The sequence below is a fragment of the Colossoma macropomum genome, unplaced genomic scaffold, assembly GCF_904425465.1.
Source record: "Colossoma macropomum unplaced genomic scaffold, Colossoma_macropomum, whole genome shotgun sequence".
NCBI classification, from domain to species: domain Eukaryota; kingdom Metazoa; phylum Chordata; class Actinopteri; order Characiformes; family Serrasalmidae; genus Colossoma; species Colossoma macropomum.
Genome location: NW_023494792.1, coordinates 40,805,917 through 41,094,274, shown reverse-complemented (window position 1 = coordinate 41,094,274; position 288,358 = coordinate 40,805,917). Strand labels below are relative to the sequence as shown.

General features: G+C 38.5%; 2 protein-coding genes across 3 annotated transcripts; one reads left to right on the top strand and one right to left on the bottom strand.

Moving 5' to 3' along the window:
* Positions 1–146,636: 146,636 nt before the first annotated feature.
* Positions 146,637–217,590, top strand: ppfia2 (PTPRF interacting protein alpha 2). Its single transcript, XM_036577202.1, has 29 exons — positions 146,637–146,733; positions 152,869–153,033; positions 157,888–157,962; positions 167,499–167,603; positions 174,294–174,515; positions 175,291–175,437; positions 177,943–178,077; positions 178,502–178,585; positions 178,856–178,987; positions 180,976–181,038; positions 182,265–182,356; positions 182,657–182,795; positions 183,703–183,920; positions 185,879–186,119; positions 188,259–188,288; positions 188,917–189,044; positions 189,240–189,418; positions 190,310–190,403; positions 200,283–200,364; positions 203,003–203,203; positions 206,693–206,755; positions 209,327–209,359; positions 209,999–210,174; positions 210,820–210,917; positions 211,309–211,484; positions 211,570–211,640; positions 212,013–212,182; positions 217,114–217,192; positions 217,481–217,590. Exons 2-28 carry the CDS (start codon positions 152,923–152,925, stop codon positions 217,170–217,172), a joined length of 3,324 nt encoding a protein of 1,107 aa, XP_036433095.1. The 5' UTR covers positions 146,637–146,733; positions 152,869–152,922; the 3' UTR covers positions 217,173–217,192; positions 217,481–217,590.
* Positions 216,729–267,783, bottom strand: acss3 (acyl-CoA synthetase short chain family member 3). 2 transcript variants are annotated; one of them, XR_005007530.1, is made up of 17 exons: positions 267,201–267,783; positions 261,766–261,910; positions 260,113–260,301; positions 258,600–258,734; positions 256,024–256,164; positions 255,065–255,145; positions 254,310–254,405; positions 251,742–251,893; positions 239,602–239,705; positions 232,364–232,459; positions 231,523–231,586; positions 225,841–225,922; positions 223,843–223,965; positions 223,639–223,738; positions 221,748–221,923; positions 217,925–220,759; positions 216,729–217,779 (listed from the first exon to the last, which is right to left on the bottom strand). XR_005007530.1 is itself a non-coding variant. In XM_036577203.1 (16 exons), the coding sequence occupies exons 1-16, from the start codon at positions 267,563–267,565 to the stop codon at positions 220,679–220,681; spliced, it is 2,130 nt and encodes a 709-aa protein (XP_036433096.1). In that variant the 5' UTR covers positions 267,566–267,783; the 3' UTR covers positions 216,729–220,678. The 2 variants fall into 2 exon arrangements, 1 of the variants encoding a protein (XP_036433096.1); XM_036577203.1 differs by having other exon boundaries at positions 216,729–220,759.
* Positions 267,784–288,358: the final 20,575 nt, after the last annotated feature.

Here is a 288,358-nt window from a genome sequence, read left to right as displayed (position 1 = left end):
GAATTAGAAGCAGGATATTCCAGTGGCTAACATTAGTTATGTAACATGATGAGCTTTGTTGATTTTTCTTAGGGTTATATTTGCTTATTCTGTTAAGTCACTTACAGTGTGAACTGTGCATCCTCAGGGAGTAGTTTGGTTTGTCAGAACACCGGCATAGAGTTAGCTACAATTTACTGACAATTCTATTTCTTCAGAGTAGACACCAGCATGTTTTCTTTTCTGGTGGTCGAAGGTAACATTGCGCTTCCATGGAAAGCTATGTCAGACTAGCATATGTTGTGTATGGCTACTGAATCTTTAATTCTAAGAAAATGCTCCCAGACTTCTTATCGATTATGCTATTATCGATAATGTTGAATAACTGTTACAGCCTGAATGGTGTTTGGTGGAGAATATTGATATTTGATGGAAAATTATGATATTTGAGAGAAAATGATGTCACTGTGTTTTTACAGGGGAAGATGATGTGTGAAGTGATGCCCACGATTAGCGAGGACACGGCCATGAGCCAGCGAGGCTCTCAGAGCAGCGCCTCGGACCCAGACTCGCACTTCGAGCAGCTTATGGTAAATATGCTGGACGAACGAGACCGTCTCCTGGACACTCTGAGAGAAACTCAGGAGAGCCTGGCACTTGCACAGCAGCACCTGCAGGACGTCATCTACGACCGCGATTCACTACAGCGCCAACTCAGCTCCGCACTGCCACAGGTAAGAGCGTACGCATGCATGAATTCACACGCTCTCTCATGCTCACACTTTATTATACACATTTACACTGAGTTGGCACTTTATTACATACTTCTGCCGTCTCGTGTACCTACACACACTGGCTATTTTACCAGGTACACCCACACTCACTGCACAGCAATAGATGTAAGTAATCTTTATTGTTGGAGTGCTTTAATGCTTCTGTGCAGATGCATGTAATTTGATCTGTCAACAGAAACCTGGGTGAGAGAAACGCTTTAGTCAGAAGAAGAAGAAGAATATTTAATTTTTTAATAATTGTTTACACTGTCAGTTACAGTCATAAAACTGTAAAGCAGTGGCTTTACATGGATATATGTAAACGGAAATGTTTAATGGGCACAGATTTCAACACTAAAAACTGGGCTGCGAATCCACATTCATATGTGCTTTGAAGCGCTGCGCTTTCTTGAGAGGTTTATACTTGTAAGCTTGCTGTTCTTGCCATACTTCACTCGGCTATAGTGACAGCCGGAAACGGCACATTGTTCCAGAAATACCTCAGAGACACTTATTGGGTCATACAGCGCTAATTTAACAAGTTAACATGCATCCCCGACTAAAACAGTACTGAATGACACTTTTGTTTACTTCTCAGATATTTTGGGCAAAATCTCAAAATACAGCTGTACGATGAAAAATAAGGTGTATATGGCAGATGTTTCTGATAAAATGGCCAGTGAGTTTTGGTATAAGGTACGTGGAGTTGGTAACCTAGTAACTCTGTTTGGCTGTTTTTTTTTCTTTTTTTTTATATAAAACAAATGTGGTTGCAGGCAGGCGTATAAAATGGTTCTATGATAATCCTGTAGAAGCTCAAATGTTTCAAATAATAGGACACTTGGAAGCTGGAAATAAAAATGAACAAATGTTAGTTATTTTCATATTGATGACAGAACTGTGGAAGAATATAAAATGCCTGAGATAGCTGAACAGCTTTGAGAATTAAGTCATATTAAAATATCCAGAGATCAAATCCCTCAAAAACATTATGTATATAGATAAGTTATTTATCACCGAATAGCTTATTTTTCACAGAATTCTTAAAATACTGAGTAAAACATCAAAAAACACCTTTTGGTGAAAGAGATTGGCAAGTGATTTGTGAATGGTAGTGTGTGTGCAGGCAGATACAATTTGGGGAGACCTTTTTATCAAATAACCCCTTACACTCTAAGGATCTGTATGTGGCTCGACACTTCACTTCCTCAATACCTGTGCATCTTAGACAGCTTAGACATTACTGAATAATTCATAGTAGATACTGACTAACCCAGTGTAGACACTGCAAAATAAACAGAATTACTCAAAAAATACAGGCAATTAGGGCAAGAGAATTTTTTTATGGTTTTAGAATAAATTATGTCCCATATGTTGCAGTGTATGTTTGTTATGCCAGTAGGTATCATAGAACATGCTGACACATTCTCACATGGGAATGTATGAGGAGAACATTGTGTGATCCCAGTGCATATTTAATAAATATATCTTCAGTCTACAACATAGCAGTTATAATGTTTTTTTAGTCATTTCCATCTCATCCGAGCTGGTCGTGTTCTGGGTTGTAATTCCACATCAAATTATTTTACACATTGTCAAATGGAGTTAGAATCAGTGCGTAGTATTTTTTGTTCCTATTTTTGTATCCCAGAGACGTGGGAAAAGTGATGGCTTACGTAATCTCTCCTAAAGCCAGCTTAGCTCTCCGCTAGCTGGAAAAGTGTGTCAGTAATTCTAGTCACAAGTCCTCACGGCTCTCCTTCCAGAAGTCTCTGCAGTCTCTGCCGTGAAGGAGAAAAGAGGACTTTGGTCATGGAGGCTTTCTCTTTCTCTCGCTAATCCTCCTGTTTTTGGTGCAAGTGCTGCTTTTTGAGAGCTGCGATCACACTGGGGGTTACAATAAGTCTCTAAAATCAGAGATAGCCCCTTTTCACATTTCCGCATTTTTTTCTGCTGGAAGTAGTCGTTGCAGGTGCTTCCGCTAAAGCAATAACAATAACAACGATGATGAGTAGAGCATGTAAAGCTCACTCAAGTGTTCGAGTTTGAAGCAAAAACAACCTTAATGTCTTGGTTTCAATGGTTTGTCAGCTGACGATGAGCAGAGGAAAAATGAGTTTGCAAAGGAATAAACTTTTTACAGAGAAAAAGAACATTTCACTGCTGCTGACTAACATTAACCATAACATGCAGTTCCTGCTTTAAAGTCGCTGCTATAGCCGCTTTCAGAGAAACAGATAATTTTCTCCCTCAAATTTTCTCCCTCAAAAGCTGTCTAAGAGAGCGAGTGCTCGTCAGGGAGTAGGTGTTCGTTCACTGGAGCCGGTGGTTGAAAACATCTACAGTGGTGCTACGGACCACAACGACCCGGCACGCCCCCCTGCCGGTATGTGTGCGTCTTTAGCTTTTTGCCAACTAGTTGCAAGCTGTTTTAGCATCTTCAGGTAACATGACTAATCTAGCATTTGGTTTTAGTTATTTATTATTTATTGATTTATTTCTAATTATTTTCACCTGTCCATCGATTCTGGACACATCCTCAAATTTCTATCTTGGCAACTATGACAAAGTGACACACCTTTCTGTGGTGAGCTGAACTGATACGAACTCCAGTGTTTCTGAGGTTAATAACGGGCTTTAAGGCAATAACGGAACTTGTTTTACCCAGCATTTATACACTTCCATTTCTTGTGAAAAGGACCTATTATACTTGTCGCACTAGTTGGTGCTAGGTAGTGCTCCCCGTAGCATTTCTATTTATTTATCATGCTACCATGCTATCATGCTACCAGTGTATATCACCGCTTGGTTTTGGATTCAGTGCACAGTGTGATGTAAGTTAGCAAAGCTGCTGTAGCTCAGTTTCTCAGTGTGTTTGCTCAGTACTTGGGTGAGCAGCATGTTATTTTGAATGAAACAATTTATTGTAAATTATTCATAGACAGAGATTGACTGTAGAGGTTGCGATTCATGTAACCACTGTCATTCAGACCAAGCTTTTTCGTACAGTGTGAACATATAAGTTGTAGGCTTTGTCCATACACAATGGTCTATTCAAACATACAATATGAGTTGTCAAAGAACAAAACTTCTGAAATCACACAGTGTGTGTCTGGCTTCAGAGAACATTCAACGACGGCTCAACTAGGCAAACAAATGATTTTAACCAGGTTCAAAACTCAACACGTTAGCTCCAAATTAGCCTAGGGTGTGATTCCGGCTGTCACTTGCTACAGAGACTGTTGTTGAAGATCACAGACGAGGAGTGTGGGATCAAAACCTATGAAACGTACTTATAGCTGTACAGACGTGCTTTTCTGATGTGCAACAAAAACCTGCTCTTCTCAGCTGCAACGCTACTCGATCCAAGGTAACTAATGTAACATAGCTACTTAATGCACTACATTTAAAATCAGCTGGATTTAATGATCTAACTGTTAAGGTACATTGCACTCATCTACACTAACAACTACTTGATTCTAAGTAGGTTAGTCAGTATGGTATCAGAATCGCTATCGGCAAATACTTAAAAACGTACTTTGAATCAAATCTATCAGTGCATCTTCTCTTTTTCTCTTCTATTGTTTCAAATTATTAATTAATTAAAAAATATAAAATAGTCTCTTTTACTTTTCTAATACACACTAGCGTAGCATTACACTAGCAAACAAATTTTCCAGTCCACCTACCTCGGCTAGCTCCTCAACACCGTTGGCTGAGTGTGGCTCATTGACACAACAGAAGTCAAGTAAATGAATATAAAAGCATGTCGAAATATTTCTTGAATTTGCCTCGTGTGATGCTGTCCTCTCAACTGAGAGCATGAAGCCAAACAAGCTTAAAAGACATTTACAGACCATGCCAACAAATCTTTTTTACAGAGAAAAATTTGATGAATTACTCAGACAGCAGGCTCAGTCCTAAATTATAAATCTGGCAAAAAACTATGTGGGCTTTCTGGATGCAGAAATAAAAATCACCGCTGCTTCAGTGGTGCATCAGACATGTACCAAAGCATGTAACGTGGTTCTTCTTCTTGCTGTAAGTTGAAGATGAGAGCCAGAGTGTTATTCACTGCCCTACTTTCTCTGGAGTCTAATCTGAAGTAGAAGCTGTCTTGAGGCATCGATTGTCACACATGAATTCTTCCTAACAAAACCTCTGCATCTGAAGCCTTCAGGTTGTCTTGGAAACAGTCTTGAAGATTACCAGGCTATGTCTGCGTTAGTTATTATTAGTACTGTATTTACAGTAGCTTAATGTTACCTTTCCAGCTCACTTTTGCATACACACACCTACCCACATACCCACCCACTCCCACACACATACACACACACCCACGCACACACATACTAGGGCTGTCAGATAGGATCAGAAATCAAATGTAGATTGTCCTCTTATTTGTAATATATTTAAATATATTAGAATTTTAAATACATTTTAAAAAAATACATTATTTTCTAAAAAAAAAAATAAATAAGAAGATACATAACTGTGGTAAATGGCAAATTTCTAAGCCAGTGTAATGTATCCTGAAGCGACCTTTAAAGCACACTGTGTTTAAACCGCTGATTCTCAACCTGGAGGTCGTGACTCACAAGATAGTTATCAAAAAAATTTAAAGGCCTTTGTAACGTATCTTCGCAAAGGACTTTTCTGTAAAATCCCCACGGCAGTGATATTCCATCCAGAATGCTAACAACCAACCGCTCATAACAGCACGCTACAGACTAACTCTCTACAACCGCAAACTAGAGCAGGTCTGTGAAAGTGAAACTAATCTGATTACACAGCTAACAGGGATCATACAGGTGTTAACGACAGTTAAGAAAGGATTTTTTTCATTCATTCATTTCAGCTTCATTCATGTGCACATTGGCAGACAAACTAATTAAATAACTAGGCTCTGTGTTCCTTTTGTTTTGAACGTATGATGAACTGGGAGTGAAATGCTTTCCTCCACCTTTTATACAAATAATAATATAAAAAGAACAAAACAGTAACAATACGAACACATTTGCTATGTGCTGTAAATGTTGTTCTGTCAGACCTAAATGCAGCATCTACTTCATTCCTCCATATACACGGCATGTAACAGTAAATTCATAAATATCAATACAGCCGTCACTGTATTGATGCACTACATTCACGATGTTTCGGCATATCAATATTTTGAACCCAGTCCTAGCAATCGGTATCAAAGCCAAGGTATCAGTATTGGTATCTGGAATCTGTATCAAAACATTTTGAAAGATACCTTGCCCTATAGTCATTGTCCGTTTTATCAACGCTACTTACCATATAGGTGCACTTTGCAGTTCTACGGTTACAGACTGTAGTCCATCTGTTTCTCTGCATACTTTGTCAGCCCCCTTTCTGATGATCTGGACCCCCACGGTACCACCACAGAGCAGTTATTATTTGGGTGGTGGATCATTCTCAGCGCTGCAGTAACACTGACGTGGTGGTGGTGTGTTTGTTTGTGTTGCGCTGGTGTGAGTGAATCAGACACAGCAGTGCTGCTGGAGTTTTTAAACACTGTGTCCACTCATTGTCCACTCTTTTAGACACTCCTGCCTTGTTGGTACACCTTGTAGATGTAAAGTCAGAGACAGTTTGTGTTAGTCATCTAGTTCTTTATCAGTGGTCACAGGATGCTGCCCGCAGGACCCTGTTCAGTGGACATTTGTGATTGGTAGACTATTCTCAGTCCATCAGTGACACTGAGATGTTTAAAAATCCAGCAGCACTGCTGTGTCTGATCCATACGCAACACACACTAACACACCACCACGTCAGTGTTACTGCAGTGCTGAGAATGATCAAACAAATACCTGCTCTGTGGTGGTCCTGTGGGGCTCCTGACCATTGAAGCACAGGGTGAAAGGGGTCTAACTGATTTTGAAGAGAAACCGATTACAGAGGACTACATTCTACATTTGTTAAACTACAAAGTGCACCTGTATGGTAAGTAGAGCTGATAAAATGGACAATGAGTGTAGATACAATAAAATGCTCAGTGAGTATATATTAGAATGAACAATGTGTTTAAAGGTGGGTTTATAGCAAATATACTAGCAACTAACAATCTGGCAGCGATTTCTAGCAGCTAGCACACTAGCAGCTTCTTCCCCTGGGATGGTAGAGTGTTTGAGTTTTTGTATATGGTAGCTGCTTTTAGATGCTCATCAAGTGAAGTGCTTAAAGAAGAAATCAGTATCGACTGAAACTTCAGTATTTCAGTATTAGTAACAGTAACAGGAAAGAGCTACTATCATGCCCTCTCTAGTATTTAACAGTAAAGAATATATTTCTGTACCTAAATATTGCTATTATCTACACTTGCTATTATCTACAATTGCTATTATCTATGCTTGCCAAGTGACCTCATGACATTTCTTGTTTTGCTGTCTTTAGGATGACATCTGGTCCACAAAGAGAGATCAGTACTCTCAGGCACACGCAAATAAACACACACACACACACACACACACACACACACACACACACACAATCTCTCGTTTCTCTGTTTGTTGATATACTTCTGTCCTTGCTTATCGCATGAGGGGATTAGACTGTATTCAACACACAAGCAGAGGTAGTTTACACCACAGAAAATAAAAAAAACAACAAGAAGCAATGGCCCACATCCTTCAGTTTCACTAAAGACTACACTAAAGCTTATCGACTCCAAAACTCAGCCTGAGTTATATACTGTTTTATTCACTGCCTGGCAACAGTCTAAGGATGCTTCTTTTGTCTTCTTTTGAAATAAAAATTTTACTTAGCAATTATGTAAGAAAATATTTGTGCAAAAGTTTAGTTATCATAAAACAGCTATGTGCTAAACCCTTTATTAGCTTCAAAACTCAGCCTCACCTTCAGTTTTCCTCCTTGGTATGATAACTGTCAAATAATGATTGTAAAGTTTACAAACTGTTTGTAAAGGCACATAATGAAACTCTTTTCAGTATATAAGGTGGTTTAAGCACCTGAAAAGTTTGAATGCTGATTAGTGCTGAAATCGCAAGGGAAAAAAATGTGTGGCTTTATTCCCAAGGTAGGACTTCCTGCAGGTGCTCCTTCAGTTTTGCAGTTTTTGTAAAGAAAGCAAATGTCACCAACAGCTATCTGATGATGATAGGCTGTTATGTGATGACAGTGCTGTTGTCGTGATGTTCTGTGGCCACAGTTCTAAATGAGATGTCACTTTCACATTGTGGATTCATCCCCAAGATGATACTCAGCCAAATGGTTCCATTAATTAAAATGGCAAGGTTTTGTTTGTTCTTAGCATTTTAGCTTCATGCTAACAAGGCAGCTTAGTGGAGCATAGTAGAGGAAGGCTTACAAACAGAAAAAGAACTGAGTTCTAAAATAGAAAATATGTGGATGTATTGAGAACATATTCTTATTTATAGGAACAGTTTGAGGGCGTCACATCTCTGGACCAACTTTAGTACAGCTTTTTTGTGTAGTGGTCAGCAGTGGTCAACAGTGGTCAGCCAGTTCACATGATTGTGTATAGATTGCAATGCCCCGGGAATGTCCCAAACACAGTAATACAGAATAAAGGCCTTTATACACAGTGTAATTTATTTGTACAATTTATTAAGATATAAGAAGAATAAGAATAAATGAAAAGGAAGATTAATTCATTCATTCAAAAATTACTCTTTCACACCATACACGGTTTGTCAGACACTGAAAATGCAAGATCATTTTACTCGGCCTTTAGTCAATTTTTGCAAAATTTTGCAGGCGACAAGAATTCACTCGACCAGTCACTGCTCTCTGTGGAGTTGGCTGTGGAGCAATATACTTTTTTGTGCCGTTTATTCGCGTTGAATTCGGTATGTAATGGCCTGAATGATGTGAAAGCTCAGATTTTCTAGAATGCTATATAAAGAATAACAAAAAGTAAAGAATATAAAAGAAGAATGTTTAAAATTTAAAGATGACATCTCAAGAACATTTTGGCAGCCATCATTCTCAGTACCATCATTTTCAACTAAGGGCTATTTTTCTCCAGCAAAACCAACATTCCACAAAACCCACCATTATTCTCCAATAATCACCATCTTTCTACACCAAACACCATAATTTTTTTTAACAATACCATCATTCTCTACCAAACACCAGCGTTCTCCATCATACACCATTATGTTTTTACTAAATCTCGACATTCTCCACCAAACACCCTAATTCTCTGCTAAACACCATAATTCTCCATTATACATCATTTCTTTCACCAAATCTCATCCCTCTCCACCAAGGACTATTATTCTCCAACAAAACTAACATTCTCCACAAAACACCATCATTTTCCAAAAAACAACATCATTTTTCAGTAAATACCTTCGTTCTCCGATAAACACCATCATTCTCCAATAAGTACCGTTACTCTCCACCAAATAACTGCATTCTCCACCAGACAACATTCTCCTATAAGCACTATCATTCTTCACCAAACACCATTATTCTCCATCACACACAATTGTTCTCCACCAAACACCATGGTTTTCTGCTAAACACCATTATCCTCCACTTCGATAAACACCATCACTATCTATTGTATAACAAACACATCAGACTCATTGAAATGCCAACATTCAGCACCCAGACACCATCTTTGTCCTTCAAATGCCATCTTTCCCAGTAAATATAGTCATTGATTGTTGTTAACGCACACAGCTAGTCCTGGGCTTATTGTACCATTCTTTTCAAAATTCTTCTAATGCCAGTTTCTCCATTTTTCATGGAGTTATATTCTTCACTCAATAGTTCTGTGGTTTCTTTAGCAGATTGAACCACATCTGCTTTTTCTTGTGTGTAACATTTCAGAAATGAGAATAGCCTTGTTCATCTGCATCTTACAATGTATGAGTCTCTTCTGCAGCGTTTGGCGTTAAATCTAGGCGCAGATAATCAGAGAGATGAGAACTAGGCTGAATGATGGCTGCAGGGTGGCTCTGAGAGAAGAGGAGAATGAAGAGGGAGGGAGAGAGGGAGGGGAAGATGGAGAGATGAGGAAAGGAAGTGGCCTGGTTTACAGTGGGAGAGTGATCCGCCTTTTCTGAGAAGAAATAGAATGAAGCTGATACTAAAAGGATGTTAAAGGAATAGTTTGGCAAAAAAATCATATTTATACAATTTATGCCTTTCCCCATCAGCCAAGACTGATGTTTGTGACGAGCCAAGACTGATGTTGGTGTCTGATGTGACTTCTTTAGTTTTTGCACTGGAGCCTGGAAGCTAATGTAGCTCACAAGTAATGGAAGCATATGTGCACCAGTTAGCATCATGTAATCTGCAGGCCTAAATCATCACATACTTGCCTCAAAACATGTCAAGAGTCAGTAAGTAATTCAAATAGACTCAGTAATCTCAAAATAGATTCCAAATTTCAGCCTTAGAAATTGGTTGCGTTTCCTACATGCTGCATGTCCAAGTAATTCTAATTGCACATTTAGAATCATCAGCCCATAAAACATTACTCCACATCTCAAACGTCCAGTTTCAGGGTTTCTGTGCAAATTTTCTTCTTTTATGTCTGTTACCTTTTGTCAGTAATCGCTTCTTGACAGCTACACATCCTTTCAGATCCATAGGGTTGTCTTTTCTTAGTGGAAGAATGGACAGAAACACCTGTGAATGTTTTCAGTTCTGAAACAAGAGTGGAGCTTGATTTTCTCCTCTCTCTCAAAGATGAAAGCTTTAAGTTGGTCTTTTGTCTGATGGTTACAGTTTTGTGGTGTTATTAGCAGTCCAATTGTCTCAAAAAATTTTTTTATTTTATTTTATATTATTTTCTCATTGCTTATGCAAGTGCATTTTCTTGATTAAATTAATATTTTTTTACTGAATGGCTATTTTGATAAGAAATTAAATAAACAAAAGGGTGGTCTTTAGCAGATGCACACACATATATAGGCACACACACCCCTCCCTCGTTCTCCTTCCCTAAAACTGACTTCTCTGACATATCACATCACTGTGTGTCTGACAGATCAGCATGACGGCCTCCATCCCCACAGAGCCTGCGGGTTACGGCATGACTGAGGCATGCATAGCAAAGGTCCTTTTGCTTTCTACTGTCTGTCTGTGAGTGTGTGTGTGTGTGTGTGTGTGTGTGTGTGTGTGTGTGTGTGTGAAAGAAATGGGTGGTGAAAGACTGAAAAATCAGAATCAGTGTTGTTTTTTAGCCAAGTATGTTCTCAGAGAGACGATGGAATGAGAGAGGGAAAAGAAGGAGGGAGGGAGGGAGCAATAGCTGTGATTTATGTCCTGGCCGAGTGTGATCTCTGCTTGCACTGTTCCAGACTGACAGACATGCTGTGAATATATGAGTAGCTCTGTGGCTGCTTGTGAGAACAGCCATCTGAGACAGGTCAATGATTTTAGGACGGCAGTTCTGGTCAAAGAACACCAACAAACACCTACAAACATGGTCATTCTTTAACAAAAACATCTTTCTCCACCATACACCATCATTCTCCAACAAATTCTCCACCAGACACCATGGCTCTTTATCAGACAGCAACATTCACCATCAAACACCATCATAGATAGAGACTACTCCAAAACATCCTTCCTACAGTGTGGGCTGTAAAATGAATCAAGCAATAGCACTTAGCAAAGCTCACCAAGCATTCTTATGCAGAGAAATAAAATTCCCAGAAAATGTAATTTTGCAGGTGAGTCATGCCATTCTGTTTCTCATTACCTGCACGCCATGTCTACATCCTTCTGTTAATCTCCCTGATCCTATAACATGACTCATCGAAACATAAATGTCCTTAAGTCTAGGTTTCTGCAGCAATGCTGAGACTGTTCCCAGAGAAACATCCCTGAGAGTATAACCCTTATGCTGCATGTGTGCGTAGAAACAAAGTCATTCCAAACCTCATAGCAATTCGGGGCCGACGGCAACATTAAGCAACACAAACGTTAGCATGGTGACCATGATGCCGGTGAAAATGGATGAATATCAGAGAAGAGGTGGTAAAAAGCAGAGGACACTGTGCTCTTTTATTTTTGTTATACAATACTAAGTTTGTCTGAAATTCAACAACAGGATATTTGGCATCCATGGCTCCCAAAAATTCCACATCTGATTTATTCCACCTCAGCAGTCGACGGCGAAAGTTATAAAAATGTAACCCTTGACGGAGCGCTCCACTCACCTCTGCAGTCTGCGGACTGTTGCCGCTCGTGATGGCAGAATTTTCCGTTGCGGCTCTTTGATAGAATATTTGGTTTGCCATTGTCTGCCTACTACAAACATGGGAACGCAGCATTAGAAGTCTGAGTTATCGGCCACGATAGCAAGCATTGGAGTGTGGGCCTGCCACCCCTGCAGTGAAAAATCCTAGAGGAAACATGGCAAAAGCATGTTGTAATTTGATATTACTTGTTAATTAGTGTCTTACTAGGTCAGTCAAAGAAGTGGACAAATTCTATTGAAAGAGCAGATTCTAAACTTTTGATAAATACCACATGTGCATGTAAATAGTAGAGGAGATATTGTATTATATTTTGAATTAAAAAAAAATATTGTGTGTACAGTATTGTTTTTTGGAAAGAATAAAATATTTTTACTGTTTTTATCAATTTGTTTTTACATAGAAACAATCCAGACTCAAAATTGCTGATGCAGAATGGAAATCTCTTTTGTAAATGTAAGTTATTAGGTAACTAATTTTGCAGTTCATTATGTAATTATGTAATCACATTAAACAGTTATGTAACGTAACTAGAATTTACAGCAATATAAGAATAATAACTGTAGTTTTAGGAAGTAAACCCTTTGTGTATTATTTTCTGCCAGACTGAGTCAGCTTCATTTTTTTGGCAGAGCTTTACCGTGTTACACCCAAAGGTGCAGTAAAAGTTGAGAACATTGGGTGTTTATTCTCCATTGACCTAGTTCCTTAGAGCCTGACTCGCCTGCTCTCCTTCTTGCCTTTTTCACTCTCTCTTTCCTCTTTGGTGTTCTCTCCTTCCAGTTATCCATACATCCACTTTTCAGCACGTGTGCTCTTCAGTTTTGCTTACTCACCATGCCAAACTACAGCACACACACACGCACACACACACACACACACACACACACACACACACGCACACACACGCACGCACGCACGCACACACACACATACATATACACAAGTGCAGCTCCTGTGTCTGGGTCAGCATGTTTTGAGACAGATCCTGCCACATGGATGGAGAAAGGTGAAAGCTTGCTGCTCAGGCAAAAGCCCCCAGGGCTCCTATGTTTACTGTTCCCAGGCAAAGTGCTACTCGGTGTGACTTTCACTTGTTTGCATGCCGACTTTCATGGTAATACATTTAACATCATCTAAAATGTTCTTGCTTCTAGTTTTGGTCTGATGCTCATAGATATGTACTGATCAGAAGAATACAGTCAGAAGTGCTGAATCTACCAGTACAGAATGTAATTTGAATATAAAGGTGATTATTACTATTAATGCAGAAAAAAATAAATTTATAATTAGTAGAATTAAAAATAAATAAATAAATTTTAAAGTTAAAAGTTGGTGTTTGTAGGGTAATGAGTTTGCTGGTGTTTTGAGTGAGGTTGAATAATATTGGGTTTACTAGTGTTTGTTGGGTAACGTTGGGTTTGTGAAGTGAAGCTGGTTTTCTTGGTATTTAATGTGTAAAGTTGGGTTTCTTGTTGTTGGTTGGATAAAGTTGAGTTTGCTGGTGTTTGTTCGGTGGTATTGAGTTTGATGTTGCTTATTGGGTAAATCTGAGTTTATTGGTGTTCTTTTGGTAATGTTGGGTTTACTGGTGTTCGCTGTGTAAAGTTGGGTTTGTTGGTATCCAATGGATAATGTTGGGTTTGCTGGTGTTTGTTATGTAAAGTTTGTTTGTTGGTGTTTGTTGGGCAAAGTTGAGTAATGTTGGGTTTGATTCTGTTTGTTGGTGTTTGTTGGGTAATGTTAGGTTTGCTGGTGTGTTAGATAATGTTGGGTTTGCTAGTGCTTGTTGGGTAAAGTTGGCCTTGTTGTTTGGTAGTGTTGGGTTTGCTGATCTTGTTGGTGTTTTCTGGCTAATGTTGTATTTATTCAGTAAAGTCATGTAATTTTGTATTTGTTGGGTAAAATTGGGTTTGTTGGGTTTGTTAGTGTTGCATGTTGCTTGAGGCTTAATCACTCTAGCCACGTCCAGCCTTAAGACTCAGAGAGAACAGCAATTTAGTTTCTAAATTTAACAAATGCGACAGCAAGGGACTTCACGAAAACACTCCCTGATAGCAGATGTGGGCTTCAATTACCATGCACTCATTAGAAAAGAGAATCATTAGAGGAACAAGCTGTATCGATGTAGTCAGCACTCATCCTTCTGTTCTAAATCATAAAAGTATCCATCATTTACTGGCAGCCACACAGCCACAATTCTTAAGGTCCAATGGTGATGAAAGCAATAGGATTATGTTGTCCTGGAGCGTACCATTACAGGGTCATTAGGGGGGTGTGATAGATATTCTAAGGGTTAGATGTGAAGAGAACATTGTGGAAAATCAGATGACTGTGAGAGAAAGGGGGAGGATAAGGAGCAAATTATTCTTATCTTCTCTTCCTTCTTCTCTCTCACTCAGTTTCCCTCTCTTTTTCTTTATTCTCTCGCAGTCTCACGATCAGTCTGCTTCTCACTCTCTCTCTCTCTCTCTCTCTTCTCTCTCTCTCTCTCTCTCTCTCTTTCACTCACTCACTCTCTCCCTCTCTCTCCCTTTGGGCAGTTACAGTCAGCTGGTTTCCACCACAGCAGCACATGATTCTGCATGATTTTCTCGTATTGTCCGTGCCCTACTTCCCTCGTCCCTGGGGCCAGATTAACCATTGATTTGTGCAAAAGAGAGAAGGAGAGACAGAATGAGAAAAGGAAAGAATGGGAGGGATGAAGAAAAATGAAAAGAGAAACTATAGACAGATTATCCCAATGAACCTGCTTTAACCTGGGAAAGGTGTGTGATCTAAAGCGCTGCTGGATTGTTCTGTAACTCCAGTTCTAAAGTATTATTAACACTTCTGTATTTACCATGTAATCCTTTACAGCTCTCCTGTGTCCCTCATGGTGTATACAGTCATATGTAAAAGTTTAGGCAACTGTTCAGATGTTGAAATTGAGAAATGTTGTTGTTTTTTGAAAAATATACGCCCATTTTGAATTTGATGCCAACAACCTGTTCCAAAAAAGTTGGGACGGAGGCAGCAAAATGCTGGTAAAGTTGTGTAATACTGAAACAAAACACCTGTTTGTTGGTTGGCAACAGGTCAGTAACATGATTGGGTATAAAAAAGCATCCCATTAAAAATATGGTTAACATGATTTGCATATCATTGCCAGTAAGAGCATAAAAGAGCATAAAAATGCCTCATGACAACTCTAAGAAAAAATAGTTACAGGCCTATACATATTTACAGTTTAGACATCAATTGACCTTTATAAACAGTTTATAAACAAGCATACTGTTTATATTATTCATGTAAATTGTTTCATTCTATTTTTATTGTATTTTTCAGTACAAATGTGAGAAAAATCTTGTTTTGTAACTATTTTGCCTTTTCAAACTATTTTCTTTTCAAACTGTTTTCTTAGTCCTTAAACAGTGAACAGTGGCTGGTGAGCCTGACTCTTCAGACTCTCTGGTGTAAACAAAAATCAGATTATATAAAACACTTGCACATAGTGGAATGTGTCACTACTTTACAGTTGAAAATAAGATATATCCACTTACTGCCTGCTGCTTGTCATACAGCAAAAACACTAAATGTTAACTGTAAGATTAGTACAATCAGGGGTTAAATGTGTACTACAGTTACATTTTTTACTTTTTCTGTGATCCTCAACCCCTTTATTTGATATTGTTTAAATCAGTAGCCAGATCAATTAATTAATTAATTAATTCATCTGGCTACTGATTTTAAACAATATTATTATGGTTTAATAATAATATTAACATTATTATTATTATTATTATTATTATTATTGATGTATTTATTTAATATTTATGTTATGGATTTCTGTATAGCTTAGAAAAGAATATAAGGTTAACCTTACAAGAGTGTAAACCACAGTCTGACCATTTATAAATCTCATTTTGTTCATTGCATTCCATACTTAAATCCTCTTTGGAAGACTTGTTGATGAGAAAAGTTTAGCTTGCTGTTGAAATCAGTAGCACTTCATTGATGTAGAACAATACACCTTATTTAGGGTGCTTCTTTTGAAGTACTTCTTAAATATTTCATGTCTGCTGTTGTGTGGTGCAAGCCATACTTTAAAATAGCAACTTACCTGAAACTGAAATATCTGCTGTTGTCTCCACTGTCTGTTCCATTCGATTATGTCCAGTTATCCCTCCTGTGACTGACAGGGGAAACTGACTGCGTGATTTAGACAGTTATCAAAGCATGATTGACGAGGCCAGGGGCATTTTAGGTTTATCAGTAAAGTCTGTGCTTCTTTATGGTCTGTGCCATTGATTATATACATGGCTCTTTGGGACTCGTGTTAGTATGAGTAAAACCAAACTGTTAGCAAAAGGGACCCAGTATAGTTGAGTCCCCAGGCCAAACTTCATGTGGCCTTCAGATTAGCTCAAGAACAGTGTAGAGAGCTTCATGAAATGGATTTCCATGGCTGAGCAGCTGCATCCAAGCCTTACATCATCAAGCGCAGTGCAATTCGTCGAATACAGTGGTGTAAAGCACGCCGCCACTGGACTCTAGAGCAGTGAAGACGTTCTCTGAAGTGACGAATCACGCTTCTCCGTCTGGCAGTCCGATGGATGAGTTTGGTTTTGGCGGTTGCCAGGAGAACAGTACTTGTCTGACTGCATTGTGCCAAGTGTAAAGTTTGGTGGAGGGGGGATTATGGTGTGGGGTTGTTTTTCAGGAGTTTGGCTCGGCCCCTTAGTTCCAGTGAAAGGAACTCTTAATGCTTCAGCAGACCAAGAGATTTTGGACAACTTGATGTTCCCAACTTTGTGAGAACAGTTTGGGGACGGCCCCTTCTTGTTCCAACATAGCAAGCACAAAGCAAGGTCCATAAAGACATGGATGAGCGAGTTTATTACGGAAGAACTTGACTGGCCTGCACAGAGTCCTGACCTCAACCCGATAGAACACCTTTGGGATGATTTAGAGCAGAGACTGCGAGCCAGGTCTTCTCGTCCAACATCAGTGTCTGACCTCACAAATGTGCTTCTGGAAGAATGGTCAAAGATTCCCATAAACACACTCCTAAACCTTGTGGAAAGCCTTCCCAGAAGATTTGAAGCTGTTATAGCTGCAAAGGGTGGGCCGACATCATATTAAACCCAAAGGATTAAGAATGGGATGTCACTCAAGTTCATATGTGTGTGAAGGCAGACGAGCGAATACTTATGGAAATATAGTGTAGATCTAGGTATATGAAGTAAATGACCCAAAACTTTATTAAACATCCCGAAAACCGGGCTGACAACTATAGTATATTCATGACTATATGACCAAAATACTGGAAAGTTGACAGAATGACCAGAATATACAATAATTGGCTACTGAAAGTTCAAATTTGCCACTCATTAAAAAGAACATAAATGCCATGACCGGGGGAGCTTTGGCTCAGTGTACCTCAGTAGCTGTTGAAAGCCATCACTGTCCACCACACCGGTTTCTATAATGTTGCATACCGATGTGTGATTTCTTTATATTGATGTGCATGATATTTTCTTTCTAGTTACTTAATAAATTGGATTGACATTTGATTTACATTATGTATGGAGAGGTTTGAGCAAAAAAATGACAAAAACATGACAAAAATGTAAGGGGGTGCTTTTTCTTTCTGCAAAGTAAAGCTGTACATGCCACAACTTTTCATCAAATTCAAATCGCAGCATAACATCTCCTCTTCTACTTACAAAGACAAATGATATAGAAATAAACTGACAAAAAGCTTTTGTTACCACCAGAAATAACTGTGAAGTGTTAATGACCTTATAGGCAGTATTTTTTTTCTTTTTAGCCCTGAAGTGTGTGTGGATCAGCTGTGTCCGGTGCAGCTCTGGGAATAGCTGAGTATTATGAGATGCATGAATAGATCTGGAGTTGGTATTCTGTGCTCACAGCTGGTCGTTAATGGCCACCTTTTAAGTCCTGAATGCATCACTTCAGTACCATAAATAGGCTGATGACGTCATGAAGCCTGAGCTTTGAGAACGATGTGTGCTGAAGTGGCCGGAGAAAGTCGTAGAAGGAAGACACTCTTTTACAGTTTAAAATACTCGATTACGGAATCACTCAGAATCACTGAGAAATCAAAATACAAACCAAATTCAGACTTTTTAAATTTCCAGGCTTATTACGTGCTAAGGCTTATTATTCAGTAGTAACATGGAAAGCAGTGCAAACTGGCTGATTTACCTTATTGGCTTTAGGAAGCAAATATTGGACGTTAACATTAATGCATTAAGCATATTGATGTATAAACGTGTAAAAATATGTTTATAAATCAGTCAGAAACATATGTTTAGTTGTATAGACCTATATTTATAACAGAAGGTTCTGTTCCAAAACACTTTACACACAGAAGAAATATAGATAATATATTATGATTTGGACCACCTTTATTAGAGAAATAAAAAATGTGTTTTTAAAAAAGTGTGTTACGGGCTCCCGAGTGGCGCAACCGTCTAAGCGTTGGCCCTATCATCAAGAGGTCGCGAGTTCGATCCCTGGTGATGCTACAGCCATCCGTAGCCGGGAGTCCAAGAGAGCACAGTTGGCCTCGCTCTCTCTGGGTGGGTAGGATGGCCCCTCCTTCTCCCCCCCATCACTCAACGCGATGCTAGTCAGCAAAGGCGTCTGTTAGCTGACGTAACAGATCTGGCGGTTGGCGCTTTCCTCAGAGCGCGTTCGGCTGTCCAGTGACGTTGCGTGAGCGGCAGTTCGAAAAGAAGCGGTGGTTGGTTTCACAGGTCTCGGAGGAAGCCTGTGTTAGCCTTCACCCTCCTAGCGTTGATAGCATCGTGTGATTGGGGGAGTCCTAACTAGCGGGTGGAATTGGAAACAACTAAATTGGGGAGATAATTGGGTAAAAATCCAAAAGTGTGTTACATAACAACTGTTATTTTTTTTAAAATGTTACACATGGATGTGCATCATTTTGGAATGAAACTCTTTAAATATACATACCATTTGTTTTGAATGTGCTATTTGTTTAATCTTAATTAAACAAATTAAACTTAATTTAAGCTATAGGTGCTGCAAATTAGCCTTTTTACCCAAAAATAACAGCCATTTTACCCATAACCAGCCAAGGAGATGCTTTATGGTCAGAACCTGGCCTTGAGAATGGAACATAAACTGTGCAGCAACAGATGGGCTAAAATCTGGAATTGTACACCTATATAGTGGACCAGTAAAGTAGCTTAGTATATAAATAACCAATCTTGGCTGGTAACTTTTTGGTGATGAACCGCTCTCAACCTAGCAGTGACACTGATGTGTAAAATGCCCACCACTGTGTCTGATACACTCATCCCAGCAGCGCACACACTACCATGACCACTACCATGTCAGTGCCACTGCTGTACTGAAAATGATCCACCTCCCAGATAATATCTGGACAACAGCAGTGCAGTGATGAATTGATAGAGGTTGAGAAATTGTGCAGCAACATAAGGGCTACAGTCTGTAACTATACACCTATGTAGTGGACCTTAACCGTAAACCAACAAGGTGCCAACAAGTGTATGTGCAGGTTAGGTTAAGCTCATAAACTGGCAGATCAGTCTAAAATAAAAAAAATAAATAAAATAAAATAAAATCTGCAGAGCCAAGACTGCAGATGTCAGTAAGACAACATCTGAGTTTTACTTGTAACTGCCTTTATGGAGCTCACCATTATTGCAGAACTGCCTCAGATGAGCGATAATCAATGCTCAGCAGGGTAAAAAGAGGATTTGTGAGGAAAGGTGACAGCAGGGTTTTTGTAGTCTTGGATATGAACAGATCTGTGGTTATTTCAGATCGATTTTTGTGTGTAGAGAGTATATTCTGTCTCATGAGATTTGCACACATCAGCCGTCTCTTTTAGCTTGTCCTCAGAGTCCTGCAGAATGCCACTTGCATTCAACCTTTGAAGCAAATGCAGCTTAGACTGTGACGTACAGCTTTTTATAGCTACAGTCATCGCAGTGTGCTTTTTTTGTCTTTCAAAGCATTGTGTGTGATTTTTATTCTTTGGATAAAATCTTGTATAAGGATCACAACCAAAAAAAAGTGAGAGTGCTGAAGAGAAATCTTAGACAGAAATGCTTGGCTAACTTTATTGAAGGTTGAAAATAGCACAGTATTTTTTTACAGCAGAGTTCTGTAAAGGTCAGATGTATTCAGCAATGCAGATTAGCTTATTAACCCTTAAAAGTTATTTCATTTATTTTGGTATACTATTCATATGTAGTCACATAATTACGTAATTTACTGAATATTTGAATGTATTACGTTCACATTTGATTTCATATTTACAGGTTCGAGCCTGCACTTCTCATATTTTTTTGATCATAAAATGAGAAAAACATGGGGAAAATGTGAAATGTTTTTTCTTCCTGCAAAATAAGTTTTTTTTATCAAATTCAAATCATAATAAATTGTCTCCTTTTCGGTTTTACAAACACAAAGGTGGCGTAGATTGAAAGTTTAGAATCTGTACCTTGTGCAGTAATGCACTGAATGTACTTAATTCAAATGTGTACAGCATTTTCTCTGTGTAAAACACTGCTCAAAGTGTAAAGGCTATTTGAGTATATCATCGATGTCCAAATGAAAAACATGTACCTCCATTTTTTGCAATTTTTACTTTCTGCATCATTTGAGCTCAGCAGATGTCATTTACTTTGTGTGAAAATTTCATGATGATTGGACCAATATAAATGCTCCAAAATTGCTTAGAATAAAATATCTTTCCATTACCTTACATTGAAAGTAAAGAACGTTTTTGCCCTCTCCTGTAAAGTTACTATTTTTGGAGATTTTTCTTTGGACAGCGATGATATGTAAAGCTATGTATCTGGGTAGTAAACATTTATTTGTACAAATAAAACACATACATAATAATAGAATGGAATAAGTGCAGATATTTATTAATCATTTCCAAATTTCTCCTTGAATCCTCATAGCCAATATTTGCAGTTACCATCCACCACCTAGTTTAGCTAAGTTGTCATTCATTAACGCTTGTGTGGTGTTCATGTTTTTGTTACTCAGTGGTCTGGTGGACCCACCACATTATTGTTTTTTTAAACAATACAGTCATAATAATTTATGTAAAAATATCAGATGTTTAAAATATCACAAGTGGCCAGCGTAGGGTTTTTGCTTTTGCAGGTGTAGCCAGTCATCAGCCTGTCTGTGTTGTCCACTCTCACACATACGCAAACATATACAAACACCTACACACACAGACACACACAAATTAACAGCAGGCCATGTAGGAGGAGAACAGAGTGAAGGACACAGCACCTCCACACTTTTATTCCCCACGGGTTCACCCCAACACCACACGTGTAATATAAATGTGTAGGGGGTGAACAGTGTGAAGTCATTGAAAATGTATTCTTTAATACGTTCTTCACAGAAAATGAGCAAAGGCCAAGGAATCTGAGGTTGGAAAAATAATAATTCGCTAAACATTGAAAATGGGTCCCACAGACCTGAACACCACACAAGGGTTAAATTAAGTCAGGTGTGCTAACACACTAACATATTAATGACATTTTTAAAAAAATCTTGTTTTGTTTTACAGTATTAATGTTTAGTTGTATTTATTCTAATGTTATATTGTGTTTTTACTGGCAAAACCACACTTACTGCACAGATAAATTGTTTTTAACAGTTGTCTTGACAGCCTGAGACTTATTCACAGTTCTGTATAGTAAATATATCTTTCAGTTTACCTAGTTTTGGCAATAATCATGTAATCAGTGCATTACTTTTCCAGAGGTGAAAGCGTTAGCTACTACATTTGAAATATTTCTGTACTTCATAAACAGTATAGTACTCCACTGTCCTACCTTTATGTTGGCCAAATTTGTTGCTTTAAGCTCTATTACATTCTCAGACTGATGTTGGTGAATTTGTTGGAGATTAGATGGATCTTGTGTCTGCACACCACACCAATACTGAATCAGTGATGTTTGTGCCAATAGACACTGCCTGTTCCCCATCATTATCCTCCACATCCCACACACACGCTGTATTTAGATCAGCAGCAGCTGGAGCAGTGTATGTGAATGCGTTCTGCTGTCAGAGAGAGTGGCAGGCTGAAGGAGCCGGAGGAAAACCATCCGCACTCGCTTTTAAAATGCAGACAGAGTGTATAAATAAACGCCTGCCGGACCCACCGCTCGCTGAAGCCTCCTGTCGTGTGTGTATGGACAAGTGTGTATGCACACTTAGGGCTATAGATCAAACCTGCAGCTTGGACTTTCCTGGTTTCAGTGGAGGAAAGAGTCTGAGATTGCCTTGCACATCGTTCCACTCTGCTGTGGACCTACATTTACTTTCATTCACATTAGACCAGATATTTAATCAAATAGTCCTTCGACTACTGTTCAGTCAGTTGACACATCTAACTATGCTGCCTTCTTTGGCTACTCTGTCTTTATGACTGCCATCATTCAAAGTTCTGTGTGTGCAACAAGCAATTTTTTTTTCATTGTGCAGTGAAGCAATAGAAGCCAGACTTCTTGGAGCCCCCTACACGTCCTGTAGTGTATTACAGTGTGTCACAATGACTGTGTGGATCACATGAACATTATAGATTATAGAGTGCTTTTTAACTAAAACAGTAGATGCCATATTGCCCCCTACACTTCCTGTAGTGTATTACAATCTGCCAGAAAGATTGTTTGGATCATATGAACATTACAGAGCGTTATAGAGTGCTTTTTAAGCAAAACATTAGAAAGTGTATCTCTCCCTACACTTCCTGTAGTTTATTACAATCTGTCGGAAAGACTGTGAGGATCATGAACATTCTAGTGAGCAGATAGCAATAAAAGTATATAGCAATAAAAATCTACATCAACATTTTTTTTAATTATCAGCTTGTTTATTAATTCAGAAAAACTAAAAATAAATAGAAAGTGGATCCAAGAAAATGGATATAAAAAGGACCAAGGGCCAAAAATCAGTGAACATGTGCATATGTGCATCTCATCATGTCATGCTGTTGCTCTGTTTTTCATGACATCTGTTATTAGCCTCTTCCATCAACACCACTTTACTACACACACACATCTGATGAAAATGTAATGCAAACATGCATATATATATATATATATGTGTGTGTGTGTGTGTGTATGTGTGTGTGTGTGTAGCTAAGGGCAAAATTCAGCCTATAAATGAGAGCCTCATATTTCTGTTATATTGAAAATGAAAGGAGTAAAATGGCCGTGTGGAGTTCGAGAGATGAATATTAGCCTGATTTGCACTTTTTAGGCAGCCTAAGGTGCAGTATAACTGTACTGGCATCTTTCAATGTACGTTACCTTTTTAATGGTGTATTTATGTGATAATTTGGCCAAAAAATTACATTTATACATTGTCCCTCCGCCACCCCAAATATATTAATCAGCCAGTACATGAAAGGCGCCTGCAGTTTCTTTCTTTGGTTTTGCACTGAAGCTGAGGATAATTATAAGGATATTTAAGCTAAAAAGTAGTGGAAGCTTATATCACATCAATGTGATGCTAAGTGCTAACTGCATGCCTAAATCATCGTATACTTGACAAAAACTGTGTCGAGTTGTTAAGTAATCTCAAGTCTCATTTGCTTTAGTTTCTGACACTGTATGACACACTGATATCTATAAACATGGTCTAAGTGAAAAAAAGACCTAGTATAAACATTATATATTAAACCTGTTTTTGTAAACCAGCCAAGGCAAATCTATTTATTCTGCAATTAATTCACAGATGTGATTTTGTGCTTGTGTCATCAATCAAATGTCAGGATCATGCTGGTAGGAAGATGCATCTATTTACCTTTTTAGACGAGCATGAACTGGCTTTGAATCGATTGACCTAAATGCATTTATAAAACACTTTTTAAAGCGCAGGGTTGCATTCTAATGTTGGCCCATGGCAGCATTAGCCTCCAGATTTATTCTGATGGAAGAGGCAGGGAAAATATCGTCCGTGCTAATAATTAGCTTCAGGCTTTAATGAGCCACTTGCTTCTCTTTCTTTAAGAGGAGGGTGCAACTTATGAGTCATAAAAGCGTGATCAAGTATGTTTTGTTTTGTGTGTCTGAGTGTACTTGTATTCTAACACACTTAGAATGCACTGTGAGGTGCAGACATTCGGCTTTTTGTTGGAGCTCAGGTTATGGTTAGGTTAAATCTAATTTAATCAGGGCTTGCTCCTTACAAGTACAAAAATTGAAGGATTTGTGAGTTTGTGTTTATGTTTTAACGGCAAAAATGTCCCGATCTTTGTAGTGAAAACAGATGAAACAGAGCAAACCTACAGGAACAACAAAACTTTGTTTAGCCAAAAGGAGCAAAACCGTTTTATTTTTGCTTTCTTAAGGTTAAGATTAGGGTTAGGGTTAGGATTAGGTGTAGAACATTGTTACATATATACACTTATATATAATGCACAAAGGACATAATTTTATTGCATAAATATACTTACATATGCACAGTACATATTATCACTGTCCAAAGAAAACAAATATCTCCAAAATGGCACCTTTACATGAGAGGGCAAAAACACTATGTACTTTTAATATAAGTTGATGCAAAATAGTTTTATTCCGAGCGAATTTGGAGCATTTCTCTTGGTCATTCGTAATGAAATTTTCACATATTGTAAAGGACAGCAGCTGTTCCTTAGATGATGTAGAAAAAGTTAGAAATACTGTAACATATGTCGATTTAGAAATATTATTACACATATATAGATGCTCACATATATAAATAGATGCTCACATGTATATAATGCATATGGGACAAATCATTATCCCATTTAGATATTTACATGTATAATACACAGGGGAAATATTATTATTGCATAGAGGTACCTACATATACACAGATTTACCACTATTTTATCATTATCAACATTACATATAAAAACTCAGAAGACACATGAAGGTTCACTGGTAGGCTGGTTTACTGGTTCAACTGAAATTGAAGTTGAATTCCCCCTTTAAAGGGTTAAAGGAGACAAAAGCAAATGCCCTGAACAGCTTACCAATGACACATTAGGTAAGACAGGGTTAAAATTAGGAACATTTTTCCGTCTCTTTTAAAATCACTATTGGAAGTTATTTGTAGATAGAAGGCTTTGTTACAGCAGTGACCAAGTTATCATATGCAGTGGTTTCTGAGTCTAATGTCCACTAGCAGCACTTTCTAAGTAAAAATGGACATTAAGGCTTATTGGCCTGAAAAGAGGAATGAGTCAGAGCAGAGGAAACGGACACAGAAGATGAGTCACCAGCACTGTGTCACCTTCATACATTCACTGAACACACACACACTGAGTCATGTAATAGAAAAAAAAACACACGCCAAAAAAAAACACAAATCCAAAGACTTTCAAATGTGAAATATCCTTACAAGGTGACTGTTTCCTCAGAAACCCACAGATGAGAAAACTTATGTTCTAGACTTGAAGGACATAGGAGTGTATGTGTGTGTGTGTGTGTGTATGTTGGTCAGAAGGAAGAGTCTTTTAAAGTACTGTGACACACACCTTCATGACTGAGGACTGCTAACTAGGCCAAGAGGGAGAGCGAGAGGCAGCAAGAGAGAACATAGGAAGAGAAAGATGGACAGAAAGAGAAAGCAGAAACAGAGATAAAGAGAGAGTAGGAGAGAGAAGAGAGAGAGAGAGAGAGAGAGAGAGAGAGGAAGAAAGAGAGAGGGGAAGAGAGAGAGGAAGAGATAAAGAGAGGGGAACAGAGAGCGAAAGAGAGATGATGAAAAAGATTTAGTATTTTCTTTTTTTTATTTTAGCTGTGTAAGAACGCTACTGTATATAATACAGTATAATACAGAATAGTGGTGTAAAACACTGACCTCACAACAATTCGATTGTGATTATTTAGGAAATAATTTGATCCAAAATTAAATATATTTCAGCCCTGATTTGAATCAGTTTTGTTTCTTAATTCGATTTAGAACACCCAGTATAATAATCATCATAATCTTTATTTACAGAGCACTTTTAATGCTGGTGGCAGGTCAAAGTGCTTTACAGACAGGTGATAAAGCTTAACAATAATAGATGAAATTTAAAATCATATAAGAAAATGACGCAGATCAAAATAAAAATGTAAATACCAAGAGATGTAGAGTTTTAATTAACTGCAAAGTTAAAGAGATACATTTTTAATTGGTGTGCACTGGTGAGCACTGAGCTTGATTGTCCAGTAAGAGATGGAATTGAGTTCCACAGATTAGAAACATAATTACTGAAATACACAATACACAAGTGTACCTATGTAAATGTAACTGTTTACACAGCAGTGGAATATAGACAATAAAAACATTTGACAATAGCCCATGAATTTTATTTTCCAAATAAAATTTCAAAAATTGAGTGCATACTCTGCCTGATATTTTAATCAGCTGACCAACACAGGTGAGGTCACATTTTTTGCTATACAAAACATATACAAATATACTAAAATGATATTAGAATTTATTCTGTTTAGCTTCTGCAGTGTTTTGCAGTATATTCTGTTTTGCACAAAGAATGCACAAATATTCAGCCTAGCTCAGGGGTCGGCAACCCAAATGCTAAGAATAGCCATTTTGTCCTTTCAACAAAAAATCAAACCACCTTGGGAGCCACAACATTTTATGTCCATTTTGCCATCTAGGCTGTAAGTATGTCTCAGTGTGTGCTGTACTAGTACAGGCTATATATAATATAAATGAAAACACAGACTTAGTTTGCTCTGCTTTAACCTTTAGGTCCACTATAGCTGCTTTTCTCGCATCTCCGACAGGAACCTTTTCTGCAAAGTTTCTTGATGTTCAACTTTTTACGAGGCTGGAGTCAGCTTCTCATTTGCAGCTTCTTGTTTGCATTTCCCGATTGATCAGCACAGCTTTAATTTACTGCAGTGGAGGTTTATTATATTTTTACCTAAAAATCTAATCCTGCTGTGGAGCCACAACAGGGCAGTATGTTGCCGACACCTAGCCTAGATGATGGGTATGTGAAGATTTAGCACTGACTCTTCAACACTTCCATGTACCGGTAAATTGCCTTATGATTTTAACTTGACCTGACTTTTTTTTACAGTGTTTTGTTATCTATAAAAATGGGCAAAAGTAGATCACATAGCTAAAAACAGTAGCCATCAGATGAACTTCAAACTTCAGACACAAAAATGTCTTGACTGATTGACTGTGTTTTGGACTATATTTTAAAGATGTATTTGTATTTCCCTACGTTTGCTGTCAGTGTGAACTGTGTCATCCATGCCTTTGGACACGTGTTTCTGGGTGTAGCTCTAAATCGAAGGGGAATTTCCCTCACAGGGACTTTTTTCTTTAGCTATGAAATAATAAATGCATGTTTCTTTCCTTTGATCAGTGTCTGGCCGCAGTTAGCGCGGAAGCTAACTCATTTCAAATGGGCCTCATTAGAATGAGCTATTATTCAGGCCAAGCTGATAAAACAGCCAAGAGGCGGAGAATGCGCTGACATACACAGACACACACACACACACACACACACACACACACACACACACACACACACTACTTTTCTCTCTCTCCTCTCTTCTCTCTTTCTTTTCTCTCTTACACTCTTGCTTCTCTCTCAATCAGTCTCATTTTTCTCTTTCCTGCTTCTCTCTTTCACCCTCTCCATCTTTCTCTCTAGCTCTCTCTCTCTCACTCTGTCACACACACACACACTTTCCTGAAGCGTTTGAGCATCCCTCGTTTCCTTGGTCGTATTTAATCAGGTTTTTCTCCTTAACTAGCTGTGCAGGCAGGCTTTAACACTGAACTCTCGCACTCACACAGTTTAGCCTAAAGCAGCCCATTACACTCTACACTACACACTACATCCTGTTACACTTTACAGCCCCTGACACTCTACACTGCACACTGCATCCTTTTACACTCTACACTGCACTCTACAGCCTGTTACATTCTGCACTGTACACTATAGCCCCTAACACTCAACACTGCACACTACAGCCAGTTAAAGTGTACACTGAACATTACAGCCTGTTACACTCTACACTGCACACTATATCCCCTGACACTCTACAGCGCACACTACAGCCTGTTACACTCTACACTGCACACCACAGCCCATTACATTCTGCACTGCACACTACAGTGTTACACTCTACACTGCACATTACAGTCCATTAAGTTGTAAACTACACGTTACAGCCTGCACCTTACAATCTACATTACAAGTTACATCGCATTACACTCTCCAGTGCAAACTATAGCCCAGTGTGCTCTAAACTGAACACTACAGCCCCTTATACTTTACACTACACACTGTTACACTCTACTTTGCACATTAGATCCTGTTACACTCTACATTGCACACTACAGCCTGTTATACGCTACACTGCATACTAGTCTGTTGCACTTTAAACTGCACAATACAGCCCATTGCATTCTACACTACACACTACAGCCCATTGCATTCTACACTACTCACTACCTCCCATTACACCATACACTACACACCACATACTATAGCCCTTTACACTCTGCACTGCACACTACAGTCCGTTACACACATTAAACACACCAGACTGCACAAAACTCAGACCATAGAACCTTTTCTATGCATGTAAAATAAAAATCAATTGAATTAGTAATACACTCACAACAGTAAGTATAGTTTCTATATAGATTTTCATTATGCATCAACAGGTTTAAGTCTACACTTCAGACTTAAACCTGTTGATACACTCAGTCTAAATGATAAAAATGTTAAAAGATTTTAGGAGATATTTAAATGTGATGTGAACTCTTCCTGCAATCATATCAGATCATGATAACCCATACCTCCACTTCTTATTTAAACACAGCTAAGGTGTAGTATCCAATCTACAGACAGAGTTCAGGCTTAAGGATGGCTGCTTCTGCTGTTTTCACACACTACCATGAGCACTACTGTGTCACTGGTGTGCTGAGAATGATCCACCACCCTAGAAATATCTGATCTACAGTTGGGTAGAGGTGCGCTGATTGTAGAAGTTGTGTAGCAACAGATTTTTCTAATATCTACGTTCTTCAGGTATTAACAGTACACAACATATAATTACCCATAGTATTACCCAGTGTGAATACACCACATACACTAGAAGTAACTGGTACATTTCAGAATTACTCAGTTTGAGACACAGCTTCAGTGTATTTGTGAAAAATGCAGTATGAATATGGCTGATTCTGATGACTCCAGCCACTTAACTGTCCTCAGAAGAAAGATACATACACTATTAGGGGTGGGAATCTTTAGGCACCTCACGATTCGATTCTATTACGATTCAGAGGGCTGCGATGCAGTTATAAAACGATTATCAATGCATCTCGATGCATATTTTTTTTCTATACAGGATTTCTGTCTTCCTACTGTCTGAGGACTTGGTGTCATGCATTCGGCTCCCTCTATGGAGGAAACGGACTTCATCTCCCAGAATTCTCTGGGAGATCATGTGACTGAGCAGCCGCACTCGAAATCTGACTCAGACGAGAACTCCATTTCCCAGGATACAATGGAGTCTCATGTGACTTTGGACTCTCACAGGTGCTCCTATCAGCGCTCACAATCCCCTGAGTTTTGACTGCTTGCACCTGTGTTGATGATCGTATGACAGGTAGTTTAGAGTAGATAAACCCGGGCTTTAGTTAGACTCACTGCGAGGTATTGTTTCTCTGAGACCACTGAGCGTTTTCATCCTGTTCTGATTGTTTACCGTGTTTTGACCTTTTGCTTTGTTTGACTCCGTTTTCGAGACTGGACGCTGAATCTCGGCTCCAAAGTGTGCAGCATAGTGCGAAAGCCCTGGTTCTCAACGACTGAGAACAGACAGCAGACAGCAGGTCACATAGCACCGAAGTCTGGCCTCGCCAGTAGCGAACGAAAAACAGAGATTAAGACGAACATTTGGAGAACGAGAAGTGAATGAGAAGCGACTTCAGCCTCGTAAAACAGCCGGATGCTGAGACATTTTACAAGAAACTCTTTAGTTTTAGAAGAAAAGTTTTTGTCGGAGATGGGAGGAAAGCGGCTGTAGCTAAAGCTTAAAGCAGAGCGAAGTAAATCTGTGCTCTCATTTATATTTTTAGCCCATACTAGGACATTAACACACACTGAGACATACTGGGCATTAAATGTTGTGGCTGGTTGTGAGGGAGCCGGTCAGATTTCTCGCTTATCCAGTTGTGTTTTTGTTATGTGCCGTCACAGACTGTCCGGGCGCTGCACTTACTCACTTCCAGTTCCGCCTTTTGCGTTCCGTCAACATTACGTTATTAATTAAATATTTAGAAAATCAATTTTTGACATTTGTGAATCGATTCAGAATCGTTCACGTCTGCATCGCGATGCATCTAAGAATCGAGTTTTTCCCGCACCCCTATACACTGTAGTAATTATGGTAATATTCACTATTCAGTGTATATTCTCATTATTTGGCCAAGACAAAATACTCAGGCTCCTTTCAAATATATCCAAAAGGAAAAGCTGGTGTACTGTTTTTTTATTAATTGTGTATTATATTTTGGTCTATACGGTTATACCAAAATAATCAAATTGACCTGTGGTTTGAAAATGTATGATTAAATCATTTCAGTATTGGAATCAGATTAAATTGTTGTGAGGTCAGAGATTTGCATGCCTAATTAAAGTGATACTGATACAGTCAACTGAACTGTGAGGTAGTAGAACACAAATGCATGAAACAACCAAGTTGTTTAAACTGCAGTACAGCTGATAACTGGACAGCCCTGCTAAAGCAGACAGCAGTGAAAGCGTGAAAGTTTGTGTGTGTGTGTGTGTGTGTGTGTGTGTGTGTGTGTGTGTGTGCGTGTGTGTGCTCAGGCGCACCAGCAGCAGCTCTGAAGGTCAAGGACACACTCTCACTGTCTGATGTGCCCTCAATTACCCACAAACCATCTGTCCTCTCTCTCTCTCACACACTCTCTATCTTTGTCTCTGTATCTCTCTCGTCTTGTTCTCTCTTTCTCTCATTTCGTCCCTCTTCACCCTCCCTCTCTGTCTCTTTTTCTCTCTCTGTCTCACACACACACACACACACACACACACACCTTCATAGTAGCTGTGCTGTGGAGCTAAAGTCACTAATGAGAATGCCCCTGTGCTGAGGAGGACAATGCTGTGTGTGCGTCTGTTTGTGTGCGTGTCTGAGGTCAAAAATGCACCAGAGATTATGATTTTATTATAAGTGAATAGCTAACTACATGCATAAATGATGTTCCCCTTTCAATATTCAATGCATTGTTTTTTTCAGCAAAGGAGAAATCTTTGGATAACAAGAATAATCAGGAAAAACTTTCAGCCTTCTCCCTATTCCAAATTCTGCTCGCAGCAGTCTGTCACGGATACACTGTTAGACAGTTTGGTAAAGGATTCACTCTTGATTTTTGAGTGTTGAGAATACACAACTCACATTGATGACTTCCGGAATCTAATGCGCTATTTATGTCTAGATCTCTTCTACTTTATACTTGATTTGTATGCTTTTAGCACTCAGCGATGGACTGGTGGCCTGCCTTCTGCCCAGTGACCGCTGGGATAGGCTCCAGCACCCCCTGTGACCCAGAAGGATAAGGGGTGTAGAAAATGTGTGTGTGTGTGTGTGTGTGTGTGTGTGTGTGCGCTTTTAGCTCCTTCGATGTTTAACATTAGGCTGCTACAGTATTTAAGGTAATTATAGATGTCGTGATATGTTATCACAGGCAGTAACTCTCAATGTGAATGGGTGGGGATGGATATATGTACATGTGTGTGTGGTGCTGGTACAAGTGTATCAGACATTGCTGGTCTTTTTACACATTTCAGTGTCACTGATAGGTTGAGAATGGACAACCACCCTAAAATTTCCAGCCAAGATATGGTCAGACACTGACCATTGATGAAAGGCTGGAGGATGGCTGACACAAACTATGCATCAAACGGCTACAGTCTGTAAGTTGCTAAACTGTGCAGCAACATATGGGCTGCAGTCTGGAATTGTACACCTATGTAGTGGACCTATAAAGTAAGTGCTTCTGATGTAATGGACGGTCATTGTACGTACGGACTGTAAGTGACTGTGTAACTGCTGCTGTACCTGTTCTGTGTTTGGGCTGATTAGTGGAGCTCCCATGGCCACCGTCCCACAGGATGAAGCTTTAGCGTTTATCAGAGGAGGACAGTGCACTAGAGGATGCTTTACACTGCTTAGAGGGGTATGTGTGTGTGTATACCCCTCAGTCCCTCTATCACACACACACACATCAGTATGGTGTCATTGCGCAACTATGACCTGCAAATTATATAAGCCCAGTTTGACCCAGCTAGTTTTTCCTGCCTAGTAGCTTTCTTAGCTTTCTTCCTTCATTTTTTCTTCCTCTCTCTCTTCCTCTCATTCACTAATTCTCTTTCTGTTTCTTTCACTCTTTCTCTCACGTTTATACATGCTCTTTCTTTTTCTCTCACCCTCACTCTTCCTCTCACAGATAGTTTTTCATAGCTTTCTTAGCTTCTCTTCCTTCAGCTCTGTCTTTCTGTATCTCTCATGCTCAGTCATGCTCTCTTTCTCTCTCCCACTCAGTCTTGCCCTTTCTTTCTCTTTCTCTCTGTCTCGTTTTTGTCTCTACCTTGGATAAGAACACATACGTATCCACATTCACTATTTATTCGTATGTTTTTTTTTGGCTGTTTTTTCACAACAAGGCTGTTGTGTATAAGGTTGTGAACCAGTGATCAGCTGGTTCTTTTTACCTCGTGGCTGAACCCGTGGGGTCATGCCTTTTAGTGTGTGTGGATTTTTTCACAGAGCATGACATTTTTTCCTAGATGCGCAGTCTTCTCAAAAGCAAAGACCAGAAACCTCACTTTCCCACAATCTAAGTATACATTGATTATAATTAATAATAAATTGCTAAACTTTCAGCAATAACTCTGCACCCTTCAATCCACTGATCTGGTTGAATCTTCTTAAGAGTCATTGTGAGTTTGTGGAGAGAAGTCAGAAAATGCATTTGAGCATGGTTTGTTGTACTTAAGATGATATTAAAAGAGTGTACAAAATTTTTCCCCTTATCCCAGATGTAGTCGATTAGCCAACGCTTGGGCTTATACCCCATCAATTATCATATGAAATCATCACATCACACACATTAAGTTGTTAAGTAATCGTAAGTAGATGTGGTTTCTGATACTGTATGAGGTTTTTCATCTATAAAAACTGATAAAAGTGTAATGCACAGGTATTGATAGCAGTCATCTTAAAGCCTGAATGTTGTCTGTACTTTTTATGCGTAATGTATGTGGTGTGATCCAGAATCAGATATTGACATTGTCTCAGGGAACCCAGCCTAGTAGTATCACATTCAGCAGTAGTACACTGAGTGTGTCAGGTACAAGTTGTTGCATGGCGAAATGCCAAACCCTTACCCCAGTGAGTGAGACCTTGAAACATCACTGGGACAGGGAGACAGGCCTGAGTGAATTCTGATAGGCCTGATAGGCCTTGTGCTCTGTTGCTGTATTCGGGCAGTTAAAGATAGGAAATTTTATATGTACTGGGAGAGAGGAGAAATAGATTTTAATGTTATCTGCAGTCGCGGTCGTATGAAGAGCTGTGAAATGGTCACTGAACTTATTGAAATGGCTGTAGGGAGACCTAGTGCTTTGTAGAGAATTGCAGTGGTCTGAAAATTGATCCTTGAGGAATGCCCACAATAAAAACTCTTTCCAGGATTGTAGAACAAATCTGCCAGATACACTGCAATGCATGAAGTAGTGCAGTAGTGATCCATACATCATACAGTGTAGAAATCTGGCTCACTGTGTCAAGGGCACCCAGCTGCTCTGCCAAAGAAAGGCTAGAGAACATGGGGTTCTCTGTAACTGTATTATAGGTCTCAGTAAAAGCCATGAGGGCAGCATGTGTGAAAACGAATCAAGCTGCATTTCTAGAAGCCATAGCACTTTGTAGGGTATATACCACTGCTTTAACTTGCTAAATCAGTTTTTAACTATCAAGACCTTTGCCATAAATGTAAGGAGGCCAAACCCTTTGTCACAATTTCTTATTGTCCCAAAGCCTGCACAAAGTGCGCTTTGCTGTCACAGGCCTTTTCTTATTAGCAACCTTATTAACACCTCCATCACACCATGATGAACATTTTCTTTTATTGAGAGTGATTTTAGAGGGATAGTGTTAGATTGTGCATACTAACAGATTAACTACAGTACACGTGCACCTACTAGGTAGATGAATCTCATATAGTGAACAGTGAGTGGAAGTACAAGCTATGAGTTTTTCACGATTCAGTGAAAAATTACTTTCCCATAGGGACATAACAGTTACTCCTACTCCAGTGCTGTACCAGGCTTGCGTGACACGCCAGCTGAGAGTGTGAGAGTGACTTTGCCCACGAGGTGAATTAGCCTGAATTCCCTCACGCTGGATGACTCTACAGCGCCCTTTCTGCATTCAGCATGGGTGGGGGGTCGTAACTGTTTCTCTCCAATGGCTGCGGTTGTGTCCACCATTAGTGGGACTTGGTGACAGGTTAAAATGCTGAATTTGCTTTTAAGCATCTCGCAGGTTTTGACAGAGGCTTTTCATTTGCTTTCTGGGTTATCTCTGGGATGTACCTGTTTGCTTCTTCAGTTTTACAATGGAGCTTCAAGACTAATATGGTTAACAGGTAATGGATTCTTATACCCCACCTGCTAGCAGTGTACAAACTGCATACCTAAAAAATCATGCCTGTCTCAAACTGTGTTGAGTTGTTAAGTAATCTCAAATAGACATATGTGCTCATGTAGTTTCTGACACTGAATGACATACTGTTAACTATAAACATGGACAAAAGTACATTGCATACCTAAAAACAGTAATAGCAGCAATCTTGAAGCATGATTTGTGTCTGTATTTTGTCCTTTTGCAACAGTATGTCAAGCAGAAGTCACTCAAACAAGTCTAAGCTTCCATAAGCTCCCTTTTGTTAGTAACATTAGCCTGGTAGCCTTTAGTACAAAACTTTGTTGTTTAAGACATGTAGATTTACCACATAGAGCGCATTAAAAACTCCCGCCTGCCCTCTACACTCTCAGGAAAAAAAGTAAACTGTCACTGGACCAGTACCCCTCTTGGCACTGGGGTGGTACCCTCAAGGGTACATCTCAGTACCTTTAGTCAGGGAATATAATTGTACCATAATCCATTGAAGTCATATTTTGTAAGCTCTATTGACTCCACACACCCCGTCTCGTCTCCAGGCTCTTTATTTTATTGTTCTGTTTCAAAACATTAGGTTATGACAAGGTACAAATTCATATTTTTCACCTGGGAAAAACTTATTTAAGGTACACAAATGGACCTTAAAACCACTGTCGTACCTTTGAGGGAACATTTACATTGTTTGTACCTTGATTAATGAAAAATGTGCCTGCACAGAACCTTTATTTCTAACACTGTACTTACTAACAGTGTGTGTGTGTGTTTGCATGTATGTGAGTACATGTGGGATGCTGTAGATGCTGGTTGCCATGCTGTTTAACATGCTGTGCTATGAGAGTTTCTGAGGGAGTGCCTCGGCCAGAGACAATGAGTGGGTGTTAATGAGTAACTGTTTATTTGATCTATTCTTAGACGTTCACCAACACGATATGCAAAGGGCTGATACTGTAACCAAAAACACACTGGGTGTTAATGCATATTTAATATGCCTAATTTTATCAAATGTAGCTGGTAATCTGAAACATTTTCAAGATACTAGCGATGTCTGAGAGGTGATCTCAAATGTGAGAAAGGAGAAATAGATTTGATTGTCATCTGCATTACGGTGAATTGCTTTGCGAAATGGTCCCATGAATCCAGTGGTTTGACATCTGTCGAGAATTGCAGTGGATTGAAAATTGGTCTTTGGGGATCACCCTTGATGACATTGAAATTGAGCCTTGCCAAGTTGGTAGGCCTGATTCTCCAGAGAGCAGAAAGTAATTTATTAGTGATCTATACATCACACACCGTAGAAATCTGGATCATTGTGTCAGTAGAAACTAAAGGCAGTTGGCTGCTCTGGCAAAATAAGGACAGAAGACTTGGGATTCTCACTTTCACTTGTGGCTCATTGAAACTAGCAGAGAAATTTTATAAAAAGTATGGATTCTAAGCTTTCAGTCCGCACCAGTTGTGTGTGTAAGTAGAAAAGGAGATATTATGATTTGAAGTTACTATTATGAATGCAGTCAGAATTCAGAAGTCAGAATCAAACTTGTTGATGCAGAATATGAATCAATTGTAAATATAATCTATTATATAACTATATAATCAATGATTTATTTTTTATTATTAACACTCTTGAACCAAATACAATGAAACAGTTCATTAGCTTAATCTAGAATGTTAGAGCAGAAAAAAATAGTTTAATGCCAATAGTTGTTCCGTAACCATACACACAGAGACAAAACAGTAAAAGACTCAAGTTTCTTGGGAAATTGTACAGAAAATAGGACAGTGACTGGAGAGATGTATATTAAAGGGGAGTTGCACCATTTTTCAAACTTTTTTCTGCATTATTCAGTGTTTGATATGTAAATAAAGTCAATCAGAGTGGTTTGATGAAATTGTGAAATGGTTCATTGTAGAGAAACTTACCAACACAATTTTTTACAACAGTGGTGATAGGAACCAGGCCCTGCAATGTCTACAACACTAATATAGCCATTTTGTTTACTGTCCAAAACCACCAGTGAACCTACACGTCTTCTGAGTTTTTATATGTAATGTTGATGATGGTTAAGTGGTAAGTCTGAAAAAATATGTTTTCTTTGGAGACTGTTTTGCCTTACGACCTTCTGCATGTACTTCTGTGCCATTATTGATTTAGAAAAAATGTATATCATAAAACAGTGTCTCAGACATCAGGCATTGTATTCTTATCCATTTCACGTAATACCTTCCTGTAAAGGAGCTTTTAGAGTCATTAAACTATTCAGACTTCTGGTTTAAATCACCACCACTGTGAACAATTCTACGTTTCTCTACAATGGAGCATTTCACATCAAACCACTCCAGATGACTTTATCAATATCTTAACTGTTTCATTTGGAAAAATCTTGAAATTCTTATTTAAAGTTAGCGTGAATGGGAAATCATGTTTTTTCTTCCATAGTGTGATGTATTTGTGAGTAAAACATGAAATCATGCAGAGTCTCTGAGCTAGTTGAACATTTTCTCTTGATGATAGGTGGGGTAGTGGGAAGAGGAGCTGAAACTTGATATTATTGGTTAATATTATTTTTCCCCACCCACTGATATGCTGTGATGTAATCAAAAATCAGCAGACGTTTTAGAGGTAGGAAAAAGGTTTAAATGTTATGATTAAAGATCACAGGAAAACGAGATTGTTGTCTTTGAAATTATATTATGAATTGTGCTTAAGCTGACCAGAGACACAAACTAACAAGTTTCAGGCTGATTTTTGTTGAACGTACCTGCAGTTTTTTTCATTTGCAGATGATAAACTAAGCTACCTGATTACACCTTTGAAAGTGAGACTTGTTTTGCATGTAGCTGTTTTAGTACTTTGTAATTTACTCTACAATTATGTTTTGTAAATTACAATATGTCTTTGATGTGATTTTATAGACTTTTACCCCAGTTTGGATTCTAAGTCTTTTCTTTTTATCTTTTTCTCACCATGTTCTCACCATCCCTGAATGGACTGTATTGTGATGGTCATTCCTCACTCCTTCTCCTTCTCTGGAAAAAGGTAAGAGACAGACCTACTGTCTACTTCTCTGTTGAAACTGGAGCAAAGAGATGTGTATGATGTAGACAAGAACAATAACAACAAACAAACACACACACACACACATATGCACACAGAAACAGACGTCATATATTCTACAGACATTCTAGATTTGTTTCTAAATATCAGATTTTCAGTGAGGTAATTAGTAGTGAGTAGGTATCTGTCTTTATTTGAACTGATAAAAGTAATGTATTGAATGTACTTGATTCACCAATTCAAAGTTTAACATAAACTTTTTTGCCCAATTACGCAAGTCGACTGAAAATTCCCTTCCCCAAACAAATTTTATGCTCTGCTAAACAAATTCTTGCTCTTAAAGACATTTTTAAGATATGGGCACACAGACACTTTTTGTCTGCTTATGACAATTAATTTATTCTTAAAAGAAACAATATTATTAATATTATTATTATTATATTATTTACTCTTACTCTTCAGTGTAAATACAGAGTCAGTTCATTTCAAAGTAGAAGTTACCTGTCAACTTTAGACGTTCATCGTATAAACATGTCCAGTGCTTCTTTTTCACCCATACCTGTAACATCACAGAAGAATTTTTTGTAACAGTCTTGTGATAGCTTTATATAAATGGCAGTGTTGGCAAAGAACAATACAGTGCTGACTGCCTACAAAGTGCCTAAGACCTACAAACTGTGCAAAACATCCCAAGAAAACTGATTTTCCACAAGCGAGTAAACTTCCCCACTCACTTCATTGTATTCTCTCGCTTCTCTGACATTCTGAATCATGCCTTGCACTACAGATGATTAACTTCAATGTGATTAGCTGGATTTAACGTGATGCAGAACTGGATTACACTATTTTCCTGCAGCAAGGTGGTGTTTACATTAGGAAATGAATAATGAATGTCAGCTCACCTAGCCAGGCAAATGATTTTCAACACTCTTGTCCCAACTTATTGATTGTGCAGTATCAGGATTTGACATTACGGACGTTTGATATTACATCATCACAGTTTTATCTTTCAGTTTACTTACTTTTGGTAATGTGTTGATGTAATATATTTTATTTAATGTAGAAATGATGGACATTTTAAATCAAGTTAATTCAGTGCATTACTTTTTTCAGTGTGGGCTTGTGTGGGTGTGCTTTTGTTAATTTGAATCGTGATACTATTTTTTTGTCTCATCACCCACTCCTGTGCTGTTGGATAAGTAGATGTTGTTATGGTTGGTAAAGATTTAGTGTATGTTGTGTAGTTAGTGTTTGGCCTGTTGTGCACAACACTGTTCTTTTGTACTTCTGGACTTTTAGTAATGCTGCTCTGCCCTCTTGTGGCCCAGGAGGGGTGTACACAAATTCATCTCATGGGTCCAGTACATCCAGTAATGCTGGTTATCATAACTGTTCTCAGAATTTTGACATTTGATTTTACTGTTCTGAATTATGTTTGATTTGTATACCATAAGAGAAGAATTTTTTTAATGAAATACAACAATGTAGTGAAGGTGTTGTTTATTTGGGAGTAACCCTCCTGAAAAAATACTGCACGGTCCAGTGTGAATTCCTTGCTGGTCTAAGTTGGACTATGCTGTTCTTTGTTGGTTTTTGTGGGTCTAGCGCTGGTCTGGTGCTGGTTGGTCATAGCAGCATCCAAAACAAAACAAAAAGCAGTTTTGGAGCATTTCTGTTGGTCCATTCATGATGAAATCTTCTCACAATATAAAGGACAGCTGCTTCAAATAATGAAGATCTGACAGGTCAAGATAAGGTTTTTCATAAATTCGTATTACAGAAGCAAATGTTATCTTAATTTAGGAGTCTTATCTTACAGCATCTTATCTCAAGTTAGAAAATCTTAACTTGCTCGATCAAAGTTCACAATCAACTGTCATGTCTGTTATCTAGCTACCAACCATACATACACAACTGAAATGTAAACACATAACCAAAATAATAAGTTAGTTAGCCAGACAGCCATCATTAGCTATTGTAACTGAGGTAAAAAAGGTCAAACGATACTAAAGCGTGATAAACTGGAAGTTAAGAATATTGTGACAGCTCTTTGAGCTGTTTATCAGACAGACACATGGTCTGTCTCCTCATTATTCACCAGCATCACTGTAATGTTTTATCTGATGAGTTTTCATCAACATTAACACACAAAGGTAATAGGAGGGGATGGTGGAGATTGTGTCTGCAATGTCTGGAATGTTTAAAACACTGTTAGAAAAGAAATCTCGCAAGTCAAAGCGTTTTCAGTATAGTGAACTATGCTGCCTATCACTGCATAAAATGATAGAAAGAGATATCGGAGGTTCAGATGCCTCTGATGTCTTAATATTAGGACAGAATTTAGGATATTTTGTCCAGTTATGATGTTTCTGTAACACTGTTTTCTTATCTGGAGTTAATGGATAAGATTATGAACTTCAGAACTGTTGTTCTGTAATAGCTTCTGTCCTAAAGATGAGATAACATTTCAGTCTTAAGAAGTTTCTGTAATACGGCCCCAGGTGTGTAAACCTATAGTAAGTGTTCCACTCTTTAGACCTGTGGCCATATCAGAGAAGAGGAGAAGTGTGATCTGAGACCCGTAACACTAAAACTGTCCTAGTTTCAGATGGTTTGGCATTTCTTCTGTTCTAGCACGCCAGAATCAAACTGAATAGGGTTTTTACACACGTCAGTGTCAATGCTAGGTTGAGAGGGGTCTGCCACCCAGAAATTTCCAGCCAGCTGGCCGTTAAGAAAGGGTTAGAGAATGGTTAACACAAACTGTGCAGCAAAGTGGAAGTACGATGGTCAGAATTTGTATTGTTTCGAGTTGTGTTAAATGTTGTGGGTTGTGAACAAACACAGAGACCACCAGAGGGCAGTGTGAGACATGAAATGTATTTCTGTACTGTAACAGTGTAGACCTGGTGTAACAGCAGTCATTAGATGGCCTTGCTGTACCGTTATGCTTTGACATTCCTGTGTTCACTGTAATGAAGAATGTGGATGGAACTGAAATTAATTAGCACATCTTCACAAAATCTCAATAGTCCTCCATCTTTCCTGATATCTCTTCGTTATCTAGGACGAATATAAATGGCTTTCCGTTAGCAGGGCTAATTCAAAGCCATAAATCATTGCTCATGCTGTTAAAGGGGCTGTTGTCCCAAATGCGGTAATGCTGTGGATCAAACTGAAGGAGCACAGCACCAGTAGAATTGTAGGAATAAATGTATTTTCTATTCGCTTCATTATTATTCATAATTTCTTGCTGGATTCCAGTCTATTGAATCGTGCTGTTCATTACATCTTAAAGGAATAGTTTGGAGAAGAAATTTACGCCATTTCCCTCTTTCCCAAATTCATACGTTTGGTGTTCATAGTTCAGGCATCCACATGGCTCCGACTACTGTTTTAGCTGTGCTAATGTACTTTAGTCTATGTTATAGATAACGGTATGTCAATGCCATAAACCATGTAAGCAAATCTATTTAAGATTACTTAACAACTCAGTGTAGCTTGAGGCAAGTATACAATGACTAGCACCATGCAAATTAGCTTGCTAATAAGCTTCCATTAATTGTTGGCTACATTATCTTTGTGGCTCCAGTGTAAAACTAGAGAAACAAACATGTCTTGGCAGATCAACTACATTTGAAGTGGGGTGGGGGATTATGCGAACTCTTTTCCTTCCTGCCTTAATACATAATATGACAAATGACTCTTTAGTACTGATGAGACTGGCTTCTAATTGAGGCTGATTTTAAACCTGTGCTGAAATGGCTGTGGCAGCTCCACCTTGCTGATGTACAGATAGAGACTGTAGTCCATCTCCTCTAGCCTTTTATCAGTGGTCAGTTTGGATCATAAAGCCACTCTTGGCTGGAAATTTTTATGTGGTGGTTAACTCTCGTACCACTCACCACACAGACTACAGTGTCACTACTATGACAGTGTCACTGCTGTGCTGAGAATGACCCACCACCCAAATAATATCTGGTTAATAACAATGCTGTGGTCAAAAACTGACCAGTGGTGAATGTGGTAGAGAGGGCTGATGAGTTGTGCAGCAACAGATGAGCTACAGTCTGTAACTGTACACCTATATAGTGGACCTATAAGGTGGACCTTGTAAAGTGGCCATAGGGGAAGTACAAGGTAGGTGTTTCTAATAAAGTGGCCAGTGAGGGGAAGCACAAGGTAGGTGTTTCTAATAAAGTGGCCAGTAGGTGGAAGCACAAGGTAGGAGTTTCTAATGATGGGATTAGAATTTTCAGACGTTAGATAGACATGGGTTAGTGTGGGTTTTATTGCATATGAAGTTTTTTTGAGCAAGGAAACTTGGAAAACTTGAGGGTACTTCTAATTGAAACATTTACTGTCACTCACTAAGACAAAAACTTCAGACCAACCCTCCGGTGTAAGAATTCATGTGTTTACTCCAAGTAACCCCAAAGCAAAGTGTTCGGATGTCTAATCTGCTTTTGGTAGTGATTTGGACATTTTCTGTCAGACAGCATTAAAAACCTGAAGAAAGGCCACTAGGGTCCCAAACTCAAGCTGCTGATTCGAATGCTGTAGCATTTGTCACTGCTCTGAAGGCGTTAATGAGAAAGTTATGAGTTCATTGCTCTCTCACTGCCGGGACAAGACTGATGACTTTCACCCTGCAGAATAAAGTAACGGGAACGAAGAGATGCTACCATGGAAACAAGGAACTGTTGGTACACTAGTGAAGACGGATGGCGTCAATTTAGTGCAAGTTTGCTTCTTGTAAGAGCTGCCTCCACATTTCTTCATAAAGCTACTGGCTGTGAGCAAGACCCTGAAAATTTTATCTCATCAGTACAACATGTTAGTTGACTTTTCGGTTCATATGTCCATATGTTTCATGAACTCTTCATAGAGAAATAGTGTGCAAACAGACATTTACTTTTTCTCTTCCAGTAGTTTTATTACCAGACTGGTCTTTATGTGCTTACTGAATCCTTCAGTGTGCAACCGGATTTCTCTCGAAGTGCTTCAAGAATTCACCTCAACTGAAGATTTTTTGACAATGGACTTATATATCAGTATCACCGTGCATGTGCTTTGGTCTTGCATTAATGTACATTACATTATCCAGCTACAGTGAACAGCTTGGAGTTTCTCAAGAACACAGCTCTCGTAGCCATCCGTAGAGATCAAGCTCACAATGTCTTTGTCTGCAGCCAACTTTCCTGAACTACTACGCCATCTAAGGTTGACCCTTAGAAGTTGTTTTGCTATACACTCATTTTGCATTGCATGATTATTTAAATGTATTTATGTAATGTGAGTGTGTAATGAATTATAATTATAAAAATTATAAACAATTAACAAAATCTACTAAGAAAAGACTACATTCAACGTAAACCTAACAAAACAGAACTAAATAAACTAAAACAGGCTTGAGTGGAGATTTGATGTGACTTGAGTAAGTGGAGCTGTTGTTTGTTCTGTAATAAATTCTAGCTTGTTGTAGCAAGAAGCAGTTTTTTCCAGTTCAGTTAAAGCTCTTTGCACCTCAGTGGAATGAGTATGATCATTTCCATCACCTACAGAGAGCATAGATGTGATAAAAGATGTCATATGATGAGCGCCTTGTAAATAAACAAGAGCCGCGTGTTTACCTCCGCACTGCCAGAGAGGACCAACCAGGTATTTTTTACAATGTACAGTGATGAGTGTTATAAGTAAGGGTTTGAGAGAATTAGCAGACGCATGACTATATATATCAACATAATGAAGTAAATAAGATGAAGGTTCCTCATCAGTACTTTTCCTAGTGTGTATTGGGAAACTCGTTTTATTTTGATACAGAAATCCAACTTTTTCTGTCAACTTTTTTACAAGCTTACTGACATCTAAAAGTAACTTTATCATCCAGCCGTGTGGATCCCTTCAGGGTAGCAGTATTCAAAGTATTAAAATCAATGTTGGATGCTCTGAAAAACAGCAAACATTTGTTTATAGAACATTTGTGGCTGTGGAGAGCAGTTTGTGGGGCAACAAAAGAACACTGCAATTTTTCCCATTGCTGCTTGTACAGTATCAAATAGTATGATTTGCATAAAGATGCAGATTGCAGCCTGTAATGGTGGCAGCAATATTGTCAATATATACATTGAATATGACTGGCCTCAGGATTGAACCTTGTGGAACACCTTCAGCTATTGGTAAGAGATTTGATTTAAGATGTTCCACTGCAACACACTGCTACCTGATTGAGAGACTGTTCCAGAACAAGTATGTAGCACTTTGGTTGAAGCCATTGTTTTGTAAGCCTTTTAGGAGTCTGATCAACTGTTCCAAAGCTTTGGAGAGACTGACGAAAGAGAAGCCGATGCTTTATTCTAAAGCAGTAAAAAGTATGGTGACAGAGATTGTGCTATCTTTTTCTCTGAAACTAGATTGATATGCACACAAGACAGAGAAGAAATGAGAAATTAAAAGTTGAGACATGACAAAACTGTAATTTTCACATAAACTATGCTTCATAAATTCCTTGAATTCCTTTCATTTTGTGTGAAAATGAGTTAAGATACAAATAACTCATTTCTGTGCTTCATGCTTAAAATTAAAAATTTTTAAAGTAAAATTCAGAAATCTACAGCTGGAACTTAAAAGTGCCTGTATTTGCAGAATCACCAACATATAATTTGCAACATGATTTTGATATTGCTGGAGATAACTGTGACTTCTAAGCCTTAAAGGCCTGTATGTATCTAAGGGCTTAATATCTGTATCTGCAGTCATTAATCGCGTCTTCTGTCATTACACGGATCTAGTAAGAGTTGGAGCTGTAAGTGAGTGTGGGAGTGATACTGAAATGGGTGGGTATAGATAGCACTGTGGTCTGATGAGTCACTCATTATGTGGATTTGTCTAATAAGGTCTGCTTGCACCCACACTGTTGTTCCAGAAGAAAGGGAATTGAGGGCGCCATTGAAGGAAAAAAAAACTGAAATGAAAGACAAGATGCTACCGTGGACATTTTATTTGGTTCTATTTAGTTTTAGTCAAGAAAGTTTGTTGAGCCATATCAAGATTGAGGGGCTTTGTTTTAACAGAATACTTAAATGGTTTCATGTCTGACCCTTTTATACACAACACTTTTAAAAATAAAGGTGCCTTAATGGTTCTCTACCGGATCATACAGTTTAAGAAAACACCTTTAATTGGTTTAGAACCTTTCCATTTCATTAACCTCCATTCAGAGGTTGCACATGGCATTTAAAAGAACTTTTCATTGAAAGGTTCTTTGTGGAACCAGAAGTGGTTCTTCTGTGTCATCACTTCAGGGAACATTTTTGGCACCTTTGTTAACTTTAATTAATTTTCTTGTACTCAAATCGCCTGAACAACTGTGGGTCGCTAGCCACTAAAACAATGCCACTTTAATTCAGTTCAGTTCAATTCTGTTTTATTTGAATGGAGCTTTCTAGAATATACATTGTTTCAAAGCATTTCTTTCCAGAAATGCTTTTTCCAGGGTCCAGCCTCCTAACGAGCAAGTCATGGATGACCAGTGAAATAGCAGTGAAAATAATGCAAAAGGAAGTAATGTAAGAAAATAATGTTAGAAAGTAATGTTAGAATTGCTGGAATATTCCTACTTCAGACAAGTGTTTAACTATGCTAGCAGGCATAGTAGATACATTTATTATCAGCTAACATTATCTAGATAAATATTAAAGTCATGAAAACATAGTAAGACGATTTATGCTAAGCTTAATGTAATTAATCTCTACTGGTAGATGTAGTTCAGCAGTTCAAACTTTTTCATCTTCAAAAATTTACAGTTTAGCAGGGTGATAGTTTAGCAAAATGACAAGCTGTGACACTGAAGAGTGAAAAGTTCTATGCTAAAAAATCCCATTCAGCCTAATCAGAAATAGCATTATGTACCATTGTCATAGCATTATTAACTGATTTTGGAATCATATCTGTATCAGCAGATAAAAATATTGGTGTCAGACAGATAATTAGACTTGGCTAATATTTATTTAGGATTTTCCCCCATTGTCTCTCTTCAATTCACATGTTTCCATTTCCACCCACTAGTTTGTTAGGACTCCCCCAGTCACATAATACCACCCATGCTAGGAGGGCGAAGGCTAGCACAGGCTTCCTCCGAGACCTGTGAAGCGAGTCACCGCATCTTTTCGAACTTCCAACGCAGCATCATTGGACAGCTGAACATGCTCGTAGGAAAGTGCCAACTGCCAGTTCAGTCCTGCGCTGGATACTTGTTGTGCTGCACCGGTGCTCAAATGTACATCTGGCTCTCTGTCTTTCCTTTGTCTTTAACTTAAAATGTCTAGAACACTACACACTGCAATTTCTAAATTTCTAATCACGGTGTAACCTGTACAGGCTACCTCCACACTTCACCAGCTTTAAAAATGTAAATATTATTCAGGGAAATGAGGTCCAATCAATATCTGGACAAAGAAGCTCCATTTGAATAGGGCAAGTGTAAACATGCTGTGTATTGGATTATGGATGATGATCCAACCACAATCAGGTCATGGTTATCAAATGTTAAGGCCAAATATAAACAGGGCAAATAAGAATTGTTTTTATTTGTCAAGTATAAGATGTAATGGGAATTTCTCTTGGTTCAGTTGTCAACTTAAATTCCCAAAAACTCCAAACACCTTTGGCACATTTCTGTCAGAAACCCTCATCTGCCTTTCCTTTCTCTTCTCACTCTTCCTGACTTTTACTCTGCTTTAGAGTGTGTACCGCTCCTGACTCTCAGCAGGCCAGAGAACGGCACGTTCCTCAAAACTCTGTCAGCGCCTGCTGAGTGTGAGTGTGTGAGAGAGAGAGGATCACTTTTAGGGTGTGAGAAAAGTAGTTGAAAGGGAAAGTTGTTGTTGTTGTGCTGCTTCAGCTGTTTACTTGTGTGATATCTGATCTTACCTTCAGGTTCACACACACAAACACACACACACACACACACACGCACCAGGGCTCCTCTGAATCACAGCAGGAGATGGAGCATCCTGTATATTCTTCCTTCACACTGCTCACACATTGGCTGGCTTTATTAAATCTCTAATTCTGGTATTCTAATACATACTTTTATTTTAAATATTAATTTAATTTTATTGAGTATTATGAAAAGGTCAGGCTCATTATAATATGCTTTATGCACTTTTGCCTACAAAAAAGTTAATAATAATTATAATAATAATAATAATACTAATATCTGTCTATGGCTTTTCTTCATATACTGCTGAGTTGCAGTTCTGTGCAGTACTGTTACCCTTCATTTATTTAATTTGTATTTAAAAAGACCATTCAATTATACATTTTTCAGTGTCTGTAGAAAACATATAGTTAACAGAAAGTTACACAGAAGCCAATTAAGTATGATATTAGATTTTTCAGTTGTTAGTGTGTTTGCTCTTTATCTTTATTACAACTTCCATTCTTTTGGGGAGACGTACTTTCAGTTTTTCACAGAAATCTGCAGGGACATTTTTTCCACACCTCCAAATTTCAGTCTTAGAAGTTGGTTTAAATTTTTTCTTCTCATCATCCAAAAAATACATATCCTTTCATCTTTTAAAGAAAACTTTAAGTACTTGTTATTTGATGGCGACAGTTTTGGTTGTTTACCAGGTCTTTCATGATCATGACCAGTCCCATTTTCTCTTTTAGCATTTTTATGTTTTATTAATTATTAAAAATATTAATAATTAAACATTAAGAATTCATAATTAATAATCCATATACATTTTATTATTGTACATTTTAATATTATACATTTTATTATTAACATTTTTAAAACTAATCAATTTTTTTTTAATAAATGAATCGGTTTTGCACAGTACTGTATGTCATATTAACATTATAAATACATGTTTAATAAAGTTTGCCTGTTAAGGTAGTGCCTTAGATACAATGTGTATTGACCTTGAACATGAATATGAACATGATCTTGCTTTCTTTCCCTTTTTATTTGTATTTTTTTAAGTTTGTTGCTAAGGTCAGTTCCTCAATCTCCAGTATCCTTGTCCAGCTTTGTGAGAAAAATAGCAAGCGAAACTGTTTTGATGTTATGAATACGAATATCAAGGCTTGCATTGATTTATTTTGTATGTTTTTTGCTACATGGTACTCTCTCTCTCTGTCTTTCATTCTCGTCCCTCGTCCTTACTTTTCTCACCCTCTCTCTCTCCCTCTCTCAGTGTGTGTGATGGTCATAAGGGAATTACTGTTGTGTGTTTACTGTCTAAACTAAATATGAACTTCAGCACCACGGCTTTGCTTGTCTCCTTCTCTTTTACTTCAGCTTATCAAGAGCTTTGTGTTGTGTATTGTGTGTGTGTGATGTCCCCTGGGTGTGTGTGTCCTGCTGTTGTCCTGTATCTTGTGTTTAGGACTCTTTTGAACCATGACTGGAGCTTCATATTTATTCACAGCACAGAGAAACACACACACCAACATTATTACAGATATTACAGAAGCTTTCATAAGACAGACACAACAACTCTGATCTTTCACATTGAAGTAATTCAGTATGACCACATTGTCCTTTTGATTTTGAATTTGTTTGCTGCTATGGGGGTAGTACACTATGAATATGGTAATGAATGATGGAGAAAACCAGAATGTAGTGAGTTTGTCCCCCCTTTGCTGCAGTAACAGCCTCTACTCTTATCGCAGACTCCACTCCAACTCTTCCCAAAGCTCCATCACTCCAGAGAACGCAATTCCACTGCTCCACAACTAGGGCTCTGTATAAAATATTGATATGGCAATATATCATGGATAAGCTTGTGGCGATACGCCACAGTACAGTGATGACTATATCAGTATTTATGAATTTCCTTTTTTTTTTTTTAAGCATTTATTTTCATTTTAAAATTAGTATCAAATAACATCAAAGGTGCAACAATCCAGGGTGTTAAATTTTAAACATACAGTTACATACAACAACAGGTATCTCACAAGTTGAACCAGGTTAGTCTTGGTCCTTTTCGAAATAGGCAAACAGAGGACCCCATATTTTATCAAACAGCTCTAACTGTTCGTTGTTTAAAAATCGCAGCTTCTCCAAATGCAATACATTGATTAGTTCCTTTATCCACATTTCATATGTTGGTATTGACTCTTGTTTCCACATTTGTAGTATATTTTGTTTTTTGCAATAACCATACTAAAAAGAAAGGCTTGGCGTTCCTGTTTCTCCACGGTTACCGAGTCGTGTCATTAGTTGTTCCCAACACAGCCCAAAGTGGATTAGGTTTCCAGTCCCTTCCAAATGCTTTTGACAGGCAATTAAAAATACTGCCCCAAAATGTCTGTAGCTTGCTACATGCCCATAACGAGTGTATCAGTGTACCTTCCATTGCATTACATTTGTTACATAAGGGGGAAATATTTGGAAAAACCTTGTGAAGCTTAGGTATATCCTATGCAGGGTTTTAAACTGGTCTACATTATGTCTTACATTTATTGAGCAATTATGTATATTCTTCAGACAGATCTCCCATACATCATTTTCTATTTCCATTCCTAACTCATTTTCCCACAGAAGCTTAATAGACTCTGTACTAGTGTTCATATGTCTTAATAATATTCAATAAAAATTGGAGACTGCCTTCTGGTCCAAAGGATCAAATCAGTTGATTTCTTCAAGTGTATTATGTATATAAATGGTCTGAAAGTTAGTCAGATGTGACCTTGCAAAATCCCGGACTTGTAAATATCTAAAGAAGTGTGAGACAGGGAGTTTCTTTGAAGTTCAGCAAATGATGCAAACTTACCATCTTTATATAAGTCCCTAATACGTTTTATCCCACTTTCCTTCCATTGAGTGAACACAATATCATTTAAAGCAGGGGGAAAGGCATGGTTTCTACATATGGGGCTATCCAGGTATGTATCTGGACTATCTATATGTGTTTTGATCTGCTTCCATGAATTTACTTTTACACTGGGCTTTAATGCACAAGTGAAACAGATACTGCACTCAAGTTTTAGAGCATGACATTTTACAGTATCCAGTGCATGATCTGTATGTGCTTTAATAGTTAGAGTTTCCCCCTTTATTCAGTATTATTTGTTTAAAAAGCTGCATTTGAGGAAAAAAGCTCTGGTCCAGTCTAGTTTCACTCCTGTCCCTTTTGTCCATTATGCATTCAAGAGAAACAACGCTCAGAGTGAAGTTCATTCATTAGTTTATAGCCTGCTGTTCTATATGTGAAAGAAGTGAGTATCTTTTTATCTTTATTTTTAGGCTTGTATGATCCTTGTTAGCTGTGTATTTGAGTAAGTTTCACTTTCAGAGATGTGGTTTAGTTTGTGGTTGTTAGTTTGTAGCCTGTAATTTGCACTTAGCCTGTAGCATAGATAGATAGATAGATAGATAGATCACTTTATTAATCCCAGAAGGAAAGTCGTCTATTACAGCAGCACAGTACAGTTAAGAGCAAAACAAGAGCAAAAGTATTGTTGTACGCAATTATACAGATGCATAAATAGAAGGAGTAAAGATATATAATACAATATACTAAAACAAGCATAAAATATAATGTGCTGTTAGAATAAGCAAAATCGCATAAACATCATGCAGGTGACAATGCAGTGGTGCACGTCAGGTCCATGGATGAACTGAATGACTATAAATTGTAAACAATAACATAATAGTTGTGCATTATGCATCGGTATATAAACAAGTGGCAGTGCCATATGCAATATGTATGGATGTATGAACAAAGTGGCAGTGCATAGTAAAGAGTAGAGACATGTCATGTCCAGTTGGTGCTCAGTGAGCCTGTGCTGTCAGTAGCTGCCTCTGTGAGTAAAAGTGCAGAAAGGTCACTCTTCTGCATTTCTGTGCTCTGACCAGGTCCCCAGCTCCTTTGTAAAACCCACCTTAAAAATTGTAGGTACATCTGGTGTGTTTTGTCTTTGAATCATATCTTAACATGACGCTTGTGTCGTATAGTGAAGTTGCTGACAATATTCAGCCCAATGCACACTTCAGAAATAAGATACTGTGCTGATATATTTTTCATTCATCAAGGTACAAACATTGCAAATGTACAACAGTGCTTTTAAGGTCCAGCTGTATACCTTAAATATGCTTTTCTCAGGGGAGAGGTATGTACTTGTACCATAACCTAAAGTTTTAACAAAAAAAGTCTGGAGGCAAGACAGAGTGTGAGAAGTTCAATACAAAACTTTAAAAATATATATTCAGTGAAATGTGGTACAGTTATGCTCCCTAACTGAAGATACTGAAAATGTTCCCTTGAGTGTCCCATCCCAGTGACACTTTAGTCCTTTTTTTCTTACAGTGCACGGGCCAATGCTGGGGGGCCTTATACCCCTTTAGCTGATGATTGGCATTGGGCATGGTCTTAGGCCTAGTGCAGCTGCTCCACAACATCCTATCCTATTGCTTTCCTGTGCTTTTCTATGGAGATTTTACAAACTGTATGCGTGCAGTTTAATTCCTGTGTCAGCAATGGATGCGACTTAAAGTACTGTGTCCCTAATGAAGGACGCTTTGGATATGTGGCTATTTGAAGCCATAAGACCTGACCCCAGGCAGTACATGAAACCATCCTCGGTTTTGCAGTGTTTGATTTGTACACAACAAAATACAAGTGCTGAAAAATGTATTTACAGCTGAACTGCAAAGTGGCTCCCAGCAGTGGTGGGTGTTTGAGTTTGTTAGATAAGCTTCTTCCAGCAATAAATCAAATACACAACCCACTTTCAGTTCTGAAACTCAGACAGAGGCTGATAAAAAGAAACAGAGAGATAGATATACAGAGGAGTGAAGGAGAGAGCCAGAGAGGGAGAAAGTATTGCTTGATTGGGGAGATTTTTTTTCTGATACTGATATTGGAATCTTCAGTATTGGGTGTTATCTGTACTGACCAAATATGTCTACTATAAAAACTGCTATACTTTAAAATTAGCTATATTTAATTGAAGCACTTCACTTAAGATGAGCATCTAAAAGCAGGCTATCATGCTGAAACTAAACAAACACTCTACTACCCCACAGGAAGAAATACACAGCTAATATTATCACATCATTACAGGGTAGATTTGTTACAGGACTGCATCAGATTCTTTCTTTTTTTCTATCTTTTGGTTCTTTCAGTTTTTGCAAAACATGTGTTTGTGTTAAAAAGAAGAGTTTCTCTTAAGACAACCAGCGAAATGTTCTCACTTATAGAATTATAAAATAATTTTAAATAATTGTCATGTCTTCCTATCATCATTAGAACATTTGCTGCTCACAAAAGACTAAAACACAGCAGCACAACACACACGCACACACACACACACACACAAGGTTCTTTTGCTTATCAAATGGAAGCTCATTATGGTGTTATTCATCATATCTTATTCTGTCCTCGTCTCTCTCTCTCTCTCTCTTTGTGGCTTGAGAGGACACATTGTCTCAGATGGAACTGCATAAGTGCTGTATCTATGAGAAAAGCTTTTAGTGCATTACAAACCTAATTACTGCATTCTGACCTGCTATGATTTTGCAGAAAGAGATGTTAAGGCAGCCTCCTTACACTCTCTTCTTACAGTAGTGAGGAATTACAACAATATTGTAAAGAATCATAACAATGACGAGGGGTTTTGAATGTCGTTATTTTATGTCACCTGGTCATGGGAATGTGTATGTGAATGTATTTAGTTCCCCAGTTTGATGACAACATGAACACTGAGTAGTTGTGGGGACTTTAGTCTGCTCTCCACAACAATCAAGTACTTTTTCCTCACAAAGCTACAGCTTTAATTAGAAAAAGCCAAAGCTGGTCTTTTAGTTGCTGAGGTTAAACTTATGATTGAGTTAAATGGACCATAGCTTAATTTACACCCTAAAAATTAAAGGTTTTAGAAAGAATGCCTTAGAACCCCTGTGTCAAACACAAGGTCTGCGGGCCAGATCAGGCCCACAACACAATCATATCCGGAAAAGTATTTTAATTTTCTAGTCATTTTAGCCTGTTTTACAACATGCTGCACTACAGTCCCCATCATACACTGCAATATAATGTGCGCTCTGGCTCTCCTCCCCCAACAACAATCTATAGGACAATGGTTACACCTCAATTCTACACAGTTCTGCGCAATTCCACTCTAGTCATATCACCAAACACACTAGCTGCATTTCAGCTGCAGTTTAACCAATATAAACACCTAACGTCAGCTCAGCGGCTCAGAAATTAAGCCCAAGTATTAATGAACTTGCAGCAAAGGGTGCCAGGTGTCTAGTTCAAGCAAATAGGCAGGTTTGAAAGACTGAGCTCCTGGGGACTTTTAAATGAATATTGAATAGTGAATATTTTGAGTATTCATGTAATATTTCAAGGTCCACTACAAGTGCCTATATTTTACTGCAGATTGTTTGCGTATTTTGAATAAACAATGGCCAGTTTGGGTTATAGCACAACATTAATTAAAAATGAAATAAAAACATTTTTTCTCTGGCCCATGGATTTGTTGAGATATTTTTATATGGCCCCTTTAGTGGTTGAGTTTGACATCCTGCCTTAGATGAACCACTTTTGGGTCCCTACAGAACTTTTTAGTAGTTTGTTTTTAAAGAATTATTTCTAGAAATGAGGTGTGTGACTGTTAAGAATTTTTTTTAAAGAAAGTCAAAGTTCTAAACAAATTGAGTGTTTTTTTTTCCCTAGAATTGCACATATATTGAAGCCAAGAACCATTTAGGAATAATTTATTTTTAAGAGTGTAGTAAAGTTCTGCTACCAGACTGAGTCCTGTGGGGCCTGTCGAGTGTGGGGCGATTTTTCATGTAAAACTTAGGGCTTGGGTCAGGTTTGGATTTGTTTTCTAATGAGTGATTTTTTATGTAGTAGATTTTGCACACATTTTTTCTCTCTTCCTCTCTCTCTCTCTTTTGTTCTCTGTCTCCTTCTCGCATGCTGTCTTTATGTTAGCTGTGTTCAGAACAGCTGCAGAGTCTGAGGAGTGGGTGTATGTGCCCTTGCATGAAACCATGGATGATGAGAGGGATGTGTTGGGTTGGTGGAAAGGTCACACTGGATCTTTCCTTGCTTGTGAAGTTGTGTTAAGCATTTCTGCAAATAGCAGCATTAGTGAGATTTTACTGATGGTGCGCACACTGGAGCCAACATTCTGCGTTGGCGATGCCCAGCACTGTTCAGTTTCTCAGCGCACAGCACACCACTCAGCATTTTGCCATTATGACATTCAATTAAAGCCATATCAACAAACAGAAAGCAATAATACATGACAAGTCTTGAAATTTACACTGAGAAAGTTAGTCTTTTGGATAAACAGACAAATGCTAATAGTCCATGACTTTGGCTAATGTTACTGTCCTATTCTTTTTACACCTTGTATTTTTCAGCTTGAAAACAGTGAGTTTGTAAAGAGGTAGTAAATGATACCAAGCTTAATACATTATGTTTAAGTTTTTATGTCATTAAATCTATATGAGTAGTGTTTAAAATAAACTTTTTGGCTCTCTTATTGGCGTATTGTTACTGGCATTCTGTGTAGTATAGCAGCGCTTGGCTACGTGATCAGAATCAGAATCACTTTGTTTTGCCAAGTATGTAACACATATAAGGAAATTTGTTTTTTGGTGAGTGTATGACATGTATGATTTGTAACATACTAAACAGACCAGGCAAGCACACAGACTGTTAACAAGTATTTAACAAAGGGAAAATTAAAATGAAAATAGAATAAAGAATAATGAATGATAAAGAGCCAAAGAGAGGATTTTGAATATCTGTACATATGCACAGAAGAATGTCTATACATATGCAGGTCTGATGACATATACTATAAAACTTTATAAATACAGAATATTACAGAATGATATAAATATTTAAAGAAATTGTGCAAATAGCATTATGTTACAGAGGAGTTGCTGTTATATAGTAGGAAGGATTGATTGAGGTTTAGGTTAAGTCCACTGTGAGTGCTACAGCTCAGCTCTCTCTCGCGTCAGGCCTCAAAGTCGTGGGTACAGGTCAGGTTCAGTTTTCAATTTAATACCCCGGCAGACCTCTAGAGTGTATATACAGTCTTACTGGAGGACATAAAAACACCGCACAAGCACATCAATACACACAAGTCAGTCATAACGGAGTAGTTTTATTAAAAACTGTACAGTCAGTTATTACATAATAACATACACAAATTCTGTAATCAGTAATATGTGTTAATTTACTTTGTTGTTAAAATACTGGTCATGTTGAATAGTGAATCTTATTATTGTTAGACCTGTATTTTAGGTGTGGCTCACTCTGGAGTGTAATCACAAAAGCAGCAGCACAGGCACACGTAAACTAAATACTGACAGCTAAGCGCTAATCATGGCAGCTACGCACTATTATCTCTCACTGCCAGTTAAACCAGCCAGGTCTGTGAAAGCAAGACTCAAGTACACAACTAACAAGAGTCAGTGTCTTAAAAACACTAGTAAGATTCACACAACAGCACATGTTAAACAAATTAATTAACTCTGCTGTTATTAGTTTCTCCTGAACACAGTGCACTGAAGGGGGTGGAGAACAGCGGCTTCTCCAACATTCCTTTTTATATAAATAATGATTAATAAGGAACAAAATACCTAACTAGAGCAAAAGTTTGCCATGTGCTGGATGTTATAAATATTACTCTCACTCACCATATGTGCATACACACCATGTGCGAGAACAGATTAATAAATAAAGGTACAGCCAGGACTGTACAGATAGGTATGCTGTTGTAAAGGGAATTAAAGTCTAAACAGCACAATTTGCCAGGAAAGGATACTCACACACAACGCTACCTAGAAATCTGTCTTTGACTATTGATTAAACTTAATATTCAAAGATCACAGCAGTGTGCTCAGGGGTTTAGTGAGTGGAGTGTAGGAGTGGCAGAGTTCTTAATGTCATCCATATCGTACCTCTGTAATTGCACAGCTGGCTAGTGGTATACAAGTTGAAGATTGTTGTAAGAATTTTTATGTAAGCCCAGTTTTGGTACCACTGATGTAGAGGATTACCTAATAAAGGTTTTGGACAGGTTTTTGTAAGATCTATGTTTTGGCATCCCTTCAAAGAGCATAGATGCATATCATGCGTAGCTTATGTTGGCAAAGCTTCAGTAATGTGGATGTAAATGCATAGTCCAGTTTACCCAACTCCATAGGGATTATTGATTGAATGTAGCCAGGCTAGCATGCGATATACATGCGCTCACACTCACACATATATGCACAAACCAAACCTCTTGTTTATTTTCTTGCTTGGTCTCTACATTGAAATTCATACATATGCATATTTATATGCATGAGTTGCAGGTGGTATATGATATTGTATGTATGCTATGGAAATGTGTACTGTCTAGCACACACTGTGCATTACTGCCAAAGTAAACCCTGTGCCAGTAAGAAATTATTCTTGTCTCACTATCCTGCCTGCATTTGGACCAAGTATTGAAATGACGTCCATACCCAACATCACACATAATATGAAACACATACGGATGATAGCCTGGTAAAAGAGAATGTAATATTTTAGAATGTAGTTTTATAAACAGGAGCAGAAAAAAATTGTGTTAGACTTTGACACATTTGTCTTTGACACATTATTCTACCATCCTGCTCACAGTCATTGCACTATTTCTTACTATACAGGCTCTTTCCCGTAGCTCTCTCTAAACCGGGAGTATCCATAAATATACTTGTGATGTCAGTGTAACAATACTAATGATTAGTTAAAAGCAAATGGTAAGTGAAGTGTATTAGAAGTCACTTCTGTTTAATTTTGCTGTTGCAAAGTGGAGAACTGAAGAGTTCCAGGTTAGTCCCATTAGTGTAAGAAGTAGAAAACACAAGTAGTAAAATTCACACAAACAGAAAAATTGTCAGCAATTAATATTATACATTAAACAAAAAAAATGTGTTTGTTGGCTGCTATTAATGGTGGTTGTTAAAGTGAGGGTGTTTAATGGAGAATTATGCTGTTTACTGGAGAATGATGATGTTTCAGAATGATAGAGTTTGTTGGTGAATGGTATTTGGTGGAAAATGGTGGTGTTTGGGGGAGAATGTTGGGGTTTGGTGAAGAATGATGGTGTTTAAAAGAGAATATTGGAATTTGGTATAAAATGGTGTTGTTTAGTATAGAATGATGGTGTGTTTTTTGATAACAGTAGTGTTTGGTGGGTGATGATGTTTGGTGGAGAATGTTGGAGTTCCAGAGAAAAACTTTAATTCTTCTCCTGATAACATGAAAACAAAGGTGAAAACCACTTGTTCTGCAAGCATACATGCTAAAATGAGCTTAGTTTCATAGCTAACAAAATTCCCCAAAATGTGTGGCACCTCCCAGTTGAAGTCAACCTGTGGTGTAGTTCATGTGCTTGGTCATATTAAATAAAATCTATTGCATCATATTATTCAAAAAACAAATTGTTGTTTCTCTATAATCTTTGATCAAAGTGTTGTGACTTTTGCTGGCTTTTGACATTTGTTTATGTCAGCTTTTACTAGTGGCAGGGAAAAATTACACTAAAAAGTGATGTCATACTATATTTTCCCTACCCTTTCCACCACCAACATATATCTTCAAGTGGCAGTATTGCCAGATTTGGCAAGTTCCCACTAAATTGGCTGGATTTTGTGTGGATCTGGCAGGGGAAAAGTGCTTTGGCAGGTGGACAAAAATTTGGCTGGATTGTCAATTTTTGCTGGGTTTTAATAAAGTCTATCAATACAGTAAACAACAACAGTGACCAACTAGCCTTCTGTGGACAGCCTCTTTTCTTCGCAGCCATTGCTTTGTCACTGTCAGACTCATCACTTGATTTGCTCTCTCACTTCCGCTTTCGTGTTTAGAATTGGTTGTTTGGGAATTGGTTGTCCATGTTTGTTTGGGAATGTCTGCTTTTCACGCTGCAGTCAAATCCTAATGGACAAAAAAATGTCCCACCCATAGTTATTTCCTACCTAAATATCCTGTTTCATTTGCAAATACATCACGTTAAGGAGCAATGTGTTCTGATTTATGTTGACTTTGAAAGTTGGAACGTCTTGTGTGTGTAAGACCCCTAACCAGAATTTGTTTCAAGACAACAGAAGAAAGCACACCATTTCACTTTATGCTTGATTGATGTAACATGATTGTGGAATGACGAATGTGATCAGTGATTACAAAATAATTGTTTAAATACAGGGTATCAGTCAGTGCCATACCATACCTATGTGATTTTTGCCAAAAAGTCACTTATACTGTTTTTCATTGCAAGGGCTCAATTAGGTAATAATTGTGGCAGCCCTAATGGTGTTTGTTGGAGAATGTTAGTGTTTGTTTGGTCAGAATTAAAGGGCAGTTCAAAATGGTTCAGCGAGTGTTTGAGTTGATATTAAATGTGTTATGCAAGTGTCTGTGTTGTTTAATCTTGTTTCTTGTCTCAGATACTTTGTGGATCAATTACTGCCTCCATGTTGTCAGTTTTAATGAGTGACTCTTATCTGCTTTTAACAATCCCTGTCTCTAACCCTCTCTTTCTCTCGGTACAGTGCCATGCGTTTCTTTTTAATCACATTGCTTGGTGGCCGGCTTTTTACAATGCATAACACGCACGCTCAAACAGTTGGTGTAATGGTGGCACTGTTCCAACAGACGCTTGTTAGGCCTTGAAGATTAGGATGTGTGAAAGTATGCCCTTATACAACGGATCAGTTTGTTGTGTGTTTTTATTTATGGGCTTAGTCAGAGTGTTGGTTTTAGAAAACAAAGTCATGTGGTTTTGTCCAACAAGATTAGCCGTTTGCCTAGTCTGACCGTGCTGAAATCTCATCAGGGCTTGTTTTTTTCTGATTCAGATTATCAGTCTGGCACCTAAAGAAAGCAGAATGAAAGAAACCATGTGCCAATCATAGAGGCCACAATAAAATAATTAGCATACAGCAATTATCACTGTTGCACGTATCTACTGAAAATCTGCCTCAGGCAGTTGAGAGATTTAGTTTTTGCCTTGGGCGTTTCTTGTTGATTTTCCAAACAAAAATTCCAAAGTTATATTTTTCGCATTTGAGCTTTTTCCCATTTAGATTTCAGGTAAATAGCAAAAATTACTAGAATTCTAGTAAAATGGACCATGACTGTAACAAAACGAAGTAGTGTTCAAATGAAAAAGAAACTCACACTCGAATGAACAAATGAATGTTTTTTGTAACTTTTCAACTTGTATCTATGTAGCCATTTATTTTTTGCACTTTAGTCTACATTTTGATGCTTTGTATGGATTAATAATTATTAATAATTATCATTGTGAATAATTGTGGAAAGACTTTATGTATTACATTAGAGTTATTCATGTTGCCCTTGTGAATGTTAAAAAAATACCACTAGGCAAAAATGCATGTAGTGATTGTTGGAAACGTTATGTTTATGAGTATGAAAAACTGATTAAACTTTCAGTGCATTGTCTGTGTTGGTTAAACAAATTTGATGTTTAGTGTTTATTCAAAACAAATATTGAGGTAGTGTTAGGCATTGTAATGATGATGATACAGTGTTCCTCACAACTGTACATAGTTTAGTCATTTTTGTTCTCTATTTAATTTCAAATTCTTCTCTAGAGCCTTGATGGTGAGATAATGATAATAGGTTTCACACCGTGTCTTTCCAAAGCTAACAGTCTCTTATGAGCTGATAAGTTGAATCGAAGACATTAAATGACAGTTACTTGTATAATTAATTAAACTATCCAGTACTATCTGATTTATTGAATAAACTGCCTTGCTCAGTTCCTATTTCTTTGCTGCCACCGTCATTCAAAGTTCCATGCATGTGACAAGTGATTTAATCTTTTATGGTATAGCAAAACAAAAGAAGCCATATTACCCCCTACATGACAGTGTGGGTAACATGAACATTAAAAAGCATTATAGAGTGCTTTTTAAATGAAACAATAGAACTCATATTGCCCCCACACTTCCTGTAATTTATTATTATCTGTCATATCATGTGACCAGTATAAAGCATTATAGGATCCTTTCGCTTTTAGTTAAAGTACACTTTGCAGTAGTTGTTGCAGCTCTAGTGGAATCAGGTGTGTTAGGGGAGGAAAACTCTCAACTGTCCAGTGTTGTGGTTTTGCCTGGACAGGACTAAAGAACGCAGTGATTAGAACAGTGATGTGCAGCATTCTCCCCAGCCAATCAGCTTGAAGGGCTGTTGTGGCCTGCAGCCAGTCAGTGTGCACAGCTGCTCCATCACACACACACACACACACACACACACACACACGCACACACACACACAGTGTGTCCAGATGGTCCCTCAGAGACCCAGCATACTGACCTACTCAAACTCTATACCCACCTGCACACACACACTCTGTCCTTCTTTTTCTCTCTCTGTTTCTTTGTCTTTCTATGTCTGTTTTACTCCATACACATTGAACCGATTTTTGTAAGACCTGCATTAAGTTTAAACTAACTAGGTTGGTTTTATACATTGAAATTGTAAAGCCATGCAACTTTGGTTACTTGCAACTTACATGAAACTAAATTTCACTTATAACAGTGAAGCGTCCTGCAAGTTTTTTGAAACACAGCAGTTACAACACCACCTCAACTTTGTGAAACAAGTTTCATGAAACAGCCAGTAAAAATGCTGATATGTCAGATGTCATCATTTTTAACGATTGATTTCACCAGATCATTAGAATGGAAAACAAAAGAAAAGAGATTCTCCTCATTTTAAGCAATATTGGTAGTTTTTCATTTATAGTTTTTCATTTACAGTTACCTGAGCCACAGTTACGTGAACCAGCAAACATTTCTCAAAGCTAACATTTCTGTCAAAAGCTGGTTTAACCTACCAGCTAATGGTAACAGCTGTTTAAACAGCTATGTGTTTTCTTTCTTACGCTGCTGTTAATGTGATCTGTGTAGCTAGATTAATATTTTCTCCTCTCTCGCCACCCGCCCAACTTTACACAGAGCACAAGTTCCTTTGAGATCCAGTTAATGAAAATAATTACAGAAGAGGAGACAGAGATGAGGGCCTCGATGAACTTGTGGTGCTTTGAGGACAGCATGAGCAAGACATGAGGTAAAATGGTAATGGCTACTTAAGCATTCATTTGCAAAGGCAAACAACAGAATATGAAGAACCATACCAGATAGATAGATAGATAGACAGACAGACAAACAGACAGACAGACAGACAGAGAGATACATAGATAGATAGATAGATAGATAGATAGATTCAATGTGTCCAAAAGCATAAGCTGCTAATTTGGTTAATTAGTGGAGTAAGTTGTTCCAAAATTAATTGTTTTTGAATTGCTTCATGTAACTGTCAAGTTGCATGAAAATTAGAAACCGGACTTAGAACCGTAAATTCATTTTAATACTGAATGACTAGTAGCATTGGAAATTAGTCCAAAGCTAGGCCTGATCCTTGTTTGGGAAACTGACTGAAAGACTTACACTAACCCTTTTATAATCTATCTCTGCCAGCAAACCTTCTGTAAGACTCAACAAACTGTTATTTATTTCCACTAGCAGCATATTCATGTGAATTTACCTGAAGCATTAAGTAATTAAATAGGTATATCTCATCTTCCTCATTTAATGATGAATCCTCATTAGTATAGAATAGGTGAAGAAAATGTTCCAAATTAGCTGGAGCAGTTTTAGCTAATTGTCCTGCAATCCACAATATGGTCACTAGCATACTTTACAGCAACAGTAGCAGCATGCTAACTTTAGCCCAAATACAACAAACTAGAGATGCAACAGTGCCACTTTTTCTCTCCTGATACCAATTTTGATATCAATTTAAAATCTATTGTCTTCACTGTGTAAATTGCTTGGAATTCATCTATAAGGCAGTAAAAACACAACTTCCTATGTATAAAAGAAAACTAAAATACACAAGTATATAAATACATAAATAAAAGAGTCTACTAGGTAAATTTATAGCCTGTAATGGCTGTTACTAGGAAACAGTATTGAATGTGAATTAGTCCCATCTGGCTGATGTCCGTTTTGGTAGTGTTGCTGTTTTTGTCTCCAGTTGTTTGATCGAAGTAACTTACACAGCACATAAACAGCTCTCACTCTCCCCTCTCATATTCATGATTGATAATGTGATGGGTTCCATTTAGAGTTACTACAAAGTATAGTGAAGTCAGAGACTGAGAAATTGCTTAGTGAGTTCAGATTATAGCTTTATCACTGGCAGTAATGCAAGTAAATGTATATTCATTTGTCTATTAAATGTAGAATTTAGACTTGAAACAGAAGTCTAACGTGCCAAATGGACCCTATCATACAACTGAATTTTGTCTTTCTTCATTGTTGCTTTTCAGGCTAAGTAAGACAAACAAAGCAACAAAACAGCAAAGGCTGTTTTGCTAGTACAAGGGATGAGTATTCTGATTCTTTATGATACTTGAGTATGCACAGGAGTTACTGAATGAATATTCGGTTAATTGTGGGGAAGAAAAAATTGTTTTTTGTCAGATAATAATGTATTATAACCCAATACTGATACAGTGGTGCTAGCGTGCTAAAGAAAAACAGTAACAGCTCACAGAGGTGTACATTTGAAAAGATGTTTTATACAAAAGTAGACTAGGAAAATTTTTGTTCACTGCACTCGAGTAATGGAGGCTGCCCCTTTAAATGAACTCTGAATTGATATGAAACAGGCAAGTACTCAAAAATACCCCAAACAAACCAACAGACTTTGTCCAGTGTTGTAGTTAAGTATATTTAAACTACAATCCCATTTCCATAAAAGCTGGGACACTGTGAAAAATGTAAATAAAAACAAAATGCAATGATGTGCAAATCATTTAAACCCTATATTTCACTGAAAATGCTTCAAAGACAACGTCAAATATTGAAACTGAGAAATTTTATTGTTTTTTGAAAAATATATGCCCATTGTTTTTATTTACATTTTGCACAGCGTCCCAACTTTTTTGGAAATGGGGCTGTACATTAGGAGTAGCTAGTGTTGTTATATAATAGTGTTGAATTCAGCAAGCTCTTCAGAATGCCCCATTTTTACACAAACGGTTGTAAAGGCAAACTTCTTGGCTAGGTGCTTGATTTTATACACCAGTGGCAGTGGGACTGATTGAAACACCTGAATTCAGTGATTAAGAGGTGTGTTCCAAAACTTTTGTCCATATAGTACTAATAGCAAACTACCACTCCTGTCTTCTGATATGACATTGCATGAAAATAAGTCTAATATTAAACTTCGAGCATGGTACTGTAATAGGATGTCAGTGTTGTAACAAGTCAGTTCACAAAATTTCTATCCTCCTAGATATTCCACAATCAACTGTGAGTGGCATTATAGACAAATTGGATGTAGACCTCTTAGATCCAGTGAAGAGAATTTTCAGTGTACCAAGACATGCCCCAGTGTACAAAGCAAGGTCCATAGAGGCATTGTTGGGTGAGTTTGGTGTGGAAGAACTTGACTGGCCTGACCAGAGCCCTGACCTCAACCCCATCAAACACCTTTGGGATGAACTATAACAGAGATTGCGAGCCAGGCCCTCTCGTCCAGCATCAGTGTCTGACATCACAGATGCTCTTCTGGATGAATGGGCAAAAATTCCCACAGACACTCTCCACAATCCTGTAGAAAGCTTCCCAGAAGAGTGGAAGCTATTATAGCTGCAAAGGGGGCTCCAACTCCATATTAATGCCTATGGATTTAGAATGGGATGTAATAAAAGATCCTGTAGGTATAATGTTTAGGTGTCCCAATACTTTTGTCCATATAGTGTAGTTTAAAATATAATACATAGGGCAAAATGTATTGATTTGGAACCTTTTTGTGTAACAGAGGGTATGGTAGCCATTTATTTTTGCTATAGAGAAATCCACTTAGACCTGGAGTTGCATGACACTTTGGTAATGCACTCACATTAAGGCAGACATCTTTTGTTGTAGAACTGCATTAAAGTTAACAATGCGATTATGCTAATCATTTTGCTATATTTAGCTTCGATACTTCATCAAAGTGTTTTCCTTGGTATGAAAAGCAGGATTTGCAGTTGTTTGCAAAAAGAAAAATAGTAAGCTATAAACAGCTTTCTGTTCAGTGTGTTAAGATGACAGACAAATAAAACAGATCTTAGGGCTGTAACAAATGTTTGCTAAAATTGGATAAATTAGTTAATGAAAATAGTTGAAAACGTGAAAATAGTTTGATTAATTGGTACTTTTTATGAAAGCATGTGCTGCTGTGTAACAGGTTTTATCAGTGTGACAGGAAACAAACTTATTTTGTTTTAAGCTAAACGCTAGTGTGCAGCAACACCTTTAAAAATGAGCAATAGAGTGATAATAGCAATAAGTAATGCTAAGATTACATTTTTCTTTTGGTTATTTCTTTTGTTATGTTCCAGTATATTCCAGTTATTCACGATAATATTTAACTTTTGCAGTGAATCTAAAGTGAGCAAGATAATGTGCCTGCACATCATGCAAAAACTGTAGTTTGGTAGCGTTTTCTATGTTCAAATGGTGCAATAACATAAATAATAATAATAATAATAATAACTGTAATAACGATAATAAATATCAATGCTTTTTCATTTAATAGAATAACCGAAACACATATGCATAGGTTTCCTTATATTCTAAAATATAAGAGATAATATTTAACAGAATAATTGAAAATGAATATTCTGAAAGTTTTTTCTTAAATCAAATTCTGTGTTGTTTTTTCACTTTTTAACAGTTTTTTTTTAGCTTTTGGTTCAGGCATCCATTGGACACACACATCTGTGCACGAAGCATCCACTGTTGTTTTGTATTTTAGTGAGCGACATGTTTTAATACAGCAGTCCAAAGCTCCTGGCCTGTCCCTGGGGAAAGTGTTTGTGTGTGTGTGTGTGTGTGTGTGTGTGTGTGTGCGTGTGTGTATAAAGGCTTTTTCAGGTTGTTCGCAGGCCCCATCTGCTGTCTCTCTCCCTCTTGGCACAACTTTAGGAAGAAGAGAATGTTATGGCTTGGAAAAGTCTAGCACGTTTTCTTCCCTTCTTTTAATCTCCGTTACTTTCTTTTGCATATTATGAGACTGCATAATTTCTTCCCATTGCTGTAAGCCAGGCATCTGTATTGGTGCAATACTTTTCCCATTAAAGTCTCTTTCCATACACGTAGCACACCACTAATTGGAGCAATAGAAGCATTATTGGCTATTTTAAGCGACTCTCTGCAGCACAATCTCATTTAAACACGGCAGTTAATGTGCATTGGGGGAGCACGCTGGCTCGCTCTATCTGAGCACACTCTATATGAAAATGCCCTTTAGGAAGTACTAGTACAGAAAAAAACATCTTTGATCCTTGGCTTGAGTTACACAAACACATCTGAAACTGCTAAAACATTGCCATTGAGTTGACCAGAATGAAGAAAGTGATTTCATGAATACTGGGAAACATTGTCTATGCTCCACCCACAAATGTGTTCTTTTGTAGCTGCTTTTGTAAAGTTTGACAAGCTCTATGGAACGCTAGTTAAAATCCCATTCAATCTAATGAAAAGCTATTTTTGCCAAAATATCTGAATTCAGAATGTGTTATTGATTTTATATGATATTTATTTTGAAGGCATGTGAAACACTGTGTAATGGGTAGACTGAAGTTTATTTACAGGATTACCCACCACATTGAATCGGATAGAAATTGTATTCGGAATGGCCTCAATCGGACTAGTCTATTCATGGATGTATTCTGTTCCGACTGATCTATTAGTCGAATTATTGACGGATTATCAGGCTGCATGTTAACGTGGCTACTATGGGCTTTTCAGTGTTTATGAGCTAGCTAGCAATGCTGAAAGAGCTGATGCCAGTAAACTTTATGCTTAGCCTAACGTTTGTTCCTAAAACCTTAATTACACAACCAGAAAACGGGTGCACCTGACACATGTTAAATGTATGTATTTTGACATGTGAGTTGTGCTTATGATTATTCAACAGTAGCTATGAAAGAATGTTTGTATGGACAGAGCATGGATAGGTTATTCATGAACAAAATTAATGGAACGAATGCTGGAGAAAACAATTGATTTTATTTCACCCACTGTAATGACTTTATCTCATCTCTTCATGCCCCACAGAATCTTCATTACAGTAAAAAAAAATGCTTCTTATCTGCTCCACCAGTAGCTCATTGTAGCCAGGTTACCCATTCTGTCTACCCATTTTGTTTTTCATGCTGCTTGAGTGTCTAAAATATGACTGAAATAATGCATTCTCCTTACCTTTGAGAAGCAAACCTTCAAGCACATTCAAGTAGAGCTGTGCTTAAGGAACGACCGATCAAGCAGACATTTTTGATTTAATAAAGTCCACCAAATGGACTCTGGGTACCTTGTTCTGTGCAGATTTGATTACCTTCTCCAACAATGACTGTTTGTATCCTGTGAAAAGCCCAGCAGTGGAGGGAAATGGAAAACCAGCAACCAGGCCATGGCTTTCGGTGGAAACAGATAAAACTAAAAAGAGCTGCTCTTTATTAAACACAGCAACATCTTGATTAGTGCTTTGCTCATTTTATTAACAGCACAAGAGCTATGGTGGAAGAAAAAAGTCAGTGTTGACGTCAGAGTCATCAAAACAATAGGCCATACATGATAATAACTAGAAGGACATCATTAACCCTTGAGGTTGTAGTTATAACCAATGATAAGAATAGTATTTTGTAATTTTATAGTATTTTTGCATTGTATTTATTAGAAACAAACAGAGAAAAGTGCACAAGTCTGCGTTTGCATTTGAAAGCAGAAGAGGAGATATTTTATTATGAATTTTATGAAAAGCTGTTGTTTTTGTCATTGTTATTGTTTACAGAGTATGTATGTACTTACATAAATATTGATAGATTTGTACTCTCGAGAGTATTTTCAAACCATAATACTTTTACTTCTACTTAAGTATATTAGTGAGTAAAGGAATACTTTTACTCAGTTATGTTTTTGCCATTCATTTTTTGTAATTAATTCCTTTCTGTGTATATTTTTGGTGACAGTGTCTGTACTGCTTTGAGATAAGTAACACTTCTGACTGTGGAAGCTTTAGCATTTTATTTTAGACCAAAAGAATCCCAAAAAGAGAAGAATAGAGCAGATATCTGTGCTGATAGATGCTGGATTTACTAAGATGTTTTAATGCAGTTCTATTAGTTACTCAGTACTTAGTAGTTTTTCATACCAGTGCTTTTGTACTTTTACTGAAGTAGTTTTTTTTTTAAAAGATGGTTTTACTTGAGTCATTATTTTACACAAGTTAATACTTTTACTTGAGAATAGGTTTAGGCTACTCCTCCCACCTGGCTGTTTCAGAACAGATTTGTTACAGGATTGGATTGGAAACAATTATTTTTCACTCTGATTTTTTATCCAGCATTTTCTGCTGGCATTGGCCTGATACCCATACCTGATATCAGATTGCCATCTCTATTAATTATATGTGATAACAATTCTTTCCAAGCTGTAATCACTTGACTGATTACAACATGCTATGTAGCAAGAGTTGTATGCAAGAGTTTTACTGTCCAAGCCTAAAACAAGTAATTAGTCAAGTTATTGCCTAGAACCCAAAGTTTAAAGTGTTAAATAGCTTAACTAAGGCTGCCTTTAGCCATTTGCTTAGTTTGGTTTTGTCTCAATATTTTGTTTGCCTTTTGTTTTTTTTTCACGTGTAAATATCACTTAAGATTTTACGGCGCCTGCTAGGAATTTAGTAAAGGAATGTCTATTGGATCAGAACCTTTTTATTATGGCTTCTCTAACACCTCTCCTTAGACACCACCACCATGCATATTGCACACCACATTAATTAGATACCTGTATATGTGCTTGCGTCTGCATGTATGTGTTTATATATGTATATGTGTGCGTGTGCTCTAATATGTGCATGTTATTCTCATCACCACTCCCTCAGCTTGTTTCTGTGCTTTTATTATTAGAAGCAAACACAAGTAGGAATCTGGCTCATACTGCCATATGTGACGATGCACAACAGCACATGAACGCCTCTGTCAACGTCACGCACCCTAATTTGCATGTGATATACAGAAGGTTTCAGTTCGTCAGGCCATCCTTCATCAGGTCGCGTGCGAGTAAGTCAAGCAGCGCAATAGCAAGCAGAGCAAGCACGTGATTGGTCAGCCTGGGGGCTCTCGCACACTCAAAGGGAGGGAGGGAGAGAGAGTGAGAGAGAGAGCGAGAGAGGGGGAGAGGTGCAAGCACGAGCTGAGCTGCCAGTGTCCGCACGCGCAGCACAGTGAACGCACATCATGGAGCGCACGCGTGTCTTTCTGCGCCTTTGCTTCGCTCCTTGATAACAGCTTGGAAATAAAAGCTCAAAAAAGGCAACAGGAAGAAGAAGCTGTGATATTTTTGTAGTTTGATTTTTGTGGCTTGTTTTCTTCTCTCATCTCTCTTCACCTCTCTCTCTCTCTCTCTCTCTCTCTCTCTCTCTCTCTCTCTGTGTGTGTGTGTGTTGGGCGTAGCACAGATTTTAATCCTCTGTCCTTCGCAACTCAAAATCCTATTTTTTCACGTAAAGCGCGAACACTTTTCTTGAGGAGAAAGCATGATTTTTGCAGACATGAGCACGGGGAGCAGCTCCCCAAAGATGCACCCGCCCAACGGCACACGCTTTTACACCTACCAGGCAAGTAATGTTTCATTTTCCATCCTTATATGTGAGCAGTGTGGATACACAGAAAGCATATAGATGAAAATCAGCCTTACGCACAGAGACAGAAATTTCAATGAAGGCATATAAATAGTGAACTTGTTTTGCTGCAAAAGCAGGAATATGGCTGTATGTTCTGTTTTCTGGTTATATACAGTCTTTAAGCATTGTGTGTACTTAATGATTTTGTGTAGACTTGGTTATTGCTTTAAATTCATATACGGTACTGATAATCTTTCTGCACTGCCTTAGCTAGTAGTTTCACTTCAGCAGAAGTCAGACTGAGATTTGCTGTTTTTTCCTGTAAGTAGTTCAACAAGCCACACCTTCTGTGCTAGGATTGGTGAGTAGTTCATACTCTTCAAAGTACTAGCCGGCCCTAGAGAGCAATATGCGGGACTACTAACCAATCGCAGTGCAAGATGCTGGTTAGCACTAGCTAATTACAGTGCAGGAGGCTGGTTACTTCTAGACAATTCAAATACAGAAGACTGGTGACTTCTAGCCAGTCCTAGAGTAGGAGACAGGACACTGCTGGTTAGGAGGTGGGATTCTATTACCTGATCTGTGTGCATGAGATGGGATGCTACTAACCATTCCCAGTGTAGGAGGTGGGAACACTACTAACCAATCCTAGTGCAGGAGACAGGACATTACTGGCCAATCCTAGTGCAGGAGACAGGATATTACTAGCCAATCCTAGTGCAGGAGGTGGGAACACTACTAACCAATCCCAGTGCAGGAGACAGGACACTACATGCCAATCCTAGTGCAGGAGACAGGATACCACAAGCCAATCCTAGTGCAGGAGACAGGACATCACTTGCCAATCCTAGTGCAGAAGACAGGTCATTATAAACGAATCCTATTGCAGGAGAAAGGACATCACTAGCCGGTACTAGTGCAGGAGACAGGACACTAAAAGCCCATCCTAGTGCAGAAGACAGGTCATCACTAACCAATCCTAGTACAGGAGAAAGGACATCACTAGCCAGTACTAGTGCAGGAGACAGGTCACTATGAGCCAATAGGACATTGCTTGCCAGTCTTAGTGCAAAAGACACGAGCTGATCCTAGTGCAAGAGACAGGACATTATGCATCTCTATGCATCTCTATTTCTCATCAGCTTTAGCTCAGATCTAACACAACTGATCCATCTTCAGAAGTGCTTGATCACATGGTTCAGATATAGGGCTGAATGATGGACAAAACAATAGCTATTTACGTACTGTGATTCTGATACCCTCTGCAATATATTGAAAGTACACTGGTGAATCAGTAATGTGATGGCTAAGGATTGCCATGCATTATTCTAAAATTATTCTCACAGTTTACTTTTTATGAATACCTTGATTCATCAAAATATCCACAAGAACTCATATGTGTGGTGAGACAGAATCCAGTAAAAAATGTGATTGATTAGAGGGCTCATTTGCATATTGCAGCCAATATTGTGATAACGACTAACAAACAATATATTGAGTAGTCTTAATCAGGTGCGATTGATCCATTGGATCAAATCTGTTAGTTCTGTGTTTGGACGAGGCTTGGTGACCACTGCTGTAGTGCACAGTTGGTCAAAAAGTCAAAAATGTATGTTATTCAATTCATGTGATGTTCACAATTGAGCTCCCTGTACTCCTCTTAGTGAACCCCGTAAATCCTGAAAGGACACCAAAAGCTTTTTGATTATTAATTTAGCCACACATAGTAGGCCGATTGATTTTCTGTAGAATACCCTAAACTGCTTTGGTCCCTGAACACATGCATTGGAATAAGGCTTGTGCCGTTAGATATTGATCTGTGTCGCAGCAAGCCATGGTAACCAAGACAATCATTTTAATTTTCTGGAAAACAAAGCTGCAGATGAGATGCTCTCCACAGTGTACCTGTTATTTCTGGCTGCCTGCTGATTTCGGACTGGTGCTGCTGTAGATTTAGGCTTGGGTTGCCAGATTCTACCACCTGGGTGGACAGGTTTACTGGCTGATGAGTTTGGACTGGACTGTTTTTCAATTCCTAAAGGGTTTCCACCAATACAATAAACAGTTTTCAAAGAACACATGTAGAGAATATAAAAAAAAATCTTTACAAGTGTTATAAATTAAATTTCTTCTGGTTGTTGTATTTGAGTCTTATTGTGGCTATTCTTCATGGGTAAAGAGTAAGAGGGTTGCACACATTGAAAGAAAACGTTTTATTGTTTATTAAACGTTTTATACGTTTATTTAAAATGAGCTAATAATGCAAATTAAATGCAAATTGACGTTTTCCCCATTAAAGAATGCATATACTGATGTATGTGTTTAATATTATCTGAAGGTATTGTATCACTGGAACAAAAAATGTACTCCATTGCTGGAATGTCTAATCACAGACAGAGCAATGGATAGATGGTTGGGAAATTGTACCTTATGGAGAAATTTTAGTGCTATAGTGGCAAACAAGCACTGGATATTATGGACACATAGTGTATAGACTCATAATTATAAATGCTACACATACACACAATATGAAGACATCGGTGCACAAAAGTTAAAGTGCAGAAGACAGTAACATCAAACATCAGACATTTTTGCATGTATAGGAATTCTGTCCAGATTAGACTATTAGACTTCATTGATGCACTGGGTACAGTTTAAATTCAGTATGTGTTTTTTATTATTGTTTTGAGCAAAGGTGTGGCAACCCGTATATTGTTATGTGTCGATATATTTCAGTACTATAATTGTTGTTATGTTGGGATGGTTATTACGTTATGACTGCATATCCACATAGGGCTGTTTAGATATGCACCTAAAATGCATCTAAAGCAACACGAAACTGAATGTGTATTTGTGTGCAGGGTGCATGTGTAAAATACTGTATAACAGTAGCTAAATTAGCACCAAATTAGCTATTTGCAATAGAACATATAAGCAGCAGCTTTAAATTTAACCTTTTAACCCCATAAATGGCCACGGCACGTCAACAGGCCTAAAGTTTTATAACATACTTCTAAAGCCTAAGAAGTTGCTCAACCTGTTTGCATTGTATTTACTGAATCACAAAACTTAGTATGTAATAAGCCTGGGATTTTAAGGAGTTACTGCATGGTGTTGCCATACGCTAATAAATAATTTCCTTATGAAATTTTGTGAATAATTTAATATTTATACACCGCTATGTTAAGTAAAAAAATGCATTTTGCGAAGTTACGATTACTTTTTTCAAAGATGAAATTAGTTTAGATGCTATTTTTTTTGTAACATAATATCATTTCATTGTTAACCTGTGGAAACAGCATGCAAGAGTGGAACTGATATCTGCAATTTATTAGATTGTGTCTTAACTTGATAAGGAAATAGCTGCTGTTCAAGTTTTGAGTGAATTGAACTTTTAATTGTAAGTTAACTGAACAAAAACCTGTCTTAATGTATTATTTGAAGTTTAATGAACTGAAAAATTTAGACAGCACAATTATGGGCTGCATGTTTTACATACAGTATGTTTTAAGATACAAAATACTTTTTACAGTGTAATTAAACTATTTCTCATGTGTATTTCATAATTTATGCAGTAAAGAGTTAATAAAGATCTGTCATATTTGTTATTCTCAAATTAAAAAGGAAATTATAAAATGAGCCATGTCCAAAGCAGTTGGTAATTATTCAAGATATGCACACCTAAGACCTTAGTGTTCAATATATTTCATGCATTTTATAGAAGCTTATAAGCCACCCAAGGTTACACATTACAGTGATTTTACAATGGGTGAAGGTGTTTTACTCAACTTCACGTCATACCTGAGAACATGACTTAGCCAAGATAAAATCACAGTAATGCATGGCCTCTTATGGCTTGTTGATTTATAATAAATGAGTGCAGTAACTATTCAGCTAAGGTTAGTTACCCAGCTGGCTATTTGCTTTTCTATATGTAGGGAAATCATACCTGCATTTCCATACATAGTGGGTCAGATATGCATCTAAAAAGCAATGTGTGTGTGTGCATGTGTGTGTGTGCTTGGTGTGTTTGTGGGTAAAAGCGGGTATGTCTTTTCAATGAATGTGATCCGAACGGAAACTCTCGTAGAAGCCTGCTCTTCATTCCAAACAGCGAACAAAATCTATTTCACACGTTCCAGTCACATCTGAAACCGTCTGAAATCATCTGAAACGATCCAAGCCTCAGCAGCCCAGAGTGACTCAGCTGAATAAGTGCAAACACTCATTCCTCGATGGCACTATCTCTCATTACCTGGGACACCAAGCTTTTTAGAATGTTTTTAATACAAATGAGCATAATTTATTTGTCATTTAGCAATAACTTACAATATTAAATCAAAATTAGCTTTGATTAGTCTTCCCCCTTACCTTAAATGTAGTTGATCGATCAAGGCATATTTGACGTTTAGTTTACTTCTTTGAAGCACACGAGCTGGAGCTACGAGGCTAGTGTAGCATGGTGCTCAGTTCATGTCTAAATCATCACATACTTAGCTCAAATCGTGTTGAGTTGTTATTGACAGTAGGCTTGCTTATGTGGTTTCTGACACTGTGTGACACCTGCTGTCTGAGTGAACATGCCTCCATCTTTCTATATGTGTGTGTGAGTGTGTGTGTTAGGGCAAAGATGCTGCTGCTGTTAGCATTCCTTGCTAGTCTGGACAAACACTCCCAGAGTCAATATTAGAGTTGGCGTAGCACAAGCCATGCTTAACCCCGACAGACAGCTGTATATGTTTGTGTGTGTGTGTGTGTGTGTGTGTGTGTGTGTGGTTCCATTTGCTTGACAAGATTTGCTGGAGGTAGGTTAGCTTGCAACTTGGTGATTTGGTTTAAAATTTGTGTGTATTTCTGTGTATATGTCTCTTTTGCTAAGGTCAATGACTTTTCTACTTTTCTAGCTTTTCAGTAAATCTGTCACATTAATTCAGACACAAGAAAGCACACGTCAAACAATGAAAAAACTAAACAGAATCGAACTGCCGCCAAACATGCTGTCGTAAGTATACTTAAATATAACTATGTGTATGTCTCAGCACCTCTAGAAGGCTGCTTTATGCAGTGGACCAGTCACAGTCAGGGAGGGGACTCTAAATGAATGGTGTGGTGATTATAACCAATCAAAGTCAGGGAAAGGTCTCAGAACAAACAACCCAGTGATTGTACACACAACAATAACATTTCATCAAATTCAGATCATAGTAGAATATCTCCTCTTTTACTCACAAACACTAATCTGGTCTGGCAGTTCAAAATCTGCACTTTCAACACAGTTTCTCCCCCTATTACTAAAAACATGCTCATTTTTATTGTGAAAATGTTCCATTTTTTTATTGAGAAGAAGCATCATCAAGTGCACCATCAGTGAGCGTGTTGTGTTAATTCAGCTGAGTCACTCTGGGCTGCAGAGGCTCAGATCGTTTCGGATGTGATTGGAACAGATAGAATTTGTTCTCTGTTCAGAATAAGGAGCAGGCTTCTGGATAACTTTCTGTTCAGACCTTAAACAAAATTTAAGAAGAGGTGTTTCATGGCATATATACAGCGGGGAACCAGGAGGGGTTAACATGATTCCTATTGTGAACAGTTTGTTACTTTTTTTTTAAAGTGCAGTTATCATGCAGGTTATTATGGTAGCTAAGCTGCTGAAATCAGCTATTCTGTTTGTGCATGTTCTAATGATTTCCTCTGTTTGCTCTCTGTAACCCAGCACATCATCCCCCATGAACACTGACTAATTAATCAGTTACAAATCCATGTTCAACATAGAAGTATAAAAAATACAAATAAGCACAAAACTCATTATTATAAAGTGTGGAGAGCCTAATATAATTGCCGGCATTTTTTCCAGCCCCAACCTTTTCTGTCCTACATTAAGGCTTTACGACCTCTGCATATGTTTGTGATTTATATGATCAGATAATATCAAATATTATAGCTAAGTATAAACACTTCTATTCACTAGAATAGATGACCATAAATAGTCTATTGTGTTTACTGAGTGCTGTATCTAATTAGCTGGGGTATACACTCCTATTCTTTAGAATAGGAGATATTAGACTGAAAACAACGTCTATAAGCACTCCTGTGCCCTAGAATAGGAAATATTTGTCCATATACACCCACAAAATACTCTCTTGTACATTAAATTAGAAAATATAAGGTCATAAAGGACCTCATTGAACACTCCTGTACTCTAGAGTAGGAGATATTCATCCTTAAACAACTGCAACATTCCCTCCTGTACACTAGAATAGGGGATATTAGTCCATAAACAAACTCAATAAACTATCCTATACAATAGAATAGGAGATATTAGACCATAGCAACCTCAGTAAATGTTTCTATGCACCAGAGTAGATGTTAGTTCATAAACAAACTCAATAAACTATCCTATACAATAGAATAGGAGATATTAGACCATAGCAACCTCAGTAAATGTTTCTATGCACCAGAGTAGATGTTAGTTCATAAACAACCTCAATAAATGCTCCTATACACTAGAAGATATTAGTTCATAGACAACCTACTTGAGACAAAAACATGTCTACGTTGTCAATCTATGCACTACCAACAGAGCAGGAGGTTAAAAACTGATCTGCATATAAAACAGTAGCGTGAACATAGGTAATTTGATGAGGGAAGGAAATGGTCCACATTGCCTGAGTGGAGCTCACAGCTTGAACCAGTATCTCTAGTTTCAAGGGAAAAAAATGTTATTTCTCTCACTCAAATACCTGAGACCTTACAGGGTTATGCAGTAAGCAACGATTTGTTTCAAAATAGCAGATGTTACAGTCTCATGTCATCAGCTCTGGGCTTGACAAGGCTAAATATGTACCACACTCTCCATTCCCTCAGTGTTCACTCCTGTGTTTCTAATTAATGCGCTAGAATAGGGTTTGTATGCCTACGCCAACCTGTAACCACACACACTGTCATCTCTTCACTTCACAGGAACATAATACAGAACTGTCTAAACTATATCTACCCTGTTTGGTGTGTTAGCCTGAAGAGTTCTCTGTGTGTTTGTGTGTGTGTGTGTGTGTGTGTGTGTGTATGTGTGTGTGTGGTTATGCAACACCGTTCAGTGTGAATAAAGGCCAGAAAAGCCCTGTCACTCACCCGCCTCCGCACAGCCATCATGACGACAGTGTATTATGTTCGTTAGGCAAATTAGGTAACAATAAAATGAGATAATGTCCATTACCCATTCCAAGGAGTGTTCCCATCAAATTATTCTTTCATAACTCTGTGAATAACGCAATTAATTTCAACCCTGAGGGAGTTTAACCAATAGGCTGCCATTTCTGCCCCCGTTTCTATTGGAAATTAAAGAAAACCTTTTACGCAGTACAGTAGTCCAGAAGACAGTGTGCAAAAACAAAGAATTGTGAAATTATTCACAATAGTTGCGCAAAAATAAGTAATATAAGTAATATAAAGTCGTATAATTGTATCCCTTATTTAAAATGTAGTTGTTCAGCCAAGACTTGTTTGGTGTCTAAAATTTTGGATTTTAGCTATGAGGCTAATAAAGCTAAGTAAGGTAGAAATTAGCGTAGTGCTAACTGCATGCCTAAATCATCGCATACATGAGTTGTTAAGCAACTTCAAATAGACATTGTTTCTAACATTGTATGACATACTCTTATCTATAGATATGGACAAACCCATAGCAAAGTTAATCAAAACAGAGATATTCTGAATATTTCTTAGTCACTGTAGTTTTTTCTAGACAACAGTGAGATCAAAAGAAAAAGGAGACTTTTGCTTAAAGGGCTGGGTGGACAACATTCATTTGGCTTTTCTGAACAATGACGTAATTGTGAAGAAAATAAGCAACCGCAGATATCGCATAGGGGCTTCGCTAGCTGTGTCGCATACGTGGCAGCTGGGCGAACTCCATGGATGAACACACTATGCAACAAAATCTGTGATCGGTTGGTGTGAACGCGACAGCCAAACCAAATGTGAAGGTGGTTTTGGTTTCATGCAGAGTTTCGCTTCACCTTAAAGTATACCAAGGCCTCAAGTCTCCTGCTGCTAAGATATTTCTCCTGAGAAAAAACCTCTCGAGTGTGTCTCCACTTGAGGTTTAGTAGAGATCTCAGTAAATCCACACATTGTGCTCAGATTTGCCATGATACACGCATCTTCATGTACAACTAAACTCTTATCTCCCCTCTCATGCCTCTTTTTTGGCTGATACTAATTCTCCAGAGGAATTTTAGGAGAATTACTGTAAAGTCTGCTTTTATACACATAAAAGAGCAACATTTCAACAATAAAATTTTCCTCTGGTAAAGTTCATCACTTTGCAAAAAATAGTAATAGCAAGAATCTTGAGTCCTGAATTTGTCTGTACATTTGTCCATTTTCATACATAAGGTGTCAGGGAAGAAAGATGTTGTTTATGTTGCTAAGTTTTGCCTTTAAAGGTACATCATTTTCATTTCTTTTTACCAAGCAGTTTCGTGCTTATTAGCATGCAGGCCAGCTTATCATCATGATTCAGCGTCACGCTACTCAGCTCGTATGTCCACTTGCTGGAGTATTTCACTCTCAGTCAGCTGTAGTGTGTGTGTGCTGATATGTATCTGTTAACTCTGCTGTGACTGTGTGATCAGTGAGACACAGCCAGTCTGCCCAGTGATAGACTGCATTATTTAACAGGGGGGTGGGGGGGTGATAGAGAGAGAGAGTTTTTGAAAAAGTGTGAGTGCGTGCAAGAGAAAAAAATGATAAGGAGAAGGGTTGCCAGGTTTGCGGTTTTCCTGCCCAGTTGGGCTAATATAAAATGCAGTCGTGGGTGGAAATTATAAAGTTGTGCATTTTTGAGGTACTTTCAAAATTTACCACAGTTGCCAGAAAGATGCAGGAAATGAATCATTTTGTGAATGTGCATTGATTCTGGTGCTAAATAGCTGGCAACCTAATAACTTTTAGAGCAGTCTACAGTTGGCAGGAAAATGAGTGTGGCTTATTTGATGGCACAGCACTGAGACCAGGACAAGGTCACCTCCTGACCATTCTAAATTTGAAGGCGGACAAAAGGAGATCTCTGGAAGTAGACATTGGTAACTTTTAGTAAAAAGAATGTTTTTAAAAGGGCAGTAATAATTGTCAGGGATCAAACTCCTGAAAGGGCCAGGGGACATTATCCTGCCTATTACCCTGTGCCCCACAACGTTTCACATTTTGGCAACTAAAAAAGCAGGTCCCATTGCCTGAGTGGCCACCTGCTTTAGAGATTTTTTTTTAATTATTTTTGCCTTTTAATATACCTGCTTGGCTGGATGCAAAACTAACTATCAAATCAGATTTTGTCAGAATTTGCTAATCGTAATCACTGAAGACATGATTGTGATTGTGGTAACTGTGGTGGTCCCCCTCCCGAGCTGGTCCACCAGGTATTGTAGGCACTGTTCCATTGGCGAAAGTTTGCTGATATCACTCTATGAAATAAGGTTTTATATAAAATAAGGTGTTAAATTAGCTGGTGTTACATCGAGAGGCTATTACTGCAGTAGCTAAACTGTACCTAATGAAATAACTTAAATCAGATGATGTCATCATGATTGAGCTCGGCAGGGGGGCCACCACCACAGTCACCACAACAGCAATATTATTTTTAAATTCCTTTTCAAAGCATCACCTGAATGTTTTAGGGTACCAAAGCATGCTTGTAATTGTAAATACAATGTATATACAAAAAACATGTTTCTATTATTGTGATAACAGATTCTTCATTTTAGTTACAAGAATCATTGAATTAATGGCCCCTTTTCAGTTGTGCCCCTTAGGAGGGTTTTTGCACCCTGTTTCTTCAAATGTTTACATGAAGGCTAGGAATGTGAACCATTCGAAGTGCCAGTATTTGAATACTGAAATTACTATTTGGGTAACCGCTATGGAGAACATATAGTTGAGGGAAACGCCACCTGTAGGTTTTAATGGAACTGTAAAATGTGAAAGTTTTGCAGGTAAATAAATAATACTTTGCTACTGTTATACACAACCTTGAAAGTGGGTGCGTTGCCCGAGACAAGTTACCTGAGAAGGAAGAGACAGCACGGCCAGCTCTGGTGTAGCTTTTAAGCTAACTAGGCTAAAAATTCTAGCAGATGTTAGCTAGCTCCAGAAACAGCGGAAATACATTCTTCTGGCAGAATAACATGTTGACATATTGTTCACTCAGAAAACAAAACATTATGCAGATCATGAGTCGTCATCAGCATCCAGCATTGTACTGGTTAATGTCAGCTCATTAGCTCCTTCGAAGATGTAGCTTTTGTTATTCATCAAACCTACTAATGTCCCATGGCTATTTTCAATGAAATATCTTTTCAGATTTTAACCTCCAGTGGTACAATTCCAAAAGTATGCCTACAGCCCTATGCTAATTTTGGCCAAAGTCTTTTTCTGTTTGTGTTTTTTTGTGCCGCTAACCGGACATCCGGTCAATAATTTTTATGGGTACTCAAATATCAAGATTTTTTGGAATGCATATCTTTAGTTGGGACACCAATTTTGGGTTATTTTCAGCTTCTGGTGGGTGGGTTTTTAGCAAACTTTGGGCTGGAGATTTTTGCTGAACTTGGCCACAATGAGAGAGAGGGGAGAGAAAGACCAAGACAGAGATGGAGAGAGAAAGCGAGAGAGAATGGAAAGAGAGAGAGAGAGAGAGAGAGAGAGAGAGGGGGAGAGAGAGAGAGAGAGAGAGAGAGGGGGAGAGAGAGAGAGAGAGAGAGAGAAGGGAGACAAGAGGAGAGAGAAATAGAAAGAGACAGAAAGACAGAACAAGAGAGTAAGAACTGCTTTGCAGGCTGTTTGTGCCAGTGAATGGCCCCATGCTGCACATTCACTGAGTCACACATACGCACAATGCTTGAGCGATCTGTCCACAGAGGCCTTTATTCCAGACTTAAAGAGACAGTTCAGCACAAAAGAAATCATGTTTGCACAACCTTGGCCTTACCCAAAATATAGACGATCCTCCGAGACATGTTTGACGTCTGAAATTCTTTAGTTTTACACTGACGCTATGAGGTTAATGCGGCTAACAAGTAATGAAAGATTATAGCCCACCAATTACTATGATGCTAACTGTGTTGAGTTGTTAAGTAATCTTTAACAGATTTGCTTCTGGAGGCTCCGACCCTGTATGACACACTGTTATCTATAAACATAAAAGGCTAGAATACAACACAATATACAATACAATACAAAATGAGCCTCCAACCTGTCAGAGTTTTTTACTGTTTGCTGTGATCATCCTGACCAATCAAGTTCCAGATGAGTTTCTGTGGGTGTTTTGATGATTTGATTAATCGGGGTATTTATGTAATACAACACAAGGAAGTTATTTTAGTTAAAATACAGGAGGTCAGTCTTTAACTGTAACATTACTGATTCGCCAGTTTGTTTTAATGTACTGCAAAGCATATAGCAATGAAAGATGTAGCAGAGTTATAGCAGTGTTAGTATTCTGTGCATATCATGCAGCTCTGATTTTAACAGTATCACCATAGCACCAAAACCGTGATAATTTTGGTCACTTATGTTATGATGGCAATTCTCAGAGTGTCCCATTCCTAGCGTCCAGTGTAAATTTTCTCCGTTGTCCTTCATGAAAATGTAGAGTCACACAGTCTCCTGGGTCCAGCAGTGTTCAGCGTGTTTGGCCTATTTTACTCAGCGTGTGTGTATGTGTAATGTTTGTGTGTGTGTGTGTGTGTGTGTGTGTGTGTGTGTATTTTAATCAGGCTTCATGCATTAAACTCTCGGTGGGGCAGATGGCGGGGAGTTTGACCCACTTTGATGGATTCTACACCGATTAAAGGGATGTGAGAGATTTCCAAAGCAAGGGGAACCTCTGTGTGTGTGTGTGTGTGTGTGTGTGGCAAAAATCTAATTCTCACAGGTTACTCTAAATGTAGTTGATCAGCCAAGACATGTTTGGTGTCTGAAGTTTACCTCTTTGGTTTTACACTGGAGCGACAAGGCTAATGTAGCTAACAAGTAATGGAAGCTTATACCCAACTTTTAGCACATGGTGCTAGCTGCATGTTTGTTACATATTCTTGACTCAAACTGTGTGGAGTTGTTAAATAATCGCTAATACACTTGCTTATGTGGTTTCTGACATCGTATAACATACTATGATCTGTAAACATGGACAAAACTATGTCACATAGCAAAAAACACTAGTTCAGCTGTCTTAAAATCTGAATTTTGTCAGTACATTTGTCCGTTTTAATAGATAACAGTATGCTATACCGTGTCACAAACCAAGCAAGTCTATTGGAATTATATGAACAATGAATTTATGAAATTAAAGAATTTATAACAATTCATTGTGTTGCTCAAATGAAGTCATATTAAATGAAGACATATTACAGGAATTTGCTTCTCCAACACCCTGGTTACCAATAGTGAAGTCAAGAGAAAAGAGAGGTGAGACAACTGCACTGCTTGACCCTTGTTTGTGTGTTTATTGAGCAGCTATATTAAACTTCAGGAGCCAAAGAAACTCTGGCTGAAATGGAACTATGTAGTATGCATTCACATGAGTAAGTAAATGAATTCAGACACTGTCATCATCATCGTGCTTCAATATTCACCAGTCACATGAGCAAACAAACATCACTGGCTTGAGTGATGCTGAAATTGGCTTCTTATTTGCAGTCATAGACACAAGCATAACATTTTAAAAAGCGCAGGGGATGAGGACTGGGGGGAAACAAAGGCACAAAACTGGACTGGGCTACATGTTTAATACTTAATCTAATATGCAGTAACTTGCAACAGTTACTGTTCAGTGTTTTTGCTGTAAGATGAACAACAGGCAGTAAAAGCGTCTTTGATTTTAACTGTTCGGAACTGCTGTTTTTGTAGTGTTTCGCCGGAGTCGAGAGAGTCAACAAGTTTTGCTACCAGCCTCCTTTAGTGTTTGCTAACGCTACTCTGTCCGTTGCTTGGTAACAAGCGACTTTTCATGCACTCTGGTGTACATTGAACTGACGTAGCATTACAGCCATTGACTAGTAAATGAGCTTGTAAACCAGCTAATCTCTAAGCCAACCTAGTCTACACCATGCAAATATCTAGCTAGCTAGTGCCACTTACATGTAATCCTGAATGCTGTGAAATTAATAATAAGGTCTAGGTTGTTTACTAAGGTTTTACAAACATCCAGCTTGTAGCTGGAGTTTGACTGGTATCTTAATATTGCCATATTTTATTTATATTTGGGTGTTGTATGTGGATTTTTGCTGTGTGCTGTGAGCATTCGGACTAATCACGCTTCCAGGTAAGTCTTTCCAGATGTAGAGCTGGGCGATATGGCCAAAAACGTTATCACGATAAACAAAACTCATATCGTTCGATATCGATACATATCGCGATAAATGTCAAATCATGATTTCCTTCACGTTTGAAGGCTGATTTTACTCCTGGGTGGTTAACTGTGGTTTTAAACTATCACTTATGGTCCGATCATGACAAACACTCGGCAAACAGTGGAACATTTCACTAATCTGTCTTGGGACAGTGGGAGAAAGTTTCTGAGCTGTTTTTATCAGCTGGAAAAGCACAGCTGCAATTTTTGTAATAGTCATGATTTAAGAAAGAAAACAGATTATTTTTATCTGTCTGGTGACAGATAAAACAACAGTGCTAAACTCTTTAGTTTCTCAACAACGTCAACTCGGTTCGGTAGGTCACTGCGGTCACTCCTACCACATCCATGTCAGAGCATATCACAGTATTCAGACACCAGCTAGACGACTGGGTTTCTCTATGCTGTCGTAGTAGTTTAAGGGGTGAACCGCAGTGTATCTGACGTTCGCTGTGTAAAAGCATTATCTGCAGTGTGAATCTCTCACACCAGTCACAGAGTCCTCCTTTTAGGTATGTTTAAACTGAAAGCGGTGATTTTGTGTCTTGTTTGATCTACAGTATGATCAATTCGCTGTGTTGTGCCGGAGCGCTGCTTCAAGTTAGCCAGCAGCTAAAAACAGCTAGCCTGGAAAGACAGCGCTCTCCCGCTCTCCAACGCCTCACAGCTTCCTCAGTTTACTTTCGAACATGAACCACTTCTTTCTTTCACTTTCGTTGCTCGAGAATGCACTAATACTAACATATGACGGTTTGGCGCTGTAACACGGCGCTGCAGACGTGATTTAACACCAATAAAGCTGTTAGGATGCACGGAAAGAGGTGAGTTCACCGTAGGACAGTACAGTTACACCACTGACCTCGTCACTCACACTCGGTCACAGGAGAACAGATCGCCGGTCGCTCCGCTCAAATGGGGACTGTATAACTCCGCATTTCAGACGATGCTAAAGTATATTTGGCGACCCTTTTTTTTACTCGTGGCCCCCTCCCTCTCTAATCAAGTCGAACAACTCGGAAGTGCGCCCTCTCCTGGCGACAGCAGAGTAGTGTCGCTTTCCTTGCAGCAACTAAATATGTTATACTTCTCTGTTTAGAAGAGATGCGGTTGTCACTGAGAGTTACTGTTTGTTGAGTATTCGAGTGTGTCTATGTATGTGTGTATATAGGTACAATAACCCGGACAGTCTCCCTTCCAAAGCAGGACAATAGCAATGATGAACGACCCTCCTTATTAAACTACAGTCTGATATCTGGCTAGCTGTATTCATGAGAGGGTCAAGAGAGTGAGTGAGACAGAGCTTATAGCACAGATGCAGGGACTCGCTCTCTCTGCTCAAGGGTGTGGCCACATCTGCCTCCTTTTCCCCCAGGTTTCTGCAGCTGTAGAGGTTTATTAGCCAGAAGTGTTGCAGCAGGACAGACCGTGTCTAGGTTGTCCACTTATTTTTTCACCTTTCTCTCATAGAGGTGTCCTGCCCTGTGTTCACATTAGCAGGTGACATTTTCTTTAAATTTTAGCGTTTTGTCGATTTAGCAACAATCAGCAAGTGACTAGGCGATAGGGTGACAAGCAACATACTGAGTTGAGATTTTCTCAACTTCAGGGAAATCGGTAATGACACAGTGACAGTGATGTTATATCATCTAAATGATTGGCTCCAACAAATTCCTTGAACCAATCATAGACACAAGTATCAAAGGTCTAATCTCTGAAGTTTTTGTTTCTACCATTATTTATTGCTTTCAAAGTGGTATCGATCAAACAATTGGAAGGGAAACTATTGAACTCTTAAAGTTTGTGTTTTAAAAAAACACTGATACATATAAAGTCAACATTTTTTACATTTTCTTGTCCGAAGCTGGGCAGTGTACATGTCTGCACGTGTAAAACTGGGCAGCTTCAAACCGATTTGGGGAAACATTAGTTGCCTGTGTATGTGAATGTAAGTTTGAACTTCTGAGTGCCCCCTTTGAGTCTCGCTAGTTTGCTTGTGTTTAAATACAGGGTGATTCAGAAAGATTCATCCGAGTTCAAAGCGCCAGAGATGGCAACCCCTGAGCAAAAAAGCGTTTTGCATTCTCCACTTTAATAAGAGTGAATCCGTCATGTTCGTCGTTGCTCAGAGCGTTCGTCGTTGGTTCCACCAAACGGCATGATCTCCGAAATCGTGTTGAAAGAGCCGTGAGTACAGTGACACCCGACATGCTCAATCGAGTATGGGATGAATTAGATCTTATTGATGTTGTCTGGACAGCTGGAGGAGGTCATGTTGAGCACTTGTAAAATTACATAATAAACTTTATGCTCACTTAAACCATTTACAATTTTCTGCATTGTTCTGTTATGATTTACAAGTGAAATAAATAATTTTGAAATCAGATAAATCTTTTTGAATCACCCTGTATTACTGGAGGGTGCTTTACAAAGGCATTTAGCTAGATAACTCAGTTAGCTAGATAACTTAAGGCCAAAGCAAATATTGTCCAATAAAACATTCCTGTTTTCTCCTATTGACAAACTTGAGTGCCCTATAAAAATGTAAAATATTGAATTTAAAATATTTTAATGGAGTTTTGGCTTACGTAACATGGATAGCTGTGGATACCATCTTCTTACCATGGACATCATGCATTTTCTGCTTAGCTATTATGACGATAAGCATCAGAAATGTACGCTGTCTCTCTCTCCCTCTCTCTCTCTCCCTCCCTCCCCCTGTCTATATATATCTTTTTGTCCATTGCTTTCCCTCGTCTCTCTCACTGTCTCTTTTTCTGTCTCTCTCTCTCTCTCTCTCTTACTCAATGTCTCTGTCTATTTATATATTTTTGTCTATTGCTGTCCCTCCTCTTCCTCTCTCTCTCTTGCTCTCTCTCTCTCGGTCTATCTCTCTCTGCCTCTCTAGCTCAGTGTGTGTCACGTGTCATAACTCCTCCACGGCTCTTTGCTTTAATCCCTCCTGTCCTTGGTCGGACGGCATTTCAGTTACACACACAAAACAAACACGTCTGATGTGTTCTCGCCCCATTTCAGCCGCGTGGCACTAAACAGTGAAGGCGCACGAATGGCTTGAAGGCAAGCAGCATGAAATACGTTTCACTGTTCATCTGTAGTAACTCTGTAAGACCACGATACACTGGTCATTTATCTTAAAGTAAATGCTGGGTTGTTAAAGAATCTCAAATAGACTTACTTATGTGGTTTCTCTACTGCTTGCTCACTGTCTCACTGTCCCACAGTATGCAGTAGTATGTGTTACATTCTGTGAACTTCTTTTTTAAGGCAGAAAAAAAAACAAAAATGTTCCTTACTTTTTAAAGCTTTTTTCAGTGTATATGTTCTTTCCTGTCCCTCTTTTGCCTGGCTAGTGAAGCATTATACTGCATTTACATATGGCCCAACATGTTATTGTTGAAAAGTGGCATTGAAAAGAAATGTTCTGTGCCTTTTTGCAGAACTGTGTAAACAGCAGACAGTATGCAACCAATGCGGCGTGCAGCCATGTAAATGCTGTCATGATGATAATGAAGAGAGCTTTGGCAGTCCGGATTGTTTAATCAGGACAGCTAGTCAAATCAACTTAGTATTTGTATATGAGCCATTTAGCATCCATGTTAACCAAAAAAAATCAAGATCTGGTTTATTTACAGCATGACAACAGAAGTTAGGAAAGCTGTAAACACTTCACTAAAGGGCAGCACTCATAAGGCTGCGGGATACCTACAACAGCGTATAATGACTGACATAACTGACATAACCTATATAAGCAACACTTATTTCAAGCATGAGTTGTCGTAGAGGATTCTTATGTCAGGTTTTATGTCATTTCATCTCAGAAAGTGTAATGGAAGCCCTTATAAATATTTATGTAGGTTTATATCAGTTAACTCTGGCCAGAACATGCTGCTGAGCTTTGTGTTTGTTGCTGCCAATATCCCAATTTTCTGTTGCTGTTCTATTGAAAAACATTCAACCTTGCAGTTTTCTGTCCACCATCTTACTTGTATACACAGCTTTAGGAGATCCTCTAGTTCAGTGTTTCATACCCGCCTGCAACTGTTACATTTTTATCACAGATCTTTGTGCATTTGGCCATTTTTGCCACAGCACCCCATCTAAGGTATTCGTGCTGCATGTGAATTATGCAGACGCAGTAAACTCTGCTTTGCTCCATCTCCCTGGTTTACAGGATGTCCGCTGTCGAGTAGCAGGCTCATAAAGTGTTGCAAATCCGCCGCTTTTATCCCCCCGTTAAATCAGCGTTCTGTCAGAGCGCAACCTGTTAAAATGCGAAGAGAAAGAGGCCTGTTTATCAACACTCAGCAGCCTCGGTAGGGTTAATGTCAGGTCAGGAAAGGATTCTGTGCCCAGAATTCAGCTTTCTGTCGTCCAGGTTTTCATACAGGTGTATTGATATTTTTCTAAACCTACTGAAGCTCTAATTGAATCAAGTGAGATGATGATAACCTTGGCCAGTATGTTAGAGTTAACTGGGTTATGAAATGTGGTAAACTGTTACATACAGTTAAAGTTTGGATACTCTCATTTTTAATAGATGTTTTTTAACATCTATAGGACTGAAGAAAATAAACATATAATCACACAACAACAGCTGAAATGAGCTACTTCAGAATTTTTTTCAATTCAAAATTGAACTTCACTTTTTTGTGTTAGAAACAGGCTTTCAATCAAAATGTCTTTTAAATTATGAACTACGTTAAATTAGGTGGTGAGCATTTACTGTTGTAATGTTGTGATAAGGGTATTACTGTGGATACCTTGATAATTAAACAAATGGCCCCCTGGACACATTAAACATGAGCTGGAACAGTGAAAGTAAACTGACCAGAAAGTGCATCTTAGACCAGAAGCAGAAACTACACAGCTGTTCTGCTGCTCCTACGTTAATCAATGTTGCATACCTACCGTGCTTGCCAAGCAAGTCTATTTTTGCCTCTTGCCACAAGTCACCAAAATTATGAAGAAAGCCTATGCACAGATATGTTGGTGCACATTATGACTGGTTTCCTTTTTTGCGCTGTACTAGACAAAACACATAATGTTGACTGTTCAGCATGGCACGCTATGGGCGTTTTCATACTCAGTCTATTTCAGGGTCTGAAGTGGACTCAGACCCCTCTAAACGGCCCCATAAATGAACAGAACTGAGACCACCTCTTTGTTCGTTTTGTGGCTCAGTAGATTTATGCATTGTGAAAACAACGCGGCCCCAGTCCGCTTTTGCTTTGCTTTATGGTGAAGACCTCAGGGCTTACCGTACGCACACAGACACAGTCTTCCAGCACTTCGGCAGGTAAAAACAGACCACCAAGGATCATTTATAAGGTTCTACTCAGGATAAAGCCTGTCTGTGATCTGTGACAAGGCAGCAGCCCTTTAAAGCGATAAGACGTGAGAGCCTGTGTGATTTTACCATGTCAAAGGCTCATGTTGGACAAGCATGCAATGCAAAGTTTTAAGCTGCTTCCACACAGAATGTTGAACAAATGAAAATTCACTGCTGCTCTTTCCAATACACTATTTCATTGCAGACGCAAATTTTTGCCGGGTGGAGCTCAATGAGGAGCACCGCTGCAGACGCACAGGGTCATTTTTCCAATTTTGCGTGATGCACTTCGGCCAGTCGTTTCAGCGCGGCCAATAGGAGAGCAGCAGGCGTGTCTGGTAGCTCTTCTCGCCACCTGAAAGGTTAGATTTATCAGAAAAAACAGAGTTCTAATGGCGTTGTGGTCTGAACAAGAAGTGGTCTGAGATCTCAGAAAAAAAACTGAGGTTGTCGGATAGCACAACCAAAAAATGGTTATTATAGTTACTTTTTAATATCTGGAGATCCTTATCATCCGCATAGTTAAATATTGTGATATAAATCTGAGTTCATATTGCCCACCCTTACTGGTACCCCTCATGCAATAAAAAAGGTGCCAGAAGCATATGATTATATTAGATTCACCTTTGTGTGTAATGTGTTTGAGATGTAATTCTGGGGCAGTCTCACCCTTGACCTGTACACATGTTCTAGTTGATCCATTGACCTGAGCAAGATATGGCCCGAAGCTTGTTAAGTTGCAAAATGTTTAAGAATTAGGAGCTCCAGAACATATTGCAACATAAATTGAATTAGCACATATGTATAAGTTCAATTTATACCCTTCAGCTTTTATTGCGCGTAGGATCTGATCCGAGACGTGGTCGGGTGTGATGAGAATACAAATGGCAGGCTCTTCCCTCTCTGGCCAGAGTGTCTGGAAAGCCTCACAGTTAATAGAATCACTTCAGGATGGCCTGACATTCAGCCAAACGACTCTGTAAAAATCAATAAACATCTGGCTCGGAAGCTGCTTTAAATGCCGCTGGTGCCCTCAGCCCATTTCGGCCCAGCGACGTGGTGCTGATCCTGGTGTTGCATCAGCCATACACGAAGGAGCTCAGCTCGTATGCACTGAGCAGAGAGTGGCGCTAAGACACTTTGTGGAAGGGAGCTTTATGTAGAGTACATTATGACCACAAATGATTATATTATTCATTAACCTATTTATTATTATTCAATGCATCATTTAATTTGCCTTCTGCAGTTTCTGTACTTTTGCTTAAGTTACGTCTATATTTTGTGCAACAAGTAATTTTTTACCTTGTGGTGCAGTGAAACAATATAAGCTGTATCACCCCCTGCATTTCCTGTAGTGCATTACAGTCTGTCAGAATAACCGTGTACATCATGTGATCATTATAGAGCATTATAGAGTGCTTTTTTAAATAAAATAACAGAAGCCATATCACCCCCTACACTTCTTGTATTGTATTACAATCTGTCAGAATGACTGCATGGATCATGTGACCAGTACAGAGAGCTTTTTTAAGCAAACAATATGTCCACAACATTATTTGCTAGGTGCTAAAAATGCATCAGAACTAAACAATAGTAAATTTCAAAACAAGCTATGTCAGGTTTAAAATAAAAGCAGTGACACCATGATATATTTGGAAAATTTTATCAACACCACCAAGCACTAGTTGCTAGTTGGCTTTACTTCAGGGCACAGGGGATGCTAGGCATGGCCACACTGCATGCAAAAGCAATTAACATAGAGAGAGATTGGATTAACACTCTTTGGAGGGCTCCTTTCTTTGCTTGTGCTTCATGACATTCCTCTCTCGCCCCTTTATTTTCCACCAAAGCTGAAATTATCACCCAAGTGGAATTGGAAAGGATCTGTCATGCCTTTCTGTCTTTGGGGATAGCTGGCCTGTCTGTGCAACTTCTAGCCTGACAGCTTTCCGGATATTTTTGTGCTCAGTGGTTGCACAGAAGTAGTCAATTACCTGTGCTGTGTGGGTTTTTTGCATGGAAGAACAGTCATTATAGTTTGCCTTCGGGGCCTTATGCAGATCATACCTGCATTATAATTCTGAAAAAGAAAGGCACTCCTAGACATCCCCTCTGCCTCAGGGGAATCCCCACCGCCATCTTGAAGGGTTTTCTGATCAGAAATAGTTGAGAGAATTTTCTAATGGCAACCAAACCTTCAAACCCTCGATTTGACTTTAGAAAGTGGGAGTCTGTTCATTGCAACCCCATGACGAAGAGCTTCCACTATTGTGGAAGACAAGAACATGTGTAAGTTAAACTGACCACTACAAGCAAATGTAACATACACTCTTAAAAAGATGGTTCTTTGAGGGTTCTTTAGGAAAGACAATGGTTCTATATAGAACTATGAAGACTCATTTGCATGCTTAAATGGTTGTTTGCATGTTGAAATCGTTCTTCAGATTGATGGAGAATATGTTGGATGTCTTTCTGTATAGAATCTTTTTGAAAATGGTTCTATATAGCACCAAAATTGGTTCTTCTATTGTTACGAGCTTGACATCGTAACAATAAAAGATAGACTCAAGGTCTATACTTTCAAATTATGTGAGGTAGCCATATGTTTTATCGTTGTGCAGTGCAGTTTCCAGTTTCATATTATTTCAGTAAATTCTCATAACCAATGTTAGCTGACCTTACCTGGGTAGCAAACTGATTTGCTAGTCAGGTAAGTCTAACTTGACTGTCATCACTAGATGACGATCTGTCTCGATTCCATGTTCACACTTACTGCGCCCCACATTTTCTTTCAACAAGTGAACACTCGTAGCGTATGTGCGATGCAGATACAAAGTTCAAGAGGGTAGGGGGGTTAGACAACAAGAAGAAATTGAAATAAAGGACATGACAGAGATGGCAGATGAGGGTGCCTCTCTGTGAAATGTGTGAAATGGCCCCATCGTTGTTCCCTGATGAGGCTTTGGTATAGACCTGCCATTTCAACTGCAGTTCTGCCAGTGCCCTCTGCTCCCAGCTAGACCTGCCAGTAACTGACTGGAATTGGCAGTGCCTGTCCTGACTGGCAGTGGCCAAGAAATTCTACACCCTTCTGGATCCTAGCAGACAAGTAAGACGCACCAGAGCTTGAGGTCTGAAATTTTGAACAGTTCTTTGTAATCCCACTCGACCTCAACCACAGCACTATGTTCTTAATTTGAACCCGACTGTAGCCTAATAGAATTCTGTCCAGACTCAACCAGTGCCCAACAGATTTCTTTGAGAAACTGACTGAAACTCAACAAATTTCTATCCTGAGCCTGACTGTAAGTAAAATCAATGAAAAAAAACAAACAGTAGGTAGACAATATTCTGTCTGAGCCCAACTTTAGCCTGACAAAATTCTTCCTGTATCCTACTGTAGTCTGAGAAAATCCTGTCTGAGCAAGACAGTAGGCAGACAAAACTCTGTCTGAACTTGTAGGTCAACAAAATATGTCTGAGCCCGGCTTTGCCTGACAAAATTCTGTCAAACCCCAAATGCAGTCTGACGAAATTTTGTCTGAGCCCTGCTGTAGCCTGACCAAACTATGTATCAGTCATACTCAGTCCAACAGAATTCTACCTGCACCTGACTGTAGCCCCTCAAAATTCTATCTTTTCTGAGACCAGCACAATTCTATCTGATCCTGACTGTCTTACAAAATTGTCGTTGAACCCATCTGTAGCCTGACAAAATTCTGCCCCCACTGGACTGTGGCCTGACAAAATTCTGTCTGAATTCTTGAACTTGAACTTGAATGTAGCCTGACAAAATTAGCCTAAGGGTATACTGACAAAATCCTGTGTAGCCCAAAAGTTTTCTTCTGAGCCCAACTGTAGCCAAACAGAATTCTGTCTGTAGCCTGACAAAATTCTGTCTGAACTCAATTGTACCACAGACAGTACTCTATCAGAACCCCACCTGAACACATTAGTTTGCTTATATATGTTATCTGACTCACAAATGTGTTCACATTAACCCTGAGGACCTGTGCCAACGACACAAGTGACTACTTTCAAACCTGTTTAAGGTTAAAAAAAAGTTAAGAAAGAAGAATAAAGTAGGGAGAGAAACTAGACCTTAGCAGAAAAAAAATCAAACTTGACTTTTGCACCCAGCCCAAATTTCGGTAAATAACTAAGTGACGACAAAAGCCCAATATGCATAGCAAGGTTCTATTGAGTTCAGACAAATATTTTAAGCACTAAGATGTATGTAAAGAATAGAAAAATGTCCTCAAAGGGACGAGTGCACAGAACACTGGCCTGACTGGCATCTTTCTCTGGTTTGAACCGAACATGTAAGCCTACTGATCTGCACTGACCTTTGCCTTGAAAAGCTTAAAAGTGTCATGGAAGTGTAATGGAAGACTCACTTGATCTGCTTTTTTGAAACATCTAAATTTTTGTGATTTTTGTAAAGACATAGTTGTTTGAGCAAAATCAGTCGAACTGCATTCACATTAAGGAATTCAACGCTTACATTTTATACTCTTACTATCAGTGGACGCACTGCACATTGATGGTTGCTTGCAGATTAATCTCATCTTGACATCGGATGGTGAGCAGGTGTGAGTGTTTAGTGTCTTAAGTTACTGCTTAGGCTATCTGACATTAGGCCTGGTGTGTGACTCTTTGGGTCTTTGCTTTAATTTCCTTCATTATCCTTTATTTCCTCGGGGAAGCTAGTGTAATGGATCTTGATTGCTTTAGCCATAAAATTTTTACCTGAGCAAGATTTCTGTTACTCTGTGCAAGTAACAGTGCATTTGCAGTGATATAACACTAGCAGCTAAAGATATGGAAATAATCGCTGACACACGGTATGTAGTGTGTGACAGTTTTGTGTGGTGATTATTTGTTGTTTTCAAAGCTGATGTAGGGAGGCTTCATATGATTGACGAATGATGGTTGATGGGTGAGGTCTGTGCTTTAATTCAGTGGTTTTCAAGCTGTGGGTTGTGACCGGCTGGTGCATTGTGTATAGGAATGAGTGGATCACGAGGGAGCTGCCCTGATGCATATATTTTTTGTCTGCAAGAACAGTGTACATCTTGCTCAGTGCTTCATATCTACTCTTTGCCGTTTACCGCAAGCCACATGCCACTTGAAGCATAAACTGTCACTTGTGACTGGTAAAAACAAATGCATCGCAGAAACATTCTGCTTGGCTGCAGTACTGTGTCACTTATAAAACAAGCTTACTTTAGCCTAATTTGTGCTGTTGATATTTTAATTGAATAACACAACATGCTGTAGGCTAACAGTCTGCTAACCACAGTTAAACCGAAGCAGCCTAATGCGAAGATACACCGACTGGCCATTTCATTAAGTGCAACTCATTCTATCTACACTCATTGTCCATTTTATCAGCTCCACTTACCATATAGGTGCATTTTATAGTCCTACAATAACAGACTGTAGTCCATCTGTTTCTCTGCATACTTTATTAGCCCCCTTTCATCCTACTTTTCAATGGTCAGGAGCCCCACGGGACCACCACAAAGCAGGTATTAGTTGTGTGGTGGATTGTTCCCAGCATTGCAGCGACATTGACATGGTAGGGCGTGTCTTGTGCTGGTACGAGTGGATCAACTGAGAACAATCCACCACCCAAATAATACCTGCTCTGTGGTGGTTATATGGGTTGTTGATTTTCTAAGTGAAAGTAAGTGAACACATCCTCTACAGAGAACACACTTCTGCACATTTTAATCAACACTCTTACTCTTCATGGACTGAATTTAACATATTGGAGCAAGATAAACATAAAATGTTGCCTGCATAAAAGTTATGGCACATTGTTAATGTTATGTTTTATTTTTTCCAATATGTTAAACGCAGCAAATAAATGGAATTTATGCATTAAAATTATGATACATTTAAGTTTGTTACCTGTAGAGGATGTGTTGACTTATTTTCAATTCAGCAAAACATGTCATTTGACCCAGGCTGTTTACATTTTTCCATACGACTGCAAGCCTTTCTGAAACCCTGCTTTTCTAGCGGTGGTATTGCATTGTTGAAAAATAAATGCTGTCATTATTTTATTGTTTTTCTATACCACAAGCTTGTTTATTATTTACCAAAGTCTTACATTTTGTATTTTACTTCACAAAAAAATTGGTGGGTCTCGGAACAAACAGTTCTTCTACATGTAGGCATGAAAATGTTTGGGAAGTGCTTTTAATGACCATAAATTATGCAGGTTGTGTTGTGTTGTTGACATCCGTTGTGAGCATGTGAGTGATGGTTTGTGAGTAGTAGTGTAGGTTTTATACTGTAACTTATGAATTTGCCTGTCTTTAATTTAAGTCTTAACTCTTTAAACTGAACATATCTCTACAAAAAAACTGATCTCTACAGAAACAGATCTCTTACTAATGAGAAATATATCCAATGATGAGCATTTTTGACCTTGTAGTTTGGCTCATACATTCATGCTCTACTGTAACTTATTCACATGTTGGACCTGCCACACATAGACAGCAGAGCGCTTTAAGAACATAGCTGAGGCTGAAAGTAACTGAACTACACAAAAGGGCCTCAGTGGGTGGAACTGTATCCTCTACAGCAGCTGAGTAATCCGGCATAAATAATTGGCTCCGGTTCCCTTGCCCTCATCTATATCACTGTTCAACCGTGTTAACCAGTGAGAAGTGTAATTAGTACACAAGCTTTACCTGAGCTCAGTAGAGCAGTTAATGGATTTGTCCCATCAGTTCTGCAGTGTCATCTGCATTCATTACAATTTCACCTTCAAGATGAGGTGAGCTGAAGTGAGGTGGTCTTTCTGGTTGTGTGCACCATACACAAAAGGAAGCAGCGATTTAAGGAAAATCACATTTTCCCGCTCTTACTCCAAATGTAGTCAATCAGTCAAGACATGTATAGTGTCTGAAGTTTGCTTCTTTAGCTTTGCGCTGGAGCTACAATGCTAATGTAGCTAACGAGTAATAGAGGCTTTTAAGCGTACCTATTTGCATTATGCAAACTGCATGCCTAAGTCTTCACACATTCGCCTCAAGCTGTGCTGAGTTGTTCAATAATCTCAAATAGACTTCCTTATGTGGTTTCTGACTCTGTATAGGTAGACAGATGTACTTTATTCATCCCCAAGGGAAATTTGGCTGCAAGGGTTTGAGGCAATTGTGTGATAATTTAGGCATGCAGTTTGTACGATGCTAATTTGTAGGGAATCTTCCGTTACTTGTTAGCCACATGAGACTTGTAGCTCCAGCAGACAACTAAAGAACCAAATTTCTAACACCAAACTTGGCTGCTCGACCACTATTGATTTAAGAGGGGGAGCTGTGTAAATTACATTTGTTTTTGCTTTAAATCCCTTTTCAACATGCATTCATATGCTTATATTCAGTCTCTTTTAGAAAAATGACACAGTTGAGAGATTAGTGATTGGTATTCCCTCCTCTTCCCCAAATGTTAGGAATACAGTGCTGTGGTGCTGTTCAGTGTGATGATATATCTGTCTGAAAATGGAGGCTATTAATAGTCCATGGAGGCAGACTGATCAGTGTCTGGGTTCACTGGTGAAATTGAGGTGTTTATTGGCAGGAAGAATCATGTTGGACTTGCCTTGACACATGGCATCTATTTTCCCAGCCAAGGCGCTGCTCTGGTCTAATTTTATCAGTTATCTTTACATATGCTTATTAAATTTGACACATCTTGGCTTAATTGCTCAGCATAGAATTTTGTTTATTATCAATTAGCGTCACATTGAGATTAATGCATTTATTAAGTACATTATAGGATAGTATCTGTTAGGGGTGGGAATCTTTAGGCACCTCACGATTCGATTCGATTACGATTCAGAGGGCTGCAATGCGATTATAAAACGATTATCGATGCATCTCAATGCATCTTTTTTCTTTATACAGGATTTCTATCTTCCTTCTGTCTGAGGACTTGGTAGTTTTAAAGCAAAGTATTTGTAATGATCCATAATGTAAATGGATCTCGGCTCCAAAGGTTGCAGCATAGCGTGAAAGCCCTGGTTCTCAACGTTAAAAAAAGTTGCGAAAATGAACTCGCTTCTCTTTCTAATTTTCCCGTTCCACCTTAAATGGTGCAGCAGTTAAATTCGGCGCCGAAGGCAGAATTTAAGGTGAAACAGGAAACTTAGAACTTCAGCCTCGTAAAACAGCTGGATGCTGACACATTTTACAAGAAACTCTTCTAGTTTTGAGGAAAAGTTTTCTGGCGGAGATGGGAGGAAAGCGGCTGTAGCTGAAGCTTAAAGCAGAGCGAAGTAAATCTGCGCTCTCGTTTATATTGTTTAGTCTATACTAGGACATTAACACACACTGAGACATACTGGACATTAAATGTTGTGGCTCCCAAGGTGGTTTGACTTTGTTGAAAGGACAAAATGGCTCTTCTTATCATTTGTGTTGTGACTCCTGACCTAACCTGGCTTTTATGCAGAGGGAGCCGGTCTGATTTCTCACTCATCCATGTGTGTTTTTGTTATGTGCCGTCACAGACTGTCCGGGCGCTGCACTTACCCACTTCCAAGGTCCGCCTTTTGCGTTCCGTCAACATTACGTTATAAATTAAATATTTAGAAAATCGATTTTTTTGACATTTGTGAATCGATTCAGAATCGTTCGTGTCCGCATCGCGATGCATCTAAGAATCGAGTTTTTCCCGCACCCCTAGTATATATATATATATATATATATATATATATATATTCTAATTACTGCTTTATATTCAAAAACAGTATGTACATATCGAGCATGAGCATGTTGAGCATGAACAATACTATTCTGTGAGCTTGCTGAGTTAGCACAGTACAGTTGTCCGTTGTTCATCCAATTGTTGCCTGAATGCAGCAATGGGGGTGTAACACTTTGATTCAATGCATAATAATAATAATAATAATAATAATAATAATATTAATACTTTTCATACTGGCAGCTTTATAGACAGGTGATAAAGCTTACCAGGAATAAAAAACTGTGAGTATTCATTTAAAATCATTTAAAACAATGACAGATCAAATGAAAAAAAAATATATATATATATATATATATATATATATATATATATATATATGTATATATATATATATATATATCAAAGAGACGTGGGGTTTTAATTATAAATGCTAAGTTGAAGTGATATGTTTTCAAATGTTTTTTTTAAAAGTATGTGCTGAGCTTGCCTGGCTAATAAAAGAAGCATAATAATCAAAAGAGGCCTCTGCATTTTATAGAAGGTATTTGCTGAAGGCCAGTATGTGCAGATCTAAGATCACGTGTTGGGACATAAACAGATTCTGTGAGGTATGCAAGTGCTTTAAGGTCATATAGAGTCTTGAAAGCTAGTAGCAGAACTTCAAAATCTTTCCTAAAACATACACGTAGCCAGTGCAGTTCTTTCAAAGCGAGAGTGATGTGGGCTCTCTTTTTTGTTTTTATTAGGACCCATGCTGCTGCATTTACATGATACTAGGTTTATGATTCAGTATTGTCATGATATTTTGAACAAAATTCGAGTGAAGAAAAATGATGACTACATTCATGTCACACAACTTACTAATGACACTAGAGTTGGGAGGCATTAGGAGCGCTGGAGCAAGGTGTTGATTGGTGCTGATCATTTGCAAACTTCACTGTTCAAACAACTCAAATGCATTAAATGGTATAAGTAATAGAATGTCTCAACAACTCATCAGTGCACATTGCCACAGTTTTGCATTGTGACATTGCAGTGTAATGCACTGAGCGAAACTGTATTAGGGGTGTGTTCAGTAAACCAGACAATTGAAAGCTGCAGAGTTATTTTTTTTTTGTTAAAATTGAAAGAAGTATTATTACAGAGTCAAGAGAAAAAAGACACTAAGGTATGGTGTGTGTGTGCTGCTTCAAGTCGTCCTGTAAAGCCTGAAAATGTAGTTATGTCATAACTGAAGTTTGAGGGGAGGAGCATGGCTGAAACCCCTCCTTCTTTCAATCTATAAATTCACATCCTCACCTTCTGTTCCTGTGACGACGTGTTTGCAATCCCCACCGCCACCCTCCTCCCCATTCCTCAGTCCTGCATCAGGCCTACTACAGCTATGAGGAGGGATCTGGCCTTCTAGCTACAGACAGAAGCTGCCCAGAACTCCAGCCCAAGTTCTCAGAGTTTTCCCCCCTCCCTCAATCAATTCTTCCTCATACTACCACCACATGTTGAAGGCATGGTCTGAACTCACAAACAATCATTTAAAAGTCAGAGCTGTCCGGCTTGATGTTTAGGTGTCAAATGCAGACATTATACTAATAAAGATATGTTGAGAATTGTAGGTACATCATTGGAAGACACATTTTAGCTGATTATTCTTTGAGTACTCTTTTAACATGCTTGCAATCATCAGATTTGTCCACTCAGGAATGGGTTCTGAAGCATGCAATTATATATTTCCATCGAAGAGGTCTCCCAAATCCCCAACACTTGCATAGTGCAGCTTTAAAGCAATTATCTATATATTTTGGTCTGAGTGTTTTCTAGTTGCCTTGGTTGATGTGCCATACCCATGTTTGATTGTTGAAAGAGTCGTTCTCTTCCCATTCACTCTAGTTTATTTTACTTGCAAGTTCTTTTTCTGAACATTCTAAGGACGTATATAAACCTTAGAATGTTTGTGTTTGTTTTTGTCCCACCTGTGTACTCTGGCCTTTATAGTAATCCATATTACTTGTGTAATATCCTGTAGTAAACTGTAGTAACTGTCTGAATTTGCATCATTAGACCTCACTGTCTGTCTCCTGAAGCTCCAAATGAGCATGCTACATGCTATGCTAACCCTCCACAGTGCTAACTCTCTAGTGTCTTGTTTCCACGCTAGACCTGTCCTACATGTTTCAGCTTCAGAGAAGCTCTTTTGTTGGGCCTTTTGTGTGCTTCATTCCTCGAGACGGCTTCTTGCTGTCTGGAGATTTGAGTCTCTGACCTAGAAATAATCTTCATCAGTGTGGGATAGAGTTGTGCTGCTGGATTGTGTAACGTTGCACCGATTTCCCTTGGCCCCAAAATAAACCCACACTCGGATAAACAAACCATCAAATCCTGAGGCCAGAAATTATTACAAGAGGGATTTGTCTGCTGCATGCTTTATTATTTATGAAAACAGGAGTAGTGCCAGTTTGGCTGGTAATATCACTGCAAACAAAATGCTAACCGTTGCTGCCAAGGCAACCCCTGGATTACCTTTGGTTGCCTTGGAAAACAGATGCCTTCATGTTAATGCACAGCTTCTGTATGGATTCTTTGCAATACGGTGGTGCATGATGCTGTGGTGCTATACATAGAATTTAGAATGTTTCATGTAGCAGGAATGAGATGAATAAGATTACATTTGCAGCTAAAAAGGTCATTTGTTTTAAATAATTCAGTATTTTTGTCTTGTGCAGGGATGTAGTTTGATGTATGGAACATTGGGTGAACTATATAGGATGTTAGCACACTCTGGATGGAAACATCTTTAATTTGATGTAATATTACTATAAATATAAAGGTTATTTATTTACATAATGGACTCTTAAATAACAAAACATAAATTATGCTCTGAAATACGTTTTTGTTTTTTGCTTAGTGTGATGGTGGTTACCACTCAACTATGGTGTTAAGTCGCTGCTAAAAGCTACTTTTGACTGATGACATAGCTGTAGTGTTTGTCTAATTCAGTGGCAGAAAAAAATGCAGTCTGAGAATAAATCATGGCTGTCACCTCATATCTCTGAAATGGTAACTTCATAGAGAAAGCATAAACACATTCTAACATGTAATTTATGTTAATGCAACCAGATTTATGGGAAGTGGTTCCGGACTGCTTCTATTGGTCCATTTGTCATAAAATGTGTACACAGTGGGAAGAACTGCTGGTGTTCTCTAATGGTGTCAGAATAAACATGCAAGGTTTTAATATGACAGCAACATTATGTAATGTATAGAAGGCGGAGCTGAATGTGTTAAGTCCTGAATGATCTACTATGTGCAAAGGCGAGCTTATAAATCAGTAATTGAGCACTGAACATGCAGCAGTATTGACGTGGGTGGAGATTTCCCTTGTTCTACATTCTGTATTAGAGTGAGTAGATTTGATCCGCTTTCCAGCGTGCAGGCGTGTGTGTGTGTATGTGACCCAGCAGCTGAGGCACAGAGGGACTGAACGACGTCAATAAAGCAGTTCATGTGTTCTGGCCTTCACTGAGGAAATTCCCTCTGCTGTGACGATGTTCAATACTGACATCAGAGCGAAGTGATGGCAGAGAAGGAAAAAAGGCTTTGATAGACACATAAGGCCAAACGTTCAACTAGATACAGCCTGGGTGATGGATTAGCTGCTTGAGTTTTGAAAGACCGATGTCATGGGCTGATTTTACCTCACTTTTTTAAATGAAAGAGTACTGTGTAGTGTGCAAAATGTACCGTTAACTCCCCAGTCAATACAGTTCATCTATACAACTAAACTGCAAATACAGCCCATTTTGAATGTTTTTGTGTGGACATGAAAGCCGACACATTAGCATATATCTGTCCATTCATTCCATTCATGCTGAAGTTATTAGGACTGTTTCAGGCTGGACTGCATTTTTGATATTGCATTTGATATATATATATATATATATATATATATATATATATGTGTGTGTGTGTGTGTGTTTATGTGTGAGAGAAGGTGAGAGAGGCAGACATGAGCTAAGATAGAGAACGAACTGTGAGAGAAAAGCTTGCTTATGTATGGTGTAGCTGTGGCTAACAGCTGGATAATAAAGCACCATGACTTGTACAAAAGCTGTTTCTCTTTTAATAGCAATGAACGCTACAATATATATTACACTTAATATTACTTACCTATGGAGGATATCCAGTTTTCCTGTCATCATATCACGTGATGATTGTTTATTTTCTTATTGTAAATAATTATTCAATAAATTGTCTATCATTTATGATCAGTATATGACTTTATCCTCTGTAGGCATTCAGTCCATTGTGAATGCTAACGTAAGTTATGGTCATAGATAAGTGATAGAGATAATATATTGTTGTAATTTGCTGCTACATTTGGGCAAATTTCATTCATGTACTGTGTGTCTGCTCTATTACATGTATCCATTCCACTGGGTTAATTTGAGTCTCTGCTGCTTGTTCCTTTGAGCAGTCTGCATTATTCATCAGCATATTTTCTGTGTGCAGTAATGGGCTGAAAGCACGTTTCTGGAATGGATCGTAGCAGTGAATCCACTGTAGAAAAGCTGTCTCCATTTTTATTTATTTATTTTTTTTTCACTTTGTATCCAGAACTGTGTGCAGACAGAATAAGGGCAGGTTATCGCTGGTGTTTGGTGTAGTGTTGGCTTTGGTTCAGCTCAGTGCAGTTACAGTAAAAAAAAATCTAATGGAGTAAATTTGATGGGTGAATTTTTATTCTGAACACAACTAACAGCAAAAACTCCTGCATCCACACACACACACACACACACACAAAACATTTTCTAAGCCACTTATCCTTCTGGGTCGCAGTCATTGGGTGGAAGGCAGGATACTCCTGCTTCCCATGAACAGTATATAACAAAATAAGTATATGACGTACTCCCTCTTCTCCAGAACATTAGGCCAGATTATGTCATGAAGTCTAAAATTTCACTGCATTTCAGTTTGATTTGATTATGGAAGTGTGATCTGGATTTATGTTTAAAAGTACACTGAATACAAGTTTGGAACTATTTACACAGTAGTGCAATGTAGATGTAAACAATACACACAGCTTTTTGTGGATTTTTTCATTTGAAAGTTTTATTTTGGCCATAAATTAATTAATGCAGTTATTTCACCACCTTCAGATAATGATGTAAGTATATGTGTGTGTTTATATTTGTGCCAGAGTGTGTGTCAGGATGTGTGTGAATGTGATGTGGGTTGTAAACCTGCGTGGGCATGAGAGCTTCTCCAGTGAGCACTGCAGGGATTGATTTAATCGTAACTGTATTTGGTCTGCAGTTGCCCCCTTTACGGCTTTGCTTATGAAAGGCCATGGTGCATCACCTCTGCTATGCTAACACCACAAAAACCCAGTACCTTCTTGGTCCAAAAATCTGTGGACAGCTGCTCATCAAATGTTTATTCTAAATCAATGGTATTAAAGGGTATAAACAGTATTACCCCCTTTGCTGTAGTAACAGCTTGTACTCTTCTATACCAGATGTGGCAACATTGCCATGCATTCAGCCACAAGAGCATTAGTAACTCCACTCCAACTCATCCCAAAGGTTTTGGATGGAGCTCCATCACTCCAGAGAACGCAGTCCAATGCTGGGGGGAGCCTAGTGCTGGAGGGCATCTCTAGCTGACAAATGGCTTTAGACATGGTGACCTCAGGCTCATGTGTGGCAGCTCAAGAGCATCCCATTCCATTGGAAATGCTTTTCTATGGAGATTATACAAGCTATGTGTGTTCAACTGAATGCCTGCTTGCAGTCCTATGCAAAGGTTTGGCCAACCCTGGTAATATTACATCTTCTGTTGATTTTCTAGGTGAAAATAACACATCCTCTTCAGAGAACAAACTTTTGTTTTTACTGTTTATTTGCTGAATTTAACATATTTGAAGTTATAGCACATTTTATATTTTATGTTTTATTTTTCTTGATGTGTTAAACTCAGCAAATAAACAGAAATTGTGCACTAACATGAACAGAAATATGCCATGTTTAAGTTTATTCCCTGAAAACTGTGAAGCACCCTCTAGTGGTCCTTAGGCCTGTACTCAGGGGGAGGCAGTAATTCGTAGTGGGCTGGTAACGACACTTTAATCTATAAATACATAAGTGGAAAAAAGACTAACTTAGGTCTAATAATTAAAAATCGAAGAATCAAACATTTCCAAATTATGACTAATATAAATATCAACAGAGATGTATAAATAAAAACATGGCAGTCGCAGGCTAATTAAGCGTCATCAGTTTGAGACTGTGCAGCTGCTGGCACGCAGCGCAGACAGTTAGCCAGAAATGGAGAGCTTTCTCAGGGCGCTTTCTGCTACCTTGTTCGGTGCAAACCTATTAAACTATCATCTCTGCATCCAACAGTTCGCTGCTGGTGGGAACACATTTTATGATGAAATGAGGGAATTCATCAGCAAAGCCTACTTTCTTCTTCTAGCAGCATGTCAGTGCTGGACTGTCAGTATAATCTGCCTGTTTTAATGTCTGACTCTTTCCATTGTTCATATCATTCCTGTAGCTTGAGCTGCAGCTGAGAAATATGACAGATGAGCCATAAAACAATAGTGAAGAGATGGGTTTGATTTTTAGCCGTGCATCAGCAATCTGAACAGTTCAATTGATCAACTAAGACGTCAGATGTCAAGTAAAGTTTATTAATTATTGTTATTGACTGTAATGGTAAAATAATTCATAAATATAATGTTGAGCGGCTAGACAATTTCCCTGATTAATGTAAAAGTGATTTCCAAAATCCTTATTTTGTTGATTTTAAATTGGCTAACATTCATATTTTGTCAGTTCTCAAACAAGTTTTTTTGCACTGAACGTCTTGTAATGCCAGTTTATATTTGAATGAAAAATATTTCAGATGCACTTTTCTGTATGCTTATACAGCTTTGTACTAGTGAACCTTTTGGTCTCTTAGTGCAGGTGTTTGAGAAGCTCCCTGGTAGCCTGAACTGAAAAGTTTGACGGACATAGTAACAGTAACAGCGAAAGTCAGGACTTCTCAGAATTCTCACCAATTGCATCAAACTGTGTCAAAGTATTCTCTAGTGTAAAACTAAAGAAGCAAATATCCAACACAAAACATGTCTTGACTGATCAACTATACACATTTTTTTGATTTACTGTACTTATTTTTGACATACTAAGAGCAGTTGTATTTCAGGCCTGAGAAGTGCGATGGTAGTGCGAATATAGAGATGACTAGAGATGGAGAGAAAGGAAGGAAATCAGTGCATTTGGCTGGAAATGACAGACTAGGAGAGAGTGAGTGGGAGAGGATCTATATCTGACCATCTCAAAGGACTCTATAGCACAATGATGAGAGAGAGAGAGAGAGAGTTAGAACAAGGGAAGGGGGGAGGGATAAAGAAGGAAAGAGGGAGGAGAGGGAGAGAAACAGGAAGAGAGAAAAAGGAGAGGGAGAGAGCGAAAGGAAAGGGAGAGCGAGAAAAAGAGAGATGAAGGACAAGGAAAAAGGCGGGAGAGAAGGAAGATAGAAACAGAGAGCGAGAGAGGAGGGAGAGACTAGATACTTTGGGTATTACTGGGGGCTCGACAGCATTCAACTGAATACAAATATCATCTGTTCTCTTTAGAGAGAAAAACACAAACCTCCTCACTCTGTTCATCTCCTTCTCTCTAGCTCTCTTTATTATGGTGTTATCTGTGGTATTTGTTTTAATGGTAAACATGCTTCCTAATGAGGATCATTTCATCTAAAGATGAATAAAAGAAAATGATTGCCATTGATACCAAAAAGCATGTTGTTATTTCATATTAGTCACTTACAGCATGTGATGGAGACTGATGGTGTTTGGTAGAGAACAGTGGTGTTTGTTGGATGATGTGTTTTGTGGAGAATGGTGGTGTTTGGAGTGGAGAACCATAGCTAGTTTGATGGAGAATGTAGGTGTTTGGTGGAGAATGTGGTTTTTGTTGAAGAATGTGGGTGCTTGTTGGAGAATGTAGGTGTTTGGTGGAGAATGATGGTGTTTGATGGAGTGGAGAATGATGGTGTTTGTTGGAGTGGAGAACAGTGGCGCTTGATGGAGAATGTCTGTATTTAGTGGAAATTATGGTGTTTGTTGGAGTAGAAAATGGTGATGTTGGAGTGGAGAATGATAATATTTGATGGAAAATGATGGTGTTTGTAAAAGTGGAGAAAGATAGCATTTGGTGGAGAGTGATGGTATTTGAAGGAAAATGTTGGCTTTATGTGGAGAACTCCAGTGCTTTTGAACAGTGCTGGTATTTGATAGAGATATGTTTTTTGAAAAAATGTATGGGAAGAATCTGTTCAGTATCTATTGAGCTTTAAGAGATCAGCGAACAACTGAATGCACCCTAAGAGTTTGGCTGCTGCTGTGTTTTAATGTATTTTTCTGTTATAACTGTTAGTAGCTGTGCATTATCAAATGTTGTCTTACAGTATTGATGTTACTAAAATTGCTTTTTTGTGAAGCTGCTTGGTTGATTTGTGTTTTTCTGCTGGATGCACCACATCTCCCCAGAGAGCTTTTGTCTCTGCTTCATGCAGAAGTTTTTCGAACAAAAGCCTGTGCGGTTGTCATTTCTTTTTCACTTCTTTTTCATTGCAGTTTTTTTTACCCGGAAACATGGCAAAATGTTCCTTTCCTTGCATTAGAATTGAGATTCTGTAATATGTACTGTTGTCATATTCTCTTCGTTTTGTATTACGTTTACTCAGCCGGCTGCCAGGAGAATACAGCTGCAGACTTTTCAATATGCGAGTGAGTGCAATTAAAGTGACTGAGACTAATGTTTGTGCATGGAGTAGATTTAAGTGAACTTCAGTTGTTTATTGCACAGAACGTGCTCTTATATCGCCTAAATTCTCTTCCAAAAGACTTTTTTTCTCACAGTTTCCTTAAATACTTTCTGCAGGATTTTGCCCCAGCTTTAATCTAAGATAGATTAGAGCTCTCTGGTTAGCTCATTATCCAGTCAGCACATTGCAGAAATTATGACTTCTGGTGACTTATGACATCTCATTTTACTTATTATTTACCCTTCTGTTTCACCTTTTTAATGTCTTACTTTTCATCTTTTTTAATATTTTATTTTTTTAATCATAGTTTCATGATTTTCTCTCTTCATTTTGCATGCTTATAGTGATCTGTGCTTTCGATTCTTTTTTCTTGCTTCCTTTTGCATGCGATGCCTGCTTCAGATGGGATAGTTACTGCTCTGCTGTTCCAGGATGACGGCTTTAAGAAAGGTTTTTGTGCTCTGTCCTTATAAATACTCTCAAAGTAACTGGTGGGCTCAGTTTTGGTGTCAGGAAATGAATTATCTGACATTGTGTGAATATGGGAAGTTTACAGTTGATTCAAAGGGCTACAGTAGCTCACTTCTAAAAATAGATATGTACATCATGTGCTTCTTTAGCTCCAAAGCTTTGAAGTGATAGTTTCACTAGTTTGTTTAGATAGTTTAGTTTTGTGCTGGAGCTAAAGGCTAACGTAGCTAACAAGTAATGGGATCCACCAATTAGCAGTGTGCTAACTGCATGCCTAAATCATCACACATTTACTTCAAACTGTGTTTAGTTGTTATATAATATTAAATAGTCAAGTCAAGTTAAAGTTTATTTATATAGCGCTTTTTACACCAGGCGTTGTCGCAAAGCAGCTTTACAGAAAAAAAATGCCTCCATGGGCAAGCCATTGGTGACCGTGGCAAAGAAAAACACCCTAAGAGCAAAAGGAAGAAACCTTAAGAGGAACCAAGACTCAAAAGGGGAACCCATCCTCCTCTGGCCGACACCAGATAGCAAAACAATACCACATATCTATGAACATGGACAAAAGTATCAAGCACTGCAAAAATACCAGTAGCTCTAGAAAGCCTGCATTTTGTCCATATTTTTATGGATAAATGTATTTCGTACAATGCCAGAAACAACATAAACAAGTCTACTTGACATTACTGACAATTGACAGTTTAGTCTTGCACTTTGCATGATGCTAATTGTTGGTGCATGAATTTCCATTAGCCTGGAGGACTGCATAAATGTGTAAGTTTGATTTTTTTCCAAATGATCACTTTAAATTTAAATGAACATACAGTAAATAGTTTGTGTTGACCCATTCAGGGTTTTAGCCTTGGTTTGCCCCTGGCTAGCTTGTTATCCACTCAGCATCTGCTCTATATGTCTCTTCATCAATTATTCACTTGCTGACTTCCAGCAAGCCATATTCTAATGAGGAGTAGGAATGAAATGATAGGACTGTTTTTGTTCTACTCACGCTGATTATGCCAGCCTTCAAATTCTCCAAATTGAAAAAGTAGAATTAGTACTGAAATTAAAAGCTCTTTCAGCCCCATAAAAACCCTCAAAGCATGAAAAGAACATTTCAGAGATGAAGATGACAATTTAATTAGTTATCTCTAATAAAATTGGTTCTCCCTCAAAATGATGGCTCTCAGAACCTCTTCTCCAGCAGACTCACTGCCATTGTACTGCTGGCAGTAATGGACGTGCGTTTTGTAAAAGGTTAACAAATTGACTCTTGGGACACTTGAAACACAGCCTAATAATGGAACTCTTCAACAGAAAAGGCTAAAAGAGAGCGAATGCTCTATATAATGTTATGTTCCAACACTGATTACATAAAAATGGGATGTATAACCTTGTGACCTTCATCAGTCTTGTTCCTGTCATGAAGAAGAATATATATGTGTCTGTGTGTGCGCCACTTTAGTTGTTGACACAGCATGTATTTTCAGTTTGTACTATTATCATCTATACAACAGTATTGACTCTTTAACTGAACTGAGCCCACCAGTAATTTTCAATTCCCAAAAAAGTCTCAGGAATTCATGAGCAAATTTAGTTGATTTTTTTTCAAATGACACTGTAACAAAAGCTACAACAACTAAACTCAATCCCAAACTCTAACCTTATCTGTTCGCAGCATTGGCTCATGTGAATTCCTATGAATTTCGATCATAAGACTGTTGTGAATTTACCTCATTCATCTGACCTTCATGTTCTTGTTTTTTGGTGAATGTTTATATAAGCTTGCGTGTTCCTGTCATGATACCTTTCTGTGTAATATGCAATGTCTAGTGATAGAAAATAAATAACATGCGACTAACTGACTGTTATTCAACTGCTTCTGCTTAGTCTAAACTCTAGAGCAACCCAAAACTCTCCAACAAACATCAATAAACCCAAATGTTGGGTTGGTGGGCTGTACCTGCTGTGGGCTGTGAGTGTTTTTAGAAAGTAATTAGAATAGCCCCATTTACATTGGTTCATTTGGATTGTCAGTTCTTTTCCTAAATATTTTAAAGCCGTATGGCAGCTTTAGAAAGTTGTGTTTTGGTGGCGAATGATCATGTTTGGCTGAAAATGATGGTGTTTGTTGGAAACAGAAGGTGTTGGAGAAAGTTGATCTTTGTTGGAGAATGATGGTGTAGTAGATTGTGGGCTATTTGTTGAAGAATGATGTTTGTTGGAGAATGATAAATGTTAGTTAGGGAATGTTGGTGCTTATTGGAAAATTGTAGTGTTTGTTGGAGAATAATAGTGTTCATTGGACAATGGGGATGTTCTGTGGAGAATGATGGTGCGTGAGAATGATCAGTGTTTGGTGGAAAATGATTGTGTCTAGTGGAGAATAAAGAATGTTTGATTAGATGACCCTTATTAGTCCCACAGCAGGGAGATTTCACCTCTGCATTTTAACCCGTCCATGCAGTGAAACACCACACACACGCTAGTGAATGCACACACTAGAGGGCAGTGAGCAAACTTGCCCAGAGCAGTAGGCAGCCCTTTCCACAGCACCCAGGGAGCAGTTGGGGGTAGGTGCCTTGCTCAAGGGCACTTCAGTCATGTACTGTCAGCTCAGGGGATCAAACCAGCAACCTTCTGGTCCCAAGGCTGGTTCCCTAACTTCTAGCCCAAGACAGCCTCTTGGTGGGGGTTGTTGATGTTGGGTGGAGAATGAAGGGGTTTGGAAGTGAATCTTGGTGTTTGGTGGGAAATGATGAGTGTTTGGTGAAGAGTGATGGTGCTTGGTGGGGAGTGTTGGTGTTTGGTCAGGAATGTTGGTGTTTAGTAGAGATTGTTATTAGGTGGAGAATGATAGAATGGTAGAGTTGTGGGTTGATGTGGAAAAAAACCTTTAAAATATCACCAACTTAAGATCCACTAATTGTAGAATTCTACCACTAGAGAGAGAGACTGTCCTGCTGTTTGTGTATGCTTTGTCAAAGACAGCCTGAAGACATGACTGACAGTGTGTGTAAATAAAGCATGAAAGGTCGTTTCAAAGGCACACTGACACTACTTACTGCCATACGCACTAAAACACCATCACTCCTCCAATTTTCTGCAACACGGAGGCTGCGTCATTTATGCTACATGATTTGATCTTGTTAAAAACACCTATTTCATGTGTTGTACTGATAATCCAATATAGTTTACTAATGTCACCACCATGTTGTAACAAAACAAAACAATAAATAGCAGAGACATAGTGGATGTTGTTTAGTGGCTGATGAGTGTTATCTGTAGACTCTCTCCACGTGTTTTAATGCATGTCAGCTTAGTGCCGTTTGCTTGAGTAGTTGCTTCTGGTTCAGTTTTGATGATATTAGCCTGGCACTATTTTTGTTACACAGCTAAACTTGCATGCTACATGAGTGGTGTTAAGAAGGCTGTCAAAACAAAAGTAAACATTATGAAACTATCTCAGTATATTTGTGACTTGACAATCTTTAACCAATGTCAAATTTGAATTTGACTGTGTGAAATAGTGGAACTGGTCTTTTGTATAATTGGCACTGCAGAAAAGATTTTTTTTAATATTAAAGCTGTGTGTTATAGTCATTTTACCAAAATTGAGTGGTGTTTTTAAAAGCTAACTAGCTCGCTCACTAATAGTTGTTCAGGTGTTACTAAAGAGACTTGGGTTTGTGTGGGGTGGGGTGGTGACAAAAAATCTGCCATAATTCTTATTGGTTCAAGGGATCATTTGACCATTGGTCATTTTCTACAAATATAGTCCTGTCCAACACAAATCCAACAAGAGGAAACACGAAAGGGCAAAAATCGCTCAATCGGCCAACATTGTTCTTCATTTGGCACTCAATAGTACTCTCATGCTGGAATCTATGGCTAAAAGCATAAACAGATAAACAAAATAAGTTGACAGCCCCTTTAAAAAATTTGTATTGCAAATCATCACCTCCATCAGTTAACATGAACACACTCAGGGGTCATAGCCTCGGAGAATGAGAGTTTACCCCGGGGAGCGGCAATCAGTGTCTGCTTCCCCTCCAATTGTGATACATTGCCATACACTCCTACACACACATACACACAAACACACACTCCAGGAGTGGTAGTTTGAAAAATGAGTCTAAATTAGATTGGAATAAATGAATATGATTTCCATAATTGGGTAATGTGACGTTTGCTGGAGGTTCGCTTCGATGAGCAGAAGCTTCATGAATTCACTGTCAGTTGTACGGGTTATTGCTGTCGTATAACTCTTTTCAAACTATTTTTACCCCACTCTTTAAAAATTGAAAAGCTTCCCTTTACACTATGTAAACAGGTTGTAATGAATGCTTCTGCTGAATACTGCTGCATTTTGTTGTGTGATATACTTTTATCCATATTTATAGACAACAGTATGTCATACAGTGTCAGAAACCACATAAGCAAGACTTTTACAGATTAAGTAAATGGCCTGTCATCTTACTTTGCTGATCTGTTGATGCTTTTAGCTATAGGCTGCCTAACTGTGCTGTTGATTGCCAAATAAAGAACAGTGTTGGTCATTTCAAATGAGGCATTTTTGCTCTTTTGTGTTTTCTTGGGTTAGATTTGAGTTGGATGGGACTATACTGGAAGGCACTGACATCAACTGCTCCCTTCAACCAATCAGAATTAGGGCTTATTAGTCTCTTTAGACTCTTTAGTCTCTTTAGTTGTATATGATTGACAACTAGTGACCGAGCAAGTTCTTTCTGCATAGTTGGTTGGCTAGTCTACGTTAGCCGTCAAATTTGAATGATTTATTTCCTGCCATAGCAGCCTAGCCACATTACTATACTTTAGCAAATACTAACTTTGTTTAGATGACTGGCCAAATGAATACTTGAATTAACCTTTAACTCTCACCATTGCAGTTAGAGTAGACACTTCCTGACTGATGGTAACTTTACCTCCAGAATCTAATATCTCACACAGATTCAAAGTCTGAACTGATGCTAGAAAATCAAACCTCAAAAATGGGAAAAGCATGCTTGTGTGGAGTTGTTTATGTTGCCACAGCTACACCACCTATTTGCCAGCCCCTTTAACAACTTGACCTGGTTTTAGGTGTGTGTGCATGCTTTATTCATGCTTTTAGCACCACGCTAATTGGTGGGTTAATCAGTTACATTTGGGGTGAGGAGGAAAACTGGAATTTGAATTTTCACTTCCTTTAAAGGGGAATTCCATTTTTTTTTTTAATAAAAATACGTAACATAATTGTATCATTGAGGTGTAAACAGTGTCATTCAGAGTGTTGTGATATAAAAGGATGCATTATAGAGAAACTTACCAGTTTAACTAAACAGGGGTCACAATATCTACAAATATATCAAATCTCTGCCGAAAATACATTTTAAGCCAAAGCGTTATCTCATCCCTGCTGAAAAAGGACCATTAAAAAGCATTAGGATTAAAACCTGCATTGTACTGGGTCCACAGTACAGGGGGATTGAAAATAAATGTTACTTTTTGAGATGTCACAAAAATGAGGGATGTGTAGAGGCCTGAAGCTGAAGGTCAAAGACTGTTCCTCAATAATGCAGCTCTGTATCACTGTCTGGTCGTCTTGGGCTTCAGTCATTTCTCTGATGTGCAGCTGGTGCCCATTGGTCAAAATTAATCACATCATCATCACTTCACACAGTAAGCTGCTGATTCAGTGTTTGTTCAGTGTTGCTGTGTGTCTTTGTTTTTGCACATTTTCAGGACAAAATGTCCTGCCTTTACTTTTAATGTAAAAAGTCAATGTAAAGAGATTTTATTTCAAGATATGTAGTTACATATATGTAACACATACTGAGTCATATATATATATATATATATACATACACCTTGAACCTGATCACATTGATATGTATGTATGTATGTATGTATGTATGTATGTAATACATCTGGGACATATTCACATATTATTTTTATTATTATTGCATATAACTACTGACATGCAGATATTACCCTTCTGAGATATATGCATGACCTGTTCTGACACTGTATAAAAACAGCCCTCAGTATGTGTGTGTGTGCGTGTGTGTGTGTGCGTGTGTGTGTGTGTGTGTGTTTGTGCGCCATCGACTGAGCCTTGTGTGTTTTCCAAACTCGATCAATCCCACCCTGCGGAATAAACAAGGCGGTAGCTTCCGCATCTGTTCAGTTGCTCGGAGGCTACAGTGGGAGATAAATTTCACACACTCTTTCACCACACACCTCTTATCCTCTGTTTTTCCTTCCAAACACTTCAGCACTCAATCTGTGTCTTTTACACAGACTATAAACTGTTACAATGTGCAGGCCACTCTTTTGGTTCATTTTTCTTTGGAATACATTAAACTGGAGGATTATTATTCAGTTATTGATCTTAAGACTGATTAGTCACTAACTACTATACATTATTCAGTGTATACTATAAGTTATTTAGTAACTAAAATAAATTGTTCAGTATCTATTTTGAATTATGCAGTCAGTAAAATAAATTATTTGGTATATACTGAATTTTTCATATGCTAAAATGAATTATACAGTAACTATTATGAATTATTCATTAAATGCCTCATGTTATTTAGTATCTACTATGAGTTATTCCGTAAGTATTATTGGCTAATATGTAAGCTTTGTAGTTATGAGAATGAGAAACTCAAGTGTGGACCCACATACAGACCCTTAGAATTTAAGGGGTATAAACAATGACTAATATTGACTTGTCATTTGATTTTATAATAATTGCAGAAGATGCAGCGTGGCATTTTAAACTTCAGTGCTGTGGATGTGTCCATGCTTCTTGTCTAAAATTTGCTTTAAATTTTTGCGTTGGAGGTGCAAGTCTAATGTGTCATACTTTTGTTATACTACCTTAAAGAAATTGTCATCATTCATGCTGAAATTCAAAACATGAATATCTAGCAAGCTAGCTAACTCTGTTTTGTTGCAGCCATCTTGAAGCCTGATTTTTGTCAAGTGGTCTTCCTCAATATAATTTGTATACATTAGAATGAAATGTTGTTCTTAAGGCCCTATAGTGCAGCACACAACAGCAGCACATGTATGTAACAAGACTACACAGAGTGCAGATACACAACAGTGTGAAACAAGTGCACAATATATATAATAAATACACCAGACAATGAATATATAGAACAGTAAATACACATGACAATAAATGAATAGAACAATAAATATATTTTGTCCATTCTAATAGATTACAGTATGTCACAGTGTCAAAATGCTGTTTCTTAGAAGTGGCTTTGCCTACAGTTTAGTCTTGACATTCTAGGTTTCTGTTTGTTAGAGTGCTTTACTGTTTGTCAAATGCTGTTCCTTAAGGTAAAATGACTTAGAGTACATCGTGCTATGAGCTTCTTTACCTTTGCTAGCTCAGGCTTTTTTGTCATTGTCGTGATTTTTTCTTTTTTTTTGCAAGACGTCTTCTCCATGTGGAGCTCAAACAGCCAATAAGCTTCATTAGCCTCCGAATGTCAAGAGTGCTTTCATCTCTCCGCATAATTAATATGTCTTCCTTAATCCCGACGTGAGCGCCATGCTTCTGTTCACTTTGAAGTTGTTTTTTTCTGATTTGTTTTGTTTTGAGCAGGAGAAAAGAAAGTGAAGGGGAAAAAGACTAGAATATGACACCATATGTGGGTGGCTAATAAAAAGCAGTCTCCATGGAAACAAACAAATCTGATGCTTGAAGTAATGAGTTGGGAGGTGTATATTGGATGTTTCAGTCAGGATTATCATACAGTGGATGTTTTGAGGTGTGTGTTGCTTGCAGACTTGGATGGACATCCATGAAAGTCACACGCGCAGTAAATTCTGTTTAAAAACTTTACTGTGATAAAGAGAAGGTTGAAGAAGTTACTGCTTGGTGATGTTATACTCATCTGGAAGAGTGACACTGCATTTACATTTCAGCAGAGTGCAGCGATATTTGTTATGCCTCCCTTCATTTGGGAGCAACAACAGTGATTAGAAGTTGAGCTTTTCTAAACTTTATGCAAATGAGAAGCTGTTTTCAGAAGCAGGGTGGCAGCCAATCAGGTTGTTAAAGTGTTCTGCAGTGCATTCCATCACGCATCATGCCCATATTCAAATTACGCACTGAAATCATAATTGAGAAGAGGAGAGAATTTAGCAGAATATTTTAAGATTGGTTCACAATTTTAAAAACAATATTAGACTTTTTCTCCTCTGTGTTTTATAGGAGCACAGAACATAAGCAGTTTGCTTCACTGTATTGTAAATGCAGCATAAAGAATAGGCTGAAGCTCTAAAGCTGTCATTAACAAACATTTGATAAACAAACGTTACTCACTGCTGCCCTCTAAAGGTGTTGTTAAAAAATATCAAATAAACAATCATTACTCACTGCCACCCCCTAAAAGTGTTATTAACAAACATCAAATAAACAAACATTACTCACAACTGCCCTGTGAAGGTGTTATTGAAGGGTACACCTTTCATTATTTTTGTAATGACCTATAGACCCATAACGTGCCTCAGTGAACGTGTTTTCTGCTTTCTATTCATTTATTTTTTTGGAGGGTGCAACATCGTCTCTTTTCAGCCCTGATGTCGGTGTGTGCTTGAGTGCTCATGTGTGTGTTTGTGAAGGGTATATTTATACATGATGATGTGTAATACACAGGGGAACAGGTCACATGGGTCACTATGGCAACAGATCATTTAGAATGCAGGATGTATGGAATTCTCAGGTTTTCTTGGTGACACTGTTGCTCCGGTATCAATGAAGGCCAAAGAAGGGCAGAAGGAGAATCGCCTCAAGAGCAGGATGAACCTGTTACACAACATGAAGGACCAGAAAAGTCAAACATTCAGAAAAGGTGCTCTTTTCATCTCCAGATGATGCTTAGACACGTCAGTTTGGTTTTATATGCCATTCAAATTTACTAGTTTGTGTATCTACTACAAATTTTGTTGTATATTAGTAAAAAAACAATATTCCATCGGAATAGTAGTGTAAAGATAACCTTTTAGTGCCGCTATATATGTGTGCAGTTACACTCTGTAGCCCAACTGTTGCTGAATATTATTGGTAGTGGTATGGTAGTGTGTTTAGTGCTGGTATGAGAGTATCAGACACAGCGGTGTTGTTGTTAGGTTGAAAGTGGACCACCACTCAAAAACATCCTGACAAGAGCAGCTCTGTGTTCAGAAACTGACCATTAACGGAGGGCTAGAGAATGGCAAACACAAACTGTGCATCAGCAGATAAGCTACAGTCTCTAACTGTACACCAGAAAGATAGAGCATTCTCAGTTTCTTTATTGTAAGATCCACTCTAATAAAAAAAAATGAATGTTCTTGATTAAAATGTTTATGTAATTTTGATATTTTACATTTTATTGAAATATATTACATCAACAAACATTGTATTTCAAATGAATGTCTTTTGGTAATAACTGCAGAATTCAGAGGAAGTCCTGCCTCCCTCAGTTATCATTGCTACGTCCATCAACCTCTCAACTTAGGTTACCTTGTAGCTTCCGTAACTAGTGCTAACAGACTGAAAATTTCAGTAGAAATGTTTAGAAGTTCAATAAAATGAACAGTAAACTGGTGCAGTAAACATTTTTTATTGAAAATAAACTGGCTTTACATGATGTTTACTGCTGACTTACATGTTTGAGAATTGATAAAATAGGCATGTAGGCTAATTTCAACTAATCGTGTATGTTTACATTATTCACACCAAGGAAACCATTTAGTCACTCGATGTTAAAGCGGCAGGTTTATGTCTAAGGAGGAGGTTTTAACAACAGACGCTACCATTTCAGGTGAGCTAATGTTGAAGCTAACGTGGAGCCAGTCAGGGCAATGTTGAATGTTGACACAACACAACACAACATCTTTTGGCAAACTTTAATGAACTTTAATCACAAATGTGAGCAATGCGCACAATGTCTTGTTTAATCTGACTGATTAATCAAAGTAACTGTCAGCAGCTAAGCGAAGAAAAGCTAACCTGTTATGTAACTGATTTTGTCTTACCTAAGAGGCAGCATAATGCTTTGTTCACATGTTTATGTTGAAAAAAACATCACTCTGTGCTTCATAGCGGTACAATACCAATGGCAGCATGTAGGTGGACACGGTGACAGCATTACTGGAGAAAATGGATGATTATGAAAGGAGAGCTTTCTGTATATATTGTGTATACTTTCTGTGTATATTGTTTATTTAGGGTGGAAAAAAAAACAGGAGGACACTCTGTACTCTTATTTTTTGTTGTAAAATACTGGATTCATCTTATATTCAACAATGAGACGTTTGGCATCCATGGCTCCCAAAATAATCAACATCCAATTTATTAAAAGTTGGAAAAACTTAACTCTTGACAAAACATTCCACTGACTGCTGTGGCCCACAGAATGGTGCCACTGGCCTTGCACAGCTTACTCTTGTGGCTTCATTGAAAACAATGGAATATCCTATATCTATCACCTACATGTGAATGCATCATTAGTCTGTCTGTTAACAGTTTTGCCACTGTTGTGAGTTTGGTCTTCCACAGAGATTCATTCAAAACTTTTTCAGCTTCAGGAATGAAACGAACACCTTCTCACCATTTCTGGCTAATTTACTGTCACCGCATTGTTGGAGGTTTGTTTTAAAGAGTTCTGTCCTTTCCCTTGAGGGAGGAAGGAGTGTTTAGAATGATTGTGATTGGCTGAGAGAAGCGTCATACGTAATTTTGTAAATGATCACTTGTGTTCATGTCATATATTTTGTATTTTATTCATATAGAAATGACATGCACATTTGAATCAAGACAATTCAGTGAAGTTTTCTGCCAGTCTGATTTTGGGTTTTGTCACTTCTGAAAGCACTAAGAGGATCTTGAGATGAAAATTAAATTCTGCTTAAGAATTTGTACTTATCTCAGTGAAATAAGACGGTCTTTGCTGACTCAAACTGAAATCCAATTAGCTGTTCAGATTTTGAGGTGACACAATTAAAAATGCACTCGCAGTCATATCTTGAGGTGATTAATTTTAAAGCCATGAAATATGTGTTCTCTAGGTCAAAGTCATTTGAGCTGTCCCTAAGCCAGACTGCCTCCAGCTCCACTTTTAGATAGAGGAATCCATTGAGGAACTGCTGTTAATATTCTGGGACACTCACATAGATTTTGGTATTAATTAAAGATTGAGCCAGGAGAAAAACATTATTGATATGAAGATGAACCCAGTGCATACTTAGTCAACCTTCTGCTCTTTATTTTCAGTTGAAGAAAATGCCAGGAGCTCAGTAAAGTTGAGTGTATCCTTTGGGATTCTGGTGGTATATGATGAAGCTATTATTTTTGATTGCTCTGTATTCAATTTGTACAGTTTGTTTTAAACTATGCCTACGGAGCAAACTTGCATATGTTCAAAACATCCGCCTGCTGAGTTTCAAAAAAACGTATCACTCAGGCTTGATTTCATTAGCATAGAATTACCTTTTCATTTGCTAGTCTTTTACATGTGACATAGGCTGTGGTGGATAATTCACTGGTTAAGACCAGGCTGAGGAGATTAAGAGCAAAAGCAATGGTGCTATTAGAGATATTCCATTAGACTTTCCTAATGGGTTTTCAGTAGCTGGCTAACATGTTTATCTGGACTCAGACCCTTTTATCATTACTGATGAGGCTACGATGCTAACAAAGCTTTTCAGAGATCATAGGGCTTCATTAATTGACATCACGCTGTTCAGTGTCTTGTATCTATGAGGTATCAAAGAGAAGGTGTCACCAAGTGAAAACAAATGTAGTTAAAAAGAAACCAACCAAAATTAAAAAATACATTTAAAAAAAAGTTCTGCTGAACTAGCATAAGAAGGGGTTGGGGGCATAGACAGTGGGGTTTGGGACTAAGTAAAGGTCTGTGTGGGTGACCTAATAGACAATAATATGAAAAAAATACTGCTTTTGGTGTGTATTTGTCGTGTTTGTAATCTATACAACCAAATCCTCTGCTATTATGGTGCACTGTTTGGCTAATTTGGTAAACAAGGCATTCAGAAGTTGTTATTTTTTAGAATCCTTGTTATAAACAAATGCTTGCCTTCTTTAATGGCTTTATGTTTTTCTAAAACAAGATAACAAGCACACAAGTGCTCTTTATGGCTTTGAAAGAAGCACTGGAGGATATAACCCAGTGATTTTCATAGACTACAGTGCCCTCCACAAATATTTTCACTCCTGGTAAACATGAACAAAACAGGCTGAAAAAAACATTCTTTTTTGCTTATCCTTTTGAACTTTCATTCAAAATATTGAAAACCTATTTGAAACCTTTTGAAATCTAACCTTTATTTAAAATAGAGTGATTAAAAAAAACTACATCTTATCAGAAAACAAATATCATTGTTGGCTCTCCTTCATTTAATACTTCGTGCAGCTATTTCCAAAGATAACAGCACTGATTCTTGAGACTGGAGAACACATGGCAAAGGCTCTGGGACCATTTCTCCATACAGAACCTCTCCAGATCCTTCAGATTCAGATTTTCAGCTCATCCCACAGGTTTTCTATCGGGTTTAGGTCAGGGGACTGGCATGACCATAGCAAAACCTTAATTCTGTGTCAGTGAACCATTAGTATATTGATTTTAAAGTGTGCTTTGGATCATTATCCTGCTCGAAGATCCAAACTGTGGCCCAGTTAAAGCTTCCTGGCTAAGGCAGTCAGGTTTTTATTCTATTTCTGCTGGTACTTGATGAAATCCATGATACCGTGTATCTGAATAAATTGTCCAGGGCCTTTGGAAGAAACACAACATCACACATCCACCACCATATAGTTCACAGTGGGGATGAGGTTCTTTTCTGCATGGCTGTCTTTGTGTCCACACCAAACTCACCTCTGGTGTTTGTGGCCAAAAACCTCTATTTTGGTCTCATCTAACCGTAGAACTGGGTCACACTAAGTTCAAGCAGTGTCTGGCAAACAGTAGGAGCTTGAGTTTGTTGGTCCTTGATCCCCCCGCCCAAACACCTTGTGGTTATATAGGTTGTGTTTGATTGTGGTTTGGGAGACATCCTAATTTTTGCACACATAAATTTAAGAAAAATATTTATTTCATGTAAATATTTATTTTTTTCTTTCATTCATTATACCTTAAATAAAGGTTCGATTTTTGCTAGTATTTTGAATGAAAAAAATAAAGATTGAAAATTCACAGGATAAGTGATGAGAATATTTTTTGCAGCTCATTTTGCTCCTGCTGCATTTTAGAGCAGGAAGTGAGACTGTATCCCTGTCCGTCATGGCCACATGGTGAGCAGTTAGGTACCATTGTTTTGATGTAAATGTGTCCCAAAGTCTGACAGTCAGCGTGTAACATTAAGAATTGTTATCACTGAAACATATATTTTCTTTTTTGTTTTAATGAAAATAGTATAATTTTCTGGGCTCACAACTGTTCAAAGCTATGTTCACTAGTCATGTACTGGCTAGTGTTTTTGATTTATGCTCAGAGTTAGCTAAAATTTTCACTCCTGAAACAGTTTGGTAAATTTTTGTTGGTGTTATGATTGTATGGGTAGTGACAAAATGTAATGTTGAGTCAGTTGTTTTAATAAAATAAACATAATTAAGGTATAGGGTCATTTAAAGTGAAAGGATTTTAGTCTAAAGTCCTAGTTAGTTAAAAGTCCAAAATGTGTTTTGCACTCTGACACCCAGTTTGATAAAATTGTCCATATTCTGTATATTTTAGTCAACTTCAGTTCAATTCTGTTTTATTTACTTTCAGCTGCCTGTTATAAACTCTACCTATCTTGTGTATTGATTACTTGAATTTTAATTAAGTTTAACTCATTAATTAACTAACTCAAATCTAGTTTTATGCCCTGTCAACTTATTAGTTGATGTTCAAATAACTCAAAATTTTAAGGCACCTTGGACACTAACTTTTTTAGGTTCAAACTCCAAAATGTTTTTAACATAGATGCACTTTGTAGGTTTATAGTTACAAACTGCAGACCATCTGGCATTTTTACACACTGCGTACACTTGCTGGTCACCTCTGTCTTATTGGTACAATTAGACACAGTGAAAAATCAAACATTAGTTAAAGATTTTGTAAACAGGGCCAAGTGTCCCCAAACATTTGACAGACAGTGTGTGTATATGTGTACATGTGTTTTGCCGCTCTTTCAAAGGTTGGTGTGTTTGTGCTGATGGCAGGAGTGTGTGGGCGAGAGGAACCGTCATGGCCAATTTGGAGAGAAGAGAGACGAGTCTTCTTAATGGGACGTGGGGTGTTCGTGACCATGCAACATGTTCAAACATGATGACGGCCATTTTAGTTTTAATTTTTGCCTCAGGCCTTGAGTACGCTGAGTCAGAGCTTATTAATGCTTCTCAACTGTAGCAGCAGAGAGAAAACTACAATAGGCTTTGAAATTGCAGCTTTTTTGGCAGTCTTGGTTATCACCAGGAAGGGCTTATATTATGGAAAGTAAAATTTTGCTTGCTTTTCTTTTTAAAATAAACATTTACTGCAGCATGTGAACACTGTTAAAGTTTCAAAACAGACAGTTTGGTCCCCATTCCATATATGTAAACTAAGCTGCAAACAAAGTCAGTGTAGAATTCATCATTATGGGTTGTTATGTACATGACTGCTCATTCAGCCTATAGCAGTTTAGCCCCGCCCATTCAGGCCTGCGGCGGTTTGGTCCCACCTATTCACCGGACAGCAGTTTAGCCCCACTATTGAGCCTGTAGCAGTTTAGCCTGCCCGTTCAGACTACAGAAGTTTAGTCCAGCCACTCAGACTACAGGAGCACCGCCTGTTCAACCTACAGCAGTTTGGCTCCGCCTATTCAAGCAGTGTCACTTTAGCACCGCCCATGATTGAAGTTATGTGGAGTGTTGTTTCTGCAGATAGTCTGTAGCAGAGTTATTGGAGTGGAATGTGTGGAAAAACAGTTAAACGTTATACTGTGTCAGGAAGCAGATAGGTAATTGCAACCTTCCAAAGGATCCACACATCAAAAAGGAGTGGCTGAAGTTAATTTTTGTCCCACATAAAACGGGGCAGCCAATCAGAACAGAGCTCATTTACATATATTATAAAGAGAGGGTGGTAAGTGGACTTTACAGAGAAAAGTGTGAATAATGTAGGGCCTTACATTTTCATATCAAAAGCGTGCAAAGCTAAATAGATTTCCAAAAACTGTATGAAACTAGAATGATTGGAATCTAGATCTATCTGGAAGCTGTTGGTCCGTCTGCACTATTCTTGTTCATGTTCATAGCCCTGTGGTCTATTAGCAGACACGAGTTTAGGCTCCTCGTCGATATCCCATATTTAGAACACATTTGCAATGGAAAATAATTGGCAAAAACAAGAGTAAAAGAGTTATGAAAACAGACTCCTCTAGAAAGTTTAAACATTATGTTTATATCTCACATCACCGCTGTGAACTGTCATATCTGTTTGTGTGTATCACATTAGTCATGCGTATTGCATAATGTGGTGTAAATATAAGTAACAAGATCATTCTCACCTTAGTTCTGTGCTGTAGTTGATTTGTAGCTGACCTGTTTGAGACCACTTAACAGCCTTATGTAAGTGTGCTGGACAGGCACTGTGGCATTTATTTGGCACTGAGTATCCCTGGGAAACAGCCAGCAGACACTGGCAGTTCTAACCGCTTCAGATTAGGGAAAATGACAAATAAGACTATTCAAAAATATAATTTGAAAGAGACATTCTTGTTAAAAAGATTATGATGTACAGTTTTGTATCTAATCTATTCAGATTATTAATATTTGTTTCAAAGCTTTTATAATGGTATAATTTACATTTTTTAACAGGATCATTAATTTTACCACCTAGACAGGTGCACAACCACATATCAGTAAAATATATTGAAAATTTAAATTTAAAGTTATTTACCACTGAAAACATGTATAAACTAGTCTTTGAATCAGCTTAACCATGGCTCAAAAGTGACGTTTTTCTCAAAATTTGCAAAAGGACTCTTGACCTTGGCATTGCACCATAAAGGTCACATGGGGTCTTCTTTATGATGCAGTGCTCTACTCACTCTTTCTTAAAAGCGTATCAGAATAAAAGTCCTTTGTTGGCGGTTGTGCAATGTGACATTTGAGGAAATTAGACTTTACAAACAACGTATTTTAGGGAGTTGAACACTTTTAAAGGTGTCCTATTTTGTAGCATGCTGTGATATTAAAGGTTTCAAACATAAAAACTATTTGATTTACAACTGTATATGACTGCATGTCCCTTTTTAAATAATTGACCTAATCTGCATGTGTATATAGACGATGCCATTTTTAAACTTTGGGATGCATAAATGCCTATCATGAACTTTATTTTCTTGCACAGATTATGTATTCACATTGAGTAGGAATAATGTGATATATGACAATTTAGTAGAATATTTAATTGGAAAATAATGGACTTGGACACAAAAAAATACGTTATTTCATTGACCTATTAACAAAAATGACCAACCAGCATCTGCGCCAACCAGTTCAGTTTGACCAGACACCTTCATTACTCAAATCAGGAACGGTTGGTTAAAATCATGAGATAATATCATATCTGCTGGTTTGTTTTCACTGTAAAAGGATAAGTTATTTAACCTTTAGAAGTGCGTAATTATTGACTGTTGTTGTTTTGCTATTGCTACTGCAGCTAGTACTGTTTTAGCTATGTGATGTACTTCATGTTTATGTTTCACAGTATGCCATACAGTGTCAGAAGCCACATAAGCAAGCCTATTAGAGATTACGTAACAATTTGACACAGTTTGAGGCAAGTGATGATTTAGGTATGATGCTAATTGGTCTACATAAACTTCCATTATTGGTTAGCTACATTAGTAGATCCTGTGTGAAATAAAGCAAACTTGGACACAAAACCTTAGTTGATGAGCTAAATTTGGGGTCAGTGAGGAAAATTGTATACATTTTCCTCACTGACCCCAAATTTAGCTCATCATAGGAATGAAGGACAGACAGAGGTTAAAAATTGAACCAAAGTACCTGTGGAGTGCCTTTATCGACTGAGACTAAAGGAACAGTTTATTTTTCACTAAACCTTTAGTCTCAGTCGATAAAGGCACTCCACAGGTACTTTGGTTCAATTTTTAACCTCTGTCTGTCCTTCATTCCTGACTAAGCCATCTCTCTAGCCTCTGTACCATATTATCTATGAATGATTCATGTGGGTTCTCTGAGAGAAACAGCTGAAAAGGGGGAAAGATGACCCACTTCTGTTTTTTTTTTCCCTTTGGTTTTTCAGTATAGTACTGCAGTGAGTGATGGGCGGAATGATTTCTCATATGGCTCTATACATGACCCTATACTGTACGGTGTTTGTGTTACAGTATATGCTGTTTTAAGAGCTTCTGTACACAGCACAGCACTCTGATCTCTGCTTTAGAGGTAATAAAAATCTCTGCCTCAGCTCAGTTGTGAGTGTGTTGTGCAGGTGACTACAACTCATAGTAGTGAACGTTATGGGCACGATCATTCAAATATATATAAAAACACTTATTGCATTTTCATGGAAGTTTAGTAGAGCACATTTTGTTGTCATTTCCACGGCCAAGTATAATGTACTATACCCGAGTAGCCATGCTGAATTTGCTTAGTCTTCTTGGTGGGGCTAGAAATACTGCAGACCACTGACAGTCAGATAATCGCCATGCATCGTCATTTGAGTCAGACAAGCAACAAAAACACTAGCTATCCAGAATCACTGTCTATGACTCTTCACATAAAACCAATTGCAGTAAAAGATCTCTTAAAGCTTCAGAAACTGAAGCACCTCTGTTGTTGCAAGGGATGCACTTGTGCCATTATTGCTGGGATATGGAAATTGTAGGCCAATGCCAAAATCATATATTTTTTATGTATATATTATCCACTGCCCATACATAAACATTTATAAAATGTAGAAGTTGGGACTAAACTGTATTACTGTATTAGTAACTGTACCGTGCCATACCGCAAAGCCTGATGGAAAACCACATACACCATATGACAAAAATATGTGGACACTTGACCATCACATCTATATAAATTTTTTGGACATCCCATTCCAAAACCCTGGGCATTACTGCCCCTTCCTTATAACAGCTTCCACCCTTTTAGGAAGGCTTTCCACAAGATTTTGACATGTATCTGTGTGAATTTGTGCCCATTCTGTAAAAAAGAGCATTTGTGAGGTCAGGCACCAATGTTGGACGAGAAGGCCTTGCTCACAGTTGATGTTCCAGTTCATCCCAAAGGTGTTTGGTGGGGTTGAGGTCAGGGCTCTGCGCAGACCACTGTAGTTCTTTCACATCAAACTCGTCAAACCATGTCTTTAAGGACCTCACTATGTGCACAGGGGCACAGTCATGCTGGAACAAGAAACGGCCTTTCTCAGACTGTTGCCACAATGTTGGAAGCATATAATTGCGTAAAATGTGTTTGTATGCTGCAGCATTAACATTATTCTTCACTGGAACCAAGAGGCCGAGTCCAAAAACCTTAAAAAACAGCCCCAGATTGTTATCCCTCCTCCACCAAACTTTACTCTTGGCGCTATACATTCCGATAGGCAGCGCTCCTGGCATCCGCCAAACCCAGATTCATCCATCAGACTGCCAGATAGTGAAGCTTGATTTATCACTCCAGAGTCCAATGGCAACATGCTTTATACCACTCTAGCCAACGCTTAGCATTGCGCATAGTGATCTTAGGGTTGTGGCTGTCTTCTGCTGTTAAAGTGAAAAACGTAGCTGCTACTACTGTTTGCTATGCAACCTTCTTTTGTTGAATGTTTGTAGATAACAGTACAAACAGTGTCAGAATACACATAGGATTACTCAAGATTGCTCAAAAACTAGACACAGTTTGAAGCAAGTGATGGTTTAGGCATTTAGTCAGTGAAAGCTTCCATCACTTTTTAGCTATGTTACCATTTGAGGTAAGGTGGGGTGGGGGGCTAAGTGAGTTTTTGCCAAACTGTCTGACCAAGCCATTCGCACACAGGTCAGTGGTCTGTGCAGGTTTAATGTAATTTCTGTGTGAGGCTAGGTAAGGCTCATGTTTGGTCATGTTTTGCTACACAAGGTCCTTTGCATCCATGAAATCCAACAGAGGGATTTTCTTCACAGTCCATATCCAAAAGTGCAAAAACCATAATGAATTAGTTTTGGTTTGATGAAAGTCCTGAATAGAGCAGTGCACAGAGAAACTTCCTATAGGCAAAGCATGTTAGCTTTCCAGTCCTGCTCTATGTGTGTGTGTGTGTGTGTGTGTGTGTGTGTGTGTGTCTGAGTTGGTGTTTTAATGAACATCTGTTCCTCAGAGTAAAGCATTACTATGCAGTTTTTAGTAACATGCGCAGTTTAAGAGCGCCCACTCATAAAATATTAGAGCTAACAAAGTTATTATGTAAATGTTATATGTAACATTTAGCATCAATACTAATGGGTTATTTCTGCCATGAATTGCAATCAACTATAGGTTTGAAATTGAAAATCTGTTCATTAATAGGTTATAAGATGTGTATATTAACAGTAGATCAGTACCCTTCAAATCAGTGCTATTACAATTTTTGTCTTTTGAATATTTGTAGTGTATTATAGATTATAAGCGGGGTGGGAGAAGCAGGTGTCTTGAGGGGGCTGCAGCAGATTTCAGGATTGTTTAGCTGCTAAAAACAATAACTGAAAAACATGACCCATATCATAAGGACCCATGTGTGCTTTATGATAGGGTTGAGATTGGGTTTTCATTTTGTTTTATTTACATATGTTCAAAATCAGCAGTAGCTCTGCAGTATTTAAGTTAACACTGCATTTTAGAGCAGAGTGAATCACTTCCCTCCCTTGCTGAAACACAGGCAGATGTTATAGGCTAGTTCTGTGCATTTAAGTGGCCTAATGTTGTTTTAAAAATGTAAAAACCTCAGCCAGTATAATGATCTTCAACGCCCATCCATATGTTTTTAACCATATTAATGATCTCCTGCTAGATGTGTGTGGTAGCTTGACAATAGATGTGGCAGAAGTATTTTTTCGCCTCGTATTACAGTCATATACAGTCAGATTGGCTGATGCTCAATTAATTTGCATAAAGTTCATCCAGCAAAAGAGAGCAGAGACAGCACAACAGAGGTGTATCTGAGCAAAGGAGAGCAGAGACAGCAGGGTGTGTCTCAGCTGTGGTAGCTGTGTCGGTTATATATGTAAAGCTGTATCTTGTTCACAGTGTTTTTTGTCACATGTAACATTTCAGCACCCCCAACTTAAAACACCTTCCCGTGTGCCTGATTATAAGCATAGTTCTTGCTAAATTAAGCTAGAAAGGCTGGAGTTAGAATAGACAGGAACAGCAGTGTGTCTAATGTGTCTCTGTGTGTGTGTGTGTGTGTGTGTGTGTGTGTGTGTGTGTGTGTGTTTGTGACTTAATGTTCTGATACGAAGACCTTTAGTAAAATGCCAAAGATTCAGACTCCTTACACTAATGCAATCTGAACAGAGCTGCCGGGCACACTGCTACTGATGTCTTCACGTGTGTGTGTGTGTGTGTGTGTGTGTGTGTGTGTGTGATGCGTGTCTGCATGTGTGTGCCTTGTACTTTTGTGTGTTTAATAGGAGCACACAGTACCCTGTCTGTCAAAAGTCTGGGGACATCTCACCTTCTTTTGAAATCAGGGTAGATGAATGAGGTAAAATGTTCTTGATATAATTAGAAAACTCAGTGGAGTAAAATACGTGCTAATAAGTAGTAAAATGGAAAGTAAAGACAACAATAGATTAGTTTTAAGGACTTTAATAAATAAACCTTGTTATTTGACTATTGCATGGTGCATTTCAGTTACAGTTCTTTAAATTACATTACTTCCCAGTTGCAGGCATCCAATTTGGCATGTTCATGAAAGTCAATGAACTGTTTTCGATTAAATACCTGTGAAAGTCAATTTACAAATCACTACTTTCTCTTTTTATTTACATTTTACCTACTTTTACCAACTTTTTTTGGTTTTGTATATTATATGATTGTGACTGTGCTGTGTGGTTTGATGTTGACTTCAGAAACTAATGTAGCTATTACTTCTCAGCCAAACTGGTGTGCACACAACAGGTAACGCAAACATACCTTGTTTTTCTGTCGTGGCTCACCCAGTCAAATCATCCCTCTAAATGAGTAAATAAGTCATTGTTACCTCTTACACCCTATTCAAGCTGGATTAGTTTTATCAGAGTATCAGTAATGTAATATGTACATGATGTAATCTGGCTGATTTGTATGGGTTGAAGGATCTGTGTAAGATCCCCAAATTACCCCAAATAGCCCAGATCAAAACATCATATGGACGTTTGCGTTAGCATTATGTGACTGGTGCCACACTTAGATAGACTAGCAAGATAGACTAGCATTAGGCTAGTATAGTGGGTTCACTGAACTTAGCAAATGTTCCCAAAAAAACGCGTTGCTGTGCGAGAGGTGCTTTTGAGATATTTCATTTTCCTTCACATAATTTGGCCATCACCAAAAATATTGTAGATTTCAGTAGTCTTGTCATGAACTTGAGGATTAAGGAATTAAGTCAAATCAAGCTCCATTTTAGCTGTTAGCCTTGTCTTAAAAAAAAAAACGGAAGCACTGTTTTCTCTTACCCCGTTTTATTATTAAATTACTGTGATGTCGAGTCAAACAGGACTACTATTACTGAGGGAGGGAATAATTTGTTATAATTTGTCATTTTTTGATCAGACAAGTAAATTTATCATTCACCTGTCTGACACAAACTTTTACTTGTTCCGGACAAGTAAAATAAACCCGATTAGGCTGTAATATGGTCAGTTAGTGTAAATGGACAAAAAAAGATGATGTATATTAAAAAAAAATTTAAAGCTGGGTGTTAAAAAAGTGGTGATTAAATCTTGAGGCAATTATAACAAAAATATTATTAACAGACAATTATACTACACTATTATTTAATTTATAATAAGTTCTTGTGGTTCCAAAAATATTTGAAGTATTAAAAATACCTCCTTAGTTTATAATATTTATGTTTACACTGTTTGTTATTAATGTGAATAAAATGTAATGTGAAAAGTCCAAACTTTGAATGATAGTGCGTGTGTGTGTGTGTGTTGCTGTTTCTTGTGTATCCCCTCTCTCTTGTGTGATTTAACATTGCAGCACTTACCTAAATAACAGCAGTAACTCTAGGTGGCAGTTCCCTGTCCACACTGACCTTTACAGCGCGACTGACCGTGTCTGTGGTTTATTTGGCTGTTGGAACAAATGCGACACCTTTATTTACAGACAGAGCCGCTTCACATCCAGCTAAAATCCACAGGGAGCCAAAATCATGTTAACTCTTACATTACTTGAGACATTGTTTCACTCCATTAACAATGCATTTACTTGAGTATAAGAAGTACTAAGAGTACTTGTGATAACCTGGTGGGAGGTGGAAGGAGGCAGTATCAGAGGGCAGCGGTACTTTATTATATCACTCACAAAGAAACAAACAAACAAACAAAAACGCTAGGGTTGGAGCATATAGCTCTTTGTTAATAAGAAATTAAGAGCCTGTCATCAATCTTGTTGTTGGCTAAGCTCGTCATTCAGACTTTCGGTTTTCTCTGCTGCCGCTGTTCCTCCCTCCCTCTCTACTTAGGAAAGAAGAGCATATTAGAAGTAAGACAATTATCCACAGGTGCATGCGCTTACTAATCAGCCCGCACCCTCACTCAAACTGGCCCTCCGCCTCACAAACAGCGCTTGACCACGCCCCCAGTGCCACAGTACTATACCCACTTCTGATGATTATTTGAGCCAATCTACCAAATAAGGTCAAACTGTGGTTCCACAGTACAAAAACAAGTAAAAACATTCAGACCTTAGATATTTACACTGATTTGTTTCTTTTAAAGTGAAGTTTAAAGATTTGTATTTATCAGGGGTTCAAATCCAAAAAAACTCAAAAAATGACATTTTCATGTCACTACCGAAACACAAAGAGTTTTAGTTCATAGGCGGGGCCTTATTTTTGCATTTTAGAGCAGGAAGTAAGACTGTATCCCTGCCCTCATGGCCACGTGGTGAGCAGTTATATCCAAGTGTCCCATAATCAATGTCAGTGTGTGTAACATTAAGAATTATCACTACTAAACACACATTTTCTGCATTTAAGTAAACCGTCAGTTGTCTTTACCGAAACAATCACTACTCAAACATTTGATAACATTTCGGTAGTTTTATGATTGTTTTGTGACAAAATGGAATAGTAAATTATTTATTTTAATAAAATTAACATTATTAAAGTATTAGGTCACCTAAAACAAAAGGATTTTTAGTCCAATAAGTTAAACATCTGAAATGTGTTTTCAACTTCGGCTTTGAACCAGTTCTGTAGAACATACATGTTTTGTAGAGTTGATATTGATGCTTGCTTTTTACCTTAGGAAACCTTCACTGTGAAAAACTGTAAACTTCTTTTTTCTTTTTTTCTTTTCTACAAAAACACCAGTTGCCCTTTAAAAATGTCATGATGAGTGAACAAAAAATGTTGTTCAATTAATGTGCATTAAGAGTTAAAATGATTTTTCTTCTCCTGAAAAGTTACCATTTCAGAGAAATGAGGTTTTTTCAGACAGCGCTGAAATCTAGTTTTGCGTCTGGCGTGTTTGTTGTTTGATATCTCTGATAAGCCCATCTGAACCGAGTTAATGCAGATATTAGACCCAGATGCGCACTGGGACAGTTGTGCTCTGATATCTGTGTTTTTCTCTCTCTTTCCGTCTTTATTCATGACTACAAACAGCCCCCCCGTTCCTCAAGGGTCTTATCAGAGTCCCCAGCCTGTCCTCCTGCAGCCTTTACTGGCCAGCAACACAAGATTTCTACATAAATTAAAAACATTAACTTTACTAGGTTCCCCATGGTAAACACTTACTTTACACTTCACTAAATTATGTCTGAAGAGTTTGTAGCTCATTGAAACAAGTGGAGAAACTGTGTGAAAGTGCAGAATCTTTTGATCTCATCCACATTAGTGTTTGTAAGCAGAAGAAATAATTTTTATGATTTGAATTTGATTTGATATTTTCATGTGTCTTATTTTGCTGTTTGATGCAGTGCAGACTCGAACCTGTTAATCATACAAACCTAGCGATATAGAAATCTCATCTTATTGTACTACTTTAAATGAAATCCGACTCCAGTTCTGCACAGTTTAGTGTTTTCTCTGCTCCAGTACACCTCATCGGTTAAATATCAAGCTGAGGTAGACTGTTTTGGGCAGGAATAGTAGTGTGTAGTTTTGTATCCATCCAAGGCTTGAATTTGACAGCGCTACTTCAGGTAGACTTTCAGAAAACAGGGTACTAGCGTAACACCTTGTCCAGCAATAGCAAGCGGCATTCAGATGTATTTGTAAAGCCTTCAGGATGGTTTCACTAGAAATATCAAGTCAAAACATAAACAAACTATGGACCAATCAGCTAATAGCTTGAGACTTCACCTGCCAAATATGTGGCTAAATTGCTTGTCCTCAATGTATTTTAGATGAGGATATTTTTGCTGTGTGTGAGGTTTTCCTGCGATTTGAGCAGGGGTGGGAGAGGAGGCCACCCCCCTGATCAGAATAAGCCAAAAATCTTCCCTTGTGTAAAAATGTCATTATCCCTTTTCATCCCATTTGTAAATGTGTTTCTATACGGCCACTAAAAGCAGAATTCCACTGATTTTTCAAAGTTTCTGCATAATTAAATATGTAAGATGTAAACAAAGTCATCCAGAATTGTTCAATTCAAAGTGATGCTGATAGGAACCAGACATCTAAAGAGTTTAATGCCTCTAAAAGATAATTGTTACATGAAGTGGTTATGAATTTATGGCCTGATGCCTGAGACATTCCTTTACGATGGTTTTGAAAGAAGAATTTGACCAAAAATGTATTTTTACATGTATTTTATTTATTTTTCCCAAATAAAACATTTTTTCAGGTCTACCACTATTTTATCATCATCAGCATCACATATAAAAACTCAGACGATGTGTGTAGGTTCATTGGTGGTTTGGAAAGTAAACCAATTGACTATATTGCGACCCTTAGTTCCTATCAGAACCATTGTAAAGACATCTGAGTCAGTAAGTTTCTCTATACCATTCCACATCAAACTCTGAATGACTGTACTTAGACATTTTGAAAAATCATTGGAATTCATCCTTTAAGATATGTAATCAATGTTTACATCGAAATGTACACACAACGTTCTCTAAGATGTATCTGGAATACTTCATACCAGCAGTGTCAGCAAAGTTACAATCGGGGCAAGACACGTATGCACCTGCAGAGGAGGTCATTATGTAGAAATGCAGCTTTTGGTCAAGTGAATCCACTGATATTGTTCAACCACTGGAAATAGCTGATATAAATGTACCCTTGAGAGCTCAATATCTGACCCCAAAGTACTAAAATGTCTTTTTTTAGCTGAAAAGGTCTCTCTGATAGCCATTCCTAAGAGAAGGACATTTGAAAAGAACAATTTTGTGTGTGCATATACATGTGTGTATATATATATATATATATGCGTGTGTGTGTGTATGTGGGTTCACGGAGGCTGCTTACCGACTAATATCTCCTACTGTATAGGAGTGTTATGGACTACTGTCTCCTTTTGTTTATGCCCTAAATGAATAGCACAACCAAGAATATTAATGTTGCTAATAATTAATGAAATCAAACAGGTACCAGCTAACATTTGCCAAATGATATCATTCTTTTTGGTGGCTACTAGTTTACGTTTAATTCTTAGCCGCCTTAGCATGTTTGGTCAAACTACTTCTTTAACTACTGTGCACTGTACTGTATTTAAAAAAAAAAAATCTTTATACAAACTTATATTTAATTATATCACACATTTCCATTAAATTGAATTGAGTCAGAGTACACAGACTTTGTTACTACAAGGTAAAATGCAGTTTGAATTAATGTTGATCAGTTTGTACATCAAACAATCCCTTTGTTCATTCCTTTTTTGGCTGTAAGTGATGCAGAATGTCAGTTTGTGGAAGTAGATTATTGATGATTTGTTATCAGCAGCACTAAAGCCAACTGCTGATTTCTGAACATTTCTTTAGTGGTGTTTTATTTCTTTGAACCATTTTTCTGAGCTGGCTATATCACCAACTTTCCTTCTTTAGGAATTTTCACTCAAATAGATCCGTTTTGCTGTTCAGAGGTTCCACAGTATTTACCCTACACTTTTAAAAATAAAGCTTCCTAATTGGCTCTTGGCTTGGGTGTTTTTCCCTGCTTCAAAAACACATCTACCTATCTCTTTTTCAATTCATCATTTGGCTCGAAATTGCAGTGCAAAAAGTCTTTGACCGGTCATCCAAAACTAGAATTCAATAACGCAAGTGACTGCTGGAGAGGCCCTCTGAGAGATGGAATATAGAGAATGGTCAAAGGTCAACTTGCCTGTCCATTCAGTGAAGGGGAATTGGTGTGCGTGTGTATGTATGTGTGTATGTGAATATATATATATATATATATATATATATTATATTTATACACACACATTGTATGTTTCATGTTGGGTTTTTTGCACACTTTTTGTGAAGCACTTTAAGCTGAATTTCTATGTTTAAAAGGTGTAATAATAATAATAATAATAATAGTAATTTTACATGTATAAGATCTCATAACTTGTTTGCAGAATTACTCTCATAGCTCCAGTGTAAAACCTAAGATGGACACACTAGACATGTCTTGGCTGATCGACTGCATTTGTAAATTGTGTAGCTGTGCTGTGTGAGATGGTTTGGTAAGTAATCAGTTTGTTTTGCTGCAGTTGGTAGTTAACAGAGGAGGCTCAGGCTGTTTTTATCAGTCAGGCTAAATTGCGCTGGCTATCAGACGCCCCTCTCTGATTGGTTCCTGTCTGAAGGAGCTCTTGAACGCTGTGTATCGAGCTGTGGAGCTCAGTGGGACAGATGATGCCTTTGCCTGGTGTGTATGTGTTTCTTTGTTGATGAGGTTTGTCGATAATCACACCTGATTTGACCCGTTTGTTTTTTATCAAAGAGCTAGACAAACCCGTGGCCATCTCAAATCATCTCAGCTCACAGATACTGCTGTCCATTTCTTCTGCTCCCTCAAAGCTAGAGCCATATCTCTTAATGAAATCATTTAAGATTTGAAGAGAATATCCAGCATCATTAATCCATAGAAGTTTAGAATTGTTATTGGTGTTTAGCTATACCAGTAACATAGTTACATAATTACATAATGAATTGCATTTACATTCAGTTTGCATTCTGTATGGACATTCAAGTATAGTTCAAGTCAAATGACAAAATCAGAAAAAAAATATTTTTCATCAAATTCAGATTATAATCATCTATCTTCTCTTTACAAACACTAATGTGGTGTGGATTGAAAGTTTAGAATGTGCACTTTACACGTATATCTGCACTTTAGTGAACTATGAGTCAGAAGTAATTCATATAAAATTACAGCACGCTTTTGTCATTGCCAGCAATAACTGGCATTAAAAAAACTAGCATTAAGTCAACATTTGCATCTACATAATTTTCCACTGATCATCTCTAAACCTTTTTAAGAGTTTAGAAGCACCACTGTCCTAATATCCAGAACTAAGTTCTAATAAGATTAACATCCAGAATAAAGTTCTTATGAAAGTAATGTCCAGAATGAAATAATAAAATTAATATCCAAAAGAAAAATTTAATAAAAACAATATCTTAAGTACATTTCTAATAAAATTATCCAGAATGAAATTCTAATAAAATTAATACCCAGAATGAAGCTCTGAAAAATGAATATACAGACTGAAATACTAATAAAAATATTATCTTGAGTGAATATCTAATAAAACTTATAGAGAATGAGGTTTTAATAAAATGAATATCCATAGTGAAGTTTAATAAAATGAATATCCAAAATGAAGTTCTAATAAAATGAATATCCAGAGTGAAGGTATAATAAAAAGATTGTCTAAATGTTCTGATTAAATGAACTTCATTATAGAATGATGGACAGAGCTGTAGATGACTCTAAAATGAAAAGCTATAGAAAATCAAGAACAAAGTTCTAACAATTTATCTCCAGAATGAAGACATATTATGTGATCAGTTTATTGTATTGAATGAGGTTTTTATAACATTAATATCCAGAATGCAGTTCTAATTAAATTCATTTCCAGAATGAAGTTCTAATAGAATTAATATCCAGAGTACGTAAAATTAGCAAAGTATCCATAGTAGAAATGTATAGTAACCTGTTGTCGAAGTATCTACTTACACAGATCTCGAGGCTGATACTTTGATGATACATTTTATATTATTTCCCCATATAATAATCATTGTTGTGAATTCTAAGTGAAATATCTAAGTAACTAAATATCTAATATGTATTTTTTGGTTCCTAGCATATTTTATTTAATCTTTATTGTATAATCTGAGTAAAATAAAGCCTATTAATGTCACAGATGATTTGAAATAATGTAAATAGTAGTGTATTTACAGTAAAAGCCTCCAGACTGTCTAGATTGATGGTGGGAAGGTTTCTGTTGAAAGTGAGCTAACTAAAGATGAACCTGCAGCCGGACCGTATATCCTGTATATGATGGAGAAAGATGATGGTGTTGTCTGTGTGGAAGATGATTGCTTTGGTGTCAGGAGGCACTGCAGAGAATTCAGTTAAGCTGTGTAAAATCTGCGCTATGTTTCTCTTTTATATCAGAGATTTTCACTCCAGGTTTAGTGGACCATACCAAGTCCAGAGTTGACCTCTAGTCCTTCAGTGATAAGAGATTCAAGTGAGACACATTCACACAGTGGAGATTCAGATGATATGTGTGTGTGTGTATAAGTGCAAGTATAAGGTCAGATTGGGCTGTAAAAGCAGCAGTAGGGCAGTAAATCTCTGAGTGTGTAATTCCTTCTGTCTACACATTTCCACACACTCCCTCGGGGAGGAAGGGCAGCCGAAGATCAAAGGTCAAATCAAATCACTTTCCTTCTGCACATACACTGAGCCAGGAATAGAGCCCTAAAGTGTGGAAGAAAGCGACGCTCTGATGAATTTATCAGCATGCAGTTAATCTGTTCATGCTCCACCCACAACTGCACTGTTTTGTTGCTACTATTGTGATGTTGGACAAGCTTTACAGAACGCTGGTAAAAATGACCATTCAACCTAATGAGAAACTGTAGCACACAATTCAGTTTATATCACAATACCTACATTTAGATTTAGGAGTTATTCATTCAACCTGACAGCTGGGATAGGCTCCAGTACTCACGCGACCCTGAAGGATAAGCGCTTTTGTGTATGTGTGTGTGTGTGTGTATTCGTCCAACCTAATGAGAAACTGTAGCACACAACTCAGTTTATATCAGAATACCCACATTCCCAATACATATTCATTTAACTTAATGAACTGTAGTTTAGTTTCATACCACAATACCAACATTTAGAGAGAGATATTCATTCTACTCTATTGTATTTCTCTATTCTATCTCATCTATTGATGAGAAACTGTAACTCAGATTATATTACAATAACTACTGCAGGGTTATACAATTATTAACGTTAAGACTTGTTATTCAATGATTGTTATGAGTTATTGAGTCTCTGCTATGAATTATTCTGTATCCACATTGAATCATTCTGTGAGTACTATACTTTATTCAGTATATTACTATGAATCATTCTCTATCAACTATAAATTATTCAGTATTTAATTATGAATTATTCATTATTTACTGTAAATTGCTTAGAAACATCATTGCAATCATTAGTGTCTACTATGAATCATTTATTATTTCCTGTGACTTATTCAGTATATCTCATGAATTATTTAGTAACTACTATGAATTATTCTGTATCTCATATTAATTACAACGATTATTAAGAATTATTCAGTATCTACTCTAAATTAATCAACATCTACTATAAATTATTTGGTAACTACTATGATTTTTTCAGTGACCACAATAAAACTGTTGTGCAAGTAGTTACAACAGAGTAACTGAAGCTTAGACTCACATCCAGACCCTTTTTAGGGGTTAAAATAACCAAATATGTAATATGTAATTTTTTTTTTTTGCCTGCTCCTCTGAAAGTGTTTCCTGTCTGCAGTGTGCAAAGTAGAGTCAGGCTGTTGAGGAGATGCTCTTACACTCATAGATGACCTTCTTGAATATTTAAAGCTGAGGAAATGAGATGTGCTGAATCTCCATCCTCCTTCACGCATCACACTCCTTCACTCTTCGAAATGTGTGTGTCAATGCTGCAGTGACATGTGAGTGGTCATACACTGCATGTCAAAAGTCTGGGGACACCTGTCTTTTTAGAGTGTTTTTAACAAAAGCCATATATTTTCTCCCCTCGTTGTGATGTCAGCACTCATCAGCACTCAAACCTTTCAATCTTTGAAGCACCTTTGGACCAAAATAGTTTCAATATGGGCTTTTAACAGTAGTTTGGAAAAGAAAACGGTCAAATCATTACTAAGGCAAAACCTGCTCTTCATACCAAGGAAGACACTTTGATGAATGTGAAGCTGAGTGTGGAAGATAAAGATGAAATACATATATGAAGCATCATCACAGAGCTGCTTTATGATCATCAAACCACTGCAGGGGAATTTTTTCTTACTGTATTCAAAATGCAAATGTAGTCAAGACAAGGTGTCCCTAAACTTTTGCCAAGCATTGCAAATGTGGGCGAGTAATGTTGTAATTGGAGTGTGTGGATTCTCTAGCTGGGATAACAAGGCTTTTGTGTACCAGAGTATTGACAGCTGATTTGAGTTTTTGTGTATTCTCTCGTCTCCTCTTTCTGTTGTTTTTCAACAGAGAGCTTTTATGTTGGAGGTTTTGTTTGCATGTGTTCTGAAGTGCTTGAGCTGCACCTGTTTGATGATGATGGGGATGACTTTTGAACAAACTAGTCTCTATTTCAAGACGACAGTGTCTGGAGAAACACATGAACAGCTATAGAAACTACTGGAGCCAAAATCTTCAGCACCTTTCATGAGCGCAAAAAATGGTTGCAAGAAGAAGTTGCTGCTACTGTTTTTAGCTTTGTGGTGTACTTTTGCCCATGTTTATAGATAACAGTATGTTATACAGAATCAGAAAACACATAAGCAGATCTGTTTGAGATTACTTAACAACCTGACGCGGTTTGAGGCAAGTGTGTGATGATTTAGACATGACATTGGTGGGGTGTAGGTTTTCCATTCTTGTAAGCTATATTAGCCTTGTAGCTCCAGTGCTAAAACTAAAGAAGCAAATTTCAGTCTTAGCTGACTGACTACATTAGAAGTGAAAGGGAAAAAGTAGTTATGAGCTGTCGATGTAAAAAAAAGTCTTTTGTACTTTGTAGGATTTGTTATTATATACGATATGATATCTTTAAGGTTGATCCAGTCCCATGAGAGAAGCTGCAAATAACCTTCAGTAGCAATGATTAAAGATTTAACAGATGCTATATGAGAGAGTTTGATGGCAGTCAGGCTCAGATGTGCATATAACTTTTTTTTGTTCACTCTGCTTCATTCTCATGATGGAAATGTTCATTTATTATAAATAAATTAATATATAAATTAATACTTGGTTTTCACTTCTAAGTCGCTCTGGATAAGAGTGTCTGCCAAATGCCGTAAATGTAAATGAAATGTAAATGTAATTTTTAGATCTGTTCTTTAACTGGTACTGGAATACGGAAATTTGTCAGAATGCATATCCTTGGTTTTTTTTTACCCAGAATGTACACTTTTTTATAAACCTTTCATTAGAAGTCACCTTGCTGGTGAAAAAGTTTGTACTTTCAGATCAGAGTGTATTCAAAATTTAAACGGATGAATCATTTTTGAATGATTGCTGCTCTCTGTAAATGACTCTTTGTGGGTCTTTAGCAAACTCCATCGCACATTCTGCTAGAAAGATCTCTGCAGAACAGTCTGAATCCCATGCCGCTCTGCTTATGATGCAAGCTCTTCTGGGAAATATTTTTGGAGTTCAGCCCATTGTATTTCTTCTGTACTCAAGTTTGTGATTCACAGGAAGCGGAGTTTGTCATTGAGCGCCTGTCAGTTTGAACCTCCAGTGGTGTTTCATGATGAAATTTAGTTTAGTGACAGGTGCTAGCCAGAATTTTAGTATTTCTGTCTGATATATCTGTGAGGTTTGGACTTAGATGACCCATTAGAGTGCTTTTGACTTGCTGTTGAAATGCGGGGAAGGTGTTAGAGAAGGGATCGGTTAATATTTGCTTTGTCTCTTTAATAACAAAGAGTTAGTAAAACCATACGCTCCTGATTTGAAGCCGTGTTTGCAACAGCAAAAAGGTGTAAGGGCCAAAAACGTACTGGACCATTCGACCAACTTCAAGTTCAAGCTGTGTTCCTATAAAAAAAAGTTTTACTTTGTAATCTATGTAAACCCAGGGCATTAGTAGAGATGAGAAAGTAATAAGCTGAACATATACAAAACCATAATTTATAAGGTACTTTCCGTTGGGACGTGGCTGTCCGAAACCCTAAGCCCTCAATTTCAACTTCTGAAAGCAATACTGTGTTTTTCTAAAGATCTTTTTATTACTTTCGAAGTAAAGTTGAACGATTTAGATTTACCACGAGTTTAATTTTCAAATACAAAAAAATGTGTTCACAAAATGCTGTCCTATGGTTTCATGTCACTGCAGAAACACAGTTGTAGACTTGTTTTAGCCACACCCCTGCATCATAGAGCAGGAAGTGAGATTGCATCCCTGTCCTTCATGGCCACATAGTGAGCATTTATATTCCATAGTTTTGAGGTAAATGTGTTACAAATTCATATATCATTAAGAACTGTCACTACCAAAACACATTTTCTGCAATTAAGTAAATGTTTGTGTTTTAATGAAAAATATTATGATTAATGGATGTACAACTGTTCAAAGCTTGAGTACCGAAACGGTCACTACTAAAACCTTTGGTAACGTTTCAGTAGTGTTCTGACTGTTTTGTTAGTGACAGAATGGAATGTTCGATCATTTGTTTCAATAAAATGAACATAATTAAGGTATAGCGTCACTCAAAGCAAAAAGATTTAGTCTGAAGTCCAAATCACCAAGTAATTGGTGGGGTATAAACTTCCATTACTTGTTAGCTATGTTAGACTTGTAGCTTCAGTGCAAAAATAAAGAAGCAAACTTCAGACATCGAACATGTCTTGGCTGATTGACCTGTGTGAACTTTTAAGAATTGGAAGGATTGCACTGTACTACTTTTGCCTGCTCTGGCCTTTCCCTTTCCATGACAAATCTGAGACTGATCAACAGTCCCTATGATCTGCCGAAAATCACACCAGACTGTTGCTCTTCCTCTCAAACAGAAGTTTAAGGGTTGTATTCTCTGCTCCTCCTCCGTCCTGCAGTTTGAAGAACATACTGTAATTACACTTCGCCTCTCTCTCACACCTCCGCCATGCTCACCTCCCTCCTAATCAACACTTTTCAATTAGTGTTCTGACTGGCGCCTGCAGAGTAACGTGTAAATCCGGAGTTTGCTAGCAGTGCACCAGTTCTCATGGCTCAAAGATTCTAGAATCACAGTGATGATTGTAGAATTGTAGTAGGAATTACAGAACAACTGTAAGATTTCTAGAACCATGATATGAATTCTACAATCACAGATTGTATTCTAAAGCCTGAGTAAGAAGACCCTCAAAAAGAAATCACAGTAGAACATCTAGAAATAAATAACCACAGTAAGTAGAATTCCAGCACCACAGGAAGAATTCTAGAACCATAGTAAGAATTCCAGCACCACAGGAAGAATTTCAGAAACATGGTAAGAATTCAAAGACCACAGTGAGAATTCTAGGACCACTATAAGAATTCTATGGCCTGAGCAATAATTCTGAGATGTTGGTAAGAATTGTAGAATGACCGTATGAATTATAGAGCCACATATAATTCATATAATTCAATTATGTACCAGGCCTCTTGAAGCATTAAAGAATTGCTTTAGAGCAGAAGTGCTGACAGGAATTTCTGGACAAATGCCATAATACATTTTTACTTGCATGTCTACAGTATGTCTTTGGAGAGCAAAGCTGGTACTGATACAGATACAGAACTCAAATAAAGTTTGTGGATGCAAGCACATCGTTCCACTGGCTTAGAATTATTATATCTTACTTCATTCTGTAGCTAACGAAGGGCCTCTGAACTGATAACTGATATCTGGTCTTAGAACTAGTAATACAGTCCCCAAATCTTTCCTCTTGTTTGCTTTAGCACACATAAAGATATGAACTGTGTTCTTCTTTTACATGCCCTAGCGCAGTGCGGTTGTATGAAGTGTGTGAAGGGACCGGTGAGAGTTTGTGTTGCGTCAGGTTGAGGATGCTGGCTGATTCTCAGACAGCCTCGGGCCTCAGGCGGTACAGGCAGCACGGCGATGGAGCTGGGTAATAAGCTCCGGACTGCAGGAGGGAAAAGTCAATACATGTAGCGAGGCCCTCCTACACGCTAATGAAACACCCTGACTGCTCTGGCTTCCCGGGTCCTCTACATTACTCCTGGGGAGAATAGAGCCACAGCACTGAGCTAGCATGTTGCGATCTTTGACTTTTGACCTGTGGCAACCTGCAGTGAGGTTTCAGTGTGAAAGCTTTGATACTGGAGCATTTCAGAATCCTGTGCTGCGCTGCTGGAGGTTACTGTTAATGTGTGGTCTTGGTGCTACAGGGAATCTATGGTATGATTTTGCTGCTTGCTTTCTCATGACCAGCCACAATTGATAGTTTCCATATCCATGAACAGTATGAAGGCCTGGGCTTTGGTTTACTGCTGTAAATGCAGAAGGACTGAGTAATCCTACATTTCATGCTTTCTATGTACACATGTAAGTTTGTAATGTTTTTTAAGAATATAAAACCAATTGTGTAAAAAGTGATATGCTCATCCTGTGCAGAATAGAATAATAGAATGATATGTAGGATGCTGGGAAAATTGTGAGAAATTGTGAGGGATACTGGGAGAATTGTGTTGTTCAGTAGAGAATGATAGTGTTTCGAAGAAAATTATGTTGTTTGGTGGAGAATGATGGTATTGGTTGTAGAATGGTGGTGTTTGTTTGAGAATAATGGCGTTTGGTGGATAATGATGTTGTTTGTTGGAGAATGATGGTGTTTGGTAGCCAGTAATGGTATTTGTTGGAGAATGATGATGTTTGGTTTAGAATGATGGTGTTTGTTGAAGAATGATGGCATTTGGTGGAGAATGGTGGTGTTTGTTGGAGAATAGTGGTGTTTGGTGGAGAATAATGGCGTTTGGTGGAGAATAGTGGTGTTTGGTGGAGAATAATGGTGTGTGTTGGAGAATGATGGTGTTTGGTGGAGAATGATGGTGTCTGGTGGAGACTGATGACATTTGGTGGAGAATAATGGTGTTTGTTGGAGAATAGTGGTGTTTGGTGGAGAATAATGGTGTGTGTTAGAGAATGATGGTTTGTGAATGTTGTATGGAGAATATGTTGTGATGTGTGTGTGATGTTTGGGAGAATAATGGTGTGTGTTAGAGAATGATGGTGTTTGGTGGAGAATGATGGTGTGTGTTAGAGAATGATGGTGTTTGGTGGGCAATGATGGTGTTTGGTGAAGAACAGTGATGTTTGTTGGAGAATAATCTGATGGCCAAAGCTCTCAGCATCTGATTATGAAGCCCTGCGTGAGATTGGCTTGGGTGTGTTAGAGCCGTGGAAATAACACCCCTGCCATGTAACACCAATGCCTCATGATCTCTTCTCCAGACCCATTATGGACTTGGGCTTCAGGGTACTCAGGTGTAGTGATCCCTGTCCAATTACTCGACAATAATTAGGCTAGCCCAGCAAAGCTCAGATCAATAGTAGTGTTATTGCAGGGTTCTATCTGTCGCCATAAGCTTTACCTGATCCCAGTTCTTCCTCTCAAGAGAGGCTGTCCTGCCTGCAGCCAAGAGTAAGTTTGCCCACGGAGTGCCCAAGAGCTTCCTTATTGAGTTCTCGGTTCCTGCTGTATTAAATCCCAGCACCGACCCTGCCTGTCACTCAAAAGTCTTGGGACACACTCTTGTCTGAGTGTGTGTGTATGTGTGTGGTTTGGGTTTGGCTGACCCTGCATTCACTAGCTGCACCCTGCTCTCCCCAAGAGATATTTCATTTATTATCGCCTGACAAAACTGAAGATTTAATTTTAAATGCCATCAGTCCCACCCCAGCATCCTCTGAAGGCACCTTGCTTGAAGGAATCATTCAGCGAAAAATTAAATTCACACAATTTTCTCCCTTTTTCCAAATACATGTCAAAGCCAAGGCTTCTTTGTTAATTAAAGTTAGCTTCTTTACTTTTGCACTGGAGCACTATGAGGCTAATGTAGCTAACTAGTAATGGAAGCTTCTACTCTACCAGTTATTATGGTCTCAAATAGACTTGTGTGTTTGATTTCTGATACTGTATGACATAAGCCTGCTGCTATAAACATGGAGTAAAATTAGAGCTGGGCGATATGGCCAAAAATGTTATCACGATAAACAAATTCATATCATTCGATATCGCGATAAATGTCAAATCATGATTTCTTTCACGTTTGAAGGCTGATTTTGCTCCTGGGTGGTTAACTGTGGTTTTAAACTATCACTTATGGTCCGATCATGACAAACACTCACCAAACAGTGGAACATTTCACTAATCTGTCTTGGGACAGTGGGAGAAAGTTTCTGAGCTGTTTTTATCAGCTTGAAAAGCACAGCTGCAATTTTTGTAATAGTCATGATTTAAGAAAGAAAACAGATTATTTTTAGCTGTCTGGTGACGAGCGCTCGGCTACCCCGTTACAAATGCTGAACAAGCAGCCAACAACAGTGCTAAACTCTTTAGTTTCTCAACAACGTCGACTCGGTTCGGTAGGTCACTGCGGTCACTCCTACCACATCCATGTCAGAGCATATCACAGTATTCAGACACCAGCTAGACGGCTGGGTTTCTCTATGCTATCGCAGTAGTTTGAGGGGTGAACCGCAGTATATCTGACGCTCGCTGTGTAAAAGCATTATCTGCAGTGTGAATCTCTCACACCAGTCACAGAGTCCTCCTTTTAGGTATGTTTAAACTGAAAGCGGTGATTTTGTGTCTTGTTTGATCTACAGTATCATCAATTCACTGTGTTGTGCCGGAGCGCTGCTTCAAGTTAGCCAGCAGCTAAAAACAGCTAGCCTGGGAAGATAGCGCTCTCCCGCTCTCCAACGCCTCACAGCTTCCTCAGTTTACTTTCGAACATGAACCACTTCTTTCTTTCACTTTCGTTGCTCGAGAATGCACTAATACTAAAATATGACGGTTTGGCTGTAACACGGCGCTGCAGACGTGATTTAACACTGCTAAAGCTGTTAGGATGCACGGAAAGAGGTGAGTTCACCGTAGGACAGTACAGCTACACCACTGATCTCGTTACTCGGTCACAGGAGAACAGATCGCCGATAACATCCACTCAGACAGGGAATGTATAACTCCGCGTTTCAGCTGTTGCTAAAGTATATTTGGCGACCCTTTTTTTACTCATGGTCCCCTCCCTCTCTAATCAAGTCGAAAAATACGGAAGTGCGCCCTCTCCTGGCGACAGCAGAGTAGTGTCGCTTTCCTTGCAGTAGAAAACGCCACCGGGGCTTTCGCTGAACGTGGGAGTGTGAGAGTGGTGTATTATATCGAAAATTTATCTAACCTGTCTTATTGCTCTATTGAGGAAAAGTTATATCGCGATACTTATTGTTATCGTTTTATCGCCCAGCCCTAATTAAAATACAGACAAAATTTAGACCTCAAGGCTGTTTTTACTGGTGCTGTATACTTTTGTTCATGGATAGATAACAATATGTCAGAAACCACATTAGCCGGTCTGTTTAAGTTACACCAATATGGGAATGCCGATATCTTGTATTTTTCAAGTACATATCTGCCAATACATAAAAGTGTATGACGTGTAGAAATTGGTACACTTATTTGTAGAGGATTACATATGCAATAAAAGGAATATTTTGATATTGAATGATATTTTAGTGCAGTAGCCCAGGGTTGCGTGAACATTCTGCTTTTCCAGAGTTCAGTAAATACATCATTATATATCAGTTTGAAGTACTGGCTATAAAATATAAATATTTGATTAAAATATAAATATATGATATTTTTATTAAAGTGAATATCTGTCAATACCAATATGATTCAGATATGATTCTGCATCCCTGCTAATTTAAATTGCTTAACAACTAGACATGACTTGAAGCAACTGTGTGATTTAGGCATGCAGACGCAGCTTAAAGGGGAAGTCTACCGATTTTTCCAAATTTCCAAAGTCATTCAGAGTTGTTTGATGTGAAATGGTTCATTGTAGAGAAGTTTACAGACTCAGATTTCTTTACAGTGGTGGTGATAGGAACCAGAGGACAACATAAATATAGTCATTTTATTTACCATCCAAAACCACCAGTGCACCCACAATATATGCAATGCTGATGATGGTAAAATAGTGGTAAAACTTCGATAAAACAGTGTTTGATGCATCAGGCAGTGTATTTACAACAATTCCATGTAGAAACTTTCTGTAAGGGAGCTTTTAGAGGCATTAATGATGTCTGGTTCCTATCACCACTAATGTGAGCAATCCTCACTCTGTAAGTATCTCCAGAATGGAGCGTTTCACATCAAACCACTCAGAATGACTTTGCTTAATTCTTAATTATGTAATTATGCAGAAATTTTGAAAAATCAGAGGAATTCCACTTCAAAGCTAATCTTTACTCTCAGATGAGATGACCTTTCTGTTGAAGTACCTTCTCCATGAAGAAGCTTGAGCGTCCTTTTTTGGTATGAATTTTGTGTTCTTCTGTATTTTTGTGTTGTTTGGCTTTGTAGCGTGTAGCATTTTTGACCTTTTCAAGCCAGCACCCTACACAAGTTAATAAAGGCAAATGCTATGGATATAAACTGTAAAGTATGTTTGAAGCTAATGGAGCACTGCTGGAGTTTGTTTGCTGGAGTTTGCTTGTGTGGATTGATAAGGGTGTAAAATGCAGAGGTAAGGCCAATCTGCCTGCCCCGGGGGCTCAGAGAGGAACACACTGGATCATTTGGATCACCCAGGCCAGACCTGCTGCTGTAATTGGCCTGGCTGTGACTCCATGGCATTTAGATCAGCCTCTATCAATTATCCATCTGCTGAGAGAGGGAGCAGGCCATTTGTGTGTGTGTGTGTGTGTGTGTGTGTGTGTGTATGTGTGTGTGTGTGTGTGTGTGTGTGTGTGTGTGTTGCAGACAGCAGAGAACAGGCCATTTGTTTGTGTTTATTTGTGTGCACAGGGCCATAGTTGTCTGTGTAGGGGAAGCTGAACATTTCTGTGTGTGTGTGTGTTGGGCTGGTTAGTGTTTTTGTTTTTTGGCAGGTGGCACTGAATTGAAAAATGACTCCACAGTTTATTCCAACTGTGTAACTCTCACAGTGAATAAACTTTTTTCTCTGCTCTGCTGGTTTGGCCACAGTAGACGTTAACAAGCAGTACACACACAGGAACTGGCTGGAGAACATTTGGCTCTCGCACTGTGAAGCCTCAAAACATTCAGTGTCAAACCTTTACCACATCCCTGTAGCCTGTTCAGGCAGGCCCCCTAGTGATGAAAACACCAGAGTCTACACTTTAATCCATTTTAAAAAATAAAGTATGTATTAAGGGAATAGCAACAAAGCTGAATGTTAACATGTCTCCTTAATGGCTGTGTACAACCTGAAACCAGCCTCCTGAAAATCAAAAATTATATTTAGAAAATGATATTTAATCAAACAGTGATAAGTAGGAAGAGCTGCCTTTCTCACTTCTTTGGCTACTGGATAAGAGACATGATGCAGTTTCTCACTGTAGAGAGAATCAAACACACAATGCAAGAATCACATGGCAAGTCTTATTTCCACTGGAAACCATTTCTGTCCTTTGTGGATGGTCTTTCCCTTATTCCCATTTCATAACAGTGTATTTTAACAGATCAACTTCTTTAAGGTATGCAGGCCTTTTTTTCTTTTCCGTTTTTTGCTTTTCCTTTGTGTTATTGAAGGGTCTTTGTTTCTTTGTTGCCTTACACCCTATGTCAGTAATTTAAGCTACTGTAATTTAAGCAGCCTGCAGACTGCAACAAACAAGCTGGCCATTTTAGCTTGTTTCAGTGAGTCCATTAATTGGCTCAGCTCACCAGTAAGAACCGACTCTTTTGGCTCTTTCAGCTCCAAAACGGCTCTTCATTCAGTAGCATTGACGTCTTTCAAAATTAGCCAGGTTAGTTTAATAAATATAAAACTATCAAGATGTTGCAGCAATACAGCTTCTGCACTCTCACTCAGTGCTCTCACAGCTGAAATGTAAATGTTGAGCTGGCGTGTCATACCTGTGTGAGGTTGTCTCGTGAGTCTTTTGAGTGGTCTCCCACATTCATGCTCTTTCATTTGGCCTGTCACTTATTTTTGCTAGATTATTCAAGCTGAACGTCAGGATAACAATGATGGTGTTTTTTTAAAACTGTAATAGTATTTGGTGGAGAATGATGATGTATGGTGGAGAATGATTATGCTTGTTGGAGAATATGGGTGTTTGAAAATGGTGGTGTTTAATTGAGAATGATGATGTTGGAGGATGATATTGGAGAATGATGTTTAGTGGCGAGTGATGATATTTGGAAGAGAATGATGGATGCCTGATGGCATTGAGAATGACGGTTTTGGATTTATGTGTTTGACGTGTTGACAATATTCGTGTTAGATGGAGAATGATGGTATTTGGTGGAGAATATTGGTGTTGGGTGGAAACTAATGGAATTTGTTGCAAAATGCTGGTATCTGTTGCAAAATAATGGCATTTTTGAAGAACGCTGGAATTTGTTGATAAACGCTGTGTTTGTTAGTCAACTTTAAGCTGTTATGCATAGGCAAAGAGTTTCCTGTGTTCAGCACAAACCATGTCCTGTCAGAACAATCAGTAAATAGAGAATACAATGCAGTGTTGTGCTAGCTAAAGGGCTTAGCTTTTATGCACATTAGAAAGAACAGTGTATGAAGTGTGTGCCACAGAATTGTGGGTGGTGACAGTCTTAGTGCTATGTCAAATATTGCACCCTTGCTAAAATAAGCACCCCATTTCAGTGTTAGCTTGATGCTAAAATACTTATTTTTGGGTTCTGTAGGAGTTTGCGGCCCTGACAAAGGAGCTGAACGCCTGCCGAGAGCAGCTTCTGGAAAAAGAGGAGGAGATATCGGAGCTGAAGGCCGAGAGGAATAACACCAGGGTGAGTGGAGACGCCTGTCGTAACAGTACGCTCTATACACATTGCTAATTTTTATTGTGGTGTATTGTTTATTGGAGGTGTAAATCTCTGACTTCACAATAATTTGATCACTGTGATTCTTTAGAAAATGATTCAACACTGCAAATCTCAGATCTTTCCATGATTCACTTCAGTTTGATTATTTTGGTATAAATCAGAATTATTGAAAATATAGTTAAAGGGACCTCACTAATAAAAGTCCCGCATAATTCTATGGTTGAGATGTAAACAAAGTCATTCAGAGTGTTTTGATGTGAAAGAGGGCCTTGCAGAGAAACTCTGATTTCGTTGCAGTGGTGGTGATAGGAATCACGTATTATGATGTCTACAGCATAAAGATGACCATTATCTTTACTATCCAATGAACCGACATGTGTCTTCTGAGTTTTATATGTAGTGTTTATATAGTGTTTTTTGGGGGGTACTATGCTTTTGTGTCTGCCATGAAAAGATTTTACACATACAAAGGCCAAAGCCATGGTAAAACAATGTATATGGCACCTGGCTGCATGTTCACTGCCGTTTTATGATGCATTAAGATTTTTACATTTTCTCAGCAGCTCTCTTAAAACTCTGATAACCAATTAATACGGTTTATTTTTTAATATCGAACATGAACTTTGCTCAGTTAAACCTCCTACACCAAGGAGACTGTTCTGGGCTGAGGTTTTACCTGCTCTGCGTATCACTTAGACTGAAGTGTGTGGAGTCCAATCTGCATTTTTTCCATTTAGCACAGTCTGAGTCCGGCATGGCTAGCCCTGTCCCAGCACTCTCACTCAGTGCTCTTACAGCAGAATGTATGTGCAGAGGCAACCACATCAGCAAACCTAAATATTGAACTGGCGTGTCATATCTGTGTGAGGTTGTTAGGAGTCATCTTGCTCTACATAGTGGCTTCCAACAGATGTATATTAAAAAAAAATAAATGTTATGTTTTGCTGGCAGCCTAATGTTGGATGAACAAAGAAATCTAAGTTGATTAAACAAATTGACCTTAATTGCTTTTAGAAAAACTCAAAAGTCTTTTGAAAAAAAAAGTGTATGTTACCTTGAAATGTTGAGTTTTCTCTATAGTTATCTCTGTATAGTTTCTCTGTAGTTTCTCTATACTCTTTTTTACAGAGCAGTGCAAACATTTCCACCACAGTTGTTATCAAGAATTGACATATTTCAGTAAGATCAAATCAAGATTTCAGTATAGAAACAAAAAATAAATGCACACTTTATTGAATATTATTATGATCATTTCTAGCACTCCAGAATAAATGCAGTCGGATTTCCACCTTCAGGTCAACACATAATAATATACTAATGCATTTTACACGGCTAATATCGTACTTATATATTCTCAGCTGCCCAAAGGACGTTGCTGAAATGGAAGCTTTTCAAGTGTTCCTGACTTGCGTTGCTAAGCACTAACCTGCATGATCTGGTCAGATCGTGACTGTATAACTTAGAAAAGCTTTGCAGTCTTATAGAGTGACATTACAGTGTGTGTGGATATACTGGTGGATGAGTGAAGGGAATTCATCCTGTAATAATGACTTGCTAAAATGCAAACGTATAATATGCTACATTTTCCACAAAATCAGAGATGCCTGAACTCATGTCAAACTTTCGTCTGTCAAGACGGATCCAGAGCTGCTGACAAGTTTCTCACATCCAATCTCAGGAGGGAGAGAAAGAAAACGAGAGAGAGAGACAAGGACAGGCAGAAAGAGAGAGAGAGAGATGATTCTCACGTCATTTTCACCTCTAGGCCTTCAGTGTTCCCTTCAGGGCTTTGCTGAGCCAGGCGGCTAATAGAATCCGCCGCCCAAACCTTTCAGCCACAATTCAATTAACCACCGATTCCCACAGCCGAGCTCTCACAGAGGCCATGATGAAATGGAGGATATTAAAGCTAGATATTTGAAGATGCCCGACAATATCAAAGCTGCAGAGCGAAGAGAGGAAACTCTAATGAGACAAGAGGGAAAGCAAGCAGAGGATGAGAGCGAAGCGGTGGTTTAACAAGCTGAAAGTGTTTAACAGTGAGCAGCACAGGGAGGAGAAGAGAGAGGACCTGAGCTGTGTAAAGTGGGGCCTACCTTACATGAGTCCTTTAGCCCGAATTGAACCCCAGATGTTTGCAGCTTGCCTACCAGAATGGCAGTGAGGTGTTCTTCATGATGTAATCAAATACTATGAATAGTTTGTCAAAAGTCACATTACCTCAGATATCATTAATCAGCCAAGAGATTTGGTGTCTGAAGATGCTTCTTTAGTTTTAGCTCTGGGGCTACGAGGCTAATATACATAACAAGAAATGGAAGCGTATACTCTACCAGTTAGCATCATGCTAAATGCATGCCTAAACCGTAAAAGACTGAGTGAGGGGAAAATTGCGTACATTTGATTTTTTACTGAATTACCACTTTAACCTTGCTCTTCTTAAATAAATAACACATAATAAAGCATATTATCTACAACTTTAACACTTTCCTAGGTTGCTAACAAGAATGTTATTGACTGGAGCACAATGACAGGAATGTTCCTATAATGACAGCATGAGCATCAAGTGTTTATCCATAATACTACAAAGTACTACACTAATCATCGTTAAACATGCTAGCTTATATTCTCTGATTATATATAAATCATTAGTAAATGAATATTGGGCTTGTCCAGAGAATTTCCTTCCTTCCACCCAATGAGTGCTGGGATAAATTCCCCTGTGACTCAGGAGGATAAGCCGCTTAGAAAATGTGTGTGCGTGTGTAAATGAATATTGTCCCATCACAGCTTCATATGTCTTACTACTATTATCTTGGACTCACCAATACTCTTTTATTCACCCATATGACCTTCAGCAACATTTAATGTGTTTTCTTACTATACATTTATGTTAAGTATATATCTTTTGCCGAGGAACAGTGTTCTTGTATAGTTGCTGTTAGTATTATAGAGTCAGCAACGCCAAAGATAGAAATGCAATGTGCCTCTAAAAGTTAAAAATAAAATAGTTAAAAGGAAAGAAAATGTTTGTATTAGGACATTATTGCATACATAGCAAACTAGACCCATGTGAAAAAGGAAACTCTGGGTACCCTGCATGATCTAGTGGATCATCTAGGTGGATCTGTACACACAAAAAATGCCTTTATACATATGCATGAAGCTTTTTTGTCCACATGTGGGCTGTTGATCTGTTTTTCACAGATAAGGCATGTATGCAAGAGTGATTAATACAGTGTGTGTTAAATTCATTACAGTGATGGCGTCTAATAAAATGTAACCTTCTATTTAATCCCCCCCCCCAAAGTTCCCCAGGCCACTTTAACAGTAAGCTGAATCTGATAACCTGGCCAGCCGCCAATTAAAACTGAAGCAGCACTCAGAACCTTAGGCAACAGACCCATATCAGCCACCGCATCTACTTTCTCCGCCCAGTTTTATAGACAAACTGCAACCTCCGGACCTGGTCTTCATGGAATTAGTATTCTTCCAGCGTGTTCAGTAATGGCTTTGTAACAGGTCAGATAGAACTGCTGTGACATTTACAAGGTCTTTGACTTTCTCTCCACTAGCCACTGATATCTCTCCAGAGAGGTAGTCAGGATATTGCTCGTAGAGTCCCAAAAACCCCTCTCCCACTCATACTAAGGAGAATCTTCTAAGCATTTCTTTCTGTCTGATTTTCATGACAGTAACCAATTGTTTTTGGCCCTAAGCAGACAAATCTGGCTCTTTACCACGTTTCTTTACGGACTAAACAAAGTTTAGAATCACGTTAAGCTGGACAGTACATTGAAAAGATATACAGGCACATGTGGGTATTAGACCTGGAGCGAGCACTAGTGTTACGGGTGGACTGGTGGTGAGAATCCTCTATCAAACACCCAGATTCTCCAACAAACACCACCGTCCTCCAACAAACAGCATCATTCTCTACCAAAGACCACCATTCTTTACCAAACATTCTCTGTTTGGTATTCTCTGCAAAATAATGTCATTTTCTACACTGGGTTATAGACTCCCAACAACCACACACAGGTTTGTGCATCATCCCAACAATTGGTGTCTCCTAGCTAATGTTTGCTAGGCAGCCATAACCCAGTGTTCCATGATGATTATGGCTTATGGCTTCAGTTACAGCGGCTGGTTGGGGAGTCCAAAAAAAGTAGTACAAAAAATTTGCTAGTTGGGGAGTGGACCTAAGCATTGGCTCAATTACTGGAAGATTGCAGGTTCAAGCTCTGGCAGTACCATAGCTATCCATGGCAGCATGTGGCCTTGCTCTCTCTGGGCTCTCCCCCATCACTTAGGTGTCCATCACTCAGGCATCTGTTAGCTGACGTATAAGAAATAGTAGTTATTGGCGGCACTGTGTTAAAAATAGACATGATTCTGTAGTGGAAAACACTGCATGGGCTCAGGAACACTTTCACTTGCAAGTTAAAATTCTACCATGCAAAGAACAAATTATGTATAAACAGGATCCAGACACTCCACCACTTTCTCTGGGTCCAGGCTCATTCAAGGTGGACTGAGGCAAAGAGGAAAAGTGTCCTGTGGTCCAAGTACTCAAAATTTGAAATTTTTTTTGGAAATCATGGATGCCGTGTCCTCTGGGCTAAAGAGGAGAGGGACCATCCAGCTTCATTTATTTCAGCAAGACAATGTCAAACCACATTCTGAATGTATTACTACAACGTGGCTCTGTAGTAACAGCGTCTGAGTTAGCGTTGTAGTGGAGACATACGGCAAAAACAACACCTATTTGATTCCAACTTTAACTCTGCACTACCTCTACCTCTTCCTTGCTTATGGTCTCTACTAGGAGTCTGACTTTGAGGTTGAGCTTTTTTAGGATTGCATTACTGCCTTTGTTTTTATAATGTTGTATCATGATTCCCTCCAATATGGCTTTGCTTCATGCTGGCTCCACTCATGATGCAGATTAAAAGGGGGTTTGGGAGGGACGGACCCCCTGATTAAGACTTCAAGCTTCATCTGGTTGGATAGGTTTTATATATATTTAGTTAGCTGGATACTGATGTAGTCCTTGTGTTTGTTTTACTCTTTGAAAAGTCTCTTTTCTTGTTTTTCTTACCCTTTGTTTTATGTTTCTTTTCCAGAGTGCTTATTTTTTCTGTTTTGTTCTATTTTGTTTTGTGTTTCTTAGTAACAGTGAATAAGCCAATTACTTGCTTTGCTTCACAACCTCTACTGAAGAACTACATTAATTGAGAATTAATAGCCTGGATGTTTGTAAAGATGCCTTCCACAAACTGACAAAAATATAAATAAAGTTTGAATATTATAAATAGATAGAAATAGAGTTTGAAAAGAACAAAACTTTTTTTTTCTTGCAGCGTTACAGTCTTCTCTGTATTGACTGTTTCTTCTCTGAATTCTCCTCACCTTCTGCTAGATGTTCCTGTAGTTTCCCATCCCTGTCCTGGGGACTGTGGAGTGTAACTGATTTGGTATGCTATGTCCCATTCCCAGCAGTAACCATATTACCATAATCTCCTTTGTGCCAGATCCAAGGGGTTTCAATTTGTTGTGAGTGCTTTATTGTTTAGAGTTTCGTAATAGATTTGGTCATGGCTAATGTAGTTATATTGAACATATTTTCCTCCCAGAATGAGGCGCACGTTAAAAGACTGGATAAAGTACCTCATTCATTTTCATTTGTCTCTATTTAATCTGGTTTAATATAAGGCCTGTCCTTGAGGAAGCTGACACATGACACCTAACTGACCTTCTGATGCATTACTGCAGTTAACAATTTGCATGGTTTCAAAATGGCGTTTGAATGAAGTGTTGTAGGGAATCGCTGCTGTTATAAGAAAATCTCTTCTTTGTTTTGTTTAAATTTTTTTACACCATTTGAAAACACCTACTGCCCTTAACATTTTTGGAACATTCCATGATAATTGGATCAAAAGAAAGAATCTGAAATTACTTTAACTTATTTTACTTTTTAAGAACAGATTCATGGTGGTTACACTGACTGTATTTCTGCTACTGACGGTGATAAGCATGAAGATAATGATTAAGACGATAATGAAAAAGGTAACATATCTTCGTTTGTGTGTTCCTCAGCTGCTTCTGGAGCATTTGGAGTGTTTAGTGTCGAGGCATGAGCGGTCACTCCGTATGACAGTGGTGAAGCGTCAGGCCCAGTCTCCCTCAGGAGTGTCCAGTGAGGTGGAGGTCCTCAAAGCCCTAAAGTCCCTGTTTGAGCACCACAAGGCCCTGGATGAAAAAGTGAGTTTTAAACATGTTACAGATTTCCATATTTTAAAATTGATTGTTATATGTAGAGGAATTATTTACAGGTACAGAATCCTGTTACAGAACTTAGTGTTATGATATTATATGTTATGGAATTATGTTACAGAGCTGCATGTTATTGTATCACATACAGAATTATATTATGGAACTAGATGTTTTGATACTGGATGTTATAGAATTACATCTTACAGAATTACACATTACAGAATCACATAACGGGACTTAATGCATTTCATATTAGTTACATAACAGGACTATAAATATATATTAACAAAATATTATAATATTACATTTTACATGTAATGCTATTACTTATACTAAAAATAACATTTTACGGAACAGAATATTACAGCATTACATGTTAATGAAAGAAATGTTTCAATATTACATGTTACAAATGTGGACAGAATTACATGTGACAGATACATGTGTTTATGCACTGAATGTGACACAAGTACATTACATAAAAATGGAAAATATTAAGAAGCCTTTTTTCTTACAGCAAAATCTTTTAGAATATCACAGTTGTTTGACATGACAGAAATGAACAGATGAGCAGAATGCCTTCAAGTGACAAAGATATCTTTTGTCCATTTAGGAAAGGTGAAAGGAGAACGGACAGTGTCATCACCTTATTCAGGGGCTAAAACTTTATGAGCTCTTTTTTTACTGACATCTGAGTAAACTGCACAAATAATTCATGCTTGGAAATTGTCTTTCTTAAACTGAATCAATAGAGCAAATATCTTCTCCATATATGCTCCACTTTTAGTGACATATATGCTCAGTGACAGACTTCTGATTACCGTCTTTAAAGACAGTAAAGTTGAACTTGTTTTTTCATGTATAAATATGTCGAATCCTGTAGATTTTTATCAATGTGCCTAATACGGTCGCACCAGCGTAGGAACTGTGGGCTGATGCTGACATCCAATATTTTACATGTACATATCTGCCTTTGCATAAAATGTAGAAATTAAGACTAAATGTACCTGGATTACTGCGATAGACTGGCGACCTGTCCAGGGTGTGTCCTGCCTTCCGCCAATGACAGCTGGGATAGGCTTCAGCACCCCACCGCAACCCAGAAGGATAAGCGGTTTAGATGATGTGTGTGTGTGTGTGTGTGTGTGTGGGTGCCTGGATTAGCATTACAGAAAAATATATAGGTATAGGGTTATAAATGCAGTGAAATGAATGAAGTGCAGATATTTTAGTATTAGTATTTAGTATCTGTTCAATGGCAATTTTGTTTAGAATAGAAAAAGTTTGGATGGCGCTCTTATAATTCACAGAATAGTTGTTAAACTCACACATTAAGCACAGACTTGTTTTGGCACATGGCCTTCCTGGGCACGCTGATAGCGTTCTAGCCACCAACTCACTAAATAGTGCTAACAGTCACATGAACCACACGCTTATGATGTCATTGAGGTGAGTCGCAAATACCAACAATACCCATCATTGGCCATCTCCAATATATATCAAAGCAAACCAAAAAGACTAAAGAATTCAGTGAAACAAAAATACATTAAATTAAACTGAATGAGGAGGGTAGCTATTTGATTTTTTTATTACGCGTTTATCTGCTGATACTGATATGATTCTGACATCATCATGCATCTTCAGTATCTGAGATGACCAAAATACTGATCAGCCCGTTACTTTTTGTGAATAAATGTTGTCTCTGTTTCTTGAGCAGTGGTATTGTTTCAGCGTTGTAGCTGGTAAGTGTTGAAGCTGTCTCAGAGTGAAACTGTTCGTTCCTGTTGTCTGTCATTCTTGCTGTGGCCTGTAGATTGGTAGCTGCATCCCCTCGGTGGCTATTACTCCAGCAGTAATCCATTCTATAGCGTCCTGCAGACAGGGCCATTTACGAGGCGTCTGTGTTGGGAGCGGAGGTGCAAATAAAAGTCCAGTGATTCATAGTGGCAGGGCTTCAGTGGCTATCCGCTGCCCAGCAGCGAATGACTGTCAAGACAGGAAGTCCAATTCTCTGGATCCGATGGCTTCACACCTAGAGAGAGAGAGAGAGTGAGAGAGAGAGTGCATTTAATACTGCTACATTGTCATTGATATTCACTGTTCAAATTCTCTTGTTAAAAGATTTGTGAGAAAGAAAATAGTGTGTCAAGGGATAAAAAGGGTCAGTGAGGATGAAAAACGAAAGGAAGAATCAAAACGGAGAACAAGAAAAGAGGGAGGGGATATGGGAGAAACAGAAAGAAACAAATAAGAGAGAAAGTCAAAGGAGAAATAAAAAGGGAAAAGAGAGAGGGCAGAGAAAGAAAAGGAGAGAGAAGAGAGAGAAAAAAAAGTATGGAAAGAAGGAGGGAAATGGGGATAGAGAGAGAGGGAGAGATGGAAAGAGGAAGAGAAATGATTCTTTTAGCCGTGTGATTTTATCAGTACAGGTTCTGTCCTGTTTTCTCTGTCTCAGTGGTGACAAATGTGAGAGCGTCTCATAAATCCCCTCATCCTCAGAGGAACGGTCCTCTTTACACGCACTGAACCCTTAACAGAGACCGACCGTTACTGCAGGAAAACAGACTTTACAGCAGATTGTACAACTGCTGTTTAGCTAAGGGTGCCTTCAGCTGAAGGCAGATGCACTGTAAGGCCAAAAGTATTGGGACACCTACAAATTGCACCTACAGGAGATTTTATGACATCCCATTCTAAATCCATAGGCATTAAGATGGAGTTTGCCCCCCCTTTACAGCTATTCCAGCTTCTACTTCCTCTGGGAAGGCTTTCTACAAGATTTTGAAGTGTTCCTATGGGAATTTTTGCCCATTCAACTAGAATAGCATTTCTGAGGTCAGACGAGAGGGCCTGGCTCACAAGGTGTTCAGTGGGGTTGAGGTTAGGGCTCTGTATGGGCCAGTCAAGTTCTTCCACATCCAACCATGCCTTTATGGGCCTTGCTTTGTGCACTGGGGCTCAGTCATGCTGGAACAGAAAAGGGCCTTCCCCAAACTGTTCCCACAAAGTTGGAAGCGTACAGTTGTCCAAAATGTCTTGGTATTTTGAAGCATTCAGATTTCCCTTCACTGGAACTAAGGGGCCTCGGCCAACCCCTGATAAACAGCCCCATAGTGTTATTCCTCCTCCATCAAACTTTACAGTTGGCACAGTGCAGTCAGGCAGGTAACGTTCTACTAGCATTCTGCAAACCCAGACTCGTCCATCAGACTGCCAGATGGAGAAGTGTGAGTCTTCACCCCACAGAGTCCTGCTCCAGAGTCCAGTGGCAGCATGTTTTATGCCACTCTGTCCAACGCTTGGCATTGTGCTTGGTGATGCAAGGCTTGCATGCAGCTGCTCGGCCATGGAAACCAATGCCATGAAGCTCCTGGTACACAGTTTTTGTGCTGATGTTAAAGCCAGAGGAGGTTTGGAACTCTGCAGTTACTGAGTCAGCAGAGCGTTGACGACCTTATTAGAAGAACAACTTATTCTTTCACAAATGTTAGTAAAAGCAGACTTTTTGGCTATGTGCTTCATTTTATACGTCTGTGACAATGAGACTGAATAAAAGACCCGATTTCAATTATTAAGAAGCGTGTCCCAATGCTTTTATCCATACAGTGTATAAGGCCACAGCATCACCAGACATGCAGCATCGCATAGCAAATACAATACAAAGTGCAGCTATACTTTGTTTAAGTTTATTTTTATATTCTATTCATATAAATCTAGTGGAGGAAAATTATCAACATCATTCCTGGATTTACCTAGTGTGGTATCAATTTCTACCTCTTCATAAACTCGCTATCTTCAGGCTGAAAGATACGAAGTGAAAAAAAAGTAGGCTGGTAACATTAGCTGAGGTAACAAACAATTAGCATTTGTTTGTTAGTGGTTTCTTCCACTAGGCTTGGGTGATTTGACAATACTATGACAATACAATATAAACAGTCCTGACCAATAGACATTTCAACATATATGTTAACATACTCATATAAAGTTATAGTCTCACAGTGTAATGGAATAAGGCAACCATTTAAAAACACAAGTTGTTGAAAATTAAAAGAAAAAAGATATTAATATCACTATTCACGCATGTATTTAACGTAACATACTACATTGACATTATCATTGAGCATTAGTATTAAATGTTTTCTTTATCCTTTGAACATAATGTTTCACCATTTTCTTAGTTTATTGTGGGGGTAAGTTTACATCCTTATGTGTGACCACATTTAAATTGTTTCTATAAATTCTAGCTTCCATTATTTCATGTTTCTTTCTGAGGTATTTACAGCTGCCTGTTTACAGCAGCTGTCTTCACCCTTCAGTTTTCAGGGTGGTGAGATGGCAGAGAAAATTAACATACTCCTTTTTTTATTTTTTCTGATTTTTACCAAGTTTTCTCAATAATTTAGTCCTGTCCAGTTCCACCCGCTAGTTAGTTCTTCCCGTGTCACAAAACTACCAAGCTGGTAGGGGAAGGGCTAGCATCTATTAATGCAACATGATTGCACAGCTCCACATGCTTGGTGGGGAACAGTAACTGCTGATTCTGTTATGTTAGCTAACCTTAGCTGCAGCTGCTTTATGTGTGGTTATGTTGATTATAATGATTATTAGCTAACTACACTATAAAGCATAAAAAATTAAAAAATGGACGTCTTGAAAATTATTTAGTTGCAAAAGAGCTGTAGGATGTTTGCAAAGTTGTTTGATGGTCAGGAGTGTCATGTTGTGCCATGCATTTGGTATTTACAGTATGTGATAATAATATCCAGGCAGAGGTATGTGAAGAATTTACATACAGTGTGAAAGTTTTTCTGCATCAGTAAATTGATTTTCGTGTCCCCTCAGGTCAGAGAGAGGCTCCGTGTTTCACTGGAACGAGTCTCTGCCTTGGAGGAGGAGCTAACTGCTGCCAATCAGGAGGTAAGAACCAATGAGATGTTGAGCTGTATGTTAAAGTCACTCATTCTATCTCTCTGTGTGTATATATATATATATATATATATATATACATATATATATATATATACATATATACATTAAATATATGATAGAGTAATATAAGAAAAAGAAGAGAGAGAGATACAGAGAGAGAGAGAGAGAGAGAGAGAGACAGACAGATAGAGAAAAGAAATGAGAGAAACCTCAGTCAAGGTCACTGTCACTGGTGTGTAAGTTGGTGGGTGTGATGGTGTGTTAACACTGCAGCCAGCTGAGCTGTCAGTCATAGCCTGCTGAACTCCAGCCAACCTCACACACGCGCACACGTTCACACACACACTCGCATGCACACAAAGAGACATGCACACAGAGCCACACAAACATACACAGTCAAAGTCAGTATTTGTGTTTGTGTGTGTGTCTGTGCGTCTGTGGTTCTTTTAAATGTGTGTGTTTGTATGTGTATGTGTGCGTGTGGCTCTGTTTGTGAATGTGTTTGGTACTTGAGTGAGAGAGGATTATTCATTTGCAGGTTAAATGATTCTGAATATGGGAGAAACAGAAAGAGAGACAAAAGAAAGAAAGAGAAAGAAAGAGGAGAAATAGAGAGAGGGAAAAGAGAGAGGGTGGAGAAAAAGAAGGAAAGAGAGAAGACAGAGAAAAGAAAGGAGAGAAGGAGGGAAAGGGGTGTGTGTGCGTGTTTGTGTGTGTGTGCGATGTGTGATCCTTCAGGGCTGATTTTTCACTCACTGGAGAAAAGCAGGAAGACATTACTGCTTCTTCCTGTGTAATTCTACAGGACCGAGTTGCCCGAAACCTTTTGTCCCTTTGTGTCAGGGGGGGTAACACACAAGTGCAGTGTTCGTGGTGGGGCTGAGGATCAAAAAAAAACAAAACAAAAGAGTATACAAAAGATGGCATGTAGGTTTCAAATCAAATCACATTTTTAAAAGTGTATTTTATAATGTTACACTGTATTTTGTTATCAAATAATTTTATAGCAAATATTTTGTCAAATTATATAAGCTTTAAAGGAAAATAAGAATTAATATTTATAAGAAGTGATATAGTATTATAGTATGTTTGTTTTGTCAGTGGGTGCAGTGGTGGTGGGCCAGATCAAACATTATCACAGACCGAAGAACATACTATTATCCATGAAGTTATTCAAAAGTATGATGCATTGCTAAAACAGTAAGCACTAATGAAGCAAACTTGATTTTTTAGCCAAATATCACTTTAAAGTATAAAGTCTCTTGTCTTAATGCAGCCATGGTCAGTTTTATTGGTAAATAATAGGGCTGGCACAAGTAATTTGAATACTTGAGTATTTGTATGTTATGTAGGTTTTTATCTCTCTACTTCAGTTTTCATCTCTCTAGTCTCTACTAAGCTTTGTCATTAATTAAGAAACAAATATTCATTTCATCACCAAAGGCTTTAAAATAGAACAAGTGTTATCAGTGCATAGAAAATGTAAATTGTAATTTGTTTAGTTGCACACATTATAAATTTGTGCCACGCTTCCTCATCACCTCACCTCAGGACGCTACAGATTCCCACATGGCCAAATGCTGAAGCTAAAAGAGCAGAGATGTCTCAGAATGAAAAAAGATGTATAGAAGCACTTTAAATTATTGGATGGTAAGAGATAAGTGCAAAATTTGTAATAAGAGGCTGGTACACCATGGAGGCACGATAGCTTTGGTGAATCATCTCAAATATATAGGTATAGTGATCCTTATCCGAGTACTGCCGTGCGTCCGCTCCGCACTGCCTCCGATTCAGCTCTGTCACATTACTGCTTGAGGCAGGTATAGTAAGTCTTTTTCTCTGTTACTGTTTTCTTTAAACAGTAGGTTTAAAACTTGAAAACATGAACAGCAGATCTGTTCATTTATAGGACATCACAGTCTTGAGTTTCAGTATATGTTTCAGTATCTTCTCTGTATAAGAGAAGAGTTTCGTCCACACAGTTAGTACAGTGATGGAGCTGCTCTGCTTACGCCACACCAACAAGATCATCACAATTTAGTAAATTATTATTTTAAATATAGCTATAGAAAGTCTAAGTGGTTGATTTGACTGAATCTCTGTGGAGTGTATGCTTCATTCATGCCCAAATGAAAAAAAAAGGCTGGTGTATTGATGGACATAAGATGCTCATGTAGCACAGTCATTGTAAACTGAAACACTAATTAAAATGGAAGCGTATCTGTTGTCAGACTGCCAACTGAAAAAAACATGAAATATTGTTTAAAGCGTGATTTTGAGAATGAGTAATCAAGTGCTTGTTTGGAATTATCAACGAGTATTTGAAGCCTGTAAAATGCTGGTCCAACCAGCTCTAGTAAATAATTATAATCTGAAAAAAAACAAAAAACTTTCTTGTGAGTATTTGATTCTGTTTTCTTTCTCTGAGCCACTCACTTCCGTTGGAGAGCAGCATCATACACTCCACACACACACACACACACACACACACACACACACACACACACACACACACACTCCAGCCTGCAGCTGCTTTGAAGAGGCAAAATGAATGACATCAAAGCAAGACACGCTTTACCTTCATTTGGGCTTCTAGAAACTTCTGATTTGAGAGCAGGCTGGGTGTCCCGTCTCTTTGTGGAGTCAGGAGGTGTGCAGCCGTTTGATCTTTGATCCAGAAAAAAATTGCCCACAATCCCCTTTCTGAGCCTTCAGAAGCAGAAAGCCTCTTAATTGCAGCCTCATTAAAGGAATGCATCGAAATAACACACAAATATCGTTTCCCTCCACACTCTCTTTCTCTCCCTCTTTTATCTGTCTCTTTGTCTCTCTCTCATTCTCTCTCTCCATCCCTCGCTCAGTGTAGCTTAATTGGCACGACTGTATCAAGCACAATATTGTCAAATTAAAGAAAGTGTCATTTCAACTTTTTGAACCAAACTGAAACATACTTACCCCACCGTTTGTACCCTCTCCATTCTTACCCCTTTACTTTGTTCTTTCTGTCCTATTCTTATCCTCTTTTCTTACACTGTTTTTGCACACAGATTATACCCACCATTCATAGCTCTGCATTCTGACCCCCTCATTTTTGCCCCCAAGTCTCCCCCATTTTTCTTGCCCCACTGATCTTACCCTATTGTCCTGGTCTTCGATTTTTATTGCTCCTGTTCTTATTCCACTGTCCTGGTCCCCCATTCAAGCCCCTCTTTCTTACCGTGTTCTTGCCCCCATCCTGACTCCTTCATTATGCTGCTTTTGTCCTACCATTCTTACCCTACTGTTATTACCTCAACATTCGCACTCCGCTGTTCCTACCCTCTCTACTTGCCCAGCGTTCTTGCTCCACTGTTCTTGCTCCACTGTTCTTACTCCGTTCACCCAATATTCACACTCTACTGTTCTTACTCCATTTTTCTCGCTGCCTGTTTCTGCTCCTAAATCATGCCCCATTCTTTGCTGCTTTTTTGACCACACTGTTCTTGTCCTGTCATTCTTACCCTTTGGCTTTTTCTTACCCCCTTTCTTTCCCCTCTGTTTATTCCCACCACCCCCTTAACCCTTCTGTTCATTTATACCATCTCTTTTGCTTCTGTGTTCTATCTTACCACCTCTCTTACCCCTCTGTTCTTTCTTACCACCTTTCTTACCCCTTTCTTCTTTCTCACCACCTCTCTTACCCCTCTGTTCTTTTATTACCACCTCTCTTACCCCTCTGTTCTTTCTTACCACCTCTCTTAACCCTCTTTTCTTTCTTACAACCTCCCTTACCCCTCTATTCTTTTTTTACCACCTCTCTTACCCCTCTGTTCTTTTTTTACCACCTCTCTTACCCCTCTGTTCTTTCTAACCATGTTTCTTACCCCTCTGTTCTTTCTTACCACCTCTCTTACCCCTCTGTTCTTTCTTACCACCTTTCGTACCCCTCTGTTCTTTCTTACCACCTCTCTTACCCCTCTGTTCTTTCTTACCACCTTTCGTACCCCTCTGTTCTTTCTTACCACCTCTCTTACCCCTCTGTTCTTTCTTACCACCTTTTGTACCCCTCTGTTCTTTCTTACCACCTCTCTTACCCCTCTGTTCTTTCTTACCACCTTTCGTACCCCTCTGTTCTTTCTTACCACCTCTCTTACCCCTCTGTTCTTTCTTACCACCTCTCTTACCCCTCTGTTCTTTCTTACCACCTTTCTTACTCCTCTCTTCTTTTATTACCACCCTTTTTACCCTGTGTTCTTTCTTACCACCTTTCTTACCCCTCTGTTCTTTCTTACCACCTCTCTTACCCCTCTGTTCTTTCTTACCACCTTTCCTACCTCTCTGTTCTTTCTTACCACCTCTCTTACCCCTCTGTTCTTTCTTACCACCTTTTGTACCCCTCTGTTCTTTCTTACCACCTCTCTTACCCCTCTGTTCTTTCTTACCACCTTTCGTACCCCTCTGTTCTTTCTTACCACCTCTCTTACCCCTCTGTTCTTTTATTACCACCTCTCTTACCCCTCTGTTCTTTCTTACCACCTTTCTTACTCCTCTCTTCTTTTATTACCACCCTTTTTACCCTCTGTTCTTTCTTACCACCTTTCTTACCCCTCTGTTCTTTCTTACCACCTCTCTTACCCCTCTGTTCTTTCTTACCACCTCTCTTACCCCTCTGTTCTTTCTTACCACCTTTCTTACTCCTCTCTTCTTTTATTACCACCCTTTTTACCCTGTGTTCTTTCTTACCACCTTTCTTACCCCTCTGTTCTTTCTTACCACCTCTCTTACCCCTCTGTTCTTTCTTACCACCTTTCCTACCTCTCTGTTCTTTCTTACCACCTCTCTTACCCCTCTGTTCTTTCTTACCACCTTTCTTACTCCTCTCTTCTTTTATTACCACCCTTTTTACCCTGTGTTCTTTCTTACCACCTTTCTTACCCCTCTGTTCTTTCTTACCACCTTTCTTACCCCTCTGTTCTTTCTTACCACCTTTCTTACCCCTCTGTTCTTTCTTACCACCTTTCTTACCTGTCTTCTTCTTGTCAACCCCCTTTTTTCACCCATTGTCTTGACCCTCTGTTCTTGTCCTGTAATTTTCCTCCAGCTCCTCCTTCCCCTCCTACTCCTGTTTTCTACCTGAGCTCAGTGGATGAAGGAACTCGACATGGGAGCTAAATAATCCCTCCATGCCCTTTAGCCTGGGGAGAGGATACAGCACTAGTGTGTGTGTGTGTGTGCTGTAGAGAGTCCTACCTGGTGGACCATTTACGACAATACTGTGTTTATAGATATAGATATGAGCGGCTCAAAGTGAATACATTGTCTCAATTTTTGTTTTTAGGATGTGTTTATGTTCTAAAATTTTCTGTTGCCCTGTATTGTGCCTCCTTTATTGTCCACCTCCCATTTCTTTTTTTCACTCCTACCCTGTTGTTTTTGGGTGTCACCTTGCCCCCTGTAACTGAGTTGCAAGGGGCAGTGGTTGATATCTCCCCCTACAAATTGGGACAACCCTTCAAGAACCTGGTTCTTCATGAGTAGGTGTTGATGGCTTTTATGTAAACAGATGTGATGAGTTTTACCAGGCATTTTCAATATGCCTGTAGGCATCGTTTTGCGGGAAATGTTAGAAAAGACGTCTTCAGTGTCTGGGAATGCTGGTGGATTGGTTTGTGGTGTGTTGGATAGACTGCACACAAGTTTTGATGTAGTTAGCCTAGCCACACAACATGCTCGCTATCGTGTATATAGACTTTGAATTCTGTCAACGTTTGTTGAACCCAGTACACACGTAACTTGTTTACTTGAATAATTTGTGTGATGATTTCTCATAACAACTTAACAACAAGAACCAGGGCACCCTACCCCTAGGCGTAACCACGCAAAACAGAGGGGTAGGGCTAAGTGGTAGGGGCAAAGGGTAAAATGGGATTAGGCCTTTAATTCTGCTAAAGACTGTATGCTATAACAACACTCTGCATCACTTCAACAAGAATAGGTGGCTAAACTACTGAAGGCTGGTGTGAGACTGAGTGTGCTCATAGTTGTGACATAATAACCACGATAGGAGATGTGTCACACAGTTCACACAATAGATCGGGTGGAGCTTTTTGGTCAAATAATGAACCTAGGAAATCTAGAAAAATGTACTTACAAGCTTAGATTAATTCATTATCTGAATAAATCACATGAATATATTGCATGAATATAATGGACTAAAAGAAATGACCTAAAATGACTTGGAAAAAAGTCTGGTTCCCTTGACTTACATTAAAAGAAGTCTTGAATCTCTGTAAGGATTCTACACTCACAGAGCACTTTATTAGGAACACTATACTAATGCTGGATATGCTTTTTTGCACACCACAGTTGTACAAAGTGGTTATTTGAGTTACTTTAGCCTTTCTGCCAGCTCGAACCAGTCTGGCCATTCTCAGTTGACCTCTCTCATCAACAAGGTGTTTCCATCTGCAGAACTACCACTCACTTAATGTTTTTTTTTTTGATTGCACTATTCTGAGTGAGCTCTAGAGACTGTTGTGCGCAAAATCCCAGGAGATCAGCAGTTAGAGAAATACTCAACAATCATGGCACGGGCAAAATCACTGCGATCACACTTTTTCTCCATTCTGATTGTTGCTGTGAACATTACCTGAAGCTGCCGGCCCGTATTTGCATTGGCTGATTAGGTTAGGACTTGGTTAGGTTAATTCTGTGGATATTTTTATTGATTCTTTTGATTTTTTTTTTATTAATTTAAATTGAGCATTTAGTGGGGAGTCTAATCTGAGACTTAAAAACATACTTATTTTCCCTAATTGACTAATCTGAGCACCATTGCTACTTGTTCATGCAATAAAGCTGAAAGTGGTGACTCACATTTTCCTACCTGTTCGTCTCAGATGTCAGGGCGGTTGGTATCTGTAGACGGATGATGAGAGTCGTGTGTTGTCTGCAGTCGTGAGGAATTCTTGCAGAAACACATACTGAGAACTTTTAATGCCTGCAACGCTGACTGATTTCATCACCATATTCCACCTCCTGCTGAATGTCAATCCTGCCATTACTGAAATATCTGAGCCTACTTAAAACACTCTGTGTTGACATTCTTGTGTGTGTGTGTGTGTGTGTGAGAGAGAGAGAGACAGAGAGAGAGATAGAGAGAGAGAGAGAGAGAGAGAGATTATGGGTGCTTTCTCAGTTTGTGTGTGCTGTGCAGTGCCTGGGGGGATGCAAACCAGACCACCGCTGTCCATCTGTGCTGTCTCAGACTGAACTGTATTTAGGTTGGCTTTGGCGCAGAAAACATAACTGGTATTTTTAGCAACCAGTAAAGTGGCCAGTGGGAGGACTGATATGCCAGTGTGTTTACAATGTAACATTACGTGTTGTCATTCCTGCAAAGAATGACAATAATAATGTCAAGAATATTAAAGCCAGAGTGGTAAGAATTTCAAAACCACAATTAGAACTCTACAGCTATGGTAAGAAGTCCAGAACCACAGCAAGAACTCTAGAGCCATGGTAGGAATTCCAGAACCAGAATAAGAATTCTAGAGCCATGGTAAGAATTCCAGAACCACAGTAAGAATGCTAGAACCATAGTAAGAAATCCAGAACCTCAGTAAGAATTTCGGAACCACGTTAAGAATCCAAAAGCCATGGTAAGAATACCAGAATGATGTTAAGAATTCAGGAGGCATGTTACGAATTGTTGCACCAGTAAGAATTGTAGATTCTAAGGATTCCAGAACCACAGTAATTGTTTTAGAACTACATGTCCGTCATTGAGGCATCTGAAAGGATTCTTTTCTGCAGTAACATGTAAATGTGTTATTTTGTTGATCTAGAGAGTTTGATGGTTTTAAAGTTTAATTCTGTGGTTTTGGCTTCTGTACTTTGTAAAGGGAAAGTTTGAGTAGAGTGGACCGACTCTGTTGTACTCAGCACTGGGAAGACACTCAGTGGGAAACTCATTTTCCAATTTGAAAGCAAATATTCATCATTGTTTTTTTCATCTGTGACTGTTTCTCATTTCAGAGTGTTCTCAGCACATTTGATGAATTTATGCAGGAAAACTGACAGAAAACTGCGCTAGCCACTAATGCGCCTTTTGTGTTCCTCTATTTCTTCCTCTCTCTATCTCTCTCTGTTTCTTAATGTTGATTTATGGAGTTGCTCTTTCTTCCTCCCTGCTGTTCTTTCTGAAGAACCTGCTGAATTATTAGTCTGGTGCCACTCAGTCTGTATAACCTCTGCAGTCAGGTTTAATAGGTAGCTCGGAGGAAAATGCAATTCATTTTTAGTGTAAACTCGTGTGAAACTCATTTAAAATGTAATGATTGTGTCCCGTGCTGATTGCAGAGTCAACAGTGTTCAGGACTGAATGTCCTTCAAGGAAAACAGCGCAACCAGCATGAACCTACAAAACACACCCACTCTCCCGCAACTGGGGAAATCCATTGTTTTTTGTGATTATAGCGATCTGCTTGTTTTTTTGTTTTTTTTTGGTCTCCGGTTGAAAAGGATAATAACGTGTCACCGTCAATGACAAACTCTAATTACAGTCAGTTTGTGTAGCTGGTGGCCACAGGGCTGTTCCTGCTGAGCTGCAGGTGAGAGAGGCTTCACCACGCGGCATAATTACTGTAATCACTCAAACGGCTGCATGCATTCAGTCAGCAATAGAAACAGCAGTGCGTGTGGCTGACATGCAGCATAAGCTGTTCTCCTCAGTGAGTGTAAAGGGAAAACCCCAGCGGTCTGTCTGAAACGGAAGGCAGGTATTATGTTTCTGTGGAAAGCAAGAGTAGGTGCACAAACAGTCTGGTCCTTAGATCACTGGAATTATTTGAGTTTATTTGTTTATTTGCTATAAAGTCGATTTACATTTCCTCATTATTGGGCAGGTCAAGATTTGTCAGGTGATGACAATTAAAGTGCGTAATAACTTCTCTGACTCAATATTAATACGTGCTAACATTCAACAACCATGGGCTCCTCCGTCTCCAGCAGTGGGCTGAGCATCAGAAAATGAAGCTAATTGATGCCTGCAAAGCAGAGGAAGTCCACAAAAACATATCAGAGTGCTTCCAGCTCGCAATTTCCACTGTCTGAAATGTCATTAAGGAATGACAAATAAGAGGAACTGTGGACGTCTGGAAGACCAAGAAAACTAGATAGGTGTAGGAATCGTGGGGCGATGCTAATCTCTGATATTTTTCATGTTCGTATCTGTTCATGCCGCAGCTGACACTGACATGCACATTTATAGAACGAATAAATTGGGACTGTACCTGGATTAGCATTACAGACAAATATAACATTTGTTTCTATAGGGTTCCAAAAGCATTAATAAAATGCAGACATTCGAGCGCAGTAGCTCAGTGTCATTTCACTCTTCTGGAGCACAAATAAATACAAATAATAAGTTTGAAATATCAGTCACTTTTACTTATGCTCTCTTGCTCTCCCTCTTCTCTGTCTTTCCATCTGTTTCTTCTTCTCATTTTGTCTATCTGTCCTTCTCTCTTTCTCTCTCCATGCAGATTGTTGCCTTACGGGAACAGAATGCTCACATTCAGAGGAAGGTGGCATCAGGAGATGGAGCTGAAGACCTGCTGGAGGGCACTGATCAGAAAGTCCATGGCAAGGTGGGCACCTACTGCAGCATAAAATTCTCCACCAAACACTATCATTCTCCACTAAACATGAGCATTCTCCACCAAACACCAGCATTCGCATTGTAGCTTGAGGGTCCCAAGCAACAGTTTATGTGGCTTATAGCAGGAAACAGCCCTATGTGCAGTTGTTAACAGACCCACACACTCACACACTCTTGCTCATTTTACACACGACAGTACATTTTTCATAAAATTCGAACCATAATGAAATAAAGTACCACGCAAACATCAGAGACTACACTTTCCTTTATTTAATGTCTTGTCAAAAGAGCCATTAAGTACAAGTTATTAATTTTTCAGCATGAAAAAACACAAGAAAACTATGTAACAGAAAATTACACTTTAGCTCTTCTCTCTTAAAACCAATCAGTTACAGCTGTGTCCTCCCAAAAAAAGCTGTTCTCAAATGAGTCTATGATATTATGCTCCCCTTCAAAGAGACACTAAGATTCACATAAGCAACTACCCAAACTCACCTCAGCTGCCTCACACATTTCTTTCTCATGTGCATCTAAAATGACTAAAGGAGGTATTTCTAAGAGATTAGATAGACCATGTAATCTTATTCATTTACATAAGAAAGGGGCATGTCAAATGAAAGGAAGTTAAAAAAAAGGAAAAAAATGATTTTTTCCAGAACTGGAGTTCAACAAATGATTAAAAGATACAGAGAAAATGGGACTGCATAGATGGTGCAAGACCTGGTAGACCAGCAAGAATGTCACCGTCTGATAAACAGTACTCAAAGCTTTCGTATTTTGAGAGTGAGGATAAAATCAAGCTCCACTTTTGCTTCTGATCCGAAAAAATCCACAGGTGTTTCTGTCCATCCTTCCACTTTGAGAAGACAACTCACCACAATGAGTCTAAAAGAATGGTTAGCTGTTAAGAAGCTGTTACTGAGAAAAGGAAATAGACAAAAAAGAAGAACATTTACAAATCAAACAAAGAAGCCACTGGTGAGTGGAAGCCAATTGAGATTGCTTTTATTGTGAGAAGCAGAAAATGTAACCAGCTTCTAAAGCTTATAAAAAGCACACAGCATTAGATTACTCCACTAGTAAGCAAAAGTACCAGCTCATGTTTTTTGATACACCTGTACTGTTGTCACTATAAAGTCATCTATCAGCTTTAATATACATATTTGCAGCATTTTATAATCTTAGTGTTATAACTGTCATTATCATTTTTTTTCTATATCTATAGATCTGACTTTTATCTATCTATGCAGGTTCTTTATTATGTATTTCAGTTGTTTTTCTGTTATATCTATGTTAAGCTTTTGAAAATTAATGTTTAAGTAATCATTACAGTTTAGTCTACTTAATGTCTCCTGTCATCCTGTCCTGGAAGCACAAGAAGTTCTCTGCGGATCATGTTTTCAGTCTGCTTCTGTATTAATGTTTGTCCTTTGGATCTGAAATGAATCTGAGCTCTGTGTAAAATTAAGGAGCATCAAGTGAGGGCTGACATTAGATGGTTGTAATGGCTCAGGAAACTGACAATAAAAACTACCAATCTTGAGTCAGTCGGAGGGAGGTGTCTTCTTTTCAATCGCAAATAAACCATCTTCTGTTTTTATTCTCTTGTTTATTAATCTGATCGGTTGATATTATTTGATATGGTCATGTGATGTGTTCATTGTTGTTCTGATGTTTCATGAAACTTATTCCGTGCTATTGAGACACTTGCGGTTGTTGACGCTAAGTATCAAATGTGTTGTACAAAGATTTACGTTTTGCTACTCAAGTGCGGTTTAGTTTCACATAGGATTCAAGCAACTGAAGTTACGTGAGAGTTTCATTGTGTAAAGCCAGCCTAAGACTGAACTTTATTATATTTAGTTTCACACAGTTTCTCTGTATGTTTTAATGTGGGTTAAACACCCACACAGTGTGTACCAGTCCTAAGCGGCAGCTGCTGTTTCCTCACTTTCCCTTTAGATCCAGTACAGAGGATTCACATGTGGAGGCTCAGGCTCAAATCGATTCCTTGCAGAGGAAGGTGAACAGTCATGTTGTTTAACCTCAGTATTTCTTAGAAGGAGAAGAATATATTTATTTTTCCAAAATGGAACCGTGTAGAGAAGAGCAGATTATTCAGAAAAAGCTGAGTCTGAAATTCTCTCTCTCTCTCTCTCTCTCTCTCTCTCTCTATATATATATATATATATATATATAGAGAGAGAGAGAGAGAGAGAGAGAGAGAGATACCGATCAGGCATAACATTATGACCACCTCCTTGTTTCTATGCTCATTGTCCATTTTATCAGCTCCACTTTCTATATAGGTGCACTTTGTAGTTCTACAGTTACAGACTGTAGTCCATCTGTTCCTCTGATACTTTGTTAGCCCCCTTTTACCCTGTTCTTCAGTGGTCAGGACCCCCATGGACCCTCACAGAGCAGGTACTATTTGGGTGGTGGATCATTCTCAGCACTGCAGTAACACTGACGTGGTGGTGATGTGTTAGTGTGTGTTGTGCTGGTACGAGTGGATCAGACACAGCAGTGCTGCTGGAGGTTTTAAACGCTGTGTCCACTCACTGTCCACTCTATTAGACAGTCCCACCTTGTCAGTCCACCTTGTAGATGTAAAGTCAGAGACGATAGCTCATCTGCTGCTGCACAGTTTGTGCCGGTCATCTTCTAGTCCTTCATCAGTGGTCACAGGACGCTGCCCACAGGACGCTGGATATTTTTGGTTGGTGGACTATTCTCAGTCCAGCAGTGACACTGAGGTGTTTAAAAACTCCAGTAGCACTGCTGTGTCTGATCCACTCAGACCGGCACAACACACACTAACACACCACCACCACGTCAGTGTTACTGCAGTGCTGAGAATGATCCACCACCCAAATAGTACCAGAGAGTCCATGGGGGTCCTGAACACTGAAGAACAGGGTAAAAGGGAGTTAACAAAGTATGCAGAGAAACAGATGGACTACAGTCTGTAACTGTAGAACTACAAAGTGCACCTATATAGAAAGTGGAGCTGATAAAATGGACAATGAGCGTAGAAACAAGGAGGTGGTCATAATGTTATGCCTGATCGGTGTGCGTGTGTGTGTGTATATATATATCTCCAGTACTGTCTCTTTTTTGCTCTATCTCTCTCCCATACTTTTCTATTTTTTTCATTCTGTCTTTGTTTATTTATGTATTTCTTAATTTCTCTCTCTGTGTTTCTGTCTTTCTTATTCTGCCTCTCCCCTTCTATTCCTCATCTAATTGATTATTTTTTTCTTTCTCTTCTCCTCTGTTTCTCCTACTCTTTCTCTATCTCTTAGTCTTTCTCCCTTTCTTGCTCCTTTCTCCCTCTCTCCCATCATCTTTATATCTTTCTTTCTTTGCCTTGCGCTTTCTCTCTCCCCTTCTCTTTCTCTCTCCCCTCCTCTTGCCCTCTCTCTTTCTCTGTTTCTCTCTCTTTTTTCTGATTCCCTCTTCCTGCTGTTTCTGTTCCTCTCTTCTTGCTCTCTTTCTCTCATTCAATGTTTCTTTGTCTCATTCTCTCTCCCTCTCTCTGTCTCTAGCTGATAGAGTAAATGATGCTGGATGAGTGCTCTGTAATGCCAGGCGAGCTGAATAATCCCTCGCTCTTTTACTGCTCAGATAGAGGGAGTTTAGAGACTACACCACTGTCAGTCATTATCTTCAGCTGAAGGAAAGAGCTTCCTCTCAGAAGAGATAATGAGTCAAGAGCGTCGCATGCGGGGAGTGTTACTGAGCTCATACACAGGAGCTGCTCTCAGAGATTCAGTGATGCAGAGAGAGGGAGAAAGAGAGACAAAAAATTATGGAATGGTCTAACACTTATTTGCGAATGCAGACCATGCCTAGGTTAATGAGATAATGAGAGGAATTTTGGGCAGGAGTTCAGTACGGCTTCTGCTTGTCACAAGAAGGCCGACTCACCTATATATTAAAGATCATTTGCAGGCATGGATAAGGTGGAGAAGAAGGGAGAGGAGGTGGGGTGCGTAATTTCATCATAAGAAAGAGGAGTGAAGGACTGGTATGGTCTTTCCTCAAACTTCAGTTATGTCATAACTCCATTAGTGTAAAACAAAAGGAAATTGTTTTAGTATCTGCCCTTTGGCTTCCTTTAATTACAAGACAGTGGGCATAAGTGTGTTTTTTAATGGGTAAGAGTTATGCCGATACAGATGCGGCAGAAAAATCCTGATTTAACTAAGATGCAGTTTCAACTTGGTTTCAAAATGAATAGTTCCTTGCATTGAATATTGAGTTTATCTCATAATCCTTATGTTTCATATGATGTTTCTTCATTTTTATGTATGGTATGCATACTATGTTATGTAAAGCTGCCCTATTATACTAAAGGTGCTACATAAAGAAAGATATAGTGAGTTGAGTTGAGTTAAAGTAGGGATGTAGAGAAGACAGGTGACAGAAGTGGGGACAGAGAGAGAGAGAGAGAGAGAGACGTCCAATTAGTGCAGTGTACACAGATGGGTGGCTGTGGATGAGCATCTGCCCCTCAAATTCCCAAAAGAATGTGAGAGAACAAGCAAACAAGAAATTGTGAAGAGGAAGAATCACTCCATCCCTCTGCACCGGCCTCCTTTAGACACCTTTACAGTGTATGCGTACGCTTATTCGCCTTGATCATTAATAATTATAGGGACACACAGACAACTCTGGACATTGCAGTACCAAAATGCAGTCTACACTGACCCATGATTCTCCACCAAACGCCACCATTCTCTACTAAACGATATCATTCTCCACATAGCATACTCCTATCAAAACACTATGATCCTGTATCAAACACCATCCTTCTCAACCAAACACCAACATTCTCAACAAAACTCCACCATTTTCCACCAAACACTAGCATTCTCCATCAAACACCATCATTCTGCACCAAACCGCGCCATTCTCCACCAAACACCATCATTCTCCAGTATTCTAAAGTGAGGTTTCGAGCTTAGCTTTGCTGTCTGAGAAGTTATTCTTAGCGGCCTGTCGTTCTGCTGTGAAGCACACTGGAGAGAATTGCTAATTTTAGTGCCGCGTTGATGTGCTGCAGTTTTCAATATGATGGTGTGATAAAAGCTCTGCAGCTGGAACGGTTCTGTTAAATACTGCAGCAGTGCCAGTAGTTGAATATGCATTGTGATCAGGACTGCATAAATGAATAAATGAATGCAAATTTTAATAAGTGAGATATGGTTATGCTAATAAATTAATTATGGCATACTTATGTGAATAAATGAATACATAATTTACTGTTAAATGATCTCTGAATTTAATAAATAGCTGAATACTTTAGTGTAATTTATTATTTATTTGGTAACATTTTATTTTACACTACTCTTGTTTTAGTGTAAGGAACTGTGTAACTATAATTTACCAAGTATTGAAGAGTAGTTACACAGCTTGGTACATGGAATTAGTGTTTATTACAGCATGTAGTTACACTGTGCAGATAAATGTCCAAATTCTAAATTCTACAACTTGTTGCAGTTCATATATACAAGACATGATTTGTTGAGATTACAGCCTAAGTCAGGTGTTGTGACCAAATTTTTAATATTAAAATGTAGAGAAAGGGTTTGTGATAAATCCAGAGTGTGTGTAGGTGATATGTTGTATAGTTCATAATTCTTGAAAAGATCTTTGATTGGACTTGACATATTGACATACAATATCCATCTGCATACAATTTCTTGTTGCGGTATGTTGCAGCTAAAACTAGTCCTATGACCAAAGCAAGTATACCCTGGAATTTGGTGGTTTTATTTTGATAGCCTTTTTGTGTCAGTCAGCCCATCTAAGTCTTCAGAAACAAGGAATACAGTATTGATTACAATTGAGCTTTGCAAGGAAATTTCGAACTAATACAAGCTACATTAACTGAAAATGAAATGCAATATAATTGATGTAATAAATTCATTTAGAATACATTAGTTGCTAACTTAATGTCTTTGATTTGGTGGTCCAATATGTATTTTTGGTAGACTACAAGTGGCTAACCTTGACATAAGCATTAGCATTATTCTGGCTGCATTAGTATACCTTTGCTGTTAAATATGCCTCCTTGCATATGTCCATGTCCACCTACTGCAAGCCTCGTTCGGAGGAAGGGATGCTGGGACACTGCGGAAAGTGTGGTGTCTGTGGTGAATTTGTGTGGCCATTACGTTTGTGTCATGTACAGTCGTATGCAAAAGTTTGGGCGCTAATGGTTGTTGTATTGATTTGTGAAAAGTAGTTCACATCCACTATAGACAACACACTTCTGCACATTTAAATGCACAATTACTGTTTATTTGTTGAATTTAATGTACTGGAAAAATCCAAGTTAAACTCAACAAATAAATAGAAATTGTGCATTAAAAGTTGCAGAAAAAATGCCACGTTAATTTTATTTTTTATGTTTTAGCCTGTAGAAGACGCTAACTCATTTTCACCTCAAAAAATCAAACTTTTAAACTTTTTCATATGACTAGAATTGAGCCAGAAATTCGAGGTCAAAACAGGAAACTTAATAGCTTATGTATTGACTTTTTTCTGTGATTATAGCAGGACACGGCAACATTTTACTGGGGCACGTGTCCCATTAAATTAGGCCTAGAGACGCCGCTGGTGTTTTTTTGTGTGTTCATTCATGTGTGTATGTGTGTGTATCCTTCAGCGTTTGTCGAACGGTTCTCTGGAGTCTGGCGATGAGGCTGGTCAGGTTGTGGAGCTGCAGGAGCTGCTGGAGAAACAGAACTTTGAGCTGGCTCAGATGAAGGACAGGATGTCCTCTCTGTCATCCAGAGTGTGCGAGGTGGAGCAGGAGCTCGAGACGGCCAGGAAAGACCTGATCAAGAGCGAAGAGATGAACAACAAATACCAGAGAGACATCAAAGAGGTGAATTTATTTATTTATTTGTTTGTTCATTTACGCTACCAGGCAAAAGTTTGGACATGCCCAGAGTATGTATTTTTCTTAAAGACAGTTTGATCATAAGGCTTATGCTTAAATGCAGTTGAAATTTCAAGGCAAATATAAGTAATGAAGTTGATGCTTATGGAAAAATTTATTTACCAAAGGAAAAATGTATTATATTTTTTAAATTGCCCCCCAGCAGGTGTGTATGTCCCTCTGTCCTGTTGGAAAAGCAGCTCAGGTGACCCCTCATGAAGTTGCTTGAGAGAATGATCAAGAGTGTAAAACTATCAAAGCAAAGAGGGGCTACTTTCAAAAATACTCTAAAATAGAATATATATTGGATTTGTTGAACACTTTTTTTGGTCTCTTCATAATTCTATATGGGTTATTTTGTAGTTTTAATGTCATGGCTGTTATTTTACTATGTGGCAAATAATAGTAAGGAAAGTAGGTAAGTAGGTAATAGGTGTAACTGACTGGTACTGTATATGCATATATGTGTGTGTCAAAGGCGATGTACACTAATTAACCCAAAGGTAAATGTGCCAGTGTTAGCCACCAGGCTAAGTTTCAACTATAGTCCCTGAGGCTTCATAATGATGTTGCTGATGATAATGATGAAAATGATAATAAGGACAATGATGTTGATAATGATCACGACAGTGATGATGATGACGATTATGATGATGATGATGATGATAACAATGATGTTGATAAAGAAGATGACGGTGTGTGTGTGCGTGTGTGTGTGTAGGCCATGTGTCAGAAGGAAGATATGGAAGAGCGGATTGTAACTCTGGAGAAACGTTACCTCAGTGCCCAGCGAGAGTCCACCTCACTCCATGACATCAGCGACAAACTGGAGAACGAATTAGCCAATAAGGAGGCTTTCCTCAGACAGGTCAGTCCACTGGGACTTACCATAATCAACTCTTGTCCTCTGTCTGAAAAGGTCCTTTTAATTAAATTGAAAGCAGCTTTATTGACATGACAGTCTTAAGTACAACATTGCCAAAGCATAACATACAAAACTAAACATACTTTGTGGAACTAATAGCAAACATTGAAGTAGCGACAGTAATAATGCTAATATAACCTGTAATCCAAGCTGCTGGGACATGGGGGGGAGCTGGAGCCTATCCAAGCAGTCATTGGGCAGAAGGCAGGACACACCCAGGACAGGTTGCCAGTCCATCCAAGGGCAGACACACAGACATACACATTCACACCCAGGGCTAATTTAGCATGTCCAGTTCGCCTGAATGCCTTTGGCCTGTGGGAGGAAACCCACGCAGACACAGGGAGAACATGCAAACTTCACACAGAAACGGCGCAGGTTGAGGGAATTTTTCATATTGTTCCAGTAATTCAGTATTAGGAAGAATGTTTCCCAGTTTTTGGGAAATTAGCTTGTGTTGAGCTAAATTTTTCCACAATGGTGGGCTGAAGAGCTGAGGAAGCAAAGGAGGAATCTTTGGATAGCGAGAATAAACAGGAAAAACTCGTAGCAGTCTCCACATAATGTAACCAAAGTCTGCTCTCATCAGTGTGTCACAGACAGTTAGATGAAGGATGAATTCTGTACTACGCCTATGATCCTTTTTGGAGTGTTTAGAATTGTGCACAATTGACAGTTGACAGTGAATGCGGTTGAGAGAACATTATCAGGGCTCACGTAATGTCAAGCTAACACTGATTAACCTCTAAACCTAGATACGCAGCTTTTGCAATCATGACAATGTATAGTTGATGGTACAAAAGATAGAATATCGCTGACCCTTTCAGAATATTACTGACCCTTTCACAGACTAAATGACTATATGAATCTGGGAATTTGTGTTTTTAGCTCCTGCGATATGTAGGCTGGTGCACTATTTACAAGGTAGTTATAGATTTCTGGATATGTTATCTTATCAGTTTGGTACAGAACACTTCAGACGTCTGGTTCCTATCAACACCACTGTGAACGGTTCTGACTCGGCAAGTTTCTCTGTAATGGAGCATTTCACATCAAAGCTCTATGAATGACTTTGTTTACATCTCATCCATTTATCTATGTAGAATTTTTGAAAAATTGGTGGAGTTCCCCTTTAAGGTGTGTAAAATCAGAAAGACCTGAAGGTCTGAAAGGGGTAAAAAGATATTAAATCTGCTGTGCTCTTAGAAAACTGGCCTTCAATCAGGTTTTCCTTTGACCTTTATTCAGTCATCTCAATCAAGTCTAAGAGCACAGCTCTTTGATTGGACTGTCATTTTAAACTAACTGATAACTAGCAAATCACCCTGAAAACTGAATGTTTCCTGCTGATGTTATGGTTAAAATGGCATTCACTCCCAAACTTCTGATAGCCAGCATATACATTGTTTGCTGATACTCTGTAAGTTCCTTGGTATAGATGTGATTGATTTGATTGGACAGTGTCACCATGACACTTCTCTGTGCTTCCTTTCCATAATGGCATGTTGTCCATTTAAACACACTGTGTTTGTTTACGTCACAGACAGACCCTTTAGCTGATGTTCTGACATGAATTTTCTTATTTCCCATCAATGGGAAGGAAATTGTGGTTAAGGAGAAACAAATTACGTCTACTTTTGAAATACACAGATGCAGTCTATTACCTGGACAAACAGATGGATAGCTGCACTATTTAAACGTCCTGAAACCCATGAGTAACTATATGTGTGAGTTTGTGCTTGTTTTTTGTACAGGGCTTACCTGCAGTTCCGACTAAAAGCAACTTTAAAAATTTTAAAAACTGAAAGAACAACACCATTTCTTTTAGATTAGGGTTAGGTTAAGATTAGGCTTAGAAAAATCTTGTTACATATATACATTTTGTTGCTGGGCAAAGTAAAACACATCTCCAAAATTGCAACTTTCCAGCAGAAGGCAAAAATTGTTGAAAGGACAAAATGTCTCTTCTTATCATTTGTGTTGTGACTCCTGATCTAACCTGGCTTTAATGCAGAGGGAGCCGGTCGGATTTTTCGCTCGTCCACTGGTGTTTTTGTTGTGTGCCGTAACAGACTGTCCGGGCGCCGCACATACCCACTTCCAAGTTCCGCCTTTTGCGTTCCGTCAACATTACGTTATAAATTAAATATTTAGAAAATCGATTTTTGACATTTGTGAATCGATTCAGGATCGTTCACGTCCGCATCGCGATGCATCTAATAATTGATTTTTCCCGCATCCCTAATATATATATATATATATATATATATATAATATGTAGACAATATATTATTACATCTGGATATTACATACATATGGGACATACTACATATATATACATATATACTACATATAGTTACATGAATATAATACATATAGGACCTCACATCATGACAAGGAATGAAAGCAAGCAGAAATAATGTTTATGTGTGTATATGTGTGTGTCAGATGGAGGAAAAGAACAGGCAGCTGCAGGAAAGGCTGGAGTTAGCTGAGCAGAAGCTGCAGCAGACCATAAGAAAAGCAGAGACACTGCCAGAGGTGGAGGCTGAACTCGCACAGAGGATAGCAGCACTTACTAAGGTAATGCACACACACACATATAAGGTCCCCCTCGCACACACAGTGATACATTTATGTCAAATCCAATGTACACAATCCCCCTCTTTATCCCAGATGCAGCCAAGACATGTTTGGTGAATGAAGATTGCCTCTTTAGTTTTAGGCTGAAGCTGCAAGGCTAGTGTAAATAACAAGTAATGAAAGTACATCTTTTAGCATGGTGCTTAGTGTGTGCCTTAATCATCACACACTCACCCTCAAACCGTGTTGTAAGTACTCTCCAATTGACTTGCTGATGTATTTTCTAACACTGGCACAGTGTTATTTGACCATCTATAAACATGGACAAAAGTACAAAAGTAACTTTGTTTAACCTTGGTGTGTGTGTGTGTGTGTGTGTGTGTGTGTGTGTGTGTGTGTGTGTGTGTGTGTGCGCGCTCTGCAGGCAGAGGAAAGACACGGCAGCATTGAAGAGCGAATGCGGCAGTTAGAAGGGCAGCTGGAGGAGAAGAACCAGGAACTTCTGAGGGTGTGTATTACCAAAGTACTTCAATAGAACAACTTAGAACATTAACACCAGCATCTGATCAGGATTCAGCGGTGCTGGAGGTAATTAAGTAATGAGTAAAGTAATTCTACAACCGTTTCAAAGAACTATTTAGCATCACTCCTGTGCGACCCTTTACACACAACCACTGTGAAACTACTAAGTCCTTTCGGTGTAAGGGATTAAAATATGTTTACGGTATTAAATATGGAAAATATTACTTCCAAATGTGTATATATGTGTTCTCTTCAGGCTCGTCAGAGAGAGAAGATGAATGAGGAACACAATAAGCGTCTGTCAGACACAGTGGACCGTCTGCTTACAGAGTCAAACGAGCGACTCCAGCTCCATCTGAAAGAGAGGATGGCAGCGCTAGAGGAGAAGGTTTGTTCACACAAAATTGTTCTTCTATGATTGCATATCTTTGAACATGTGTAAGTGTTGACATTCAAATACACTACTGTTCAGAAGTTTGGAATCACTTGTCATATTGCTGTTATTTTTTCAATAATAACTTACAGTGTACAGCGGAACACTATAAGCTAGGCACCAGAATGTATTTTGAGATTTTTTTGTTTATACAATATTTCAGGTTTTTGTTGTTAAATAATAAATAATATAGTGTAAATGTCTATTTACACTAATTTGTTATTTATAAATTATCTGAATTATGTGCCTTTTCAAATGACCACTTTTCAAATACAAGGCATTTTCAAAATTAAATTTTTTACATCTTAACTCAGTTACATCACTGTCAGCTTTCAAGTCATTTTAGAATAATTTACAGCTCTGTTTGTCATTCTGGACACATCTAACATTTTAACAACTTCATTCAAATTAATGACAACTAAAATTAAAATTTAGTGTACTGGCATTATATTAGAATCATTTTATACATGTACCTGCACTTAAAGTGTTTTTAAACTATTCTAAACAATGATTCTAAGCTTTTGAATTGTTATGTCTGACAATATTCTTGCATGTAACATGAATGTGTGCACTAGGGGGCAGTCCCCAAACCGAAAATAACAGAAAAATAACAACAAAGAAGCAAGTCACACATTGTGTTGTAGTCAGTGGATAGAAGGAGCAGAAGTAAAGAAGTACTGAATGTAATAAAAAAGAATTTCATTTTTTACTTTGTAATTGAGGATCTTTTGATCCTCAAACTGCTCCATTTTGATTATCGCTCTTTCTGGTTCGGCTCAGGTATTGTTTGGGTCTCGTCTGACTTTCAGTGCTACACTGAAAAAAATGGTACTTTGGATTGACTGAAAATGATTGAAATGTGTTATTGAACTTGGGCGTGGCCATGAGTAGGCCTGATCACAGGCCTAGCCTATCACATAGGGAAAGAATAGTTATTTTATAAGAATATTTTAAGATAATGAAATTTATTTTGTTTTCTGTGCTGTCATTGTATTATTGTATTATGGCTAATCATATCATTACGCTTTCCACCAAGCTCCACCTTCTATTCTTAGCCCTACAATCACTGCTTATCAACCATTGCTCTCTGCCATTGCCTCAAGCCTTCAGTTTTTGAATTTGAAGCAGTTGCCATTAAAAGATGCAACTCAGGATGTTTAAAAGTGAGATTCCGTCCAGTAGAGTGTCGTTTTCTAGGTTGCACATGAATAAAATATATTACATAAACACTATAATCACAAAAACGTAAACGTATAGGAAGCAATTGTGTTGAAGTGACATCTATTGATGTTCTTTGTATACAACCACTTGACACAATAAAATCAAGAACTGTTTTTTTCAGTGTACCATACACCACACTTAGTTGAGATTTGAGAGGTGTGCAGCTTGTGGACTCAAATCAAAAGCAGGACAGTCAGCAGAGTTAGCTATTGCTAATACCTTTTTGAAGCCCTGAAATTACAGAGAGTGGAAATGGATGTGAGTTAGAGGAAGATGTCTCAGAAAAGGAGCATCATGGAGAAAACATCCTCTTTAGTGTGAAATTCTTTGTTTTAATTCAGTCTAATGCATTTTTTTTAAATCAGATATCTTTTCTTCAGGATTCATAATATTATTCAGACTTAAAACTGAAATGCACGTAATAATGCTAATAATAACAGCATCTAATTGTCTCTAAAATGCATTAATAAGGTATCTTAATTTCACTAGGAAAAGTGTAGGAGGACATGATTTTCAGAATCCTTTTTTTGCTACTTATTAACTGAGTGGCCTATTATTAGGAATGTTAGTTGCAATGATGAAAGACTCCTCTGAAAAATTATTAGTCTAACATCATATAATGCTAATGCTCCTCCATCTATTATTAATGGTTGTAATAATGATTCTACTTTTTAAATAATGCTTTGTAGTTTACTGCTTGACTCTTTTCCCCTTTCTTATAGAATGTTTTAATACAAGACTCAGAGAGCTACAGGAAACAGCTAGAAGACTCCATTCATGAAAAGGTAACTTGTATATGGTTCTATTCATACAGCTTCTGTACCTGGATTAATATATTCGAATTTGGTAATGGAAAACAACTTTGATAGTGTAATGTAAATTGCAGCAATGTTACAGAAGTTGAAATGATGATGGAAAATGAATGATATGAATGTTACCGTGCCCTCTTAAAAATGTTGGTTCATCAAGCACGTTCTCCATTAACCTGAAGAAGAACAATTTAACGATGCAAAGAACCCTTTAATCATGCAAGGGGGTCTTTGAGTGTTCATAGTTCTATATAGAACCATTTTCTTTACTAAAGAACCCTTGAAGAATCATCACTTTTATGTGTGTAGCAGTCTTTTTGCTCATAAAAAGATGCATAATTTCTTTATTGAAACCTACTGCACTGCCATAAACATGCTCATTTTTGCTGTGTAGTTACACATCAGACACTATAACTTGTCATGACAATTAGCAGTAATGGTAACACGACACTGTTAAATTACTGGACATAATCTGTCATTACAGCTCATGATGGGGTATCTCTAATTACATGTTTATGGCATAGTTATGTCAGTAGGAAAGTCTTACCAAATATGCTTTGATGTTAAATGCTTTGTTAATATGTTGATGTTAATATGCTTTGCCCACAAACACATTCTTTTGTAGGTACTGTTGCAAAGTTGGACAAGTTTGTTTATATCACATTTACCTACATTTACAGTGAGTTATTCATACAACCTAATGAGAAACTGCAGCTCACAACTATGATTGTCATAATTCCTACATTTAGGTTAATGAGCCTAATGAGAAACTGTATTTGTATTGTATTGAATAATTTTGTATTAATTTTAGGTTTACTTGTCCAGGGACTACACAGTCACAGACGAACAAACACAGTTAACTAAACAACAAAAATTGTGAAATGTTTGTAAAACAAAGTCTGTTATGATTATATCAGGTTTGTAAATGAGCTAACACTAGCATGGTGGTTAATTTGTTATTGTCGTTTTTGATCTGACAAGTTTGGATTAGCAACGACAGCTCAGTCCAGCTCAGTGTTATGTAACAACTCTATGGAAAGATTGCTTCAGTTTGTCCTAAGGTTGAATTGGAGTTTTACCAGTGTTTAAAGCTTGTGCAGCTTCGCAACACTAACTACAAAAGAACTAATTTGTGGGCGGAACATGGATATTTGAATTAAAGATATTGAGCATGTTAAGGTTTGTGTGTTTGGCTTTTGTAGGGTCAATTGGCGGAGGAAATTGAGAAGCTAAGGGCGGAGCTTGATCAGTTCCGGCTAAGGGCGGGGTCACTGACAGAGCCAACGCTGTCACGGTGAGAGATAGAAAGATGGAGAGAAAGAGAAAGACAGAGAGAGATGCAAACAGACATGTTTGGTGTCTAAAGTTTGCTACTTTAGTTTTACACTCAAGCTAGGAGGCTAGTGTAGTTAACAGGTAACGGACGTTTATAGCCCACCAATTAGCATCTTGCTAACTGCATGCCTAAATCACCACATACTCTCAGATCATGTGGAACCTCAAAAACACACAGTGGTATCTATAAAAAGAAGGTTATTAATTTACGTGTGTGTGTGTGTGTGTGTGTGTGTGTGTGTGTGTGTGTGTATCCTAGTTCTCACCTGGATGCATCCACAGAGCTGCGTTACTCTCTGGGTTCTCTGGCTGAGACTCAGTCTGACCACTACCGCTCAGCCAAGGTCATTCGTCGACCACGGAGAGGACGTGTGGGGCTCCGCAGGGAAGAGCAGAAAGTGAGTATACACTTTATCACTGCAGCACTGGAATCTAGGAATACAATGGAGGTTATGGGAAAAAATCAATGCGTCTTGCACTTAAAAACAAAAGCACTCTTTTGTTGGCTTCTAATGTTTTGTTCAAAAAACACTCTGTAATGCTCTGTAAGTTGATAAGATCCACACAGTCATTCTGACAGATTGTAATACACAACAGGAAGTGTAAAGGGTGAAATAACTTCTGTTGTTTCATTTAAAAAGTGCTCTGTAATACTTTGTAATAGCCAGATTGTAAAACAGTTAATTTACATCAAGCCATGAAAAGCGTATTTTTCTGGTCTTTCTGATTGAGTTTGCATTCATCAGCTCCCATATACAAATGAACCATGTGTATATATATGTTTAGACTGGGATTTCTTAAGGTGAACTGTAAGCAAAGCCAGTAAAAACATAAAACATAAAAAACAGCTTTAAATAATATGTAACTTGTATGTCAAAAATCAATGATTAACATACTATAGTCTTTGTTAAAATGGGTATTGTAACTTTAGGAATTAAATCATAGTAAGGTTATTCTCCCTTCTTCTCGAAAACCTATTCAGAAGTGAAACTATAGTATTAATAGAAATAACATGCGCGAACAAATTTGATTTAAACATGTAGAGAAATGGCTGTTTTATTTTCATTGAAGATTTGGTTGATATTAATTAATGATGAGTTTAGTTCAGTTTACAGTTATCTCAGATGGAGGTGCACAAGTCCACCTTACCTCGAGACCAAGACAAGACCAAGACCATTATTTTTGTTCTCGAATACTGCAACATTAATTCCAATAATACCAAAAATCCTCACTGACACGTCAGCTCACTGAAATGTCAGCTCATTGCAGAAATAAAATAAACACTCTTAAAACCCTCCCCTGCAGGCGAAGTCTCTGGGTGAGCATGAATGGAGGTCACAGCAGCTCGGTGTTCTGGGAGGCCATCCGTTCGAGAGCGATACAGAAATGTCAGACATTGATGACGATGACCGAGAGACCCTGTTCAGCTCAATGGACCTGCTGTCCCCAGGTGGTCACTCCGACGCTCAGACGCTTGCCATGATGCTGCAGGAACAGCTGGATGCCATTAACAAAGAAATACGGTCAGTACTCATGGAGCAGTTTAGTGATTAACTACACTGCCCGTCAACAGTCTGGGGGACGGCTAGCTTTTCAAAGTGTTTTCAATACAAATGAGAATGAGTTGTTTTGTTTGCAATAACTTATTAAAACCTAATCTGGTTTATTTAGAGGAAAACAATATCATACATATAAATATTAGTGACAGTATTAGTGACAGCGCTGGCTGGGAATAAAGCCAAAGTTCAGTCATTTTATGTTTTTTGTTGTGATGTCAGCAGTCATCACCATTCAAACCACTTTCAGACCAAAAGGGTTTCAATATGAGCTTTTAACGGTAGTTTTGAAAAGAAAACCATCAAATCATTGAGGCAAAACATGCTCTTCACCATACCAAGGAAGACACTTTGAAGCATGATTGCTAGGGAGCGATATGGCTTTTCTCTGACTCAGTTATGAACAAAAAGCAAGAAAATTCAAGTTTCAAAAGAACGCAAGGTATTCCCAAACATTTGACTGTCATTTTATGGGGGTTTTTTACTGTTTTCTCCAAAATAAAAGGCATTCACACTTTGTTAAAATTACTTTTCAAATTATTACATAAATCTTCATCAGTGGATACTAATCTACACTTGCATGTAATACCTCAAGATTTGCATAATTCTACAAAAGCCTGAGGGCTCTGTTTTAAAAAAAAAAAGTCTTAACCATAGCACAGTGCAGAGGATGCTTTTTTTCATTTTGTTTTTAATACTTGTGATTTTTCATGTTATATTTCTAATGTCATCACTCATTTTTACATATTCTCATATTCTTGTATTTTCTGACAGAAGAATATTCGTATATTTTTCTTTTCTTAATTTCCAGCTCATTCTCTCACTGTCACCAGAAGAAAAACGCAAGTTTATTTGAGATAACTTACCAAGCACAGTTTGAGAGCAAGTGTGTGCTGATTCAGGCGTGTAATTTGTACAGTGCTAATTAGTATGCTAATAAGTTTCCTTACAGTGTAAAGCTAGAGAAGCAAACTTTAGAAACCAAACATCTTGGCTGACCAACTATATTATTCAGGTTTGATTAAAAGCATTCAAAAATGTCTATTTGGGAACAAGAATGTGTTATTTAAAAGGACATCTCAGCTACAGTGAAAAATGTAACCATTACCACATCTCTTGTAAACTTGCCTACTCACATGGCAGTACACTAGAAAGACTAGGAATTCTGATTAGATTTTTTTTGTAAGCTGATGAATGCAGAAGGAAAACAGAGAGCTAACTTTACTGCATGAAATTGAGTATCTTACTGCAGCCGTATGACTATGAGGAGGCCTAAAAGCTACAGTTTAAAACAAGAGAAAGTTTGTGAGGTTTTCTTCCTGGCTGTCTAGATACCGTACCTCAGACAGTCTCTGTCTCTGGCATTCATTTTGTTCTGAATAAAGATGGAATCACTGTTTTCTTTATGATTTTGTTCAGTGACTGAGGTAAGAGTCACACCAATACTAGCTTGCTTGTATTAGCCTACAGATCAGTAGCTAGGCCAGCATTGGTTGACACCACAGGTTGATGTGATGTATTTGTACAATGCATGTTGGGTATTGTAGTAAAAGAGAACTGATAAAAGTAAACATGAAAACAGTATAAAATTCTGTCAAACTCATGAGGCTGAGGGATATAGCGCTAGACTACAGAATACTGCATAGCACGGCAAATTATAAATTAATTTTAGGCGAGAATGGCCCTTTAAGCCTTCACACAGGAACCTGAAACTAAACAGAAAAAACACTGGATGTGCATATTTGCACCAGTCAATACATAATATATTATATATAGTTATTTAGTTATATATAGTTACTTAGTTACAAATTCTTAATCACATTACTATGTAAATAATTGTGTAATGTAAATCGAATGTCTATCAGTATGATAATATTATTAGACTTGACCTGCTGAAGTGTGCGTGGTTGTGTTTGTGTCTCCAGGCTGATTCAGGAGGAGAAGGAGTCGACGGAGCTGCGTGCAGAAGAGATAGAGAACCGTGTGGCGAGTGTGAGTTTGGAGGGGTTAAACCTGGCTCGAGCTCATCACCCTGCAGCCTCCATCACCGCCTCTGCCACAGCTTCATCGCTGGCCTCATCATCACCACCCAGCGGCCATTCAACCCCCAAACTCACCCCACGCAGCCCCGCACGTGACATGGAGCGCATGGGGGTCATGACGCTGGTACACACACACACACACACACGCACATGCACACACACACAAAGACCAAAACCTGGAAACAGATACTCTGAATCATACACCGCTTTATTAAAACTTTTAAAACTACTATGGCGTTTTATCTTTCTAGTGTATTACTGATAGTCCTGTGTAAAGCACTTTGAGATGTAATGAAAATGAAAAAAAAGCTCAACAGTAGTCTTAAAACAATACCTGAATACAATTTATGTCTTGTTTACATATTACTTTTCATCTCAGAATTCAACATTAACAGTTACAAAAAGAAACAACAGAAATCTCTGGGGGAATTTGTAGGATCCATATGCCCGTGTGATGTGTGTGTATTCAAAACATGCAAGTCGGAATTTAGAACAACATCTGTTGTCTTAAACGGTTACCTGCAGCGTATTTTTGCGGCATGGTGAAGTTCTGTTCATTTTTATAGCTCACAGTGAGTCGTGCTGTGCATAGGCAAAAATTGCAACAATTCAAGAATAACGTTTCTCAACATAAAATAGCAAAGAACCTAATATTATGATATCATTAGAAGATTCAGAGAATCCAAAGAAATTCTCTGTATAAAGGGGACAAGGCCGAAAACCAATGTTCGCTGGTCATGATCTTCTTGCCCTTGGTTGGCACTGCATTAAGAACAGACACGATTCTGTAGTGGACATCACTGTGTGGGCTCAGAAACACTTCCGAAAACCATCACAGTTTGTTGCTGCACCCACAAACTCAAGTTAAAATTCTACAGTGCAAAGAAGAAACCATATATAAACAGGATGCAGAAACACCGCTGCGTTCTCTGGGCCCAAGCTCATTTAAGATGGAGTGAGGAGAAGTGGAAAAGTGTCCTCTGATCCGAAGAATCAAAATTTGAATTTTTTTTTTTGAACTCACGAACACTGCATCCTCCAGGCTAAAGAGTAGAGGGACCATCCGACTTGTCATCAGCACACAGTTCAAAAGCCAGCCTCCATGATGGTATGGAGGTGCATTAGTGCACACGGCATGGGTGAATTGCACATCTGTGAAGGTACCATTAATGCTGAATGATATATAGATGTTTTGACAACATATGCTGCCATCCAGACGACGTCTTTTTCAGGGAAAGCCTTGCTTATTTCAGCAAGACAATGCCAAACCACATTCTGCATGTATTACAACAGAATCCGTAGTAAAAGAGCCTGACTGCTAAACTGGCCTGCCTGCAGTCCAGACCTGTCACCCTGTTGAAAACATTTGGCACATTATGAAACAAAAAGTATGGCAAAGCAGACCCTGAGCTGTTCAGCAGCTGAAATCCTATATCAAACAAGAACGGAAAAACATTTCACTTTCAGAACTACAGCAGTTGGTCTCCTCAGTTCCCAAACACTTACAGGTGATGCAGCACAGTGGTAAACATGCCCTCGTCCCAACTTTTTTTTTAAATGTGTCATCAAATTGTCATCAAATTCAAAATGGGCATATATTTAAAAAAAAAAATACAAATTCTCAGTTTCAATATTTAGTATGTTGTCTTTATAGTATTTTCAATTATATATAGGGTTTAAATGATTTGCACATTATTGCATTCTGTTTTTTTTTGTTTTTTTTTACGTTTTGCATAGCGCCCCAACTGTGCTGTAGGTTAGAGTGTAGTATTTTTTAATATTAGTATTTTGTACCTTCTGTTGAATGACAGCTTGAAGTTTTCTAGGCATAGAGTGCATGCGTTTGCATGATTGCTGATCAAGCTGTCTTGTTCAATTTTCTCTTTTGGATGGTCAGAGTGTGGCAGGTTTTGAACACTTCTTGTCTCTTTCCAAGACTTCAGTACATTCTTCACACTTAATTTTGGATTTTTCAGTGTATCAGCAATCTTTCTTGCAGACATTTTGTAACTAAGAGGTATAACTCCTTTTTCAAGTTCTCTAAAGCAGTAACATTCAGAATGCACACAAATATTATTTTTTTTGTAAGTAAAAAAGGGGGATATGTTTAGTTTAAAGAACAAGAAAAAGCATTTATGTTAAACACATTTTGTGTCCCTAAACTTTTAACAGAGAGTGTTTCTGTACAGTAACACTACCAGTAACAAGACAGGTCGAACTGTATGACTCATTGATGAATCTCTCTGTTCTGTCTGTGTTCCAGCCCAGTGACCTGAGGAAGCACAGGAGAAAGGTATAACAGATTTACACCAGCATGACGCCTTTATTACTGCTACAGTGGGCCCAAAAAGTACTTAGACATTGGTGCCATACTTAAAAATATATTACATCCATAGTGTTAGGAAAGAAGTTGTCAAACCAAGTGATATTTATTTTCAACAGACAATTCCAAGACTGTCATTTCCTTTTCGGCAAAGTATTCTTTAAGAAGATGATGCTGTGTTTTAGATCGTTATTTGTACACTTCTAAGTTCTGCTTAATCATGATCCAATCATTAAACACAGGCTCACCAACAGTACTGTAAGAAAAACTTTTTTGAGACTTTGACATTTCCATTTCTGTGCTTTACAGTAACTCTTAGTTCAGTCTTCCTTCAGTTTGACGTTTGCTATTTTTCTTTCTCTGAAACTAATATAATTGTGTTCAAAATTTCATGAAGTGACCTAAAGAACTTCATTAAAGTTGGCCAGTGTTTTTGGGCCACTGAACTGCCAGAGGGTGTTTGTGCTGTTTGATGTACTTTTTGCATATATATATATATATATATATATATATATATATATATATATATATATATATATATAAAATGGTGTGTGCATGTGTATGTTTTTTTTTTTTATGTTGGAATCTTTGTGTTTAGATTGCAGCAGTAGATGAGGATGGCCGAGAGGATAAGGCTACAATAAAGTGTGAAACTTCTCCCCCTCCGACGCCTCGTCAAGTCCGCATGACACACACACTTCCAGCATCCTCTCACAATGACGCACGGTAAGATGCACAGTAGTTCACAAATAGTTTAGGAAAAAATGTACACGTTTTTTCTTGCTTGTGTGGTTTCTCACACTGTATGATGTGCTGTCATCTATAAATGTGGACTAAAATAAATTAGCATAACTAAAAAACAGTAGTCGTGACCATTTTAAAGCTGACATTTCATCTGTACTTTTGTGTTTGTGTGTGCAGTCTGGCTGCTACATTAGAGACTGAAGCCAGTGCACTAAGCAGTGTTGCTAGCAGCCAGGATTCACTCCACAAACAGCCGAAGAAGAAAGGAATAAAGTCCTCCATTGGCCGTCTGTTCGGGAAAAAAGAGAAAGGCAGACTTGGACAGCTGGGCAAAGAGCTGATGGGACCAGGACAAGGTACAGCACTCTTTCACACGCACTCGTTCTCTTTCTCTCACAGTTAAAAGGGAACAATCTTCCAATTTAAAATTGTTAACTGTTTCTTTCTATCTCTCTCTCTTTTACTTGTTCTGTCACTCTCTTGATTTTAAGTAGGTACACATATTCATAAAAATGAAAATGCACACACGTTATGCAGGCATATGGACACTAGATTATGTTTGTGATTTCTGATGTTTCTAATACTGAACATCTCAGAATTCAGCATTAACAGTTATAAGAAGAAACAAAAGAATTCTGTAGAGGAATGTTGTGGGATCCATATACCTGTGTTACATGTGTGCATTCAAAACATGGGAGTCTGAATTCAGAACAACATCTGTTATCATAAACAACTACCCGCGGCATTTTGCAGCATGATGAAGTTCTGTTCATTTTTGTAGCTCACAGTGAGTCATACTGTGGCTTAAACCACATCGACAAATCTGCGCAACATTAATGAAAACCTGGATGCAGTTTGAATAGGTTGAGAAAAGCTCTGGGGATGTATTTGTGGAAAAGATTTGATAACAATTGACTTGTAGTTTAGTTGAAGTTCTTGTTCGCGTCACAGCTCCTGTATAAAACTAAAGAAGCAAAATTTGGACACCAAACGTGTTGCAAACATGCCGATTGCCTACACTAAAAAGTTGTGTACACCATTTCTTTAAGCTCTTTTCCCACCAGAAGAGGGTGAGTTAGTTGTCCACTATAAAAAATATTGTGCAGTAAATAGACAGTAGGCTAAACCTAATATAACAAATTATAATAACTAAGCCAAATGATCTTTTGTCAAAAGCTTTTTTGATTGTTTCTGTTTGTTTGTTTGTTTGTTTATAGTGTATTGACTAACGAATCTTCTCTTCCTAGTCGGAAATGTGTCTGACCCTGAGTTGTTGGGTCAGGACATTGCTGTGGGTAAACTGGGCACTCAAGCAGAGAAGGATCGCAGACTGAAGAAGAAGTAAGTTAAACACCGAGCCATGCAAAATGAAAGCATTGTACACGTAGACTATATAAAGTGTAATTAAACAAGACGATGCAGTAAAATACACTAAACAACAAGTACATAATAAATAACAAAAAATACACATCATTCAAGTAAACAAGACTGTGCAGTGTACTTAATTCAATAAGTACATGATATATCATCGCTTGGTTTGCTACAATACACCAAATACCAATACAATAAATACACAATAAAAAGAATAAATATAACAAGATAATAAGTAAGATAAATAAGCCAGTTTGGCTGGTCAGTTATGGTCTTGAAGGACACTGCAAGGGCAGACCTCAGAACTGTATGGTATTGGGTTTGGTGCTGTCATTTATTGTACAACATAATATAACATTATTGTAAATGATAGCACAAAATCTGATTTCATACAGTTCTGAAGTCTGCCCTTGCAGTGTCCTTCAAGACGATAACTGACCATTCAAACTGGCTTCTTTATTTCTTATTGAGATACACTAAGCTTGATTTTAGTTGAAACCTAATCTTAAATGCATGGACAGTTAAGGAAATAGCATGTACAGCTCCAATATCTATGTCAAAATCTAGCATTATGTATTGCATTGTGCCAAATACAGAAGCCTGTGATGACCATCAAACACCATTTTACAGAACCATAGCATACAACCCAACAACCAGTGTATATCGTAGCACATAATGGCATAGAATGCAGATTAGTTATGAGTTTGTGAATGTGTGCGACTGCTTTAATAACACTGGAGGTGTGTTGTTCTCTCCACAGCAGCAGGACTGAATGCTTGGTGCTTCATGAGTTGCTGTGTTGATGCCTTCAGAGCATGTTTACTGAAACTGCCTGATGAACTACATCACGTTCACTGTGTTCGTGCTAAAAATTACTTGTTTTTTTGTTTGTTTTTTTGTTTTCTTTTGTAACATGACATGCTGACAGAAGACGTCTCCATTGTTTCATTGCATATTCACTGTTTTTGCATGCTGTATGATCAGAACTACTGCCATGGAACTAAAGGTTTATGAATAATTCAACTAAGCGGAACTTAAAAAGACAGATTTGCACCCAAGTGCCTTTATTAATGCAAGGGGTGAAATGCTAGTGCACGTTTAGTATATTATAGTGAATTAGGATTATAAAGACTTTAACAACATGTGCTGTACATACAGTATGCGCAATAACAAACATTTAATTTTTGTCTCCCATCACTCTTTCTTTTTTTATCTCTTTCTCTCTTTCTCTCTCTCTCTCTCTCTCTCTCTCTTTCTCTCTCTTTATCTCTCCTCTCCTCATCTGAATTCTGTATCAGCGGGTAAGTTTGGTTTGTGTTGCTGAGACTTGCTGCATTTTTCCACATGTTGGCGCCATGTTCATGTATGTGTGTGTCTGTGTGTGCTCTGTGGTTGTGCGTCTATTTTTGAAGGGTTAGACATGTTTTCTATTTCTCCATCAGCCGCCCACCCAAACCCAAACCCTACCGCCTTTTCTTTCACTCGACTGCTCATGTGACTCTTCCCTTCTGCAGTTTTGTAGAAGATGCATCTCTGCCTGGAAAAGAGAGAGTTTTGTGTGTGCCTTCACAAACAGCCTGTTCTTGAACTGCTATGTTGAGGCCTTTCTCCTGGTGTGTGTTTGTGTGTGCATGTTAGGGCTGCAACGATTAGTCGACAAAGCCATTTAGTCATTGGTGGCATTGATTTGGAAATTGATTTTCTGGAAAAAAGTTCATGCATCTTTTATTTAGAAACTAAAGTATGATCCACACTGTCATTCTGACACTACACTACATTACATACAGTTTCATTTAAAAAGCACTCTATAATGCTCTGTAATGTTCATATGATCCACATGGCACTTCTGACAGATTGCAATACACTACAGAAAATGTAGGGGGCGATATGGCTTCTACTACTTTATTTAAAAAGCGTTTGTTTATATGTTTATGATGTTTATATAATCCAGGCAGTTATTCTCTCAGATTTCAATACTCTACATGATGTAAAGGGGGCGACATAGCTTCTCTTGTTTCACTGTATCGTAAAAGATGTTTCAAACCCTCAGTTTCACGTCTGTTGTTTAATATGTCCTTGTGGATTTGCCCCCACCATTTCCCCTTTGGGGAATTCCCAACGCCGTCTTAAGGTCTCTAAATGCACACTTCAGCAGCAGAACCTGCTCAAAAGGCATTGCAATCTGACACAGTTTCTGTGTCAAACCTGAAAAAAAGCCAAAATATGTCTTTACTAGCCAGAGCAGTGAAATGCTTTAAATTTCAAAGCTATAGCTTTTAATTTTCTACTCTCAAACTGGGGTTTAAATAGCAACCAAACTTCTCTGTCATATGTGACTGTTGATTGATTATTTTTATTATTATATATATATTTTTATTTGTATATTATTATTTTGATTGCTACTTTATTCTGCTAAGGCCCGCACAGCTAGTAACAACAAAGAGAAAGGCAGCGCACCACAGTTCTCATTCTAAACCTGAAGACTAAGCAAGCCAAAGCAGTTATTCACAACATTAATGTACATCATGCGCAGCCTTATCAAAAAATGGCTTGTATTGCAAAGTTTGCTTAGCTACCCAATTAGCTCATTAAGGCTTGCACAGCAGAGGGCAAATGTGTTCTTGAAAAATCCGCTCTTTGTTGTGCACTCCTCCTCTTGTCCTGTTAATGGCCACTTGTGTAATGCAAGTGCTACACACTTTCCATGTGGTGAGGCAATGACAGCATGTCAGAAATATTATTGAAACGCAACTTTTGAAGGATGGTGGCTCTAAGGGAACTGTACAAGTTTCTGTACTACTATTAATCATAGTCAATAGATTAAACAATTAAATAATCATTAGTTACAGCCCTTGTATGTATGTGCGTGTGTATGTTTGTATCTGTCAGTGCATTGTGTTCTGTATTGCAATAACCAGGTCCCATCTCTGGTTATGGATCGTCAACTTCGGATTTCTTTTCTTTGTTGTTTGTTTATTTTTTTAATGATCATAACTAGTTTTCTCCCTCTTCAGCGTCAGTATGTTCAGAGGATGTCAGTCATACATAATACAGTCAACCTGAACATATCACATCAACATGTAAAGATAAGGAGAAGGTGATCTCACCGCTGCGCTTGAATACACCTCAAGGGCATAATTAGCTAAATGATCCTGAGACCGTGGCACTGCACCGTTTAGTATTTTTCAGCTTAATTATTTGACGGTAATATTTAGAGCTCAACTTTGGTATCATCGATCGACAGCACAGATGCTTTGACTGTGTTGACCCATGAAAGGAAATGAACAAAAATTGAAGAAAATGTTAAATTTAGCCTTTAATGTAATCTTTCCCAACCCAACTATAAATACACCTTTACAAGACTATAAAACAAACAAAACAGAAGTAGAGCTACCAGTACTCCTCTCCGGTGTTTCCTCACTCTCACTACAAAACCACTAGCTCTGGCTAAAATGTTAAATCACTGCTAAATTGCTAACTGCACCAAAATTAAGGCATTTGCTTCATTGTTAATCTTCCAGTCCAGCTCTGGTCATGACATTTTCACTATATTGCGTGTTGTAAACTACAGACTTCTAGTGTGACTGTGGTCAGTTCAGTGCATGATGGTTTGGTAATTAGCTGGAAAGTTTTAGACCAAGGAAAACACTAAACTCTGCAGTGCTGTGGCTATCCTGTGACCAAGCATGAAGAATTATGCTCACATAAAACCAGTAGCATCCCCAATGGATGGTCCTTTCAGTAAAAACGATGGCCACTGTAGTGGTTTTGCTCACATTAACGTTAACATATGTTAAATCTGGTAAATCTGGCCCCAGGTCTGCAGAAAGCAAACACATTTCACTCTACTTGCTGCAGCATCTGTTAAAATTCACATTAACCCAGTGCTGTATTCAAGTGTCCTTACTTTGCACTGAAAATGTGTTCTTGCATTATTAATTCATTCTCTGAGGGAGGAACATCCAGCACACTTATCTCTGTCCACTTAACGTTGCCTTACTGTATTTCTGTATAACATACCACTTAGAGGGCTAGTCAGGTAAAAATGCTAAAGTGACTAACAATGCATAGACATCAGCAGGCCCAAATAAGCAGTGCTTAGCTAATTTAGTCATAGTTGCTAAGACTTAACCTTTAGCATTGCCATGCTAACTGCCTCCTTTTGTGCCTTCTTAGCTTCTGTTTATTGTTAGTCATGCTAGTATTTTTGCCTATTAACTATCCCTTTTAGAACTGTATCTTAATGTCTGCTGTTTGTTCATCAGCCAAGTGCCTGCAGATGGCTCTACCAGTTTTCCATTTTTAAATTTGACCCACGTTCTTCATTTTGCTAACAACAATTGGGCGGCATAATCAGATTCTAAGGGTGGTGTTTCCTCTGCTTCAGCAGCTTTATTATGGTGATAATGGGATATTAAGGTCTATTTTCAATAATTACTGGGCTTGTTTTCTGCTAAATTTCAGTCTCGCAGGCGCCTGGTGTCAGCATTTGGAAATGCTAGAGATGTACCCTCAGGAGTTGTGTATTGTTAACTCGTGAAAACTTTAATCAGAGTTTATCACAGAGGCCTTCTCTAATGGTGCTATAAACAGGATTGAAGACAATATGGTAAAATACAGTGGGCTAGCTCAGGGTTAGTGTAATTTAAAAACAAATGCATCGCTGCTCTTTGTCATTAAAGCAATACTTCATTGTTTTTCAATGTAATCTCTATGCACTGCATCTGTGGAATGCATTCGAATACCATGGTAACCTCAGAAGCCAGATTAGCTAAAGCTAGTATACTAAGAATTTAACAGGCTAAATAGTCTACCTTTATAATTATGGACTCCAAATTTGACATTGTGTGTTCAGTAAGGCCTAATCAGGAGATACAGAAGCCAGAACGTTAGCTGTAGCTGTCAAATATCAGACATATGTAATTGCATTGCCTGTGCAGGTCGGTGTAATGTGTGTCTTCTCTTTTCCATGGTGTTTTTTTCCATGTGATTCTTTTTTGCTGGCAAAGTGCTGTGAGGAGAACTAGATTATTGGTCTTTACAAGCTTGAGTGAAAGAAGCAGTATTTTGTCAGTATTTTGTCATTTGCAGCCATTTATCAAAAATAATATTATAGAAATTATAGCTAGAATAACTCACAGTACTTTTACGTTTCATACTTGATTGCATTTTAAAAGCATGTACCCCACTATTTTTACTCAAGTAATGAATTACAAATTGTTTCTATACTTATACTCAAGTGAAAGTACTACATTGTGTTTTCTACTCTAAAGGGCTAGTCATACAAGCTTTTTGACAGCAAATTACATTCATTGGAAGTAGCTGCAATCAAAGGTTTAGCATCATATACATCTGGTAGTGAACTTTACTTCATGTTCAACTGTGACAAACTATGGCATGCAGATATGCATCATTGACCAATAGCACAACTACTTTAAATTTATATCACTGCATAAATTAAATTTTTGATGGTCACGGCATCTATTGCGGTATGCATATATTTTCAGATAAAACTGCTTTTAATGCCTAATTAAATGCCTTATTATGAAATGTCCCTTCACTTTTTAATAATCCGTTTTTTAAACATACAAAATAAATCAGAATTTTTTTTTTTTTTGTACAAAATAGTAGAAGTATCCTCTCAGGCAGGACGAAAGAAAATAGAAGTGTCAGAACAGACTAATCATTCCTTTATATCTGCTGCCTTGAAAACAAAGTAAACTATTTCAAATTCAATGGACTAGACAGCAGGAAGTGATAGAGAGACTGCTGTGTTTTCATTATCATTTGAAATATGACTAAAACATCCATGACTATGGCATTCAGCCAAACAGGCTAATGTTAACATGCTTTGAACTCTTTGTACATTGCATTATCGCCGTTTGTTTGTGATAGATCATTAAAAAAAAATGATCCGGCCCACTACTCACAATTTAACCTCAAGCACTATCAGCCCATCGAGGCTCTCATTTATAAACATCAACATTTGTTGATAATAATTGCGTTTCAACATCTTCCAAAAACATCATGATACAAACCTTGTGTGTCATTTACATACACTGACAGCCCAGACAAGATTCAAACCCAGCACCTTCTTATCGGAAGTGCAGTGTTTTCATGGAGAGCCGCACTCTTTTTGGGACAGTTTATTGCTGGGATCAGTAAGGACCCAAGCACCATTTTATCAACTAGTTAGAACCTTTCAGTTATTTTACTACAAGAAACTATTAAAGAGAATTAAAAGGGTAGTGTTTTTAAAATTCTATGCTCTACATACGTTCCAAGTTTAGTCACAATTGGTATCTTACTTTTGCAACAACAGCTCAGACAGGAATCAAACCAAACACCTTCACATCAGAAGGGAGACATTTTCATGGTGAGCCACAAGTGGCCCATCACAGCACTGCACTTTTTGAGACCTTTTATTTGTAGGGGCGAGAAGGAGCCCAGAATTACTTTAGCAACTAGTTTACAACTTTGTTATTTTATTATTTGGAACTTTCATTGAGCTCTAATTTAGCATTTTTTTCCGTATTACATTCTGTACATATATAGAGAATGTGGCCATTTCTGCTAATTTCCACCTCAAAGGGACCAGTTGGCACCTGGCAGCCATATTGTTTATGAATATCCAAAGATGTTTAATAATTCTTGATCTTCAGACTCTTGTAAAGATTTTGAGAAGATGTTGAGGATATCTTGAAATGTCCCAGAATATTTTTAAAAATTCACAAGTTTCACATATTTTTCCCAGTTTTTGTTGCAGGAGATAACTAGTTCAAGTGAAGTGTTTATGTAGAATAAACCAATGATACTTTAAATTGACTATAGGTCTCATGGTTCAGAAGGAATGGGCCCTAAGGTAAAAGGCTGCTATATAGCGCCCCCATCAGGGCAATTGGGGTCATTGTAGTTCCTTAAATTTTGAGTCACATACTGCACCCACCCTCAAGATTTGGTCTTTGGATGGCTTAAGGTGTCTTCTCCACAATGCGTTTTATCTGAGAAAAAATAATAACCACCACTGTGCCCGATGAGACCCTGATGTTCATTAACAGTAACATGTCTAGGTAACTATTGAGTTTTGACAAACTATATATGCTATACTTTTGCAATGACACCTTTGCATCGGGAGGAAAATGTCTTCATGGTTAGCCAGAAGTGGAACGTGAAGCCACTGCACTTTTTGAGACCATTTACTTGTAGGGGTCTATAAGGAGCCAAGCACCATTTTAGCAACTAGTTCACAACTTTCAATTATTTTATGATCGGGAACTTTTCTTGAGAATTAATTTAGTTTTAATATTCTCTGCTTATGTTCCAAATTTGGTCACAGTTGGGCAATTCTTGATAGAATTATAGCCCCCTTAGTCAGAATAACCCAATACTCACTAATTGATTCATGTGCAACAGTCATAATTTGCAAAAATATCAATTTGCAAAAATATCAAAATATCAATTTATTATCTATTTTTTTAGAATTATTTATTTTCAGACTCCACAGATTGTTTTTAGACCAATTTTGAGACAGTATCCTGAAAGTTGAGAGACTAGTTCAATTTTTTTTTTCAAACTTTTACAATTGCAGAAAAACAATGAAGTTTTCTAAAAGACTGACTTGTATTTGAAAAATTGTCAGTCTCAGTGTACAGCATGATAAGAAACAAATTTCTTTCTCGCAACATTTGGTCCCTATGACCAATTTGGTCCTTGGATGGCTTACAGTGTCTTCTTCCCATACAGTTTTAGCTCAGAAGCTTAGAGTAAGAATGTAAAAAAAATATAGCCACAAAGTGGCACTCAGTGGGGGCTCAAATGTGATCAGGTAAAATATTAGTGTTCATGATCATGAAGTGAAATGTGGTATCATGGGTTTAACAAGCTGAATAAAAAACATGCTTAGCCTTAGACCGTCAAACCAAAGACTTGGTTGTTGACATTTCTCATTGACAACTGACATGGGATCCCTGCACCTTTAGCTTTGAAGGGCAACACCTTACATGGTGAGCCACAAGTGGCCCTACATGCTGACATAGCACTTCTTAACACTATTTAAATGTAGATGGGGGAAAAAAAAGGGTTTGAGCAACATTTTGTCATTTATGGACCCAACATTCAATTATTTTATTATTGGGAACTTTTAATAGGAATTAAATTAGCAAATGTCTTCAGTTTATCATTCCATTCATACCACATTTGGTTACGATTGGGTAACCATTGATATTGTTAAAGCCTCTTGAGTGGGAAAAACCCAGGCTGCATGTATTGATTCATGTGCTGCAGCCATATTGTGCAAAAAAGTCAACATTTCTTGGATAATTATTCACTATAAGAATTTTGACTGTAGTTCTCATGGTTCAGGAGATATGGGCCCTAGGGTAAAATGCTGCTATATAGCACCCCCATCAGGGCAATTGGGGTCATTGTAGTTCCTTAAATTTTGAGTCACATACTGCACCTACCCTTTAGATTTGGTCTTTGGAGGACTTTAAGACTCGGCAGATTGATTCAAGATGAATTTTGAGAGAATATCATGAAAACTGAGAGACTAGCTCATAATTTCTTTTTTTTTCAAACTTTGTACAATAGCAGAAAAACAGAATCATTTTTTAAAAGTCTTGTGTTTGGAAACATGTCAGGCTCACTGCACTGCATGAAAAGAAACTAATTTCTTTTCTGTACCATAAACACAGTAAGACATATGCTTGTTTTTAAGGATACTCCAAGTTTGGTATCTGGATGTCTACTCGACAACACGTTTTGCAGAGAAAAAGAATAATAATAATAAGAAGAAGAAAAATAGGAGCTAAAGCAATAGGGCTCCAGCACCTGCAGTGCTTGGACCCCTTAAAATCATATCAATTTCAGGAGGGTTTCAGCTCCATTGGTGCTTGGACCCCTAAATATGCTTATAATGCAAGCCAGTGGCCTCAGCATCGATTGACTTCTATTTTAAGTATGTTTGAAGTCAGCACGTTTTCTGTTCTTTTCTAAATGCAGAGAAACACATAAAAATGACTGTCCATGGTAACTGACTCTATGCTACAGATGCAGCACATAGAGATTAGGTTGAGAATCACAGCAGTATTCCTATAAGTAACAGTCTCTATGTGGTCTGTATTGTCCTCCATGCTCTGCTGAACTATGCATGGAGGCGGCATCTGACACAGCACTGCAAAAACTTGGACGCAGACCAAGAAGCAAGAGCCAGAGAGAGATGTCTTGAATTACTTGTGAAAAATGAGCCTGCATTGCATTACTAGAAGATACACGATTGTGTAGATAGTGGTGTTTTCTTTATGCAAACATGGATGTTCTGTATTCAGAGTGGAAACAGTGGAGGTAGAGCATCATGGGATGTGTTATCAGTACAGGCATGGAGAAGAGTGAGAAAGTAAGAGGAAGCGTTAAGATGAAAGGTGTGTTTGTTCTTATCACACATACCAAATGCACATAAAAGGAAGGGAAAGACTGGCTGCTTAGAGAGAGATAAAGAATGTCTCTCTCCTTCTGTCTCTCCCTCTTTCTCCCTCTCTCTCTCTCTCTCTCTGTCCAGTTTAGTCTAGTTGAAGTTGACCAGTCCTCACTGTCTCTATCTCTCCTCTTCCCTCTCTCTCTCTCTCTCTCTCTCTCTGTGTCTCTCTCTCCTTTCTCCCCGTCTCTCTCGCTCTTCTTTTCTTCACTCTCTGTACCTCTCTCTTACTTTTCCCCTCTCTTCTTCTTCCTACCCTTCTTTCCTTCTCCTCTTTCCTCTCTCTTGGTTTCCTTCTCTCCTCCTCCTTCTCCTTCTCCTTCTCTCTCTCTCTCTTCTCTCTCTCTCTCTCTCTCTCTCTCTGTGTGTGTCTGTAGGCATGAGTTGCTGGAGGAGGCGAGGAGGAAAGGGTTGCCCTTTGCTCAGTGGGACGGCCCTACAGTAGTAGCTTGGCTGGAGGTAGGTATGCATGTGACTATCTGATCTGCACTGGAAACCCCGATTTGGACTATGCGTGCACTTCAAAGGTATTTTATTTCCAATAGTTTCACAACGTTCCTGCGCATGTGTAGTCCAAATTGGGTTGGTTGATGTAGGTTTTCACACATGCGTAGTCCAAATCGGGTTTCCAGTTTAAATTGTGTAGTGACCAATGCACATGCAACAAGGGTTGGACTGGGATGAAAACTTGGTCCCTGTACTTTTTCAGCCTAGATGAAATTAGCCAGACCAGCTTCATCATCACTGACTGAAGTTCTTTCTAAGCTGCTGTTAATGTTAGCCAGCTTTTAAGGGTTAATTTGCAGCCTGACAAGCATTAAAGGGGTATTCTGGCCTCAAACTAGAGTTTAACATGTTATTTTTTGTGTTTTGAGGTGTTCTGTAGCGCAGCATTGTATCCCTCAGCATCATTGGTTTGACAGTATTCACTGTTTTATATTGTTTTCATTCATTTTGACGTCTTTGTGATTTCAACCAATCCTGCTAGCCTAACCACTGATCTACAGGCTCATAAATACAACCAATGAGTGTAACTCTTGCCTCGATCGTTGAACAAAATCATAAATAAAAAAGCAATTCTGTGGTTATTCAGCATAAAATGCACTCCAGAGAGACATGATACCCTTTTTTACCACTAAGGGAATCTAGATAGTTAGTTATGAATATATCTAGTTATTAAAAAGTTCCTCCCACCTTCAATATACATCATTAGAAGGGGGTTTTTCCTAGTCTTTAAACTGGAAAAGCTCTCTCTGGAGAGTACTGCGGCAACACTGTAAGATGTGAGTAGGCATGTTTATAACAAATGCAGTGATGGTTGCACTTCACGTTTTGGCCAATGTCCTTGTAAACATTTTAACAGTTTATTCTTTTCGATAGACTGGAATAAATTGACCACCTCCCTGTTTTTTTTTGCTGGCTTATTTGCAGATGAACAGTGAACGATAAGCTAGTCTCTAATTGCACACTAGCATGGTGGAGCTACAATGGAGGGTTTTCTTAAAAAAGTGGTGGGGGAGTTGTGTGAGAATGGCTCTACACTCAAATAATATCTGGTCAACAGCAGTTGCTTGGTCAGAAACTGTCCAAAGATGAATGTGGTAGAGGGGGGCTGATAAATTGTGTAGCAGCAGATGGGCTACAGTCTGTCAGTTGTACACTGCTGGAGTGTCAGTGTCAGCATCATTTATTTGAATCTCTTTCCTCTTCAATCCTTTCCTGTCTATTAAAGAAAAGGCAATTTTAATAACCTTTCTAAATACGGTGCCATAAATATATGAAATAATTCCGAGTCAGTTCTAGCACACTTGACGCTGAATCAAGTGCCGCCTTTCACCCGTGACACGCCAGAATGCCAGCCAGGCACTTTTTCTGCGCTTTAATAGTTAGCATGTGTCAGAAGCTGAGCACAGTGCGTGCTTGCATAATCACATCAGCAGCAGCATGTCCATGAGCCTGAGAGATTTGTATAGATCAGCACATTTTTATACTTCTGACATACACACACACACACACACACACACACACACACACACACACATACACACCAACCTGCTCTTTCAGTTGTCCGCACTAATCAGTTCTCTATTATAACACTCATGGGTGTGCTATGAGTGTGCGTGTCTTAGCTGCACATGCTGTAAACATTATAGCTACATAATACATATACCTTTTATAATACATTCACCCTTTCTGTGTCACATTCTGAGGAGAACAGTAGTGAGTGAGGTGTGCGCACAGCTTAAGGACTACTTAAATAACTAGTCTAAGTGCCAGTATTCATTTTACTAAAATGATTATTCTGGTATTCACTATGTTGCATCACAGCAACGCTGGGCCAATAAAGTCAGTGAAATGCTGATTTTAAATTTGAATAATTTAATTGCCTGAGTTGCGTGCCTTTGCAACACTCCACTTGATGTCATTACAGCGCACCTGTGTGGAATGTCTGTGATATCTTGTAGGGAACGGTAAAAAATAATGTACCTGCGATTTTACTGCATTTCAGCTGTTACGTAGAAACCCTGGTGGTAAAACCAGAGAAACAGAATTAACCTACACAAGCAACAAAAAGCTCCTTGCTTTGTATAGTGTTATTTATGAAGGCTGAATGTTTAACTGAAAGAGCAAGACCACTTCTTGTTTCCTCAGCTCAAAACAGGTTAGGCTTAGGCATACAGAATATTGGATTTCCTCAAAGAAAGCTTTGGAAATGGTCAAGTTAACACACTCCCACACATCAAATGGCCAGATAAATAGCCCAGATAAATAGCTTTACATATATTACATATTTCCCAGATTTGCTACAACTTACATCTTTCAATGGAAATACTTATGTATATTAGTCACAGTGGAGTATGTTTACGTTATATTATGCATACTAGGCTTTAGAGTCACTAGGCTTTCCACACAGAAGCTTTGCAATGCTGCCATCTAGTGATAGCTGTTGAATTTGGAAGTGTGAGAGATGTTTATTTGTCTCTCGCATTCATCAAAGTGTCTTCCTTGGTATTTCTGTGCTGCCTAAATAATGTTTTGCCAGTTCTCTTGATTTATTGAGAGTTCTGATATGTGACACTGTGTGTGTGTGCTGCAGCTGTGGTTGGGGATGCCAGCATGGTATGTAGCAGCTTGTCGTGCAAATGTGAAAAGCGGAGCGATCATGTCAGCACTGTCAGATACAGAAATCCAGAGAGAGATCGGCATCAGTAACCCTCTACACCGCCTCAAACTGAGACTTGCTATACAGGAGATGGTCTCTCTTACCAGCCCGTCAGCCCCGCCCACCTCCAGAACCGTAAGTACACATACACATACATACCTGCCTATATATACATACATATACACTATAGGGCCAAAATTATGTGGACACCTGACCATCTCACCCATAGTTTGTTGGACATCCCATTCCAAAAATGGGCATTAATATGGAGTATGCAGCTTTAACAGCCGCCACTCTTCTAGAAAAGCTTTCTAAAAGATTTTGGAGTGTATCTGTGGGAATTCAGTCATTCTGACACAGTGACACAGTCATGCTGGAACAGAAAAGGGCTTTTCCCAAACTGTTGCCACAAAGTTGGAAGCAGATAAATGTTTGAAATGTCTTTGTATGCTGTAGCAATAACATTATCCTTCGCTTGAACTAAAGGGCTGAGCCCAAACCCAGCTCCAGACCATTATCCCTTTACTGTTTGGACTATGCATTCTGGTGGGTAGCGTTCTCCTGGCATTCACCAAGCCCTGATTCGCCCATCAGACTGCCAGATAGTGAAGTATGATTATTCACTCCAGTAAGTACGTTTCCACTGCTCCAGAGTCCAGTGGTGGCATGCATTACACCACTCCAGCCAACACTTGGCATTGTGCGTAGTCATTTTAGGCTTGTGTGTAGCTGCTTGACCATGGAAGCCCATTTCATTAAGCTCCTGATATACAATTATTGTGCAGATGTTACCTACAGAGGCAGTTCTAGAGGAATTCTGTAGTGAATGATACAACAGAAAATAGGTGATTTTTATGCAATACGTGCTTCAGCACGCCGGCTGCGCTCTGGGAGTTTGTGTCGTCTACTGCTTTGTAGCTGAGCTGTTGTTCCTCATAGACACTTCCATTTCACAATAATAGCACTTAAAGTTGACCAGGGCAGATCTAGCAGGGCAGAAATGTCACAACAAAAACTCCATAACTAAGAGTCCACATACTTTTGGCCATATTGAGTGTGAGTGTTATATAAAGATATATAGTAGCTAACAACAATATATATGCTATGTACACCAATTATGCTTATGGACACCAATTAGCTCGGTGCTAACTGCATGCCTAAGTCATCACACACTCGCCTCAAACTGTGTTGAGTTGTTAGGTTATCTCATATGGACATGCTTATGTGTTTATCTATTCATCTGTCTCATATAATATCACTGTATGATCCTGCTGCTGTTTTCCTGACCAGGAGAATCAGGAGTCTTTTGTTTGTTGTACAGTTTAACAAAGCATACTGATCAACTCAGTCAGCGCACATAAAAATAAGGTACAGTCCACACAGTTCACCAACTGATGTACCTAATAGTAAGCAAGTGCAGCACGAGTTTATCCTGCATACTTTTATTGGTAACTTATAGCAGTAGTGTTTGTGCCTGAACAGGGAAACAAGATCCAATCTCCTTTGTGATTTTCAGAGGTGAGGTTAAAGACTTTTAATGTTACATCATTAACTACAGGGAACTAGATGTAAATAAAAAAATAAATGTTTTAATTTTATCAACATATTGCTGTTTTTCTGAACTGAGATTCACTTTTCGTTCTCCACCATTAGATGCAGCAGACGATGCAAGGAAAAGAGCACATGATAGCACATGAGTCAGATGAATGGACTAAAGTACGTCACATAGCTAAAAACAGTAGCAGCAGCCATCTTGATGCCTGAATTTTGTCTCTGGTTTTGTTCTTGATTTTACAAAAAGCTCAAACGTGATGTCAGAATATCAAAATAGCATCAGAGTGTTGGTTTTGTCAGTGATGAGGAGCATGCGTGAGTGAATTTGTGAGAGAATAGTGTTAAAGGTAATGTGTGTGCATGTGCCAAAACCAGGACTGTGTGTGTCTGGGTGTTAAGGTGCAGGTGTGTGGGTGTGTGTGTGTGTGTGTGTGTGTGTGTGTGCTTCTCAGCTTGGCTCCTAATTCCCCACAGCAATTTCCACCCCTCCTGCTATTTTCTGTTGTCTCGGTAACGCTGTTTTGCCTTTGCAGTGACAGCTGAGCCTTGGTGAGATCTTAGATACACTCTGCATACATACACAAGCACACACACACATATTACGTTGACTCTTTTTCTATTACTCATACACATACACACCTATGCCAAACAAATTCATTCTCTACCACATTCATACATAAACACACGTAACACATCAGAGGGGTGTTAAATGTATTTTTAAGTCATACACTTTCACAACTTATTCTAGTTTGGCGGAATATCAATTTGAATTGTAGACACAGCACAGACACAGTTCTGTTTTTACTCTGTGACATACTTTGGTCCATTTATATAGACTACTGTTCAAAAGTTTGAAGTCACTGTTTTCAATAATATTGAACCCGTTGTGTTACAGGAACATGTATTATGTATGCTATTAAGATGCTACTGCTCTACAACTTCACCTACTTTATAATGTCTAACCTATAGTATTTCAGCCTGCACTGTTTAAGTAATCATTGAATAAATTAGCAGAAATTACTAAGATGACAAGTGATTCCAAACATTTGAATGGCAGTGCATTTCATAAAGTGTCAGGAAGTCTATTTGAGATCTATTTGAGACTTAACAACTCGACATGGTTTGAGGAAACTTTGTGATTAAAAATGTTAGGCATGCATGTGTGCGTCATGCTAATTGATGAGGTGTAATTGATGAGCTTCCATTACTTGTTAGCTACCATTAGCCTCATAGCTGCTGTGCTAAATAAGTAAACTTCAGACACCAAACATGTCTTGACTGAGTGCCTACATATTTTGAGTCCCACTGAACTGTTCCTTTAAGCCACTGTTTAAGCTAAACACATTCACAACCTTCTGTGAAGCTTTAATTCACGTGTTTAATGTGGAATACTAACCAGCTCATAGTGCATGTTGCAGATGACCTGCAGTTATCCCTGCTATCTTTACCACCTATAACCGCTATTTTCTAAAAAGTGTGCAACATATGTAATATTTCTTGAATGTGCTTGCAATAGGGCTGGGCAATATGATGATATGTTATCTTTATTTTGATAGATCACTATATTTTTTTCTGTGTTTTTTATGGATGATCAGTACTTCTAGAACACTGAACAACTGCATGGATTATAAACAAATACAGATTTAGACAAATTACAGACAACAACAACCAGTGTGTAGTAACTGTACAAACTGCATAGTAACGTGTGGCTGATTGGATGGCAGCCCACTAAGACATCATCTTATTTTATTCATTTATATTTACTCGTTTTTCCCGCTCTTCTGTTTTTCCAGAAAGTTTGATAAAAGGTCATTGTAGTCGTAGTTTTTTTATGGCCTAACCTCAGAAAAGCTAAATATCATGAAAGTGTCCTTAAATATTGTGATATTTTTGCCATATCGCCCACATTGAGCATGTACTCTCTGGGTCTTTGCCGAAATGGGCAGGGCTTTTGCGCATTATCTGACCGTGATGCTGTAACACTGTTGGCTTACAGTGGTGCTGCTCTTCTTCTTTAACACTGCTTGCCCTTCTCATTGGATGGCTGCTCTCTGGGCTCCACCCACATAGCCTTCAGGCAACGTGTGGGTGACCCACGAGGAAATGGAGACGCTTGCAGCCCCCTCTAAAACGGTCAGTTTTCCTTACGCTCTCTTTCTTTTCCATCTTTTACTCTTCCTGTCTTCTTTCATCACATCCCTCCTCTCCTCCCATTTCTCTTGTTCCATGTAATTTCACAGTCAACTGCACAAATACTCAGATAACCTCAACCACATCCTATCTGTCTTTCTCTTTCATTTTTCATTTGCATCTAGATTTTTTGAATTTTACAATTATTTATCCAGAAAAAAATGTTCTCAACAACTTATAATGAACATTTTTTTTGCTGTGTAACTTTGCTGTGTAATTTCTTGTCATTTGGACGTTAACCTACACCACTGGATGGATGGATGGATGGATGGATAGATAGATAGAAATAGTATAAAGCTGTCATGCCAAGCATTCATGAACTGCTGAATGAAGACAAGGACTATTGGTCACCCATTACTGTAATTTTATGAACATTTAAAATGTTTGTCATGTAATAATGAAAATATCATAATATAGCAGCAGTCAATACGAGATTGATAATGCTAATTTCCGCTACCATCTCTATGAAATTTCCTGTGTTAGCATCAAGCTAATGGTTGCACCCATTTGTTTCCCCACACTGGATTTAAAACTACTTAAAGTAGATCTACCAAAACGTGTGGAGCACATAATACACTCAGGTAACATACATCTTAGACTTCATATGTTGTCCTCAGTAAATACTTAAGTTTAAAGCGTAACGCTGAATTTTAATCGAGGAGCCATTTAGCCTGTTAGCTGCCAGCTGAGTTGATAAGCCTAGTTTTAGTTCTTAAGAAAAGTTTAGAAGAAGGCTGTTTGCTTCATACATATTCTGTTGGCTGGTCTCATCCATCAGTACATTCAGTGGTCTATAGGTGCAACATTAATACAGAATTCAATTTAGACGGACAGACAGACAGACAACTTCAGTAATCCTGAGGGAATTTACAGCAACAACAAAAGAGCTTTAAAAAAATTACTCTACATCACCTACACTAGCTTGACCTAACCCTTTTCAGCAAACTGTGTTGAAGTCAAGTGCACTTAAACACTGTTTACACTGTGATAAGGATAAACTTTACATGCATTCACAGTGTTATGCTTTCATAACCAGCGTACTGTAAAGTATTATCCATCACTCAGCGTCTGTCCTGCAGCAACACACTGCACTCCTGCTCCTCATCTTCCTCAGCAGCTGACCCGCTGATAAAACCTTACAGTGAGCTGGAACTTGACTGATTTTCAAGAGAAAAAATAATAATCTCGTCACCTTTGAGATTTGTAGGGAGTACTTTAAAGGCCATTTATTTTTACAAATTTCTTCTTCTGTAAGCTAACCAGTGCATTAGACACAGAGCCTGTGTGCCTACATACAGGCACTGGGTCTCATTCTGAGTACTGCTGCACTTAATAGCATGTTCAAATTAATAATGGTACTATTGATGGTGTAATAATTTGACATGCTGTTTAGTACAGTATATGTGGTTTGAGACACAGCTTCAGAGTGCACCTGCCCTGCAGCCGAAAAACTGCACACAAGCCTGCAAACAAGCGACAGTTAGAGAGCGAAAGAGAGAGGGGGGAGAGAGGGAGGCGTAATGATAGGACTAGAATGGCACTTTATGTAGTTCAGTTGATGGAATGCATTTAGAGTGACACTCAACCAAACCTGGAGTGTACATACTGAACAGTGGAGCTCAAACCCCTATACTAAACTTAAAGACATGTCAGTTTTGGAATTTCTCCATTTTTTCCCTTTTCTCTCAGCCCTGTCCTCTTTATGAAACGTAAACTAGTCTTCATTTAGCCAGTCCAGGTGCTCATTCATGTCTATCATAGGACATTTATGTTGGCCAAAAAAATAGCTTGTACTAAATGAATATTATTATACTCAGTTGGAATAAAAGTCATCATTCCAAAATCAATGCAGTTCACTTACCACCTTCAGCATTATCTGTTTCATTGTGTCAGTGCTTTGATGCATTTTTACATCCAGCGTTTGTGTGTTTGTTAATTTACCCAAAATGTTGTTTATTGCGTGCTGTCTCTGTAAAATAACATAATAAAACTAAACTGGTACAACTTTACTCGGCCAACAGCAACACTTTCAGAGGTGAGCAAGACTGGTAATACATCAGGCTGGTGCTGTGGGAGGACAAAAAGACTAAGAGCAGTGATGCAAGAATTTAACCTGTAGATGTCCAGAGTTATTGTTATATTTTTGTTATACCTTCAGTTTAGATGACATAATTGCGTAGTTCACTACATAATTATATTTACTTTCACTTTCCCTTTTGTATCAATGTATATTGAAGACTGCACTTCTTAAATAAAAATAAAAAAACGTGGCATCAAATTCAAGTCATAATTAAAATGCATTCTCTGGCTACACACATTAACTGTTAGCATATATTAGCATAATAAGCTGTGAAGTACTACAGTAAAGTATGCAAACTTATAAAGCTGTGACACTGTCACACTAAATTAAATATAACAGGAATTATTAGGAAATGTGTATTTTAATGCATGTTTTAAATAAGAATTTGTATGTGGTGAATTATGCACTAACACTGCATTTGTTGACCCTCACAGAAGTCGGAGTCAGAAGAGGGAAGCTGGTCTCAGGTAAGAGTCTGATTCATTACAGAATGAGCCAGTTGTTGAGGGACTGGAATGGAAGGGAATGGAATATAGTTAATTAAAAGAAAAAAGCAGCAGATAGTCAATAGATACAATAAGTATAGACAACAAAGTGTACAAACAATAAATACAGGACAGTAAACAATCAGAAACAGAATCATTTAGTTCACCACCAGTACATGTACGGTCCAGGAATTTGTTTTGCCATTTTGGAAACTGCTTAATAATCACACTTACAGTGCATTGACATCACTGGCTATATGTAAGATGAGTTGTGCATAATTATGTGAACAGTAGTAGAGCAGCAGTGTAAATGTACAGTAACACTACAATTCAAACTCTATAAGGCATATAACTGCTAGAATAAGATGGTGCAAGTTCCTCAATTTTTTAAACTGTTCTTGCCTAATTAGAAACTTGTGGTTACCTTTTGCATTGTGTTAAAATTTCATGATGAATGGATAAATAGAAATGGTACAAAATTACTTAAAATCTTGTTAAATTAACTTCCACTATGAGAATTGTTAGATTGTTACAATAAAATTAATTTTAATGGCAGTTTGTCCTGAGTGTGCAGTGGGCTGTATCTGAAATGCTGTTTGTCTGTGTATGTATGTGCCATAGACACTGGCGTATGGGGATATGAACCACGAGTGGATCGGTAACGAGTGGCTGCCCAGTCTCGGCCTACCTCAGTATCGCAGCTACTTCATGGAATGCCTGGTAGACGCACGTATGCTCGACCACCTGACCAAGAAGGACCTCAGAGTGCACCTTAAAATGGTGGACAGCTTCCACAGGTACAATTCTAAACATTTGAAAATGGTGAAGAGTTTCCACAGGTACAATCCTAATAACCAGCTCCATTCAAGTAATCTTAGATTTTTGCGCCTCAAAATGGTAAAATTCAAATACCTATAATATTGGGGCAGTTATAAATACTGTCTTGAACCAAGTAAACTACACTGAATAACACATGGAAGAACCTTAATAATAATGAAATGATCAGAGAATAACCCCACACATAGTAATGCAGCAGGCATGTCCTCCTTGTGTTTATCTTGATGTCTCGGAGGTGCGTATATATATATATATATATATATATATATATATATATATATATATATATATATACACACACCCGTGGAGGGCTTAATAACGTGAACAATGAAATTACAGGGTTATTCCACCCTGACTTGTTGTATTATAAACAAAACTAACTGAAAATAACGTTTTGATCTCTGTAAGCTAGTAACATAATAAACTAACAAATTTACCAGATGTCAGAATTCATGTTTTGGATTCGTTTGTAGGTTGTAGGTTTAATTTTATAGTAAAATGCATGAAGTGTCGAACTTGAAACTTGAAGGGAGTTTACTGCAGTGAGTGTGGATCCCTTTAGGGTGATCACTGTGTTAGTGGCTTCTTGTGTGCTGTTTGAACAGAACAAGTCTACAATATGGAATAATGTGTCTGAAGAAGCTGAACTACGATCGCAAGGAGCTGGAGAGACGACGAGAGAGCAGCCAACATGAGATGAGAGGTGTGTATGTGTTTGTGTGTTTGTATACATTCTGAGATTTATAGTAAGGGTGGCTTTACACAGTGAAACTTTAATGCAACTTGGTGACTACATGACAGTTACATGAAGCAAATTATTTCATTTAGAAATAGTTTTAGACTTTGGGAGGTGTACATGTCTAAAATGATTTTTATTTCAATGCACTGAAAATGTATTTAAATAAAGGAAAGTATTGTGAAATAATGTAATAAAATTATTAAATAATTGTACAGGAAAATAATGGACTTGAACATCAGAAATGCATGTCGTGATTGACCCATATACTGCATGCTCATACTTTTACATACGACTGAATGCGTATCGAGGCATAGTGGATTACATGATGTAAACTTATCTGTGTGCATGTGTGCAGATGTGCTGGTGTGGAGTAATGAGCGTGTGATTCGCTGGGTCCAGAGCATCGGTCTCCGTGACTACGCCAACATCCTGCTGGAAAGCGGAGTCCATGGAGCACTGATCGCCCTGGATGACAACTTCGACTACAGCAGCCTGGCTTTACTACTGCAAATCCCCAACCAAAACACTCAGGTACACACACACACACACACAAAGCATCAGTAGCATGGTGCATTGAAGCTTCTGCATTAAATACCCAGACCCTTTTCCTTCACAGGCCCGTCAGATCCTGGAGAGAGAATATAATAACTTGCTGGCCCTGGGAACAGAGAGACGTCTAGATGAGGTGTGTTAATTTCCTTTCTCCTGTTTCTCTTTTCTCTGAAAATACACTGAAAATATCTATCTAGCTAACTTTGCTAACTGTTTCGTTGGTGTGTGCTGTTGCAATTGAATGGCTAGACTGCTTCTCTCTATCTATATAGCAAGTAAAAGGTGCACATAACCACTTAAGGTACCGAAGTAGCAGTTGTTTAACGACTGAAGCTTTGCTGCTTATACCGGATTGAGGAAAAAAACACCATCATTATTTTGCTGAAAATACCTCAAATGCATGTTATCAATATCAGAGAAATGTTTAATTTATCAACTTAATAGTATTGAATGTTAGTTATTTGCCTTTAGGTCAGTGCTTGGGTCTGACATGTATAGTAATTCAAGTGTGTGTGTGTGCACTGATGAGCAGGATTTTCGGGGACCCTCGTGGAGAAGGCAGTTTCCTCCCCGGGACATCCACGGGATCAGCATGATGCCCGGATCAGCAGAGACGCTGCCAGCAGGATTCCGCCTTACAGCCACATCAGCACACTCCCGCAGACTACCACCAGAGGGTAATACACACACACATGTGCGTGCACACATACACATACACACACACACACACACACAATCTGTACACTCCTGCAGACAACCGCCAGTGTGTGTACACCAACACACACTGCTGTCAGAGGCGCAACACACATACACCATGCATACACTTTACTGGACACATACAAATTTACAGTGGCCCCAAAAACATTTGGACACTGTAACAATTTAAACATTGTTACAATTGTTACAATTGAAGTTCTTCAGGTTACGTCTTTAACAAAAATGTGAATGTTTAGTAATGCTTTTAGAACAACAGCTGCTGGGTAGCAGACTGTTTGTGTGGAAAATGCCTGGAAAAGAACTTTTCAGTATGGCTCACGTCCAAACATTTTTTGGGCCACTGTACATGACAAGATACACACCCTGGGTTGACTGTGTTTATGTTGTTCTCTCTGAACTGCTGCTATGTAGTTCTGTATGAAGTGACGGATGACAGTCCAGACGACTTGTATTTGGACTGGTTTCAAGGTCAGCTATAACGCAGCCCTCAAAACCGTGTGGCGTTTATGAACCCCCTCATACCCCCCATACCTTGTCTCACTGTACTCAATCAACCTTTTCAGCTAAGCACTTTCAAAATTTGCCTATTTCACTTTATTTTAAATTCCTCAATGAGAAAGTTGAAATAAAATCACATTAATGAGCTGCACTGTGCTGAATCATGTCAAATAATGGTTAGTAGTAGTACTGCACTGTTTAATTACAGTGGAGGGCTTAATAACATGACTTATGAAATTACAGGGTTATTCCATGCCAACAATCTAGGGCCTGGCAGGTCACATGATGGATTTTTATGAAAGAATCCAAGCAAAAATGTATATTTAAGTCATGCAAACATACAAAACTTCAAAACTGTGTTCTAAATAGTTTTAGGGATGATTTTTAAAGTGTGCCCATATTCAGTTGTAAATTACCTCCTAAATGTTGAATTCAACTCCTCACTGATTAGGCTGAGATTACATTTCAAGAGGTATGAATACAATACTAAGATTTATACAGCAGACGATCTTAAGAGAAAGTGAAGAGTTTTATTGTTTGTTTTTTTTTTTTACGTTTAAACATTAGTGTTCATTTGTAATGAAGTCAGAATAATTTTTTTAACCATAAAGAAAACACAAAGCAGATTCTGATTCCGTGGCATAACGTCTGATTTAGGAATACCAAACCAAACAGAACTATTGACTGTGTTGACATCTAGAAGCAATTCTTGGCTGGACGCGAAGCGATTTTTATTCACAAGCTGTGAAACACGTTGGCGGTCCCTATCCATCTGTTTTGTTTTTTGGCCAAAATTGTGACAAGAATTTTGTGTAGACCCGTATGACTGTACGCTTTGATACACCTGCAAATTCAGCTACTTCCTTTACATTATAGCCTTTAGCACGCCCAAATGAAATGACTCCTTTTTGCCAATCATTAACTTCTGCTTTGCAGCCTATTTTCCACACATCAAACAAGACATTCACTGCACTGTACCACCTTTTCTCAATCTATGAATCTTGTCGCACACCCTGCAGGTGTTTATAGCCCATCCTCTTTAACGCCATCTGCAGGAGCCTAAAGTTACTACCACCTTAATAACCCTAATTTTTGTCTGGGGAGCTTATATATGTTAATGGAATGTAGCTGTCTTAACTCTAAGATTAATGCCTTTGATAAAAATATAGGCTCAAACAGTGTAGCCTTAAAATTTTCCAGCAGAAATGAATAATGTATTTGATAGAATGATTCTTAGTGTTGTATTCATACCTACTTAGTATTTTAGATGTCAGAAACCAGTATTTGTTGAATTAAAAATCATAACCGCAAAGCTGTTTAAAGCATAGTTTTGATATTTTTTTCCAAATTTGCATGAATTCAGTAGAGATTTTGCCTTTAATTTTTCATTAGACTTGCAGGTCATAATAACTACAGAGGCTTTAGCAGAAAACATATCTTTGAAACAGTTATACCCAGATCCCAGATTAAACTAAACTAGGCATCTCCAACAGCTCTTCTTTTGAGAAAACTAACAGCAGTGTGGTCCAAAACACAGTTTAACGTGAAATTCAGCTTCTCATATATTTAGACTTCCTCAGCTAGACTGTATTGGAACAGAGCTGTGAGTATTTAGTAAAGGACGATTTCTCAGTTTGCCTAATAACTTAAAACATATGGCTTTCTCGAGGAACAGAGTTGGAGATATATGTCCTAAACTAAATGTGTTTATATGTTATGTCACGTGAGATGAACGTTCCTCCTTCCCTGCATTAAACGTGCACTCTGGTTAAAATCTGCCATGATTTGTTTTGTATGTAAAGGAACAGATGGGCAAAATTCTTAGAAGAAGCTGCTGGTTAACATGTTTGTGTTTTTTATATTTGCATTTTCAGTCAAGCCAAGTCTCTTTACCACTCAAACAGCAGCTCAAACGGTTGCCCATCACATACACTGCCCATCAAAAGTTTGACCTTTCTGAGTAATTGAGAGTTTCACTGTAAAGCAGCTCTGTGCTGATGCTTTGTTTATATTTATCTTCAACACTCAGCTTTGTGTTCATCAAAGTGTCTTTCTTGGTATTTGTAGCAGGTTTTGCCTCAATAATGATTTGACAGTTTTTTTCAAACTATTGTTAAAAGCAAATATTATATATATAGTTCAATTGATTTTAGTTTTTAGTGCTGATGAGCGCTGACATTACAAGGGAATGAGTGTCATTAATACTGGCACAAATATTTACACATATTGTTTTCATTCATACAGAAAGACTGCTTAGAAAACAATTATTTAAAACTGACAAAAAAGTATGGTCATTTATCAAACACATTTTCAGAAGCTAGGTGTCCTCAAACTTTTGATGCTCATTGTAGATGAGAAGGCAGGTTCTGGCCAGCGTTCACCTTTAATGCTTAACCCCAGTGTAACTGGACATGCCTTCCTGTGCTGGTTCTATCTGTAGCCCCTGTTTAGAAGCTAGCGTCCAGCAGAAGGATGCCTACGTGTCTCTGGATTCTGACTGAAGAATCGTGTCTCTCTGCTTTTTCACTGGTTATGTGATGCTCAGACTAACCATGTGTTTGTGTGGAAGTGTGCTGACTCTAAATAGTAGTGTGTGTGTCCATGAGAGTGATAAGACGAATGGCAGAGATATGTTGATGATGCACTTCATGTACATGACCCCAGAACAGGGATGGGCATTTTAACCAATTTCTTATTTGAATATCTGCAGATTTTAATAAATAGTAGTGGAAAGCAAGGCACAATCTAACGAATGTTACGTGGACATTTTGTGTTAAACAGGTTCAAGTAAAGCGTATTTATGGTCATCTTCCTGTATTCCCATAACAGCGTTATGTGTAAATTTTCAGTCAGATAGTTGTCCAGATCCACCGTAAAACACACATAAGTGTGTTTTGGATTACTGACTTGTTTGTATAAAAATATAAACCTTGAACTTGCACTAATACTTTCTCAGACGAGTATCAAGTCTAGCCCTGGACTGTACCTTCCTTTTTAATGGAGAATCTCCATTTATAATGCTAGTTAGTCCAGGACGAGGCTTAATCCATATCTGGGAAACCAATCTGTAAAGTTATTTTGTTTGTTTAGGTTGTGTCATGCTCTACACATTTATAAAGCCTGTAATTGAGATTAGAATGAATTTACCACAAAACTCTCAAAATTCAACATTTACTTACTGTGCGCAGCTAGCTTAATGCTGTTTACATGTTGCCATTGAAAAAACCATCATTCCGTATCTCACTGGCCTGTTTACACCTTGCATTAACATGCGTTTTCGGTAATCGGATCATGTTCGGATTTCACTTGACTGCATGAAAAGCCAGGTGTGACCCACCATAACAGGATTACAATCTGAGGCTGGAATTATCCCCAAACAAAGAGCCTTAATGCATCCCAGGTCGATGAAAGCCAAGCTCGTTGACTCTATCAAAACGGAGAAAAGAGTAAACAAAACAGAAATGTGTTGATGTGTTTTTATGTGGGAAAAGTACACTCGAATCTCATCTGGACATACTGGGGACATATTTTTGTGTAAATGAAATCCAGTCAAAGTTTTTCCAGAGGCAATCCGACACGAAACATGAATGTAAGGTGTAAACAGGCTCATAGTGCTACGCGATAAATGGTGGCATAAAGACACACAAACGTTGGTGACACTGTTACTGGCGAAAATGGATGATCAGAGTACAGCTTTAGCAGCATATATTGTTTAAGGTGGGAAAAAAAAACAGGACGTTCAAAACTCTTCTAATTTCTTTGTGCACTGGGTTTGCCTGGAAATTTGCCATCCACGGCTCCCAGGAAAATCAACGTCTGGTTTATTCCACCGCTGTGGCAAAAGTTAGGAAAACGTCTGGTGGGATGTTCCACATGTTGTTGCGGTGATTGGGACACTGCCACCAGAGGTACCAGAATTTATACTCCGGCCCAACTAAAAACAAAGGAATGTTCTTTTTGCCGTCAACTGTCTACCACCAACATGTAAACACAGCATGAGGTGATCTGTACCTGATTGTGTGGGCTCATTTTACATTTATTAATTTAGTTCGTTTTAAGTGTGTGTGATTTAACACACTAATAGCTGACGTACAGAACAATATCACACACATACATACATACATAGATACATCATCTAAACCGCTTATCCTTCTGGGTCGCGGTGAATATCACACACAGCTTTACATTATACATATATCATCATATAGACACTCCAAGATAATTTTGGATTTATTTCATTTTTTTCATTCTGAACAAAACATTCTGAAATACCTGAGTAACCAACCATAAACAAGAATGAGTTTGGATCTGCATATTCAAATAATCATGCCCATCCCTACTCCAATGGCACAGTGAGATGTTGCTCAGTGGGTTTCTCTGTCACCCCCTGCAGTTGGGCCATCAGCAGTGCAGCGGCTGGACAGTTCCACTGTGAGGACCTACTCATGCTGAGAGAGGGAGGACACACAACTGTGAGTCTCTCTCTCTCACACACACACACACAGTTTTAATTCTGAAGTTTGCGTTGTACACTGGAGCTACAAGGCTAACGTAGCTACAAAATTATGCAAGTTTAAACCCTACCAATTAGCACAGTGCATGCCTGAATCACAAACGTCTCAGAACAGTGTCGAGTTGTTAACTCGAGTGTAAAACTAAAGATGCAAACTTCAGACACCCATCGTGTCTTCTGGGTTAAGGGGGAAAGTTATGTAAATTTCTGCTGAACTATGGCTTTCACTCACACCGCTCTGTTTCAGATGTCTTTTCTAGAGGAGTCTTATGATTTTGAGGGAAAGGTCCCTGGGCCTGGAAGAGAATTCTGCTGAGTCACACTGCCAAGAGAACAAACGTCGCTCCAAGGGAGAGGGGCAAAAGGGGGCGGGGGTTTGCCAGTTACCCCCCCCTTCCCCCCACCGTCTACGTAAACAAGCCAAGGCCACAACCCAGGCACCGTGTCCAGGTGCTACTTCACTCCTGCCCTTTCTACCTTTTACATGGCCCTTGTACTTCAGTGCGCCTGCAGTGCCGCTCTTCTACAGGGGATGTGCAGGTTTAGCTGTAAATGAATATAAATACACTGTTTTTTATATATCTATAAACATGTCTGTATAAAAAGAAGAAGGAGAAAAAAATAATAATATGAGAACATATTCAGACTTTGTGCAGATTTCGTCTCTTAATGTCATGGCTTTGTTTCTCACCTCTGGTTTGGCGGGAAGCCTGTGCTACAAGGTTTTAGTATTTTTCCTGCTCCGGTGCGACCTATTCCACATAATAATGAGCCGTTAGCTCAAATATGGCATGTTAGAAGAGGGAAAACATAAACCTGTGCAATGCAAAGGCAACCCAGGACTGGAGTGGAGAAGCACTGGTTTAAACTGTGCTGCTGTTGGACTGAAAGAGGAATACATGCTGTTTTGTTTTTTATTTTGTTTTCTTGCCATTATGTGGATGAGAGTGTCGAGGTCCCTCATGCTCTGCTGGTTCCCATCAGACACAGGAGAACATACCTTCTTCATCGGATACACCGCAGCTGAACCCTTCGGAGAGAGACTGTGTTTACTTGGAATGTGCAGTTCTAGAATTTTGAAAGTGGTTCTAGAATGTAGAATATGTTAGAATTTCTTAGACACCATTGTGGCATCATAAATAGAACTCTCTTTAATGCAGCGTTCCGTTCTTCTGGGCACAGCCGCGCACTCCTGAAAGGGTTAAATATGACAGGGCTGATGCTGCTAAAAGTGGGAAGTGTTTTTCCCATCATCGGGCTAAACCACTGATCCCCAATGGCGGCACTGCAAGCAATTCACAGGTTCAGGATGGGCTCAGTTTTAAATGGCTCTTCATTTGGCTCTACACAGGGGGTTTGTCTCAATACCCAGTGACCTGCCTTGCTCCTTGCTGCCTATATAGGCATCTGTGCATGCAGGCAGGGTTTTAATCAAAATGGATTTAGGCACAGTTAAGCATTGATTACATCACCAGGGGCCACATGTATGAAGGTTGTGTATGCATAAAAAATGATGCTGTTATCTACATTAAGATTGATAATAATGAAAGTGAGACTTGCGCTGATAACATGCACTCTTCCCCATATTTGGAAGTGGTGTAGAAATATTTTGAGAGCGAGACTGGGAATTTCTGACAACTTGTGGAACTTCAGAATTAAGTGAAAACGTGACAGTCAGTTCATGACAGACAGACCACATTATGTGCATTTTAAACTGATAGCCCGGGGGGCTAGAATTGCCTTATAAATTATGGATACATATGATGCTGTCCTAAAATTTCACCAAAATGAGACACAACAGTAGGCACTAGGCAGCATATTTAAAGGATTAAAAACTTAAAAAAACTGACTGGCTGATTTGTATGATAAAGTATCTATGTAAATTCCCCAGATGGCCCAAATCAAAACGTCATAGCCTGAGCCTCACAGGTTTAAAATTGCACAAAAGCAGGTCCAAATAAACAAGCAAGCAAACAAAACTAACTTCCAGTTGCTGCAAGACAGAACAGCGTTAGCTAGTCAAGTGGACTCAACAACTTAACAAATACCCCCCAGACAGAAGTGACTTTGCTTACAGAGATGTACGTATAAAATATTGCATTATTCTAATTGGGCCATCATCAAAAATGTTACATTTCAGTACATGAACTGTACAAACATTACAGTAGTCCTGTTTTGAACTTGTGCCAAGTCAAGCCCCATTTTAGCGGTTAGTCTTGTCTTCAGGCACCAAAAAGAAGTGCAGGTTACTGGTGATTTGACTACTATTATCAAGGGAGCAAACAGAACGTAATTATTACTTAGCAGACTTGTAAAAACTACAGACATTGCAGATTCGTAGCGGATTAAAATCACAGAGGACATTGGCAATCACTCAGATTACAGCACCTCCCCAGGTCAGACTAATGCAGTTCCAATAGGGCTTTAGACAGCCTTCGTGTCAGGTTTCACATGTACTGAGACACAGCCACAAAGTGACATCAACAGACTCGTGCCCTGTAAGCCAAATATAGAGTCATTTCAGATTTTGCCTTGCACTAGTAAACTCACTTTCGGTCTCAAAATCTCATCATCACTCTACAAGAACCCTGCAAGAGTTCACTCAAAACATCACCACTAATCTAATAATCCTCATCTCAATACGAGCCAAACCCCCTTCTTCAACACTCGTAGGAGAAATAACTACAAGACAGGCTTAGCTCCTAGTGAACGTAGAGTGTATATCAACTTGTTGAAGTCCAGACTAAACTTTTAAAAAGACAAAACCTGTTGCTTGCTGTGACTTATTTTGGTGTAAAACTGTTGAACTATTTTCTGTAGAAGTTGCCGGGGTAACCTCTTGTACAGACCTCCTTTCCTGTCTTTGAGTTATTTCTGCCACAAAGCGGATCGCAGAGTTTATACATCCTTGTTTTGCACGTACAGAGAATCATTTTATTTTGTGTCCATTTTTTTATTTATTACTGATTGTATTTTGGTCAAAACTATGTGGTGATCAAAGAAGTTTTCATTGTCAATAAAAAGTAACGTCAAACATTTGACTATAAAATATCCGCTCATTGCACAAATGTATATGTAACATTGCTTGCACACTCCTCTGGATCTGATAATGCAATACAACACATCCACTGTGTTCAACTGAACACAAATTTCCTACCCATCCTGAAGATGCATCTTCAGGATATAATACTGCTTGCAGGTGACTTCAGGATAGATCTGTATTTGTTATTGTAGGTTATGAAATCTGCTGTGTCAAATGGGGATACAACATTGTTATATGATTACCTGCAGGATTATGTCGAATTTCTGCATTATCCTGGTTCAACAAAACACATTTCTGGTAGTCATTATGCTAAATTTAGATCGCAGTGGGCTTGAGGAGTAACAAGGCTACAGGTGGTGTGTGCGCGTGTGTGTTTGTGTGTGTGTGTGTACGTGTGTATGATTATCCAGTTCTTCTCAGATTCTCCTTCACGGCCTTCTCAAGGTCTTTGAACACTTCAGGATCTTCGATAGTTGGAGTAATCTGTAAAACACAGGGTAAAAAAGCAATAATTAAACATGTCGAAAAAAAATATCCACCACACTTAATTGTTCATATGACAGCAAATCAAATTTTCCTCACATTTTGGAAATAAAAGAATTTGATATAGTATATAAACATTGTTAAAGTTTCAATATGTTCACTTCCTAGTACATGTCCATGGACAGAAAACAAGCTGCCCATTTTAAATTGCCACAAAAACCAGCACATTTAGACACATCTGCCGTCCATCCTACAGCAGTTTAACCACGCCCATTCACCAATTAGAACAGAGCTCATTTACATATATCAGTCTTAAAGGCACTGTAACAAAACGTCCTGTTCACTTCTTAGAATTTTTATTTCCAAAACGTTAACAGTAGAGGGCAAAACATTCTAAGTGAATGTAAAGAGATTTTATTCCAAGTAATTCTGGAGCATTTCTATGGCCACACAATGCAAAGGGCAGCTGTTGTGCTTAAATCATGTAGAAAAATGAAAAGTTATCACTGACAGTGACAAAAACATGCTGTAATTCAATATTTATTACTTCTCACTCGTAGCTCTTTGAAACAAGTGGAGAAACTGAGGAAAGTGAAGATTCTAAACCATTACTTCATACCACATTAGTGTTTGTAAGAAGAGGAGATATTACGATTTAAGTTTGATGAAAAGGTACAGTTGTGTAAACAGCTTTGAAGAAGGAAAAAACATCCTTTGCATTTTTGCTGTGTTAGATTGAACCAATTTAGAAAAAAGTCAGAAGTGCAGACTCCAACCTGTCAGTACAGAATGTAGACTGACTGTACATGTGATTAAGTGACTGTTCAACTAAAGCATTTACACACAACAAAATCACAATAATAACTCTAGATTTGTAAGAGATAAAAGTAATGCTTTCTAAAGGCCGTCTGAAAAACATTCTCATCAGCTTCCCATTTTGTTTCAGAATATACACTTTTAGACAGTGAGTTTGAATACTTTACTGTACCTTGTAAGGTTTGCCGTTAACCAGATTAGCGAGAGAAGAGCGAGGGATTTTTCCTGAGCGGGTTTTGGGCAGAGCTTTGACAAACAGAACCTTCCGGAAAGCTGCCACAGGCCCAATGGTGTCCCTCACCACCTTAACCAGCTGCTTCGTCAGCGCATCAGGATTCTGCTGATAGTCTGACGCACGCACACACACACACACACACACACACGCAGAAAAAGACACCAAAAGCAAACATACAGATTAAACAGACTGGACATACAACCAGTTTTATAGAAAAAATAAGGCTTTAAAATGACCGTGTAATATACTTTTTTCACTTGTCATTTTGTGCCAGAAACATATAAAGAAGTCTTCTTAATAACTGAGATTACTTAATAACTTGGTTTGAGAAAAGTGAGTGATTAATAAGGCATGCAGTCTGGCATGCTAGTAAGCATTCATTACTCGTTAACAACATTAATCTTGTAGCTCCAGTGTAAAACTAAAGAAGCAAACCTCAGACACCAAACGTGTCTTGGCTGATCAACTACATAAGAGATTAGATGAAAAACATACAAGTAAGGTGTCTTTGTAAATGCATCACTTTAAATCACCGTTGTCATGAGCACCGTTAGTATCACAGTACCATTATATTCCGTTTATCTATATGTAACATCTAAAACTGAGTCTGTAAGCCTGTTTTCTTTCTCCATATTATTCTTTTTGTCCAGTCCTCAGATTTTCTCTGAGGGACACACACCTCTGATTATCACCACAAACCGTTCAACTGAATTCATTAAATCAGTTAAACAAATTGTCTTTCTCCATTCTTCCATCTTCTCTCCCTGCCCCCTCTCATCTTCCATGCCCACCCCAGAAGGGACTGAACATGGGATGACTAACACAAACTGTGTAGCAACAGACTTTACATCTACAAGGTGAACCAACAAGGTAGGAGTGTCTAATAGAGTGGACAGTGAGTGGACACAGTGTTTACAACTCCAGCAGCACTGATCCACTCATCACAATCTACCATTCAAAGAAGACTTATAGAGGCCATAAAACAAGATACAAACCACTCATCAGCAGTAAGAATCAGAAGGCCAGACTGGAATTTGCAAAGAATGAGCCACAAAAGTTTTATGAACTGACGAGACGAAGATTATCCACTAGCAAAACGACGGAAAGGCCAAAATGTGAAGAAAGAAAGGATCTGCATATGATCCACAACACACAAGTTCTTGGGTCAAGCACGGTGGAGGTAGTGTCATGGCTTGGGTTTGCATGGCTGCTTCTGGAACAGGCTCACTAATCTTTATTGATGATGTAACTCATGATGGTGGCATCAGAATGAATTCAGAGGTCTGCAGAAACATTCTAACTGTTCTGCAATTTACAGAGAAATGCATCCAATCTAATCAGGAGGAGCTTCATCATGCAGCAAGACAATGACCCAAAACACACTGCTAGCACAGCAAAGGACTTCATCAGGGGAAAAAATGAAGTGGCCCAGTCACTCACCAGATTATAACTCAGCTATCTTAACCCAGAACATGCTATTTACCTCCTGAAGAGGAAACTGAAGGGAGAAGCCTCCCAAAGCAAACAACTGAAAGAAGCTGCAGTAAAACCCTGGAAAAGCAAGCAAAGGATATGCAACCAATATTAAGTGTTACTTTAATTTCCTTTAAAACTACCTGTTCCTGTACTTTCTTCTCACCTAAAAAATGGGTGGTCTGATTTTCTAAGCTGTTCCTAGATGTAAATATCAGGAGATAACTCAAACGTCTTCAGTGTGTAGCAAAACAGATGAATTTAGTAGGGCTTGCCGTACCAATGCTTACGGAAATGACTGAAAGAAAATATATGTATGCCCACTTCATCTTTTCTATTTATCTCTCTCTCTCACCATTTCGCAGCACACACAGGGCGAGTGGCACGTGTCCTTTCAGAGAATCCTCCAGACCCACAACAGCACAGTCTACCACACTGGGGTGCTGCAGCACTGACTGTACAACACACACACGCACACACATGTCATCACCAAAGATCTCACTTTATCACTTTAATATCACTTTATTCAGGAGATCCACTGCCCCCCCCTCTCTCTCACCTCTTCTAGAGCTCCAGATGACAGCCTGTGACCCGCCACGTTTATCACATCATCAGAGCGCGACATGATGTACAAAAATCCCTCCTCGTCTGCATAACCTGCATCCATAGTGTCATAATAACCCTGTCAGAGAGTGAGAGAGAAAGAAAGAAACAAAAGAAAAAGTGTAGGTGCAAGAGCCCATATTTAGCCAATAGCATGGAATCCACAAATCTAATCTACTTCTATGAACCTGGTGTGGTTCATCTGTTTAAAGAATACTACAATAATAAAAAGTACTCCAAAACTTTGATTAGATGTCTACTGGTTGTAATGAAGGCAAAGGTAGTGTTACGCCAGTGTCCACCACTAGGCGGCACAAGGCACTTTAAATAACACACTTGATTCACTGCCTCTCCACTAAATATGAACAGTGATGGGAAAACAGTAGGTGAGACGGCAGAAGTTCAGACTTATCTCTATTATTTCTGGCTGTTTCTGAGCATCTGTGCTGTATTTGGTTGCAGGATGACGGCAGCTTTATAACCACAGAGCTCATTTTTCATCATAATTTGTGGAACAGGATGGAACAGAAGAGATATCATACCAAATACCTTTACACTACTTCAGATTATATTCACGTTATAAGGCCCAATTGCTTAATAAAGCAATAAGCCATGAGAGGTTGTGCTTTACATTGATCTTATCACAGGTAAGGGGTGTTCTTATTCTTGGTGCATCAATACAGATGCCAATAGGACCAGATCTATCCATTTTATAAGCTTGCAAAAGTGCTTTTATTCCAAAACACTAAAACTATTCCACAGAAAAGGTGACATTATGTTAGTTTGACATTCATTATCATCTTTAATCTTGTCAACACAGCACAACACACACACACACACACACACACACACCCTACATCTGATTTCTTTCAGCAGTAATTGAACTGGATTAATTCTATCAGTAAAAGTGAATTAAATTAAGGCAGCGCTCCATTTAAAGCTCCATCCATATTGAATCAGGCAGATTAAACCACTGGCTGAACAAATATTCAATTAAAAACTCATCAGTGTAATTATCCTGCCCTTATGAGCTGAATCAGGTGTGTTAGAGCAGAAAGAATTTGATTACTGTGTACCAACTGTGTATTAATACCTTTTTTAAAAGTCTGCGGGACAAAATCCTAATTTAAATAATATTAGAATTTGTATTTAATTGATTATTTTTGGGTGTTCTAAAGAAACATGATAGGTTTAATGAGAAGTGAAAAAACATTGTACCAAACTTATGGGAAATATATGTTGACAACGTTTCATCAGCAAAGGCACTTAAACAAACTGCACCGCTTCCCACATGGCCATAGAAGCTAAAAAAGCAGAGATGCCTCAGAAATAATAGGAGCACTTTATGTGAGAAGAGGCTGGTATACGATGGAGGCAGAACAAGTTTGATAAATCATTCGAATATGAAAGTATAGTGTTGCTCAGGCTCTGCTGTGGGTGCTGCTAAATCAGGGAGCTCAGAGCCTCAAACCTGTTCTTGGCAATAGATGAGGAAACGCTTTGCTGCTTTTCATGTTAAAAATGGCAAACTAGCCAAATAAAATAACTCAACAAAAGACGTTAAATTAATAAACTAAATGAACTAAATTGTACTGGTAACAAATAATTCTAATTCATCCATACAAATGACGCAGTAAGCTGTATTTGAACAATAATGCTATGACTGCAGATTGTATTACAGTAACACAGAGCACAAGCAGCTGGGCTTCAGCCTGACTATTAATGCATTGTTGCCACCTACTGGATGCATTTTGAACTGCAGTAACAGACATACTTGTAGTTATGGTTGATTATGAAATGTAAATATTGAATTAAGGGTGAATTTAAGAATGACTGCTTGAGCGCTTGCTTGGAAATAACTATAAGTATTTGAAGCCTGTAAAATGCTGTTTGGGCTAGCCGGAATCGTAACTACTCACAAGAGACACAACATGATAGCATTTTGTGCTCTTACAGGAAACTTTGTGAAGTAGAGTTCCTCAAAGAGTTTTGGATTCTGCCAGAGAGACAGTGCAGCACCAGGAGGGAGAGGAAGCCTGAAACAGAAAGAAAGAGAGAAAGAGAGAATGAAAGTCAGTACATCAATAATATACCACCAGCTAGTTTCTAATATAATAAGATACAGTGCCCTCCATAAGTACTGGCAATCATGAGCAAAATGAGCTGCAGAAAATATTCTTAATTACTTATACTTTTATTCTTTCATTCAGAATATCAACAAAAATCTAAACTTCATTCAAGGTGTAAGTGATTGAAAGAAAAAACTAAATCTTGTCATTGAAATTTATATTTTTCTTAAATCTATGTGTGCCTGAATTGTTGGCACCCCTAGATATTCTTAAGAGTGAATCTAACTGAAGTATATTCCCCTTCATATTCCCATTCATATGTTATGTTTTTAAGTGCACCTGAGTGATCAGGAACAATGAGATGGTCAGCCATGATTTGCTGTTTCACTGGGGAATATATATGAGATGAAACAGAGGCCATATTTCCTCAGTCATTCATCACCATGAAAAAGACCAGAGAAGACAGTAATGATGTGCGACAAAAGGTTGTTGAGCTGCACAACTTCGGAAACGGCTACAAGAAAATATCAAATTATTGAAAAATGCCCATTTTCACTATCAAGGCAATAATTAAGAAGTTTAAAACAACTAGAAGCGTTAAGAATCTGCCAGGAAAAGGACGTACGTTTACACTGACCAAACGCACAGCGAGGAGGATGGTTCAAGTGGACAATGAATCTTCATGGATCACAGATTGGGAATTGTACACGTTAGTTAGATCACGGGGTCAGAACTTCTCCCAAACCACAATCAAACAGCACCTATATAACCGCAAGGTGTTTGAGGGGGTTGCCAGAAGAAAGCATCTGCTGTTTAAAAGACCAACAAACTCAAGCTCCTACAGTTTGCAAAAACTTTACTGTAACTTTCATGTTCTACGGTCAGATGAGACCAAAATAGAGGTTTTTGGCAACAAACACCAGAAGTGACTTTGGCATGTACACAAAGACAGCCATGCAGCCAAGTACCTCATCCCCACTGTGAAGTATGGTGGTGGATCCGTGATGCTGTGGGGCTGTTTTTCTTTCAAAGGCCCTGGACAATTTATTCGGGTACATGGTATCACAGACTTTATCTAGTATCTTGTTAATATTTTGAATAAAGCTCAAAAGGATAAGCAATAAAGAATGTTTGGTAACACTTTCTATGAATGTCACCTTTGTAGCGAACACTGGCTGAAACTTTACTTCACATTGAGCGTTTACCTAACTTATCAACAACCTAAAAGTTAAGGGCCTTTTGGCTCCAGCAAGTCTGGAACTGAAAATGTAAATCTGTCGACTTTACATTCCCAACCCCAAACTCAGTCAAATTTACGGCTGAATCAAGAACCAGCACCCCTCTCCCTCGACCCAGCGGGCAACAGAACACCTCCCTGGAATTGGCCACATGGCTCTCCAAAGTCCTGTGGACAACTTTATCTTTAAGTAACAGAAAGTACATTTCTAAGGTATATGTCCACTCCAAACTGCAACCATTCGTTAGAACTCTTTAACTAAACTAGACATACCAAGAACGGAACTGATACGACAATCTGGACTGCAAAATTTAAACTTTCTAAATTCCCTGAAGATCTCAAGCATGGACCCACAGCACCCCCAAGGGGTGAAAACAAGAATTACCACATCACCACCGTAAGGACATGTGCTTATAAGGAACCCAAGAAACTTCTTGCTTTGTCTGCTTGATTATCAACATTTATATAATCTGTAAGCAATACTACTTGTTTTATTAATCTTATTGTTGTGTATTACTTAAATATTACCTGTATCTCTTTCTACTATTAAGTGCTAGAAATACGTAGTGTATAACTTTGATAACAGACAGACCCAACCATTTAATTGCTATGAGTTTAGACCATTGACCAATATGTATCCTGAATGTGGTTTTCTTTTCTTCCTTTGTTCCTTTCCTTTTGTTGTCGATTTTATTTCTTCATGCATTGGGTCATATTCAGATATTATAGGTAAATATTACCTTTGTTCTTTAACATGTATTGTGTATCAGGTAACAAGGGTTAAACTCTCTCTTAGAAACATGCCTGAATATCCTAGTTTTTCATTCCTTGATTTTGAAAGTTAAACCAATTTGATGATATAGAAATGTTTCTTTTTCTTTGTTTAAACTGGCTGAAACAAAGAAGGCAGTGATTCTGGGGAAGGCATTCCTAATATTATGCACAACCAATCAGAGTTGGAAACAATGGGTAGCTAGTTAACCTTAGGTGAGGAGAACCGCTCCACCTCCAAAGGGTAGGGCCTCCAGCCGAGCAAAACCAGAGTGCACCGCAAATTTCAGTAGTTCAGAGTCCTGTGTTCTCAACAAGAGGATAGCTAGATTTCTAAGTTTGTGCCAGCCTTGGTCAGAAAGACAGGTCAGAAGTATTAGAACGCTAAATTGTCAGATCTGAACCCTTTGTTTGTTTTGTAACTTGCCTGTTTGTCTACACACCTTAAGTTTAAGCCACCCTCAGAGAAGGAAGGTGGATGTTTCTTGTCTGGCCAGGGAGGATATACCCATAACTTTCGATTCTGCTAAAGAGAGGTAGTTAGTTAAATTAGTATCACCAGCCTCAGAACCCTGATTGCAACCTGAACCTCGCCAGCGGAGTGGGAGCGGTTCTGACGCCACGGAGACCCAGCATCGCACCCAGAGCCACGCACTGATCTGTGAACAGATCGACCATCGAAAGGCTGCCCAAGCTCCACCGTCAGACGGCCACGAGACGCCTCCGCCCAATCACTGACGGGAAGGCGCGTGCCCGCACGGAGATGCAGCATCCACGGCCAGCGAGGAGAGGAACCACCGCGTGAGCTCCAGCCTTCGATCGAGTCCGTCCTGAGACGACCCCGCCTGAAGTCAGCCCCCGACTCCAATGTAAGCTGGTTCCATCAATTTGCAGTCAGGGCCCTGACGCCAATTTATTTAATAAGAGAACTTTTAATAGGTACATCCAGCCATATAGTTATTCCCGTCCATACTTAGGTTAATTCTCTAGAGGCTCTCCCAAGCGACTCCCCAAACCACACTGCCTCATACCATTTAGCCGTGAATCACTTTACTCGAGCTATTTTGTCTTTTTGACTTTCTTTACTATCACTTTTGTTTTGTTTTGTTTTCTTGTTTTATTTTCTATTGTTTATCATTGAATGTAGTCCAAAAGTAGTTTGATATTTAGCCAATAAATTCCCTTTTCTGAAGCATCCTTGGTGCGAGCATCTCTCTCTTGCCCTGGTCTGTAGACTTCAAATAAATCCGGGTTACCTTACACTCTTATCTAAGGTTCTAGCAATAATAACATTAAAATTGCAAAACCCGTTACACCTTTGTAAGCATCCATAAATACATTTATAACATATTATAATGCATTCATATGGCATTATAAACATGGTTATAAATATTTATAAAAATGAATTACACTGAATTACGCATTATAAGTAGTGTTAATAACGTTATACTGTCAGTGCCAAAGAAGTCGGTCCCAGCTTGGAGAGCGTAAAGACATATATAAAGTTTATTTACGCCCTGAGATTTCCAGTATTTTATTTCTCAGCGCTGGTGCTGTTAGAGCTGCATCTTCGTGACTTCAGTCCTGAATATTCAGTTGCTCCAAACAGGCTGTCCAGCATAGAATTACTGCTAGAATGTGCTTTTCATAACCAGCGCTCTCACTTTACCCATCAGCCCCTCCTCTGAACCCCCTCTGACATCACAAGGAGCGTGAAGTCACTGTGGAGTGAAGGCCTGGAGAGGGAGAGGTGCTGTCATTGTAATTTGTTCCCTCACTGGTTCTAACATCAAACACTAGAAACCTTCACTCTGTAACATCACTACACTGCACTACAGTAATGCTAATTTCTGCTAGCATTCTACTGGTTATGCAGTGTTAAGTTAGTGCCAAGCTAACGGTGGTGTACATTGACTTTCCCACGTTGGGTAAAACACTGATGGCAGCTCTAGTTTAAACTCTGACATTTGAAGCCTGTAATGTGCTTTACTGTGTTTATTACTTAATTACTTAATGTGCCCACTGGAGGAGGCTTTAGTACAGTACGCTTCACTTTACTTAGAGCGGACAAATACGACTTATGAGCTCCTATAATTTGTTATGATCAGTACTTTTAATGTATTATGTTAACAATTCATAATACATAATAAACATGGCTATAACGTGTAATGCATTTTTATAAATATTTATAGCCATGTTTATAATGCCATATGAATGCATTATAACATGTTATGAATGTGTTTATAGATGCTTACAAAGGTGACATTCATAGAAAGTGTTACTGAATGTTTTTCACAGCCTGTTTTGCTCATGTTTACTGGGGTGAAAATGTTTGTGGAGGGCACTGTATATAGTTAGAAAGAGAGAGACAGAGAGGAAGAGAGAGAGCAAGAAGAAAGAGAGCAAGAAGAAAGCAGGAAGAGAGATAGAGTAAGAAAGAGAGAAAGAAATGGGAGAGAGAGAGAAAAGAGAGGGAGAAATATAAATCAATCAAGCTTGGTTTAATTCCGATAAATTTGTATATTACTTTTTACAACAGGCATCACAAGGCAGCTTTACAGAATCAAGAAATAAAAAAGAGAAGAAAACTGACAGAGTACAGGAGAGAGAGAAATAAAGAAAGAAATTTTTATATTGCATTTTTATATTGTTTTCATTGTTTCACCTAAAAACTCCGAGCCTTCAGAAACACTGACTGCACTTAATCTCACACTGAACACACATAACTGAAGATGTGGATGTGTTTTCAGTGACAAGATCTGCTTGATAAAACTACACTTCTGAGAAGTCAAAGTAAAAAAAGAGAAATAAAGGACAAGTCACAGCATATTCTCCCTCAGGACTGATATGATGAGACTGTAGAGCTACATAAATATACAGAACTGCAGAGCAGTAAAATGATGCCCTAAATGGTTTAAAGTGTGAATAAATCCAGATCAGGTTTCAGAGAATTACACTCAGAAAAATGTTTTGAAAGTCCATTTCTAACTTACGCACTCTTTTAGAGAAGAGTCAAGAAATAAAACACCACCATTTAACATACACACACACACACACACATTTCTAATCAATTTAATTGTAACTTAAATTCTTTTGATTTTTAAGATTATTTTATTGGTAGTTTATTTAATAGCGATCTAGTGATTTATTTCTATGTAACTATGTAATTTATGTCATTTTTTTTGTTTTGTTTTCACTTAGTCATGCATTTTTACTTTACTAAGCTTGCAATGATCCAAGTATCCCTCTATATATAGTGTTGTCATACATAAACAGCATATTATACACAAACATGAACTGAAAATGCTGCCTAAAGAAATAAAACATGCTACTATTATTTTATTCTGTGGGCGCAGCCATGTTAACACGATGTCATGGAACTACAGCTCAGTGGAGTCAGAGTTCTTGAGAAACTGAGTGGGAATAGCCTGACCATAGAGCACCACAGAAACAGACTACTGTGTGTGTGTGTGTGAGAGAGAGAGAGAGAGAGAGAGAGAGAGAGAGAGACATAGAAAGAGAGAGAGAGAGAGAGAAAGAAAGAAAGAAAGAAACTTACTTTACTACAATATTTCCCAGCGTCCTTGGCTTCACAGGTTGCATTTCATCATCAATCACTATCACTATGTGAAAGGCAAAAAAACAATCAGCTTCAAAAAACCTAATACAGGATGTACAGGATACTCTTTTGCACAGTTTATTAAAGGGGAATTCCACCAAATATTCAAAACTGCTGCATTACTCAGCTGTTCACATGTAAATAAACTTGGCAGTATATATTCATAACCATGTCATATAATAACTTTCAGGCATTAAACTTCCAGACATCTGGTTCCTATCACCACCACTGTGAACAATTCTAACTCAGTCAATACACTCCTTGTGAATGACTTTGTTTACATCTAATCCTTTTACGTATGCAGAAATCATCAGTGGACTGCAGTGAACTAAAACAGTAGAATCTGAAACAGTCTGTAAAACAATGGAGCCACAACACACCTGCCTGCACATCTGTGTGCGTGTATGCATGTCTGTTTGAGCGTGAATGTTATATTGCCAGTGGCCAGTGTAGCCAGTGAGTGCAAGTATAAGGCAGGTGTTTCTACTAAAGTAGCCAGTGAATGGAAGTATAAGGTAGGTGTTTCTAATCAAGTGGCTAGGGAGTGCACATATAAGTTTCTAGGTGTTTCTAATAAAGTGCACTGTAAGGCACTTGAAGAGGCTATATAAATAAAAAGTCACTTATTATCTGTGTGTTTATGTATCTGTATATGTGTGTCATGTTTGATATTGGGATTTTCTGTAGTTATCATGAGATGATGGTTCTAGAATGCTCTGGTGTGATGAGGGGTGGTACTTTGTCCAAAAAAGCACTTTTCTACATCACTGGTAATTCTCACCATTGTATCCAGGGACAGGTTTGCCTGCCGTTCCTGCAGGGGGCACCAAAGAGTTTCCCAGACCAATACAAGACGCAGTGATGGCTGAGCCGCTCTCTGGAGGAAACACAGGCAAAGATTATGGAAAACCCACACACACACACACACGCACACACGCACACACGCACACACGCACACACGCACACACACAATAGCTTGGACAATGTAGAGGTCAGTTACTCAGGACTGCAGATGATGTGACAAAGTTCATTCTCTCTGAGTCAGAACGCACACAAACACACGCACATGCACACTCAGTCCTCCAAAGTACTGTTTAATCTGCAAACACTTCAATAATAACAATGATAACAGAGTTCAATCTGAGAGTAAATACCATTTCACATTATAAACATGACAGAAATAAGCAGAGAGCAACAGTCAGGAGCGAGACAGAGAGCTGGAAAAGAAAGAAAGAAAGAAAGAAAGAAAGAAAAAGAAAAAGAAAGAAAGAAAGAATGAAAGAAGGAAGGGAAAGGGAGGGAGATATGGAATAATAAAGAAAAAAGAGCTGTGCGAATAAGAGTGAGACAAGGGAGAGAGAGATAGAGACAGAAAGAGACAGAGAGACTAAGAAAGAAAACAGAAAGAACAAGAGAGAGACAGAATGAATAAAAAAGAAAAGGGTGAGAAGAACGAGAGAGAAAGAAAAAGAAAGGTGAGAGAGCAAAAGAGAACAAAGAAAAGAGGAGAATATGAAGAAGCGAGAGAAGAAGAAAGAAGAGAGAGTGAAAGGAGGAAAATGAGAAAGGAATGGAGGGAGTAGAGAGAGAAAAAGAGTGTGAGAAAGAGAGAGAGCGAGTGAGAGAGAGAGAGAGAGAGAGAGAGAGACACTTTAATTAGACTGTCGAGCCGCCATATGGGAAAGACACAGGAGACTAAACACATCACTCACACACACACACACACACACACTACAACAATAACAACACATTGCATCTGTCTGAAATACTGAACTTTTAAGATCTTCAGTTTTCTGGACAAGAATAAGTGGAGTTAAGAAACTGTTATATAATCTCAATTAGACTTGCTTTGTAACACTGTATGACTGTTATCTATAAACATGGCCTGTATCTATAAAACAGCTATGCTGTGTGTACTTTAGTCTATGTTTACAGAAATGTCACAGTCCACGTTTATAGACAGTATCATACAGATCACTTAACAACACAAGTGTGTAATGATTTAGACGTGCAGCTAGCACCATGTTAGTTGATGTACATAAGCTTTCATTACTTGGTAGTTTCATTAGTCTCGTAGCTCCAGAGTAAATCTAAAGCAGCAAGCCTGTCTTGGCTGACTGACTACATTTAGGGAAAGAGGAGGAAAACTGGTGAATTTGATTTTTGCTGTACTATCGCTTTAAACGCTACAGGCAGTTGCACACACTCACTGAGTGAGGTCGGTCGTGCAGCCAGCTGCTACGTGACCACACACACTCCCAACTGGAAACACACTGGTTGCTAAGGAACGACGATGACATCAGCCTTACCCCCCATCTCTCTGCAGCTTAAAATAGAGAATGGATTATTATCAGCTTTCAAAAAAAAATGCAGCCGTCTCACACTGATTCACTCAGCATGTGTTAAAGAGAACACGCAGAGAGTGTGTGTCGATTCATGGTGGTGTATATGTGTCTCTCAAGGTTTGTGTTCGTGTGTGTGTGTGTGTGTGTATGTGTGTGTGTGTGTGTGTGTGTGTGTGTGTGTTGTTAACCTGACGTTATCAAATATTGTGATATTTTAAATGTGTGCCAAGTATGACTGGCCTGAATAATTCAAATACTCTAATATTTGTTATACTGGTATTTGTTTCTCTGTTTATTATTTGTCTTTTTTTCCCAAGCCACTTAACTAAAAAATATTCCATCAGCAAAGGCCTTTACATAGAACGGTTATTATTAACGCATAAAAAATGCTAAAAATCATCATCCATCTCACCTCAGGGAAGCTAGAAATGTGCATTCCGACTAATTTTGATATTCAAGAGTTTATGAGCGAATATATATCTGGTTATCTGCCTGCAACTTAGCAGCTCCATCACGTAACTGCTTCAGGCAGGAACATCAGCTCTGTTTTCTTCTTTTCTAACTGAACTGTTTTATAACAGGTTTAAAAAGTGTTGCAGGGCCAGACATCATCTTATAACAAGAACGCAAATCTGGGGACAAATTCCTTGAGTCTGTGCTCTTTTAACCAACAAAATGCTTTTGTTAACTAATGGATTTTTTTTTCCTTGTCAGAGATAATGTCTTTTTTAGCACACGCGACACAAATCTACACTGCCGAATTATAGTTTTTTGGGGAGACTTTTCAGCCATGCTAACTTTAGTTACACCCATGGCCCATGAACAGGCTTGTCCATCGGATAATGTTGATGAGTGCATCATCGCCCCCCAGGGTTCAGGGCTGGCTCTAGCTTTTTGTGGGCCCTTAGCAGAATTTCTGGGGAGCCCCCCATCTTCCCATCTGATGTACTGTAAAATTAAAAGCTAATTAATAACAATGACTACCATAAGCTGTCTAAATGATATACATTTATATCATGTGTGCACTGTTGATGATTGGATGCTTGTTTGGGGTTCTATTAAGTTACAATTCAAATCACAGATAACCTTCTCAGCAGTACTAGCTTATCCAGCTAACTTTAAGCTTAGCTGGATCTACCTCTGGTGGCAGTGGTGACAGTACCGTTTTTTTCTGTTATAAATGCTTCACTTTCTATATATTTAGGTAGTGTGATTTCTGGAGATGGAAGGATTGATCGGCTATGCATTGGTATCAGCCGATTTTTAGGCCAAATATGTGATCAGCAATTGGTCGATATCTCTGTAACTTAGCTAATCCTGAGAGCTGATCAGACATGTAAAACATATAAGCCATATTTCACCTGAGCCGCCAGAATGTAACTGCTGAACCATGGTTGAATGGGAAAATTCAAACAAAAAGCTGGCAAATAGAAAGCCACCTTCAGTCTCGTCACATCTATTTCACTAATTAAAAACACTTTTCCTGTAGTGTACTACATATTTAGCCCCATCATGTTGTAAACTCACTGTGTGAATGTGTAGATCTGTAATTACCAAAGTTTGTCCTCAAATCTTTAAGGATTTGTTTCTGTCAGCATATTAGCATCTGAGTGCTAAGCTTAGCTTAGCTTACACTTCACTAGCTTTATGACCTACGGCTTTGGCAAGAACTGAAAATGAAACTACAAAAAGGATTAAAAGGTAAAAGTTGCTCTGTTTCTGCTTGACAGGTGGGTAACAGTAACTTATTTTTGCTGTTGCACAGAATCAGTATGTCAGTATTGTTTTGTCCTGCTTGTTATTGTTTGTGGTTTGCTTTGCAGTAGCAATTGTAGTGACAGCTTGCAGACCTACAACCTAGCTAACTATCGTTACACAACTTCCTGTGTTGTTGTTCACTCTAACGTTTTATCATGGCATTTGTCCGTACAATGTTTACGAAGGGTTTTATGGTCACTAAGAGCTATTATCCGTATTAATCATGGCCTGAGTATTTAAATCTGGATTAATCACAGCTCCAATATCTAAACCCGGATTAATCACAGCCTGAGTATCTAAACCTGGATTAATCACAGCCTGAGCATCTAAACCTCAATTAATCAATGGATTAATCACAGCTCGAATATCTCAACCTGGATTAATTACAGCCTGATTATCTAAACCTGGATTAATCACAGCTTAAGTATCTAAACCTGGATTAATCACAGCCTAAGTATCTAAACCTGGATTTATCACAGCCCAAATATCTAAACCTGGATTAATCACAGCCTAAGTATCTAAACCTGGATTAATCACAGCCTGAGTATCTAAACCTGGATTAATCACAGCCCAAATATCTAAACCTGGATTAATCACAGCCCAAATATCTAAACCTGGATTAATCACAGCCTGAGTATCTAAACCTGGATTAATCACAGCCTGAGTATCTAAACCTGGATTAATCACAGCCTAAGTATCTAAACCTAGAATAATCAAAGCTTAAGTATCTAAACCTGGATTAATCACAGCCCAAATATCTAAACCTGGATTAATCACAGCCTAAGTATCTAAACCTTGATTAGTCACAGCCTGAGTATCTAAACCTGGATTAAAACTTGACCACACAAACAGATTTGATTATTTTGACAATATCACGATCATAAGTTTCTAATGCTATATCAATATGTTATCATTCAGTAAATTATTACTTTGAATATAGTTCAGAATTCTACAGAGAGTGAAAGGGGATGATCAACTGCATCTGGAATTAGAAGTTTACATTTCATTTATCTCACAAGTTAAAAAATTATGTACCAATACGTACTCAAATAGGTCACAAGGGCTCCCCTTTTGACATATGTGAAGGCATTCAGCACAGTGTTGACTGAAATACTAATTAAAATGGAATCTATTCAGTCAGAAAATTGTTGCTACCTACTGGATATATTTTGAACTGCCGTAATGAACATTACTTAAATTATGATTAGCTATGAAATGCAAATATTATTGCTTATAAGAAAGGTTTTGAGTATTCAGGCACTCATGCAGAAATACTGACGAGTATTTGAAGCCTGTACAATGCTATTTGGGCCAGCCCAACTGCCAATATAATAAACATTTTAGTTCTGTTCTACGGTCAATGAAAACCATGAATTAAAACCATGAATATGCCTATGAATTAAAACACTGTGCTTCGGTAGTGACATGAAAACGTGGAACGCCAGTTTTTTTATTTTAAAATTGAACTCATAATAAATCTACATCATTCAACTTCACTTTAAGGATACCAAATAGATGCTTTTAAAACAATTTTGAAAAAAATGTAAATGAATGTCTTGGATTATAGATCATAACACCTTAATACATCTTAACATATCTGAATACTATTTTTAAAATTAATTCAGTAGAATGGTCCATATTCGCTTAAACATGCCCACAGATACATTTGCATTTGTGTCTTTGTATAATTTTACCATGACTGCAGAGAGCTAAGGTCTTTGCTATATGTGTCTGTATGTGTGTGTATATATGCATACACACACACACACACACCCATCCATCCATATATTATATATACGGTTACCGGTTTCACGGTAAATGGCGGTAAAATTAATGACGGTTAGTAGTACCATTTGATCTTTAAAGTATCGTTAAAACCGCGGTCGATTACCGCGGTGTGAAAACTCGCAGATTCAGAGATATTTCAGCCTTCTAAGAAGACCAAGTCTGACGTTTGGTCATGTTTTGGGTTTTATAAGGATGCAGAAGGAAAGTTAATTGAAGATGACCACCCTGTCTGCAGAACAGGCCGAAAGAAAAATGCGGGGAAAGGGGGCAACACATCAAACCTTACGAGTCATTTTGCGACCACCATCCGCTACTTTTTAGAGAATGCAAGGTTAATTTTAACGGAGAAGTCTGTGGGGACTTCGAAATAGAAGAAATGTCATGGTTTGTGTGGTTTAACCTATGCTTATGGTTCATTAATCATATAAAATGAAGCTTTTACCGTCAAAAAAAAAAGAAAAACAATCGGTGAATCAACTGTGAATCGAAACTAAAGCTTTTAACACATTTCTGTGGAGCAGAGTCTCCAAAATGAGCTCTGAGTTAACAGTCACACGAGCTCTGGAACGAGACGCTGCAGAGGTTCAATCTGCACAGCTCCCCTTTCTCGTCTAGCTTGCAGTGTTTACTGTCAGAATAACACCGTCTCAAATCACTCAGTGTCCCCTACAGAGGGCGCTACTGTTCAAACAAACAAGATCATCATTAACAAGCAGCTGAGTTTTAAATAGGGACTTTGTAACCTGTTGTTAATGTTGATTATAGATGACTGAGTCGAACGTTTCCTGCACTCTTTGGGTGAAGGATTTGCTATTTCATGATCCACGAAGTGCACTACATAGGGAAGATAGTGTGCTTTGAGACGGGACCTCGCGAGCAAACGCTGTGTGCTGATTTTAGGAAAAGCAGAGTTTCAGAGATTAAACTTCAGGAGTGTTTCTGCTGCAGCTCAGATGCGTGTTAATTTTAAGTTATGTTTTAGTTTTAAAATGCTTTTAGAGAAGCAGCTCCACAGGTGAAGACACGCTGTGTGAGTTCTACACTGTCTGCAGCTCACAGCGCGTCACGCAATTCCTCTGTGATTTTGGCTGTTTTTCCTGGTGCACTGTGTTGATTAGGGGTTCAGCGCCACAACGGCACAATAATGCTGCAGTTGCAGTTCAGACAGAAATCCCCCGAGTGCAGCACTTCTTAGAAGTAGTAATTTTCCATTAAGACCCACCTCAGAGTTGGTCCAGATTTAATTCTCTATGCAGGGAAATCCCTAATTATTGTAATCAATAATAATAATAATAATAATAATAATAATAATAATAATAAGAAGAAGAAGAAGAAGAAGAAAAATAATAATAATAATAATAATAATAGTAATAGTAATAACAGTAATAATGATAATAATAATAATAATAACGATAATAATAATACATTTGCTATTCTTTTGTTTACAGAGTATTACAAGTATTGTAAGTAATACAAAAGTAATACTAAAAATGTACTGACCTTATTTTTTAATGTTTATGCAAACAAAAAGTGCATATTGCTGCCAATTCTATTTGTGTTAATATAAAAGTTGGTGAAACGAGTTTCAGTTTGTGTATCAGTATTTATTTTTTTTTATTTATTTTACTTTTCAAAACATTTGAACAATATCGCGATAATACCGATAATCGTGATAATTTTGGTCATGATAATCGTGATATGAAATTTTAATATCGTTTCATCTCTAATATATATATACACACATTTCTTGTAGTGATGCTGCGTCACTGATCCACTCGTACGTCAGTGCTGACTACTTGCTCTGTGGGGGAATGGACTACAGTCTGCAATTGTAGATCTAAAAAGTACCTATATGGTAAGTGGAGCTGATGAAATGGACAAAAAGACAGAAAGATAGAATGAGTGAGAGAGGAGAGAGATGGAAGAAAAGAATGTCCAAGCAGTACAGAAAAGGTGCATGTGTGTGTTACAATGTGTGACATCATAAAATCCAATAAAGCAGAAAATCATTTCAGTTTCAATAAAACCTCTCTTTACACAGCAGTTACAAACCTCACATTCAGCTGGACCAGTCTGAGATAATGTGGCTGCGGGAGTAGGTGTGTGTGTGTGTGTGTGTGTCACTCACCAGTCTGCCACCAATGATCTAGAACCGGAACTCCAAAGCTCTTTTTCGCCCATTCTAATGTCTCTATATCACAGCGTTCTCCAGCCACAAATAAAGACCTGAGCCTGACAGAGAGAGACAGAGACAGAGAGAGACAGACAAACAATGAGAGAGAGAAAGAGAAAGGGAAATAAATACATTAAAGTTTAATCTCAGAAACAGTACAGAAAGAAATAAACTCTTTTCAGCAACAGATCACCAGTTACTGAATAAAACAAACACAGGGCAACTCCAAGTAAATATGTAAGCAAGTAGATACACTACTGTGTTAGTTTGGAAGCAATTGCCATATTAATATTTTTGTTGTTGCCTGTGCAATAATAATAATTCCAATGTTGATTTAAATATTACAAACTTTTTGCCAAAGGGTATTCTTTGGGTATTCATCTACAGCTCTGTTCATCATTCTAGACACATTTGTTCATTTTATTTACAGCTTTCTAGTGTCCTACTAATTATCTGAGTTAATGAAGTTGCACAGGACTAGCGAAATAGAGTCTTTTTATACATTTATCCGCAACTACATTAGTAGCTTTAGTATCAGATTAAGGGTTATGGAGTCACAAAAGCTCATAAGAATGTTCATAAGAAGTTCAATGGGAATCATTCACAAGCAGTTAGGACAAGCACTTTAGACGAAATGACTTCTGAAAAACCACTTACACAGTTTTCACAATGTGTCCTTGTCCAAACACTCGCGCGCGTGTTGCAAAGTATAATATAATATTCACAAACATTTTTAGATTTTCTAGCTCTCTTAAGATGGAAAATCTATGTTTTACTGAATTGCTGGACTCTATATTTTCTCCATTTTCCCGTGATGAAATGTAACGGATACCCGAACAGTGATTTTAGTATTTAAATAATGGCACCCTGAAGGGATAACAAAGCGCTCTAGTACCCGCGAACGCACCTAGCTGCAACCATCTGAACTTGATCACGTGATCATGTCAAACGACAGAATTTAAAACAACTAGCAGGTGATGAAAGCAGCACAATGTAGGATTTATTAGTTTAAACTACAATAATTAGCATTACTGAGTCAGGAGATAAAAAACATGCTAAAATATGGTGTGTGTGTGTGTGTGCACTGCTTCGAGTCCCCCCTTAAAGCCTGAAATAATCATCTAAAAGTCAGAGCTTTTGGGTCCACAAAAGGTTCGGCTCAATGTTTAGGTCTCACATGTAACATCAATATTACACTGATGACGATATGAGGACAGCAGTAGATCATTCAATAATATACACTTACAATGACATATCCTTCACCAAGTTTTGACCGAGTTCTCTTTGAATACTGTTTCAGTACTCAAAAACATCAGATTTATCTCGGGAAAGGGGTCTGAAGCACAACCGATTTTACTGTGTGCACCACCTGCAATTACATAGCTCCACAAGAGAGGTCTCCATATCACCAAAACGTACATAGTGCAGCTTTAAGTGAGAGGCACACAGCCTCTTAGCGGCAGGTAAACACATCTGACTGACAAGTAGATGAACAGGAGGTAGCAATTTGAGAGAACGTCGATAAGAATGGCAATGAGTACAGACATATATAATAAGGAGAAATAGAGCATGTAGACAATATTTCTGAAAAAAAGCAGAAGCGTTCTTTACAGAGTTTGAAAAGCCATCAACAGAACATGGCCTAAGACATCCGTGATGCTCTCATAAGGCTGAAAGGGAATTCAACCATTTTTTCAATTTCTGCATAATAAAAATGGTTAAGATTGAGTGGTTTGGTGTGAAATGCTCCGTTCAAGAGAAACCTACCAAGTCAGTATTGTTCACAGTGGTGGTGATAGGAACCAGACGTCCAAAAGGTTTAAAGCTGCCAAAACGCCCCCTCACAGAAAGTTATTACATGAAATATGCTGCCTGCTGTCTGAGACATTGTTTTATGATAGTTTTGAGAATTTTGGCCTAAAATGTACTTTTTTAAATCCATTCATGGCAGAGAGGTACATGCAGGGCATTTTGAGGCAAAATAGTCTCCAAAGAAAACATACTTTTTCCAGATTCAATTTTACATATAAAACACATCAACATATGAGGTAAGTTACTCTACAATGAAATCTTTCACATCAAACCACTCTGAATGACTCTGTTTACATATCTACCACATAAATATGCAAGCATTTTGAAAAAAACAGTAAAATGTCCTTTTAAGAAAATATTTAAGAGCATATAATTTTCAAGAATTTCATTCTTAGAATTGTTTCTTAGGAGAAAAGTAAAGAAAGACAAAAAAAATTGACAATTATGAAGAAGCACATTTAAGAAGTTTCTTTCTTAAGATATTTTTATTAATCCGACCCCTAAACACATTCTGTAATAGAAATAAGCAGTATTGTACATGTTTTAGAAAATCAGAGAAGCAGCAGGCAGCACTGAAGCTGTGTTTCACACACTCTGACATTCAGAGCGCCAGATGATCAGCTTGATTATTCCGGAGGCGTGAGTAAGGCTGGGTTTGAGTTTATGGTCATTATCATGCTAAAGGTTAACAAGACAGAGGCTTTGGATAAGGTCATAACTCTAAAATTGCTCAGTGTTTTACCATTATCACAGACTTAAGTGCTTGGGGTGTGTATGTGTGTTTCTTCTCTGACTGTAGTGTGTGTATGAGATTAGTAATGTGTGTTTCTATTTAATTTATATACTGTTCAGATTAACATTTCAATTTATTGCCCCATCACAGTTTATTACAGGTTATTTGAGCAGGGCAGGACTTATCCTTGATGTGACATAGCATCAGGCAGCAATGCCTAACAGTCTGTAGAATTAAATGTTTTCTGTAAATGGGAAATGTGAAAAAATGGACTTCACATTTTACAATTTCTCAGATGGTAGATACAATGACGAGTAATCTTCGTCTGAAATGGAAAGAAAATGCAGTTTTGTCAATGATGTCTCTTTTAAGACTAAAAATCAGCTATAAATCTATTATCCACCAACTTTCCCCTTACCCCAAATGCATTCGATCAGCCAGATATGTTTGGAGTCTTACATTTGTTACTGTAGTTTTACACTGGAGCTATGAGGCTAATTTAGCTAATAAGTATTGGCTGCTCATAAGCACACATACTTGCATGGTGCTAACTGCATGTTTTAATGCATGTCGAGTTATCTATTAAAAGTAATCTCAAACAGACATGCTTGTGTTGTTTCTGACACTACGACATACTATTATATCTAAACAAAAACAAAAGATTGCTATCATAATTAGCTACATTAGCCTTGTAGCTCCAGTGCAAAATTAAAGAGGCACACCTCAGACACTAAACCTGTCTCGGCTGATGGACTACATTTACAATAAATCTGACTTTCCAACAAACTCTTCCTTCAGTGTCAGAGCACCTCTGTTCCAGGCGTCTGGAAGCTGACTCTCTGAGCTGGAACACATTGGAATGGGGTCACGATCTTCTGTCCCCATTTAAATGCGACCTAAAAGCTGGATATTACAGCCTTGGGGCGAGAGCTCCACTCTGTTTTGCTCTTTTGTGGTGTAGTCACGCTCGGCTCTACTCCCAGAACCCTATTCTAGCCTGCTCTATTTTATCAGCTCTTTATTTCCCCACTTACTCCCCTGACTGTGGAATTATTCCAGGAACGTTATTGGAGGAAACATTTGAAGGACCCTACAAGAATACATAAGTGGTATTTGTCTGTAAAGATAAAACTTATTTGGGCCTTCATGAACGCTACTGCTGAAAATAAGCACAAACGTGGGGTTAAAGATCTACAGATAGGTGACAAATTGAAGGAAAAAAAAAAAACACCGAAGTATCTTAGTAAGGTCCTGGGCCACCACAACCCACTGACAGCGTCAGTGCTTGGCACTGATCGTACAGGACATGTCTGGAAGTGTACTGGAGGGATGGAGCACCATTCTTCCAAAGGATATTCCCTCAATTAGTGTTTCAATAATGGTGGTGGAAAGCACTGCGTAACATACGTCTAAAATCTCCTACAGGTGTTTGACTGAGTTGAAATCTGGTGATTGTGTTCAAACTTATCAAACCTTTACTATCTTTAACCTTTTTTCAATAATATTAAGCTGATTACATGTTAAATAACAGTAAGCCTTACCTTTACATTCAGGGGTGCCCAAACGCTTTTTTTAAAAGAGTGCCAGATCGGAATATGTCAAAATTCCTGATGGCTCAAATATATATAATATTCCCAAATAATTAAAAATATGACTTTTTTTTAAAATGTCAAAAATACTATCATGTAGAGCAACTAACTGAACTGAGTGTCCTGCTGTCAATTCATTCTGAGAATCTGGCGATAAATCTGCCACCAGAGGAGTTACGGCAGGTGCACGTTCATGCTGGTCAGAGTGAAGCGCATCAGTGTAGAGACTCTAAGCTTTCTGTGTGCTACTGTGTTTCCTATCTCTTCATGAAAGATGCACAGGACTTCTTTTTTTGCTGCATTGCTTATTCAGAGCAAATTGGATCAACAAATGCTTGGAACACACTGTTGATTTGTTTATTCAGAGTAACAATAAAATGTGACTAATGTATGAAGTATATTCCTATTCAAGTGCTTACTTGTTCAAAACTATAATTTGAGACAAACCAAGTCTAAAAATCTACAATTTCTTTTTTACAATTTCCTAGATCACGTTCTTTATTTAGCAAATAAGTGTAACAACAGCATTCAGAAATCACTTTATTAAACAAGAGGAGCAGATTAAATGTTATAAATAGTTGTGTTTCTGTTAATCTTAAAGGGTTAATATTTACTGGACTACTGAATTTGCTTTGATAAGAAGTAGGAGATGTGAGAACTGCATAGATTTCAGTTGCTTTAGATTCTCTGCCATCTCGTCCCCTGAATATTTGTTGTGACGTCCATGCTTTGCTTCATGTCTACTGATATTAAACCCATTACAGTCTTTTGACAGATGAGGCACATTAATTTGCTGTGGCTCTTATTGAAAAAGTATTTCTAAATTGCCAGTTCTCAATGTCAAGTTTGTGCTTCATGGTTGTAGTCTTGACTAAACTAAATGCTACCATCAGGTGAAAGGAACAACTGTAACGTATTGGCTACCGGGCCACTTAAAACACACTCCAGAACAGAAGCCACAGGCCATTCAAAATATGTCAGCAGGCTGCACTTTGGACACCCCTGCTTTAGGTAATAAACTATTTCCCTTCCCATTTTAAAAAGTATGATTTAAATCATAAATACCTTACTGCTGGTGTGGGTTTCCTTGCATTCAAAGAAAAAAAATGCTACTTGAACGCTAACATGTGGGGCACTGCTGCCGTTGTGGGTAGTCTTAATTATTGTGAAGAAAAAAAAATTGTAAATTTCACAAAACATTAAAATACAAACCATTTACATGCTGCTGCAGTTTTTTCAGAGCTGAAACTATTTTGTTCCAATGCAGTTTTAATCTCAGTGCTAAAAAAAAATCATTGTGGTAGAGAATATGGTGAAGGGGGATCACTGATCAGATCACATTTTTCATATCTCTGTAGAGCAGTGCTTGTGGTGTTTACACCACTGAACTCTCATATGTGTGTTCATCCTTGTAATGAGGGACTGTCTTGGTAACGGACAGACTGTTCTTGCTGAAACAGCCTGATGTCTATTTACTGATTTCTTTCCAATTGATCTAAATGCAGATGCCACTTTAGTCACTGTTGCTCTAAAAACACTAGTCAATTTAGCAGTCCTTGTGTCTGAAGCTCCTGCCACCTCTGCCCAATAATGAACCTTTTAAAAGAGTCACTTAGATATTTTCCTTGTGCCATTTTGACCCAAAATCTTATTTATCTATATCTGTATTCACGCTTGTTGCTATGGGTTAAATTGAGAGGCAGGCAGAGGATCCTAAACCTGGGTAAAATAATGACTCTAGTAAAAGTACCTTCCAAAAAAAAACAACTTCCAATTGACATACAAAAGAACTGGATCAAAACACTACTTAAGTAGTATCAGCATAGAAACCGAAGCTTGTTATGCTCTATTCTTTTCTTTTTGGGATTCTTTTGGTCTAAAAAATACTGAAAGGTGAGACTGATCTCAAAACAGTACAGTACCAACAAAACAATGAAAATAAACACAGAAAAGGAATTAGTCACTAAATATGAATTGAAACAATGTACCTGAGTAAAAAGCAGATTCCTTAACTCACTAATATACGCGAATAGAAGTATTATGATTTGAAAATACAAATCCAAAATACAAATCCATCAATATGTCAGTATGTATATGTACTACACACCTCTGGTTAAATCAATGTGGATGAAGTTACTTATTGCCTGTAGTTAGTAGGCTAGTAAATCTCTAAAAGCTTTTTCTTCAGCTGCTCCACATCCAGCTGCTAAAATATTCAAGGCAGACATATATACAGACTTTATTACAAAACCAGAACCTCATAAATTAGACATGAGCAATGCTGTTTGTTAGCTGTGCCACAACAGAATGAAGTGCATTTTTAAGCACATCTATCCAGGCGGCATCCATAAAATGCACTGGTCAGCAAAGAATTGATTCCACAAAATTAAACCTTGTTTCTGAATATGCACAGAAAAAAAACCCAAAAACAACAAATACAGTGCTTTATCTGTAACGATATGCAGAAAAAAAACAAGACATTCTAGATATGAATTTGTTCATAATTAAATTCTTGACATTCTACAGCTTTTTCAGTCGTAAACAACTAACAACTATTGAGTCTTCTGAGCTTTGGTTATTAACTAGCCGCTTCGCTGATTTTCTAAACATTTCAGCCATCACATTGTGATTTCTGTGGGCATGACTGAAGTAAACTTTAGGACCACCTCAAAGCAGTCCTAGCAGGATAAGATCACAAAATACTGATCATGTCACAACACAGTGGCATGAAGAGAACTCTGGCTAGCCGTAAAAAAAACAGAAATTAAATGAACAGGCATTAGTGTTCACATATGCATACATATAAAACAAACAATAATGCAAAATTAATGCAAGCTCTCCCCATTGTTTACTACAGGCCAAGGGCAATGGCACTCCTCACTCTTTTCCCAATTGGCTATACTCATATTGGAATGCAGTGACACAGGCAGAAATACAATTTTGGGTAGGCCTGTGAAAAAGGGGGTAGACACAATTCCAAACGTGCTAATGTCCCACAGTGCCACAGCATCAGCCTACTGTTGGTAGCAGTCTAGCTATCCGAACACTTCCACCCTATGGTGATGCAAAACAATAGAAAGACTGTACACATCAACCAGATTGCAAGATTCATATAAACCTAACAAACACTGCAGCACCCTTTACTACAAGGCATGCATCTGCTCACCACAGGCACAGCTTTTACCCAGTGAAGACAATATTACGGTTCAAATTAGACAGCAGAGACACTGATTAAAAATAAAACAGCAAAAAAAACATAAATGTAAACGTAAATCTTATCATCCTCATCTTATCACCAGGCTTCCAGGGTTATAGCCCCAAATGCTTTTTAACCAACCCCCGAACCTTAGAACATAAATATTTCACCCCAGCTTGATTACACATGACTCTCATCATCCCTGGCTTCATTTGGGGCACACTGACGGACTCCTCAAACCCAGAGAGAGAGAGAGAGAGAGAGAGAGAGAGAGAGAGAGAGAGAGAGAGAGAGAGAGAGAGAGAGAGAGAGAGAGAGAGAGAGAGAGAGAGAGAGAATAGCAAATAAAAGAGAAAGTGTGCATAAAAGAGAGTAAGTGCAGGAAAATGCCTGAGTGTCTGAATTCTCTGTAAAAAGGCAAATCTACTCCACTGTAAAACAATAATAATTTTAACTTATGACAGTAAGTACACTTGCTGTTTTAAAATTTAAAGTACACTGAATGCATAATAGTAAGTTAACAGAAAAATGTTGCACTCTGTAACATTACAGAACATAAAAATTTAAGGCAGCCAAGTTACTTACAACTTTAAGTTAAAACTACAAAATCTTTTTTTTTTACAACGTGCATAAAAAAATCACTCATTTGAAAATAAAGGTGGAGGGCTTAGTTTGATTTTAGCAAAGAAGAGTTTTACTGAATGACTATTTAGCCTTTGAAATATTTAAAAGCTACAGACAAAATGTTCCTCTATTAGCAAGACATTAGAGAGGAGATGTGTAGAAGAGCTGGTAGATCTGGAGATAAAGGAAATGTGCAGTGGACTTTAAGAACGGGGAAACGTTTTTATTTTCTCTTCTATTTTCTTCACTCTTCTTTTGTTTGCTTTTTTAATGATTTTGTGGATAAGACACACAAATCAATGCTGCTGAATCACTGCAGGTTGTGTTGATGTGTAAAGCCGACCTTACACCAAACGACTTTTCAAGGGACAAATTTTCAATGTCGGAATAAAATCATGAGAGTCTTGTTAGAGTCACTTTGTGTCATCTGATCGTTTAGTGTAAGGTGGTCAAGATGGCCGTCTTAAGTAAGTCTTTTTCTCGTCTTGACGCTACAACAAATTCAACTGTGTTTAACGTTATCGTAGGTTTTTAGTCTTGGCCCATGCAAATAGTGACGTGCCAGGGGCACGCGAGTGCTTGCGGGCGAGAGAGAGAGAGAGAGAGAGAGAGAGAAAGAAAATGCATGAGTGAGTGCCTGAAATCTCTGTAAAAACAGCAAATCTGCTCCACTTTAATACAATAATCATATTAACTTAAAATGTAAACTGGCTGTTTTAATATTTCAGGTTCACTGAACCTGTAACAGTGATGTGTGGAAATTTGCAAAGGACTTCAAGAATGGCGTTACTGAAGAATCATCAAAGTTTTTTTCTGTTTTCTGTTACAGTGGTTGCTTATTTTGTTTGTTTCTTACGGTTTAGTTCATAATACCCAGTCAACAACGCTGAATCGCTGCGTGTTGTGTTGATGTGTAAATGTGTCTTTATATCAAATTAAAAAAGCAACTGCACATTTTACAGGTTAATTAAAAAAAAGATTCTGGGTGATGATCTGCCAGAATATACAGTTCTACAGTGAACTGGGCTGAGTGTCAGACTTTAGTCTTTCAGAAGTCTTTCCAAAGTATTTTCAAAGTCTCCTAGTGTATGGTTAGCATAACTCTTCAAATTAAATAATAAAGAAGCTGCATGTTTTCCTGATTACGTGGTGACGATATCCCAAAACGGTTCTACAATGAACTGGGCTGAGCCCTGGATCTTTCTAAGCCCATCAAAATCCCCCTGGCTGAAGCATACTGCTACGGTGAGCATGAAAATGTTTAAGAACTTCTCTACCCTACTGAGAGGGGAGTTTCAAATTCAAACACTGGTGCAATGACAAAAAACTGAAGCCCTGAGGCAACGGCAGGCAGCAATGGTTGCTAAACCAGTGTTTCCCAACCCTGGTCCAGGAAGCACACAGTCCTGCACATTTTAGTGTTTTTCCTGCTTTATCTCACCCACCTCAACTCAGTAAGAGGTTTTTGGATGTGTTAAGAACAGGGAAAACACAAAAATGTGCAGTTCAATGCAGCACCTCAAGGATCAGGATTGGGAAACGCTGTGCTAAGCAGCAATTGGAGGGCTAAGAAAAGGAGCTTGAGATTGGTAAACTAGATTACATCTTGCACATTCAAGAATGATGTGGAGAGTGTAAAGATTTTGATTGGCCATAATGCAATGACAGCACTCAAAAAATGAAATTCAAATCAAGTTTCAGTAACTTAAATACAGCTTAATAAATGATCGGTACCCATTTGATTGAGGAGGCCTGTGATCAGAATGGACAGGTCCAGGCCTAACCATGACTGTACCCTTCCTGGAATGTTGTCTGTCACTAGTAGAGGGCAAAACAGCCGAGATGTCGCTTTCCCTGTAAGTTTTAGCCCAGTGTTATGCTCCCTTCGAATGACTTCTGTTGAGAATGATGCACTAGGATGGTTGGCAGTCACACATGGGTTAAGAGGATCAAAAACTGTTAGGACTTCTCCTGTTAGTAACCTCAATGAAGTTTTGAGAATCCAGCACCTGTTCATCATTCTGGACTGTGCAATGCAGTGGAAGGCAGATACGTTTGTTTAAGAAGCCACCTGTGTTACAACACATATTTAAGCAATAGAACACGAGAGGGAGCGTGTTATTCACGATAACACACAACCTTGAGTGTTCTATTGCTTTTATACAACAGTTAAATAAAGTAAGAAATAAATAAATTGGGTCGGTGAACGTGGCATTTAATATGTTTTAATGTTAGCAGTTCCTTCCGCCAAATTATAGTTCCTTAACAAGCAGCTTGTTGCTACGTCAAAGTAACAAGCTCTGCTCTCTCATTGCACAGCTGGCAGCTCGTTCTCCAGCTCCTTACACTAAATTCCGAAACTGTTATCACCAATGAGCAAGCTTTTCAGTCGGGAGCTGTGACAGGAGAACACCTAAACAACCTGGAATTAGCCAGACATGAACCGAATACCATTCGCCAAATGTGTAGTCTGATCTTCAGAGTCTGACCAAATCAGACACAGCAGTGCTGCTGAAGTTTTTAAACACCTCAGTGTCACTGCTGGACTGAGAATAGCCCACCAACCAAAAATATCCAGCCAACAGCGTCCTGTGGGCAGCGTCCTGTGACCACTGATGAAAGACTAGAGGATGACCAACACAAACCGTGCAGCAGCAGATGAGCTATCGTCTCTGACTTTACATCTACAAGGTGGACTGACAAGGTAGGAGTGTCTAATAGAGTGGACAGTGAGTGGACACAGTGTTTAAAAACTCCAGCAGCACTGCTGTGTCTGATCCACTCAGACCAGCGCAACACACACTAACACACCACTATCAGATCAGTGTTACTGCAGTGCTGAGAATGACCCACCACCCAAATAGTACCTGCTCTGTGAGGGTCCATGGGGGTCCTGACCACTGAAGGTAACCACAGGTTAAAAGGAGGCTAACATATATACACACACACACACACACACACACACACATATATCACATAACTGACACAAAAACAGTCTTTCCAGAGTCTTAGTCTTCAGAATAATCTTGGCTTACACCACTCAAAACAGAAATTATTGTAAAATTCTGTTGCATGTCGATGCTAAGAAGGGCAGCCAGTGTCTTTATTTCCTCTAAAAGTGTTCAATACTGCAGTACCTTCTGTTGTTTTTTGTTTTTTTGCATCATATCTTTAGGCTTCTTTTCTGACCCCTAGCAGCAAAACTCAATCTATTCATGATGTAATTATGGGATGGGTTTATAAGAAGCCTTTCAGGGGGCAAAGCAAAAACAAAAGTCATGCACCCATGCTAAATCATAATGACGTTTTTCTTATTTCCGAAGGAAAGACGCCAGCCTCCCACTGACTGCAATCTACTCTTTCACATACTGCATTAGTGTGATCATTTCAAAAGGCAGGCAGCGGAGGTGAAATGTAATTTCCTCTCTGTGCACGCTCAATCTTCTCCAATAAAGGACTTACAATAACAGAAGCAGTTAATGGCGATCGCAATGTGAATGCTTCCCACTTTAACTTGTTTAATTACATTCAGGCTGTAAAAAATAATCATCGTAAAAGCCTCATTAAATAAAGAAAGACAAAACGCATGACTTAACCCTGCGCTGAAAAGATGCCATGTTTAATCTAACATTCATTTTAGTGTGTACTGTAGTCCCTGAGGGAATTCACACTCGCGCTTATTTGTTTATTTATTTCACACTGATATTGTGCTGGAGTCTCCAGGGTCCTCCATATAGCGAGTGTAAGATTATCAACGATGCAGATCATGCTGGACAATGATGTTAGAGAATGATGTTGATGGTAATTGATGGAGAATGATGAATCTGGCAGGAAAATAATATTGTTTGTTACAGAATGTCGGTGTTCCTCTTATTTTTGCTGCCACCATCATTCAAAGTTCCATTTGTGCAACAAGTGATTTCTTCTTTTACTGTGCAGTAAAAGAATAACTTCCTGTAGTGTATTACAATCTCATATTCAATATCATATTGTATGAACCTTACTGAGCATTAAAGCGTGTTTCTTTAGTAAATTACACAGTATTTTTGTTGTAATCAATGTCATTGACAAAACACTGCAGTCCTACAGGTGAGAGACAGGTTGGTGAATGTTTAACTGATGAGAGCAGCTGGGTGTTTACCTGTTGAGTGAGTACCGTTTCCCATGGGCTGCATGTGGGTCTTGCTGTCTAATCGCTCTGACGGCAGTGGGGGCTGTGAACACTGAAGCTGTTCCATGCTCAGACATTACACGGAAAAACGCTCCAGGATCCGGAGTCCCTACAGGCTTTCCCTACAGAGACACACACACACACCGTGCTGCAAACACATGGATACACACACAACAGCAGCCTAGTACACTTTAAAAACAGGACAGATGAGGTCCTTATCAGCGCACTACATCCATGTCTTCTAAGAAAGAATTCCAAATTTAAAATGTGTACGAAATATTGTAGGTAAATATTGTTAATACTACCACAGTGCCTACATTATCATAGTATTGTTGTAAATATTATAACTATCATATAACTTATCATAACTAAGCACTATAATGTAAGCAACTGTATTTGGAAATGTGTCAATTTTTTATTATTAATTTTAATATTTCATTGGAGATCTCTCTTGCTAGTAAATAAGAGCATTTTCAACCCCAACAATTGTGAACTGTGTTTTGCTACACTGAAGATGTCTGGGTGGTGGGTTGTGAACATAGATGGTGCTGATGGATGTCTGCATGTTTTGGAGAGTAGCCTCTTCAGCAGATGGGCCAAATGGGAGTACGTGAGGCGGAAGGAACAAGCCAACAGGCCAGCTATTACTGAAGCTACTGCCATCTTCAGCACTGCACAATGATTTCCATCACTAAGCAACAAATTAAGGAAACAGTTCAGTGAAAAATCACATTTATACAATTTAACCCTCTTACTTCAAAACTCAACCACAATATGTTAGGTGTGGAAAGTTTGCTTCTTTTAACCTTTTCGTATTTTCATTTGTCTAATATTTTCACTTTACCTTCCTTTTTATTTTACTGATTTTACTTCCAATCTATATAAAGGTCCATCTCACTAAGGCCAAATTCGCACACACTACATCTGTGTGGTGTGAGCGAAGTGGCAGCATGAGATTCTCTAAATACTGCGCTACTTCAGTGGACGCTCTGCCACTTTGTACACAAAACCTGTGTGAAAGCGCTGACCAGTTAACATGGGTGCCGAAATGAAAAGCAAGACTCTCCGCGTCGTTCACACCACGCAGTGCCAATCAGGCCTGAGGACTAACCCTTTTAGATCATAAAGCAAAATACTCTGATCAACCACACCACAAAAATTACCTACCACAAAAAATCTACCACCTTTCTGATAAGGTCAGTTATATGCAACAAACACACTTCTGTATAGTGGGTTCTTGTGAATTCAAACTGTAAAACGTTAAATTTTGACTTATTTTTAGGTATTCCTCAATCTGCTCATAAATAATCTTTTCATACTCTGAACAATCATCACACACTCACCTCAAACCTTGTGAAGTTCTTAAGTAATCTCAAATAGGCTTACTGTAACACATACTGTTCTTATCTATAAGCACAGACAACAGTACATTAGTGAAGCTAAATACAGTAGCAGCATCCTGAAGCCCGAATTTAGTCTGCATAGTATGTAATACAGCAAAATTGCAAAATTAGATAAGACTGATACTGAGACTGGCTGACAGAGCACTTCAGATTAGTGGAAGGACAATAAATTCGGTCCAGACCTCCAGCTCTGCTCAGAGAGAGAGACCATTGTTTAATGAGTGCTGAAGAAGCTACTAGCAATTTCACCGTGACAAAAGACGAAGCTCAAGCCAAATCACCACACACCAAGAGCAAATGAAGTCAATTCTTCACAGTGAGAATTCTCGTTCTGGTTAGAGACCAGTGACTCCAATAATCATACAGCTGAACTTTAACAGTACTAGAGGGCATACAGTACTGTTCAAAAGTTTAGGACCACTTGTCATATTAATGTTAATATTTTCAGTAAGAACAGCGGTGTTGCTGGGTTTTTTTACACATTGTGTACACTCCCTGGGCACCTTATCGGAAATCTTTCCATTGTACCTCCCCTAGGCCTCACTCTCTCTGGGTGGACTATCCCTTCATCACCCTGCACAATGATAAGAAGCACAGAGTCTGCTGGCTGCCATTACAGAATTGGCAGGTAGCATTTCCCTCCAAGTGCACTGAGCTGTCCAATGACATTGGGTTAACTGCAGTTTGAAAAAAAAAGATGCAGTGATTGCTTCACATGACCCGGAGGAAGCATGTGCGGGCCTTCAACCTCCTGGTGCTAGTAATAAGGTGTGACTGGGGGAGATCTAGCTAGTGAGGGGAACTGGGCACGACTAAACATGCCGAACACAACAAAAAATGGAAAAAAATTACAAGATGATATATAAAGTACTTATCTGTTTGTTCCATACTACTCTTGCATTATTCAAATACCCAATTAAGGGAACAAATGCTGAGATAAGTTAAGATAGCCATGTACAATCACCACATCCAGCTCTAAAAATATTCTGAAGTGGTCAGCTTGTCCAGGTTTTCAGTAAAAGAGAAAGAGAGCAAAGGTCATCTTCAGTGTTTGCACCCAGCACTTCACTACAGCAAATGATCTGTTGATAGCAAGACCAGCTGGCAATTCAGCACCTCAAACACACACACCTACCTCGTACAGCACAGTGGTGTTGCCATGGAGAAGTGGAGCATAACAGATGTAAGAGTGACCAACAACCCAGCCGAGATCAGACGCGGCCCACCAAACCTGGGGGGGGGGTGTACATCTTTATTGTGCCAGTACAATCAGAATACTACAACACTGAGCAACACAGATTTATTTATACTGAAACTTTCATTCAATAAAGAAAGAAAGAAAAAAAGAGAAAGAGGAGAGAGAGACTAAAGAAAGAAAGAAAGAAAGAAAGAAAAGAAAGAGGGAGAGACATAGACAAAAAAACAAAGGAAAACAAAAAGAAATTAAGGGAATGGGACAGAAAATATAGAAAGAAAGAAAGAAAGAAAGAAAGAGAGAATGTTTGCAAGGGAGAGAGAGGGTGATGAAAGAAGAAAGAAAGAAAGAAAGAAACAAACAAACAAACAAAAATTAGAGGAAAAAAGAAAGCAGAAATAAATAAGTAAATAAATAACTAACTAAATACAAAAGTAACCAAGAAAAAAGGAGAGAGAGAATAAAAGAGAGAGAGAATAAACATGAGAGAGAGAGTGAGAGACAAAGTGAGAAAAAGAGAGAGAGATAGACAGTGAGAGGGAGACAGAGACAGAGAGAGAGAGAGAGAGAGAGAGACAGAGAGAGAGAGAAAGACAGACAGACAGAGCGAGAGAGACTTGCTTTAATTAAACTGTCTGGCTCAGACTCAAACAAGTCCAACACAGTTGAGCTACAGTTACAGTTACAGGACTCACCTCACCAGGACTCAGTCCATACACATTACTCATAGTCCAGTTCAACATTACTGCATACCCTCCTGTATCCCTCACTACACCCTACAGACAGACAGACAGACAGTCAGAGAGGAGACTCTAATAGGAAGGCACATTCCTCTTAGGTAGATATTTCGTATCAGCTGATGTTGAGCTGTGTGTGTGCGAGCTGCGTGTGGTCCTGCTGTGTATTCCAGCCCTGTGGTGAGGCTGCAGCTCCACTCTCCCTCCCTGCACTAAAGATGCAAGTCAGAAGAGAAAACCACACACCTGACCCATTTTAAGCAATCTTTCAGTAAATAAACACTTTGAGGGGTCATGTCAATCCATCTTTCACAGTCCAGTTTGTCCCACCCAATTTAACTGAAAATAAGTTAACACATCCTACAGAGAACACACTTCTGCACACTTCAATGCACAGTTACTTTTTATTTGCTGAATTTAAAATATTGAGGAATCAAACAAAATGTGGCCCGTACAAAAGTTATGGTGCATTTTATTTTTAATCAATATGTTCAACTGCGCATTAAAAGTAGCAGTAAAATGGTATATTCAAGTGTGTTCTCTGTAGTTCTCTGTAGAGGATGTGTTAAAACAAAACATGGGGGTGTTCACACTTCTGCATATGATGATAAGGCAATGTTAATCTTCCCTTTTTTTCTGGGGTAAGGAGAAGTTTAAGAGAAAGAAATTCAGATGTTGGTGATTCTTCATTAATACAATATTGAGAACTGCTTCAGTTCTGCTGTGACAGAGAAAACTGACATGTCCTGAAGACCTGTTCTGTCAAATGATACTTTCACAATGGTTGTCATAAATGTATGTACAAATACAATGTACAATGCCTTTTTTGATGGGAGGAGAATCTCCCAGGCTGATGGAGGAGATGATCATATGCAGCCATGTGATGGTGTGTGTGTGCATGTGCAGAGCGTATTTACCTTGGGTGTGCCGGTGGTGCCGGAGGTGTAGAGCACATACAGAGGGTGATCAGCAGGAACACGCACGCACTCCTGAGGCTGAGCAGTGGTCATCTCTTCATCCCAGTCCAGCCCTAAACCTGAGGACATGGACACTCTCTCCTAAATTAACACATGGAAAGGGAAAATGATACAGGACAAATCAACTACCTATAATAAACACTGCAATAATTTTTCTTATTTACTTATGTATTGTATGTTATGTATTGGTTTTTTTAATTATTTTATTCTGTCATTAATTTTATTGTATTTATTTAATTATATGCACATGTAGCTATATACTTATAATGCAGCAGTCAGTTTGCTCTATTTAGGAGCTGTGCTCTTCTCTGCACAGACACACGTACATACACACTTAGGACCCAGCTCTTCCCCTGACCTCCACTCTACAGAACAGAGTTCTGCTGATAGTTTCCATGACAACCCAGGAAATAGCTGTTTAACTGTTTTACCCCTATTGTGTAATCCCCATGACGTGACATTACATAAATTACAAAATTTTACCCCAAAAGATACTCAATCAGCTAAGACAAGTCATCTCAAATTGACATATGTGGTTTCTGACGCATCTATAAACATGGACAAAAGTATGTTGGCATACCTTTAAACAGCACCTTGAAGTTGGGATTTTGTTCATAATTTTGTCAATGTTTATAGATATCAGTGTGTCATACAGTGTCAGAAACCACATAAGTAAGTCTATATGACATTACCTAACTATTCAACACAATGTGGGGTGAGTGTTTAATGGTTTAGGCCTGCAGTGAGTACCATGCTAATTAGTAGGAAATAAGCTTCCATTACTTGTCAACTACATTAGGCTTGTAGCTACAGTGTAAAAATAAGAAGCATACTTCAGACAGCAAACATGTCTTGGCTGATGGACTACACTTTGGTTAAGGGGGAAAACTGTGTATGCTTGATTTTTCAAATATAACAGACATAGATAGATCTGTGTGTGTTTGTGTGTTTTGGTTTTAAGAGGTGCTTCAGATTCAGTTCAGTGGCCAAACCGAAGTGGCAGTGTTATTAGAGTAATTGACAGCTGCACTACGGCAAAATGAATGCCCCCCCTTAACGTGGGCTCCACACAAATCAGCTTCAAAACAAGCACTTGAAAAGCACAAATACACAAGAAAAAGACAAATATACTCTTTCATTCTCTCACAACACCAGCAGGACAAGCTAACTGAAACAACCATAGATCCTATTGTTTTTAATCCTATTGCTATATGAATTGAATAGTTATCAACTATTCAGTACCTGCTCTATAAATTATTCAGTAACTACCATAAATGAATCACTAAATACTATAAAATGATTCAGTTTATACTATGAATTACTCAGTATCTACTATGAGTTACTCAGTATCTACTATGAGGAGTTACTCAGTATCTACTATGAGTTACTCAGTATCTACTATGAATTACTCAGTATATACTATGAATTACTCAGTATACTACTATGAAACTACTGTGCAAGTTGTCTATTTATGAGAGTGAGGAATCGCAGTGTGGACCCACATACAGACCTCTAGAGTTTAAGGTGTTAATGGAAAGCGTTAAAGGTGAAAAGGCGCGCCAGTACAGAATTTTCCCAGTCCTCAGAAAAAGACTTGTACCCAGACTTGAGTGCTGTAGTTTCTAGAGATTGGAGTGTGTGTGAGGGTCTCAGTGCTGTAGTTTGTAGAGACTGGGGGCCAGATGTATGTATGAGCGCTGGTGCAGTACAAACTGTGATTGATACCCTGATAATATGCACTTGCAATGTGTCTGAAATTAATGTTTGATCTACTAAGGCTGCACAGAGGGCCGCACTCTGTAGCTCTTGAGGTACAGGGTTCAAAAGGCGCAGTGAACCACCTGAGTCATCAACAACTCGAGACAAAAGACAAAATGAAAGTTCCTTGATGAAAAGACTGCAGTGTTCTTTCCCACCAAAACATTCCACAGGGGTGTAATTTTAGTCTGGAAAAGAAATCCGACTTTAAGAAGCGATAGAAGTGAATGCATGTGCATATAGCAGCCACGTGACAGCATACTTTATACTATGTCTTCTCAGACACATCCATGAACCTGAGAGCTGAAAAAGCATAACAGTGTTGATAAATATTCTTTTAGAACATGCTTAAGGCTCGTGTCCCTATCTAGCCACTTGTCTGTTGACATTGTTACAGGAAATCTACCAACAGCACACTTTGGAGAAACTAATGCAAATCTCTGCCTGAAAAATCATCACAAAATCAGCTGCTGTGAGTTGCTCAAACTTCAGTAAATCGAGCAGAATATGTAGTCAGCCACACTTGTAACATCTCCACCCACTTTCTGGGTGATCCTCCAATGTTTTGGCATGACAGAGAAATTCTGTGTTTTCCATGAGAGCAGCCCATAAACTGCACCAGTTTTGTACAAAACACACAGGCAGAACGTGTCCAACTTGGACTGAAACTGCAGTACAAATAAAGTACAATAGGTCCTGTACGTTATGAAGTTATTGGAGTGCGCATGAGGCCACTCAAGTGTGTGTGAGGATCTCACCATCCCAGGTCGGCTGTAAATAAGGACTTTGTGTGGTTTGTAGCTGCTGAGCTCCAGTGCCTTCTCCACCAGAGGAATATACTCCACTCTCCGACCTGGCTCAATGCCAAACGATGATGTAACTAACAGCTTGGGCTGCAACAGAAAGCAATGTTAATGTTAACATTAGCGTTAGGATAGCACAACACAGACATTGACTATTTCTTGTTATATGTCATATGCAGGGGAAAACACTCTGGGCCTTGTAGGTCTTCAAAGAAGGCCTAACAATTTGCAAAATCTAAAAATCCATGTCTGTAATTTTTAGTTAATTTTATTCCACAGAACTATGCATGTATTTAATCTCTGCAAATCTTACAGTACTAGTCTTACTTTACTGTTACAATTTTAATGGAAACAAAAGGGTTAAATTCTTCCAAATGCTAAATAAATAACTGGCCAATCAGGCATTGTTTTTCTCCATGGTATCTAAGTAGAAAAATGTCACTCTAAGCCTTCTTGAAGTCCTAGCTACTTCACTTACTGAATTTGAGCAGCAGTTTAATCACTGGGTTGATAGAAATGGGAAATAACAGCAGCAGCGCTATACCAGACTCACTGTAAAACAGCTACAAGGTAAAATATCCCCTACAGAACAGTCAACAGACATTTGCAAAAAAACACATTTACAGTTATTAAATTTTTTTTCATATGTGAACACATTTTCACATTATTAAATTTTTTTACATGAACACGTTTATTCACATGTGAAGTCTGTGTGACTTTTCTGTAAGGGATATGCTAATATGTCTGTCACAAGCATTAAATAAAACATGTAATGTCTTTAAAAAGCTTAAGATGTCTGTGCTTATTTGAGAAGTACCTTTTTTGCATTTTCTGTTCCACCTTATACTGTGCAGCAGTTACAGTTTGGTGCCTAAATGCAGTGGAATTGAAAACTCGAATGGAAGCTAACTTCCGCCTCATCAGCAAGTGTAAAAGCAAGTCTACTAGAATCTGCTACTATAAGAAACTACTAGAATCCTATAAGGATGCTGGCAGAAGTTAGAATTAGCGTTGAGGTGGGTTTTTCAAAATGTTTTGACTGAGTTTTGACATTTGCGGCCCAAATTGAAGGCCTAGCTCTAATAGTCACAGTTCGCCACTGGTTATATGTCCCCCCCCCACAAAGGATATGGCACATATTATAGTTTATGTTTTATTTTTTCCAATATGTTAAACTTGGCAAATAAATAGAAATTGTGCACCAAAGTGTGCATGTGTTATTTTATTTTCACAAAATCATTTGACTATGGGCGTTCAAACTTTTCCATACTGTAAAAAATTGTAAAAATTGTTTATTAGCTATTTCTGTTGTTTTTGTAATAGTAATACAGCAATACAAAAACGCAAGAGAAAGCAGTTTGATCACATCAAAAGGACAATCAGTACGTGTAATCAGTGCGTGTATAGCTGTTCAGGCTAGTCAATGTATGTATAGCCACTGATTAAGGGTCTGTGAAGTGAAGCTAACCTTTGCATGGTCGATGCGGATAGATAGCTCTTTGGAGGCAAAGCCCCCAAAGATTAGGCTATGAGGGGCTCCAAGGCGGGCGCAGGCAAGCATGGTGAACATGGCCTGGGGAATCATTGGCATGTAGATCACCACCAGATCACCTTTTTTGACTCCATGCTTCACGAGCACTCCTGCCAACCTTGACACCTGTGTGCACGCGCACACACACACATATTTGACACCATACATACATACATACAGTACTGTACAAAACTGTTCATTTATTTAATTTTTTATTTAAGTGTCTTTTTCAGCATCACAAAAAAGCAAAAAATATTATATATAACAGAAAATTACACAGAATCCTCAACATCTAAATATAATCTCAAAATTTTCAGTATTTAGTCCAGGCTTCGCTTCTGTTACAGCTTCAATTCTTTTCAGGAGACTCGCTTTCAGATTTTTTAAAGAAATCTGCAGGGATATTTTCTCCTCCAAAGCTCAGTCTTGGTTGCATTTTCTGCTTCTCACAATTTCAAATTTAGACTCATTAGTCTGGATGTGCAGTTTCGATGTTCTTCTGAAAAGTTTCTTTTTTGTCTTTTTCCTTTCCTCAGTAAGGGCTTCGAAACAGTTACACATCCTTTCACACCCATAGCGTTGAGCTGTCTTCTCACAGTGAAAGAACCTGTGGATTTTTTCACATTTGAAGCAAGAGCGGAGCATGTTTTTCACCGAATAGTTTCCTCTAGGATTTTTTTCCGGTGTCAGGCCCACTTTCGAACAACCCCCCAACCCTCGCCAGCACAGTTCACTGACAATTAAGAAAAAACACATAAGATATGAAATAAAGTGCCACTACAGTTACTAACCAATGCTGGTTCACGAAAAAGGTGTTACATTCAAGTACATTCTTTAAAATCTTTTAGGCGTAGTACACACATAGAACATACGTAGAATATAATGTTCATTCTGTTGCTTTGCATTTTTTGCCATCTAGTCAGGCTCCATTCAGCTTTCTCTCTTCTCTCCTCTCTCTGTTTTTATTTCTCTCATTGTTTAAATTTATGCCCTTTGCAGAGTTTTGCAATTGTGACTTCATGACATTTCATAAAATCCAAAGTAGCAGCTGCAGCAGCAGCAAACACTGTTATCTCCCAAAGATGAAAGCTTCAAGTACTGTTCATCTGATTTGATGAACTCTAGTTTTGGAAACTTTTCCTCTGTCTTTTCCCTTCCTTATGCAGGTGGACCATCTTAAATCTAATGTCCTCAGAAATATTTCCTTTAGTCATTGTAGATGCACACGAGAAAGATATCTGAAGGCAGCTAAGGTGTGTTTGAGTAGGTATGTGTGATGAATTGATGAATAAAACCAGCAACCTGTTTTTGATGTGTTTATCCCGTCTGTTCACTTAGAGCAGGAAAACCACAACAAACGATAAAAATATTTTCCAGCAAGACAATACACACAGTTCATTAACTGCAATTCAGATACGATTTAAAACTTGCATTAAACTATTTAAAACTGGCCCAGTTTTCCAAATCAATCAAAGTGTTAAGATCATCTTAAATCATAGAGAGACTGTTCAGTGTGATGCTCATTAAACCATTTAAGAATCTTATTTGTGCCAAGATGTTTTTGGAAAATCCAGCCCCGGCCTGTTGTACCTGATCTTGCAGCTCTCTGTAGGTGATGATCTGTTTGGTTCCAGTAACTGGGCTGTCGTGAATAACAGCCGGCTGATCTCCTCTCCCTGCCTCCACATGACGGTCCACAGCGTTATAGCACATGTTCAGTTCTCCCCCAACAAACCTGTGACAGAGGATGGAAGAGTTATAAATGATACACTGCCAGCATGAAAGAAGGATGAGCCCTTGGATACCCCTGATTTTCTTTATACTTCAATACATAATAATATGGAGTTAATATCCTGATACCAATACTTTAATAGCCTCCTTGTTCACAGAGTAGGATACACATTAATGATAACTACATTAACGACTGGTAAATGCAGACAGCAATAGAAATATGTTTAAAAGCCCCCATCAACATGGTTAAAAATGTTGTGTAAAGAAAGCCACGGAATACATGTTTACCAATGTTATATTCAAGAAATATATATAAATTAATACCATAGTAGATAAATGCTCCAAAAATTCCAAGCTACTACCTGAACTGTGAGGGCGTATCAGATCCCATTACAACTGACTGTGACATCTCCCTGGTGATGTAAAAAACCTGGCGCCAGTAGCAGTGGAGAGCAGCAGGCAGGACTGATGTGGTTTAACCCTACGCGTTTGAACTCCACACATACACATTAATAGACATCTATACCGGAACTCTACCACACTTATACAGTAACACAGACATCCATACCCGAGTTCTACCGCACTTATACAGTAACATAGACATCCATACCCGAGTTCTACCGCACTTATACAGTAACATAGACATCCATACCCGAGTTCTACCGCACTTATACAGTAACATAGACATCCATACCCGAGTTCTACCGCACTTATACAGTAACACAGACATCCATACCTGAGTTCTACCACACTAATACAGTAACACAGACATCCATACCTGAGTTCTACCGCACTAATACAGTAACACAGACATCCACACCTGAGTTCTACCACACTTATACAGTAACAGACATCCATACCTGAGTTCTACCACACTTATACAGTAACACAGACATCCATACCTGAGTTCTACACACTTATACAGTAACACAGACATCCATACCTGAGTTCTACCACACTTATACAGTAACAGACATCCACACCTGAGTTCTACCACACTTATACAGTAACACAGACATCCATACCTGAGTTCTACCGCACTTATACAGTAACATAGACATCCATACCCGAGTTCTACCGCACTTATACAGTAACATAGACATCCATACCCGAGTTCTACCGCACTTATACAGTAACATAGACATCCATACCTGAGTTCTACCGCACTTATACAGTAACATAGACATCCATACCTGAGTTCTACCGCACTTATACAGTAACATAGACATCCATACCCGAGTTCTACCGCACTTATACAGTAACACAGACATCCATACCTGAGTTCTACCGCACTTATACAGTAACATAGACATCCATACCCGAGTTCTACCGCACTTATACAGTAACATAGACATCCATACCTGAGTTCTACCGCACTTATACAGTAACATAGACATCCATACCTGAGTTCTACCACACTTATACAGTAACACAGACATCCATACCTGAGTTCTACACACTTATACAGTAACACAGACATCCATACCTGAGTTCTACACACTTATACAGTAACACAGACATCCATACCTGAGTTCTACACACTTATACAGTAACATAGACATCCATACCTGAGTTCTACACACTAATACAGTAACATAGACATCCATACCTGAGTTCTACCACACTTATACAGTAACATAGACATCCATACCCGAGTTCTACCACACTAATACAGTAACAGACATCCATACCTGAGTTCTACCACACTAATACAGTAACAGACATCCATACCTGAGTTCTACACACTAATACAGTAACACAGACATCCATACCTGAGTTCTACCACACTTATACAGTAACATAGACATCCATACCCGAGTTCTACCGCACTTATACAGTAACACAGACATCCATACCTGAGTTCTACCACACTAATACAGTAACACAGACATCCATACCTGAGTTCTACACACTAATACAGTAACAGACATCCATACCTGAGTTCTACACACTAATACAGTAACACAGACATCCATACCCGAGTTCTACCGCACTTATACAGTAACAAACATCTACACACTGTACATATACACACTGTCACATACACATGCAAACATTCATACTTGTAGTGATTCACACAAATAAACATTTGAAAATAAAAAAGTCAGTCAGGATGTAAATATTATTAAATGAAAAAGGTTCAAACAGCACTCATACAATAATTGCAAAATATTTGTTTAATGGACCGACAGAGACTCACAGAGTCCAATAAACAAATATTTTGCAATTAGTATACAAGTGCTGCAAACCTTTTTCATTTGTTTACCTTTTTATGGATTTAGCACTTTACAAGCCTTTTTTTTATTTAAAATCAGTTACAACTCTGTTCATAATTTTTGGACACATCTAACGTCTTTATTTATATCTACAGCTTCCTACTAATTATCTAAAACCTATGAATGTGCAGAGGATTAGCATTCTGAATGATGCAATTTATTATTATTTCAACGCCAGAGTCCTTGTCCTTTGCTCATTTTCTGTGAAGAACACATGAAATAACACATTTCAATGACTTCACACTGTAAACCCCCTACACATTTATATTACACATGTGGTGTTGGGGTGAACCTGTGAGGAATAAAAGTGTGGAGGTGCTGTGTCCCTTCACTCTGTTCTCCTCCTACATGGCCTGCTGTTAATGTGTGTGTATCTGTGTGTGTAGATCTTGTATATGTGTGTGTGAGGGTGGACAACATGGACAGGCTGCTGACTGGCTACAGCTGCTAAAGGAGAACACTACACTGGACACTGATATTTCAAACATCTGGTATTTTTAGATAATGTGTTATGGCTGTATTGATTTCTGTATTGATTTAAAAAAAAAAAACAATAATGCAGTGGGTCCACCAGACCCACTGAGTAACAACAACATCAACACCACACAAGGGTTAAAGCATTTATCTGCCGATACCAATATGATGCCCATATCATTGTGCATCCCTAAAAACAATAACACAAATGTTGGCAAACACTGCCTTGCTGTATCAGAGGTATGTTCGAGGTTCTAAAAGTAATTCTGCTGTCTTGCTCTATGCCCCATCAGAATTATCAAACTACAGAGGAATATTTAATTCACACACACTTGCTCATCTTGATTACCTCAGCCTTTGTGTTGTGTTTTGGGTATTGCAGTGGTGTCACTAGGTTTATGGATAAGGGAGACTCCCCCAAGATTTTTTTTAATAGACCCAAAACGTTTGTTCATCATGAATTATTAGAGTCGTAACAGCCAAAAAAAATAATCAAAAAATGGCTATTTGGTTCAACTGGCACACAGTAGATCTGTCACTTTGTAGTTTATATAAAGTGCAGAGCGAGTATGACTTAAACACTGTATTCATCCACTTATAACAGGCACAGAACAAGCAAAGGTACCCAAGTCAAGCAATGCCATCTTCTCTCTCTTAGATAAGCTGCTAAATATATTATTCAAATACACAGATTATAGATCAGTCCAGGTCCAGTTGGAGCAATCAGAGTGATTTTGCACTGTAGGAACGTTTATTTAGCTGGTGACAGAACTGCACGGTCATAGTGACAAATATTTTCTCAGTCCAATTAAATATAAAATTAATTTTAACTGAAAGCAACAACTCTCCCTCACTTTCTTCTTGATCACTAACCTTCATCAGATCTGCTCCTTCAGTCCTGTCAGTCTCCTTCAGCTTCTTTCTCTACCTCTCTTCCTGTGTTTAGTAATACATTAATTTTATTAAACTCAAGAAAATAATGAGAGATCATTTTTTTAAAACTGGTAAAAAATCTTCTCATCTGACTGGCCTTCGACGGAGCTCCCACCTCCTAACTTCCATCTACAGGTTGAGGAATTGAAGGATAGAAAAGCTGCGTTACAATCAGCATTAATGTTAAACGACCTTTCCACTGAAAACTGTAAACAACAACAACGTTTCGTGACAAACACTGACGTCAGTGTGTTTCTAAATACTGAAGAGAAATATAAATTATATATATATATATATATATATATATATATATATATATATATACACATATACACACACACAAAGATGTCTCTCTCGCTCATTCACTCTCACACTCTCACGATGACATGAAGTTTCTTCAAATTCTTCAACTAGCTACCTACCGTTAGCGTTAGCCTAGCCGTTTTTCTTTAGCTCACATTAACCCAAAGCTAACAAACAACCGAATAAAACCCTGATAGCCAGCTATACTGATCATAATTCATCACACATCCATATTGTAGACTGATATATTCACTCAATAAGTTATCTACTCACTGTTTCAGTCGGTATATTAAAGTTTGTTTAATAAGCTCTAGTGTTCATTTTACTGAGCTTTCAGTCAAAGTCCTCACAGGTTCATATCATTAGCTTACAATTTACGAGGTTTGATATGATTGGCTTACAGCTTACGAGGTTTGATATGATTGGCTTACAGCTTACGAGGTCTGACGTGATTGGCTTACAGCTTACGAGGTCTGACGTGATTGGCTTACAATTTACGAGGTCTGACATGATTGGCTTACAGCTTACGAGGTCTGATATGATTGGTCGAGTTGGGAGTTCCACTTTTCACCCGACCGTTAGTGAATCTCCGGCAGCACCGCAAAGGCAGCGCTTTAATAGACAGGATGTTGAGAAATTTGGAGATGAGACGGCACGGTCGAATTATGAAGAATGAATGAGAATAAATTATGGATTATTTGAACTAGTAATGTACATTTACTTAGGAATGGGGGCTAAAACGGCCTAATGCCCATGTTGGTCAGCAGCAGTTGAAGATGTTATGCTGTCTAGTAGCAAAACCAGCTTATGCTGTGTTTTGAATGCTGATATGCAGGTCAGTTAGCATCACCATGTTTCACCAAGGTTTTTTTTTTTTTTCTTCCAGCAGGGCAGCATGATTACCAGAACACATAAGCAAGAAAATCAAAACTGGATAAAGTGCTGTTGTTGCTAATGATCTAATGGTAGAAGTGTACTATACTGGGTGACACCTGTGGTGTACTTAAAAAAATTAAATCATACTAAAGAACTTCAAACGGAAACTGTTGGCTTAATCAACATAAACAGGCTGATCTGGGGCGCCGCTGGGTGTCGCTAAAGCGCACCAAATATTCATCAGTTTCTCGGAAGCACACTTTCTCTGACTCGTGTTGATCCTTTAGGGGATCTGTTACAAAAGAACCCCTAAACACCCTCACACATACACACACTCTCACTCCCAAAAACACACATTCTTTCTCACCACTCTGGGACTCCATAAGCGCTGCACACGCGCGCGCACACATACACACCCCACCACCCGCTCACCATTTGGGGAACACTGAGTGTGTGTTGTCCAGTGTTTTCTCCCAGCTCGTGTACCAGCTCACTCCGCGCGCCGCCTCGCTCCAGAATCTCTCGGGCTCGTCTCGCGCCCCTCTAAACGCCTCTTCATACGTCTGAGCTCGCGCTGCCCTCGAGCTGACCCATCGTGTCCCCCCATTTACGGTTAAAATACCCCCTTTCTTCACTTTTAACCCCAACTGCCACCAGTCACGTGACCCTGACCCATCCAGCCCTCGGAAGCAGATTAATCGCGCGAAAGTGAAGTTGTGCTCCTGCGCGTGGCTGTGTTTACTGTGTAAGCAGCTGTTAAAGTAATGTCTGAAGGCAGAAGCTTTAAAGATCCTCATGCTGGCGAAAAGTTTCCGTGCGCTCTTCTGCTGAGAGTAGGAGATCCAGTCTGAGTTCCCTGTCTGAGCTCCAGTGCTGCTGGATCCAGCTGAGCTGCTGCAACAACTCCAGTGACGTTTCTGCAGCTTGAACTTTCCCCAAAAACTCGAAAATGGCTGGTCTTGACAATACTTGAGCAGACAGCCAGAGGCCACTGTGCTTAAACTGGCAGAACGAGCTGGATCGAACAGGAACTATGCACTAGACACTAAGGGGTTTTATGAAGCGCCTGTAAAGATTTATGGCCTAATTTGTTTCAATGTAATGAAACAAAGTGCAAGACCTTCAAAGAAGTGTTAAAACGTTGTGATGTCTCTGCCATTCATTTTAAATTTCAAGTCTTATTTAACTTCCCAGCTTATGTCCACCTTCTTTGTACCTATACTGGCAGTTTATCAGAGGTTTACTGTTTTTATCAGACGTTACTGTTTTAACAGACTTTATCAGCCCCCATCAATGGAAAAGGACCACCGTAGGACCACCACTGACTGCGTATTATTTGGGTAGTGGACCATTCTCAGCACTTCACAGAGCCATATGTTCCAAGGGTTCTATGTTCAGATCTTTATACTATGGCATCAGAGCATGCCTGGGCTCAAGATAGTTTCAAGAAATGTGGTGCATGTTAGTTTTCGGTTATTTGTTCTACAGCATTTGTTCATTTTGTTCATTTTGTTAAGGACTTTTATTGTGGCGGGCAGGGCTAGGAACTACACAGGGCTGTGTGTAGGTGAGTAATATAAATAAAATTCACTGAAAACGTCATGTTGAGGAAATATGATTGAGGCAGCATGGAAACATAAAGCTTTTTTCCATGTCAATTCATCAATAAGGTCTTACACTGGGAATACAGGACCAACAGCCCCCTGGAAACATAGGGGCATTTCCTAGATGTAGAGAGACCCCAAAACATCCAGACAGCTCTGTGGTCAGACCACTAGTTGATCACTAGTTACACTTTAACTGTAAATCAGCAAGGTGGAGCTACAGGGGAGGGGTTTCTAATGAAGTGGCCAGTGAGTACACAGTGTGTAAAAACCCCAGCAATGCCGCTGTGCCTCACACACTTGTTCCAGCAGCAGAAACAGCATTCAAGATATGGGGAGCCCAGTGAAGCTTAGCACCCTAAAAAGAGACTACTTGGGCTCTCTTGATAACAATAAAATAAAAAGTTTTGGGTGTACTGGGGATACTGATTTATCAACATGTCCATTATTTAAAACAATATATTAACTAAATGGAAACAAATGAAATCAAATAAAACTCCTAAGAGTCCGTCTGTCCTGCCTCTTTCTATTCTGGCTCTACTGCAACAAGGCAAAAGTGTATTTCAAGCTGAAGGTAAAGTAAAGGCATGTGCGATTTGACGTTCTCCTGTGAAAGCCTGTTGGTTTCTGTACTGTGCTTTTATCTGAGTAAAGGTAGGGAGATGTTAGCTTTTTCTCAGGCTTGTGTTTGTATGGGTGTGATAATAGATTTTATATTGTTTGTCATTGCTCAATGGCCAGTCATATCATTTGTCTGAATTCTCTTGCAGGGCAAATGTGCATATGTGTGTGGGGCTCTGCGTGCACATATTTGAACTGTAAGCAGATGTAGGTCAGTGTGTGTGTGTGTGTGTGTGTGTGTGTTTGTGTGTGTGTGTGCGTTCACCATTTGAATGTTCAAGAGCTGTATTCTAATTTAATGCATGTAACAACTGATTTTATGTATTATGGTCATTGGATAATCCTGTATTGCAGTGTGCTGTATTGTATAGTTTGATTGTTTGATTTTTAAAGGGATCTGTGGACCTTCACATGATTGTGCGATTGCTGTGTTACATCAGACAGCTTTTTCTGAGTGGGATCATCCTGTGAGGAGTGAGTTGGCCAATATAAGAGTGCACACCAGGGGCGTTGGTTGGGCCTGCAAAGATCTTGGGCTCAGCCAAGTTTATTGTGGAATTGTTTTGGAAAATGAAATTTATTACATTTAATTTACGGAGCTGCACATCAACAAAACATGCAGTGATTCAGCAATGTTAATTAGCACGTTTTATAAACCACATCATAAAAAATAAAAAAGAAGAGTGAAAACACAAAAATGAAAAAAAGTGTCAAAAACAGATTCCCTGGAAATGCTGATATGAAATTCCTTTGCACATTTCCTCTCTCTTTCCACATCAACCACCTCTTCTACCTGTCTCCTCCCAAATATTCTGCTAACAGAGAAACATTTTATATAGTATATTTTAAACGCTAAATAGCCATTCAGTTAAACCCTTCTTGCCTAAAACCTGACAAGAAACAATATTTTAAATATTAAAGATATGGCTAAAACACAGGATTCCATCTGGGTGATTTTGTGAGTGTCCCAGTCTGCTAGCCAACTCAAGCCTGACAGAGCCAACAAAATATTGGGTAAACAGTTTTCACTTACAATATTAAGTTTAGGTTGGGCTGGTTTTCAAATGAGTGATTTTCTTGTAATGTAGTTTTGCAGAAATGTTACACACTCACACATTTTCTCCCTTGTACACTGACGCTCAGACCAGTGCCAAAATTAGGACCACCGCCATCAGCACAACACAGCCTGCCCCAATGCCAGAGCATAATTTGAACATTGGCCACACACACTACCATGACCACTACCATGTCAGTGTCACCGCTGTGCTGAAAATGAACCGCCACCCAAATAATATCTGGACAACAGCAGCCCTGTGGGGAGAAACTGACCAATGGGAATATGGTATAAAAGGATATAGGAATAGGGTATTTTTAATACTGTAAAGAGGGGGCTAATAATTTGTGTAGCAGCAAGCAGGCTATAGTCTGTAATTTGTCCACTTATATAGTGGATCTATATAGTGAGTGTTTCTAATAAAGTGCTCAATGTGTGTAGGTTTAAGTCGGAGTTCTTGTAGCTCAGATTAAGTGCATATCTGTAATTAAAGGCATTTAAATTAAAGGCAATTAAAGACGTTTTTTCTAAATCCCCACTATGGGAAAACGTACACATTTACCACTGTGCCTTCAGGGCAGAGAATATATGTAGGCCTACTTTAGCCCTCAAAGACAACACATCAATGTCAGAAAATCCAAACAACTTGTTCAACACTCTGGTTGAGCGGTTTTCTCCACTTAGACATAAAAGACCTTTCCTTTCACGTTCTATGTCATCAGTTGTGAATGTGCAATAGTCTTTAAACCTTGAAAAAGCTTTTCCTCTGGTGTGTTTTACACTCTAAGCAGTCTGCTGGGGATCAGGTGAGCAGAAATGAGGCAGTAGATTCGAGTGAATCCACATCACTGCAGTGTAATTGGCTTCTTTCTGCTCTCTGTACACCAAGGCCTTGCTTTGTAATAACCTTGCACACCACTGAAACTTGAGAGCCTTCTGAGAATGAAAAAAATGCTATGCATCTGGCACAATATAACCACTAAGTGAAAGTGTCTAGTTAGTATTATGGACCATGGTTCTCTTGCTCAAGGGAGAGAGACTGAAGTGGAGGGGAATTATTATCCTTTTTACTGCCTTTAGCTCAAGTGCAAAGAGCAAAATCTTCTGGCCAATTTTCTGCTTACCTCAAAATGGACCAGAATACAGACTAAATTGATGATTTAAGATGGCTGCCACTGTTTTTTTTTTTATATGATGTACTTTTGTCCATGTTCATAGAAAACTGTATGTCATTTAGCGTTAGAAACCACATGAGCAAGTCTATTTGAGATTACTTGCATCTTGCACAATGCTAATTGGCATGCTAATAAGCAAGTAATTTATTACTTGTTAGCTACATTAGCCTCAAGCTGCTTTGTTAGATGTGGACAGACTTTTTCCTAGTTCGCTCCATTTTCACAGCTGTAAAAACTCCACTCGTATTCGGGTCTGTAACAGACAACTGAATTGCGGTCCGCTTTCAAATGAACCCTGGCTGCTGGTGGGAACACAGTCAGCACAATCTGCCTGTTTTCATGTCTCACTCTTTACAGACCCGCATCTCCTCTCGTTTCTGCACCACGACCTGTAAAATTAAATAATAGTGAAGAGATGTGTTTGATTTTGGCTCATGGATCAGAACATATTTTTGGCCGAGCATCAGTGACGTGAGTGGTAACTCAAATCGATGAACCAATGACAAAGAAGCAGATATAAATTAAAGTTTATTATTATTGTTTATTGTGACAACACTAATCCAAAAGCCTGGTGGGTAGACTGAGGTTTGGCTATTTCAAATGATTCACAAATACCCTCAAAACTAAGGAGAAATCTCAAGACCAAAGCCAGTGTAGAATTTTCAGTGAAGATGTGATGCACTGCAGCTCCAAATCACAGTCCACATCCATCTCTTACACTTCTTTTTTTCCCCTTTTTAAACATCTCTGCAAATATATTTTTTAACATAACTGCAAATTTTGGGACCTGTGATTGAGCCAAATGGACGATCTGGGTTTGGGGGTAAGGGGTTGGTGGTGTGGTCGGAGAGAGGTTGGATAGCGCCAATAGTCCACAAACACTTGCCCCACAGCGAGGTGGAAGCCAATGACATTGTAGAACTTTTAGGGTGGCTTTTCAGGTCTACCTGGGTTGGTGCAAACCTGTTGAAACTTCTGTTCTAGCGTGTGGACACTGGACCTGTGTGCAGGTTCGCACAAAACAACTGAACCGTGTTAATTTACAAGAGAATTAAACACCAGAGCAAGTTTTTCTCAGTGCATATCAGTACTGTACTGTATGCACATCTGCCCGCTTTAACATTTTACACTTTACAAATGTTCACATCGTTCCTGCAGCTCGAGCAGCTGTTAATAAAGGCTGACAAGAAATAGAACAATAGTTAAGATTGTTTGATTTTGGCACACGGATTGTGGAACTTATTTTTGGGCAAGCACCAGCGACCTGATTGGTTAACCCCTTAAATGGCTAGGGTTCACCAGCAGGACCAAAGTTTTGGTGTGCACTTCTATAACCTAAGAATAGCTCAGTCAGTTTGCATTGAAGTCTATGTAGTTACTTAATAATAAGCCTTGGTATGTAATAAGCCTGGAATTTTAAGGGGTTGAATTTAAATGGGTAAACCAGTGACAAGGAGGCTGATATCAAGTAAGGTTGACCTCCAAAAGTGGTGGGGCAAAACTTACTGTGTACAGTCAGTGGCCTAACTGCATTTCATTACTCAGCCTATGACATTTGGAGGTGTGGTGCCACCCTTTTCACCACAATGACACAGGACCTTCCCTTATACTGTGATTTAGGGCTGCAACATTTTGCTGATAAAGTCCATTAGTCATTAACAGTGTTGAATATGGAAAAACAACAAAGGCATTGTTTACTTAAAGTGATAGTTCAGCCAATGTACCCAATTACCCCCTTAATTCAAATGTAGCTAATAAATAATAGAAGCTTATAACCACCAACGTAGCATAGTGCAAACTCTAAGCTACTTTAGCGTCATACAAAGCTTAAGAAGCAAACTGCAAACACCAAACGTATTGGTTGATTGACTACATTTAGAGTAATGGAGCAAAAACTGCGTATGTTTGATGTTTTTGGCTCAACCATATCTTTAAAATGTGCTCTGTTATACTCTGTAATAATCATTAATCTCTGTAATAATCAGTAATCATTCTAATATATTGTAATACACTACAGGAAGTGTAGGGGGCGATATGGCTTCTATTGTTTTATTAAAAAAGCACTACATAATGTTCATATGATCATTGACTGTCATTTTGACAGAATGTATTACATTGCTGGAATTGTAGGGGGCAAAAAAGCGCTTTAAAATACTATATAATGTTCATATGACCCAAGTGTTTATTCTAACAGATTGTAATACACTACAAGAAGCGTAGGGGGCGATATGGCTTCTATTGTTTTGAAAAAGAAGCGCTCTATAGTGCTCTACAATGTTCATATGATACAAACAATCATTGTGACAGATTGTAATTTGCTACAGGAAGTGTAGGGGGCGATATGGCTTCTATCGTTTCATTAAAAAAAAAGCTTTATAATTATCTATATTGTTCTTCTGATCGACAGAGTCATTCTGACAGAGTGTAATACACTACAAGAAGTGTAGGGGGCGATATGGCTTCTATTGTTTCATTTAAAAAGTGCTCTATAACACTATAAAATCTTCATATGACACACGTGGTCATTCTAACAGATTGTAATACACTTTCAGGAAGCGTAGATATAGCCTCCATTGTTTCAATAAAAACAGCTCTCTATAGTACTCTATAATGTTTATATAATTCAAACAGTCATTGTGACAGATTGTAATACACTTCAGGAAGTGTAGGGGGCGATATGGCTTCTATTGCTTCATTTAAAAATGGCTCTATAATGTTCATATGGGACAATATGGTGTAGGGAGCGATATGGTTTCTGTAGTTTTACTGCACACAATAAAATAACAAATCAATTGGTGCACAGACTGAACTTTGAATGATGGTGGCAGTAAAAAGAGAGTAACTGAAGGCTGATTAGAGTAGTCGACAGATCAAATAATAGTCGGTAGATTATATCAATTATAGAAATAAATGCTGGTTACAGCCAAACTGTTGTATCAGAACATGACAGCCTGAGCTAACCAGAAAACCACCTAGTTATTTTAGTGTTGGAACAGCAGTGTGTGTGTGGTAGGACGAATGTGTGGAATGATGAAAGCGTGGCTGAAAGCCCTGCCACTCGTAGCGAGTGATGAAAAAGCGTGTAGATGGAGGAAGACTTTGAGTGTGTATGAGTGAATGACAGGCTGCTTTTGTTATTCCCTCTTCCACAGGACAGCGCACACACGCCATTTGATTCGTGACAGACTCTGAACGAGTGCGAACGCATGTCACCTCAACATCTCCTTCTGAAAATAAATGACAGAAGCGAACAATGTGTTATTTTAACATGCACTTGTTCTGATTATGCTGCCAGGACATAAGCTAACTTACCTTATTTAACAATAAAATTATAACGTACATGACAGTGACGATTACAAACACAACTTAAGTAGCTCTAAAGGACTAGTATTAGCATATCACCAACATACACCACACTGTACATACAGCACCCACCCTTCATTTACTTAATTTCCAGTTAAAACAGTCATTATATACAAGTTATTCATTTTTCAGGCGATATCTCTGAGGACTTTAGAATTAAGATGATCTTCTTGGATAAGGCAGAAGAAAGTCAAAGGAAAAGTCCAGTTTCTAAAACTGGAGTTTAAAAAATGATGTCAGATAAACAGCACTTAAAGCTTTCAGATGAAACTCCACTCTTGCTTCAGATCTAAAAGAATTCACAGCTGTTTCTTTCCATCCTTCCACTGTGAGAAGACAACTCAACGCTATGAGTCTATAATCATGTGTAGCTGTCAAGAAGCTGTTACTAAAAAAGTAAAACAACAAAGAAGCTGCTGGTGTTCTCAGAACAGTGGACCGAGTCCACACCTCAACATTACAGGATTACTTGGATCATGAGAAGCAGAAAATGCAGCCAACGTCTAAGACTGAACTAAGACTGAAAAACTAAAAGTGAGTCTCCTGAAAAAATGGAAGCTGTTACAAAGGTAAAGAGTGGACACACTTTTCCAGATGCTGAATGAATAACTTACACTTAATGGCTGTTTTGACCGATAATTAAATGATTGAAAAGTGGCCTCTGACTTTTACATAGAACTGTACACTTACTGGCCACTTTATCAGAAACCCCTCCCTTGTAGCTCTACCTTGCTGATGTACAGTTGGAGCCTGTAGCTCATCTGTTGATGCACAGTTTATGTTGGTCATTCCCTAGTCCTTCATCAGTGGTCAGTTTCTGAAAACTGACCATTGATAAATGATTTAGAGAGGGGCTGATAAACTGTGCAGCAACAGATGAGCTACAGTCTGTGACTGTACACCTACAAAGTGGATTTATAAAGTAGGTGGAGCTCATGAAGTGGCTAGAGAGTGGAAGTATTAGGTAGCTGTTTCTAATAAAGTGGCCAATGAGTGGAAGTACAAGGTAGGTGTTTCTAATAAAGTGGCCAGTGAATATATATTGATTGTCTTAGCAGACAGTGTTTCTTGTAACTTTGACAAATCTTCACCTATAACCTTGTAATAACTCTAAACTTGGCCTTTAAAGCAATGGTTTGAGCAAAAATCCAATTTCTTCTTTACTCTAAATGTCGTCAGTCACCCAAGACGTCAAGTTGTTATGTAATCTCAAAAAGACTTGCTCATGTGGTTTCTTACTCTGTATGACATACTGTTATCTATAAACATGGACTAAAGTACACTGCAAAGAATGTGAAGATTTAGGCATGATGCCTATTAATACACACATGCTTCCATTACTCATTAGACATATTAGCCTTGTATATTTAATGTAAAATTAAAGAAGCTTCAGACAGCAAGTCTGTTTCCACTGATGGATTAGATTTGTGGTAAAGGGGAAAACTGAGTAAATTTAATTTTTGGTTGATCTGTTCGTCTCTCTAAAATGACAGAAAGGCAGGTGTAAATCTCTGCAGAGCCGGGGGGAGTGGAATGCTCCAGTGATTCGCTCTGCCTGTGCGTTCCTCCAAACAGCTGGTGGGATTTTGTGCTACTGTGTAAAATCTGGTGATGATGCACTTATCGATAGAATTAATGTGGAGCCCCCTGCAGGTTTTAGAGCATCAGCGTATGCGTATTTATTCACTTTCCTAATCATTTCGCCATTAATCTGCTCTTCTCTCTCTCCATGTTCGGACTGAGCCCAGCTCAGACTGAGCTTAATTGAGAGTCTATCAGCTTCCACTGCAGTTTTAATTCACTCTCATCAAATCAGGCTGCAGGGAATGCAGGAAAGAGAGAGAGAGAGAGAGAGAGAGAGAGAGAGAGAGAGAGGGAGGGAGGGAGAAAGAGGGAGAGAGAGCTCTTTACATAACGCTGTTCATCTTTCAGCTTTAGAAAGAGATGGTGAGGAGAGAGGGTGAGGGAGGGAGAGAGAGAGAGAGGGAGAGAGAGAGAGAGAATCCCTTATGAAAAATAATTCTGAAATATTCTGTTATGAGTGATATTGTACATAACAAAATGTGTAATTGTTATGGGGAGAGAGAGAGGGAGTGAGTAAGAACAGAGGAAGAGAGAGTGGGAGGAGGAGATCTTGAGAGACATGGAGGAGAAGAAAGAAAGGGACAAAAATGGAGTGAAAGAGCGTGAAGAAGAAAGAAAGACAAAAAAATTATAGAGAGGAGATAGAGCAAGACAGAGAGAGAAAGTGAGGGAGGAAGAGAGGAAAGGAAACAGAGAGAGGGAGGAAAGGAGAAAGGAAGACAAGTAAATACAGATAAAGAAAGGACATAGAGAAAGAAGCAAGAGAAATACAAAGAATTGCAGAGAGAGATAAGACTAGGAGAGAGAGAAAGAAAGAATAGACAGAGATTAAAAAGGGGAGAGAAAGCAAGAGAGAGTGACAGAGAGAGTGTGTACAGAGAGAGAGGGAGTACAGAGAGGACAAAAGAGACAGAGAGTGACAGCGAGAGTGTGTACAGAGAGAGAGGAAGACAGAGAGCGAGACAGAGATAGTGTGTGTACAGAGTGCGAGAGAGTACAGAGAGAGACAAAGAAACAGATAGACAGACAGAGATTTAGAGGGAGAGAGAGAGAAAGAGAGACACAGAATGACAGAGAGAGAGAGACGGAGGGAGTGTGTACAGAGAGTGAGAAAGAATACAGAGAGAGAGAGAGAGAGAGAGAGAGAGACAGAGAGAGACAGAGAGAGTGTGTACAGAGAGTGAGAAAGAGTACAGAGTTAGACAGAGAGAGGTTGTGAAATCCTCATGTCTGATAAATTGGAGTATGAAGAAATCCAACAGTTCTGAGAGTAAAGACTCTGATTCCAGCCTGGAGTTCTTCAGCTCCAGCAGAGAGCATCATCATCCACAGCTATGACTGGGGGTTGCATTGATAAATGTGCTGAAAGCAGCCCAGGATGCAATATATCAACAGCAAACACATGCAAGTAAACTCCAGCGTTGTCACACTGAAGCAGAACTCCAGTGCACTCACGCATGCAAATGTGCACGGTGTGTCTATTGTATGACACTGCTCGCCTTGTCTTAGAGTCACTCAGAATAAAACATTTTTTCATTCATTTCTGACCATCTGCGAAATAATGATAAACATGCCAGTCAGCCAATCACAACTGAGTGTCTAAATCTTGCTTCCTTTTTCAAGTGAAGGGAAAACTCCACTACAACTCCTCAGAACAAACCTGCAGTGAGAGCGGCAGTGGCAGTAAATTAGTCAGAATTCATCGACTAAGAAATATGAAAAAGTATTACTAAGAAAACTTTTATTCAGATACCATGTCACTGGATTTCATTCCTAAAGTGAAAAAAAAGTTTTGCAGTGTTGTGACTTCAAATAATCACATTTAATTAAATTCAATGTGATTAGATTATATTTAATGTTAAACAAAGACAACCAGAGTAAACACAAAGTACAGTTTTTTTTTTTTAATTTAATTTCATTTATTGAAGGAGAAGTGGTTTTAAAAGGCTTTCAGCAAACAGTTCACTAAATTGCACTCAAAAGAAATTCCAGAAGAGATATGAAAGAAAGTTATTGAAATGTATCCGTCTGGAAAGGGTTACACAACCATTGCTAAGGTTCTGGCTCTCCAGCGAACCCCAGTGAGAGCCACTATCTTTACTCATCTTCTAAGGAACCCACACAGACTTCTAAGGAACTGCAGGCCTCGCCCACCCCAGATATGATAGTTCACTAAAAGAAGTTGTGCTCCTTCTGTGCTCCTGTTTGCATTGCATACCAGCATCCTAAACACAACATATGCTGGTCTATGCTGGTTTTTCTAGCAGGGTTAGCATATCATGCTGCACTGAATAGCATTAGTGTTAGCTTTAGCATTAGCATTAGCTCATCTGGTGGGGTAGCTTCCAGCCCTCAAACTTCTTCCTCATGTGAAAACCTGCCATTTTAATGCCCAGCTACTAAAGGTTTTCCCTGGTTTGATTAATGTAAACATGATTTCCAGAATCCATTCTAGTATTGCTTTCAATTGGCTGCCATTCATATATTGTCAGTTCTCAAACATGTATGTCTGCACTAAACATACTGTATAATAATAGAATGTGTATAATGTTTTAAATCTACTCCTCTATGTGCTTCTAAAATGTAGTTGTGCTGTTTAGCTTTACAGATTGCTGGTAAAAATCCTATTCAACCTAATGAGAGAGTGTATACACAAAAAGATGCATCTTCAAGGGTTCCTTAGCAAAGAAAATGGTTTTATATAGAACCATAAACACTCAAAGAACCCTTTGCATGATTAAAGTTTCTTTGCATCATGAAAGGGTTCTTGGTACATGATAGGTTTGCAATGAGATTTTCAACTAAAACATCTCAATTTTTTGGCTAAAGCCTTTTAAGTAAAGAGTTGCAGGGTGTTATGAGGCAAATCAGTCCCCAAACAAAACTTCTTTTTCAGATTTATCACTATTTCACCACTATCAACATTAGATTAAAAACTCAGATAACACTTGCAGATTCACTGGTGGTTTTGTATAGTAAATAAAATGGCTGTTTTAGTGCTGTAGACATTACAAACCCTGGTTCCTATCACCAATTTGAAAAAACTTGTGAAATTCCCACTTTAAACTCCCCAGAGGTTTGGTTCCTATCATCTTGGCTGTAAATAAGCCTAGTTTCCCTAGAATGGAGCATTTCTAACCACAACCACTTTGAATGACTTTGTTTACAACATAACTCTTTAATTATGCATAAATGTTGAAAAACATGTGTCCTTTAAAATTACAGATTTTTTACATGGAAGCTATTTATACGTGATTTACTGATGAGGAAATGTGGTAATTTGTCATTTCTATTTAGTGCAGAACACTAGCGTTTGATCAAAGGCAAAATCCAGGTCCTAGATAGTAAAGTATGTAGAGTAAAATGTAAGAATGTACAGCGCCTGAACTGAGACACAAGGGTTGCTTTGTGATGGTGCATGCAATTGATTCCAAAAGCACTTTGCAAGCAAGTCTGGGAACAGCACCTGCCAACCAAAGTGCATCATGCCCCAAGATGTATTTATCTTATTCAGCCCTATTAAATGTGAAGCAGCTCACTCTTAGTTCAGCTCGTAGTCAGCCAGCGCTCACAGAATGAGGCACAGCATTGATCGCGCTGTAATGGAACTCAGTGCTCTGGCAATTTGCAAATCACATCAGCCTTGAGCAGCCAGCGAGCATTCATTAACAGCTCAGTCACACTTTCCAGGTAGCAGAGGTAAACTATATGTCCAAAATTATCCAGGCGTACTTTCTAATCAGTGAATTCAGCATCTTTATAGCGCATCCATTGTTGACATTGGTTTTAAATTGTGTAGGTAAGGTGATACTGCCACTAAACCTCCTTAGAAAAGCAGTGGCAGTATAATGGGATGTTCTGGAGGAGCCATAAGCAATGGCAAACTACAGTGGCTTAAAACTTCCCAACATCGGACTGTCACCTTCTCTGGAGTAATCAATCAATCTATCAACCAATAAATCAACCTTTATTTAAACTTGGAGTACATTGAGGGTGACCCTTCTTCGCAAGAAAGTAGAGATTGAACAAATGAGAGGAATCTAACATCCAAATGTTAAAAGTAAAAAAAAACAAAAAAAAACGAAGCAATAACTATAAAGTAAAAGTTGATAATAAAATAAATGACAATTGTAATGATTTAGGCATGCAGTGTGCATCATACTAATTGGTGGCCATAAGCTTCTGTTACTTGTTAAATTTCATATTTGTTCAAACTGTTGCTTTAAGCAGACAGTTCGGATTGATGAAAAGCTCAATCACACTTTTCAGGTAGCAGGGGTGAGAAAAGACAGATATGGAGTCAGCAGTGGAGGGAGGGAGCGTAACTGCTGAAAGATGACAGTGATGAATAGTCTGCAAGCTGAGCTGCAGGCTGAAGTTGCTGTTAGTGCTGTTACACAATGACTGATATGATTCTGTTGAAAAATCCTGACAGAGTTTTTCTGTTTTGGTCCTGCATTCTAGACCTGCTTGACCACTTTTTCTATGTCCCATTCACTCTCCACTACATTGAAAAGGCCTCGCCTAGACACCCAAGATTTTGTCCAGTGGACATCTGTCACGATTTGTACTGAGCTTCATGACTGCAACCTGTGCATGAGCTCCTAACCTTTTCCTGGAAGCTGTAATCCTGTCTTACATTCATATTGAACTTATTCTTCACCATGTTCTAGATCTACCATCTTGTAGATGTTCCACCATGTTCACAACTTGCCACTTTATTAAGTACACCCACCTTTTATCTTCACTCACTGTCCATTTTATCAGGTACTTATCATAAATGTTCACTTTGGAGTTCAAGAATGACAGATTGTAGTCTGAATTCCTGCATAATTTGTTAGCCCCATTTTAAAGTTGTCTGTGTTCAGGACCACCAGTACTAAAACTGAAGAAGCATCAAACACCAAACATGTTTTAATGTCTTAAGAAGTCTAGCAGGTCTTAATACTTCATTCACACAAAAATGGGTAAAGAGTAAAGACAGTTAAACACTAAATAACTATATATAGAAGAAATGCAATCCACTAAATTGTATATATAAAATAAATATATAGTAAATTAAATAAATATTACATGCTTGTTGGGGCCCCCATTATAAGCAACTGTTTATAATGCTTATATCTAGAAACAGGCATATACACAGACAAAATACAGGGGGGTTTGAGCCCCTGCCCTTTTGCCGTCAGACTGTACAAGTGCCCTCTTGATCAGTACAATAGTTGTATTTTTTATAGCCTTAGCCATTATTCAAAATCTGTTTTGTGAGGTGAAGCTCACACCTTGTCCTAAATCAGGACGGCCTACAGCAGGGGTGTCAAATCCAACCACTAAAAGGGTCATATTAAAAAATCAAATATACAAACAACGATGTATAAAATTTGATGTGAAAATGTGTGTGGATGAATGCATGTGTCCAAATTTTCATAGTGGCAGTTAGGCCCAGTGGCAGGGTCAAGCAAACAGGGTCAATGACATTACTAAGGGGCACAGCTACCTTTACCCAATGAACAGTTAGTGAAATAAATAGGTAATATCAGCACATAATAAATGATTAGAGAAGACTAATGCTTTTATGACACCACTTACCATTGGATAGCTTACTTTGAGTAATGTGGTACTGCAGAAGGGAGACTGAGCACACTGGAGTGTGATTGACTGTCACAACAAACAACGCATTTACTATAGCAACAATGTTAACTTCTGATTGTTTAAAGTTATGATAAATTTCATTTTTCTTCCACAGTCCCTGTCCCTACTGTTACATTTAGGAGTTATGTACATGTATTATAAATTATACTGTGTTATAAATTAGACATTTAAAATTGAGTTTAGGGGTGACAAGCTTCCCATATGTCAACAGAAAATAAACTAAACTGGGGATGGTAGCACACTGACGCACTGGTATCTGATTATCTCGTATCTGGTGGCATTGAGTGAAATGCAAGGCAAGGCAAGTTTATTTATGTAGCACCTTTCATACACTGTGGTCATCAAGGTGTGAATCGTTCGCTTAGCTGGAAATCCACATCATTTCAGTGAGTGCCGTTGAAGGATAGGTTACCTTGCAGGACAAAGCAGGAACACAAAGGGAATATTCCGTCTGGTGATGAGAAAACATGATATTTTTGGACATGCAATGTTTTATTATGTTTAATTCAGCAAATAAACAATAATTTGTATTAAATATGTCTTCTTGGTAAAGGACGTGTTTACTTATTCTCACTTAGAAAAACAACAAAACATATATTTTGACCAGTGGTGCCCAAATGTGGGCATACAATCACACACACACACACACACACACACACACACACACCACACATACATATACGGGTGTGTGTTTGTATGTATGTGTGTGTGTATTGGGGTTAAAGATATTTATCTTTGCCAACCCTCTCCCCTCTCCACACACACCAGTACACACATTAAAGAAATAGTAAGTCTATGTACACACTGGGCCTGCATTCCTTAGCTAGCACTTCACAACAAACTACAAATCAAGGCTCTGTGGAGGGCTTAAAGAGACCACCAGCTTAAAGAAAGTTGTAACTCAATTTTTCCATCTTTTTTCTTACAGTCAAATACAACAGTGACTAACACTACCAGCCTGGCAATGGGAGAATGGTGGTGGGATGCCCTGCTCTGACACCAGGGCAAGACTACTAACACTCTTGTGCTGTGAAAAAGTATTTATTCTATTTTTGCATATTTGTCACAGTAAATAGTTTCAGATTATCAAACAAATGTGATATAAGACAAGGAGAACATGAGGAAACACTAAACACTAGTCTTCAAGTGATTGTTTCATTTATTGAAGGAAAAAGGTTTTGCATTCACCCGTGTAAAAAAAAAAGCAACGGCCCAGTTGTGCCACTTTTGATTGCAACAACCGCGACCAAACGCTTTCTATAACTGGAAATCAGTCTTTGCAGAATTGCTTTAACTGAGCCAGAAATGAGGCTTTTAAGCATGAACAGCCCATTTAAGGTCCTGTCACAGCATCTCAATGGGGTTTAAGTCACTGTCACACTACCACCACCATGCTTGACTGTTGGTATGATGCTCTTATTGTGGAATGCTGTCTAACCCTAGACCCTTGTTTTCCAAAAGTTCCACTCACCAGTCCACAGAACATTATTTCAAAAGGCTTAGGGATCATGAAGCTGTTTAGCAGCGGTGTATGCCTTGCAACCTTCACATGGATAGCATTTCTGCCCAGTCTCTTTCTAATAGTGAAGTTATAAACGCTGACCTTACCTGAAGCAAGTAAGGCCTGCAATTCCTTGCTCATCTGGGTTCTGCTGTGACTTCCTGGGTGAGTCATCGCTCTGCTCTTGGAGTAATTTTGGCTTTTTCCATATGGCTCTCACTGTGGTTCGCTGGAGTCCCAGAGCTTCCCCTTTCCAGACTGATATATGTCAGCAACTTTCTTTCTCGTCTCTTCTGGAACTTCTTTACAGAATTAGCCTAGTTCACATAGCTGGAAAGGTTCTAATTAAGTGATGTTTAGACTCAACAGGTCTGACAGTAATCAAGCTTAGGTGTGTCTAGCTTAGTTAATGGGGCAATTACTTTTTCACTCAGGGCCTGTTGATGTTGCTTCAATAAATGAAATGATTGCTTGAAAAGTGTATTTTGTTGTTACGTACGTTGTGCTATATTATATTTTGTACATCTTAAAGAATTAAGTGTGGCAAATATGCAGAATAAAAAGAATATTTTCTGACTGTCTGTGTTCAGTCCAGGCTAGAAACCCTGTGGATTGTGCATTTTGAAGCTCAAATTAATTCCAAATACTGTCCAGAGAAAAAAAACACACTCCCACTCACACCTAAGACACTTTGTTAGAGTACAGCAGTGTTCCACAGAGGCTTGTGTCTACCTACTGGACATTTGATTGACAGGGTGGGTTTTGTTCAGTCTTGTACTTTCTTCAAGGTTTCTCTCTCTCTCTCTCTCTAACTCGTTCACTTTCAGCTCTCCAAGCCACTCATCCATTAAGTCCTGCCTTCTCTCTCTGTTTTAATCCCACTCCATTTTTTTGAAGCAGAAATGTTTTCCAGAGGCTTGCACTGTGCCCCATATGGTCGCGAGAACATAATCTCTCCGTGGCCTCGTTCTATCTGGCTTTAGGCCCCTCCCTCCATCCCTCCATCCCTCCATCCCATCGTTCACTCCAGCACTTCACATCTGTCTGCAAATCGGAGTGGGACAGAGAGTGAAAAAAAAATATATCGATGCAGTTTGTCCTGAGGCTAAGCCACTATGTACCCACCATATCAGCTAGCAATCAATCAAAACTCCACAGCTAACAGACGTTATGGGGAAAAAAGTAGCCTTTTGCTGCTACATGGCTGTTTTATTCTAGAATAGCTTGAAATAAAGCTCCAGAGCGTAGATGTGGATTACTGTGTGTGCTTTCATTGATTGCAATTCAAACTACTGGTGTAACAAGTCAGAATAAGACAGAAATTGTAGTGGTCTGTTCGCAGCTGTCATTTAAAGCAATAGTTACACAAAAATATACAGTTTTCTCCCAAATGTGAGATATATTTGAAGTCTGAAGTTTGCTTGAGTTCAATTTATGTCCCATTACCTTTTTAAAAGCAATAAAATGACTGTTATTGTTTTGTTTTTTATTTCAGTTAAAAGCTAATGGATCTGTACTTTAACCTATAATAAAATGATTAAAATTGATTAAAATTTGAATGATCACAAAAACACATAAAATATCTGTATACAACTTTAATATGATGATTTTGGCCTGACCAACCTCACTGACATTGAACACCTTTATATGAAATATATTCATATAACATCTTCCCATAAGATCATAACTTTAATGTTATTTGATTAATTTCCAGGCAATTTAATGTTAAAAGAATTTCCCAATTATTTTATTTAATATAGCAAAGTGCCAGCTGTCAATTAAAGGAAGCTTATTATAAACGAATTAGTATGGTGCTAACTGCATGCCTAAATCATTACACACTCGCCTCAACCATGTTGAGCTGTTAAGTAATCTCAAACAGAATATGTGCTTTCTCACACTGCATGACACACTCTCAACATGAATACATTACACAGCTAAACACAGCAGTAGCTACATCTTGAAGCCTGTATTTTGTCTGTACTTCTTTCCATGTTGTAAAAGAGTCTGTAATACAGCGTCAGAAACCACATACGCAAGTCTATTTGAGATTACTTAACAACATGACATGGTTTGAGGCGAGTGTGAGATGATTTATGCATGCAGTCTGCACTTTTCCTGAATTGAGTTCATTCTGGGCCTGGAAATTCTTTAAAAATTAACTTGTTTCTTTGCCGTTTTTGTATTAATCAAAAGAAAGTGCCTGACCTTTAGAATATGTTATTTTCCCACCTCAGGCTGTTAAATCAGATACTATAGGAGCTGTTTTTTTCTGAAATGTACAGTATTTTTACCAGTTTTTAGGGAGATGTAATTATGTAACAGCATTCAAAAAGCATGTTTCATTTGAGTTTATTATATTCTAGTAAGAAATACACATATTTATGAAATGCTTTTTGAACTTCATATAAAGAATAAAAATACATTTTTTCTTGTGTTTTCTATATTTCTTATCTATGTTACTTCAAAGCCTTTAGAGTTTTTTAGAAAGTCTAGTTCTGTAGTTTTGTGCTAGAGCGATGAGGCTAATGTAGTTAACAAGTAATGGAAACTTATGTACATTAATTAGCATTTGTCCATTTTTATAGACAGCATTAGGCCATATCAGAAACCACATGAATAAGTCTTTTTGAGATTAATAATCACAAACAGATTCTTGTTCTGCTAGAAAAAACAGCACTTGTGTTTTGGATGGTGATATGCTGGTCTGCAGCAATGGAAGCTGTTATGCTGGTCACCTGCAAAACCAGCTTTTGTTGTGTTTTGGATGCTATTATGCTGGTCAATAAGCATGACCATGCTGGGTAACCAGTTAAACCAGCACCAGATCAGCATAAACAAGCATAAACAAACATCAACATGGAATTCAATAGTATTTACTGCAGTACCACCATACACAGCTATATAAACATCTGATAAACAAATGTGGACATCATAAGGGGTGATGTAAAGTTAATATCAGTGGATATACTGTCATTACAACTTTGGTTAAGGACTGGTTTCACAAGCTCCTAAAAAACATCGGACTCCATGTTAACCATAAAAATAATAATAGTAATAATTTAAAATAATACCAATATAATTTTATAGCACTTTTCTCATAGCCAAGGTTGTTTTACAGTGGCAGTAGGAAAAAAAAACTTTCAGTGAGCAGAAGAAAGAAAGTACAGAGAAAAGAGGTAGGTTTTAAGCTGAGCTTTGAAAGAGGAAAGTGAGGGACAGTCACAGAGAGATTGCGGTAATGTGTTCCATAGTTTGAGGGCCATGACGTTAGAAGATCTGCTCCCAGCGGTGACAAATCTAAATTTTGGGGCTGGAGCCTATCCCAGCAGTCATTGGGCAGAGGCAGGAAACACCCAGGGCAGGTCACCAGTCACATACATACGCAGGGCAGACAGACACATACATTCAAACACACACAGGCAATTTAGCATGTCCAACTGGCCTGACTGCATGTCTTTGGACTGTGGGAGGAAACCCACACAGGGAGAACATGCAAACTCCACACAGGAAGGACCCTGGTCGCCTAGCCAGGAACCGAACCCAGGTCCTTCTTGCTGCGCGGTGACAGCGCTACCCACTGCGCCACCATGCCACCTCAGCTAAACACAGCAAAGCTTTTTTGGGGAAACATGATTGGCCATACAGAGAAACTTACTGTGGTGCTAGCAATTTAGCAATGGCTAACAGTTATACCAACGCATTTCTGTTTTGGAGGAGTGAAAGTCACTTTTGTGTCTTTAAGACACGGATGTGTTTACACTTGACTCGGTTGTCTCAGCGTCTCCATTGTTTCATGTAAATAAAACTGAACTGAGCTGAAAATCTATAAAACAATTATATTTTTTGTTTCTCTCTCCCTCCCTCTGCCTTTCTCTTGTGTTTTCTTCCTCTCTCCCTTGCTTTCTCTCCTTATCTCTATTTCTGTTTAATATCTCCTCTCTTTCTCCCACTCTCTCTCTTTCTCTCTCTCTGTCTAATCCCTTCCTCCTTCTCTTTCTCTCATTCTCAACCTCTCTGTATTTCTCCCTGTTTCTCCCTCATTATCTATCCTTCCTTTTTTCTCCCTCTCCATCTTTCTCTATCTCACTCTCTCTCATTCTCTTTCCTCTCATTTCTCCCTCTTTATTCTCCCTCCCTCATTCTCTCTCTGTCTTATCTCTCCCTCCCTCTTTCTCTCATTCTTACCCTCTTTTTATTTCTCCTTCTCCCTCTGTCACTGCCTCCCTCTATTTCTCTCATTCTCTTTTTCGTCCACTCTTTATTTCTCTTTCTCTCTCTCATTTACTCAATCCCCTCCCTCGTTTTCTCTCCTCCTCTCTATTTTTTCTCCCTTTTTCTCTGACCCCTCACTCTCTCTCTCTCCCTTCCTCATCCCTTCCACTCACTTTCTCTGTCTCTCTTCCTCATCCCTTCCACTCTCTTTTACTCTCTCTCCCTCCTTTGCTCGCTCGCTCTCGCTCTCTCTCGCTCTCTCTCTGTCTCTCTCTCTCTCTCTCTCTCTCTCTCTCTCTCTCTCTATCTTGCTCGCAATTCAGTTCAAGGATGCATTATTGAATAGTATATCAACACTACTATTTCCTACTGGTAAAGAGTTTAAGACCAGCATGGAGCATTTATCAAAATAAAAATATATAAATAAATACATTTTAAAAAATGATAAAATGTGTGCGCCCCCTCTCTCTTTATTATGCACTCTACCTCCCTTTAACTCTCCTCTCTCTCTCACTCCCTCGTTTTCCCTTTCTCTCCATCTCAATCTCTCTCTCTCTCCCACTCCCTCTCTGTCACTACCTCTCTCCCTCCCTCTCTTTCTTCCCTCCTCTCTCTCCTCATCCCTCCCATTCTCTCTCTCTCTCTGTCTCTCTCTCTCTCTCTCTCTCTCTCTCGTAATTCAGTTCAAGGTTGCATTCTTGAATAATATATCAGCACTACTATTTCCTAAGACCAGCATGGAGCATTTATTAAAATAAAACTGTATTAGCAATAACAGGCAGGTGGAGGAAAACAATACATAAATAAATAAATAAATAAATAAA

Excerpts from the sequence above, each read along its gene's own strand:
- ppfia2 (XM_036577202.1), top strand. The coding sequence starts at position 152,923 with ATGACAGTGGTGAAGCGTCAGGCCCAGTCTCCCTCAGGAGTGTCCAGT. Across the intron at positions 188,289-188,916 it reads TGAGGAAGCACAGGAGAAAG|ATTGCAGCAGTAGATGAGGA; the intron begins GTATAACAGATT and ends CTTTGTGTTTAG. Across the intron at positions 212,183-217,113 it reads CCGCAGACTACCACCAGAGG|TTGGGCCATCAGCAGTGCAG; the intron begins GTAATACACACA and ends CACCCCCTGCAG.
- acss3 (XM_036577203.1), bottom strand. The coding sequence starts at position 267,565 with ATGAGGATCTTTAAAGCTTCTGCCTTCAGACATTACTTTAACAGCTGC. Across the intron at positions 261,911-267,200 it reads CACTCAGTGTTCCCCAAATG|GTTTGTTGGGGGAGAACTGA; the intron begins GTGAGCGGGTGG and ends CCTCTGTCACAG. Across the intron at positions 260,302-261,765 it reads ACAGAGAGCTGCAAGATCAG|GTGTCAAGGTTGGCAGGAGT; the intron begins GTACAACAGGCC and ends GCGTGCACACAG.